At 44.2% G+C, this 246,183-nt stretch overlaps 2 protein-coding genes, 1 non-coding gene and 1 pseudogene across 4 annotated transcripts; 3 read left to right on the top strand and 1 right to left on the bottom strand.

Annotated features, from left to right (window-relative positions):
- The first annotated feature begins 26,217 nt into the window (after positions 1-26,217).
- Lamc2 (laminin subunit gamma 2) lies at positions 26,218-84,395 on the top strand. Its single transcript, XM_026392887.2, has 23 exons — positions 26,218-26,296; positions 44,306-44,494; positions 52,890-53,025; positions 56,278-56,376; positions 59,254-59,390; positions 60,187-60,309; positions 61,371-61,560; positions 64,308-64,420; positions 65,572-65,790; positions 66,360-66,542; positions 67,368-67,613; positions 70,103-70,248; positions 71,619-71,778; positions 72,086-72,291; positions 73,244-73,323; positions 74,369-74,518; positions 75,239-75,383; positions 76,438-76,587; positions 77,070-77,184; positions 78,106-78,305; positions 80,093-80,251; positions 80,345-80,444; positions 82,711-84,395. Exons 1-23 carry the CDS (start codon positions 26,218-26,220, stop codon positions 82,962-82,964), a joined length of 3,579 nt encoding a protein of 1,192 aa, XP_026248672.2. The 3' UTR covers positions 82,965-84,395.
- A 6,665-nt stretch (positions 84,396-91,060) lies between these two features.
- On the bottom strand, positions 91,061-228,684 carry Nmnat2 (nicotinamide nucleotide adenylyltransferase 2). The gene is made up of 11 exons (XM_026392894.2): positions 228,536-228,684; positions 121,461-121,549; positions 120,581-120,648; positions 118,347-118,425; positions 113,421-113,550; positions 111,944-112,024; positions 110,494-110,538; positions 106,432-106,508; positions 92,582-92,683; positions 92,413-92,480; positions 91,061-91,335 (listed from the first exon to the last, which is right to left on the bottom strand). Exons 1-11 carry the CDS (start codon positions 228,618-228,620, stop codon positions 91,233-91,235), a joined length of 927 nt encoding a protein of 308 aa, XP_026248679.1. The 5' UTR covers positions 228,621-228,684; the 3' UTR covers positions 91,061-91,232.
- On the top strand, positions 93,141-97,998 carry LOC144256884 (small ribosomal subunit protein eS1-like; annotated as a pseudogene). The gene is made up of 5 exons (XR_013344300.1): positions 93,141-93,179; positions 94,219-94,325; positions 96,639-97,070; positions 97,150-97,161; positions 97,201-97,998. The product of XR_013344300.1 is annotated as a small ribosomal subunit protein eS1-like (transcript).
- Positions 219,312-219,385, top strand: Trnav-gac (transfer RNA valine (anticodon GAC)). Its single transcript has one exon. It is a non-coding gene; the product is annotated as a tRNA-Val (tRNA).
- Positions 228,685-246,183: the final 17,499 nt, after the last annotated feature.

Below are 246,183 nucleotides of genomic sequence, written 5' to 3'. Positions count from 1 at the left end.
TCTTTAAATTGGGATACTTCAATATAGTCCTTAAGTTGGCAGACTTCTCTGTAAAAGAGCTAGACAGTAAGTATTTTAGGCTTGTAGATTCAGTCTGTGTTGCAGCCCCTCAGTTTCGGTCTTGTAGCACAGAAGCGGCCCTACGCCATATGTCAGCACATGAGCCTGGCTGTACTCCAGTAAAACTGCTCACAAAAACAGGTCAGGGGCCTGCGGGCTGGAGTTCACTGGACGCCTGGTTTAGTCTCAATACTCAATACATGATGACTGAGACCTATGTTTAATGACAGGCTACCTGAAATAGTAAATGCATGTAAAATGTGTCTTTCCACCTTTCCATGCACACATGTGTTCAGCTAAAGACAGTTTCTTTAGAAAACTGGGAACACTCTCAAACCTATGACAGAATAAAAGGAAAAAGTAGTGGGCTGCCCAGAGCAGCTCACCGTACCTCAACCCTCCTGGAGGGTGGACCTGCCTGAAGTGACCCGAGACTCAAGGAGGCATTTTGGAGCCAGAGACAGCAGGAATGCTCTGGGCCTGCAGAGCCCTTCCCCTTGCTCTTCAATATTTTGCATATTGCCCTGGGTCTCTGTGCGTCCTTGCCACTTTCCCAATCTTATAAATTGTTATAGCTATGGTACCTGTAAAGAAGAACCTGAACACTCTAATCGGACTTCCTGGGAGGAAGCTTTAGAGGGCACTAGTTACTAGTTTTTTTTACCCTTCTTTACCTGGGTGGTTCCCCCCCCCCCCAATTGCAGGGTCTGAGATGCAAATGTAAATCCTTTACTGTGTCAGAGTTAGGAGTGGAATTTCTAAAAGTTTTTCCTACCCCATTTGTCATTTTACGGACAGCAGCTTCTCAAAAGTTGCTACCAAATTTTAATAATCTGATTCAAAATTTCCCTGCAAATTTACTCCTCAAGTAAACATTCCAGCCCTTGATAAATCTGAACTCAACCAGCTCCACTTCCATTAGACTCAAAATGAGATGATGGAAGGAGGCCCCAGTACCCAGTAGGGTCAGGAGGTGAGAAAGCTGTGGACACCTCCCTGAGAGGAAGAGGGGCCCAGCCCAAAGGAAAGATTAGCTCTCTCCAGGCCTGTGGCCTGTGTTTGCATTGGCCTCCTAGAATGGCCATTCCCCTTCTACACTAATGAGTGAAATTCTAAATGATGAAGTCAAATGCGTGAAGAAAGAAGAAGTGTTTGCCAAGGTCCAGTGAAAAGCCAAAAAGTCTCTGATTTAAAATTCTAATGTGAGAAACCTGTTAACATTTTGAAAGCTGTCTGACACATGCTTATCTTTGCTTTTACTCTTCTTCCTAGAGCATTCTCAGGACAAGTATGGCCTCAAGTCAGGGTGTCACCTTCTCTGTTGCAATGGGTCAACTTCCTGGGTCACCACCCTCCCAGCCTTGCACTGCTTCTAAAAGGCCCTTGGGCCTAGGATTATTGTTCAGGTGGCCTCACCCGTATTTCCCCCATCTCTTTGCTGCATCACCAAGATCAGGGTCTGTGCTTCTCCTGTTTGCATCCTCAGGGCCCAGAGGCACACAGCAGTCCTTCAGCTAGCGCAAAGAGGATTGGCTTTCCTCATCCCATGCCTGTTTCTTTTTCCTACTGTGAGCAGAAAGAAGAGAGTTCCACCCAACAGCGTTCTGCACCCTCGGTACTCCCACCTCGGCACTCCCACCTCGGCACAGACTGGCTACTTGTTTGCAGGAAGATAAGCAAAACCACCTGCATCCAAAGGCACAGAACACGCCACCCACACTTCCATGTAGTCTGCATCCTGCTAGCGCAGTCTGGTCTGGGAGGCCTGTGCTATCTAGCTCTGCGGGATGTACTCACAACCCTTCAGTAGCCCAGCCCAAGTCATAGCACTAATTCCCTTTCTTTTTTTCTAACTTTTGGGAATGATGCCAGTAAATTTCGGCCAATGAGTTATTTTATCCCTTTGGTCATTAATATAGGCCACAATTAATATAGGCCATAAGTAATTAATACAGGCCATAAAATTACTACTTAATTTTATGGCCTGTATCAATATAGTTTATATTTATTTCCATGAAAATTAAGCATCAGGCCCTTGATCAGGAATGTAATCTATTACATCATTGTTTCATAAGTCTTTTTCACCATGGCTAGTAACAAAAAATACTCTACTTGAGCCTCAGACCAATGTTTTTGGGGCCCATCCTATGAATCCTTGGCATATGCACCATCCAGCTGCCCTCATACCAAGGTCCTCTGCAACCATCAAATCTGTTACATGTTAGTTTTTTTAGAGTTAAAAATTTTTCTAGTGCAAATCTTTTCGGACTATTCAGTGCCCACCTTCTGGGATGTAGTCTTCACTGTCCTTACTTTCCTGGGTAGTTGACCCCAGCCACTTTTTCCTGGCATGGTTCTTTCCTCCTGACCATGGCCTCTAAGTGGGGGTTAGTGCCGAGCAAGCACAAGTCCAGCCCTGAACAGATCTGTCTGGGAGATGTGCCGTCCGAGAGTAGATTACAAGACCCCGGCTGCTGAGCCAGCATCCAGGATAAAGGTTCAAGAGGCACAGCTATGATTTCTATGATTACACGTTCCGCGTGGTCAGAGTTTGTGTCGCGACTTGCTACCCTTCTCAGCTCAGACAGTCTGCTCTCTCCTGTCTTGGTTGGGCTGGCTCAAAGGATCAGACCTGGCCGGTTTTGCCACGTAGATTTAAGATGAGCTGCCCTCTTTAAGTCCCGAGGGACTCAAGGAGGAGTGGTACTACCAAGTTAGCTTGATTTTAAAAAAAAAAAAAAAAAAAAAAAAAAGCACCCTCCTAATAATTTTCTTTCATTTGCATCTCATTTGAGTAGGGTCTTAGTTTGACCCACAAGGGAATTCAAAGCATGATAAGCTGCTGCATCCTACCCCTGTGTCAGTAGTTGTCTTCTTCCTTCTCATGATTTTGATTCATTTTCCTTTTAAGAACCCCTGTTATATAATCATAATTTATCATAAGTTACGTTGTATCCCTTTTTTGAAGATGGCAAAGCAGAATTACTAAGTGGAATCTGATTGTCCTCCAGAAACCTGAGCCACACCACACAGTTCCTGCCCGTCCTGCTGCATCTCCCTTCCCTTCTCTTCCCTGACTCGACTCAGGGACAACAAGTGCCCAAGGCCAGTTCAACTGGGTAATTTTGCCTAATGATGAATTCATATGAAATTAACTCTCATTGGAGTAGCCCTATTCCTTTTGCTTTTTTCATAACTTTAATCAGTTTTGAAATTTTTCCTTCCCTCACTGCTAAGAATGGCACCCAGGGCCTCACACATGTTCTACCATGGAGCTATGTCTCCAGCCCCAAGAATTTTGTCCTTTTGAATAAGTTCCATGTGCCGCAACACTTTGTAAATGACCAGATTGTTTTGCACTCGAGATTGTTTTTCTCTTTTCTAACCTCTAACACTTTATTTTGAAAAAGATTGAGGCTTTCAGAAGAGACATAAAAAAAAAAACAGAGTTCTCCTGTACCCACCCCAGGTTCCCTGGTGTTTGCATGTGCATAAACAAGGTACATTTGCCTAAATTTGGAAACGAATGTTGGTACAATACTGTTAACTACATTCTGTTAACTATATAATCTACAGTCTTGATTCATCTACAAAAAAAAAAAGCTTTTAAAGCCCCATTTTTATTTTATTTTTTAAGATGGATGGTTTATTAAAATTATGATACGTGTTGGTCATTTTATTTATTTATTTTTTTTGCTTTAAGCCTGATCTTCAACTGATTAGATGAGTGCTACCCACATTATTGGGGATAATTGCCTTTAGTTAAAAGTCAACTGATTGTAGAGGTTAACCACATCTGGAAATTACCCCCAAAGCAGCACCTTGGTTAGTGTTTGATTCAATAATCCAATATGCACTATAGCCTAGCCAAGCTGGTGCACAAAACTTACCATCAGAGACATCTGTTGTGTACTTATTTAGAAAAGCATCATTTTATGAAGTGAACGGTTCTGCAAGCAGAATTTTATATGAATTAATGTGGAGGGGCATGCATTTGAAAATTAGAAACACCTTTAAGTACTCCAAAACACTTCAAAAGTTCAGTGAAAGCATGGGCCCCACAGAGTGGACACAGAGCATGGACAATTTAGCTGTATAGCCTGGGGTCGGTCTCTCAACCTTGCCTGCATTTCCGGTAAGTAGGGATGGCACAACTTTAGGGAATCCCCATAAGTGGTAAGTATATGAAGCAGTACACACACTTCAGCACTGTCAGGGCAAGCTGAAGTTTTGGCAGAGTTTAAAATTTGTACAGTCTGGGGGTCATCTTAAAAAGTGCAGTGCAAATGAAAAAGTGAGTGCGGAGCAGGAAAGGGGCCGGTGTCCTGTCCCCCTCACCAAGAAATCCACACCCAGGTGCTTGCTTGGTTTGTTTTAAACCAGGGTAAAGCAGCGCAGGGGCTTTTCTGTCGGAGAGACGGAGTCTTGGTCATTGGGCGTGTGCATGACTGTACTTCCCTTCCCCTGCAGACACCTCAGCCACCGTCTAGCCAGGAGAACCTGTTTGGTGCACTCATGGCATGACGACAGTGGGTGCGGCTCAAGAGGGAGTGCCCGGCCTCCCCGTGTGGCCAGAGGCTGCAGAATCAGACCCACTGGAAGAAAGGGTGCCCCAGGCCCTGGCTTACTGGCTCCGGGGATTCTGCAAGCAGAGCTTTCACTGTTTTTTGCATTAAACTGTTTCATCTCCTGGATGGAAGCTGCAAACTCAATTCTCAAAGAACACTTCTTAAAATAGAACCCCATCCCCTGGCCCTCATCTGACTGCATACCAGAAACAGTAGTTGGAACCCACTCAGGCCTGAGCCTGCTCTGAATGCACCCTATACACCATACAGAATGAACGGAGCTGAACGGAACTGAACGGCGAGGATGCAGGCTCTCGGTGCTAGGGCTATATTTTATTAAAATAAACAGAACAGCAACCACCAACAGAACTATGTTACTTTTATGAATTGTGAGATCTGAATTTCTTTTTTCTCTTCATTTTCTTTCACTCTTCTTTCTTTTTCTTTCCTTCTTTCTTTTTATTTTTTGCACAGCTGGGGATCAAACCCAGGGTCTTGGGCATGCTAGGTAGAGATCTGAACTCTTAAGCTTACCCTCCTGAGTACCTTTATTCCAGAGCCCATAAGATGGTACAGAATAGTCATAGTTTTCATATTTTAGCTCATTTCACTAAGGGTCCCAGAGTACCTTGTGGATATTTATTCTCCTTCATGGTTCTATGAAGAATATTCTGTTCAGAAAACTTTGAGCAAAAACATTGATTTAAGACTAAAATACCTTGGATCCCTTTAATTTATTTTATATTATTTTGTGTGGCACTGGGATACTCTATGGCTGAGCTATATCCCCAGCCCTTTTTTATTTTTTATTTTGAGACAGTCTTTCACAAAGTTGCCCAGGCTGGCCTCAGACTTGCGGTCTTCCTGCCTCAGCCTCTTGAGTAACTGGGATTACAGGTACGTCACTGCAATCCGAGAAAAATACTGACTTTGGTAGCCATTGATTTAGTACTAAAATGGAACCAGTGCATGTCCACCTAGCATGCTGAGAGACTGTTCCATGACTATCCGAAGTGACCTGGGAGAGGCTTGCCACCTGTGAATGATTGACACAAATGTGTCTAGACCCCTGCAATCGGAGAACTCTATAGTTTTTACTCATAGGCACACCATTATATTAAGAAAAATTTTAGTAAGGTTTTTGTTTTTTACTGATTCTTTTCTGTCTAAGAAAGTGTAATGACCTGACATTCTACAACTACTTAATGAGAACCAGCTCTGCATGAAGCACTATTCCACATGACGGGCTATTGCAGTGCACAGAACAGAGGGAACCCTGCCCTTGTGGAGCTGAGATTCCAGGGGAAGCCCGATGAACAAAAAGTAGATGGGCTGAATGTGCCCCAGACTTGGTTCTAAATACTAAGTAAACAACCTGACAACCTGGATCCTGTCGTTATTCTCATCCTATAGGTGAGCAAAGTGAAGAACAGATGCAGGGCTGGGGTTGTAGCTCAGCGGTAGCGCGCTCACCTGGCATGTGCGAGGCCTGGGTTCGATCCTCAGCACCACATAAAAATAAATAAAAATAAAGATAGCGTGTCCGACTACAACTAAAAAATAAATATTAAAAAAAAAAGAACAGATGGAACCCTTCTTGAATACCTGGTAAGTGACACAGTGAATGAAGCCTTGAACTTGGGCACACCGACTAGAGGGCCTGCATGTCCCTCTGTGACCACATTAGCCTACCTCTAACTACACACCAAAGTCCACTAGGGAAGAAAAGTCAGGAAAGGGGGAAAGGAAATGTCCGGAGGCGAGGTGGACCTAGCAGCTTTGCACAAGAAAGGAACAAAAGCCTCAGCGAGGAAATGGCACTTGGATGAATGCTGGACCTTGAGGATATCTGGAGAAAGGGCACTCCAGACAGAGGCACTGATGCAAAGGTCAAGTGCAAAGGTCATGAAATCACAGGGGTGGAGCCCAGTGAGAAGGAGGGCAGTCAGGCAGCCGGCTAGGAGGTGGAGGGGGACACATGCTGTGGGACCTGGGGGCCTTGTGAGACAAGGACTTGGGCTTTTATTGAAAGAGAGACAAATGCCATAGTGATTGAAAGTGAGGTGCGTGACAAGTTGTGACGGGATCGGAGTTATAGGTAAGAGACAGTCTAACGGTTATGTTAAGGCAAGCCAAAGAGGGGCAAGGACTGAGGCAGGGAGATAAGGGCTATTATAACAATTCGTCCAAGACACGGGATGCCTGGATCAAGGCCATTGACAGGAAATGGCCCAATTCTGATGTCAGAAGCGTGAGGTAGCAAGATTTGCTGCAAGGGAAAGGGAAGGATCAAGAATGAGTTTAAGATGCTGAGGCCGAGCAATGGAAAGGATCAGGAGGACTGAGATGGAAGTCTAGGGGGCTGGAAGAGCGGGGGCTGAGTTTGTGTGTGTTACACAGAGACGCTAATCAGCCACCCAGAGGGAGAGTTCAATCTGGTGAAGAAGTGTGCAAGCAGGCCAGAGGTAGAGAGTGGAAGCCTTCAGAAGATACCTGTAAAGCATGGAACTAGTTGGAGGAGCCCAGGGAGTGAGTGTAGACAGGAAAGAGATGAGGCCAAGGCCTGAGCCCTGGGTGGCTGCTCCTTTGTGAAGAGGCCAGAGGGAAGAGGGGGAAGCAGCCAAGTAGCCAGAGAAAGCATGATCTGTGAGGGAGCAAAGCCACATGAGATGATGTCCTGGAAACCAAGAAAAGAAAGGGTTTTAAGGAGAAAGAAAAGATCAGCTAGATCCATGATGCTGATGGATTCAAGAACTGACCACTGGGTTTGCACGGAGGTCCTTGGGGACCTTGGCCAAGGCAGTTTCAGTGGGGGAGGCAGAGTCCTAATTGCAGTGACTGAAGAGGTTTCTTGGAGGCTCTTTGCTGCAGTTTCAAGAGAGACAAAGAGGCAGCAAGTTAGAGGACCTTTTATTTCTCCAAAGGAAAGCCCAATAGGGCAGAAGTTAAAATGTACCAGGACTCAAGGGAATTGGTTTTGTTTTTCAGATGGGACAAACAATAGCATGTTTATAGAAGAGAGGAAACATCCAGATGAGAGAAGAAAATCAATGATGCAGGAGAGAAAACGGAGAATTGCCAAGGACTGAGCTTCTGTTGGCCTTAACTAGGTGTAAACAGTGGGGGAAGGTGGCGGGGTACAGGGTAGAAGTGTGTGGTGGAGGCTCTCTTCCAACCGCTTCTTTTTTCTCAGTGTCTTAGGAAATAGAGTACCCTGTGGAGGAGGCCTGGGAGGTTTGATGAAAAGGGAAAGTGTGGAATGTTCTCCCAGAACGGGAGAGCCCTTGGGGGAGGGAAGAGGAGCCTGAATTTCTAGTGGCACTGAGAACCCCACTGAGGCTGATAAACCTGAGTTCAAGGTGAAGCAGGAAGTCACAGGCGTGCCAAGGGAGGGAGTCTGTTGGGATCTAAACTGGATGGTGGGTGGTGAGGGTGAGAGGTGCAAGATGGCAGGGTCCATGGATGGCAGGCCCCAGTGGGTTGAGGAATCAATTAAGTTTGGGCAGTAGAGAGATTTAGTTTCAAAAACTGGAGGTGATGATTAGAGCGGGTGCTTGTGATTGAGGTCCTAAAGTGGTGTGGTTGCTTGGCATGGCGCCATCTACATGCCATCCAGAAGTGAGTGGCTGGGGTAGGGTGTGTTTTCCTAGAGACTTTATTTGTTTAAGCCGTCACACTTTTTCTCTTTCAATTTGCCCCTATTGAAGCCACTTCAGCAAACTGTCCCGAAATTTTATTTCTCAAATGAAGCCTAATGAATTCTGTGATTGCTGGCAGCCCCTAGGTCATGAATGACACATTGTGACTCATGGATGCCCTGCTCTTTCCATCCTGCACACAGACACATGACGAGACACTTTGATGGGACTCAGATACGAATGGATGGATGTGAGTCTCAAATGAACACTGGCATACATACCTGGGGCCGATGAAGTCATACCGGAGGAATTTCTGAAAAGTCAGTGGTTTAAATAAGGATATTTGCTTTACTCTAACCAAATAGCAGCTCACTATACTTCCCTTCTGTGGTGGCCGTGTGTGTTCTGCAAATTGGCATGTGCTTAATGTACCCCTCCAGGCAAACCATGTACCCCCCAAACCTTCATTTGGGGCTGGATTGTTTTTTAAATAATTGAACTAATCGAAAAGGCAACTATCTCAATAAATTCCTATCAATAATCTCATTTTTTAAAAAAGCCAAAAAACTATCCAAAATTTTCAAGCAGAATCAAAGGGTGAGCAAAAATTTGGCCTACACTATCTATATTAATAACAGTACCGAAGAATAAAAGTGGTGGTTAAGAATGAACCAGATCTGAAATCTTCCCGAAAGATGACAGTAATCAGACTAGGCAACCTGGGGACACAGAGAAGATGCCTTATTTTGTGAACTGAAAAGTGAAGTACCATTCTTTAGAAAAAAACTGTTAGCAGGGGTTTAGTCGGCAGGAAACCACATTTAACACCCACGTTGTCTTCCCTGAACTTTGTATTTAATCGAGGCTGTTCTCCATTTGCTGCATTCACAGGAAGGGGGAAACAAGCTTTGGAGGCACCATGGTAATGCTTTTTAAGAATCTCCCCCACATTTACACTGGAGCTGTTCAAGAGCCTTTTTCCCTGCTGCCCATTTTAGTGGTCTGAGATAACAGATGGAATGAGAGCCAGTCGTCAGGTGAGTGTAAAAGCAGAGTGGACCAGGATAAGGCAGGAGCCAGGCCTCCACCTCCAGGAACTGCAGGTAGTATAGCCCAAGCCATGGGTGGGTGTCCAAAGAGGTGTGTCACAGGCATGGCATGCTGTGACTGGGGCTGTGCCTGCCAAGGAGTGGGAGCAGCCCTCTGGGCACTGCAGGGAGCTTTTCATTTTGAGGTAAGCTTTGGAGAAATGCTTTCAGAGGTGAAAAAAAAAAAGTCCTGCTGGAATGGTGACAGTGGTAGCGACTGTTGGATCTGACCAAACAAACCTAAACAGGCTGATGAACAATGATCGTCCCACTTTTCTTATGAAGGAACACCACTCCCCAGATGTATACTTCTTGGTTTTATGAGGGGTCTCTTTAAGGAAAAGTGCAAGTGGATTTTCAGCTGCTCAGCAAATTATTTTAAGATACTAATTTTATTCTCAAGTTATTGGTGTGTGTGTGTGTGTGTGTGTGTGAGAGAGAGAGAGAGAGAGAGAGAGAGAGAGAGAGAGAGTTTTTAAGAGCGTGCTAATGATTCTAGGTCAATTTGAAGATGTGTGTTTTAGGAGAGGGTTGGAGACAGCCTCCTTTTTTGAAGAGGAACAGGATTCATGCCAAAAATGGCGTCCAATGGCTTGGAACACGGGAAGCACATTTTCAAGATGTACTGAGGTAACCAGTTAAAACTTGCCAGAGGATGCTTTTGCAGTTGGCTCATAGCTCTTCATTCACATTGGTTTTGACCATCCCACTCCTTTTATTTTTTTTAATTCCTTGTTCATTTTCAGGCCTTTCCTTATAGGGTTAGCAAGGAGCTGCTCATTCTGGGGCTACCATTTGTGACACTGAACTAGAAGATTAAGTCAGGTTTTAGAAATCTTGGTTTTGTTGTGTTTCCTCCCATGTCCAGCTGAAGAACTCTCGACATATTAAAACTTAATTACACAAAATCCCACAACTTGAAGGAAGTTGAGTTTAGACTATTTTTCAATAGTGTTGAGTCAAAATAATTCATTCAAAGCAAAGATTAGTCTAGAGAATTTACTTGGGGAGAAAAGACAAATCCACTGTACAGAATTACAAATAGTTATTGCCCAACTCCTCTATATTAATAACAGTATTATAATAATAATAGGGAGGTTATTACCCAACTCCTCAGGTGTAGGCAGCACATGGTGGCTTCCTTCCCCAGAGGACAGAGGGAAGGGGTAGGAGAGGAACCAGACAGTGGAGAAACTAAAACGAACCTGCGATAAGTCGTGAGATTGCCTGCACTCTTCCACAATGAAATAAAAAGGGTACTTGTGGCTTCCACCCCAAACCCATAACCTCAGGCTACTGATGAGAAGAAAAGCAGACAAATCCCAGGGCAGGGTGTTTCACAAGCCCCTGACCAGTGCTCCTCAAACTGTCAAGGTTGTCAACACAGGAAAGTATGAGAACATTCCCTATCCTCAGACTAAGTGAAGAGGAGTCTAAGGATGACTCTGTGTATTGTGGCAGCCTGGCTGGGATCTTGGAACAGGAAAAGGGCATTGATGGGGCTTATCGCTCAGTGACAGAACATGTACTTACGATGTTTGAATATCTGGGTTCAATTGCCAGCACCCAAACCAAAACGAAAACCAAAACCAGATATTGGGTTAAGATTTAAAGAAAATCTGAATATCTGAATAGAGTATGAAATTTAGTTAATAATAATGTACTGATATTGATTCATTAATTCTAATAGGTATACCATCCTAATGTAAGATGTTAATAATAGGGAAACTAAGTATGGGATATGGGAATTTGCTGTATTATATTCCCAATTTTCTGTGAATCTATAGCCATTTTAAAATACAGAATCTATTTAAGAAAAAAAAAATGAAATGTGACTTCCACTGCTCTCGTTAAGTCTGACGCACCAAGTCTGGTCATGAATTGGGAAGTTCCGGGCAGTTGGAAAGCCATAAATATAGACTGTGTATGGACTATGCAGACACGCAGCGCTGTGAGGAGAGGCATGTTTTAAACCTCCCAATTCCTCATTCTGGATCCCTTCCCCTCATAAAGATAAGAGCCAACACTTCCCATCCCACGTTGTACTGTTTTTGACCCATTCATTGCTCTTCACCTTCATGGCAGCCAACACAATGGAGTAGGTAGGGATTTATCTATTCAGAAAATTAGACCTGGCCTATAAGGATGGAGCTGGGGTTCCACTCACTCAGTCTGGGCCACAGAGCCAGAGAGGTTTGAACCTCCAGCAGTTGTGTATGTCTCTCCCTGGTTCTTCCCATTTCAGCCATTCATGGGCTCACACTCCCTCCAACAAGAATTTTCTTTAACAGTGAATGGCCAGGTTTACTATGACCCATGGTGTCAGCTGTACCATGTAGACTCCATGGAGCAACAGTGGAGGTGGAGTGGGCATGTCGGGGGGTGGGGGCATCACTGCAGTCGTGCCTGGCTTCTCAGCGTGACCTCACCTGCAACCTATACTCACATCCCCATAGGGACTTGGAGTGATGCCATATCCCAACCTATAGTCAATTCTAGCCTAAACCCAAGTTGTACCCTTCCAATGTCTTAGCAACTACCTACCTTGGGGCATTTTCAAGTTTTTTTCCATAATGAGCATTAGTAAACCCACAGGTGTGCTTAAATGAGATTCCTGAAACCAGATGCACTCCCGCAACCCTGTATTTCAGAAAACTTGGTTCCCCTTTATTTATGAAGTGAGGTAAAATTGCATACACCAGTCCAAATGGAGAGAGGTAGGGTCTCTTTCATGTTGGCAAGAGATGTACATAAGAATTTAAATGATGTTACCACACACACATCAGTAGAGCACTAACTAATCTCAAGGGTATATAAAGAACTCAAAAAGCTAAGCACCAAAAAAACAAATAACCCAATCAATAAATGGGCCAAGGAACTGGACAGATACTTTTCAGAAGGTGATATACAATCAATCAACAAATGTATGAAAAAATGTTCAACATCTCTAGGAATTAGAGAAATGCAAATCAAAACTACTCTAAGATTTCATCTCACTCCAGTCAGAATGGCAGCTATTATGAAGACAAACAACAATAAGTGTTGGCGAGGATGTGGGGGAAAGGTACACTCGTACACTGCTGGTGGGACTGCAAATTGGAGCAGCCAATATGGAAAGCAGTATGGAGATTCCTTGGAAAACTGGGAATGGAACCACCTTTTGACCCAGCTATCCCTCTCCTCATTCTATACTCAAAGGACTTAAAAACAGCATACTACAGGGATATAGCCACATCAATGTTTATTGTAGCACAAATCATAATAGCTAAACTGTAGAACCAACTTAGATGCCCTTCAGTTGATGAATGGATAAAGAAAATGTGGCATATATACACAATGGAATACTACTCAGAAATAAAAGAGAGTAATATCATGGCATTTACAGGTAAATGGATGGAGTTAGAGAAGATAATGCTATGTGAAGTTAGCCAATCCCCAAAAACCAAATGCTGAATTTTTTCTCTGATATAAGGAGGCTGATTCCTAGTGGGGTTGGGAGGGGGAGCATGGAAGGAATAGACGAACTCTAGATAGGGCAGAGGGGTGGAGGGGAAGGGAGGGGGCATGAGCGTGGGAAAGATGGTGGAATGAGATGGACATCATTACCCTAAATAGATGTGTGAAAACCCGAATGGTGTGAATATACTTTGTATACAACCAGAGACGTGAAAAATTGTGCTCTATATGTATAATGCATTCTGTTGTCGTATATAACACATTAGAATTTTTAAAAAATAATTTAAATGATGTGCATGAGACAAATTATTTGCAACAGCAACTTTTCAAACTTGGCCCTTTCCAACAATTTCCTTAAACAATCAGAAAGTTCACAGTTTAGTAAAGATCCTTAGAAAGGCTAGTCAAAGAAGAGACTCATTCAGTAACTTCACAAACCCAGAGCTAAAAGATAAAATATTCCATCTCAACATCCTGCTGGGAAAGTCAAGGCCAGTTCAGACCCCTCAGAGGGAAGACTGCCTCCAGGGGAACACCCTGTTTGCTTTCACAGTTCCCTAGGGTGTGGGATGGTGGTGATAAGTTTCTCTCTCTTTTTTTCCCCCCTTTGGTTATCTGTGTTTCTAAAGTTTCCACAAATGACAAGCTTTATTCCTGTCATAATGAAAATAAACAAGAAATGATATTATGAAAAGAAAGAGCTGATTGCTGTTTGGACAGGATATTGCTCACCTGGAAATAGAACTGCCAACGTGCACAGGCGTCATCCTGCCTGAGACCCACAGCCATGGCAGAGCAATGCCTGGTTTTAGGGTTGTTTCTTCAATGACTACAGCAGGATTCTGGGACATTCCATCTAACACTTGGCGGGTTGAAGATCTGGCAGATGGTTTGGATAGTCTGGGTCCATGGAACCACAAAATAACTTGAAGACACCTCTGCGAAAGACATCCAGCCAAGGCCGGGACAGAGATCAATGCAAAGAATTGATGCCCATCAGTCTGCCACAGGGAAAGGGGATGTGCCTATGAACTTCAGAAATGAGGGCCTTTGTTCTGAAGCTGGTGTGTTTGTTTCTGTTTCATTTCTTCTTAGGAAAGAACAAGAGAAAAACAACCTTAGGGACTGATGTTGATACCATGAGGTCCAACTTTTCTGCCTTGTGCAACAGCTTCAAAGTTCAGAAGATTAAACAGCTCCAGAGTGGGCCCGGGTAGCCTCAGGTAAGGTTGGGTCACCTTTTCTGTAAAGAGGAGGATGGTAAATACTTGGGGCTTTATGGGCTTTATGGTCTTTGCTGCAACTAGTGAACGGTCACTATCCCAATCGTGCAAAAGTGGCCATAAACAGTATGTAGAGGAAGAATATGAATGGGTTCTAAAGAAACTTTCCAAATACATCTGGCAGGCAGGATGTGACCCACAGTCAGCGTTTTCCAATCCCTGGCCTGGGCTGATTGCAGCAATCCATCTCTGCTGCTAGTGATTAACACCTGGGCTTAAACCAGTCAGCACAGGACATCTTCCTGGTGATAGGTACTGGTTTGGAGACAGACATTTGATGGATAATGAGTTCATTGAAGAAGGGGAAAGATTTTGTTTAATGTTTGAAGAGAGGTTGGATCTTTCCCACTTACATATAAAAGAAAGCAAGCACATAATCCCAATTATGATTGACAAGAAGTCCACAAAAACAGGGGAAACCAGGCTTCATATGAAGTGGACTCTAGGTGCTGGAAGAGAAGGAGAAAACTTGGATTATTTTTTTTTTCGGTGATGGGGATTGAACCCAGGGCCTTGTTCATATGAAGCAAGCACTCTACCAACTGAGCTCTAACCCCAGACCTGAACTTGGATTTTTTATTGCATCATTGTATTATACGATAATCTAATCATCCCCTGGACTGACATTTCAGTTATATATGCCTATAAATGTGTTTATTATAAAAATCACTTTCAGTGAAGTTTCTCTTACTTGCAGCCAAGTATATCCTATTTGATGGAATATTTAAAAATAAGTTTATGACTCTCAAAGTTTGCAAACACTGAAATGAGTTAACCTTGCTGCCATAAAATTTCCTAGGAAATAAAAACTCCTTGCTGGGAGTGGTGGCACATGCCTGTAATCCCAGTTACTTGGGAGGCTGAGGCAGGAGGATTACAAGTTTGAGGTCAGCCTCAGCAACTAAGCAGACCCTGACTCAAAAATAAAATAAGAAAAAGGGACAGGGGATGTAGATCAGCAATAGAGTGCTTGCCTAGCATGCCCAAGGCCCTGGGTTCAATCCCCAGTACTGCAAAACACAAACACAAAACAAAACAAAACAAAAAAGCCTCTTTTTAATTGCCTATGTCAGTGAGTGTGGTTTTCCAGGGGACAGAGAAGGCTTTATTAGATGACCTTCAGTTTGTGGAACTGTAGAATATCTAGACTAGGGAACAGGTTCTCTGTGATGAGACCAAGAAGATAGAGGCAAAGAGGCACTGACGATTTGGACCTCCTCCTCTGCCTTCCATGAATACTCCTAGTCTTCTGTCCAGGTCTTCCCTTTGTAATCTTTAAGCTCTAAAGACCAGAAAGAACTTCTCATAAGCATCTTCTCATTTTGAGCTATATTATTTCTTATACCATTCTTATAGCTATTTGCCATTTCTTTATATTGATTTTAGTCTCTCTTCATTCTACAATGACATGAGTTCATTTTATTTATTTTTAAAATAATTTTTTTAGTTGTAGTTGGACACGCTGCCTTTATTTTATCTATTTATTTTTATGTGGTGCTAAGGATTGAATCCAGCGTCTCGAACATGCTAGGTGAGTGCTCTACCGCTGAGCTACAACCCCAGCCCTGAGTTCATTTTATTTTGACCAAGTAAGAGAACTTAAGCTTTAGAATGGTCCCCCAGTCAGGTCAAATCTGCATGGTATTAACTTAATAATCTCCCTATTCTTTTAAGGGTGTAATTTATGTGAAATACAATTTCCCTGGTCACATTAGCATTTAAACTGCGATAGAGAAAGATGAATGGTTTCAACTTTGCAAACTAAAGGCTAAATGTATCATTCACTCATTCCAAAGGATATCACTGAGGATTTGCCAAGAGGTGGGCAGGATTCCAAGCCTGGATACATACAAAGTCTCTCTGCCGCAAAACTTCTATTCTACAGTGAGAGACAGGCCATAAACACAGAAATCTTACGTTGGGTGGTGATAAGTAATAAGAGGAAAAGAAAGAAAAGGAAAGGACTGAAGAACAATTGGGCAGGAACTGGAGGTGGCATTTGTCATAGTCACCTTAGTTGGGGACAAGTTTTGAGGTGGCACATGGAAGGACCAGAGTGGCTGGAGTGGAACGAGTGAAAGAAAGAGAGCTGCAGAGGAAAGACAGGCAGAACATGTCACCCACAACCTTGGAGACCACACAACGACTTTGGGTTTTATTCTGAGAAAGATGGGAACCACCAAGGGGTGTCACTAGCCTACAAATTCTCTGACAAACCCATACGTCCCCAGCAATTCCAGAGACAGTAACTTTACAGATGTCTGATTGGTCATTGAACTGATTTATAGTCTGAACAGTTGACTGCTTGGGACTAAGGGAATAATTCAGTGCAACTTATTCTTCCAGGACAAACCTTGAATCTGTAACCACGTAGATTTTCCTTTGGTTCCCTTCCTGTTAAGGAAGTGTGTGTCTATAGCACTCGGTGGATCTCATCCTTTTCCATAGGTTACCTAGAGACACACAGTACTGTTTACCAAATGTCTGCCCCAATGCCTGGCTTGGTAGAAATAATAAAAAATACTCACTGAACAAGAAAATGAAAGAAACAAGTAAGTGATCACAACTGAAAATTTTATTGAGATACAAAATTCTTTACAGAAAGTTATGTGAGTGGGCTGGGATTGGGGCTCAGCGGTAGAGTGCTTGCACGTGTGAGACCCTGGGTTTGATCCTCAGCACCACATAAAAATAAATAAGTGAAATAAAGGTATTGTGTCCAACTACAACTAAAAAAAATATTAAATATTATATATATATATATATATATATAAAACACATGATACATTTATTTTAAGATTAAATTATATATTCAGAATCTGCTATTGTTCTAGAAAGTAATTTAAAACTTATTTTTCCAAGATTTTGCAAACACTTGCAAATGCATTTCTCACAGAATATCCTTCAAACACAGCAGTGTAGGTGCTTTACTTCACAATTGTGGAAACAAAATTATGTTCAGCTTTCCAAACATAAGACTCAAAAAGGTGAAACTAAGAATTTTAGAGCAAGGAACTAGCCCCTGAGTTTCTGGTTAGTCATTATAAAAATGATATTTGCCAATAGAAATTCATGATCCAAAGAATTTACATAACACATCAGGCAAAGTTTATGCTGGGTAAAATTAGAATAGCCAAACAATTAATTATTTGGTATTTGCTTTCAAAAATGATGTTTTTTCATCTAAAGTGGTTTTACCAATTCATTAATTTAACAAGAACTCAAGGCTGAAATTATTAAGACTGCTGACCACCAGATACCACATTTAAATGATCACTGTGAAGGAGGTTCTTAGTGATATGCATTCATGAAAAGGATTCCAGACACAGCCTTGGCCCTGTGATGTCCAGTGTGATAGCTGCTAGCCCCATGGGACTATTAAAATTAAAATTCAGTTTAATTGATTAAAAATTTAACTACTTAGTCATATGACATATGCGCTTAGTGGCTACCCTATTAAGCATAAATATGGAATTTTTTTTATTTTGCAGAAATTTCTTCTGGATAGGGCTGCCTTAGAAATTACAGATTAAAAATCAGGTTAATAGAATCTCTAATCCGGCAGACAGGGAATTCGCTGTGGATAAGGAAGCCTAGTTTCTTGGAAAAGGACATCAGGTCACATTAGAATGGCTCTTTGGGAGCATCAAGTCGTTTAAAGATAAGATAGTACTAGTTTGTTTGGATGATCAAAAAAAAATTTGCTAAACCTTCATACCAGAAATTATTTTAAATTTTAGTTATCCTAGAACCAGAGGCAATTTTAGTTTAATCTGTCCATATCAGCTTGGAAGAATGGGCATTTTTTTTATGGATGGAGGAAAATGTAGTGAAAGAGATAGCTTCCAAAGATTGGTATGGTAAGCAGTATTTCCTAAAATGATTGTGAATTACCTTGAATGGGTAACACACAGTTTAATCTTCCAGATGGTATTTCAGTGAACTTGGTGCTGAATATTAACGTCAATGCAGAGAAAAGGAAGTTTTGGGGACAGCTCTTGAGAACTAAAGTAAGCAGAAAGGTGAAAGTGAAATCTATTGAAAATGTGTTAATTTTTATATTGGAGGGAAAATGATCCAAATTAGAATTACTAAATGATAGTATCCAAATGATCAGCTCATATCAAGGATAAAATCGAGCAGGCATGTAGACTGATCTTTTGGTTTCCCCTTGGTGCTGATGGCTTGGAGGCAGGGCCAAGGCCAGCTCAGCAGGAACTCTTGTGCCAATCAGAGAACATACCTCTTCTGGTGTGGGCAGAAGGAGAGCAAAAAGGAGCCTCTCCAGGCAGACCATCTTGGGAAAAGATTTCCTTCCTCTGGACACATACAGGCCTGTACTACAGTGGACGGCTTGGCAAGGGAAGCTTTGAGCTCCACTGCTCCATCCCAGCCTCTTCTCAGCTGGGTGTCCAGGAGACTGGCATGCACCCTCCATCAGAAAGTGTCCATGCAAGCCACAAAGCACCCGAATGTAAGAAATGCTTAAAATCTGGTCTTTCTTTATCAAGACACCTGGGAAAGCTTGGAGACCTAAGGAGAGCAACCAAAATCATCACCAGGACAGGTTCCTAGAAGGTCTAACAATGCCTTTCAGCCAGAGAGACAAAGGGCCTTTATAATAAAGTTTCTAAAGACATAAGGGATTGAAGAAAGGGAGTCACAAACAAGTACTAACATTAGTGTGTATTAACAGATACTTTTAATGTAATAAGAGAAAAGTTGATTTCACATAGTGGACCAAAAACTTCTAGCAAATATAAATGTGTAAGAGCCAGATTACAGGTGATAATTACATAATATGTCAATTAGGCAATGCCATGGTATTCTAGGCTGCATTCCAAAACATTGAAGGATAGTGTCATGAAGCAACCCACTCCATGAACACCCACTGATGCCTCTGTCAGATACAGCCGAGTTCTGGTAGGGGGACACTGGTCTGCACCAGCCATGGCATTGATGTGTTGTCACTTTCAGCTCTATTTATAACCCAGAAGAAAAAGCAACCTGGTGGCTGACTGGCTAGACAAGATCTGGTTCTGAGAGTAAATTCATTCAGATAATAATTTTTATTAAAGTAATTTATTTATAAAGTTAATATGAATTCTACAGAAAATTCTTACAGGAAAGATTAGAATGCAGATAATATTAGTCCAATATTAGTCCAATTCCTCCTAAGATGGATCTTACTTCAGGGTTTGAAGGTTAGAAGATTCAAAATTGCCCTTTCCTTAGAAAATATGGAATTCAAGATTAAGATCTAAAAACAAATCCAAAAACCTTATTGAAAAGGAGAGTGTTCTACCTAGAGCTCAAGCAATATATATCCATATGTGTGTAAAATTTTTAGCCTGGGCATAATCTATTTTAAGCTTACCTAAGGTACAGAAGATGTTTTTCAATTCCATATAAACAACTATTGCAAATAGCTATATTTTGCTTTTTCTAAGTTACTTCTGAAAGTTGTAGTACTAGAGAACTCTGAGAAAAGACATCAGTAGCTTTGAAAAAAGCAATGGCAAACCTTGTTTTTCTGTGTATTCCTACAATATAAAGCAGACCATTGAAACAATTGTTCAGATAATTCAAGCCTAAAATATATTAATCTAAAATAGACAAATAGTTGAAGCAAATGTGTCATTTTGGTTGAGGCTATCTGGATCACTTCATTAAGTCTCCTAAAGATAAATCTAAGTAGACATGTTGAGACCCTGAGAAATTTTTAAGACAGTAAGGAGGGTCTCTAGATTTTTCTATGATGGAAGCTCTCTCCAAAATTGCAGTACAGTTGAGCGGTTATATATTTTAAACAAACTGACCCAATCTGAAGGCTTCCTGCAAAAGAACCACCCAGGAATGTTCGGGGATTTCTGTGTAACCAAGCCCTGGAAAAGCTGAACCCAGGGATCTAGCTACTGAATTCTTGAGCTCTTCCAGACTGCTGAGATTCTTTCCACTATGCCAAAAATAACCTCCAATTATTCCAAGAAGTTAAATTGAGTGACTTAATAAAGTGCTCTTATACCTGGATTAAGGTATCAGACCAAGAGGAAACCATGTGAGATCTGACTGGATGACGTAAAGGGACATTGGAGAAGAATCCAGAGTCATACGCTGAGGAATATTCAAAGGTAACATGGAGAGGAATATGTATCCCTAAGAGCCAAACCTTGTTTATGGCTGGTCTACAGGAGAGGGCTCACTGTAGAACAGAGGAGGTATAAGGACTAGGCAGTTCATATTTTATTTGAGATCCAATTCCATTTTTTTAAATTGGAGAAGGTGTATTTATCTGGTGTGAGGTTGAATTTGTTTCTATATTGCATCGGAATAACTCTAGAGAGAGGTGTTGGCATGGGTTAGTGAGGGAGCCTGGGTAACCTCAAATGGGAATGCTAGTCGAACCTGCTTGGCAGCGTGGTGAGTGGGATGAGCTTCCTCACCCCTCGGCTCCTGGCTCTGCGCTGGCACGGCAGAATATTCAGTACAGCTTGGCGGTCAGTACTGCAATTGTCAAAATTATTATTAGACATTTAAAGTGCGTCCAAAGTTTCCTATTTAAGACAGAGGATTGGACTCTCTGTAGCTTGAGTTTTTCAGACTTAATAATTTAAATTTGCAAGGTGGAAACGTTTCAGATTTGAGTTTAGAAGCACATGTAGAAGCGTTGTTTCCTAGACTCATTTCCAGATCTCTGACCTAAGGGTGGCTGCCTCTCTTGCAATTTACCATTGCAATCCAGAGATTTCTCACTACATGGGCTCCTTTGCTTGTCTTAGTCAAATCTGAATATCCATGGTACACAGATAAGGGTGGTTGGAGAACCAAGGACAGTAAGGAGTATTTCACTTACTGATCAACATTTTACAATTCAGCTGACTACCAAATTTTAGCCTAAGGGGACACAACAGCTGAAACTCACATGCCCCTGAGAATCTACTAAACTTCCCAAAGAATCTTTTCACACTATTGTGTTTTCTGTCTATTTTGTCTTTTTCTAAGCAGGTGTCCCTCTCCTCCCCGTTCCTCCTCATCTGGTGTATTGTTAAGCAAACAATAAATTTGAATACTTCTGTCTATAAGAGCTACACCCAAAAGGGTGCAAATGAGATGGTTCTTTGTGCATTGATTTCCCAGCACATTGTTGGCTGGATGTACCCCCTAGCCGCTACAGAAGAAGTGTCAGCTCATCACTTTAGTTCTGGCCTGGCCCCTATAGCTCTCTCAAAACCAGCTGTGGGCACACCTTATATGTTTCTGCATAAAATGGAAACTGGCCACTGCAGCTGCGCTTTGCTTCATCGAGCATGGTTTTTTGGAGTCCAGCCAGCTTCAGAGAATTTATGCAAAGGATCCAGGAAACTCTGAGCCATTTCCATTTATGGACATTTTCCTTTAACAATTAAGAACAAAAGGGAGTCTAAAAAAATTTCTTCCTGACTGCTATATTTTATATTGAAAATTTTAATGTCACTGCTGACACAATTAAAACTGTCTGGGGGAGATTTTTTTTTTTAAAGGGCAGGGACCAAAGGCCCATTTTTTAATTTTTTTGCTGGCCTGTTAACAGCCAGTGCTTCAGTTTTTATCAGAAGTGAGTTTGGAAGTGGGTGGCATGCCAGGCATTCCTTCTGAGAGTTAACTGAGGTAATGATGGAACTCAAGGCAAAAATCAACATGTCACTTGTAATTCTATTTGGGGCTTTGGGGAGGAGCCATGACAGTTCTGTGAAATGATTTACACAGCATTGTAAAGAGAAAAGTCCCTTGGTGATGATTGAGCTGCAAACACAACAGTGGACCCAGGGGACTTCCAAGGCCTCGGTCCGGGTGGCCACGCCCTGTGGGAATGCCCCGTTCCTTCCCAGCTCTGTGGCCCGACAGCTTCTGTGGGGAGCATTATCCCCACCCACGCCAGGGGTCATGCTCCCGGTGACTGTGGCAACTTTGGGGAAGATGATCCAACGGCTGACTTCCTAGAACAAGTTCAAGATGGGTTTGAAATTTGTGCCCCTAAGCAAACATTCTTACCTTTTGTAAGAGGTTTCTAGAAGCAGGGTCCTGTGCAATTCTTGGGTGGGATTTTGGCCTCGAGGCCTGAGATGGTGTCTCAGAGCTAGCAGAGCTGTCAGGGCGGGACTCTCACAGATACTGATGTGTTTTCAGTGGCTACCTGTCCTTTGCGTATTTGATTGAAGCTTGGTCTTAAAAGGGTGAGTTTTTCCTTTTTATTAGATTTTTTCTTTCTTTTTTTTTTTTTTGAACCAATATACTGAAAAGCTATGATTTATGTACAAGCAAACTTATTCTTTTTAATGTACAATTGGATTATATATATTTCAGACTATTTCTTTCATCCCTAAAAAAGTCTCCTCATGCCCCAGGGCAATCAGTTCTCACCACTGGCAACCACAGTCTGCTCCTGGCCTTGTAGTTTTGTTTTTTTTTTTTTTTTCTTTTTCTTTTTCTAGAATTTCATATAAACCGTCACACATGGAATCTGGCCGCTTTGTCTGGCTTCTTTCACTTAGCACAGTGCCTTGAGACATCGTTTGAAAAATACATCAGTAGTTTACTCCTTTTTATTGCTGAGTAGTATCAAGTTGACTTTTGTCTGAATTTGAAGAAAAAGATATATTAGGGTCATACAGGAAAACAAATATATTTTTGTTGTTTTTTTTGAAAAGCATGCTAATTAAAGTTGATCATAAGAATATATTTAAGGGCTGGGGTTGTAGCTGAGTGGCAGAGTGCTGGCCTCACATGCGTGAAGCCCTGGTTTTGATCCTCAGCACCACGTAAAAAATAAAATAATGTCCATCTACAATAAAAAAAAAATTTAAAGAATATATTTAAATCCATTTGACATTTACAATTTACTTGAAATCTAAGATCCCAACTGACTTTGTTCTAAGTGAAGTTTTAAATGCAAAATTTCAATACATTAGACAAGAAAATCTGTGTGTAAAGGGAATTTACATATATATAGCAAAAAATATAAATTTATTAATAACTCCAAAGTAATTGTTAATAATCTGGAAATTAATCTGAGTTATGTCCACAGTTCCACAGATATTTAAAATTATGATTAATCAATTAAGAGAAGCCTTGAACTAAAAATCCCATCTTTCTTATATGATATTTGTTAGTAAATATAGCAAAGAAAAACTGATTGGTGCTTAGTGGTAATAATTATAACAACAACATCACTAATATTACAAAAGTAAAAATTATAGTTATATTTATGTAGTGTATGATATGTGCTTGGTGCCTTTCTGAGCAATATACAGGTCATTAACTTATTTAATTTTCCCAACAACACTATGGTAAGTGTTTTATTGTTATCCCCATTTTACAGATGAAGAACTGAGGCTCAGGGAAAACTAAGCACCCTGCCTTAATAGTGTGAAGTCAGGATTTGATCCTGGAACTCTGCAGCACTCTGCCTGAGCAATGTATCAGAAAAGAATTCTTTTTTTTTTTTTCAGTCTTTGTTTTTATTTATTTATTTTTTATGTGGTGCTGAGGATCAAACCCAGGGCCTCACATGTGCACGGCAATCTACTGCTGAGCTACAACCCCAGCCCCCAGAGTGGTAAAGGGAGTTGGTTTTGTCCATGACAAGGTGGTGGATGAAGCACGAGGTCTCCAGCCTGAGCCAGACAGGTTGCTTAGATGTGTGAAGAGGCCCAGAATAAGGCAAAGAGGTAGGAGCTGAGAAAAACTGGAGAGTGCCTGCCTAAGGCATTTTGCATTTTACAAAATGGTTTAAAATCCTGTACTGTTCACCTAAGAGAAGCTGTGGGTTGACCTGGACCCTAAGGACCTGCCGCTCATTTTCTGCCCTGGTTCAGTTGACCTCTGGGGTCTTTTCAGAGCTAATAGTTTGAGAAAATCAGAAATATTTGCTCAAAGTCTCTTGGTTTATGGATGTATGCCAGTCATCCACAATCTGTCTATCTTATAATGACTGTCAATAAATAATCTTTGATTTCATGTTCAATTTATTTAGTAATTTGTGAATTTGTCTTTTTTATGATGCCTTTTAATCTAACAAAGATTTATAAACTGTGGAGCCAGATTGCCTGGTTTGGGATCTTGGCTTTGTCACTTTAAGCCTGGTAAACCTTCCCATGCCTGTGTTTGCTCATCTGTGAAATGAGGAAATTAATAACAGTCCACTTATTGTTAGGATTATTCCAAAGAGTAAAGGGTTAATATGTGTAAAGGTTTACAGCAGTAACTGACAAATAGTAGGCATTACCTATGTGTCCACCATTATTATTATCACTGTCCACAAATGATGATAGATGAAAATATCTGTTCCAACTTTCCAGATATGAGAAATTATAACAATCTGTGCTAAAATGAAATTTATCTTCAAGGCTTTGTTTTGCAGGGCCCTGTTCTTGCTTCTGCAGAATGGCCGAGCACCATGGATGTGTAGACCCGCAAGGAGCATGGTACTCAGACACAGAGATTCAGTCTCCATCATGCACCAGCTACTGGAAGGGGAAATTCTAGATACCTGGTTTCTGGGAATTGAAATGTTAGCAGTAACTGGACAGTGAGTTTCAAGATCCTGGGCAGAGTAGAAGAGAATCAAGCCTGGGATGAGAACATTGAAATTTCCTTTCTATTCCTCATTTTTTGTGATGGAGATTTTAGAGTGGTGCCAGCCAGTTTGCTGGAACTTGCCCTGCCCCTGCTGTTCTTTGGTGCTCTATTCAGATCCTGCTTATGCCTGAACGTCTAGTTCTTGCTCCATATTCTGTACAAAGCCATCCACGCTTATCCTAGGCAGCCCACACGGGTCTCAGTTATGTGCACAAACTGAAATTCTTACACCTCTGACAACACTGTATGTATGGATTGAATTGTTAGTTGTCTTAGATCATTATCCATAGACCTAGTTAGAGAACGGTCATTCGTGTATTCAGTGCACAGGTATTTATCAAGAGCCTTTGTGGGCTTTAGTGATGGGGAACCAGAGTGGTTGTTTTGGACAGATTGTCTATACATACACTGTGTATATATAAACTCTGGTAACTTTTGTCTCCACCAGGAAGCAAAGCTTTTTCTTTGACAGCACTTGCGCTCTCTCTCTCTCTCTCTCTCTCTCTCTCTCTCTCTCTCTCTCTCATCCCCAGGAGAAGAGACGGAATAGATCCTACCAAGATTTGCAGTTTTTCTGGGTACTATTTCACCCAGCACAGTGGATTTGGATGATGCTCACAGCTGGTCTCAAGAAACATTTTCCAATGAGAACATGGAAAATGGCATGAGAAATATGTTCTGAAATGTTAAAGGAAGATGAAATCCAGATCCTCTTTCCTACTCAATTGAACAGAACATTTATTGAGCACTGGATGGGAGCAAATCATGGTCCTGGTTGTCAGGGCTGCAAAGTGTGATACCTAGTCTTCCCAGGGAGGCCTCCTGTCCATCAGTGACCTGATGAGTTGCTAGCCCAGGGGCTGAAGAGTCAGGGAGGCCCAGGAGAGGAACCTTGGTCCAGCCTGGTGATGGTGGGGGTGGTGCGGTCTTAGCAGAGTGTATGGGCTGGGGTACTGCTACTGTATTTCCGAGAGGTGACCCCCCCTTGGGAGGGTGAAGAGGATCCTGTTGAGACTCTGGGACTGACCAGTCTTCCCTAATGTCTTTTAGAACAGAGCCCAAAGTGGGCTGCTGGCTTATTTCTGAGTCCGTGCACTTGAGAATGGGCCTCCCAGTTTGAGGAAGGGGGTGCTGCTCTGCACCTCAGTGAATTCTGCCTGGGACCACCCGGGAGAGGGATCTGGCACATTCCCGGAGAAGGATCCCCGGGCCACAGTGTCTGCGCCACGCCCTTGGCTCGGCCAGGTGTGCGCGCTCCTTGCGGGAGGCGCGGGGGGAGCGGGCCGGGGAGCGCCTTTACAGCTCGCGTGCGCTGTTTGTCTGCCTCGGAGGGCTGGGTCCTCCTTGTTCACAGGTGAGTCACGCCCTGAAACACAGGCTCTCTTCCTGTCAGGACTGAGTCAGGTAGAAGAGTCGATAAAACCACCTGATCAAGGAAAGGGAAGGCACAGCGCAGCGCCGAGGACTCCCGGCGGCCGAGGCGCCGGGCAGCGACCCCCGCCCGGCCATGCCCGCGCTCTGGCTCCGCTGCTGCCTCTGCGTCTCGCTGCTCCTGCCCGCAGCCCGGGCCACCTCCAGGAAGGAAGGTGAGTGGGCTCCGCGACAGCCCTGGCTGCGAACCTGCCTCTCCCTGCAGATGGTGAGGGCTGAGCACCTCTGAGGATTCCCAGCCCCTTCTCCCCTGCATATGGGGGTCCTCCAGGGATGGGTTTCCAATAACAGGAATATTAGAAAAATCCCGATTTAAAAAGTGTGCTTTCCTTACTTTTAAAATGTTTCTTCTTGATTTTTTTTCTTCTTCTTTTTTTCCCCGAAGAGGCCCCTGTTTAATCAGTAATAGGTATAGGAATGTTTTCCCAGGGTGTGTTTTATTAATGGGATTCGGGTGGGAATCTTGCCACGGCTTATGAACTTCACGAAGGTTGAAAAGGAACTTCTTCAGTAATCGTGTAATTCATGTTCCATTTTGGGGATGGGACATCCTTTAACTTTTGTATAAGATTACTTTTTATAATTTTTCATGCATTATTCATTCAACGCGCATTTATAGGACACCTATGTCCTATCATTTGATCCTATCTAGGGCACCCGGTGGCTGTCATGTCTTGAGAAGTTAAGTTCATCTAAACAAAACTTTTTGAGAACCTAGCAACTGTTGACTGTATGTGTGTGTCAGCTCAGACCACATATAACACATAACGGGTGTTTTATCGCTATCCATGATATTTTCGTGTGTAATTACCCTGAGTTTTCACACTTATATTGCTTTCTGGTGGCATTTCAATAATTTATTCAGTAGATCCATAGCCAAGAGCAATTTTCACACCATGTATTGATTACAGTCTTTTTTTTTTCCCCTAAAATTGTCTTGGAATGAACTTTCACCCTATTATCCTGGCTGCTATTTTGAAAACCATGTATGAGCTAGGTGTGGTGATGCATGTCTGTAATTAATCCCAGCTGCTGGAAAAGCTGAGGCAGGAGAATTGTAAGTTTGAGGCCAGCCTGGGCAATTTAGCAAGACCCTGTCTTAAAAAATTAAAAAGGGCTGGGGTTGTAGCTCAGTGGTAAAGCACTCACCTAGCATGAATAACGCTCTAGGTTTGGTCCCAGTACCATAATAACAAATAAGTTAATTAATTTTAAAAACCTTGAATGATTGCTACATGCACAAAAAATGCAATTGGGAAATAATGAATATGTTCATTTGTTTGACTTTGGACCATTTCACCATGTATGAGTATATTGAGACATTATGTGGTATACTTTAAATATATACAATAAAAATTTTTTAAATGTATGAAAATGGCCATGAAGGGTAGATTCCCTTAGGGTTAGGATAATAGTTGTATCCTAGTAGGAAATATTATAAAAGTAGGAATATTTTCTTAATGCTAGAATTAAAAAGGGACAGCTTATGGATCAACTACTTAGAATCCCTTGATTTAAAAAGTAAGAAATGGGAAGTAGATTTGCTCCAGGGCACACAGGCAGCTACTGCCAGCTCCATCTGTTTGATCCAGAGGTTCTTAGAGACTATTTTTGACCACATTATAAAGGTGAGGGAACAAGATACACACACACACACACACACACACACACACACACACATATAATGTACACTATTACATATATTTTTTAAAAAATACTTTTAGTTGTAGATGGACACAAACACCTTTATTTTGTATATTTAGTTTTTTTTATATATTGCTGGGGATTGAACCCAGTGCCTCATGCACACTAGGCAAGCAGCTCTACCACTGAGCCACAATCCCAACCTATATATATATATATATATTTAACCTGATAATTATTAGAGCGAATTTCCCCTTGGCTTCAGTTGAATGTATACATGTGTGTTAGCATTAGGTAACAAAAATAAATATGTGGACTGCTATAGATTGTTTAATAAAATCAGACTCCCTGGCACAAAGCTGGGACTCCCTTGGCAAAAATGAACTGCTTCTGAGCAGCCCATGTAGACACAAAGTTAGAAGCAATGTTCAGGCTCATTTTCAGCCTTTCTCCTACCTTGGAGGTAGTCTGCTTAAGATATTAGGTTCCCTCCTCAAAAAGATTCATTTGGGGGCTCAAAGAAAATGCGAACAGGTTGGTGTTGGGAAAGAGTGCTTAGACTTTTCCATTCATGGCATGCTGGCATGTGCTGAAGGTATGGTACCTGCCCCACTTCAGAGTGACCCGCATCTGAGGGTCCTGTGGGCTGTACCCATGTAGAAGCTGAAGCTACTTACTGCTTGTTCTGCTGCAGGTAAAGCTGTGATAACAGATGTGGCCAGCAAGACTTTCGGGGTTGGTCTCAATAAAAGCTTTGGAGTCAGCCTGACCTGGCTGCAAATTTGACCCATTCACTTACTGGTTCCTTATTATGAACATTGTCAGGCTCCTCAACTACTTGGAGTCTGCTTCTTCGCCTGATGAGTGGAAGCAGCAGTACTATACAACCTTGCAGGGTTGTTGAGAGGCTGGAGAACTATGGTGAATGGCCTTAAAATACCCCGAACCCCATTTCTTTAAAAAGTCTGCAGGCAGCAGTACAGGTGTAGTGAACTTAATGCCCAGAGACCAGTGAGAATAGTAAGGGCTCTGCTTCAGGAGCTCATGGGGTGAGAGTGTGTGGCCTCCAGCTCCAGTGGTTGGGACCAGAGTTCCCAGGGAGAGGCATGGCTGGAGAAGGAGTGAGGAGACAGGAGTGAGATGAGAAATGACTCCATGGGTCTGTCTTGAAGGGCCTTTGTGGGCAGGCTGTGCAGTTAGGATGGTGCCCTGGGGGCACAGAATTGCTGCAGATGGTTTGGATGGGTATGATTGGATCTGTTTTCGGAAGGTCACTCACTTCAGGGCTTGGAGGATGGGATGGAGATGGGAAAGCCAAATAAAGGGCCACTGTAGTAATCCGAGTGAGAGATGGTGAGGGATGCCATCATGGTGGTGGAAACGCAAGAAGAAACAGATTACAGAAACGCTCACACGGTGAAATAAAAAATTCGGCAGTCCAGAAAGTGTGCACTAAGGCTAGGAGTAAGGGGAAATTGAGAGAAATAAGGAAGAGTCCAGGGTGGATCTGAGGCTTTGGGTCTGTGTGAAGGGAATGAAGACTGTAAGAGGAGGATTCGATTTGGGAACAAGCTTGGGCCATGAGTGGAGATCTGCTGAATCAGAGACGCCAGTGGAGATGAGCAGCCGTGCCCATGAAGGTCAGAGCTATGGTCTTAGACACTGAGAAGAGAAATTTGAGAGCCCACAAGTGGAAAGCAAAGCCTTGGTCACAGATGAGATCACCTGGGATGTAGAGGGAGACGAGCTGGACACCCCAAAAGAGCTAGAGGAACAATGAAGGAGAATACGACAGGGCACTGAGGCTAGAGGAGAATCAAGAAGACCAGTGCTTTGTTAGTGGGAGGAGGAATTTCAGCAGCCGAGGCGTAATAGCTGGCATCAGATGTCCAAATGTGTCTGTACAAGGGATGGGGACTAAAACAACACTGGTCATTTAAGAATGACCAATGTGATAGATCATTCATTTGGCTTTTCCTATGCTTTAATACTGGGAAAGAGGTGCCGTGGATAGGAGAAAGGATTCCCCCCCGGAAAGGTGTGGGTTCCCTCGTGGATCCTGTTATTTAAATAGTTGAAGAGCTAGAGTGTTGTGCAGAGAAGTGCAGGCACTGGAGTCAGACAGCCCAGGTTCAAATCCTAGCCCCGTCATTGACCCTTGTGACCCATTTACCTTGAGACTTGAGCAAACTACTCCGTCTGTTGCTCAGTTTCTGTTTCTCTAAAATGAGCATGAGGAATTATTGTGATCTTTACATGAAAAGCACTTTGCCTGGTGCCTGGCAAACAGCCTGTCCGTCCTTAGTGCTCTTACTGTGAGTACTACCAGGGCCCTGCGAGGGCCCAATGTCAGCAAGTTGCCTTCTGGGTTTCAAGTGGTGAATGTTTTGAAAGGGCCTGTGTTAGTCAGCTTTCCTTTATTGTACAAAATGCATGAGATGATCAACTTGAAAACAGGAAAGATTTACTTGGGCTTCAGTTTTAGAGATATCAGTCCATGATTGTTGATTCTTCTGCCTTTGGGTACATCAATCTTGTGGTGCAGAAAACTGTTCACCTTATGGTGAGTGGGGAGAGATGGGAAGGGAGAGAGACAAGAGAGAGAGACAGAGAGAGATCCCACAATCCCTCAAGGGCACTGCCCCAGTGACCTAAAACCTCTCTCTAGGCCCTACCTCCAAAGCTCCACCTCTTCCAGTAGCACCATGAGCCTTCAACATACTGGGTCTTTGAAGGAAATTCCAAATCAAAACTATAGCAAGGCTTTTACCTCTAAGAAATGTGATCAGGAGTCTTTCTACTTTGGTTGAAATGAGCCCCAATTTTTAACTCAGTAACACAAGTGACGACCCAAAGCAGATTGGGATTCCCAGATCAGATTTCATGTCATTCTTCCCTTTTGTCACTCATAGACCTCATCATACAGATTCATCAAATCGGTCACTCTAGGATATGCCCAGAACACCAGGTGACCCCACTTTTTAATGGAAAGGTTCCCCCTTGACTCCCCTCAAAATAATTTTGGCCAACTTGATGTTGAAAACATTTAACAATATAGACGCAGTAGTTAAACATCTCTTAGTATTTAATTTAGTAAATTAGCCCCACAGACATATTTAAAGTCAGTAATTTATAGAATAAATACTAACATATCCGTATTGATTTGTTCACATTTCATGAAGTAATCACATTCACTCTTTCCATTCACATCTGTCATTTCTAAAGCCACTTTCATAATCTCTTACTCTAAGCTAGATGACTTGATAGAAGTCCTAAATCTCTTTTGGATACTGTCACTGGAAAGTATGCAATTTCCAAAACTTTGGAAAGGCTTACAAATTATCCTGAGGTACTCATTGTGATCTTTGCAGCATATCATCTTGAACTTATTTACCACAATCTCAGCACTCAGGAGAATGCACAATTATGAGAATTGTGTTGAGGGCTTGGCCTCTTTCTTACTGATAAGTACCCAATACAGTGATGGAGGACACTTAGCTTAACATGTCTTCCTCAAACAACACTTAAGTCACTGGGAAAGTGCCTTATAATATGTGAAATTCTAAAAGGACTTAAGTGTGATCTCTTTTTTCCCCCGAGGGATAATTTTGGAAAAACAAAAACATCTACCTTATATTTAAGCACATAAAGTAAACAGAAATATGGAATTGGGTTGGCGCATGAGCTGGAAATTCCTATGTAGGCATAAATTTGGGACTTCTAGAACCGGGGGCAGCCACTGGTTTAGCTCCACTGGTCCAAGAAGCTGAGGAGGATAATTGCTGACGTGTGATCAGTGTTTATGGGAACGTCAGCATGAAATCAAAGCACTGAGGCAATGTTGGGAACATGTTTCTTATTTTTAAGTTCTTAGGGCTCAATCGTATGGACATTTGTTTTTCCTGGAGAAATTTGCAAGGACAAGACTTGAATCATCTATTACAGAACAGTGTAGAAATAGTAGCTCTATCAATACAAGGATACTTTAATTTAGTTGCAGATTAAGTCTAGTAAATTTGGGAATCATTCCTGGGGCTGTGTTCCAATATAATCTCCAGATAGATGATGTAATATTTGAATCATATTCAAGGACAAAAGCTGTCTTTTCAGTGTCTGGGGGTGACTGTGTCTGTATATGTTTCTCCCTGCTGGACGAACATGCATTTGTTTATATCACAGTAATGAAAGTAGAAGAAAATCTTTTTCTTCCAGCACTGATTAATGCAAGGGCTTGAGTCTTTCCTGTCTGTCCTATCAGAGGAGAGAGGTGGCAATCAGCTGGTCAAGGTAGCCATAGGCTGGACTTCTTCGGGGCTTGCAGACCACTTATAGAATTCCAACTGTGTCTTTTCCAGATTTTATTTTTACTTATTGTGGGAATATGAATTTCTACATTTGAAAAAAAAATGAAAATCAAGCTGTTGCCAAATCATTTCTTACAACTAACTAAAAAAGTAGATAAATTATCCAAATGTTCAGTTGCACTTACATGGAACATTTCTTACAGAAAGATTTACATTTCATCACTTTTTTCTCTTACTACAGTATTTCAGAATAAAAATGAGAGTAGATCTTGAGGGTTCTCTGAAAGAGCCTCTGTTTTTGTAAATGAGGAAGATGACAGCCAGGGAGGTTCATTGACTGCCTAGATTCTCACAATGGGCCACAGCAGAGCTGGGCTCCGGCAGCGGTACTGCTTTCACACATGGGAATTGGAGGCACTGAAGGGCTGGGCCAGGCTTCAGTTCTTTAGTTGCCTGTGGAATATTCTTTTTTTTTTGGGGGGGGGTACCAGGGATTGAACTCAAGGCCCTCAACCACAGAGCCACATCCCCAGCCCTATTTTGTATTTTATTTAGAGACAGGGTCTCACTGAGTTGCTTAGCACTTCGCTTTTGCTGAGGCTGGCTTTGAACTCGCGATCCTCCTGCCTCGCCTCCTGAGCCGCTGGGATTACAGGCATGTACCATCGCAAAGCTGTGTCTAGAGGTTATTTTTCTGTCCCTGCTGGAGACTATTGGAGTCTTTCAGGAAGAGTTCAGTTTCATGGCCAGAATGATGACCACATGAACTTTGCACATACTGTTATTTCAAATTACTGCCTACTTTGCTCTTGGTAAGAGGGGATTCAGAATATTTAAAGATTATGTCTCAGTTCTATTTTGCAACAGCCGAGGGTCCAACAGTAGTCTAAAGCTGCTGTTCTGGCCTCATGTAGGAGTTTGTACCATGGTAGGAGGGGGTCTTCACAAGCTGAGGTCTGCTAGGGACCAGAGGTAAGGCCATAGCCGACGTGGCTGAGCAGTGGTCCTGGAGAAGCAGCACGGGTGTCCCACTGAGGTATAGGACACCTTGCTCCTACTCCCCGATGCAGACTTGTGGCCAGGCTCTACTGGGATATTTGTTGCTTCTGCCCATGGCTGTCCCTGGAAAGGACATGAACCCTTCACCAAAATCTTGATGGCTTTGGATTTGAGTTGAAAAAATTGTCCATGTTCTATTATTCAGAGTTTCCCAAGTGTTTCAAGGGCCAAACTTTGTCCTTCTTTTCTTGATGGCCAAGCTCCCAAGAGCCCATTTAATTCATTTTTCTAACTTCAACCAATGTGGTTTTAATTTGTTGTTTTCAAATGGAATTTTTTTTTTCAGAAAATAAGTAAGATTATTTTCCAAATGCACTTCAAACATATTTCCCCAATGAACACGAGTCACCGTCATTCCCAGCTAACTGAGTATTCTAATAGTGCATGGTAAGCACACACACATCTAAGTGTGTCTGTGAAGGATAGAGCAAAAGAAAAAAGGCCGTGGTTCCTGGGCACAGTTTCACAGCCTGTAATCCCGGTGGCTGGGGAGGCTGAAGCAGGAGGATCGTGAGTTCAAAGCCAGCTTCAGCAATAGTGAGGCGCTAAGCAACTCAGTGAGACTCTGTCTCTAAATAAAATACAGAATAGGGCTGGGGATGGGGCTCAGAGGTTATGTTCCTGAGTTCAATCCCTGGTACCAAAAAAAAAAAAAAAAAAAAAAAAAATCCACGGCTAACTTCCTGGTATGAAAACATATTATTCACAAAACTAATGGAAGGTTTAAAGAGAAATATTTGTTCATTAGATAACTTTTTTTTTAAAGGAACTAACAGAACACAAATTTAAATGGTTGAAAAATCACATTTAATGTGTAGTTCAGTTATCTCCAATTTTTTTCCATATAAATCAGATTTTTTTTAAAAAAAATTTCTTTATTCAGACTCCCAAAATGTGATTTCCCTCCTTTTAGTCTCATTTGCTTCAGGTGTCACCTCTTGCTGTACGGGCCTCTATAATTTCCTTTATTTCAGCTGCTTCCTAAAGGGGCCTATGTGACCTCTTTCTAGGCTGGGTAGGAAAGGCCCAGATGCTTTATAACAGTCAAATTGTCTTTCTATATTGGAATGACTTTTTAAAATAGATAACCTCATAGAAACAGAGAAATTTCTATTTCTATGATCAGAGGGGCGTGGGGTGCCATGTTGGAGGCTGAATATTTTCATATAGCTCCTTACCACAAGCACTGCAGCTGATGCCTTTAAAGGTGCCGGGTGTAACTCCTGGGCCCTACTCCTCGCTTCTCTTTACCTCTGAACCCACTCAGACTGAGCCCTCGGATTCTGCCTTCATCCTCATGACGTTCCTTTGTGGCCCCTGATTCCCCTGTTTACTGGAACTTTCTTTCCTTTCCACACAGTTCACCTGGGCGCTGGTGTCCCGGTGTTAGGGGAAACATCTCCAGGTGTGGTCTCCTGGCGCAGTCCTCCCCGGGCTGAGTCACTGCACATGCGAGTTTGCAAGTCTGGCTTGTGACATAATGTATTATGAACCCTTGGCTGATCATAGGCGCCTCCTTTTAGTTCATAACCGTTCAAAAGGAAAATGTGGTGATCTCAGTTTCATAGACTCTTGATGACTTAGACAATTTAGAGTTGAAAAGATTTACCCATGTTCCGTCACCCAGAGCTGCCCATGTGATCAGAGCCAAGCTGTCATTTGGCTCCTCACTGTGCATCAGGCTGCAGCCCCACTTACACTGGGGGACAGTTACATGTCCCTGGAAGCAAATGGATCAGGCAAAGTAGGTACCTGGGGTTCTGGCTGTGTGGGCTGCCAAAACGTGAGAGAGAGGATTGCATTAAAGGTCCCTTAGCGAGGGAAATACCCTATCCTAACTAGAAAACACATTGTGGTGCTCTTTAAAAAGATAAAACTGGAAGTACGTGTTCACCCACTAAACCATAAAGTTCAAGACCAAATGAAGTTTGGTTTAATGACAAAATATTCAGCTTTTGTTTTGAAGTATTCACTCAAGCCGAGAAACACACTAAATTTAGAAAGAAACATTCCATGCAAGATGTTTTCAAACCAGAAATACATATAAACATTTTCATGATCACATGTAAGCATGATATTAAAAATATTTTTTCATCTTGTGTAGCTCAGGTTCGAAGACTGGTTTTTACAAATAAGATCATAGCTTGCTGTGCCTTTGATGCCAAACCGATAGATAGCAGGTGTGTCTTTCTTTAGTCATAAGTACTGTGCAATTCAAATATTTGTAAAAATAATTTTTTAAATGTTAGGATAAACTGGGTGTGGTGGTGCATGCCTGTAATCCCAGAGACTCTGAATGCTGAAGTAAAAGGATCCCAAGTTTGAGGCTAACCTGGGCAATTTAGTGAGACTCTGTCTCAAATTAAAAAGGTCTAGGGATATAATTCAGTGCAGAGTGCCCCTGGTTCAATCCCCAGTACCACAAAAAAAAAAAAAAAAAACAAAAAAAAACAAAAACTATTTTCAACTTAAATTCCATTCACCATTTTGAGCTATAATCTGGACTTCTTATTGAAGGACCTCAGTAGAGCTGACTTCATGGAAGTACTCGTTACTGTATTTAAGTATAAAAGGATGATCAGTTTACAGACCAGTCCTTTGACTCCGAAGTAGGGGGTAGTGTCCCATAGATCGGTTCAGTTAGTTTTGTGTAACTCCTTAACAAACAAAGGGTAAGCTAGTTGAGTTTTTAGCTCCAAGTTACCTCTCCCCACTATTATGATTTTCCTTTACAAATCAAGAATTTTAAGAAGCAGAGGAAGTAAGGGCATAAAATGAAGTACAAGTGAATGAGTGAGAGAGCGGTGAAGTCCATGTCCCTGTTTGGAATGTTACACAAAATGAGGCTGGAAAAAAATGGGTGGCGTAAAACCATGGTAGTCATGGAGGCAATGCTAAGGAATTCTGTGTTTAACCTGAAAGGAAGGGAAAGCTATCTTGGAGCTCGAAGCAGAGAGGTTTTGGAAATGTGTATTTTGAAAAGCTTCTCTGGCTGTGGAGTGGGGGCAGGCGGGAGAAGCTGCAGTAATTTCCACTAGGAAGCCATAGCAGTCTGTAGGTGATTGGGATTTGGCCTAGCATGGCCATAGTGAGACGGAGGTTAGGGTGTGGCTTGGGAACGTCCCCCCAAATCTCATGCATTGAACAGTTGGTTCCCTAGGGCAGCAATGTCCAGAGGTGGGGTTTTTGGAAAGTAAGTGATTGAAGGATAAGGAAGGGCTCTAACCTCATCAGTGGACTAATCCACTCCTTGGATTCAAGGATACTGAGAGGAGGAGGAACTGTTGGCAGGTGGGGCGTGGCTGGAGGAAGTAGGTCACTGGGAGGGGTGCCCTGTGGGAGTGTATCTTGTTGCTGGCCTCTCTCTCTCTCTCTCTCTCTCTCTCTCTCTCTGTCTCAGTCGGCCTCCTAGCTGCCATGAGGTAAGCAGTTCTCTCCACCATGCCCTTTGGCCATAGTGTTCTGCCTCACCTCAGACTCAAAGCAATGGAGCCAGCAGCCATGGACTGCAGCCTCTGAAACCACAGCCAATAAAGCCTTCCTCCTTCGAGGTGCTTTTCTCCGGGGTTTGTCACTGTGATGAAAAGCCGGCCAATGCAGCAGACCAGGATTTGAGACGTTAGTAGGTTATGGCAATAAGGTTCAGTAAAGCAGGTGAGAAAGGTGGGGACCTGGGTAGACAGCCTCCAGCTTTCAACCTGAAGCATGACAGTCTCGGATTGGGTTTTAAACCTGTTCGTTCAAAGAGCTTTGCGCTGACCACTCGAAGCAGTCGATGGAAGCATCCTGGGGAGTCGGCCCCTATCAGGCCATGGAAACCCTTTCCTTGGATGGGATTGGCCAAGGAGGGAGGAGAGGGTGAGGAGTCACCAGGGTTCTGGGTAGGGACTTGAGGAGCACCAACACCTAGAGCTAGAGGAAGCAAGGAGCCAACGGATCTCCATGGAGAGGTCAGACGCCAGAGGAAACCCGGAGTGAGTTGTCACCGTATCCAAGGGAAAGCTTTGGTGTCTCTTATTTCCTCTAAATAAGGGAAGTTTTTTTTTAATATTTATTTTTTAGTTGTAGATGGACATCATACCTTTATTTTATTATTTTTATGTGGTGCTGAGGATAGAACCCAGGGCCTCGCACGGGCTAGACAAGTGCTCTACCGCTGAGCCACAACCCCAGGCCAAGGAAGGGAACTGAATGTCACCTTTAGGTGGTTCATACTTGGATTCGTTCACAGATTACAGGTCACTTATACCTAAATGGCACCGCTGTTTCGCTGAGTCGATATTCATGCACTAAGCACCTGAAATGGCAGCGAGAGCCACAGAACTCGACGTCATCACAGCCGGCACACACTGTCAGGTTCCAACACGACGCCCAAATTCCTAGCTCCTGACACAGCCCCAAAGCAGCCAAGCAAGCTACCTGTTCCCTGCCCGGTGGCTGCCCGCTGATCTCAGGCTCCTTCCAGGTGGGGGCAGAGAGCTTGCAGCCCCAGGCTCAGACCGCAGAAGGGCACTTCCTGGGCAGAGACCATTCCCGTGCTGTGAGCAGAAAGCCCCAGGCGCTCCTTTTAATTGAAAATACCAGTTCCCCTCACGGTTCTTTCTGTTCCCATCTCACCATGGATTTTTTTCTTTCTTCTTCTTTTTTCTGAAATATTGCTTTTTTTTTTTTTAACACTGAATGCTACATATGTAAACAACAAAAAAACTTTGTGTATTGCACTGGGGAAATTTGTTGGGAAGTTGTGTTGGGGAAATGTCCAAGTGGGTCACTCTAGTCTGGACAATTTCAGGGCTTTCAGGTCCTCGTTTGGCCATTCCTAGAGTCTGGCTGCCTGCATTTCTCCCTCCATTCCTTCCCTTTTTTGCTGTGTTCCTCCCTTCTTTTCTCTACCCCTTCATGAATGCATCCTCCAACAACCACGGTAAAGCTCTGTATTGGTACCATTGGAGTGCAAAAGTGAGAGATGCTAAGAGGAACTAAGTAATAAACATAAAATATTTATGATCCAGGATAGAAAGTGGTAGATGCTATGACAGAGGCAAGGTTGGCGTGCCCCAAGCATGCAGAGAAGGGAGGAGCTGTTGGAAGGTTATCCAAGGGAAATGCACAGTCTTAAAAAGAACCTTCTGGCTGCTGTGTGGAAAATGGATTTGGGGAGAGCTGGAGCAGGGAGTGCCCCAGGCAAAGGCAAGCCTGAAGGCCACAGGTGGTGGCCCAGAGCTGGTGCCTCCTGGGGTCCAGAGACCTAGAGAGAGGAAGAGGCCAGAAGTAAGTTTGTGTGGCATGGGCCACACCTTCAGGGTTTTACAAAACTTAGGATTTTTAATTCTGTGATTATTGTGAGAGCTCTCAAAAGTACGATTTCACAAATCGTACAAACATGGCAATTAGAGCACCTTGGTGGAAACTGGCATGTTTTTAAGTTCGGAACAATAGAAAGAGGATGATTGTATTTATGCCAGTTCATTACCATTTCTGGTAATTCCTTGCCTGGAAAGGGCAATATTTCTGATGGGAAATTTAAAATGAGTTCTCAATGAACGGTTACCATTGGTGGCGGTCCCCCTCCAAGGCTCACCCAAGTCCAACCCTAGGAAACATTTTCTGTTTCCTTTCATTCTCCAAAGTCTACAGCTTGGAAACAGCCTTTGCCCCTTTGCTTCCTGTCCCAACCTGTTGGAGTCGTGTGTTCAGTGAGGGGTGGGAGCCCTAGGGATTCTGCATGCAGGGCTCCTTTGTTTACAGAGGGATCCCAACTCCTTTGATCTGAGTCTCCCGGTGAGTGTGGGTGGCAGTGGGCGGATCAGCCTGCCTCTGGCTGCCTCTCGTTCTTTCCTAAGAAGCACCTTGTGGGTCAGCAACCCTGTGCTATTATGGTTATTATTATAATAAATACGTAAGTGCCAGCGAAGCCGCGAAGCAGCACACCACACAGCCAGACACAATTACCACCCAGGCTTTGTGAGCCTTACAGAAATATGCAAAAATCTGCATAAAATGACTGCATTTCAGCAGTGTTTATGTGGGGCTTGAAGTGAACTTGATGAATTGCATTCCTTCAGATGTGGGAAGAACCTGGCCGACAGTTAAGGATTTGGGGGAGTCGGATTGAGGGACAGAGAGAGCATAGGATGAGAGGTTTGGGAAGAGCGTGGGATAAATCAATTGTCAGAGAAGAGTGACGGTGAGAACCAGTTCAGTGATGCCGAGAGTTCAGTGAAAGGAGCCGGGCACCCTGACTATTTTGATTTCTTGACCTAGTGAAGGCTTGGGCCTGTTCCGGGTTCAAGTCGGATTTGTTTCTATATTTTCTGATACGGTGATATGGGAATTAGATCTAATGCCAGGTCCTGGATCCAGGCCGGCTCATGGGGAAATAATACACAAACATGGATAATGCACTCAATGTTTGACAACACCAAATAAATATGTCTGTTTAATAACTTCTTTGGCAAAATTAAACACCAGAAACCCTTTTTTGAAACCTTCTGGCTCATAAAATCTGAGGGTCCAAGCACCCTGAATAGCCTCCCTGTTAGATAAGGTGATATTTATTAAATGAAGGAAATAAGTGTACATCTTGTTGACTAAGGACAGATGAAGGAAAGGGGAAAGGAGTAAGAATCAATGAAACAAAAATATATCCATGAAGTACTTTGAAAAGAATTTATCATGGCGGGGGTGAAACAAAATGATAAGCAAGTAGTTTATAGTTTTAAGTTCATGACAATTAATAGAAAATCAGTGTGCTCAATAAATAAGTGGACAAAGATCATAAACCAGACAAGTAGCAGCACGGAAATAATGTAGTAATCCAGCATATAGCTCTTTCAGTTCTCCCACCCATCTTACGTACCTAACTTTGCTAAATGCTGTTTCATGCATTTTTCCTTAACAAATATCAATATCCTAATCTTGTCTCTATATATTCCTTATTTATCTTATTTATTCACTCCCCAAATCTCATGTAAATTTCACAAGGGCTGGGACATCTACTGGTTTTGTTTGCTGCAGTGTCTGGAACAGGGCTGGCACATAATAGCTGCTCAACAAATACATACCAAGCTTCTACTATGAACAAAAGCACTGTTGGTTAATGGCTCACAGCTGACCTGGGGAATGTCCAAGACACCCTTGTACTTCCATCACTTACATTTGTGTCAAGGATGCCTGATGAAAACTGGACAAGATATTTATGAAATTCACAGCTGGCCCAAAATTTGGAAGCAAGAAAATAAAAATGAAAAAAAAAAAAAAAAAAACAACCCCAACATTCTAGATGTAAAACTGAGCAAGTCTAAACATAAGAGAAGGAAAGAATAATAAAAATACTGATAGAATTTCCTCTTGTTTTAGAATCTGTCATGGGATTGAATGTGGATTAATGGGATTAATTTGTTTGTTAATCTAAACAAATTATAAATGACTAAAAAAGGTTGTTTTCTGAGATGGGATTCCATGAAGAAGAAGAGCCAAAGTTTGTGTTGGCATTTTAAATCTCCAGTTATGTGGAGGTTTGGAGTCCTTTCAATAGCAGAATCATGTATAGGTTTCCTGGAGTTAAGAAGAATGTTAATAATAATAATAAAAACTAAATAGCTGCTATGGAACAGGCACTGTGTGGTATCCAGGGCTTTATTTTCCTGACTTTTCTGCTGTTAGAAGTGCAGAATCAAATACAGAGATTTGCCCTTGGACACACCTTTGTTTCAAGAAGAAAATGGAGAAGGAAATTTTGGCCAACATTTAGAAATCAGTAGATTTTCACACACAGAGCCAGATTTCCTTCATCCTTAAGGGACATACATGGACACTGACCACCGTGGAAGCTGGTGCTGTGTGGCTTGGTCTCCCCTTTCACACCGTCTCCCCTGCTCCCTGTGGCCTCACAAGGCAATGTCCTGGGCAATCGACGAGCTCATGGTAGCAGTTGGGCAGGAATTGGTCCTAGAATAAAAAAGACCACTCACAAGCCATGTTCTGTTCATTTCATTAAAGCCCTTTTATGTGCAGGAATATTCTAGAATTTAAAATGTCATAGTTGGGCTTTTGCAGTAATGAAAATTAATAATAATTGGATTAGGGAAATTAGGCTAAACCTGGGAGATGAGTTGAGAGAGACCATGTTTCAAATACCCATCAATGAAGAAAAGAATCGTTCAGTGCAAAAGAAGCACGAACTCTGCCCTCACTCTCTGGAGAGTGAATGTGGAAGACTCGATATTGAGCTAGATTCAGCTTGGTAACTAAGCATCTGAGCCCAGTGTCTCTCGGTAACCTTAAAGTCCTGCAGGCACCGTGAGGGAGTATCACATGCAGATCCCAAGACCAGTCCAGTCCCGGACACGAGACCCCTACGTGCCCTCATCCAGTGGCATGGTCCTTGGCTTAAGGGAAACCCATTTGGAGAGAAGGATAATTTGGCAATAGATTTGTAACCTATTGGGCAAGTTCTGGACTAGAGATGCTGGCTAAGGGCCTCCCTTGCTGGAACATAGTGTACCCTCCTTGAAGGCTGAGAATCTTAAAGAAAACACTCCTCACCCTCCCCTCCTCCTTTTTTTTTTTTTTCCCAAAGTTGAGCTTTAGAGGAGAAAGAACAGAAGGGGTGAAAAGTGGTAAGAAAAAATTATAACAAGTTTATCTATTTTTAAAATATTGCCCTGATACATGTATCATGAGCTATCTTTAAAGTTAAATTTTTTTTTTTTAGAATTTTTTAAATATTTATTTATTTTTTCTTAGTTGTCGGCGGACACAACATCTTTGTCTGTATGTGGTGCTGAGGATCGAACCCGGGCCGCATGCACGCTAGGCGAGCAAGCTACCGCTTGAGCCACATCCCCAGCCCCTAAAGTTAAATATTACTAGCAAAAAGCATGTCCTGAATTAGAAAGGCTCAATGCAAACTTTGTAGTTAGCAGCGAGGCAGGCGGTACATGCCTGTAATCCCAGCTACTCGTGAGGCTGAGGCGGGAGGATCACAGTTGAGGCCAGCCTCAGCAACTTAGTGAGACTCTATCTCAAAATAAAATAAAATAAATAAAAGGACCGGGGTATAGCTCAGTGATAGAGCACTTGCCCAGCATGCACCATGTTTGAGGCCCTGGGTTTGATCCCCAGTACCACCACCACCAAAAAAAGAAGAAAGAAGAAAGAATTATTTTTGCACTTATTTTGAGCTTGTTCCCAACAGGCATGCAGAACAGGGAGGGCATTGGCTCACTGGATGATTGAGCTGAAGAACCTTTCAAGGATCGTTGGCGGGCGCATTTAGCTCTTGTAATGGGAACAACCATATCCTTGGTAGAAATTTCACAGCATATGACAGCTGCATGGCGCATCTGTTGGAGTCCAAAAAATCAGTTTCACAGCATTTGTTGGGAAAGATTCAGCTTGGCACCAGGTCTGAGAAAAGGCCCTGGGAGTTAGTTTTAAACTGAGTGCAAGTTGAACAGGCTGTGAGTTTAATGAAATGTTACTCTCCATCCTTGGAATGAAAATATCTAGTCTCGTTACCAGCTGAGTGAGCTGTTCAAACCGCACTAAAGTACTCCAGTAAACCCTCATCGTGCTAACAAGGATGTCGAAAATTAAGGTTTGTTGCTAAGAAGATAGTCAAGAAGAACCTAGAAATCCTCACACAGGCAATGGCTGAGAGACCAGAGGTGATAGGTCTCCAGTTTAACCTGAAGAGGAGAAAACTAAGGATTTCCCATGGTTGTCCTCGGATACTCAAAGGCTTGACTGATACAGGACCTTGTCAAACGGTGTCTTGACGATTGTATCTGTTGAATAAATAAATGAATGGAAAGAAAGTAGGTGTGTGTGTGTGTGTGTGTGTGTGTGTGTGTGTTTTCTAGAGAAGAAGTGAACACGTGGTGAAAATCCAGGGAAAGAGATAAATGTGAGACACTATAAAAGTGACTTGTAGCCCCAGTGGTACCAAGGGCAGGACAGGTCATTTTACCAGACTAGGACAGATTCCAGGGGAGGCGGCAGGAGCCTCTGTTTGGTTTGTAAGAGTGCCTACATGCAGTGCTAAATCAGGGTCATGAGAATAAGATAAAATGGAGAGGTGAGGGCTTTGGAGTCAGACCTGAGAGCAAATTACACCTTTGCTTTTTAGCTGGGTGTCGTTAGGCAAGACAACTACCCTCTCTGAGTATTCGTTTTCTCATTTGTTAAGTGAAGATAATAAACTCACATTAAAATGTGACGGTGGGAATTATTGAGCTGATGAACGTGAAGCCCTCGAAACACAGTGGACTCTGGGTAGATGTCATTGACTTCCTGTGGATGAGATGGCCTTTAAAGCAGCAGAAGAAAGTTCTAGAAACTACGGAGAGGCAGCACTTAGGAAGTCCATTAGACTTCATCATCTTTGACACATGACCTAGCACCTGGCATACAGTAGACTGAAACATCTTGAGTGTCTGCTGTATGCCAGGTGCTGGGTCATGTGTCACCTCATTGGCTGTTGAGGTCCTCCATGGAGATGTTAGTCATTCCCTGAGTCTCTTAGGAATATTTCAGGATGAGCTTCCTAGACACCATGGGGAGGTCTTTCTTAATTGGACTGTGGTTCTCTTTGCTGCTTGGCTTTGGGAGGGGCATTCAGGGCACAAGTTTGAGGACCGGAAAAGGTACCTGTCCGACAGTCTTATGGGCTCTCCAGCCTTGACTGCCACTGGAGCGACCGGTGCTGTGTATCTTGAATGCAGAACATCACTAGTTGTTAGACAGTGGGGCCCGAGCCTGCAACTGGAAGCCTCGGGCATTCTGCAGCCCGTAGACTTGCTGTGTGGAATTTCAGAGTGTTTTGAAGTCAATTCCTTGCAGATACTTAAATCATGAATTTTTGCATAAGAATATATCATTTAAGATGTTTGGTTCCTCTTAAAGAATAGGACACTCTGGCAACCTGAGTTCACATTCTCCCCGGCAGCAACCCAGCAGCACTGTGTCAGAGCTGCTTTCTTTAGGAGGAGCAAGAGTCCTCATGGTCCCCAGATGGTGCCTTTCATTCCTGCATTGAGAACCTTAAACCCACTGGTGGTACCCGGCATCATTTATACTACTACTAGCAAAAACACCTGGAAGAATGTTTCTGATGGTTTTTCTTGATGATGCCTTTCCCCCCACTCTTCCTAGTCTGCGATTGCAATGGGAAGTCCAGGAAGTGCATCTTCGATCAGGAGCTTCACCGACAGACAGGCAACGGATTCCGCTGCCTCAACTGCAATGACAACACCGATGGCGTCCACTGTGAGAGGTGCAAGGAAGGGTTTTACCGCCACAGAGACAGAGATCGCTGTTTGCCCTGCAATTGTAACCCCAAAGGTAGGTGAAGGGTGGAGGGGGAGAAAGAGGGGGAGGGGGCATGAGAGGGAAGGAGGAAGGAGGGATTGATGAAGAGGAGGGAGGGAAAGAGGAAAAGAAAGTGGAGGCCAAGAGGAAGGTGTGCAGTTTCCAGAAAACTGGGAATCCAGCAGACACTAGAGTTTGGAGCAATTTCAACCTGAAAGGAAATGTGTTTCTTTGGAGTTGGGGTTGGTGGAAACGGCTGGTGTCTTTGGACCTCGTTGACTTGAACTCTAGTGCTGAGAGTCCCATGATTAACTTTTTCAGGGAGATGACAGTCTGTGAAGCTGTCAGGGACAAGGGAAGCTTGCTTGCTTGCAGCGAAGGTCCCTCATCTCCATAACCATCACTTTGCCCAGCTTCTTGAAAAATAGGGACCCAAAAGATGGGTTTCTGTGCTTTGCCTTGTGCTAGCAATATGAAGTGGTAACCACAAGAGAGATGACAAGCAAATAGGAAGATTAGAGTCTTCCATGGGATGTTTATAAGAGAAAATAGAACAACCAACAGGAAGCTCCTAACAGGGAGGCAGGCTGATAGGAGAGCTAGTTGCTTTTCTTTTAAGTGACCCCCCCCCCCAAAAAAAAAAACAGTGCTCCAGTCGGTGAGCACACCCTGCTGTGCTTATCCTGAGCAGACAGTAAAAACAAGTTAGTAAATATAAACAAGGAGAGGCAGATAGTTCTGTGAATAAGTTAAGGTATTTTAGTTGTTGTGGTTGCCTCTTTCTTGTCATGGTTTAGTTCTCTTTGCTAGAAAATGTTAAAAAGCATGATAAACACTCATCCACTTAAAGGGGAGAGCTTTACTGCGTGGCTTACTTGCCATGTCTCTTCTGGAAACCCAATTCAGAGCAGCAGTTGAAAGAATCTAAAAGTGGGCAGATGTCAGTGAAGACAAATGAGTTGCTGGTTGAATGTGTCATATAGAAAATTGGGGAGACCCATGATGATATAGCCCATACCCCAGGGAGTCAGTCCCAAGTTCATGCAGTTTGCAATTCTCATGTGATTTGGGTCAGATTTGCTTAGCTTTGTGGTATAGAATCAGCATCCAGAATCTTCTGGAGTTAGCAGTTCTCCCTGTGAATCAAAGAACTTCATGAAGAAAACGTATTCTGCTTTAATGAGCATTTATTTAACCTCTGGGAGGAGCGCCCAGCTACTTAGAGCATGCAGCTTCTCTGAGAGTCACTGGGGTTGGCTCAGTCCAGCAGAGGGGTCGGCAAGAGTGTGATTAGAGACTCAGCTGGCTGCCCTGGAAGGCCCGAGACAGGTTATAATTTCAGAGGAGACTGAACCTTGGCGAAGAGGAAGGGTGGGGAGGAGTTCACCATCTCCTCCTTCTCAGTGTGGAGTCCTCTGCTTGCCCAGGAGCAGGGAGCCTGGTTCTATCTTTTCCCGTGGAGGGCAAGCGCCCAGACCCTGTGTGAACCACAGAGTGGAGCAAGCGGTGGAGCCAGCGATGATGCTCTTCCCTGATGTGTCGTGTGATTCTCTGATCTGTGTGCAGGTGCTGACCCGGCCAGGCCCTTTACTAGTGCGTTTCATCCAGTGCTAACCAATCATTACCCATGACATCCCAGAGGGGGCGGTGCTATTTTTTCCCCTATTTTATCAATGAGGAAAGGCTTGGAGAGGGAGAGGAAGAAGCCTGTACAGCGAAGGGGCAGAGCCAGGGCTCAAACCCACGTGTGCTCACATCAGAGTCATAGCCTCCAGGATACTGGTGGATTTGGGAGCCAGGCAGCCTGGATCCAGTTCAAATCTGGGCACTACTGCTACCTCTGGGTCACCTGGGGCACATTCAATAACCTCTCCCTGCTCCAGTATCCTCATCTGAGAAAAGTCATCCATCATAGAATCTGGCAGAAAGAAAATGATGCTTGTTTGACAACAAATTGGAGTTGATTGTAGTTGGTGTAATTAAGATGGAGGTCAAGGTCCCAATCTCCTGGAACGCTGAGCTTTTTAAAAAATTACATTCCAGCATGAAAGAAGCCTTGTAGAAGCCACATATTTGGTCTGAAACTGTCAGTTAACCTATTACTTATTATTAACATCTCCCAGTTGGCAGTGAATATTTTTAAATATGTTTCAACAGTGGGAAAGCTGACCTAGAAAGTCAACCAGTGGCCTAAAGTCTCCTAGCAAGGGACAGCCAGACCTAATGTTTAACCCACCTCCTCGTCCTGGACACAGTTACCACACGAAAGAAAAAATTTAGGAAATAAAAAAAAAGGGGGGGGCGTTAAAAGGTGACATCCAGGGGAGACCGCAGGAGTCCAGGGAAAACATCATGGACCTTGTTTTCTAAGATCTGACTAATACTTGACACTGTTCCTGAGCATTTTCATATACTGTATCTTTTGTTGGCTTCCATAACAGCCTGACAACCCTGATGATTTAACACGTCCTGCCTCCTCCGTTATAAAGACCAAAGCTTCAGGGTCTAACGGGCCCAAGTTGAGTGTTGGGTCAGTGGCAGAGGCTGCTCCTGCCACCTACTACTCCTGCTCCACCTCAGCTGTGCCACTCAGTAAACCGGAGGCACAAATATAATGTCCGGTGTGCTTTCTCAGTCTCACAATCAGCTGGAGATCATTTCCCCTTTGAAGTCACAGCTGGCAAGGGAATTTGTTGTACATTCAGTTTCACATGCAAAAGAAGCCGCTCATTCCATGTGTGGCAAACAAACCCCACAGCTTCACTCATCCCCACAGTGGGTGCAGATTTTGGATTCCACGTCCATTTCTCATATGCTCCAAAGTGAGGCTTCTTTTTAGGTAATGGTGTTATGGGCTCAGCAACATATTGAAACCCTATGTGAATGTATATTTTTACCTCCCATGACACCTAAATTCTTGAGGTCTGTGTGGACATCATTGATATGGACTTGTTCTCTTAGTTTTATTATCACTTACATATCTATGAATCTGATCGAGGGATTATTCATATCATAATATTTGAACTATTGTTTAAAACGTGTCTTTAAATGTAAGTGTACATATGTATAGGTATTTGGGGGAGGGTACTGGGGATTGAACCCAGAGGCACTTAACCACTAAGCCACATCCCCAGCCATTTTTTATATTTTATTTTTAGAGACAAGGTCTCACTGAATTGCTTAGGGCCTTGCTAAATTGTTGAGGCTGGCTTTGAACTCACGATCCTTCTGCCTCAGCCTCCCAAGCTGCTGGGATTACAGGTGTGCATCATGGCACCTGCTTACACATGTATTTTCAAGTGTTCTCAAAAGGAAATAAACTCTCTTGGATTAAATTTTAAATAATAATAATTTTTAACACCCTCTCGAGTCCTCATGTGGACTCTATCTACATAAGCCCTGAAAGTGTGCATTGATTCAATTATTGCTTATGGAAACAGAAAGATCTTCTTAATTTGTTCTTTAAAGCCAATTGTTTATAATCCCTAAAACTAGTTTATAATCTAAGAGTTGGGGCATATGTTTTTATTTTCGTGAGACACTTTGAAAACCCAGCGTTATTACTCTGGAAGTTTCGTGTCATGAAATAAGTTAGTCATGTTCACAGAAAGTTAACATGTCAACTTTGAAGGCTTGAAGGGGGCCTCCGGGGTAAATGACAGTATAATGTAGGAAATAGACTAGTCTCTTAGAGCATGATAAACTACATTTTTTTGAACACCTACTATATGTGCGACTCTGAATTAGGCACTTTGTATATCTTAGCTCACAGTCTCCCAACAGCCCTAGAAGGTATCTGTTGTCATCATCATTTAAAAGAAGTAGGGAAGCAGCTTGCCCAAGGACACACTGCTAGTGAGAGCCAGAGCTGGCATTTGACTTGAGAGCTATTGGTCTTTAACACCTGGGCTGTTTTCTGGTTCCCCAGCTTCCTCTAGCAGTATTCTCTAGACAGTGTCCCACAGAACACTGTGACCCTTAGGATAATAATAGGTATTGCCTTAGGATGTCCAATAATGTTCAGAAACATTGGCATTAAAAGTTAAACAATGGGAGTGGGGGCAGCCTGGGAGGAATGGAGGAATTTTGGATAGGACAAAGGGGAGGGAGGAGAAGGGAGAGGGCATGGGGGTAGGAAAGGCAGTGGAATGAGATGGACATCATTACCCTAAATACATGTATGAAGACACTAACGGTGTGACTCTACTTTGTGTACAACCAGAGAAATGAAAAATTGTGCTCCGTATGTGTACTATGAATTGAAATGCATTCTGTTGTCATGTATAACAAATTAGAGTAGATAAATACATTTTTTTAAAAAGTTAAACAAGGGCTAGGGTGCAGCTTAGGGGTAGAGTGCTTGTCCAGTGTGTGCAATCCCTGGGTTCCAACCCCAGCACTGAAAGAAAAAAAAATGCTGAGCAAGCTTTTTGCCTACTGAATGTATGATTATGTTATCAATCTCTAAAAGATTTAGCTTACACCATTTCTTAAACCGTTGACCACAGAATACTTACTTTCCTGGGACATAGTTAATACTTCTCAGAAGAATGCTTTGTAGAATACCGTCTGGGACTATTTGGGCCAAACCCAAAGCCAAGTATGATATTTTCTACCCTATAAGGTTCTTATTATTATTCCTATAATTTATAATTCACTTCTAAATAACTCCTGCAGAGAGAATATTCTGAAGTTGAAAGTATAATTATCATTAATTTGAATGGGAAAAAAAAAAGTGTTTCTGGGGCTGAGGTTATGGCTCGGGTAGAGCGCTCGCCTCGCACATGCGAGGCCCTGGGTTCGATCCTCAGCACCACATAAAAATAAATAAATAAAATAAAGGTATAAAGAATGTGTTTCTGGGTTCCCCAGTCAACATGCATTTATGTTAAAACAACCGATCTCATTACAGAGAGACTTTTTTTTTTTAAATCTAATGTTATTAATGACAGCATAACTTTAAAAGGAATTTTCCTTCCTAGCTTCCTTTGCTGACCGCTTATAGAGCTGTGAGTGTGGTGGTCTCCAAACCCAAACCCAGCAGCCTCTCCGTGTTCCACCCTGTTGCCTTCAGCTCTGAGAACTCTCATTCTCCTCTCTTGATTCCCAGACCTGCCATCCCTGGGTTGACTCTGTCCTGAGACTTCTCCTCTCTGAACATCCTCACCCTTAATCAGTGGGGTTCCAGTTCTGCTCACAGCTTTCCCCTCCTCTCTCTGGGCGCCCCCAGAGTGATCTCGTGCTTACTGGGGCTTCTTAGCCTGTGTGCTGAGGGCTCCTACACCTTCGTCGCCAGCCCCTTTCTGGTGCTGCAGATGAGTACTTCCTCCTGGATGCGCCACTGGAAAGGCCAGCTCTGAAGCTCAACTCCCTGCCTTCACTTTAGGATTCATCCCAGGGTCTTGCTGTCCTTTGGCCTTCTCAGCTGGGTGAATAGATCACAGTCCCGAGAGCTGTGAACTGTGGCACCAGGGTGTCATCCAGATGGTCTCTTCTTCCTCAGCATCCGTGACCCCACAGCTGCCCACACCTGTTCATTCTACGTCCACTATGGCTCTTGCCACATCCCCCCACCTCCGCTGTGGCTCTCCATCCAGGCCATCATGGTCCGGGTGGATGCAGGCCGGTCTTGCCCTTTCCAAGCCATCAGTAGATTGCTCCAGAGGGTCTCAATGGCAGGACGTCTCTTGTCACTACCTGCCTGCACCTCTGAGAGTTCCTTATTCTCCAAAAGTTGACCTGTCATCCAGCTGAAAACTTTTAATCCACTACTAGGTAGTATGAGCTAGCATAGAGAAGGTGCCTAACTCAATATCTCTTGTGTGTTCAAAAAATGTCGCTTACACTCTTACTACAGAGCGCTCCTTCAAGCCTTGCAAAGGTGACATGGAGCTGTTCACAGACTCTCACTGTGAAGGTGACTAATTTCTTTCATGTTTCACATGCCTCATAAAAGCCTTTATATAGGCACAGAGCCAATTCATTTATTGATTTGAATTCAATCTACTAGTGGGTTAAAAATTCACAGAAAGATAACTAATAAACTCACTAACAAACATGTAGCTCTGGCTGATATTCTCTGGTCTCTGTGGATTATGGCCACCCTAATGATCGCAGTTATTTGAAATATATGGATTATTTTACGGTTCTGCCTGCTGCAGGGACATTATAAAAGTAGCTAGCCTTCTACCTCATCTTTTGGCTCTCGGTCAACTCCTGTCACAAAAGCCCCTCCCTCTTCCTTGACAAACACACATTAACCCTGCAGATTTCCAGGTGCCTGCTTTGCGTGGGGCGCTGTGCTGCAACCTAAGCAGGGAAGGTGAAAAGTAAAGCCAGGCCGAGGACTAGAGTGGGGGTGGTGGGGGGTGGCGGGGCAGACAGTTTAGATACAGGAGTCGGAGAAGATTTCTCCAGGAAGTAACATCTAGTCTCACCAGAGTGTTGCAAATGGGCCAACGAGGAGAAGTTTGGGGAAAGAGCATTCCAGAAAGAGCAGAAGGTGCAACCATGCTGAGAAAGCAGTCCAGCACCTTCCAGGAATAGGAAGGGAGGCTGGGTGGCAGGAGCTTAGTGAGCCAGGGTAAGAGATGAGGGAAGGGAGGCAGGGTCTCAGGCCAGGGCGTGGGGTTTGCATTTGATTCTGCTACTAGTGGGGTCCAAGCCAGAGGACTTCAATAAAACACGATCTCAGTTACCTTTTGAAAAGAGCATGCGCTGGCTTCCATATGGAGACTGGAGCATGGAGAGGGGAGGATGGAGGCTGAGGCAAGTGAGGTGGGGCCCAGGTGAGAGAAGATGGAGGCTTAGCCTGGGCGGGCACAAAGGCAGGTAGGCGGTGAGAGGTGGTGACATTCCACAGTGGTTCTTCTTCTTTTTTTTTTTTTTTTTCACCCTGAGAGCGTCTCATTTTTCATCAACCCTCAATTTGAGAGGATGCATTTGCACCTAAGAGCATGTCCCTGAAAAACTGAGAAGGTGAGAGCCACACTCTAAGGCACTAACAGGCCGGCACAGGGTGGCGTTCCATGAGATGCATTCAGCAAGGTGTGAGGGTGAGGGGCCCCTCTCCAGGCAGGTGGAGATGTTTTTGGTGAATAGGCCTTTTTGAGCTCTTAAAAAGCTTACCAGGAGCTGGGGTTGTGGCTCAGCGGGTAGAGCACTCACCTAGCACATGCGAGGCCCTGGGTTCGATCCTCAGCACCACATAAAATAAATAAGTAAATAAAATGAAGGGATTGTGTCCAACTACAACTAAAAAATAAATATTTTTTTTAAAAAAAGCATGCCAGCCAACAAATACACGAAAGAATGTTCAACATCTTTAGTAATCAGGGAAATGAAAATCAAAACTACGCTGAGATTTTTATTTCACTCCAGTTAGAATGACAATCATTAAGAACACAAAAAATAATAAATGTTGATAAGGATGCAGGGGGAAAAAAAAAGAACACTTATATACTGTTGGTAGGATTGTAAATTAGCGTAATCTCTGTGGAGATTTGTAGGGGTTCCTCAAAAGACCAGGAATGGGCTCCTAGGTGTTTTTCCTAAAGAAATAAAATTAGCATATACAGTGATGCACGCATCTGTATGTTTATAGCAGCCCAATTCACAATAGCCCAGTTGTGGAGCCAGCCTAGGTGTCCATCAACAGATGAAAATGGGTAAAGAAAATGTTGGTATATATACATGGGATAGTTTTACTCAGCCATAAAGAAAACAAAACTACACCATCTGCAGGCAAATGGATGGTTCCGGAGAACATTGTGCTAAGTGAGATAGGTCCAGGGTCATATGTTTCTTTTATATGCAGAAGCTAGAGAGAAACAAGGAAAAAGGGACCCCATGAAAATAGAAGTGAGACCAGTAGAACAGAGAAAGGGAATGTGGAGGAGAAGGGGAGGGGAAGGGGAGGTACAGGGGAATGAATGAGACCAATCTATGCCATGTGCACATAAGAAATTTTAAGAGGCCCTGCCATACCAACACTGATTCCTGAAAGGTGGTTTTCGTCTGTTAGAGATAAGGGGGGATGTCGCTCAGTCTGTGCTATGAGCTCACTCCTAAGAGGCAGATGTGCTCAGTCACAGATTTTCTTTCTTGAGATCTCAATGACTTGATGGACTGCTTCAGAAAAGCCGTAGGCTGATGCTCCCTAATGCCAAATCAGGGCAGGTGTGTAAATAAAAATGACTTTATGAGCAATTTCATTTCTGTTCATGAAGATAACAGAACCATCAGCTGTCAAAACCATCTCTACTGGGTGGAAGAATGCTCAGATGATTTGAAATAATTATTCGAGGCAGCAGGTGCTGGATATTACTAGGTGTCTTGAGCTCCCGCAGGTGGGAAGTTGTTTCCTAATGCCTTGTAAGTTAAATACTTTCTTTTCATCTTCCCTTTCCCCCCACCTGGTGGGTTGCAGGTTCTCTGAGTGCTCGGTGTGACAATTCTGGACGATGCAGCTGTAAGCCAGGTGTGACAGGAGACAGATGTGACCGGTGTCTGCCAGGCTTCCACACGCTCACTGACGCCGGGTGCATCCGAGACCAGAGACAACTGTGAGCATCCCCACCCCACCATTGCTCTCATTAATGGGAATAATGACAATGACATTCCATCGGTGATCACTTTCATTTAATGAGCATCTACAGTGTGCTAAACACTGTTTTGGGTACTTCATGTGGGTTATCTAATTTAATCCTCACACCAACCCTAAGGGATTGGGGGTGTCATTATGTTCGTTGTAAAGATCAGAAATTTAAACCAGGAGAAGCTAAGTTGGCCCACGTTACTGAGGAGGGTGGGCCTGCTATTCCAGCCCAGACTCTTGGCCTCTGAACCTGTTTTCTTCACCCTGACCATTGCCTCCTGTGAAGAACCAGGACGGAGGGACAGAGTCCATCACATTCTAACCTGGGACCCAAGGAACTTGGCATAGAAAAACTTTTCTACCTAATCTCAGTTCCCCTTAGTTTGTAACATTCTCTGTCTCTCAAATTCATTTTTGGAAGAAGATAGAGAATAACACATCGTAAACCCCAGCCAGTCTGCAGAGATGCTGAGCTAGGGGAGTGGTAAAGCATTAGCTAGAAGGCTACTGACAGAGGAATTGCTACAACTGACGGGAAACCCAAATAAACCCACTTTGCCTGATTAAAGCCTCTCAGCTTCAACTTCTTCACCTTCAAGCTCCTGTCCCCATGCTTCAACCCATAAATATCCTTGAACTCTATCCTCCCGGAGGTGGGTTTGAGACTTGCTCCCATCTCCCCTTGTCAAGCATAGCCACGTTGTGCAAAAGCTCTTTCTCTTTGGCAAAACTCATCGTTCAGTGATTTGCATACTGCATGGTGGGCGAAAAGGGCCAGGTTTGGTGACAATTTGGCAAGCCAGCCAGGAGCGTAGTCCAGATGGGCCTTTTGCCAGTGGCTCGAAGACCCCTACTGGTATTGAGAGCCTACGGATGAGTCCGAGGAGCTAACTGCCTGGGCCATTGATCCCAGGGACCATCCTGGGACTTTCTCTGGCTTGGTGCTGCCAACTTTCAACCTTGAGCACATACTTTCACTTTTGCGATAGAGAAACCATTTCTGGATTGGGGAGATGTCTTATTTGGTGAGTGACTTAGATACGAGTTCCCGTTTCTCCTTCCTCCTCTGGTTTGGCCTTCATGTGGAGGGTCTTGTTTTGGGGAAAATGCCTGCTATTAGGGAAGAATTAGGGAAATCTCTACTCTTAGAAGTTTTCTTGGTTTTGTTTGGATTCTGAGATCTGCTTCTGGCATAAATAACACAAGTAGGGACTTTTGATCCGGTTTGTCTAAACTCTGAAGCACTGGGAATTGTTCATTCCGTTCCCACACGCAGACCTTTGGGCTGCATTCTCCAAACTTAGGCGACTGTAAGCTACACTGTCATGGAAAGGAAAAAGATGGTACGTTCCTGTAGTGCCACATGGCCACGGCGTACTCTTGACTCTGAAGAGAAATGGCCTGGAGATGGTCCTGGTTGGGTGACATTGTTGCCCGTGTTTTCAGCCCCTTGCCCAGATGGCACAGCCTCCTGTCTCAGCTGTGCTGTCCTAGTTATTGTTGTCACCCGCTCTCTTACCTCTGGGCTTTTGCACAGATTGTCCCTTCTGGCCCTTCCTGACCTCTTAGATCATCTTCAGAGACTCCCCCCGAGGCCCGGCCCCTCTCAGCAGCCCTTTTGAAACATGAAGGAGATCATATTGCTGCTCTGCTCGAAGCTCTCCCTGAGCTCCCCCTCCCCAGTTCCCAAGGCCTGTGGGGCCTGCAGGACCCTCTGCCCTCTGCACCTGCCGCCCAGGCTCCACCCTCCTGGCTCCATGCTCCAGCCACAGCACCCTGCCTTCCCTTCTTCAAAGGAGCCACAAGCATGTGGCCCTGCACCCCTGGAGCACCCAAAGACATGCAGTGCCTTGTGGAGCTCCGTTGCACCTCATCATCCTGCAGGCCCCCCCCCACTAGTCTGCATCCCTCACCCCTCAAATCTCTCATTTTCTGTCTGCATTGGCTTGTCCGTTCCTCCCCCTAAAATGTGAGTCCTGCTACGGCTTTGTCTTGTTCGTTGCTGGGTCCCCAGGGCCTTGAGGGGGAAGAGGCCCTACAAGGTGTCCCAGGGTGGCTGCAGCTGCCCTTGTGCTATGTGCCATTGCTGTTCACACACCTGTCCTGCCTTGAGACTAAGAGCCTGGGGCTCTTTCCTATTTCTCTTAGTGTCCTGGGTTCTTAGTGCACAGAAGGTGCTATTTGTCAGTAGTCATGGAGGGACTAAGACAAGGAGGAGCCCGTGGGAATTGAGAGACAAAGCTTGGAAAGGAATCCTGGCCCTGAGCCTATCGGAACCTAGAGTGGGGTGGGGGTGGGGGTGGGGTGGGGGGTGTGAGGGAGAGGGAGGAGTCAAGGGCACTCCAGCCTTGGGCAGAATTTGGATATAGTCACAGGCCATCAGAGGACAAGGAGATCAGTAGGGAAAAGACAATGACCTTGGTTTGAGACCCATGAAATAGACACCTCATTGTGTGTCAAAATGAGTGATGGAGACCAGTGCTAATCATGAGACAGGGAGATTATGCTAGCATCAAATGATTTTTTTTTTTTTGTACAGGAATTGAACCCAGAGGTTTAATATACATTTTCATTTTCCTTGGATTTGTACTTAGGAGTGGAACTGCTGGAGTTTGGTTGAATTTTATTTTGTTTTAGTAGCAGGACTCTCAACGAAGTGCTTTTGTTTGATTCTGATACTGGTTGATGTGATTCATACCTGAAATCCCAGTAACTCAGGAGGCTGAGGCAGGAGGATTCCAAGTTGAAGGGCCAGACTCAGCAATTTAGGGAAGCCCTGAGCAACTTAGTGAGTCCCTGTCTTAAAATTTTAAAAATTGAAAAAAAAGGGGCTGGGATAAAGCTAAATGGTAAAGCACCCCTGGGTTCAATCCCCAGTATCCAAAAAAAAAAAAAAAAAAAAGTCAACCAAACTAAAATAAATAGTTTAGTAATGAACTTGGGTTGCATTCTGGCACAAGCCCCTCATTAAGAGTAGGTAACGAACAGTTCATGGACTGGCTGCCACCCACACACCGCCCTGTGAGCAGCACCGGCATAGACAGCTGTGTCCTTAGAGAGTGGAGAAGGATTAGCAGGAGTGGGGACCGCCAGGAGAAGCCTCACTGAAGCAGACTTTGCCCAGCTTGGCGATGCTTGCTCCTGAGTGGGGCCATCTTTGTGATTTCAGTGGTGAAGCATTTGGAAGCCCATCCCTAATTTCCTTTTTCTTCTTTCCCAGAGATTCCAAGTGTGACTGTGACCCAGCTGGCATCGCAGGGCCCTGTGACGCCAGCCGCTGTGTCTGCAAGCCAGCTGTCACTGGAGACCGCTGTGATAGGTTTGTGTGTACCATGTCCCTACAGACAGCAGGGGTGGTGCCTGGGCAACTGGCACGAGAGCTAATCCTTTGAGTGCGGTTATGGAGAAAGGATCCCAAACAAGTACTGATGCCCTTCCTCCTGCTCTCTGTCCTCGAAAACTGTTTTGTTTTGTTCTTTTTAAAATATAGTGGAGCCGTGCGCAGTGGCGCACACCTGTAATCCCAGCGGCTCGGGAGGCTGAGACAGGCGGATCACGAGTTCAAAGCCAGCCTCAGCAATGGCGAGGCATTTAGCAACTCAGTGAGACCCTGTCTCTAATAAAATCCCAAATTGGGCTGGACTGAATGTGGCTCAGTGGTTGCGTGCCCCGAGTTCAATCCCCAGTACCAAAAAAATAAAATAAATAAAATACAGTGGAGCCTCCACAACTTTTCTACTCCACACTGTACTCTGGGGCCCCTTCTCTGTTTTTACTGTGACAGAGGCAGGGGCCTCAGAGAGTCCCCTTGCCAGCTGGCTCTGAATCCCAGGTGGGCGGCTGCAAGGTGGTATGCAATAATGAGGTCACGTGACTCCCCCTGGTCTTGGGAAACGCCTGGCCTAATTAAGCATGTTGGGAAAGTCCTTGTAAGAGGGAATATCACAGCATATGGCCATATATAACCATCGTCAACTGAAAAGGAGCAGCCCCGGGGCTGGGGTGGTGGTTACATGCACACACATGAGCCGGGGCATGAGGTAAGAGCCCCTCGGGTCTGTGCCATGTTGGGGCTGGTGGAACAGCCAGGAGCCCTCCACCCGCGGTTGTCACTGCAGGACACTGCTTAAGTACGAACCGGGCTCAGACTCCCCTCTTCCTGTCCTGAGGTTAGAGGGGGCGGTGAGGCTGGCCCCAGAGGTAAAGGCTTCCTCCCCATTTCCTTAAAAAAGCAGTTCCTGGCACCCTGCCAGTCCCTTCTACCTGGGTGGAGGAAATGCCACATACACTCCTGGCTTGGGTTTTCAGGGGGTTCTCTGCTGCTGAGGTGAGGACAAGGAGAAATACCTTAAGTGTTAAGAGAAGCCACACCACGAGAGCCTTTTTCATTTCAGAATCCAACACAGAATTAGAAAGTTCCATTAAAAAGTGCCACCACCCATCAGTAGACCTCTGCTAAAGATATGCCATCCCCATGCCACGAGGGGTCCCTAAAAATGACTGCTATACTGGCTTTTAGGGTAGTCATTTTCCTTGCTTTTCTTTGTAACTTAGTATGCGTTATTCATAAGTTGGTATGCATTATTCGTAACTGAATTCATTCATAATTCTGATGTGTTCCTAAAAACCACCATTTAGTTTTGCCTGATTTTTTCCCATTCTTTATCCTTCCTCTCCACCCCACTCCTTCATCCCTCCATTGGGTCCTTCCTTTCTTGTTTTCTAATGTACAGATTGATTTTTTTAATACATTATTTTGAGTTGTAGGTAGACACAAACCTTTATTTTATTTATTTATTTTATGTGGTGCTGAGGATCTAACCCAGTGCCTCACACATGCTAGGCAAGCGCTCTACCACTGAGCCACACCCCAGCCCCCACAGTGATTTTGTTAAACCCTTGCTCTCAGAAAAAAACACAGTGCTTGCTTTATATATGTTCTCTGAAGCATCTGTTGTTCTCAGCTAACCTGCTTTTCTGGGATGTGACCCAATGAACATACCCCTGATACATGATGGTCCAGTGGCTTTGACTAGGTGATTTGGAGGCAGATGGACATGAAGCTTGCCTCAACCACTTACCAGCTCTATGACCTCAGATGAGTTTCTTAACATCTCTGGTCTCCTCATCTAAGAAATTGGAGAAAAAACAATCTCTGTCTCCTAGGGCTAGAGGGAGGATTAAATGAGGATATACACAAGGTGGCTGGTACAACATAAGTGCTAAGTAAATGATCATTAAAACCATCCTTGTTTCATGTGGAAGGAGGCAGCTAACTTCAATAGAGAAGCGGGCCTCCCCAGCTTCCCCGCTGCCTTCCCTGCAGCTCCCACAGCTAAGACTTGGCCTGTAGTTGTCCTTGGGGAAGCCACTGGAGGGCTTGGGCAGGGGCAGAGGTGGACGGCAAGGCTGTGCTTTGCTGCAACAGACTGGCTCTGGCCATCCTTCTTCCTTGTCAGGTCCTCACCTGCCCTTTCCCTGGTGGACCAGAGCCTGGGTATGAGGGGCAGGGATGGTGACCGACACCTAGTGCTCTTGTGGATCAGGATGGGGAGCTGATGCTGAGGCAGGAGCCTTGCCCTCCTGGTCTTCACTTTGTCCCATTAAACACTTGCTTCAGGACAGGGCTGCTCTTCATGTCCCGGCCCCATCCCTCCCTGCCCTCCCCATCTGACCTCCATCCATCACTAAACATGGGTCAGTTGCTATTTCCAGAGCATCAAGGCAAACTTGATTCTGTCGCACCTAGGAAGAGACAGAACATTCCTCACGCTCTTTTTTTGGGGGGGGGAGGGTGGTTGTTCATCAGATGGTCTGGGTGGAGTTGGTACCCGAAACTTGCCATTTTCCTTTTCTGACAATTAAAAGGACCAAGAGGGGAAGAAAGTAGAGAGAGGCTGAATCAAGCAGCATGTTCTCTACATGGAATAAGAAATAACCACTGGGGTCGGTGGCACATGCTTGTAATCCCAGCAGCCCTGGAGGCCGAGGCAGGAGGATCACGAGTTCAAAGCCAGCTTCAGCAGAAGCCAGGCACTAAGCAACTCAGTGAGACCCTGTCTCTAAATAAAATACAAAATAGGGCTGAGGATGTGGCTCAGTGGTTGAGTGCCCCTGAGTTCAATCCCTTGTACCAAAGGGGGAAAAAAAAAGAAAAGAAATAACCTATTATATCACCCCAATTTCTAAAATCCAGGTGTCGCCCAGGTTACTATCATCTGGATGCGGGGAACCCTGAGGGCTGCACCCAGTGTTTTTGCTATGGACATTCAGCCAAGTGCAGCAGCTCTGTGGACTACAGTGTCCACAAGATCACCTCCACCTTCCATCAAGGTAAGACGCCCCGTTCTCTGGTTCTGTTTTTGAAGGTTGTATAGGGATTTGTGCCTACAGACAAACACCTCTCCGTCCATTGCATGGAGTCTCCAATCATGTTTAACAACTGTTTCATAGTTTTAAGTGTTCACCATTTTTTCAGGGTGATAAAACAAACCCCCACATCTTGAAAAAGTCACAGCTGAATGGCTCCCTCACACCAGCGTAGGCATGACTTAAAAAAAATAACTTAGAAGAGACTCACTTTTTATCTTCCTGCGTTTCCCACCCACATCTCTTTCAAAGTCACAAAAGAGTCATTCATTTGGATTGAGGGTTTATGAAGGTTCCCCTGGAAGCCACACTCACTGATCACACTCCTTTCCCACGCATCACCTGAGCTAATGAATCCGAAGTGAGTTACCAAGCTACAGAGCACTGTAAACACGCGGGGAATGGATATTACTTCAACTTGTTCACATTTCTCTTTGGATCTGATGGACCCTCTCACCTCACTAAGGCCAGACCTTGTTTACATAACGCTAATAAAGATACAAATTAAAGGCAGATGAAAACATGCTCTCTTATCTCAAGATCAGACTCGAGGAGTTAAGGCAGCTGTGGGGTGGGAGCCAGTGAAGCTGAGATCCAAGTGGAGAGGCGCATGGGGAATTTTGAACTCTAGGAAGGAATGAGGAAACACTAGGAACAGCCCACTTTTTACCTCAACAGGGCTTTTGGACAAGCAATCTTGCCATGACTCAATGGAGGTGGAGGGTTTGTCTCCAGTGCGACGGTTTTATTTGTGTTCCAGATGCTGATGGTTGGAAGGCCATCCAAAGAAACGGGTCCCCTACGAAGCTCCACTGGTCGCAGCGCCACAGGGATGTGTACAGCTCAGCCCGACGATCAGACCCCATCTATTTTGTGGCTCCTGGTATGTGAGGGGGAATTCTTCCTACAAAAGCCAAGTGAGAGCACTGGGAAGTCAGGATAGAAAAGTCGAGTTACAAAATGTGGAATCCACCATATCGCTTGGTGTTCAGGGCAGGGGTGCCTCCAGGAGGCATCTGGGCTTAAGCCCAATTTAATGAAGTCACTAAGGCATGGCACTCTGGAGAAAACTGGGTGTCCTGGAGGGCAGACCTGGTGCCTACTTTAATCAAATGGGAGTTTCTAGGTTTCCCACCATGGCAAGAAATCAAAAAGTGTGGTCAAATCTGTGGGTCTATCAAGAAACAGATGGAAAAGCAAAAACAAGGCATTTTTTAAAGCTCATATAATCAATATATGAATAGTGGATAATTAACTATAACAACAAACATAACTAATTATATATTCAAATCTATACATGTAATGTATAACATTATATTCTATGTAATATATGTAAATATAAATTTATATGTGTAAAACATAAATATATATGTGTCTGTGTACAAATATGTACATACATACACACATATATCCAGACACATATATCAGTCAGTGGTCTGTGTCTGGGTAGAAGAATTCTGACTGGAATTCTAGTTCTGATCATATCCTTGGCCAAAAAGTGATTCCTGGGTGAGCTGTTCTTTTAACCTCTCTGAACTTAAGATCTCTTAACTATTAAATGGGAATGGGAATACCAGCCTTTCAGAACTATTGCATCAAATGTGATGATGTTCATGAAAGGCTTCTGTAAACCACAAGGCATTATGTAGCCAATGGCACTCTTGCTGATTTACCTGGGTCTTGTGTGTCATAAGAACCCGGCTGTAGACCCTCTAATAGATGGAATTGTCGGCCCCTTGTAGTGTTTTAGTAATGAACCCTGTTTCATAGCCCAAATGGTATGATCATGTCCAATGCTGGGCACTGACTTCCGTCAGGGTGGCCTGGGGGTGTGGGATGGGTAACATGAGACTCCATGAGAGGTCACCCACATGGATGCAGACTTGGAAATGGGTTTACCTTCCCGGCTTCCCAACTGATCTTATTAAAAATTCTATTTCACAGCCAAATTTCTTGGGAATCAGCAGGTGAGCTATGGGCAAAGCCTGTCTTTCGACTACCGTGTGGACCGGGGAGGCCGACACCCGTCTGCCCATGATGTGATCCTGGAAGGCGCTGGTCTGCGGATCAGAGCTCCCTTGATGCCCCTCAGCAAGACGCTGCCTTGTGGAATCACCAAGACTTACGTGTTCAGGTGAAAAGAGAGCTCTCCAGTGGGTGGAAGAGAGCGAACTGTGATTGCCGTCCAACCCCTTTTTTCATCCATTCAGTTGTTCATTCGGTCAACAAGCTTTTCTGAGCACATTTGGCTTCGCAGGCGGGTGTGGGATCAGGACAGGGCGTGCTTCCTTCCCTCTAGCAGCTGGCGGCGAATGGGAGAGAAAATAAACAGACGATAGCAAGGCAGACTGTCAAGTGGCCGAGAGAGACAGGGTGAGCACAAGTGCTTTGAACACACATGGAGGCACAACTGCCCCCCATTAGAAGATCAAAGGGAGCTTCCCGAGAAGGCAGGACAGTGTGCAGAGCAGCTTCAAAGGAAAGAGAAGCTGGGGGGGGGCTAATGAGGAGGAGGAAATACCTGGTGTCTTAGCTTTTTTGCTGCTTCTATCAAAAGCCCTGGCAAGGACAATTTAGAGGAGAAAAACGTTTATTTGGGGCTCACAGTTTCAGAGTTCGCAGTCCATGGACAGCCAGCTCCATTCCCCAGGGCCCAAAATGAGGCAGGACATGATGGTGGAAGGGTGTGGTGGAGGAAAGCGGCTCAGGACATGGCACCAGGGAGCAGAAACAGAGAGAGCTCCCCCCAACATGGACAAAAGCCATACTCCAAGGGCACGCCCCCAACTCCCTACCTTCTCCAGTCCCACCCTACCTGCCTAGAGCAACCACCCAGGTAATCCCTGTCCCTGGATCAATGCCTCAGTTAGGTTGAGGCGCTCATAACCAAATCATTTCACCTCGAAACTTTCTGCCGCTGTCTCACACATGAGCTTTGGGGGGACACCACAAATCTAAACCATAACACCATGCTTGAGGAAGGCTGCGTATTTAGGAAATTCCTGGTGGATGAGAAGCACGAAGTGGGGGGGCAGTGAGGAATGAGATCTGAGAATGAGGTCGCGTGGGGCCCTGGACGGTGCTGTCCGTGGAGACTGCGCTTATACAATGAGGATTTCCACTGGCGTGTTCAGAGAGGTCAGGGAAGGCAGCTGTGCCTAGTAAGTGCTCAGTTCTGGGTTAGAGGCTGGGAAGTAAAGATGGAACGTGGTCTTCGTCCTACAGGGCTCCTGTTCTAGTAGGCCAGGGAACACATCAAAATGCCAACCTAAAGGGCTGGTGGCGTAGCTCAGTGGTACAGTGCTTGCCTGACGTGCACTAGGTGCTGGGTTGCATTCCTGGCACCACGGGAATAAATAAATGAGGCAAGCAGGCAGACATAAAAGAGTATGGCAATTGCTTTAGTGGTAGAACATGCTCATGGGGTCTTGGAAAGGGCCTGATTCTATCTAGAAGAGCCAAGAAAAGCTTTAAGGAAGAGACCGAGAATGAAAAGATGCCTGGGATTTTGCCAGCAAGAAACATTATCAAACAACCTCCACATGTGAAGATCTTGGGGCTGTGGAAAGCTGCAATAAGAGGGGGCAAGAGAGACTTATGGCAGGGACACAGAGTGGTTTGGGGAGGTGGGCAGATGAGGTGGAAGAAGCTGAAAATGGACCCATCGTGGTGGTGTTGCCTATCAAGATGCTTAGAGTTGCCTGTGCTGGAAAGATGGTAGAAAGCCATTGAGAGAGTGTATGCTGAGAAATGTCAGGTGTGAGAGAGGAGCAGATGCCATGTGGAAGGCAGCTCAGGTAGGGTCCTTCACTGGGCCATCAGAAGACATCCACAGTGGCTTACCTGAGGCTGGTGGCCCAGAGCAGAGATACTAGGAATGGAGAAAGGAAGACCCAGAGCACATACCCCACAAGGTGGGCACTTAGATTTCCCAGTGCTCCTTATTCTGACAGTACATACTCAATTTTCCTCCTTGGAATATCTACTCCACCCTTCATGGCTTGGTGAACTTTCTCTTTGAGATTCAGCTTACCTGTTCTTCCTTGGTATTGCCCTTCTCAGCATTCCAGGTGAAGTTACAGCTCCTCGTGTGTGTCCGTGGCCTTCTGTGCGTGCATTTGTAATCACGCTCACCCCAGAGATTTATAACTGTTTGCCCACCAACTTCCCCCAGCTGAATGCTGGTCATTTCCCTGGTTGTCTTTTCCTGCAGCCTCACAAGCCAAGTGCACAGTCAACTTTTGTTAAAGCAATCAGTGAATGAAACAAAAAGGGGTAGGGGTTGCTCTTAGAAGCATATTCTACTAACAAACAAAACCTAACTAGAAAGAATAGTCCAGGGACTAGTGACAGGATGCAGTGAGACACTCTGATGTATTAGATGGTGGACAAAGTAGAAGATGGGAAAGTATTAGATGTATTAGATGGTGGACAAAGTAGAAGATGGAAACTTCTAGAAAGGAGTAAGTAAAATGTGCTCAGATGACAAGTCATTCAAATAAAACAAAACAGAGAACGAATGGTAGTGCTTGAGGGTCAGGACTTTTGGAACCCAAAGATGTTTCTAATTTAGGTTCTACACGGCCCAGAATACAGTGTGGTGTCTGAGGATTTGGGACCAACCTTGCTTCAGGCAGCATGACCCCTGGAGCTTGACTTTGCCCGCTATCTGCCCTCCATCACTTCCTGCAGACTTGACCTCCCCATGGAGGGAGAAAGCTCTAAGTTCCTGCTTAGGAAGAGATAAAGCTCATAGTCCCGCATCCCCTAAGCAGGACTACCAAGGGCCCTAGCTGTTCCCACATTCTTGGGCATGATTTGTATCAGGTGGTGATGTGATATGAGTTGGATTTTTACAGATTTTTATTTTGAATTACGCAGATTAAATGAACATCCAAGCAGTAACTGGAGCCCCCAGCTGAGCTATTTTGAGTTTCGAAGGTTACTGCGGAACCTCACAGCCCTTCAGATCCGAGCTACGTATGGAGAATACAGTAAGGGCCCGGGAGAAATGAAACTCTCTTCTTGGGTGTTAGTGTAATTTGCTTCAGCTCTCTAAGAGGGTGGGCTGTCTCCAAACAAGTCGATAAACTGCTTGATGGTTTTCACTCAGAGTCTGATTAAGTCTAAATTTTTACATTCTAGAAATTTCTCAAAGGGGAACATTCCTCTTTTAAAGAGGTCAGAACCGGTAAATGAATAATGATGACATCACCTCGTTATAAGAGTCTCTGAATTTCCATGAAAGCTGATGGTTGAGGAAAATAAGCTACAACACCTGGGTGTATTTCTCCAGCTCAGAAATGGCTCTAGGGCACACGGGTTCATTCCTATCTGACCCTTCCTCCTGGATTGTGCTTACTGCTGCCATGTTTAAACATCCTCGTGTATCCTGTTAATTCTCTTTTTTGAACTTCACATGTTGGGGCCTCCTGGTTCCAGCTGGAATTGTATAAGAGAGAGTTCCAGTGTTTTTTAGCACTCTGTAAAAAGGAAGCACGGCTGGCCTGCCCCATTTCCATGTCACTAATGCAGCTAATAAGGCAGTAAGTGGAGAAGGTGTTTGCTAGCAATTTACTGAACTGTTATTATGTGCATTACAACGTACACTGTCATTTAATTTCAACACAAATTTAGAAGATAGATAGCACCGTTCTCTTGCGCAGTGGAGGATATGCAGCTGTGGAGAGGTTAGCGATTTGCCAGTTAATACAGCTTGTGAGGGCGGAGTTTAATTCATGGAATTTAAACCATGATTTTTCCAGCTCCAGAGCCTGTGTGCTTAGTCCCAATTCTGTGTGACACCACCTGTCAGGAGTGGAGAAAAATAAAATCTAGAGAGGCCTGATTTCAGATATTTTTTATTTGTTATTTTTTTATATTTTTGGTACCGGGGTTTGAACCCAGTTGCACTTAACCACTGAGCCACATCCTCTGCCCTTTTAAAAAATATTTTATCTAGAGACAGGGTCTTGCTGAGTTGCTTTGGGCCTCACTAAATTGCTGAGGCTGACTTTGAACCCACAATCCTCCTGCCTCAGCTTCCCGAGCTGTTGGGATTACAGGCGTGCCCACCATGCCTGGCTTGATTTCAAATCTTTTAGCCTTACCACTTGCTACTTCTAGCCTCTCCTGTCTATTGCAGGTACTGGGTACATTGACAACGTGACCCTGGTTTCAGCCCGCCCAGTCTCTGGAGCCCCAGCACCCTGGGTTGAACATTGTGTATGTCCTGTTGGGTACAAGGGACAGTTCTGCCAGGATTGTGCTTCTGGCTACAAAAGAGATTCAGCAAGACTGGGGCCTTTTGGCACCTGTGTTCCATGTAACTGCCAAGGGGGAGGGGCCTGTGACCCAGACACCGGTGAGTGAAATGACACCTGGACCAGGTGACTGGGGGTGCAGCCAGGTGACCACAGTCTCCTGTGAAACTTAAGAGCGGAGTGAGGAATACTATGCCTGAACTCATTTCAGAGATGGGGAAGGATTAGGGAGAGGCGGGCTGGAGTCGGGGAGGATGGACAGGGCGCCTTATTACCCTCAGTCCTTTTCATTAAGGAAATGCCACAAGGTTGTGAGAAAGGTGCTAGGTTACAGGAAACGGCTGTCTGTCCTGGTTCAGTGCAGTGGGGGAGTGGGTATCAAGTTCCAAGAATTGTGTGGGGAGATCAAAGGCAAGTGGGGGTCTCAATGAACCGGGCAATCAATGGTGTCAGGCCTCAGAGGACAAGGGACAGTGCTAAGTGGTGGATAGTGGAGGCAGGGTACCTTGCTTAGCATAGAAGAGTGAAGCTGAAATTCAAGGTCTGGTAGAGGGCAGGGGTGAATGCCAGTGCCCAGGTACTGGGAAGGAAGGCTGTGGGCTTGCACACATCCCCTGCTCTTCTGACCCTGCTCATTTCTCTGGCCCTCCATTCTTCTTCTGCCTCCCAGGAGATTGTTATTCAGGGGATGAGAATCCTGACATCGAGTGTGCCGACTGCCCCCTTGGATTTTACAATGATCCCCATGACCCCCGCAGCTGCAAGCCATGCCCCTGTCACAATGGGTTCAGCTGCTCGGTGATGCCCGAGACAGAGGAGGTGGTCTGCAACAACTGTCCGCTCGGAGTCACTGGTAAGACCACAGGCCTGCTCTGCAGCCAGCTTCTTCCTGTCCTGGTGCTGTGAATCCATGTTAAGAGAATCTACTCCTAGGAATTTTCTAGAAAAATTTTAATGACTTTGGGTTAATCTAAATGTGCTTATTCTAAAGATAAGACTATCTCGATACCCTGAAGAGGGGAGGTGGATTGGGCAAGGACAGAGAGCGCAGTTATGGGAGTAAACATGGACTCCTGTTTTGGGAGGTTGGGAGTTAGAAGATGCTGACCAAATGCATAGTTTGAAATGTTTTTTAATGACCCAAAGTAAAGAAGGAAGTCTTAGGGACTGGGGTTGTACTCCATGGCAGAGCGTCTGCCTAGCACATGTGAGGCACTGGGTTCGATCCTTAGCACCACATTAAAAAAAAATAATAATAATAATATAAAATAAAGGCATGATGTCATCTACAACTACAAAACATTTTTTTAAAAAAGGAAATCTTAGTCACCTCTTCAATGTCACATCCCTGTGCTGGTCAGTCTGAAAGAAAACCCAGCAGCAGCCTTGGTGATATCTCTAGACTCTCACCACTCCTACGTTGCTACTGGCTTTCCCCCAAACAACCAGTGAGGCCTCCTAGCGATGTCGCTGTGTTCCACAGTCTGTGGTGACTGTGGACGGGGTGGTGCCAACCCTGTCATGCACCTGCTCCTGACCCGTACTGTTCTGGGGTCACGGAAGAAGCACGTTTCCCTGGCTCTCTGGGGGTGCCTCGCACTCTAGGCCTCTCTGTCTGGTCTTGCTGCCAACAGATGACCGTCTGGCCTTGGCCATTTGTTCCTTTGTTCTTTCCCAGGCGCTCGCTGTGAACTCTGTGCTGATGGCTACTTTGGGGACCCCTTTGGGGAGCGGGGCCCGGTGAGGCCTTGTCAGCTCTGTCAGTGCAACAACAACATCGACCCCAGTGCCTCTGGGAACTGTGACCGGCTGACGGGCAGGTGTCTGAAGTGCATCCACAACACAGCCGGCGTCCACTGCGACCAGTGCAAAGCTGGCTACTTCGGGGACCCTTTGGCTCCCAACCCAGCAGACAAGTGTCGAGGTAGGACTGCGCTCCCTTCCCCCGCCCCCACACACAGATTGCGTCTGTGTGTACGTGTGTACGAGCTGGCCCTGTTTACTAGGGAATGTCATGATGCAGCTTTGGTTTTCTGATCAAACCGTCCCAGAAACAGCCCACCTTTCTCCCTCAGAGGTTGGTCTTAAGACTGCTTCCCCCCCCCGCCCCCCCGACTCCCAGGAATCTGGAAGGCAGAGCCAGAGGCTCTCAAATGGTTAAAGCTGGGTGGGAGATGTAAAAAAGGTCAGGTTTACATTCCTAAGTGGAAGAGGAGATAAAATGGAGCCAGGTCCCATGCCCCATCCCGAGGCGAGTAGGGGGAAGTGGCTGCCAGACCTCTTACTGGAGAGTAATGAATGACTTGAGACCAAGCCTGAGCAAACTGCAGAGAAGTTTAAGAGACCCTCTCAGGAAGTCTGCATGCCTGGGGGATGGAGGGCCACTGTTGAAAGTCCTCCAAGGGAGGCTCAGCTTCAAAGCAGTAGCCAGGGCCGAGCATTCCTAAGGACTGCTTCAGATCAAAGCACGGATAGGATGGGTCCTCAGCTCTCCTTTGCACAGGTTGAATTTCAGAGGCAAGTTCAGATCTAGAGGGGCAGGCCTGCCCCAGACCCTCCTTAGTCCCAAAGGTCCCAGATACCTTGAGGAGCAGAACTCAAGAGCCTGTCTCCAGTAAGAGCCTCACACCACAGTCTCCACCTGGAAAGGCCGGAGCATCTCTCTGCAGAGGGGCCTTCTCACCCAGGAGCATGATAGGACTGACTTGTTCATGGGCCAGACCAGCCCTGACCCCAACTTAGAGTTGGCTATGATGTTCTGGAAAATATCCTGTGATAAGAAGATTCTAGATGACACTAGTGGTGCTGAATTCAAGTCCGGTTTTGTGACATACCTAGTGCATTGTGCTGATCTCGCCAATTAATCCCTCTGAACCTCAGTGTCCTCATATGTTAGACTAATATTTAATTCAAAATGTTTGGAAAGATAAAATAAATTGGCATATGAGAAAGCACACTGTTAACACTGTATTTCTAGTTATTCAGTGTTATTAATACTGACAATTTACAATTCCAAAGAAATTGGTTTTCATTCAACTATATATCATCAAGCACCAACCATGTATATAATGTAGGCCTAGATACTAAGGTTATAATGATGAACAAGTCAGTCCCGGGTCCCAAGGTCCTTGTGTGGTGGTAAGGAAGTCACAAATGTGTGTGCAAATAATGGTAGTACACCCCCCAATCAGTGTTTTTTTTAAACTTTTAATTTTTTAATGTTTTGATTAGTTATACACAACAGTAGAATGCATTTATGTACTTTGATTAATCATACATAGATGGGATATAATTTCTCATTTTTCTGAGTGTACATGCTGTAGAATCACATTGGTCATCCAGTCACATATATACATACAGTAATAATGTCTGTTTCATTCACTATCTTTCCTATCTCCACCTCCCCTCCCTTCCTCTCCCTTCACTTCCCTCTACCTAATCTAAGGTAACTAGTCTTCTCTAGTGATTCCCCACCACCACATTGTGAATTAGCATCCGCATATTAGAGAAAACATTCAGCCTTTGGATTTTTGGGATCGGCTTATTTCACTTAGCATGATATTCTCCAACTCCAACCATTTACTGGCAAATGCCATATTTCATTCTTCTTTAAAACTGAGTTATTCCATTGAATATATATCTCACATTTTCATTATCCGTTCATCTATTGAAGTACATTTAGGTTGGTTCCATGGTTTAGCTATTGTGAATTGAGCTGCTATAAACACTGATGTGGCTGCATCACTGTAGTATGCTGATTTTAAGTCATTTAGGTATAAACCAAGGATCAGTATTTTGAGAGCACTGAAGATAGAATCACTGGGGTCATTAGAGCAGTATCTCACTTAGTGTTCTATTTTTGACTCCTAAAACAGAACCCAGCATATAGTAGGTACTCAATAAATTTGATCAAATGAAGAACAGTACTACTTTCTTACTGTTTCCTACATCAAAGGCAGATCCTACATCAATGGTGTAGATTTCCTACATCACTGGCTTTTTCTGAGCTCTCACTGCAGCAGATTATTCAATCTCTCAGAGCTCCCATTCCTATCTGTAAAACAGAGAGAGATGTTTACATCTCACACATAATAGGCCCAGAAGAAATGTTATTTACCTTAGGAGCAAAGACAGCAAAATATCCAACAGGCTTACAGTTTAATGAGAGGAACCACCGTGATACCTTTTCATCCACACACACCAAACAAACTTGCAGGTGAGTTCTGAGGTCTACATACTTTGGGAATGTGCTTGAAGGCATAGCCAAGGACTGAATCTAACCCAAGACGGATGGCCAGGGCCACAAACAACTCTTCCCCACTGGAGACTTGATCTTCTTCCTATCTTGGCTACACCTTCAGTTGCTGGGATGAGTTTGACGAGCATGCTCCATTTGTCTGTCTCTGTCTTTAGCTTGCAACTGCAACCCCATGGGCTCGGAGCCTGTGGAGTGTCGAAGTGATGGCAGCTGTGTTTGCAAGCCAGGATTTGGTGGCCTTAACTGTGAGCAACAAGCATTAACCAGCTGTCCAGCTTGCTACAATCAAGTGAAGATTCAGGTGTGCCTGCTGCTGCTAACCGCCTTCCACCCCACAGAATCGAACCTTTATATGCCCACTGACTGGTTCTGTCCTGGATCTAGGAGCTACCCCCTAGTCTCCTGAGGATGGGAAGTTGCTATCTTTGTTTTTGTGATTGTTGTACTAGCCAGGCACCATGTCACACACCTGTGATCCCAGTGACTCAGAAGATGGAGGCAGGAGGATCACGAGTTTGAGGCCAGCCTCAGCAATGTAGTGAGACCCTATCTCAAAATAAAAAATCATAAGAGCTCAGTATGTAGCTCAGTGGTAGAGCACCCCAGGGTTCAATTCCTAGTACTGAAAACAGTAAATTTTGTTGTACTAAAAAGATTCTGAATGATGATGATGATGATAATAATAATAATAATATAGGTTTACTTCTTATATATACTATTTTCAAGCCCCCTTCTATAGATATAGTCTTGTTTGATAATCATGATGACTGAGTTAAGTTGGAAGATATTCTGGCCTCAGTTTTCACTGATCTAAGAAAGTCTTGAAATACTTGCTATTTTTCAAAGTGATAGAGCCAGCTGGAACTGGGAAATGCCACTCTGTCTTCCAGATTCTGAGTTCAGTTCTTACCATTATAATATGCCACTCTCCATCTAGACATTTTTCTAATAGAAACCCTTGCAAAACGAATGCAGAAAAACATAAAGCTCAGTGGTAGAGCGCTTGCCTAGCATGTGTAAGGCACTGGGTTCAATCCTCAGCACCACATTAGAAAACAACAACAACAACAAAAGCCTAAATAAACAAAATAAATGTGTTGTGCCCATATACAACTAAAAAATATTAAAAACAAAAGCATAAGCATATCAAAGATAAGTGAAGTCCAGGAGGGGATAAAGGCTTTGCAAACAGGAGTGGCTTCCAGAAATTCCCCTATCCAAGTTCCAAAGAAGAATGGACTTGAGGTTTTTGTTGTTATTATTAATTATTTTTTTTTCTGGAGTGAAGAATAAAATTCCCAAACAAAACTTCAAATGTAGAACACACTCAACCTGCTTTTAAATGTTGTCTATTGAACAAGCTTTCATAGAACTTTCTTCCAGCTGTGCTGTAAGCACTTGACAAATATTAACTCGTGTAGTGCAAGTCATGATTCTATGAGGCAGTATCATTATGTTTATTGTCCCCATTGAGTAGATAGGGAAAGTGACTTGTCCCAGGCCACACAGCTAGAGGACTCCAGTCTCTAAAGTCTAAACTGAACCACCAGAACATAGCGAGCATCTCTGGGTGGTTCGCTGCTCTGGGTGGTTCGCTGCTGTCTCCTGGGTACCTGGTGCTGGGTGTGGTCTCCATCCTCCATTCTGAGCCTCTTTCCCGTGTGGTTTCAGATGGATCAGTTTATGCAGCAGCTCCAGAGCCTGGAGGCCCTGATTTCCAAGGCTCAGGGTGGCGGTGGCGCCGCAGTACCTGGATCAGAACTGGAAGGCGGGATGCAGCAGGCGGAGCAGGCCTTACGGGATATTCTGAGAGAAGCGCAGATCTCAGAAGGTGAGAAAGGCCCACTGACTTCCCGTTAGCCAGAAGAGGACTGGTGTCTAGAAAGAATTGCTAGATGCACGTCCTAGACTCTTCCTTGGACACTGGTTCAGCAGGTGTGTCCACCAGCCCTTGCCCAGGTAGAAGGGCTGTCAGTAACACTCCTCTGAGACCTGCATGATGGATCTTCAAGAGCAGTTTGCGTGCGCGTTTCTTTTGGGTATTTATCATATCGCCACGAGCCAGTCAACCCTCCATCATTTTAGATAGCTCTGGGCCAACCTGAATAGCACTGATCTTCCCTCTTCTCTGGGTTCAGGTGTTAGTAGGACCCTTAGTCGCCAGCTGGACAAGGTGAGGAGCCAAGGGAACAGCTACCGCAATCGCCTGGATGACCTCAAGACCGCAGCAGAAAGGATTCGGGCCCTGAGCAGTCAGTATCAGAACCGAGTCCAGGATACCCGCAGGCTCGTCACCCAGATGCGCCTGAGCCTGGTGGAAAGCGAAGCTTCCCTGAAAACCACTGTAGGTTTGGCTGGGTTGGGGTACTCAGAACCACTGCTTGGGGGACCCTCCAATAGCTCCCCCTGCTCACTTTCTGTCTCTCTGGGCTTTTGGTCCACCTGGCAGGTAGTGGGATCTTTCTTCCTTGCAACAGTCACACCTATTTGTGTCTTTGGCTTCCTACAATTTCCTGTTTGAATGCATCATGTTCTCTTCATTTATTTTAGCTCTGCTCATATTTGCCTTCTTAGCCCACAACATGGTATGTAGTGGTTTCAAATATCAGCTGCATGAATGAATGAATGAATGAATGAATGAGGAGGGAGAGAGTGAAGGAGGAAGGAAGTTGGGCAGGAAGAAAGGAAGTGGCCCAATAAAGACAGTTCTGCAGATGGAAGAAAAATATTGTCACAGCAATTCTCCTAATGATGTAATTTGCAGTGTGGCAGGAGGGAGGGATTCAATTGAACACTCTTCTGTTTTGAATAAAGAAAGCTATGGTGACAATAATATAAGCAGATGGGTAGAAGATGAATAAAGGAAACAAGAAATAGAAATATGATGAAGAAATCACATGTAAAAATAATTTATTCCAAGGTTACAAAAATTTTTTTTTGTATAAAATACAGAAAAGAAATAAAAATCCCCAATGATCCTATTACTGCTGAAGAGCTGCTGTTATAACTTGTTATATGCTACTGGACTTGATATAGAGATAAGAATGTACATGCATATATTTTTAAATGCATCCTTATCTTTATAGATACTTTTTGGAACTCGGAGTTCTACTTTGTTCTTATCTACACATACTTTTTTTTTTTTTAACTGCGTTCTCATGGTGGATTGAGACTCTCTCTCGGTGTGTCAGGGTGTGAATCTGTGGCCCATGACAAGTGGTTCTCACACTTCAACTGCACCTGCTTAGGCTCCACCGTCAAATGCAAAGTCTTAACGAAATCTCCTTTTTCCACAGAAAATTCCTCCCATAGACCACTATGTGGGGTCCAATGGCCTTAAAAGTCTGGCTCAGGAGGCCACAAGATTGGCAGACAGGTGAGCAGCAGTGGAGGCACCTCAACTTGAACGAGACTGTGGGGTATTCGGAACCCAAGCACCAAGTCCATTCCCTCCAGCCTCCTTTGCAGCCATCTCCTGCCTTGAAGCCATGTTTCCACTGCTTGGCTTTTAGTATACGTAGGTGGACCCTGGACGGGGTCCTTGGCCAGAGTTGGGGGGTGAGAGTGTTTCTTTCCCAGACTTCTCTGTGACTCACAGTATGGCTTTGGTGTCTGTCCGATGTGATTCCTCGGAGCCTGTGAAATGAATCAGCCTTTGGAAAAGGCAATCCTGCAGCTTTCAGGGACTCCTAGGGTCCCACACCAAGCCTGGGAGTGGAGAGCAAGGAGTTGTTTGCTCTGTGTCTGCAAGTGTACAGAGGGCGCTTCCTCCTGGAGACCAGCTTGCAGGAGCTTGCTAACAGGCAGCTCCCCGGTGCTTGCCTTGACTTTAAATCCTATTGTGTCTTAGAGGTCTGCTGCGCAGGGGCTGACCCTGCTAATCTCAAGAAGAATTCAGTCAGCAGAAGGGGGGCTGGCTTGGATTTTCATAGTTTGAGCTGCCTCCAGAGCCCTGGTGTTGTTAGTTTTGATTTTTTAGTATCACTTTGTAAAATCTGGAAAACGGAGCTTACGGGGGACTTTTACTCACAAGCTTGTCCTATCAGGCCTGGGCTCAAAGGAGTAGGGAGTTGGACCTGGACAAAATGAGATCCAGGGGTTTCTCCCTGCAGAAAACAGTTTACAGGGGCAATGTTCTGTCACCCTGAGACTGCTCCCACTCCTCCCCAGGGCCCACCTCCACTAAGCGTGTCATCTACAGAAGAGACCACGGGGCCTGTGACAGGAGGCAAAATCTCCAGAACACATGCTTCTCGATAGTTCCTCTAATTCCATCGAATCTGGATTTAGTTTTTTTTTTTGTTTTGTTTTTTTCTGAAAACCAAACCAGTCTCCTTACTCTTCTCCCTTTATCTACACGAAAAACAGAAAAGGAGCCCTTTTGCTATGAAAACTAATTCTTCCGTTTTTCATCCTTTCAGCCATGTGGAATCAGCCAGGAGCATGGAGCAACTAACAAGGGAAACAGAGAAATATTCCCAACAAGCGCTGTCATTGGCCCACCAGGGTCTGAGTGAAGGGGGCGGAGGTGGCGTCCTGGACAGCTCTGTGGTACAAGGACTCAGGGGAAGGCAAGTTTCAGTGGGTTCTCCCTGCGGCCCATAAAACCTGGATCCTCTCAGTACAATGCGCCAGGCTTCTTTTCAAATGTATGTTAATAAGAGGGACAAGAGAATGAGCTGGTTACTTTGGGGGAAGCAAATATCTTCAAGGCTGGAAGAAGGTTGATTAACCTTAGTAAAATTTATGATTAGATTGAGAGAGTGCCGTACTTGCAGAAATGACTACCCTCTACAGCGTATGAATGGTATGTGCAAACACCCGCTTGATGGTATAAGGAATAGAAGAATAATGTATTTATACTACCAGGAATTAGGAAATTTGGCTTGAATTTTTCCACCCCGACCTCTATAAACTGTGAGGCTTGTGTTTAGATTGTGGCAAGGGTCCCATATCTCACACGTAACCTTGTCTGGCTATTCTGAGTATTCTCATTATGTACTTTTAAAGTAACAGGATCGATTTTGGCTTTTATAAAAGGAGGTGATTCTTACCACATTCCTGTAAGATCAGCTACTTAGAAGACTGAGGCAGGAGGATAGCAAGTTTGAGGCCAGCCCGGGCAACTTAACAAAACTCTGTCTCAAAATAAAATTTTAAAAAGGCTGGGGATTGTAACTCTGTAGTAGAACATGCTCAAGACCCTGGGTTCAATTCCCAGTAATAGAAAAATAAAATTAAGTTTTGAAAGTCCTTCTTTCCCCTCAACTCTCTTCTCTTCCTCCCCACAGATTGGAGAAAACTAAGACCCTGGCCCAGCAGTTGTCAAGGGAAGCCACCCAAACTGACATGGAAGCGGATAGGTCTTATCAACACAGTCTCGGCCTTCTGGATTCCATGTCTGGGCTTCAGATAGTGGATGATCGGTCCTTTCAGGTGAGGGCATCTTGCCTGTGTGCTTGATTACGAAGGGCCAAAAATGCTTCCTTCTCTAGGGATTCCATCATATTGTTCAACGCATTCAGCTTCTTCTCCATGTTCACAGTATTAGCCGGCGTTTCGTTACTACAGTGAGATTCCTGAAGCAACTATCATATTGAGAGAAAAGGTCTATTTGGCTCATGATTTTGGCATGGTACCTGCATGGGCTCAGTTCTGGAAAGAGTGGCAGATGGCACTAAGAGGGAGCTGTGTCAGAGCAAAAGTTCACCCCTGAGCCAGGAACAGAGAGAAGAGGACAGGCAGGATTACACAATCCTTCGTGGGGGTGCACCCCCATGACCTAAGGACCTCCCTGTCAGTCCTCCTTTCCAAAGGCTTCACGGCCTTCCAACAGCACCACTGGGGACCAAGCCCTCAACAGCCCCCACAGAGTCAAACCACAGCATTTACCCTTCTTGCTTTAAAGTAGGAAGAGTATGCATGATTCTTATTATCCATCTTCTTATTCTTAAACCCCAACTTTTACACCCTTGGACTTTTCATCCTGAGCCTTTTAGTGGGTAAAACCTTTATAGCTCTTCCCTAGTTCTGGGGACTGTTGGAATGTGTGGGGAAGTACTGTAAAGTTTGGTGCATCTCTCTGTACAGAGGACTTTTGTTAGCAAAAGTTTTTGCATCGTTTCTGCCATTAATCCTCTTCACTGTTCCCAATTTATTCAGTGAAGAAGAATCCACTTTCTACCTGCAGCAAAAAACACTCCCAGTGATTTCCATGGACACACGTTCCCATGAATCTACAAGCTAAAATGATAAAATTGAATAAATACAAAGGAACACACACGCAAAACCTGTTTGTTGCTCGAGGGCCCTGCTGCCGCCTGATTTCCCTTGGGCACAGGGTCTCATTTCTATTAAGCTTTGAGCCTGGATGGTTAGGGATGGTTTTCTTAACTTCTGAAACCTGTGGTTATTTTCAAACACTGGTGCCAGGTCCTAACAAGGCTGGTGTGGTAATGGGCAAGATTCATTCACTTCTCTGGGCCCACAGGTGGAAGTGAAGAGAATCAGAGAAAAAGCTGATTCTCTCTCTGGCCTGGTGACCAGGCATATGGATGAGTTCGAGCGTGTGCAGAGCAATCTGGAAAACTGGGAAAAAGAAACCCAGCAGCTCTTACAGAATGGAAAAAATGAGAGACAGGTATCCTTTTGTTAATTCGTCCGTTCAATAAGCAGTATCAAGTGCCTACAGTGGGAAGAATATGGCAAGAAGACCCATGTGAAGCTCTCGGGAAGGTCACGGTGCCACGGCTCACAGAGGGAGGAAGTGAGACAGACCTTGATGTAACTAACTCCACCCACTGAGTCAGCACTCAACCCTTGGAATAGGACCCAAGCCTCCTGGGTCTAATTTTGGTCTGTCTATTAGCTTGACTCCAGGAAGCACCTAGAGTTTAAAATGATTTGCAAGACTATTCCCATCCGGGTGGGTGGACTAGAAGTCTCCTTAGGTGGCCCATGTGGTTGGCTTATAAAGTTTGCTCCATCCCAGGTTGTAGAGGGGTTGCTCCAGCACCCCTAGACTGTGCGGTGAATCACAGCACTCTGCTGTCATGAAGAGAAGTGTGTCAGGGTGACTTTGCCAGCAGGAATGTACTTTCTCTAATCTTGTTCTATTTACAGAAATCAGATCAGCTGCTTTCCCGTGCCAACCTTGCTAAAAGCAGAGCCCAAGAAGCACTAAGTATGGGCAATGCCACTTTTTATGAAGTTGAGAACATCCTAAAGAACCTCAGAGGTTAGTGCTTCATGGTCCAGGTCACCTGAGTATTTTAAAGGTAGTGTCATGGCTGATGGGTTTTGAGTCTTCATGCATCTCTTTCATGGTGAGTAGACTGGGATATTTTTAATAGATGCTTAATAAATATTGTTCTAAAGAAAAAACTCACTAATATCCAATGTAAGTAGTGGAAAGAATCGAACTAAATGTCAGAAGGTTTGAGTTCCCCTCTTTGCTGGGTCTGGTGACCTGGGTGAGCTCATTGTGTGACCATAGACAACTCACATACCCTTCCTACACCCCAACAGAAATGATTGACATGATTCCTCACAGATCCAACATCTCATTGCTCTACAGATATTTTCCTTTTTCTTTTCTTTCTTTCTTTTTCTTTTCTTTTCTTTTCTTTTCTTTTCTTTTCTTTTCTTTCTCTCTCTCTCTCTCTTTCTTTTTTTTTTTTCTTTCACCTGATTGGTTCCAATATGGAACCCCTATGGTTGCTCTGTGGAGAAGACAGAGCCCCCCTTGGTTATGGAATCGAGACCTCAGGAGGTTTGGGGGATGCCTTGCCGATTTGGTTAAAATTTCAGCATCTTCAGTAACAAATCAAAGATGGGCATTCCTAAATTTTTCCAGTTTCCTTCATTGAAAGTCCCTCTGTGCCCATTCTACCTAGCTCCTGATTCTTGTCCTTGACAGTTTGGGACTTAAGGCTCTGGATGGAAGCTTTGGGCCTCTGAGATTCTGCCTGCTTATTTCCTGGGGCCTTGATTCTCTTGCCTGGTGGGGACTCGTGACCAACTCTGGCCTCTGGGAAAAGAAAGAGTACTCCTCGCCTCACTCTCCCACCCGGGTCTGTACTGACCCTCTTTCAGGCAGCCCCTCTCGCTCATTCCCAGGTTCTTTGCATCTGCAGGGCAATCTCCTTCTTTATTTCAGAGTTTGACCTGCAGGTGGAAGACAGGAAGGCAGAAGCTGAAGAGGCACTGAGGAGACTCTCCTACATCAGCCAGAGAGTTGCAGATGCCAGTGACAAGACCCAGCAGGCCGAAGCAGCCCTGGGCAGCGCCTCAGCGGACGCCCGGAGTGCAGAGAAGACGGCCAGGGAGGCCCTGGAGATCTCCAGCGAGATAGAACAGGTACAGAGAAGTTGAGGCGCAGGTTGGCCCAGGCAGCCCCAGGGGAGAGAGCACTGGCTCATTTTGACCCCCAGGGCTCTGAGGCTGTGGTGGTCCATCATCGGAGCCCCAGATCCACGTGGCCATCCCTACTGTCAAATTGATTTGTGGGACTGTAATCAACTAAGTGTTAGAGATCCCATTTTCAGCTCCCTTTGGGACAGTTTTGAGAAGAACTACCCGAGATTGGTTGTTGTTGGTTTATAGGACTGAACCCAGAGCTGCTCTACCACTGAGCTTCATCCTCAGCCCTTTTTATTTATTTTGAGACAGGATCTCCCTAAATTGCCCAGGCTGGCTTCCAACTTGCGATCCTCCTGCCTCAGCCCTCCTGAGCAGCTAGGATTGTAGGCACCGTGCCTGGCTCAAGATTGTTTTTATGTAGACTGTTGTATTGGTTTTCCAGAGCACAAACTTTTTTGGCTTAAAACAACAGAGATTATTTTCTCACAGTTCTAGAAGGTAGAAACCCAAGTTAATGTGCCAGCCTTGCCCCCCTTGCCGGCTCTCAGGGAGAATCTTTCCTTGCCTCTCCCTAGCCTCTGGTGGTAGCCATCAGTCCTTCATGTCCCTGATGTCCTTGATGTCTCTGTGTGTGCCATCACATGGTGCTTCCCACCTCTGAGTCTCTGCCTGTTGTTATAAGGACATCTGTCACATGGGAATAAGGACCCACCATGTTCCAGAATGACCTCATTGTAGTTAGTTACATCTGTAGCAATCCAGGGTCCCAGGAAGGCCACATTCTGAGGTACTGAGATTTAGGCCTTCAACATACCTGTTAGGGAGTTAACTGTTCAACCTGTAACACCTGTCATCCATGTTTTGATACCAGATGATGAGATTCAGGAGCTCTAGAGCTTTTATGCCAGTCCATATCCTGTGTCTGAGGTCTACTCACTCATTTTTCTCTGGCCTCACTCTGCCTGGTGCTGGGGAGAAGACCCAGTGCGCCTCTTCAAGGATCGCTCAGTGTAATGGGGCATGTGAACAAGCTACACCAGCAACCCACGTGTTAAGTGCCACAATAGCAGAGATGCTCAGCTGGAAGAGGGCCTCTTAGCTCTTAAGCAAACATGACTGCTAGAAATTTTAGGCTTCTAGAAAGCCCAGAGGGATCTCTAGAAGTATCTGGGCTATTTGACCTCACTTTGAGATCACTCAGTAATCTGCAAAAACAATTTCTAATGTTAAGCCCCTTGAGTATATGACCAACTTCATGTACCTGTCTTCATACAGCTGAGAGCATAAGGACACCAGCAATTTGAAGCTTACTAATACTTTACTGAGGAAGTTATTGATACGCTTTGTCCTTTTAAAAACAAAAACTCCACACGGGTACCCTATTCCTTCTCCCCACTGCAAACTCGGCTGCCTTGGGGGTCCTAGTAAAATCATTCAGAAGACCACAGCAGCACAGGAACATGACAGAGAGCTATGTGAGTTCCCTGTCCTTGGACTTTCTCAAATCGTTGCTAAGTGTGCTCAGTGTTTGGTGAACATCACACCGAGAGGGAAGCAGTATCTCGGTGCTGACCCTCCCAGCCCGTAGAGACATACCCCAGATTCTGTTGTTTGAGGCAGAGCTTGGGGAAGGGTGTGTCCCCAGTTTGACTCTCTCATTGTTCATCCAACTTACCCATCAGACCTTGGCTGCAGCTGTATTTTTTCTACAATTGTCCTTGGGATGTTTTTGAACCTCACCCCCCCTCCTCTCCTTCCGTCCCTGGCTCCTTTTCTTCTCCCAGGAGATAGGGAGTCTGAACTTGGAAGCCAATGTGACTGCAGATGGGGCTTTGGCCATGGAAAAGGGACTGGCCACTCTAAAGAGCGAGATGAGGGAGGTGGAAGCAGAGCTGGCCAGGAGGCAGCTGGAGTTTGACACGGACAGGGATGCGGTGCAGATGGTGAGCCACGGCTTCTTCCCCTGGGGGATCCCTTTAAAGTCACCAATATGGAAAATACCCATCCCAGACAAGTCTGTTCTTCTTTCTCCTCAGGTGATTACAGAAGCCCAGAGAGTTGATACCAGAGCCAAGAATGCAGGCGTTACAATCCAAGACACGCTCAGCACCCTGGACGGCATCCTACATCTGATAGGTCTGTGGCGTCTCCACAACCTCCCTGGGATTGGGAATCGCCACTTTCCTTAAGGGTGTCTGGAAATTTGCTTTATTTCCAGGTCCAGATGCTTTAAGCAGTCTGCTTTGTATTTCTGGACTCTGTTTTACTGTCTCTAAAATGGGTCACTGAGTACCTATGGCACTTAGAGGTGGAGGTCTGTGGGTTGAAGAAGTGGTTGAATGTATTCTGGAAACTTTATGGGAAGATTGGACAGTTTGAGAGTCCTACCGTGGAGGCTGGCCTTCATCCTGAGGAGCCAGTGGACAGTTTTAAGCAAAAGAATAACATTGTTATTGGGTAGCTGATGCAGGGGAGCATAAAGGGGGCTTGGACAGGAGGCCACTTAGGATTCTGCCAGTCTGAGGCGGCAGAAGTGGTGAGGGGAAGAAGTAGGGGTGGATGCTCCTGGTCTGTGAAGTGAAGGACCGCGTGCTGATTCTGCTGTTCACCAACCCCAAACCCAAGGGAGACTGTAGTGAAACCAGCGAGGAGGGAAACCTGAGCGGTCTGGGGAGATGACGAGAAGAAATGCAAAGACAGTAGATCCACAAGACACTGCAACATTTTAGGATAAAATAGATCCAACGGTCCAGTGTGGCAGAGAATCAGGTTTCCCAACAGAATCACTCCCAGAAAAAAAAAAAAACAAAAACAAAAAAACGATTTTAATTAAAATGCTGGATTTAGGTAGAGCGGATATCAAATCCTCATTTGGCCTGTTCAATCAAGCGTGGATCGCAGTGGCTTAAGAAAGTAGGGATTTGGCCACAGATTCTAGTGACACTCAGAAAAAGGCTTAACTCTACTTTTCCAGTTCAGTAGAACAACTTTAAAGCCCGGTTTTTCTGTGGGGGATCATCATCAGCCTGAGAGTCCAATGTAGTCAATGTTGTTCTACTAATGGGTCTGCTGTGCCACCCAGTGAAGCCCCAAAGAGTGAAATGCTCTCCGTGGATCAAACACTCCCCGTTTTAGCAGCGTTATTAGTCTCCTAAAAAGGGCAATGAAACTCATGGAGCCTTTAAAGAGAAAATGAGAGAGCGTGGAGAGACGGGTAGTGGGGAACATGAGACACTTGCTATGTGCCAGGTGCTACCCCGGTGTTTTTTCATGGTGTAAGACCATTTAAGTCTCATAAGAGTCCCAAGAGGTGGGTCTGAAATATTTTTGTGATTGTGTTTCACAGAGAAATCAACTGAGGCTGCAGATCCCATGGTAAATTGTGTGGGCAGGATTCACACTGAGATTTCTTTGCCTCGAAAATTCCTCTTCTTTTCTAGTAGCCTAGGTCCCTCCCATCGATCTTTTGTTTCTTCCCAAGCTTGCTTAGCTTTCTCTGCATGTCAGAGAACCCTAAATTCTTGAATTCTCCCCTGCGCCATGAAGGATAGATTCACTGGATCAATATTTTTGTTATGTTGTTGCTTCTACCCCCTGTGTCCTCTGGAGCAATAACTGATTAATTGCTCTGTGTATAATACACTCAGGCACTGAAATACTACCACTTCAGCCCAGACGTGGGAGGCAACCTGACCCTGAGTTTAAGTTGACTAAGGGCCACTCAACCTAATGGAACTAAGGAGGACTGGCTGGGTTCCCTTCATGCTGACATTAGCTTTTATTTAATTTATGGGTAAAACATACCTGGACAAATGTGATTACATTTCACATTGGGAATAAATGGATACCTAGCCAGATTCCCACTGTTTCAGGCCAGAATAAAGTCTTACATCATTTTCTAACAGCTGGAATCCGTCCTCCGAATAGCAAAGCATACCTTGGCCTCTAGAAACCCTGAAGCTCAGCCAGTTTCTAAAGATCTTCCAATAGAAAGCAGGGAGACTTTTCCTAAGGGTGACTCCGAAAGCAGAATTTGGGGTTGATTCTAATCCTAGGGGTGAGCTGTGGCAGGCAGATATCGTGGATTATGTTTAGACCCCTGTGACCTTCAGCCTTCCTCTTTGAGAGCATGATCTTTCGGGCCTAATGTGAAAGAAAAACTCCAAACTTCATTTTGCAGAGTATTGAACAGCGTTGTTGCGTTCTACCTAACAAATAACTACACTCAAACTTTTTCTAGATCATTTCTAATAAAAATAAGTCTTTTAAGTGCATAGCAGACTATTTACTCTGGGCAGGTGGAAACAGGCATCTGTTAAGTGTGCAGAACGGCACTCATGCCAGTGCCAAGGGATCTCATGCCAGGGGATCTCACTGCAGCTTTTCTCCTTCCCTCAAATAGACCAGCCTAATGCTGTGGATGAAGAGCGACTGATCTTATTGGAGGAGGAGCTTTTCCGTGCCAAGACCCGGATCAACAGCCAGCTGAGGCCCTTGATGGCAGAGCTGGAGGAGAGGGCGCGTCGACAGAAGGGCCACCTCCATCTGCTGGAGACAAGCATAGATGGAATTCTGGCAGACGTGAAGAACCTGGAAAACATTAGGGACAACCTGCCCCCGGGCTGCTACAATACCCAGGCTCTCGAGCAACAGTGAGACGCCTCCGAGACTTCTCAACTGGGATTCCTGGGATACAGATCTGAGGGCTCAGGAGCTTCCTCGTGTGGGTGGGGTGGGATGGGGATATTGGAACACGTCTAATGGGTGTGCGCAGGTCAATTAAATTGGACCCCATCCCTGAGACTGTGGCCAAGCAGACGTTTTGTGGCACCAGGATGTACTATTTGTTTCCTGTGCAGTGAGGCAAATAGTGCTGGGTTTGAGACTGATCAAGGCTCTCAGCACCCAAGAGTAGACTTGTTGGAAGGAAAAACTGCACAGGCAAATGTTTGCCTCAGAAGAGTCATAAACTGAGTCCTGGAATCCGGACAAGGGCCACTGGATTATAGTTATCTTGTCCTGCAAGTAATGCAACTAAAGGAAAAATTTTTGACTTGGCCCACGCATCAAATCCTTCCTAATGTGAGAGCAGAGAGTGAGATCCTATCACACTGTGACCAGGGAAGTACTGCTGCTTTGTGCTGTCCGCCGTAAGCTTCTTGTTGACCAGAGTTCTTCCCACTTGCCGCCCAGCACCTGAGCAGAACTCGACTTTCAGGCAGGAAGACGTGAGCAGTGATGGATTGAGGACCTGCAAGGCTGGCCTGTTTGGAGCAATGGTGCCTGCTGGTGACCTGCCACCCTCGTACCCTGGGCCTGGGAGTGATACCCTTTCTCTTAATGATGCCATGGCTTCTTAGAGACTATGTTTTTATTAAAGCATCTCCTACCAGCACAGCAAACATTGGGAAGGTATTTACTTTTGGATCTCAAAGTGAGAGAAAAATGTCATTTGGGCATTGAAAGAGGTGAAATTATCTCAAAGTTTTATTAGTCCTAGTTCAATCCTACTTTTTAAACACTAGAAATTATATGCCTCTATGTGTTTTATTTCCTTTCCCTCTAGCAGAGAATATCCCTACTTATTCTTGAGCTGGGTAGAATCCATCCTTCCATCCATCCTTCCAAAGTATATTTATTGAGTCCCTACTGTGTGCAAGTGTGGGTGATTCAGTTCTGACATAGCCTCTGCCCCACAGAGCTGAGCATCTAGTGAGGAAGACAAATGTCTTAACTTTGTAAGTTTAAACTTACGAACCTTGCTCATCACAAGTGGTATTTATTGCCGTCACCCCTTTGTTTTGCAACCTCCTACTCAACAGAACATGTGTTGCAAGACATTCCCACGGGGCCACTTGTGTTTGAGCGAAACTGGAATGGCTCTGGGTTGTCCACGCTGCTGCACATTCCAGCTGTCCCTCCACCCCTTTCCACAGCTGATGGCAGTGGACTGTTGAGTCATAACACGGGTGGGAACTGCCCAAGGATCCAGAAGCTTCCACCCCAACCCAGGAGATCTTCACGCTGCCTCGCTTCCATATTTCCTTGGTTGTTTGTGGACTGTTTTAAAATAAAGAATTATCATTAGATGCTTGAGGTCAGTTTCTAATTTTATTAAACTCTAAGCCTGAGATTGAAAGAACCAAAACAATGGAAATGAAAATACCACCGACATGCCACTGGGTCCTAGAGTTATCATCTTTAAGTCCTATTTCCAAGTATCTTATTTGGCCCTTCGCAAGCACAAGAGCATGATGAAGCTTAGTGGATGCTCTATCCTAAGCACGGAGGTTTATTTCTAGAGCAATGCAGTCTGGGTTGAGGGTGTCACTGATGTTTTTGCCATCTTTCATCCACTCTAAAATAAAAGGAACATTGTAGTTAGTGGTACACAGCTCATGTTCTTAATAAATTAAAATTCAACAAATTAAGATGTTGATTTGGCCATCTACCCACGTGAGTGAGGGAAGGATTCTGCTTCTATTCACATTGACCCCCAAATTCTGATAAATCTGATCACTTTGTTCTGACTTTATAATCCTGACGTGGCCTGCTCAATCGTACACCCTACAAATTTCTTGTAACTAACTAAATCCCAGAAAATGTGTCTATATTAATTAGGGTAGATTAACTGCTCTGCCACATAAAGCTAAAGAAATGCAATAGCTTAAACAGAATACACTATTTTTTTCTTTGTCCCGCAATAGACCAGGTAGGGAGCAGGCTGGCAGAGCGGGACTCCATATGGTCATTTCAGAGGCCTTGCTTCTTATACCACATGACTTCTGAGGTTGCCTTTGCACTGGGGAGGGGCAGAGTTGTCACCATTCCAGCTGGGCAGAAGAGAAAGAACCCGGAGGAAAGGGGCACGTGGGAGGTCTCTGTGGGCCAGGCCTGCGAGGCTGCACCTTCCCACTAAAACCCACTGTTGTCTGAAACCCACTGTTAGGACCACATCTCACTCGTCAGGGGTCTGGAAGATGCCACCTCTTGGTGGAAAGCCATTTCTCAGGGATAATTCTTCATGAGAGTTCATTATTGATGGACTATTTGTCTCTGCCAAGTGTAAGTTAGACTCCACATTCTAGGGATCCTGGTGAAGAATCCCGTTAGTTAATAGCCAGGCTGCAGGCCATCAGGAGAAGATTCCTGGATGCAATGAATTGTTCAGGAAGTCAAAAGAAGGTCTTTCCTGACAAATGGGACATGATCCCCCAGGAGAGACTGGGGAATGGACAAGTGACTCTTGAGACTCCCTCATCTCCTCCGAGGACCTGACAAATGGACCCTGAGAAGAAGAAGAGGATGTAGCTTATCCAGGACCTGGCCACTGGTTGCCAGTCTTGGCCTGAACCTGCCAAGTTAAGGGATTTCTTATAAGTATCTAACCTAGAGTGAAACATTTCTCATATTTCTCCTCAGAGAGCTTTCTGATTAATTGTGCTATTAGTAGCCATGACTCAGAGGAGAGGGGGTTAGAAATGAAACCGCCCATAGTCTACAACTTGTTAGTGTATGTATTTCTGATCTTATCCCAGGAAGTGGTTTCTTTCCAGCACTCATGGGGAGGCTAGACAAAATGGTAAGAAGACGCTTAGCTCAGTCCAGTGTTTGGAACAAGTCTCAAGGGCCAGGAACATGTTTATCATATCCTAGTGTTTTGCATGGTCATAGGAATGTTATGGGTTCTTGCCGCACATGGAAAACAACGAATAGACTTTTCCTCTGCCTTCTTTGTAGCGTTGGCCACACAGAATTTCTTAGGAGATGCAAAGATCTGAAGCATACTTATGGACTGTAAGGAAAGAAATACCTATGTATATGTGTGTTAATTCATACTTAGTGTAAACATTTTAAAGTTAGTATAAGTTAGCAAATTAAATCAATATTTATACTCAATTTTAAACATGCTGTCATCATTACGCATTCTTAGGACAGGAAAAAAAAGCAGTGTTTAGGTTTGTGTACAAAGTAGCAAATATAAACTCAAGTAATCAATTTACAAGGCATATCAAGTATCACTAAGATGTGCCACAAAACCCACATGGATACACACAAAGCCAGCTAATCCCAATTTAAGAGGGGAAAAAGGAACCCTAAGAACCAAAGTGATTAAAAAAAAATTTTTTTTTTTTTTGACAAACAAGTTCCTGACTTTAAAGTGAGCTGACCTAAGAGGGGACGGCCATTTCCCCTCTAAATCACCGCTGATGATTAGCCAGTGCCAATCACCATTTAGACCAAAACCAATACAGGATGTACAACTAAAGATGAAATAAGAATGAATAATTTCAACAGGGTTGAGCAATGAACAAATTATTCACTTTTATTTGCTTACATTGCCAAATTATAATAATTTCTGTCTTAGTTAAGATCTTTCAGGCCAAACTCATTTTGAATTTTCATAAACATATTTTTAATTCATAAAGTATTAATTTCATTTAAGAACCAAATTTAAACAATCCTAGACCATGTGGGCTAATCAGGATCTAAGATTTCATTTTATTTTTTTAAACTGAGAAAACTTGGGCATGATTTATAAGTCTGCTAATTATTCTTCCTGCTATTATCCTTGGGTGTGGTTATATATACTACTTCTCCTCCTCCTCCTCCTTTTTCTTTTATCTTTTTTGGTATTAGAGATGACTCAAGGGTGCTCTATCACTGAGCTCTATCCCCAGCCCTTTTTATTTTTAAAGCATCAGAGCCTCCTCCTCTCCCTCCTCCTCCTCCTCCTTCTTCAAGTTGTAGATGGACACATTGCCTTTATTTAATTTATTGATCTTTTTATGTGCTGCTGAGGATCTAACCCAGGGCTTCACCTGTGCTCGGCAAGTGCTCTACCACTGAGCCATAACTCCAGCCCCCCAGTCCTTTTTATTTTGAAACAGAGTTTCACTAAGTTGTTGAGGATGGCCTCAAACTTGCAATCCTCCTGTCCCAGACTCCTGAGTCATGGGGATTATAGGCATTTGTGCCATGTATAGTATCAACTGAACCAGGCAGGAAATATTATAATTATTGTCTCCTATCAAATAAGATTATAAAGATAAAGTGATTACTTCTCGGAGCAACACATAGGGGAAGGTTCTAGACCAAGACACAAGACTCTAGCAGTAGCATTGTCTTATTTATTAACATAATTGAAACATTTTGCTGATAAAACTCTTGTCCATGACTATTCTAGCAACAAAATTTTACTCAAAATATTTCACTGTGGAAATGGTATTGCAACTTGAATGTAATTTTTATTGATGATTTGATTTCCATAAAACAAAATTTACCCTTAAAATGGCAGATAGATGACCAAAAAGTGATTAAAAAAAAGAAAGAAAGAAAGAAAGAAAGAAAGCTGCCACCTCCCCATACCAACCCTCAAGACCACGAGGATCGTGCTGAGCTCTGGGCCTGTGACTAGACGGAAAGTGGCGGGAAAGAGCTGTACCTCACTCCTCATCAACTGGAGCCCACGAAAGGGACACTCCAAACTCACGCGACAAAGAAACCACAGGAAGAGTTCGTTTACAGGGCAGCTACGGAAAAGTGCAGACTGGGTGAATTTGGCAGATGCATCATCACCAGCACGATGCTATTTCTAAGGTGTCCTAATCTTATGAGCTACAAAATCAGTCCCTGTTTCCATCCTTCCCATCTCACCTTGTTCCCATCTTCTCCTGCCATAACCTTGGGAGAGATCCTGAGCTTTCCATACTCGACGGTTGTGTTTCTGCATCACTCTTTTGATGAATAAAACATACACGATAACATGCTTTTCTCTCTTAGTCCCCTAAAAATGCGTCTGTGTATCCGTCTGGGGAAGAGCAGATTTGGGTTGTAGTACAAATGTCTCCCTGTCATTCTCTGCCTTTTGCTGTCATTGGGTTATTGAGTCTTACTTTCTTCTCGGTTCCACCGGCAAGTTCTTTGATTCTGTCTGAGAAGCTGGAGCTTTTGGAGCACACTGGGGAAGCGGGCCCATCTGAGACAGGAAGATCAGTGTCTCTAGAAGCTCCACCTCTGGTTTCAGGCACTTCAGAAAGAGACTTTCCTCCTGGTCTGATGTACATTCAAGGAAAACCAAAGCCAGTAGCCCAGAGGCTGCCTGGGGCTGGGGAGTGTGAGACTAAGGAGACTGCTAGCAGCACAGAGCCCCCAGGGGGCCATTCCTTGAGGAGAGAGTCATTGAAACAGATGGTCTCCCTCCTGCCTGTTCTGACATCAGCCACTTTCAGAAACATGGGAGTGACGCAGGAAATGAGGCTCCAGATCCCTCTAGACATGATTAATCCAGGCTCTGACTTTCTCACTATCTCTGAGCCATGCCATAGTTCCTTGGGTTGGTCTTTATAGGAAGGACCACTCCTAGAAGGAAAGTTGGGGCTTAGCAGTTATCCTGTTGATGCCTGGGGTGCCACTTGAAACTCCATCTTTCTGGTGGTGGCTGTGACTGGGTTGCAGTCACACTGTCCTGGCCTGGCCTCAGAAAGGTTCTCTGATCTTCCCCCAGCAAAGGAAGAACAGAGCAGAGTGGGGAATGGACCATTCTACCCTGAAAGGGGATTCACTTTGCTTTCATTAAAGGAAAGCGATTTTTAACACAACCCCTGCGCCACACCAAGATGTAACCTGCTCCATCTGCTTCCTAGAAATCTATTTCTCCTGTACCTGTTCTTTTCCTTGGTGCACCTCACTCTCCCTCCCCCTCCCACATGTCCTCCTGCCCCGACACGGAGGGTACAGAGTCAGCCTGGTTCCTTCTTTTGAGTTGTGGAGTTGATGGGGTTTGGCCAGAGTCCAGCAGAATAACAGAGTGGACCAAAGGAACAAAAGGAATCTTGTCTTTCTCAGGTCTGCTCATGTGCATCCTCATAAACTCTGTCCATAAACTTCAGGTCCTTGAAAACGCCATGCTACCCCAGGACACTCAGCTGTATGTTTTCGTCTGTGTCAGGAGTCAACGTCCTCTCATCAGGCTCTGCACTTGTCGTGTGACCTTGGACCAGGCACCCATCCCATGGATCTCTGCTTCCTCAACTTCTAGAGGAGAGTGTTGGAGCACATGAGTTCTGATGTTTTTTCAGTTTCTCATTCCATGGTTCCTAACCCAAGAGACATGAACAGTATTTCCCTTTCTTCCTTTGAAGGTTATTTCCATAATTCAAGAGCCATACACCTCCTCTGGGGGCCACTCTGTCACATTCCTCTGTTGAATCCATTTCCTTTTCTTGGAGGCAACTGAAGGGTACTGTAGACAAGAAACATGTCCCGAGACTCAGGTCCCGCCTGGGGCGTAACTCAGAATAGATTTGGATCAAAGTATACAATGCTTGGGGACCCTTCCTCAAAGACAACGAGAAACCCAGAGCTAGAGACTGGATGAGAGACACAAAGCAGGAGTGTGATTTCCTTTGAGTTCTTTAAGCAGGCATGAGTGAGGTGTTGAACACAGTCTGTCAAAATTGTCTCCAGAGAGGAAGGCAGGAAAAAGGGGGAAATAGCTTAGTGGCTCCTGATCGCTCCATGATCTCTCTTCTGAGAACCAGTTCCTGTGTCAGGCAGATTTCCTCAGGTGGCACCTGCAGCTGTGGGGCTCTGCAGGAGAGAGGACCAGGCCCAGACACAAAGCCAAGGTACTGCTTCTCAGGAAGGAATGGGCCTCAGGTCTGGTGGCCTCAGCGGAAGTAGGTGAAAATCACTGATTTCCCTCGGGGTAACAGATTGCTTTCCCCTAGGTCATCCTGGACTTACATTACGAAAGAGTTCCCAGCCAAATGGGTAATAAATAATTCCAATTAGCAAAGATCTCTACAGTTGAAGGAATTCCTAGCATTCTTTTTTTTTTTTAAGAAATGACTGGATTATCAGGATTTGGCCTTGCCTGTGTGATTCTTCTCAGATGCAGGAACATGTCTAAGCATGGTCTCCGAGGGCTTAAGTGGTTCTGAAGGTTCTTTGGAAATGCCTGGGCTGGCAGGGAACCCACATAGTGCCATCGGCCACAGCTCACAGAAGTCCATGTACAGATGCCATTGGGAAGTGAGAAGACCATCAGGAAAATGGTCTGAAACTCAGGAATAGACTTTAGTTCTGAAAATTCCCACTATTCCCAGCCTTGGCTCCCAGGCTTTAGAACCTGAAAGTCTCACTCTAGACCAAAGGCTGCTGCTGCCGCTGCTGCTAGTGTGTGTGTGTGTGTGTGTGTGTGTGTGTGTGTGTGTGTGTGTGTTGGAGAAGCGGAGGTGGCTCAGTCTTCTCTACTGGAAGTGGCCCTCCGTGCACTCACTGAGTGCTGAGGCTGGCTATAGTGTCCTATCAAAAGGGAAGTAATACCACGGGATTGTATCAAGACTACAAACATAAAGAACCATAGACACTGATTTCATCCAAGTTCTACAAGAAGTCAACGAAGAAAAATAAATCAATAAAAAGAAAGAAAATGAGCCCTTTGTGGTAAAGGGCATGCTGGGAAGGAGAGAGCCAGAGCCGCCTCCCCAGAGCATGCTGGGAGGATGGGCACCAGAGCCGCCTCCCCAGAGCATGCTGGGAGGATGGGCACCAGAGCCGCCTCCCCAGAGCATGCTGGGAGGATGGGCACCAGAGCCGCCTCTCTAGAGCATGCTGGGAGACAGATGCCAGTACATCTCCAAGGACTGCACTTCCCCCAACTCCCACCCTTTCCCCTCACCCACCCCCAACCCAGAGACTAGAGGAAAGTTAGTCCAAAGATGGTGGACTTGGGAATGCCATGGTTCTTTGCAGGTCCCCCACACTGTGGGGGGTTAAGTCAGCGAGTGCGGAGAACAGTCAAAATGAAAATGCAGAGAAACAGAGAGGCAGGAGAGAAACCAGGGGACTGACAGAGACTGGCGGGCCGGTGTGTCGGTAGAGGACGAGGGGAGGGAGGAGCAGAGAGCTGTGCGGCTGCTAGCCAGAGGCGTTGATGTACAGCTGGCTCTTGAGAATGTAGTCGATGACTGGCTGGGACAGGTAATCCACAACATGGCCGTCCCCATGCTGCAGGGCCAGCCTGCAGCAGAAGAGACAGCAATCAGATGACATCCGGGAACACTGGCCTGGCCTGTCTCTCAGGAAAAAGGTTAATAGTCCAAAACCACAACCCCAGCCTTCCCTTGGGTCCACGTTGCGAAGAGCCCTCTTGTCTTTGCAAATCCTCCCCCACTGTGAAGACATCTTCTTGTGATACTGGGGTTGGACCCCAGGGCCTGGTGCTCTACCACTGAGCTATGACTCCAGCCATTTTAATATTTTGAGACAGGGTCCTGTGATCCTCCTGCCTCAATCTCCCAAGTAGCTGGGGTTACAGGCATGCACCAATGTACCCAGCTCCTTCTCTTCTTGACTCTCTCTGTGAGCTCATCTATACCCAGCATTTCAGTGAACACACATATGCTCAGTTTTACACTTCCAGACCTCTCTAGGCTACGTCTCGCCCTCTCACTGGATGTTTCTACTTAGGGTTCATGGCAGACACTGTTAACTGGACCCTATTATTTATCATTTCCTTCTTTGTTGTCAATAGAGGCCCCTGAATTGCATCTAGACATTTGGCTGCCAAGGGATAAGGCTGTTTCCCAACCTCCCTCCATCTCTGAGCCTGTGGGATGCAAAGGCAGTTGTATGTGCTGCTCTGAGTCAACTTCTTGCCTTGGGCCTCACCTTGCTCTTGCCCAGTGGCTGAGAAAAGTCATCAGGGCAGCTGCAGACCAGACTTGGAAGCTCCATGTGAAGAGACCAGAGACCCAATCCCTTTGGATTTCCGGAAGAGGGAATTAAACATCTACCTTATTTAGAACTCTGAATATTGGTTTTATGGCAGCTTCATCTATATCCTTATTAGTATCTTGTTTCTTGGGCACCTCAAACCAAGAATCCTCCTCTCCTCTCAAACTAGCTAAGACTACCTAATGTACTATGCCCTCTTATAAAAGTAAATGGCTGGGGGCAGATGAGATCCAAAAGAGGGCTGAATGCTGAGGCAGCAAGTGTCCACATGAATTGAAGGGTTTCATTTGACTGAGGAAAGTTGTATGGACACTTGGAAGCCAATTTGACCAAAGTCTGTCTGACCACGTGTCACACGTACCTGCTCTTGGTTGAACTGACAACAGACATGGGATGGTTGATGTCATCCTTCACCACCATGATGTTGTTCTGGGGATAGAGCAGAAAGAGCAGGTTGCTAGCCCCCTCCATTCCTCCCTGGGGAAGGGCCACATCACAGAGACATACCAGCAGGGAGGGAGAGGACTCACTTTATATTTGCGGAGTATTGAGGAGTGATTCATGATTCGATCTGTGTCAGCTGCATCCCGAGGCACCACCACAATCCCAAAGTCCCCAACTATGACCTCCATCTGAGAAAGAGAAAGACAACACTTTGGTGAAAACCGTGTTCCCAACCCCTGACCAAGTGACTTCTATTCTTCCAAGCAGAACTTCAAACTTTAATCCCCAACTTGCCGCCTCAGCCCCACCAGTCAGCAGCTTTAAGTGACAACCAGTATAGTGTTAGCAGAATGAGTGGGAACATTGCCCGGCACCCAGAAGATCCTTAATAAATACTTGCGTGTCCAGACAAGACCTCTGCAATTCCTGAGGTTCCTGTTGAGTTCATAATGGTGCAGAAAAACATGAATGACATATACTTCTCACCCAGTAGACACCCTATGTCCAGCAAGGAGCTGTCAGTCCTCAGCTGGGCTCAGGAGAGGGACTAGAGCACTCCTCTCGACTACCCATTTGAAAGCTGCTGTGGACCCAGGGCAGCCCAAGCAGAGGAGGTATCACTGTGTGCACACATACAGAGACAAAATGGTCATGACTATTACTGGGGTCACTTCTGAGATCACTGTAGTAGAATCACTTAATAAGAAATAAACCCTCCTTTCATTGAAAGAATAATAATATTTTTACTTTGTCTTTCTGACTATGGATGCAGTACAATCTTAGAAGATCCAGGGTGTCAGGAGCAGGGGGGAATGAGATATCTAGGTGGTTACTGTTAACATGTTAGTGTATTTCTGCCTAGTGTTTCCCTCTCTACAGGCAGGTGTCTATATCCACAGTGGGATTCTCAAGCAGAAGTAGTCATTTTATCTGCATTTTTTCATGTAGTATTATATTGTGAGCATTTTCTCACGTGAATAAAAATTATTTGAAAACAAGTTTTAACAATCTATATATTTCATTGTCTGCTGCAGCAAGACACTCCATGGTATATGAAACCAGCCCTAAATTGTGGGAAGTATACAGTTACTTCTGATTCTTTTTTGCAATTGTACATAACACTTTGATGAAGATCGTTATACATAAATCTTTTATCACATCTCTGATTATTTCCTTAGGATAAGGAATAAGATAATTGCATAAAAGGAAATGAACTGGACCTATTTCAAGGTCTTGAAACATATTACCAAGAGGCTTCCTGGAAATTGGTGCCAATTTTTATTTTCAAAGAGCCTGGACATGATGGCATTTGACAGACTTGGATTAGCGTATTACTGTTTAGATCTTGCCAATTATGGATCCCAGATGGTGGAGGGGATGAGGACACGAGTTGCTTCTAGGCAGTGTAGCTTATTGAGCAAGATCTGCTCTGACGGGAAGAGACCCAGATTTCTCCCCGTAATTCTTCAAACCACAAAATCAGACATTCTGGAACATCATAACCCATTTTCCTCTGCTAGAAGATCTTCCTACCCACTGATTTCCATTTGTAGGACTGATTTATGGGATGGTGTGTGTGTGTGTGTGTGTGTGTGTGTGTGTGCCCATATCCTTGGATTTTTTCCATCCACTTTTGGTGGCTTTTCCCATTGCTCACAACTGGACCTAGAATTGCAACTGGAACTTTGATGTTGCTGAAATAAGGCTTTGAGTACCTGAGGAGGGAAGCTGTGGAGAGAAGTTACAAGTGAGGTGCGGAATATCAGAGCCCTGCCACCCCTGCCAGTTGGAAGATACAGAGCATCCTACCACACACTGCATCTGTTGGAGGTATTCAGATTGGGTAAATTGGCATCAGATCTTTTGTCCTATGGGCCAGGAATGTTAGGGAGAGCCGGGGCAGGGAGTTGGAGGGGGCTTCAGCTTCTCTTGCCATTGCTTTTAGAATACCGCACTGGGATTCACTATGCAGTAACTGATTCTCAAACTTCGCTGCACATTAGAGACATCTGAGGAACTTTAAAAAATCCCCATGCACAGCTCACACTCCAGAGAATAAACTAGAATCTTTCAGAATTGGACCAAGGTCAGTATTTTTAGAAATCTCCAGGTGATTGCAGTGTGCAACCAGATTTGAGAGTCCGTGGTTTACTTACTGAATTAAAACTCTGGAAAAACTGGCATGGCAAAGAGACAGAAAAGAGAGAAGAGGAAGGGGAGAGAGGGGAGGAGAGAAGAGACAGCATCCATCCAAAGGACATACCTGGAGGTTCCTAAACTGCCTGCTTAGGTAGGTGTTTCGAGATGATGGGGTGTAGGTTGCATGATGTAGGGTCTGCCTTCCTACTGATTCTGAGAGCTGCGTAGATGTTTGATAAACGGTGCATGTGATAACGGGGCTACTTAAAGTGAGCATTTCAGTTTAAAGCTCAGAGATAACAGCTCAGGGTGGCATTGAGTCCTCCTGGGGGAACTTCCCTATACGTGACACCGCCCAGCTACTTCTCTCCACTCAGGACCTAATGACCTGACACCCAATGAATAATTGTGCCAGGATGCTCTGTGGGTGGCAAGCAGATGGAGACCTAGCTGCCTGAGATGTTTCTCGTTTCTAGAAACAGGTGGCAGACTTGCCCCTAGGAATCACAGATGGGTGAGGGAGACAGGGTTCATGAAAAAAGACCCCTAGGTTTTAGCAACTTCTCTGCAGGGCTGCAAGCCTGCTCCTTAGGCCAGACAGTGGGGTATGGACTTCATTTTCATGCTGGAGGAACAGGGGCGCTAGGTGCTAGGGTGGGTGAAAGGTGCCCTCATTGATGCCCACCTCTCTCAGGGGCTTAGAGATCTGTTCCACCCTCACCTCTGATTCACCAGGCCTCCAGACACCACCGCCCTCTCCCGAGCATCCTCCTCCTCTTCCTGGCAGCTCCTTTTTGGCCTCCCTGTGTTGATTCCTCCTCCTCCCTCTGACCTTGAATCACTGGACTCCACCAGACCTCAGTCCTTGGCCCTCTTTCTTTTTCTATCAACACTCACACCCTTAATGATTTCATTCCATTTCAAAGCTTTAGAGACACACTAAAGGCTCTCAAATTAATATTTCCAGCTTAGACTTCTTTCCTGAACTTTAGACTCTTGTGACAGCTGCTGTCTTCGCAACATGCCACTTGGCTGGGGTATCTCAAACTTCATACGCCCAGGAGCCTGTGGACCTGCTAACACAAATAAATAGACAGCTCTCCCCAAAGAAATGCTTTTCCTAGAGACCTTTTCATTTCTTATAATTGCTCAGAGCAAAGACCTTGGCATTTTCCTTATTTCCTCTCTTTCTCCCACATCCTACTTTCAGTCCCTAATATAATCCAATTAACTCTATCTTGAAACAAAATGTAAGACTGCTCATTCCTCACTTCTACTCTGTTCCAAATCTCCTCTGGTAGCTGAATAATGACCCCCAAAGACACCCAGGTCCTAATCTCTGGAACCTATGACCTTATATAGCAAAAGAGACTTTGCAGATGTGATTTAACCAAGAATCTTGAGATTATCCTGGGTCATATGGGCAGTCCGTAAGGGCAATAAATAACAAGTATCCTTGTAAGAGGGAGGAAGAGAGAAATGTGACACAGGAGAAGATAATGTGAACATGGGGCAGAGAGAGTTTTGAAGATGCTACACCATTGTACTTGAAGATGGAGGAAGGGGCCCGAGTTAAGGAATGCCACAAATGAAGCTCTGGGAAAGTCAAATGGATTGTCCTTAGAGCCTCTGGAGGGAGCGCAGTCTCACCAATACTCAGTTTGGGCTCTTTGAAACCTATTTCACACTTCTGGCTTCCGAACTAGAAGATGATAACCAGGCATTGCTTTAAACTATCAAGTTTTCAGTAACAGCACCTTAATGCATCTCTATTGCCTCTCACTTGAATTGTTCTGGTCTTCCCATTATTCTCTTGCCTTTTACAGTCTATTTCCAACATCCAGGCTGATGACATTAAAATATAAGTCAAATTCTACTCCTTCTTGGCTCAAAGCCCTTCACTTAAATACCACCTTTTGGGCAAATGGCCACACTATTTAGACTTGCACCCCTTGTGCACCTATCCTATAGGTCTAAATTCTCATAAGAGTTTCATTTTCACAGTTTTGGGTTTCTGAGCAGCACCACAGTGGTTGGCCAGAACAGATGCCTTAGAGGAGGCAGCAAAAGTGAAGCCAAGAAGAAAGTGCTGGATCTATTTTCTAAGAAAGATTGGTATGATGGCACCTGCTATGTCTGATCTAAGAAACATTGGAAAAACACTAGTCATAAGGATTCAAGGAACCAAAATAGCATCGGATGGCCTCAGGGGTTCTGTGTTTGAAGTGAGCCTTATTGATCTGCAGAATGATGATGATGCATGTAGAAAATTCAAGCTAATTATTGAGAGTGTTTATAGCAAAAGCTGCCTAACTCATTTTCATTAGCATGAATCTTACTGAGGACAAAATGTGCCCCATGGTCAAAAAGTGGCAGACTATAATTGAAGCTAACATTGATGTCAAAACTATGAAGGTTATTTGCTTCATCAGCTCTGTGTTGTTATAGTACTTAAAAATATAGCCTGGGCTAAGGATGTAGCTCAGTGGTAGAGCACTTATTTAGCATGCATGAGGCCCTGGGTTCTGTCCCCAGGACTGACAAAAGAAAAAAAGAAAAAGAAAAGAAAAATCAGCCAACAATCATGTACAGAAAACCTCTTATGCTTTGGCCTGGGCTACATGTTCAGAAGATCCTGGAGATGATGGGATTCATGACCAGAGGAGTCCAGACAAATGCCTAAGAAGGGGTCAATACAAAGAATCCAGACAACATTGGGAAAGACTAAGAAAAGGCTTGCCAATCTCTTAACGTCCTCAACATCTTCTTCATGATGTCTTTGTTAGAAAAGTACAAATGCTAACGAAGCCCCGTTTGAAGTAGAAAACTCACGGAGCTTCATGGTGAAGGTAGTAGTTCTGGAAAAATTCCTGGAGATGAGACAGCAGCTGAGGGTGAACAAGCCAATGGACATGAGCCAGCAGCCCAAGCATCTGTTTGAAATTCAGAATTTTGATACCGACAAGAAGTCTTATTTGTGAAAAAATAAAATGAACAACAAAACAGATTCTCCAGACCTCACCCCAGGGATTTTGAAATCCATCCCTAATCCTTCAGCTGCACACCTGCCTGTGGGGATTGTTACTGTACATCACACAACCGGTGACCTAACTGCTGTGACTACTAACACTCTGGCTTGATTTGGGGATAAGGTAAAAATGAGCGACATGTAAGGACAAGTACCTCAGCATCTCTGGGAATTCCAGCAAAAGAATCCCCTGACTCCTGAAGAATGGTCAGGGCAGACATCTGACCCCAGGAAGCCCAGGGTGTGTAGGTCCCTGGATCTGAGCTCTTGCCCCAGCACCTCCTACCCACCTGGAGAGTTCTCCGTGAGTCTTGCCCTTGGGGTTGGGGCGGTGAAGGGAGTAGTCAATGCAGCAAAGCCCTCCAGGCTGGCAAACCCCATTCCTGGCCGGTGTGCCCTTGTACTGCCTGACCTGGGTGGGCAGGCCCAGGGCATGGTCTTCTCTCTGTGCTGCACACAATGGCCCTCTCAGTTTAGCCCTGGCCTGCGGTCAGCCTCAGGGGTGGGGGGCTGTGCCATTCATCCTGCTTCGACTTCCTGCTCAGGCACAGCTTTGATCATATCTTTTCATTTTCTGGTCAAAGGTTTCCCAGGGGAGATAGGGATGGCAGGGAGGAGAGGAAGTGGGAGGGGCAGACCCTGCTTCTCCAAATGTGGGGAATCTGAAGGAAGGATATGAGACATGTTGAGGCAGGAAGCATCTTGGCCTTGGGAGAGAGGACACTCGGCCCAGGCAGCAAATCTTTAGGAGGAATGTGGGGTTCCCATTGTGACTCCAAGAGGCGGGATTCCAAGGCCTGCCCTGCCGAGCTTCAGGGATGCTTTGGGTGGGTAGATTCCCTGTAGCCTTAGCCAGGCACCTTCCTGGACACTAGGGGTGCAAGGATGGGCTAGATCACTATCTAGTGGGTGACATTAAATAAAAGGTCATTTTCAGTTGTATCTACTGTGATGGAGGATGGGGCAAGTTACCTTCCATTGGTGACTAATATCTTGTGGTGGCTAATGGATTATAGGTAACTGGTAAAAGTCTGGGCCACAGGCGGCACAGGTGATAAATTATCCTGTGGGCTGCGATCCTCCAATGGAGTCGTCCCCGGTACCCCGTCATTTTTTTCATTCAGCAAATCTGTACTGAGTATGTGGTAAATCTGTATTGGTGAACTGGGCACTGTTCTGGTGTTGGTGAACAACACAGGCACTCACTCGTGGACCTTACCTTTGAGTGGGAAGCAATAATAAACAGATATATTAAAAAAGAAAACATTTGGAAGATATTAGTACAATATTGATACAGAATAAAATGGCCTTTTTTTTTTTTTTTTTTGGTAAGGGGGATTGAACTATGGGGCACTTGACCACTGAGCCCCATCCCCAGCCCTATTTTGTGTTTTATTTCTAGAGACAAGGTCTCATTGAGTTGCTTAGCACCTCGTTTTTGCTGAGGCTGGCTTTGATCCTCCTGCCTCAGCCTCCTGAGCCACTGGGATTACAGGCCTCCTGAGCCACTGGGATTACAGGCGTGGGCCTTTAAATTGCAATTTAAATGAGAAAGGACTTGGCCCTGGGGCTATCTGGGGAAGAGGCCACCATTCTGTAAAAGCCCTGGGATGGGAAAACTGGAGCACAAAGAGTCAGAATAAATAAACAAGGACCAGATCACAATGAAGATGGGATCTTGTTCCTATTGCAGAGAGAAACCATTTGAGTGTTTTAAACAGGGTTCAAGAGAATCTAAGATACATTGACTTGCCCTGGCAAGTCTAACTGGTAAGATCATCATACTTAGATCAGGGTTCAGAATCCTGGCCTTCTCTCCCAAACACTTCTCTCTTTTCAAGATACAGAGCCTTGGGCCCACTTGTGTGTCTCCAGAGAAGGATGGTCAGGGATGAACACTGGGCCATCAGTGAGAGGAGGAAACATTTATTAAAATATCAACCATGAGCCAGACACAATACTAGGAGCTTCATTTATTGTCCCTTAGTCCTTATAACATAACCTCTGTCTTCTGAGACGTGTGTCTCCATTCTCATTTCATGATGAAAAAAAACAAGAATCAGTGAGTTGCGGTGATGTGTCTAACTGCAGCTACTAAATGAATTTGAACTCACTCTGGTCTCCCTTAAGGATACTTTCCATTGCTTCATGCCTCTTCTAGATCCATTGAGAAGATTTATATTTTAAGCCAGGGGCTATGGCCCACACCTATAATCCCAGCGACTTGGGAGGCTGAGGCAGGAGGATTGCAAGTTCAAAGCCAGCCCCAGCAACTTAGCAAGGCCCTAAGCAACTTAGTGAGGCCTTGTCTCTATATAAAATATAAAATGGGCTGGGGGGATGTGGCTTAGTGTTTAAGTGCCCCTGGGTTCAATCCAAAATACCAAAAAAAAGATCATATTTTAGTGTGTTGAAAAACTTATTTGGTTTAAAAATATTACAATTTGACAATAGGTACTCAATCTTATTAGATCTTAACTTTTTTCTACTAGCTTACCCTACAGTGAGTTCTCAGTTCATTGCTCCACATCACCCCCTAGAGTATACAATGGTGCATTCTTCTGAGTGGATTAAGAAAGGAAGTACAGAGAGAGCTTCCAGAAGCGGCCCGCATGTGGGGAGCTTGGAAGCAGCTGCTCCATCCACCTCCATCCACTGCAGTGGAGAAGCCCGGAGCTGTTCTGGCCCTCGCACTTCTCTGGCGGGAAGGTTGGCTGGCGGGGTCTACTTTGCTCAAGGATGCTCTCAATGCAAATGCAAGGAGGAGCCTTCCGACGGGCTTCCCACAGGAAATCACCGGCACTCCCACTGCCAGTTTGGGAGTGTGGGAAGGCAGGGGTTTCCAGACTCAAAGGCCCTGAAAACCAACTGCATCTTTCACATGAGAACAACCAGAATCCCCCAGGCAGGAGCTGAGGCTCCTCCCCCAGCCTGTGAATTCAGCAGTGGGCTTATCAGTGGGAGGGGAGCCTAATCCCTGGGGTGGAAGAGTCCATCAGGCCTCCCCACCGGAGCTGGGCTGTCTGATCAAAACCATCTGAGCCTGAATCACTGAATGTTTGTCTTTGCTCCTTTTATCTAGGGGCCCTGGGATTTCTTGTGGAGTGGCTAATGCCTGAGGCTCTTCCTCTGTTTATTTTCTTTGGTTGTTCTCCCATAGCTGATGGATGTAGGAAGCAGTTAGCCCCTGATGGGTTGGCTGGAAAAATGTAAGGTGCAGCCAATTAGAACCAACCTGTGGAATGTCTTTAAGGAGTGCAAAAAGAGAAAGGGGAAAAAATCAATTCCCTCACTAGCTGATTTCTGGTGCCTGATGTTCCACCTGGAGAGTTTCACTCCTTTGGGATAAATATTGAGGCTTGCTTATTTAAAATGCAAATACCCTTGGGACCAGCTAATACAGGTGATCGGTACACTTAATGGTTTTTGCCTGCTTCCTCAGAAGTCCATACCTTTCCAAGTAAGGCCAATAAAGACAACCCTATTTCAACCAGCCAGAACTTTATAGCTGTATGCTCTTGGACAAGTCATGATCCATTTAAACCTCAGTTTCCATATCTCTAAAACAGGAACAGAGACTCCATTTCACCGAAGTGCTCTTAAATGAGATAACCCATGAGATACTCCCATTAGGAAGTAAAGTCCATGGTCAAAAACTTTTGTTTTGTTTTCTCTGTTACTCCATTTCTAAAACAGTGCCTGTCACATAGTAGGTGTTCAGCAAATATTTTTAAATGAATGAATAAATGAATGAATGAAAGACAGCCAACAGTTATTAAGTGCTGACTGGATTTGGGAACTCTTATAAATTTTTCATGTTTTATTTCATGCTCTATAAAGGAAAGATATAATAAAAAGGTAGTTTTTAGACAGCATGGGTCTCCAGGGCAAATATATATTTGTATGTTGAAGGATTGATTGAAAGAAGAAATATTAAAATTAGAATTAATTTTCCTGCCTCCCATTATAACATGGTGGACAAAGCAGCTGGTGGCATCAGGTCCCCACCCTGCAGGTTTTATGTCGGGAGGGAGTGAGTATAAACGTTTTCTGCTTCACGAATCAGTCCTGGCTGACCCCACGGCTCTGGGTCTTGATTCCCCACAGTTCCTGACCATGCCTGGAGACCTGCGTGGGTGCTTGTGAGGGCGCAGGAAGCCAGGATCAGGGCTCTTGTGGGAGACTAGTTCTCTAATAAAGAACCCAGATGGGATGGCATATCGGACTGGGTCCTGATCTGAGCCTGATCCTGGGTCTTGATTTCCATCAGAAATCAAGAATAAAAATGTCCACGACAGGGCCACACAGGAGCTCCTTTGTATTCCCCTTGAAAGAAACTCGATGAATATGTATGGAATTTTCTCCCCGTGGAATGTAAGGTCAGAATTCACTGTGGGCTCATGGATCCTTGTGACTAATGGGACATGCCATAAGGAATGTGCCTGGAGGGGGTGGAGTGTCCCTTTCCTTGTGAAATCAGATTTCTGGATGGAGAGTTTTGGTTCAAGAAGCCAAGGCAACAGAGAGGGCAAACCTGACTCAGGGAGAGGCTGGGAGAGGCCCTGGCAATGCTGCCATCCAAGAGGCCATTGCAGCTGGTCCTCAGCCTGGGTGAAAAGAAGGCCCTCTGTCTTTCAGCCTTCTTTACAGAGGATGCGGGGCTCCCGTTTCCCCCCCCAGACCTGTTTGAGCCAGGGGCTTCTCCTCTGCCTTGTTTCTGAGAATCTGGCAGAAGACACAAGATGCTGGAAAGTGCACCGGGGCCTTGTGCTCTTCTCCCTGCTGTCCTGTTCCCAGCCATGGCAGATGAAGGGCTTTGGGCTCCTGGTCTCTGAGCAGAGGTCTGTGGTCAACAGGTATCATGTGGGCCCCAGGCAAGGAAAGCATGTGTTCTGATAAAAGGTGAAGGAGGGAATGAATGAATCCCAAGCAGCTCTCACCTATCTCATTCCTGAGAATCTCATGGTGAGAAATCGAGATCCTTTAAAAATGGGCCACTTCCAGGGGAGCCCCAGATGGTGGAACTCGCTCATAGTGTAAGCAGGGCTCACCCTGGAGCGTCTAGAAAGAGGTTCCTTGAAAGGAAGAGGGTTGAGCTCCAACTTTCCCAAACAAGGACAGGGTGGCCTAGCCCTACCCCTATTTCTAGCAGAGAGCCAGAAGCTCTGAAAGAGGAATTGTAGGATAAAAATATTTTGAAGTCAATGGCTTTAAATTCACTGGAGAAATTTCATTAGGTGTCCTGAGGAGAGGAGAGAAACAGGGAAGATTCTTTCAGGATAGAAAGAAGGAAGAAGAGGTTCTGCTGCCCACCCCGCAACTTTGTCACAACAGGAAGAGGCTAGAGTTGGAAGAAGTCTCCCACCCAACAGCACCCAGAGGGCAACGCCCCCGATGAGAACAGCCTGGTGATCAGTGGGGTCAGGGGACTCATCAAGGAGTCTCCTGCCCTAGGTGGGCATGGGAGGAGCCCCATCACCCTCAAGTAGCCACAAAGGTTACAACAGGGGAGAGGTGGTGTCCTTGGTGAATGAGCCTGAAGGACTGTCCTCACGTTCAGGTTCCCCAAGAGCCTCTCCCGTCTGCTAATCAGTCATGAATGAGACAAAACCTCTACCATCCTTGAGCGTAGGGACTTGGAATGGAATTTTAACTTGACTTAAATGAATTGAATGTGATATTTTTGGCACACCTCAATTGCAGGCTGAGAGTCACACACATTATGTATGGAAACGGCTCCTTGGATATTTTTTCCCTCTATCTCAGATGCAATGAGATTCTAAGGACCCCACGGATTGGCTGTGGGTGAGTCAGGGGGATGAGCGATTGGCTGGCAGGTGGGGAGTGGATGCAGGTCTGCTGGAGGCTGAAAGTCCTCCCTGGCCCGCTGTGAGGGGCTGCTTGATCCTGATCCTTCTGCAGCTGCTGTAGAACACCGAATTCTCACCACCCTGGACAGGACAGATAGAGGGGCATTTGTGCCCTCTGAGTAGCCAAGCTGGATGTCCTAGGTCTCCAGGGTGACCAACCATCCAAGTTGGCCCAACATTGAGGGAGTTTTAAGAATGTAAGACTTTCAGTTTTGCTTTGTTTTATTTTTGCAGTGCTGAGGATCAACCCATGAGAGGCTAGTGCTTTACCGTTGACCTGCACCCCACCTCCAGGACTTCCAGTTTTAAAACTGGGACGAGCTGATCACCTCCCTTGTTGTCGGTTCATTATCTTATCCATTCCCGGCTTCCACAGGGTGCTCCAAAATCACCCAACTCAGACTGGGGATTGGGAATGAGATAGGAGGACCTCTTCCCTTTTTATACAAGCAACCATGAGGGGCTGAAATTCTAGGATTTCCCTTAGGAATCCAGAAAGGCAAGAAAGTTGGGATTGGGACCTGGCCAAGTGACAGAGTGGGGACACATTGGAAGATGTGAGGACTCTCCACCTTCACTATCACATTCCTAGAAAATCAACAGCTATTGGTTTCTCTGATTTTCCATATGAACCGCTCAACCCTGGTCTCAGCACCGGGGACCGACCAGAAGAGGAGAGACCCGGGCTTTTACTCCTGGTCCTCAAATCTGGGCTCCATCAACACCGAGAGCACCCACCGCTACAGAGGCAAGTAAGAGAACCGCCTCAGCAGCAATCTAACTGGAGGGCAGACAGAGACGGGCCACTCAGCAAGGGCCCAGTTTATTTTTGGTATCCAGGAAGCCTGCCTGCGCCTGCCATGGGGGCTCCCACAGGTCACTCTTAGCAAATAGCTCCACGGTTCCTTCAGGCTGCCCAGTGCCTCCTTCTAGATTCCTCCATGACAGCCAGCCTCCCCATGGCACGGGGCCCCATGGGCATTGCCCAGCTCTGCCTTGATTCATGGCAGGACCTTGCTGAGAACTTGCACAGAACTTGGTCTGCTGATTGCTTTCACAGTACCTTGTGAAGCAGGGAGAAAGTGAAACTAATTAAGCCACTTAATCCAAAACTGAAAGGAGGTTTAAAACTTCACCTGCAGGAAATTGCTCCAGGGTGGAGGTGAAAGGACTATCATCGGCTTCCCTACAACCCTCCCGACTCTCTTGGCTATCCCACCCCTGTGTAGATTAGCATCAGTGCCCTTCAGCTTGAACATCGAGGTGACATGTGCTGGGCTGGGCACTTTAAATAAACCCCGTCATTTAAGACTTCCAAAACTATACAAGGCAGGTACTATTATTATGCCTATGATTATTAGAGATGGGAAAAACTGAAGCTCAGAATATATTTTGTCATGAGCTGTGGTGGAGTAGAACTGATATCTGAGTCTGATCCTGAAGGTTGCCTCTATGTCTCTTTCTCCAGAGACACATAAATGTACAGGAAAAGATTTCATATGTATATGTCATGCCTCCTAAGACTTGGGGGCAGGGATTGTATTGTCTATTTTTTTTTAATATTTTATTTTTAGTTGTAGTTGGACACAATACCTTTATTTTTTAAATTTTTTATGCGGTGCTGAGGATGGAACCCAGGGCCTCACACGTGCTAGGCGAGCGCTCTAGCGCTGAGCCCCAGCCCCAGCCCATATTTCTTTAAAATTTCAAAATGCTGTCAATAACATTCCATAGATTTAACAGATATAAAAAATAACTGAGGATCTGGGTGATTCCTAGGGAACCCCCGAATGAGCCCCCCAGCTCCACTTGTTTTAGTTACTGACATCTATCACCAGTTTCAGAGATCCAAGGCTAAACAGTTCACTCCTAATAGCTTTGCTATGAATGACACCTCTGATGTAGAAATGGTTGTCTACACGGTTTTCGTAGGTAGCACAAGCCATTTGAACCCACCGACCCTCCACTTGGGCTTGCATGGATGTCCAGTGGGTGACCTTTTGACACCACAGGGCCAAGATGTCACCATGCCTCACACCACCCTGCTTCTTTATCCTGGAAATACCCTACACTCTTTCAGACTTGGGGCTCCTGCTCCTCAGATTTGGCTATCTCGTTAATTAACCATTCCTGCAAAACCCATCATTTCTGTGATTGGCATCTGAGCTGTGGGCCATGGGGGCCTCATGGGTTCCCTCACCAGAGGAGCTGGAGGATTTACACAGCACAGCGAGTTCATTTAAAAAAACACTAAGTCTGGAATTGCTGCCCTGGTAATTCCATTTGCTTGGGGCTGGAGGTTGGGAGCTAGCATGGGCTCAGGCTACCAGACAAATTAAGGAGAAAGAGAAAAAAGGAATTCATGTGAGAAGGGAGGAATTTATGAATCAGGCTGGTGTTCAGCTATCTCCACAAGAGCTTCTAAGTGGGGTAAGTTTAACTGCTTCTTTCCAAGTCAATTGCCAGAGGATCCTCCTGACCTTTTACCATTATCATCTCCCCTCTTGACCCCTTTTCTCTCATCAGTGGGATTCTAGGGGGTGCATTTTACGACCTCTTCAGAAGGAATCAAAGGAAAATAAAACACACACTACAATCTCCAAAGGGCAAAGGGTTTTTTTTTTGATCCTTCCCTTTCCCACCCCCGCTTACACACACCCTAAGCACCACTTGGAGCTTGGTGTTTGGAACACCATGTTTTTCCCCAGGCGTTTCATGGGAACAACCCTGAGGAGCAGCATAGTATGGAGTGGGTGAGAATTTTCTTCCATAGGGATGTGCACGGATCGCCTCTTGGGAGCTCAGGGGAGGCAAGCGTTTCCAGTTGGAGGAGGGAAGACCAAAGTCAAGTGTCTCCTCCCCATCCCAGGTATGTGGGGCCCCAGAACCTGCTACTCACATCTGCCTCGTTCCAGAGCCCTGGGATGCAGAAGGACTCCAGCAGGTCACTGCCACACAGCAGCAAGATCCGCAGCTCTGAGGAGGGAGCAAAGTTGGCAGAGGGAGTAAGAGAAGGCCTGGGAGTACTCCGCTTTGCCTTCCTCCTTCATGAACCCAGACGTCCCGCACACTGGCCCTGGGGGCTGCACAGCCCAGGGCTCCCAGCAGCCCGTGCCAGGGTATAGCAGTGCAGGAACCTCCCTCCTGCTGGGGCTCATTTACAGACCACCCTTGTCTCCCAAGGAAATTACTCACAGGGGAGAGTGGAGCACAAGGGTGGCCCACTGTCCCTACCGCCCAGAGCATAGGTCTTTCTGGGCTAAACCAGAATGGCTGGTCACCCCAAGAGACCTAGCAGAGACTGAGCCAGCACAGGCATCGCCACTGTCATCAGCAAAAGGCTCTTCCCAGCACCCTGACTTCCTGCTTCTCGGTTGTTTTCCTTCCCTCATTAAGCCCACTCTGAATTCTCCCCGTGAGACCCACTGTCATTTTTAAACAGGCAGTAAACTGAGCCATGGGGAAAAAAGAATCCAGGGAATCTGGTAACACCGTGGGGGAAAGCCCTCTGCCCAGGATGTGGCGCAGGGTGGGGTCTGCTTGTGGGTCCCAGGCAGCCCAGACTCTCACGTCAAGAGGCCAAGCTTGCTGGGTGAGGTGGTGCACTCTTGGAATCCCAGTGACTCAGGAGGCTGAGGCAGGGGGATCTCAAGTTCAAAGCTAGCTTCAACAACTTAGCAAGGCCCTAAGCAACTTAGCAAGACCCCATCTCAAAATAAAAAGGGCTGGGGATGTGGCTCAGTGGTTAAGTGCCCCTGGGTTCAATCCTGAAGTATAAAAAAAAAAAAAAAAAAGCCAAGGCTTTCAGGCCTCTTGTCTAATGAGGTCTCCTGCTGAGGGCTCTGCCTTCCTTAGACCCCACAGCTAGCTAAGGACTTTCCATTGCTGCGGACAGGTGTCCAGATGGTTCCGAGGCAGGTGGAAGGCTGCTTGGCTGACAACAGATGGTGCCAGCATCACATCTCATTGTCCCAGGGTCTGCGCAGTCTGCGGACCTCACTGAGGGCTAGAATCTTAACTCCTCAGTATTCCTGCATTTTCCCTGTGTACTGCAATCTAATGAACAGTTATATGCAGGAACCTTAATTTATTTTTTATATTTACTGATACAGTGACTGGCACACAGTAGACGCTCAGACTTGGCGAGTGAATGAGCCAACAACGAGCTGATGCAGAGGCCACGCAGGCTGCCTGGAGCTTCCCCCACCTGCCTTGGTGCCTATCTATGGTACTTCCGCTCTTGCAGCACGGGGCGCCTGGGGAAATGCTTGCCCAGTTGGTGGCATCTCCCCGTCCATGTCATCACATGGACTTGCTGGCCCATCTACCCCCACTGTGGAGGTGACCGGGCTTGGTATGGCGGAGAAGAGCCAGATGGGTGCATCCCTGGAATCTGCTGTTCCCTGGAGCCATGCAGAGTTCCAAGTCAGTTCTCTGTTGAAAACCAGAGGCTCTGAAACTCTGGCTGCCTGATGGTTCAGTTCAGTGGCCACATCCAGAGGGTGCACTGGGTCTTGGCTTTCCCTACACCAGTACTTCTTAGCTGGGGGAAATTTTACAATTGCCAAGAGCAATTTGGCAGTGTCTGGAAACATCTTTGGTGGTCGAGACTTGGAAGGAGAGGAGTTTGCTCCTCTTATGTAGTGGATAGAGAACTGGGACGCTGCTGAATACCCTACAGTGCACAGGACAGGTCCTGCAACACAGAATTGTCTTTCCCAAACATCGGTAGTGCCAAGGTTGAAAACCTTGCTCACAGCCATGAAAATGAATCTTCCTATTCCCAAAACAGAGACTCACGTTCTCACCCAAGTATAATGGGTGATGTTTTCATAAGTCAAAGCACCAAATAGTTTGAGTGAGGTCTTTGCCTTTTCTGGCAGGTCACCTCTAGGCAGCCCTGGCAGGGCTTGAAGTCCCATGTGCAACCACTGGAGGGCAGCAGTGATTTCTCCCGGTTTATTGGACGAACCTCCTGTTTCCTGCCCAGGAGACCCTGGCCTGGGGCAGCCCTGGAGGAGCAGCCTGCTGTTAGGAATGTGGAAATGGGATCACAGGTGCTGAAGGAGCTGGAAGATGGCTTTTCCTTGTGAAGTGTGCAAGAGGATTTTAAAAAGCCGGCTCCCTTCTTCCTCCGCTGAACCCTGCCTCCTTCCCCAGTTCACCCTGATCCAGGACCAGGAGCCAGGATGAGACCTCTCCCTCCACACTCCCTGCCCAGGAATCCCAGCTATGTGCAGACCAGGCCCTGTGGCCCATCCCGACTCTCAGGGCACCCCAAAGCAATGGCTACCTGGGCCACACCTTGAGTCCATCTGACAGTGGTGGACACAGCTCTCCTTTCTCAGAACCTAAGAGTTCTTCCTCCCCTACGGCCTTCCTGTCAGATACTGGCAGACCCCTTCTCTCTCAGGGAGCAGAGGGTATGCTAAGGTGGGTGGCCAGAGCTTTAAGGACCCATCTTCAGCTCCATCTACAGGCAGTGACTACAGGCTCACCATGCAGCTGGGAGTGAGAAGATACGCACTTGGGCCTGGCAACCTCTGCCTTTCACAGGGCTACTGTGAGCTAATGTAAGTGAAGGCACAGGGCAACGGCAGGGCACTGTGTACGCACGCACCCACAGCCATGGTGCCCTCTGCAGGGGAGGGGCATCTCCCTGAGCTGGGCAGGATGGCCCAATACAGAGCCCGGGTGCTGCAGGGAGGTAGAACATCTTCACTCCCATCTCTGCCTTGGGATGCTCTGGGGATCTCAAACCTGGAGCCAAGCTCCCCTGCTTGTTTAGGGGAGCAACCTAGGAAGCCAGGTGCTCCTTCCTGCAGCCTGAGACTGTGATGTATTGATGAGTAAAAGATATTAAAACATAGTAAAATTATTAGGAAGTAAGGAGTATTCATTATCTTTGTTTTTAATACAATTTATTATAATAACTTAATTTTTTAGTAACGATACTGTTTAATAATTGTTTTGCAAAATTCCTTAAAATTTTTCACATGGTTCAAGCAAACCAATATGAGCCAACTCAGGCACACCAGTGTGTATCTGATCAGAGAGCAAGACCCAGAGAAGCATCTTGAAATGATGTCACAACTCCTGGCCATCTTAGGAGATCCTAGAGGATCTCAGGTACATCCCCAGGCTTCAGGACCTTGGTAGGAGCTGTCACTTAGGCCCTGAGAGAGCAGAGCAGCAGCAGAAGATGTCTAAAGAATCTTTTCAGCTAGAATTTAAGACTGAATGTGTTTGTTGGACATTCAGTGTCCTCTCATTCCAGAGATCCAGGCATCCCTGTTGTCATTGTCCCTCCCTGTCACCCGAGACCTCTACCAGCTCCAGCTCCACTGTCTACCCCCTTCCCCAGCTCAGGCACTTGGTCCCTCACTGTGTCTCCCACCGTTGAACCCTGGAGAGATTTCAGTTTGCTGAGTGACTTTCCAACTTACAGGTTCCTTCTCATCCTGGCAGCTCTGTGCAACTGCCCTCTGCCTGCTCTGGCTTTGGGTTGGGCACAGGGCCTCACAGAGACAGGGGGGTGCCTTAGCCCAGCCCAGGGCTGCAGGGAGGCTGCAGGGGTGATTGCCACCCCCCCCCTTCTCTGCCTTCAAGCACTAAAAACCTCTGATATGGAAGGCAGTGACTCTTGGGCCCTGACCATGTGCAGTGTCTGTGGGCAAGAGAAAGGTCCCTTCAGCTGGTACAAAGCTCAACTCTCATTCTTTTAGATGAGGGAGGGGAGGCTCTGAAGGAAAACTGCCACTTGATCCAGTCCTACCTCCAAGGAACTGGCCTGCGTCTGGGCAGGAAATGTTGAAGAGAAGTAAGAATGGGATCTCAGCCTGGGAAAGAGCACTCTTTTGAGAACAGATCCTGCTGCGAACCCTGCAAGTCTCTGTCCTCCCCAGGGTGCCACTCGTGGATGCAGGTGGCCCCACTGCCCCATTTTCGCACCCCCACTCACCGATCTCCTCGTACCGCATCACGGTGCCCAGATTGGCGTTCTCATCTGAGGAGGAAAGAAAGAGGGGCACAGAGACATCAGGGAGGGAGACCCCCTTGGAGAGGAGCATCTGGGATGGGATGGGGGGACCGTGCCTCCTTGCACAGGGGCATCTGAGGAGAGTGAGTGGGGCCCAGGCTGGCCCACCATGGACAGGGAGCGTGTCCTTCCGTTCCCCGAGCAGGACTTCCTGTTTCTGGAATTTTCAGAGCGAGACCCCTTCCTGGGGAACCATTGATGAGAAGGTGCCCGCACACGCGCAGTATCTTACGGAGGCTTCCCCAAACCGATAGCCTCAAAACTCAGGGGGACAGCTTTGGAGTCACAGGAGGCTGCCCTCCTCCTTGAGGGCTACCTGGTTTAAAGAGCCAGGAAACTTGGGGACATTGTCATTTTTGTGTGGCAGAGCGTAGTGACAGCACGAAGCAAGATGTGAAAGCAGAGCCTCTGGCGGGACGCTGTCTCACCCGTGCCTCCCCGCCTCCTTCATCATCCCTGAGTTCTTTTTCATCATGCCTGAAACTGGAAACCTCAGAAATGGGGGAAGTCAGCTCCCAAGAATCAAGGGATCAAAGTCCGGGGCTTAGGGTCTGCAATTAAATTGGGGGTTCACAGAAGAAAGTCCCAGGGACTCTGATACTCTCCTCCATGAGGAGCTTTGGGGGAACAGGAAAAAGACAGAGCTGAAGGGAAAAGCTCATGCCTCTTGGTAGGACAGGCACTGCCAGCCAGGGGCAGATTCTGGCCTGTGGACAGTTTCTTGATCAAAACCCTTTAGGTGGACAGACACATTCTGTGGGGTGTGGGATAAGGAATGAGCACAGCCTGGAGGAGGGCAAAGGCCATGAAATCTGCCCAGGCAGCAAGACCAGGGGGCCAGGCCTTTTGGGATCCCATCACAGACTGGCACCGTGAGCCTGGAATCGTCCTGCTCACCTCTTCCAACCATTGCTCTGTAAGTGGTCACCCGACCATAAGTCGTCTTGGTCTATTCAGACTGCTATGACAAAATGCCATAAACTGGGTGGCTTCAAACAACAGAAATGTATTTGTCACCATTCGGGAGGCTGGGGAGTTCAAGATCAAGGTGCTGGCCGATGTGGTGACGGGTGAGGACGTGTTTCTGGGTTCATGAACAGCACCCCGCACCGGGTCCTCACCATGGAGCCTCTTTGGTAAGGGCAGAAATCTCACTCACGAGGGCTCCACTTGGGACCTAGTCACCTTCCAAAGGCCCCTCTGCCTAAAACTGTCACCTTGGGGGTTAGAATTTCAATGTTATCTATACCCACAAGCACCTACGCTATGATCATATTCAGATCAGAGCGTAGGTGCTTGTGGCTATTTGCTGATGACGGGAGGGAGGAGAGAAAGGAAACAGGACGGGAAAGGAAGACCCTGGCTTCCTTACCTACGAAGGTGAAGCGCTCCACGGGTGGGCGGACACAGCAGATCCGGCTGAGGCTTTCTCCCACCTTCCCCAAGATCTTGGCTATGGGAGAGAGCAAGACAGACAGGGACAGAGGGAGAGAACCACTCACAACTTACACTTGGGGCCCACTGTCAACAGGAGGGGTGCACTGGGGGTGGGGTGGGGCTGGGAGCGGAAGGCAGGAGGAGGGTGGAGAGAAAGAACAGAAAGATCACAACAAAAGTTCCATCTCCTTGATCACAGTCCAAGGTGAACACAACGCCTAAGCCCGGTGAGCCACAGACTGGAATCTATTTCCTAGTCATGGTCATGACCGTTTTGAAAACTTGGAAAACTTAGAAGAGGAAAATATATAAAGAGGGAAACAAAAAGCAGCCCTAATCCCACCTCCAGAGATAATCACCACTAACATATTGGTGGAGCGATGATTTTCCTCCATTTTTAAAATGTATGTTTGCAGGTGTCTCGACATAAGTGCACAGATGCTACGTTTAAAGGGTATTTATGCTATTGGCTTTTCTCATTTTTATATCATGAGCATTTCCTCGCTGGGTTTGTCGTGAGTCTATCCTTAGGACAGGCTCTATCCACTGGACAGTAAGTAACACCCAAATCTCATCTGGCTGAGAGAGATCTGGTATTCAATTATCTCTCTGGGCTCCAGTCCAGAAATTTTCTCTGAGCCCCCCCACAAGTAGCTGTATGCAAACTGAGATTCTGACTCTTTGCAAATTACCCAGTTTATAATAGACCAAAATATGACAGCTTATGATCCCTAGGCTTGAAAAGCAGTAGTATCTGACTCTTGGAATTGCCTAGAATAATTTGAGTGTGTACCTTAGAGCCTGACAGTACTTAGTATGAACTCTAGCCCTTCGACCATAGGCAATTAGCAACCTGTACTGTGAATCTCCGTTTTGTATTAGTGAATGGGAATATAGCACCTGTGGGTAGAATCACTGCGGTAAATGAGAAACATATAGAAAGCTCTGCGCACTGTTCAGACACATAGTATTTGGTGGTCAGTAAGTGCTGGTGGCCTTTGTTCTCTGTCTAATGAGGTGACTAAAAGTGCCCAGGTATGGATCCTGTCCCTGCCACTTCCTCACCGTGTGGCCTTGTGCAAGACCTTCGACCTCCCTGGCAGAGGCAGAGAAAAATGCTCCTTTTTGTATATTTAATTTCTAGTTAATGTAATTCTATTTAAATGCACAAGAAGAATGCACACCATCATTTCTCTCTCTCTCTCTCTCTAATGGTGATGCTCTCTATTAACAGTTCTGAAAGCACAGTTCATGGACCAGTAGCATCAGCATTATCTTATTAAAAATACAAATCCTCCTCCCTCTCCCAGGCCTACTGAATCAAATTCTGGGTCGGGCCCCGCTGTGAATGCTTTAGCGCGTCCTCTAAGTGATTCTGAAGATTGAAACGAACTGTACCAACATTCTCCTACCTGCAGTGGGCTTGGCGGGCACGTTGTTGTTGTTCTGGTAAATGGGCTGGGGGGTCTCATGTTGGGGCTGTCCGATCACAGGTGTCATGGAAGGTGTGTTGACATTGGACAGGATGCAACCGGTCACCCTCTAGGGAGAAGGAGAAGGACTGAGTCTGTGACATTAGCTAAGTGACTTTGAAAAGCGTTTCCCAGTTGTCTCCAAATGGTCATCAGTTTGTCCATCAGAGTGCGCAGAGTTGAGGGAGAGCCCTGGGCATCAGTTCTAGATCCAACTGCACCATGTGGTCACTAGGCTGTCAGGTGACAGGGATGCTCAGAGGAAAAAGCATGGGATATGTCACTATACAAACACGGATTCAAATCTGGGCTCTGCCTCCCTTGAGCTACATGACGTTGGACAGTTACTTCATCTGTCCTGAGTCTCAACTCAAGTCTAACAATTTACCTGCCTTTTTGACTGTGGTAGGATTACTGAGCACATGCATTGTGCCTATGGAGGGCTTGACAGATGGCAGAAACTCTGTGAGTGTCAGCAGAAAGGACAACCTTCTGTGTCTCGTGAATATCGGTTCTCCCTGCCTGCTTCATGGGGCTCAGATGAGATCATGTCTGCAAAAGGGCTCCGCGAGCTTGGGAAAGGTCATGCAAACACGAGGTACTATGGCCACCTGCAGCCTCTTCAGGCCAGAGATGTCAATAACACAGCCAAGCAAGAGAGCAGCGCCAGGCAGAATGGGCTGTGTTCGTGTTGCAGGAAGCGAGTGGGTGGGTTCTGAGCCCTCTCTGGCCTGTTCAGCGGCGGCGTGAATACACATTCCAGAGCCAAGCGGAAATTCGATGTGTATTCTTCATTATCCTGTGCTATCAGGCCTGCTGCTTTCCCCAGGGCTGCAGAAAACGTAGAGCTGATCACACAGCATTCTTCACAGCTGACCCAGAAGCAACCCTCCCTCACCCAGAGTGAGTGGGAGACCAGCTATGGTGCAGCAGAAACAAAGGACCAGTATTTAGTCCCTTAGCTTCACAAGGGCCACTTCTTACTCAGGATCCCTCCCCTGAAGGCAGCATCTGGAGAGCGATGGTGCCCACCACCCACTCCCGCCCACCACCCTTTCTGGATCAGAGTCCTGCAGTGTTAAAGGATCCCCAAGTTCCAGGGCTGGGATGATCGTCAAAGCACCTCTCCCACAGCTACCCCGCAGGCAGAATGGCTCGCAAGTCCTTCTGGGCCCTGGAAAAGCAGCCTGTGTCTGGTGGGGAAACCTGTCACTTTTGTCATGCTCCTCATAGGCAAAGGTCACAGCAGCATACAGCCACATCTGGGAGCCAGCTGGGGCTGTGGACTCAGATCTTCTCCGTCTCTTTGTGGGTTTCTCTGCCCAGCTGTGCTGATGGAGTAGGAGCGTGGTCTGCCTCCTTTTGTTATTCTTTTACCACCAGAAAAGAAAGTGGCACATTTTCTCATTTAATAACGGGTCTGGTTATTAACTAGCTGAGGAATTTCTCCCTCTTGCTGGACAAACCCCACTGATTTGTTCTCTCCCAGAGAAGAAAATGGCTGACGGTATGTCCCGCCCTCGCCCTTGTCAACTCCCAGTGGCTCAGAGACCTCTCCAAACAGCCCCGAGCGCCTGTCTCTCTGACACATCTCTTCTCCATGCCAGGAGCACTGGCCTCACACCACAACTGGGAAGGCTCAGGGGGATTGGGAATCGGCTCCGAGCTTCTGCTCCAAGGCAGGGGACCATCTGTGACCTAAATGGTCAGCCAGCCTCTGCCCATCAGCCAGAAGCAGCTGGGGCTTCTGGCTGAGTTTCTCTGGTCCAGACTCATGCTTTGGGCAAGAGTAAAAGAGGGAGTGTCCAGGAAGCCCGGTCATTTGGACAACAAAACAGCAGCCAGGCTTAATGGCCACAACTATGACCAGCGCTCAGAAATGCCTGCAAGGAGGATGCTGCGGCTTAAACATGGACGCCTGAGGCACTTCCAGATCCGAGGGCCCAAAGATGGACGTGCACCTGAGGAACTTCCGGATCCGGGGGCCTAAATATGGATGTGCACCTCAGGATCTTCCGGATGCCACAGCCTAAACATGGAGGACTGAGGCACTTCCAGATCCGAGGGCCCAAAGATGGATGTGCACCTGAGGAACTTCCGGATCCAGGGGCCTAAACATGGATGCCTGAGGCATTCCAGATCCTGGGGCCTAAACATGGACACCTGAGGCACTTTCAGATCCTAGAGCCTAAACATGGATGTGTACCTGCGGCATTTCTGGATGCTATGGTCTAAACATGGATGTGTGCCCAAGGAACTTCCGGATCGGGGGGCCTAAACATGGACGTGCACCTTTGAAACTTCTGGATCCGGATCCGGGGTCTAAACATGGATGTCTGAGGAACTTCCGGATCCAGGGGCCTAAACATGGACACTTGAGGTACTTCTGGATCCGAGAGCCTAAACATGGACGTGTCCCTGGAACTTCTGGGTCCTTGTGCCTATAAAGGGCAGGGCGTGACTCTCAGAAGGGACGTGGCCCATGAAGGGGAGCTGAGTATGGGGCCTGTTGGGGGGCAGACTGAGCTGTCACACCCTGAACTTGAATGTGACAGTGGCCTCACTTCCCGGCCTTCCCCTGGGTGTCACTTCCTCACCTTTCAGGCGGTGCCAAGCGCAGGGGCCAGGCCCTGAGGAGGAACACCAACTTTCTCCTCGCTTAGCCAGGTGCCCAACCTTGCTGGGGGTGGGGACATCTTATGACACTAGCTGCCTCCTGCATCCCTGCCCCAGGACCTCAGGGACCACAGGCAGGGAGACGTTGACATGATTCTCCCCTGGCCATTGACCCTCAGCCCCGAGGTCTACCCAGGGAGAGCTCTGTCTCCCAGACGGTCAGGGGGCCCCTGTGACCTGCTGCTCCTTACCCACTGTCATCCTGGGTGAGCACAGGTCAGGACACCAGACATTACTGAGAGTGACATCTCCTGGATGGGCGGCTGGGGACTTTGCCTCTGTCTCCAGGCCTTAGACTCCGGATGATCCCTCCCAGAGACAGAAAATAACCCCACACTGCCCAAGACTTATTTTTAAGCTTTGGATTCTGAAATTTTCCTGCTGCCACCTTCTTTGTGAAGCCAGTTTTTCAACAGAGACAATATTCCAGGGGGAAAAAAAACAACAACATGGAGTCAATCAAACCAAGCTGACACATCTGGTCCTCCAAGAGAAATCTGGATTGGGGGGAGAACAGCCATTCTCAACTGGTGAAATAGTGAAGTTCCCTTGTCCTTATTTTGTGTAAGCAAAATAAATAATCTGATGTTAACTCATCAAATTTTTTTTGATGAGTGCTTGGCTCATAGGAAAAAAAAAAAAAAAAGAAAAGAAATGCCTGCAAGGTCCCCTGATTCCTCCCTCTTGTCATGGATCCTGAGGCCTCTGTGACTAGAAGGAGAGCAGACCTCCAGGTGACCACCCCCCTAGGCTGGCATGGAGTGTGAGAAATAAGTTTGTCTGATGTCACTGAGAATGTAGGGATGCCTGTCACTTCAGCGTATCTTAGCCTATCCTGACTGACTCATCCTTATGCAGAAAGATGGTGTGTCTTTTATTTCTATGGCTGAGACCAGCACCGAGGAGCATGTCAGGGTGACTCTGTGTCACAGACCTATCAGGAAATCAGGAAAGAGTCAGGATGTGTGTGAAGAGTTCCAAAGGTGGACAGAAAGGAGATCAGTTCTACTCACTTTCAAGGGGGGTGGGCTTAATAGATGGAGCAACAGCCAGTTGGCCTCCCTACTTCTCTTGCTGTTGGCTCCCCAGGATGGTCTGGAGCCTTAAAGCTTCATGTCTAGTGAAAGGAAGCTCAGCAGGGTGGCGGGTGAGTGGGGGGCCAGGGGGTGCTCCCCCAGGAGAAGACAGTGACAGGCCGAGATGGGATGGAGGCTCTCCCAGATGGGAACCACAGCTTGCTGATGGTGGTGTGGGCCTAAGAGGCTCTACATCAGAGTCAGGGGAGAGAGCCCAGTTCATGGTTTGTCATCTTGGTTCATCAGGTTCTTGCCACTGACGGTGCCATTTTCATCTTGTCACTGTGGGACCGATGGGTTGGTATTGATCTGGGACGGGTGCTTTCTGTGCACACTGTCGGTGCTGCTGGCTGTGGATAGCCCACTCTCACCTGGCAGCCAGTCCTTGAGTCTGCAGCCCAGACACACACAGGCCCCAGACGCAGGCCCGGGGCTCCAATCAGGAATACGGGAGTTATCATCCATCAGTGCTCACTGGGCCCTCACGGTGTGACCTCAGGTACATGGGCTTCCTTTTACCAGGTAATGAAGCAGGGATCAGACACCATCTGCCCTGAGGCTTTGTGAGGAGCAATGAATGGGATTGACAGCGCACTGGCCAGCAGGTGTGTGGTGCCCGGCCATAGCCGCCTTCCCTGGAGTAAGGGGACCCATGGAGCAGAGGAGGGAGCAGAGGGCCTGGCTGCCCAAACCAGCTCCAGCACCTCTCTCTGCCTTTCTCAGCCCAGCCTTCCCTTCTCCTCGCTTTCTGTACTCCTGCAGCTGTGGTCTCCTTATCCCACCTTGAACTTGCTCCCTGTTGTTGAAAGCTGCCCAAGTCACACGCAGCGGCAACAATATCATGTCACATCCAAATGGGAGGCTGAGTTAGAGGGTGGAAGGCAGGGAGCCCCCACCCCCCACCTGAGCTGCTCCGGGTTCCTTCCTGATTCACCACTTCCCTTCCTGCCGCCCCCCACCCCCTGACTGGCCCCTCTGACAGCCAGCAGAGAAGGAGGACGCCTTCTTCAGCCAGGAGGCAGCAGTCCCTGTCCCTGATGCCTGGCTTCTGTGGGCACAGCCCCTCCCCTGTCTCCCCGCAGTCCACCCGTCCCTTGGCTGGGGCCCGGCTCACCTTCATGAGGTCCCGATGGTGTTCCAACACACTGCATGTCGTCTGCCAGGTGTCCTGGTAGCACTCCCACGGGTCCACCCTAACATGGAGAGAGTTTCCATTTCCACACTCTTTCCTCCCTCCATAGCTCAGGGGCTCACCATAGCTCAGGGGGCAAAGCTGGTCACATCAAGGGCTTAGATCTCTACTCAGATAAAACCTGGGCGTGAAGCTGACCTCAGCTTCCTCTTCTGTGAAATGAGAGGAGTCTGGTATAAGCTTCTGAGAAAAGATGCTGGAGCCAGTTTGCCTGGGTTAAATCCCCAGCCTCAGCCTTTCCAGCTGGGTAGGTGAGTTCTCAGTGCCTCATTTTCCCATCTATAAAATGGGAATAACAGTAGCAACTATTTTATGGTTTTGATAGAAGGACTTAGTAAATTTTATATGTACAGTACTTAGTGGAGTGTCTTGCTCTTATTTACAAAAGCAAATCCTCCGAATCCTGCAGGATTGTGACAAAGATTAAGCCCCCACTTGATGGGGGCTCTGGTTTCCAGGCAGGTAAGATCCTGGAGCCTCAGCTGGGTCTGCCTCCCTGAGCACTGGGGAACCTTGCAGGCCTGGGCATGAGGCACAGCAGTCAGATAGGCCTAGGCTCAGGCCTAGAGTCACCCCTCCTGCGCGCCAGCTTGTGAGGTAAGCAGACTGATGAGGCTCTCGGGCTTAATTGCCAACTTAATGAGCTGCTAAATTGGGATATTTCTCAAACATTTCTTTAGCAGCTGAGCATTCCCTGTCCACCCCTTACCATGCACAAACACCTCAGGTTTTCAGATGAGATCGCACTAACTGAAAGCTATGAAAGGGTTTTGCCCAGAGCCTGTTCCTCCCAGATCCCCAGCCCCCCTCCCTGTTCTGGGTGCACAAGGTGCCAGAGATGACCAGACACTTGACCTGGCTACACAGGCTCCCTGGGTTGGGGGCCTGCCAGCTCCCGTCTCTACAGCTCCTTCTTAGACTCCCTGGAGATCTCAATTCTGGTGGTGATTTCAATTCTGATTTAACCAGTGCCTGGAACAGTGTAAGGCAGCCAGGAGGCACCCAGTAAATATTTACTGAATGAATAAGGAAATTATTCCAGAATCTTCTAAGCATATCCAAACAGGAACAGCCTCCTGCTTAATGTTTTCCCTATTGGACTCCATTTCCCTGGGAGACCTGGAGAAGCCTCATTTCTAATCCTGACTCGACCACAGAGGGACTGTCGCTCGGGCCCTTTGACTTCTCCTGGCTTGTGTCCCATCTGAGAAAGAGCAGCTGTCTTTCTACCTACCTGTGTCTCGAGGGGGTGAGAAAGTCCATAAAGGGCACATGCTTCTCACACAACTCACTGCGCTCCAGTGGCCAGGACCACCGTGCAGTCATTATTGTCGCTTCCCTTGGCTGGCCTGGTTTCCGCCCGCCCACTGTCCCTCCTGGGCTGACCCTGCCCCCCTCGTCTGAGCTCAGCTTCCCATCACCTCCCTCCTTTTGGGGAGACCTTGAGGTGCTGCTTATCTCTCCACAGGGGACATGAGAGCACAAATGGTGTGCTGCGACTTTTTAAAAAACATCATCATCTCATGCAAATGACAGCGGTAGGAATTTAGGGGAGAATAATTAGCATAATTATTGGAAACTTGCTTTAATTACGCTGCAAGCTCGGCAGATGGGGTCAGGGGAACACTGCCATCTTAGGGGCATGTCTGACTGGGAAAAGAGGTCTCTGGGTGTGACCTAGTCTGAACACCGTTCGGGCAATGCTTACAGGTCCCACACCTCTGTCCCGGAGTCAGTGTGGGTCCCGGGAATGGGCAATTGCCGAGGGCACGGAACGTTCCGAAAGGAAATGAGAGTTACTGGAAGTGAAGAGGGCTGAAAGTGGGGGTATTGGGGATTTTTCTGGCCAGGTCTCCCCCAAAACCCAGTGATGCTTATGGAAGCTCTAAGAATCACACCAGGACCCAGATGTGCCAAAGCCGAGGAAACCCTTAAAGTTCTCTCTGTAGTTTCAAAATCTCGATGGCTGAGGGCAAAACTGAAGTTCTCACTTGGGCCACCCCTGGAGGTCTACCTGCCTATGACCTGTCCATGGCTGATAGCCTCCCTCCACCTCCCTGCCCTCCTGGAGTCCAAAGTACTGCCGCGCTCCTCCTACTTCCCAGCCCCCCCCACAGTGAGCTCAGGGCCTGCCGGCCCCCTGCGGCCAGCCCTACCTGATCCAGTCGGAGTTCTGGACGGCCAGCTGACACATGATGAGGCGGTGTCGACTGGACACGAGGCCCTGGGAAGCAACAGAGCAGTCACTGGGAGGCCCCTGTTCCCCACAGCACCCCTGGAACGGCAGCCCAAGCCAGCCCGTTACCAAAGTGCCACCAGTTTTTGGTGGTGAGAGGGAATGAGAGCTGTGACCCCTTTACTTGTCCATCTGCCCCACAGACAGGCATGAAGCGGTGAGGGGAAGGAAAAAGGAAGATGGATGTGGGGAGGGTACCAGCTCAACCAGGCTGATGGATAAGCTACGGTTTCTGAGGCAGCTGGAGTGTGCCCTGCACAGAGGGGAGACCTAACTCAGCCTGGTCTTATGGCACAGTCCGGCAGCACAGGTGGCTTCCCCCAACACCTACCACAGGTATCTGTGGGAGGAAGGGGTATGACCAGGAAAAGTGACACAGGAAGGTAGGGGCAGGCAAAAGAATTTTAAATCAGATTTTTAAAGGCATAGGCTGTTTTCTCCTAAAATCCCAACAAAGACTTGCCCCGGGCTGCTCAACCCATTACCAGGTGCCAATTTGGCATTGAGGCCAAGTGACAACACACGGGCGTGTCTGCTCCTCTTCTAATGAGCTCTGTCTGGGCATGGCACTGTGTGTGGCTGCCTGTCTCTGGCAGCAGTTGCTCCCAGCTGCTGCCCCAACACCCACTCATTCAGGTCTAACTGATGTCCTGAGACAAGGGGCACTCGGACGGGACTCTGTGAGTATTTTGCATTTTCAAGGATCTTAGCATCGCAGACCATGGGAGCAGTTTTATCCAGAGGAGCAATCAGGTGAGAGAGGCAGGGGGAAGGAGCAGAGGGCAAAGGAAGAGACTCACCTGTTTTCCATAGGAGTCGTGGACCGGGGAGACGATCCCGCCAATCACGATAAACCTTCCAGTTTTGTGCAGATAATCCCTGGCTCTTTCTAATTAAGAGAAGAAAATCACACGTGACCAAGAGGAAAGGTGTGGATTAAAGGTGATAATTGAAATCAATATGTTCAGCTCTCTACTGCTAAGGCTTACTTCTTGCCATTTAAATAGGAAGTGTCAACTTTCAAAGCAAATGCTGGTGATTCAAAAGGTTATGGAAGCCCCTGAAGCGAAAGGATTTAGAACTCAAGAGGATTAATCCAGTTTTAAAGGTTCTCTGTCAGAGGAGCCCAAGGAGGGCTTTAAAACAAACACCTCATTAAGAGCCATTAGAGAAACCGGTTGGAATTTACCTCTATTGTCACTTGCAGAAATTCTGATGAGAAGCAGTAGTTTAAAAAGAAAGGGGGGAAAGGGCTCCTTGTGATATGAAAGATGTGCTGATTGCTTCATCTAGTTACTAAGAAGAGAAAAACCACCAAAACAAGGTAAAGGGCCTTTCACATAATTATGGAGAATTGCAAGTCCACCGTCATTACCCTTGGCTGAGAAAAAAAAAAAAATTGGCCAGAGAAAAGTCTTTTTTCCTTTGGAAGGAATGTGATATTGCTTATCCAAATTTATCAGACAAGCTCAATTGTATTTTCATGACAAAGCTCAGCAAACTAGGAAGGAGCTGAAAGTCTAGCCATATTTTGCTTCCTAGGGGGCTCCTTATACAAATCCCAACAGGGCCTGAGCTTGCATCTCAGAGAAAGGATGGGGATCTTACAGTGAAGGAATGTGGATGTGAAAGCTGAGGCTGGCTGAGCATTTGACAAGCGTTCTCCAGGATTGCCTTACTGGTTCTCTTAACACCTAAAAATAACTCCCACCACATTTGCTTCTTTTTACTCTTTCAATGTGAAATCTCTTTGATTAAAAAAATAATAATAAAAGAGAGAGAGAGAGAGAGAGAGAGAGAGAGAGAGAGACTATTTTGAGCACAGTTTTAGATTTACAAAATAATTGAGCAGATTGTATATAGAATTCCATATACTCAGCCCTCCTTTTACCTCTCACCTAACAGTGTCCCTCATTATATTGATCATCTTGTACTAGGATAGAGTATTTCTACACCTGACAAATCAATACTAACATATTGTTAACTATTGTTCATGATTCACACTGATTCACTCTGTGTTATAGAGCTCTGTATGTACCACCATTATAGCATCATATAGGGTATTCATTAAATAAATGAAAAGCTGCTGTGCTCCATCTATTTGTCCCTCCTTCTCACTTCCTCTGGAAACCACAGATTTTTTTTTAACCTTTCTAGAGATTTTCCTTTTCTAAAATGCTATATAGTTGGAATCATACAAAGCCTTTTAGATTTTTTATTTTTCATTAAGCAATATGTATTTTAATTTATTCCATATCTTTATAGGACTTAACAGATCATTTCTTTTTATCACTAAATAGTATTTCCTTATCTAGATATACCTCTATTTGTTCACCCATCAATCTGCCAAAAAGACATCTTAGTTGCTTCCAGTTTGGGATGATTATAAATAAAGCTGGTACAACATTCACGTGCAGGTGTTTGTGTAGACATAAGTTTTCAATTCAGTTGGGTAAACATCTAGAATATGGCCCCGGATCATATGGTTAAGGGTATGTTTAGTTTTATAAGAAACTGGCAAATTGTCTTAAAGTGGCTGTACCATTTTGCAATCCCACCAGCAGTGAATGAGAGTTCCTGTGGCTCCATGTCTTCATCAACATTTCATGTTGTTGGTTTTATGGGTTTTAGCTATTCTAATAGTTGTGTCACATTTGCTTTTTAAAAGAGCAATATTATTTCACTTGTTTCCAAGTCTTATGCTGAGGCCAAGTTCAAGGCCTTGTAATTAAACTCTTCTGATATTTGAATGAATTCCACAGCCCATCTTCCCCTCTCTTGGCTCTTCACATCCCAGTCTTCCTCATGATCATGTACATCTGGCCCTTGGCTGTCACAGGTCCTCTTTTGCAATCAGCCAGGACTTCCTTACTCGCCCTTCCCTCCAAAAAGTGCCCTCTCCTTACTGTTTCCTCACCCAAGCACTTCACTAGAAGCCCTGCTCAACTCCACTCCAGTCTGCCTTCTCGGTCCTATGTCCCTTCTTCTGGACTTTGCCCTACTACTTCCTATGCACTCAGTCCCAGGGGCCTGGAAATTGTCTCTGAAAGATGTTGTCCCAACTTCTCTTCTCTTGAGTTCCTCAAAGACAGGGCTCTTCTTTGCAGTAGGAAAGAGGTTCCCAACTCAGGCTCAAAGAGATGTGCAATTAACACAGGAGTGAGAAGCAAGCTGAGCATGAAATGATTTGCATGTAGCTTCATGTAGGTCAAACAGTGACACTGCCTTTGGAAGCACTGGGAAGGTTTAAGAAAACACAACTGTAGTCCAAGCATGGTCCAGTTTGTCACCCAGGCTAAAGACTCCTTTGGTTCTTAAGCACTCAGCAGAGTGACTTATTTATTGAGCAGTGGATGCTCATTAAATGTTCACACCCAGAACACTTATGGATCTGCCTGTCCCTTTTCTTGCTTCTTTAGGGTGTCCTTCTGCTGAGTCATCTCTCTTTGTCCAGAGAACCGCCCACTCCATTCCTCAGACCTTGCTTCAGAATTCTCAGGGCAATCCACTGTACCAATGAATTGCCTCAGAAGCTGTCTTTTTCCTGGACAAGACAAAGAACCCCCTCTCCAGGCAATGCTCCAACCTTCCCTGCCTTGAAAAGAGACAGTTTCTGAAAGGAATCACCCCCAACCCTATAACCCGAAGAGTTAAACCCAGAAGAGTTACTGTGATCATGCAGTTCAATGCAGTTTAGTAAATGTTTATTGAGCACAAAACCCCCCTGACAGATGCTACAGGAATGTGAGGGTGAGGAGAACTTTATTTATTATTCTTCAAAGGTTCACATAACGGGAAAACAGAAGGTCATCCTGATGGTTCTAACGAGACTGAATTGGATGAGTGCTACAGCAGTGGCCTTCAATGTTCTTGTTTTACTACGACCTACAGTCTGGGATGCATTGAAATCATGACACAAAACATACATATGTATATTTAACTGGAACATATTACAAGACCCTCATTACTGTACTAGGCGTTGTTATTCTCCAGTGTATTCTTAGTCTAATAATCATAAATTTAAATAAAAAGCTGGCGGTGACCTATGAGTGGGTGGCAAAGCTATAGTTTGAACTACTATGTGCCATCGTTAAGATGCTAAGAGGAAGGAGAAAAGGAATTTCCCCCTGGGGAGCCGAGAATGACTTCCTGGAAAAAGTAGACTTTTAATTTGGCCTTGAAGAAAGATAGGGCTTCAGTAGAGTGAAGGTGAGTCTTCTAAGCAGAGTGAGGAGTTCCAGCTGACGTGCAGAAATTGTACAGTGCAAAGCGGGCTCCCCAACAGGTTTAGTCTCAGCATGATGGTTGGGCTGTGGCTGGTCTTCTGGGAGTGGGAGCAGGGAGCAAGGGAAGGGTGCTGTGGGCTGAGAAAGTCGGATTGCTGTGGACCCAGAAAGCAGGTCAAGGGGTGTGAACTTTACCCAGGGTAACTATTGCATCATATGTATTTTGTACACTATTTGCATGGGAATCACCTGGAAGTTGGACACTGAAATGCAGATTTGAGGTCCCAAGTCCAAAGTTAACTGAACCAGAGTCTGAGGTTAGGACTTAACATTTTGCGTTTTTAAGTAGTTTTTCCCAGGTGATTCTCCTGTTCTGGAAAGTTTGAGAACCATAAACATACATAGATACCAACCATATAGTTGGCCTCTAAGGACAACAGGGAATCACTGAAGGCTGTCAAACAGGGATGTGACATGCTCTGAGTTGGAAAAAAAATTCACAGAAGGCATAGTGAAAGTGGTGAAAAATGTCTAGGGTGTCAAAGACCTATTTTAAAAGAGATAAAAATGCAGAGCGTGGTGGAACATGTTGGTGCTCCCAGTGATTTGGGAGGCTGAGCCATGAGGATCACAAGATGGAGGCCAGCCGGGACAACTTGGTGATATCCCATCTCAAAAATAAAAAAAAGCACGGGGCGTGAAGCTCTGTAGCAGAGCACTTGCCTAGCAGACCAAGGTTCAATTCCAGATCTGTAACACACACAGAGAGATAATCATTCTAAGATGGAAATTTTGATGTGGGTGATGAGGGTAGATAAGGGAGATGATCCATGGTAACTTTCCAGAAAATGCTTAGGGACACAGAAAGCAGGATTTACTCCTCTATCCAGATATTTTTTCTTGCTTTGCCCCTGGGCTTTTCAGCGGGACATATCACAGCCATGCAAGGAGCATCCATCTTTCAGACTGTGCCTTTATAAGATCTTACTGAGATTCCTAGGTTTAAACTCTGCAGTTTGCTAGTTGTCTTGTTGTTCTCTACCTTGAAAGGCATGTCAAGCAAGAAAGAACTGGCACCCAGCTAAACAAAAGTGACAGGGAACACATCCAATGATTCTCTTTCCTTGTTTCCCAAAGAGATTTCAAATGCCTGAACAGTCTGCCTAGACAAACCCAGAACTGTGGAATACTGGAAATGACACTGAACTTGGGATAAGAAGACTTTTAGACCTTGGGCTAGGCACTTAATTTCTCTGAGCTTTAAGTTCCATATTTTTAAAATGCCTTCTTCGCAAGATTGTAATGAGGATCAACTCAAATTTATAAATTATATAATTCATAAATTATATTTATGAATATAAATGTGCACGATGCCCAGATGGTTTTACTAGAGGTTCCCATCAAACATTTAATGAATTACCAACTCTACAATAGAAAAGAGACACTTTCCAATTCATTTTGTGTATTATCCCGATACCCAAACCAGGCAAAGATGAAGAAAGAAGGAAGGAAAGAAAGCTACAGATCAACATCACTTATGACTATATGCACATAAAAAATCCTTAACAGAATATTAGCAAATAGAATCCAGCTACATATATAAAAAGAAATAATTTTATGCCATGACCAAGAGGCCTGGACTCCAGGAATGCACTGAATGATCTCTGAGGGATCATTCAGTGTAAGCCTCCATATCAACAGGAGAAAAATCACATGATCCTATTAGCTGATGCAGAAAAAGCAGTTGACAAATTCAACCTTCATTTATGACAAAAATTGTCAGTAAAGTAGGAATAAAAAGGAAATTCCTTTACTTGATAAAGAAATTCCTATAAAAACCTACAACTAACGTCAAGCGTGAAAGACAGAGCGACGGCGTCCCTTTCAGATCAAGAGCAAGTCAGGGACCTCTGCTTTTACCACTTTTATTTGACACTGGACCAGCTTTCTAGCAAGCACAGTAAAGTCAGAAAAAGAAATGAAGGACAGAAGAATCAAAAAAGGGAAATTTCGAAAACTATCTATCTGTATTTGTAGATGACATGATGGTTTTTACTTAGAAATCCACAAGGAAACTTCTAGAACTAAGACGTGGGCTGAGTTCAGCAAGGTCATAAGATACGAGATCCGAATAAGAAAATGAATTCTATTTCTATATGCTAACAACAGACACGTGGAAACTGAACTAAAAATACAAGGCAACTTGTCATTCAGAAAAAATGAAATGCTTAGGTATAAAATTAAAAAAAAAAAGATACAGGGCTTGTATGTTAAATATTACAAAAAGCTGATAAAAGAAATAAAAAAAAAAGATCTAAGTAAATAGCTTTCATAGATTAGAGGACTCAACACAGTAAAGAGGTTAATTCCTCCCAGAATGCTATATAAATTTCATGCATTCCTATCAACATCCCAGAAAGATTTTAAGAGTATGAAAGAGTCCCAAGGAAGCTCCTGTGCCCCGCTGTTGTTCTCCCAACATGTGAGGACACACAGAAGGTCTATGAGGAGCAGAATCTCACAAGACATGGAATCTACCAGCACCTTGATTTTCGACTTTCCAGCCTCCAGACTGTGAACAATGAATTCATGTTTTTTTATACGTTACCCCATCTAAGTCACTTCACTACAGCAGTCCAAATGGACTAAGATGATAACCACTGTTGAAAACTGGTGAAGGGCAGCTGGAATCTCTCTGTATTATCCTTGCAACTCCCCCATGAGTTGATAATTATTTTTTAAAAAAGATTTTTTAATTCACACATCGCAGTTTTAAGGTGGCAAGCAAGCTGGTTCCAGTTGGGGGCTTCCGGAACTTTCTCTCTGCCCCTCCCTTTCCATTTTTGCTGCCCTCTGAATGCCAAGCTTTGGGGTTGTTAAGGCATGGCAGGGTGTCCTCTAAAGCGGTGCTTCTCACACTTTGATGTGCATGGGAATCCTGCGGGGGGGAATCTTGTTAGAAAGTAGATTCCTATTCTGTAGTCTGGGGTGGAGCCTGAGATCAAAGCTGAGAGGAACAGGGTGAGGGGAGCAGGGTGAGATTATTCCAGTGCTGGGTCAGAGCGTGCCTTTGGTTAAAATGTTGGTATTTTGTTCATCATGATTTTTTTTGCATTAATTTTGATATCTTAAAATAGTGTATATCTCAATTATTGAGCATTTGGGTGCTCCTTTAAATTTTGCACTTGAGGGGCATCCCCTTGCCTCACTTGCTTGAGAATCAGCATTTCTGACATACTCCTTCTCGCCTGCAAAAGAGCTAATGCTGCTGGACTACAGGACTATGTTTTGAACAGCGAAGACTAAAGATAGGGGCTGGGGATGTGGCTCACCGGTAGAGCGCTCGCCTTGCACGTATGCAGCCCTGGGTTTGATCCTCAGCACCACATTAAAGATAAATAAGATAAAGGTATTGTGTCCAACTACTATATATATATATATATATATATATATATATATATATATATATATGACTAAAGATAGAGCAGACCCCTGCAAGGTTGAGGGGGGTAAAAAAGGCTTTCCTTCCTCTCCCACTGGGCCACCACCTCCACCTTGCGTGACAAAGACTTTCTGGACACTGGCAGGAAGCCAGCCCATTGGCAGAGCTGTAGCTTGGGCCCTGGAATTTAATTTCATGCCAGGCCTCCAAAAATGTAGTCTATTTTTGTCCACCGGTTCTGTCCCAGGGAAGGAGCCAAATTGCTCCAACATTTTTACACTCAGGTCTGACCTGCTCTTTGGTTTACCTGGTCCATGCCCACAGCCAGCAGCACCATTTCTGCATCCTGCCCTCAGGACCCTGAGGGTCTACTGTGTCTCACAGCTTATCCCTGGCCACCTGGACCCAGGTAAATCTCCCTTCCTGGTAGCCAGTGCTGGACTGACCCACTGAGACAGACATGACACAGGATTTTTCTGTTAATAAAAATTCATGAGACACATACCTTGGTTCCTGGCTGAGGTGCGTAATCTCCTCTCCCCTTCCAGGGAGTTAATGGAGGAAACACTGTGGTCAGGGCATCAATACTAACTCAATTTTTACCCTTCGGTTAAATTATTATAAATTATTATAAATTATTCGGTTAAATTATTATAAATTATTATAAATTAGAAATGACCCCTTCTCAGCCGTCTTCACAGCTGGAGCTGGCTGTATTTTCCTTGTTTGGGAATTTCACAAAGGCTGTGTGGATTTGTAAACATTCTAAATTGTAGAAAGATCAAACACTGGATAATAAAGGAAGAAATCAAGCTGAGTCCCTCCAGGAGAGTTATCTCTGTTTAAGGATTAAAAGGAAAAAAAAAAATGTAGAGGAGACTGAGCTCCCCACCCACCCCAGGCCACCAAGCTGAACCTTGAACATCCCCTAACAATATGTGATGAGTGTTTATTATGTGTAAGGCTCTGGGCCAATTGCTGGGAGGGACTCAGAAATTCAAACAAGACACAGTCCTCATCGGTAAGGAGTTTGGATGTTTGATGAGTGGACACAGTATAGATAATAGATGCCCAAATGAACAGCAGGGATATTCAGTGATCTAGGACTCCAGGAGGGAGCTATCCCGGTGGGATGGGGTGGCCTAGGACACCTCCCTGACATAGGTGACCTTAAACTGGGAACTGACAACCAACAGCCGAGAGAGGAAGGTGTACCAATCATGTCATAAGTGAAAATTATACTTGAGTCTGAAATAAGTATGAAAGGGTAGGTATTACCTCTGGTATTTGACCCATAGGTGGGGCCATGGGCACTTCCCTGGCATCCCCTGGACAGGATTAGCTGGGTGGGCTGACATCCCCAATCAGCACAGGCCAGGAATGGATGTGCCCCCTCCAGGAAAAGCCATCAGCTTTGCTCCCCCTTGCATGGCTGGCCATCTGCAGATGCTTGTCATCAGACCTCAGAGGACCGGGAGGACAGGACACCAGCACGATGCCTTCTCTCTCCCTTGGACCCATTACCCCTGACTCTAGAAGAAGCAATGACATACAAAGTCCCTTGAGGTTACAAGGCCACAGTTTTTTTTCTTGAGCGTGAGAGCCCTCTTTTGGGGGTCCTGTTTCTCTGACTCAGGAAGGCAACTGATGAAAGTTAGCTTTTCGAAGGGGATGATGGGGTACCCAGATGTGGTGTGTCCATCTGCCCAGTCTCTGTGGCCAGTGGAGACTCAGGGGTTGGGATGCATCTAAGCAGACACCCAGGCACACAGCAGCCTGCCAAGAAGATGCCCTGGAGATCCAGAGACTCTGAATATCTCTGCCTCCCTCCAGCTCCCCGGGCCCCACTACAGGCGCCTCTGGCTGTCTGAACTCACCAGAGAAAGTACAAATGCTTCCCAGAACCCCTGGAATCCTGACCTTCTCTAGTTCCCCATCTCTAGCCCTTCCTCTGGTTCTTACAGCCACTGCCCCTAGTCCTGTGCCAGATGTCAGAAAGTCACCGGAGGCCACGCTGCTCCCTCATTACTGGTGATCCCATTTGTTCCACTACCTTTAGCCAGAGAGAATTCAAGTCCCTTTGTCTTCAGGGAGGAGGAGTGATTTATGACCTCACTCCACACCTGTCACTTCTGACAGGCCCTGTGGAATGAACCAGCCCCGAAGAGCCACCTCAGAAGTTTGGCCCTATTAAATCCTTTCCACTGCAAAAACCATCCAGATTCCCATCCCCGACCCAGTCTCCTAAAACCTTCTGGCTTCTTGGAGTTCACCCATTGTTGAAAAAGATTTTTTTTATATATACATATTTATTTCTTCAGAAGTGGAAAGCTAAATATATGGGTAAAAATATGACACAAACTAAATATACACACAAAAATATGACACAGAATGAAGCTCTCCCTTCAGTGAGACTCAAAAACACAGGAGAGAATTATTTTAGAAACCCACAGACTGTAAGAAGTCTAAATTTAACAGGGTGGGTGGGTGGACTGGGGCGGGGGATAGGATGGAAGGTGAGGGGGAAGGACTAAAGGCAGGAAGAGGACCCATAAGGCAGGAAGCCCACCATGGCTTCACGATAGGGTGACAGCTCTGTCACCTGCGTGGAATTGGGCTCTATTTTAAACCACAAATCTATTTTTCCACACCTTAATAACCTTTTTGAGGCTGAGGTAGGAGGATTGCAAGTTAGAGGCTAGCTTGGGCAACTGAGTGAGACCCTGCTCAGAGTAAAATAAAAAGAGCTGGGAATGTGGCTCCATGGTAGAGCCTTGTCCATCATGTGAGAGGCCCTGGACATAACAAAACAGACAAAAACGTTGCTTTTGCCCTAAGAAATGCTGTTGGGAAAACAGTAGATCTTTTACAGCTCTGTTATTGGTATTCATCTTCTCTTTCTACTTTCCCAAGAAGAAATATTTTTTCCACAACCAGAAGCTTCTTTCTAGGATAACCAACTGTCCAAGTTTGGTGGAGACTTTCTTGGTTTTAACACAAAAAGCTCCAGGTCCCAGGAGACTTTAGTCCCTGACCATGGTTATGGGGCCAAATAACAGCCCTCCAAGGACAGTCACCTGGAACCTGTGAATGTTATCTTTACATGGCAAAAAGGACTTTGCACATGCAATTTAAAGATCTTGAAATGAGGAAATTATCCTGTATTGTATCTGGATGGGCCCAGCATCATTATAAAAGGGGTGCAGGAGGGTCAGAGTCAGAGACGGAGATGTGACAACAGAAAGAGAGAGAGAGAGAGAGAGAGAGAGAGAGAGAGAGAGAGAGAGAGAAAGAGAAAGAGAGAGAGAGAGATATCGAGATCTAAAGCTGCTACTCTGCTGACTTGGAAGCAGGAAGAAGGAGCCATGATATAAGGTATGCAGATGGCCTCTGGAGGCTGCAAAAGATGAGGAAATGTATTTTCCCCTAGATCTTCCAGAGAGAACACAGATTGATTTTTTTGTTGTTGTTGTTTTTACCATTTTAAATTTTTATTGTATATTTCACACCTTGGTTTTAAGACTTCCAAAACTACAAGATAATAAATCTGTGTTGCTTTAAGCCAATACGTTTTTGATCATTTATTACAGCAGCAACCAGAAGCTAATATAGTCAGTTGGAAGCCCTTTCCCCACCTTGACAAGGCTGCCCAATGAACTGGTGAAACATTTAGGCACAGAACCAAAGAACAGGTATGTATCAGCTACCACCAAAGTGAAGCAAGGGAGTCCACTCACAGAAAAATGTACCACGTGTAGGACTGTTTTGGAGACACAGAAAGGACACCATTTAAAAATAATTCCATACTGACCAAATTTATTGTGTGCATGTATGAAAACAGAACAAAAATCCCATTAATATGTACAACTCTAATGCACCAATAAAAAATTTGAAAAAATAAATAAAAATAATTCCAGCTGGACATGATGGTGAAGGCCTGTAGTCCTAGCACTGGAGAAGTTGAGGTGGCAGAGTCTCTTGAGCCCAGAGTGTTTAACAGCAGCCTGGACAGCATAGGGAGACCCAGTCTACATATAAAGTCCAGTTATTTTGGACTTTACTCTAAAAAAAACCCACAAAAATTAAAAAAATTTACAATAACCTCTGAACACCCCCAAATAAACTCTTGCAATTAAGTTAGGACCCAGCCCCCACCTAGAAAACAATGGAGCATAAGCTAATAGGCCTCTGTTCAAATCCTGCCCAGGTATTACTGGCTGGGTGACCTTGGGTTACCCACTAGTTACTGAGCCCACTCACCTCTATCCTGGAGTGATAATATCCAGCTCATAGGGTCCTTACATGCAAAGAACTTAACAAAAGATCAGCACTGAGAAAATGTTGGCCATATTTTTATTTCCGTGGAAGTCCAACAACTCCTCCAGGGAAGAAGGCAGAGGAGGACCAGGAAAACTCAAAAATCCTTATGAAAATATGCAGCTTGCCAAAGCGAGAACATTACATCTAAGCAAAGCTCCTTAACGGCCCCAAGAAGATGTTTTTCTTGGTTGCTCCTTGCTTCTATTGTCCTGCCCTCCCTTAGAGAGAGCAGATGTTCCCCTCTGGGCCTGGGAAGCCATCTGCAGAGACAGAAGGCCTGACTATTACCAGACCCTGATCCTCGCTCCTCTTTAAGGGAAACCAGACAAAGGGTTCTGAGTAATGCCAGAGAAGCCACCGTCAGGCTTGGCGCTCTGCTGCTTGCTCGTGGGCAGATCGGCTCACTTCAGAGTTGTGGGTGTGTTCAGATGATGGATGGCAGAGAGAGCTGGAGCAGGAAATGTCGGCTGGCCCACTGCTCACCAGGTTATTGATTGAACTCTGCTGGCGGTGGGACACAGGAGGCTTCGGCTGCGATGGATGAGGTTGCTTTGAAAGGTTTCATTTGTCTTGTGAAACTCTTGGAGCTCACAGAGAGTTTTGCTACTTCTCTCCCAGTTGACCCAGAGGCAAGACTCTGGGAGACATCAGCACAAAACAGTATAAAAATCACCCTCAGGATTGTGGCGGGAAATAAGACACCGTATGTGTCAATTAAGTAAAAACTCTTTTAGACATGACTTTAATTAGTGAGGATGAGGGGGAAGTGTACATACTAGCACATAGTTAGTGGGAGGATAAATGGATAAAGCCTTTTAGGAGAACAATATGGCAGCCAGCATCCATCAAAATGACAAATGGGCACAACCTTTGACCTGGCGATTCTAGTTCCAGGAATCCATACTTCAGAAAACACTTGAGCATGTGCACAGAGATGAATCCAAGAGGATGTTTCACTTCAGCATTATTTGTAATAGTAAAAAATCAGAACTAAATAAGGAAGCAGTTAAACAAAATTGTGGCCCATACCATGAAAAAGAATGGGGTAGTCCTAACTGGTTTGGCATGGGAAGATCTCCAAAACATACTGTTAGATGAGGGGGTAAAAATCAAGTTACAGCTAGTATAGTGGTATACCCCTGTAATTCCAGCTACTCAGGAGGCCAACACAGGAGAATCATAGGTTTGAGGCCAGCCTGGGCAACTTAGCAAGAACCTGTCTCGAAATAAAATAAAAAGGGTGGTGGGCTGGGATATATCTCAGTGGTAGAGCACCTACCTAGCCTACATGAGGCCCTGGGTTTGATCCCCAGCACCCCCCCCCCCAAAAAAAATTAAGTTTTAGTTCAATACCTGTAGGATGGTGACATTTAAATAAAACTATGAATATCAGGTAACTTTGGATGGTGACAATACTAGTAGTGAAGAAAATAAAACTGGGAGCAGGGAAGATTGGGTGGTGTGGGTTGGCTTCTCCGACACACCCCTCAGTCAAAATGGGGAGAGTGGCAGGGCCTGGGAGAAAATGGTTCTCTCAGGCAGGAGAGCCAGGCCATGTGGCTGTGGTATTAGGACAACTGTGGGTGCCAAAGGTAGATCAGCAGGAGAAGACAGGAAGGGGAGGCTTACGCAGAATAATGATCCAATCTCACATTGATAAAACATTATTTGGCGGTTGGGTGGGAAATATGGGTGGAGCCAGGGAGACCAATTAGGAGCCCATTACAAGAGTCCAGGAAGAAATAACAGAGGCGTGAGAGATCCAATCTCCAGATCTCCCACCCTTGACCTCTGAGAGATGTTCGTGAGCATCTTCAAGTGTTTGATAACAAGATATTATTTTTAAAAGTCAAGAATGTCTACATTGAGTGGAGGGAACAGTCATACACCACGTGACATCTAGTCCACAACGGACCACATCCACAGTGGTGGTCCCGTAAAATCAGGTGGCCTATTGATGTTGTAACTGACTTCACTTATGTCTACTCTATAATGTTTGCACAACCATGAAATTGCCTAAGGACTATTTCTTAGAATGTGTCCCTGTTGAATGACATATGACTGCATTTTAATAGAACTGAATTTTGTCACAGTTCATTAATTATGCAGATTATTTTGTTATGATTGTACGTGACCTGGGTGAATTTCACTCCTAGAATTCTGCATTGCATTCATCAACCTGGTGTTATTGCCTTAGTTTATGAAACAAGTGCAGTACTGACCCCCCATCACAAAAGTCAAAAGGAGACCCCAGGAACTAGGGAAACCCAAACAAAATCCATAAGGAGGATAGCCCCATATTCTCATGACAAAAGTATTAAGTGGGTTAGCACACTTTCTCTCTCTCTCTCTCTCTCTCTCTCTCTCTCTCTCTCTCTCTCTCTCTGACTCTGTTTCGCTTCATTCTTCAGCTACAGTTGCAGTGCCCCCTAGAAGATTAGACTTTATTTTTTCCACTCTAATTTAAAGCATTGCAAGTATTTTCTCTCAGGTGAACCCTCTTGGAACTATTCTAAAAATACAGGGTGGACACCTGAAGAATCATGGAAATTTGCCCCAGGCAGTCCAAAGCTCTATTCTTGGAATGTAAAAGATGAATTCTGTGACCTTTTTCAGAGAGGGCAGTTTTAATTAGAGAGGAAAGAGAAAGATTGCCAGCATCAGTGAATTTGGAGAGTTGGTCTGGGTGCGACTCAGATAGACTCTCCCAAACATTCTTAGGATGCCACATCCACAATTGTTCAAAGACCAAGGCCTGGAAAACCTTCATATCTCTAGGTTAGCTTCCTGTACCACCCGATCCTAGGACTACTTTAAAAACTCCCTGCATGAACGACCAGTGCAGAATCTCTTACGTTCCAGTGAGAACTAGCAACCTTCAAACCCTTCTTCCAGAATGCCTCAGATAGCAAATCCACTCCTCCTCTGCCCTGCATTAGCCTGGGTTTAAATCCAGTGCCATTCAGTCTGCACTGGTCCCTCTCCTGTCTCCAGAGGTTCTTCAAGAAGACCAAAAAGACCCCTATTGATAAAGAGGTTCTAGATCCATCATCCTTAACCAAGGCTGATTTTGGCCCCCGCCCGGGCACATTTGGCAACGTCTGGAGACATTTTAGTTGTCAAGATGGGGGTGGAAGAATAAATGGCATCTAGTGGGCAGAGGTCACAGGTGCTATTAGATATCCTATAATGCACAAGACAATCCCATAATAAATAATTATCTAGTCCAACAGGTTAATAGTACTGTTAAAAAGAGTACGAGGACATTGCTTTTCACCAGGCTCTTGCACAGGGCCTCATAGACCAGACTAAAATTCAGAATGGAGCCATTCTCCCTAAGATTCCACATGGCCAAGCTGAAACTAGGCTGTTTATCTGACCTGCGAGAGCAGAACGAGAGAGATTAACAGCTAAATTTCCCAAACGAATCAGTTTTAATTGACACAATGAAGTTTTCTCTGCCTCAATTCTTTCACAGAAAAGGTATCTTAAAATAACCTGATGTTCACCAAATCAGTTATTTTTCAGTCATTCTGTTTCCCTGTCTGCCTTTCAAAGAAAATAACTCTGAAATGACCAATCAGATTTTCTGCGCTTGCTGCGGCTTTCTTTCAAGTCCTTTTTGTCTACAAAACCAAACTCATCTGCTCAGCTCGTGAAAACATTCTGTGTTATGGAATGAAGTGTTGCCCTCTTCTAGAATGGAAAAGAAAGCCAAGCAAGATCTTTAAACTAAACTTCTGTAATGTAGTCCTCTGACAGATTCAAGGTCAAGGTAGCAAGGTGAAGTGGAAACCAACAGGGCTAACACAGGTGGAGGAACCCTGACCCCCAGAGGGCGCTGGGCTTTCAGAATCTGCCACTGGGCCCCTTTTTAGCACAAGGGACTATTATTAGAAAAAGTGACCAAGTGGAATAACATTATGACAAATGTTCTGCATGTCAAAGGGGCTTCCAAACCATCCCCGAGGGTCGTGAGAGATTGATCCTAAGGCTCCTGCTCACCCGTGAGGCTGCTTTTTTGAGATCCGCCCCTGCTGGAGGGAAGAGCGGCCCTCGGGACCAGGCTCCTTGCTGCCCACCTTCCAGTTCTCTTCTCCATCTGCTCCCTTGCCTTTGCTTTTCAAGCCAAAGCTCAGCCTCAGGTGTCAGGCCTCCAAGCTACTGGGCAACTGGGGGGGGAATTATTGGCCAAAGACCAGAGAAGACCCCTTCTCCATACAGGCCCTAATTACTTCATTGGTTCTTTGTGAAAAAGCTGCGAAGGAATAATTCAGACAAATGGCACTAAAAGGATTTTCTGCAGTCTTCTATTTTCTAGATTTAAAATAATGCTACATAATAATCAGGTAAAACTCTTTGCCCTGGTTTCTTGGCTATCTACTAGCCGAGTTTTTTTTTTTTTTTTTCTCCTGAAAGTTCAACAGCAGAGACCTCTTTGTGTTTCCTGGTGGGTGGACAGAGGCTTTTTTTATTCACTGTCTCTCAATAAATTGACTCACTGTCAATTTATTGAATTATAACATTTTTCATATTCACTCTTTTTTTAAAGAGAGAGAGAGAGAGAGAGTTTTTTTTAGTATTTATTTTTTAGTTTTCGGCGGACACAACATCTTTGTTGGTATGTGGTGCTGAGGATCGAACCCGGGCCGCACGCATGCCAGGCGAGCGCGCTACCGCTTCAGCCACATCCCCAGCCCCTCTCCCTTCTATTTTCAAGAGATCCCTTGATGATTAATGGTGGTGAAATCTAGTCACTACTATTCTTTTCTCATGCAGATCCAAGAAATGGGGTTCATTTCAGAAGAGAGTAAAAACATGAGTTGTACAATTCATCTCACAGTTCAGGCGCTACACACACACACACACACACACACACACACACACCATACACATCACACCACACACCCCCCCCACACACACACACACACCATGCACACAGGCATACACCCCACACACATTCTGGTTCTGCCCAATTTAACCACAATGAATTTAGAAATTTAAAATCATACTATGAAAGAGAAAAAGAGGGTATTTTTTTTTTCTAGGTACATTAGTTAGAGAGTTTTTTTGTTGTTGTTTTTGTTTTTGTTTTTTTTGGTCATTTCTTTTATTTAAAAAAAAAATTTCAGAAACAAGCAAGCTGCAGAAATGGTGCAAAGAACTCTCATATCCCACTCTCCTAGATTCCTCATTTGTTAATATCTTTTTTTTTTAGAGAGAGAGTGAGAGAGGAGAGAGAGAGAGAGAGAGAGAGAGAGAGAGAGAGAGAATTTTTAATATTTATTATGTTTTAGTTCTCGGCGGACACAACATCTTTGTTGGTATGTGGTGCTGAGGATCGAACCCGGGTCGCACGCATACCAGGAGAGCGCGCTACCGCTTGAGCCACATCCCCAGCCCCATCATTTGTTAATATCTTACTGAATTTACTTGGTCATTTTTGCTGTCTGTGTATTCATATTATTATCACCTTTCAAGCCATTTGATAGTAAACTATTTGCCTCTTTACTTCTAAACACTTCTGCATGTATTTCTTGAGGGAAAGGACATATGGGTGAGTCGATTGAGTTCCTCTCTTTCTAGCTGCAGGAAGGACGAACACTTGGCAAATGACCTAGAGGCCTGGGCCTACAGAATGGGATTTTCCAGGGACCTCTGGGCATCTCTGGGTTCAGATCCTCTCTCTACTATTTTTCAGTGGTGTGATTTTGGACACCTTCTTAGTTCTTAGTTTCTTCATCTGTGAAATGGGGCTAATGATAGTGCCTCTCATAGATTGCTGTGACGATCAATTGAACTAAGTTACAACCATGCACGGACATTTTGAACACGCCCATGACACCCCGGCTTGGTAACAACATTGCTTTATTATTAGATTCTAGGATCTCTTTTTCTTTTCTCATTTTGTTTTAATTATTCAGATTTATTATTCTTCTAAAAATATTTTTATTAGTGCATCCTAGTTATAAATGAAAGTGGGGTTCATTTTGACACAATCATACATGCATGGAATATAATTTGCTTCAGTTCAGTTCCCAGTACTTTCTCTTTCTCATATTTATTATTCAATATTTCTCCAGTCAGAGCCGTTTCCCATGAGGCCTACTCCCAGTGTTCAATGGTGCGGTTATTACTGGACACAATGTCCCTAATTTCTGCCCCCCTCCCCCAACACACACACATCTTGGCCTTCTGTTCAGTTTAACCATGACAAATCTAGAAATTTTCAATCATAGCATGGAATAGAAAAGAAAGAAGTATCTTCTTGTAAGGTTATTAAGGAACCCGTGCTTTAAAACAGGACAACTACAAAGAATCTAAGGGGCCTGCCTGAGATCCAATATCTCTTAACCAGCAGTGGGCTGTGACTTGAGTAATCACCACTGAAAAGAGAGAGAGCTAAGTCCAGCTTCTGGTGTCTGGATCGACCAGATGAACTTTCTTTCCCTTGTCATGGATAACTGAGAATTTGGTTAGTAAGAAAAAGAAAACACGTGTTTACCAGAGACTTATCAGTATTCCTGGCACTGTGGCTAGATGTTTAGATATTTTCACTTTTAAGCGTTTCTTTTTGACAAACAGACCTCTTAAAATCCAGCATCAACAGCACACACTAATTAATCACTAATTATTACCAATGTACAGTCCCCGTGGAGAAGACTGGATTCAAGGACTTGAAGCAGAAAGCTCTGATTTCAAGGGCTCCCGCTGCAGTTGGGATTTGTCTCCAGGGACCTGCTAGGTGTGAAACCACTGGGAACAGGGTGGCTTTTGCTGAGCAACAGCTTTGGGCCACATGTTTATGAAGCAGGTTCTGCCAACAGCAGTTGCTGCTGAATGTCAGAAGCAGTCCCCGGTGTTTCCCACAGGGACCTTTCTGCCGGTTTCCAGAGGTACCATTCACACTCTTACATGCCTGCAGCCCTTCCCCAGCCTCTTGTCTGAAAGACAAGGCCCACCCTCCCTAGTGCAGCATATTTAGGGAGTCTTTATATCTGAGACTTTCAGCTGGTTGTTGTACCTTTTCCTCCAGCAATGTGTGCCTTCACACACGTGTTCCTCCTGCCTAAAAGGCTCTTCCCCATCTTGGTAACATCTGCCAACCATTCAGAATCCAACTCACCATGCCACCTTCCCTGACCTTCAGGTATGGAACTGATTCTGTCCTTCCCCAACTCTAGGCTCACCGGACAGGTTGGGTCAAGTTTCCTATCACGGTAGGACTGTGGTTTACTCTTTCTTCTTTGCTCTCCAGCACCTGGTCCAAAGCCTGGCACCTAACTGATGCTCCACTAAGTTGGTTAGGTTACACAGAAGGACACGGGGTGTGGAGGATGGGGGCAGAGATGCTTCCGCCATGGGACGTCTCTCCATTTCTGGCCCCTCCTTATCAACCAGATATCCAATAATACTTAATGGGTGTGTGCAGCCCTGTGCTCAGCTACAGCACACACGTGTGTAAAAGCGCAGGCAACTTAAAAGAGGGAGTGGGTGGCAAGCCAAATGTCTGCGTCACCCAGGGTCTGTCGCCCCAACACCTCCCTGAGATCAGTGGCTGCTCTGTGGGATGTGATCAGGAGGCGAAGGTTGCCCCCCCCCAGGGCCTTACAGCTTGAAAAGGGACCAGATTCCACCACAGTCACACAGGCTATGAACACAGATCCTTTCATGTTCGCTTTCATGTCCTTCGAGATCTTATGCCAGAATTTCCAGTCTAAAAGTGAATTTGTTATATACAGGTACAGTAACTTATTGGGGGAATTGGATGCATTGTTTGTGGTAGTTTTGTGAATTTAAATCCCTAATATCACCTCATGCAGATTTTAAGAGATAAATACATACAATAATCACTGATAAAAAGCTTGAATTAAATGTTTCATGTTAATATTTCAACCAATTCTATATTTTCTCATGTTATTCAGATTAATAGTCTATCTCAACAGGAAAGGTTTTGCTGCTGATTAAAAAATAAAAGAGACTATTCATGCTGGGCGGGGTAGTGTGCGCCTTTAATCCCAGCTACTGGGGAGAGAGGGAGACTGAGGCCGGAGGATTGCAAGTTTGAGGCCAAAGTGGGCAGCTTAGTGAGACTCTGTCTCAATATAAAATTTTAAAAGGGCTGGGAACTGGGCACAGTGGCACACACACACCCGTGATCCCAGAGACTTGGAAGGTTGAGGCAGGAGAGTTGCAAGTACAAAGCCAATGTCAGCAATTTAATGAGACCTTTTATTTAAAAAAAAAAAAAAAAATCGGGTAGGGAAGGTGGCGGGGATGCAGCTCAGTGGTAGAGTACCAGGGGATCAATCCCCAGCACCACAAAAAAAGAACAAAAGAACATGTACTGGGCCAACATCATACTTCAGTGGCTGTCCATCCCTGACTCTCAACTCACTCAGGGAAGACATAACAGAAATAAAATACTATCAGACATATTGTCTTAACAACAGGAAAAAATAAGCACAAAGTTCACCACTGGAAAAGTATTTCCACATTAGTGAACACTCAAAAACACATCACTCATGTTCCAGAACTGGCCCTGGATTTCTTTAGATGTCGTAATTCAGAGAGGACAAGCCGTGGTGTGTGTGTGTGTGTGTGTGTGTGTGTGTGTGTGTGTGTGTGTGTGTGTTTAATTCAATCCAGTTAAAAAAAAAATATCATATCCAAACTACTTTTAAAATGTTAGAATAAACGGTGAACTGAGCAAACCACCCAAGTCAGAGTAACCAAAGTCTGAACTCTGCAACCTTTGATTCTTCGAGGTTTTTTCCTTCTTAATGACTATTGAAATCAAACACTCCTACCAGATGGCGGGTGGACAGCCTGGCTTTCTTTTCTTTGGGCTCAGGTTCTGCCCAATCCTGATGTCATCTGCACATAGGGGTGTTCAGACATGGAGACATGCTTTGCTAAGGAGTGGTGGTGACATTACAGGCCCAGAGTCCCCTCTGACCCCACATGCTTCAGTTCCCAGGGATATTCCTCCCTGGAATGTGGAATTCATTCCAGCACAGGTCATGGAGAGCCATGTGAACAATAAAGAGGGAGTGGGTGGCAGGCCAAATGTCTGTGTCACCCAGGGCCTGTGGCCCCAACTCCTCCAGAGATCAATGGCTGCTCTGTGGGACGTGGCCAAGAGGAGAAGACTGGCCCCTCTCCCCTCCAGGCCTTAAAGCTTGAAAAGGGAGCAGATTTCATCACAGACAGACACACACACACACACACACACACACACACACACACATTCTTTCTGACCCATTTTCTCTTTCATGTCCTTTGAGATCATACGCCAAGCTAGATGACAGTCCTAGATTTCCTCCAAAGATCACCGTAGTGCCAGCTCCAGTTCCAGGGTACACCGGCCCATTGGGCATCTTGGGCCTCAGAGTTGGTCAGGCACGGGTACCTGATGGACTGTCCTGGGACGTGGACACTTAGCTTGCATTCTGAAGGGCAGGACCTGTATCTCATCCAGCTCGCTGCCTTACCCAGCCCCAGCCCCAGTCCTTAGCAGAGCCCTTAAATATTATTGATACTTAGCAAACCCTGAGTTAGAAATCAGTTAGAGATCACTCTTTGCCTGACTCCCCTTCTTTCCTAATATAGAAATTGAGGTCTTTTCCCAGCAGCACCAAGCCCAAATACTAGTCAAAAGTCCCTCGTTTCAGATCCTTGGCATGCCCCACGTCCAGATCTCTGTGCCGCATTCCTTCAGTTGCTCAGTAATCTGGCACTTCTTGTCACTAGACATGCATGTATTAATAAATGTTACCTGCTCCATGACAAGCACATACTTTAAAAAAAAAAAAAAACACATACATTTTAACAAAAGCCCCTAGTTTCTCCCCAAAAGAGTGACTCTACTAAAATGGGAATTTCATTCACCTGTGTCAAAGTGGGGCAACCCCTCCAGATTGGAAAACTCATGTCATACCTCAAAAGTGACAGCCACAGGGCCATGCTCAGCCCCAGATTCACAGCCCACTGTGAGCCTGCCCATGGATTTCTGTATGCTGACACCCTTATCATCCACAACCAAGTCATCTCTTGCTAGTCTTTGGAAGCAGAAAAGCCCTACAGTGCAGACACCATTTCCTTCCCCATTTTATTGACAGAGTAGCAAAGGCCCAGAGACTGTCTAAGAGCATCCCTTGGGTGGAAAAGGATTCTTGAACCTCCCACCCCAGGTCTTTTAACCTCAAGGCTCTTTGCTGCCCAAGGGGCTACTCAAAGATTTTTGACTGGTGTCTGAATTTTGTTGTTTTTTTATTAGCATCAACTGTGAGCTGGAGACTATGCTAAGCACTGAAGACTCATAGACAAATGAAACAGGTCAGAAGAACTTCTGAGTGCCTTTCAATCTGCTGGCCACTCCTCTTAGGCCTTAGGGTGACTGGTTGCTTTATGGCTGAGGTGTGCTCCTGCGCTACGGAAGCCCCCAGGGCCACAGACACAGCTGAAAATGGAGCTCCTCAACCAGGCCCCAGCCCTGGGCGAAGGCAGCCTCAGCCCCATCTCTGCGGGAGGCCCAGGGTATAACTTGAGCCCAGATCCTGAGAGCTGCTTTCACTTTGTCTCCCTGGGCCTTCTGGGCCTCCAGCCTGAAGTCTTCTTGCCTGTTTGCAGACCCTGTTAGGTTAAAAGTTCAGGCCAGAGGCGGGAGCAGAGCTCCTTCTTTGGGCTGGAGAAGGGGGGATGAGGAGGCAGTGACCCACAGGAAGGGAGGAAGTCATTTGGGTTCTGTGTTGGAAGCCAGGTCAGCGCTGGAAGATTTATTCCCAGCCAGTTTTGGAAAACCAGAGAGAGGTCATCCTGTTCTCCCTGAGAAAGGAAATCCCCCAACAGGGCGGTGGGAGGAATTTCTGAGGGCAGGGAGTCTCTGGAAGCAAAAGGGGAGGGGCCGTGGAAGGGAATCATTGCACAACCCCCTCTCCCTGGGAAAAGTCCTTCCTACTCCCAGTGAGCCAGAGGCCACGGGCTCCATCTGCTGAGGGCTTGTGGAGACACACACCAAGCAGCCCACACTACTGACCAGACTTTCAACTTAGCTGGACTCCCTAAAACTGGATACAGAAGCAGAGGCTGTTTGTGACCCAGATGCATGCTTATGTGGCCGGGGCCTGGAGCAGAAGAGACAGAAGGATTATTTTTTTTTAAAAAAAAGTTTTAGTTGTAGATGGACACAATAGCCTTCTTTTTTTTTTAATGTAGTGGTGAGGATTGAACCTAGTGCTTCACAGATGCCAAGCAACTGCTCCACTACTGAGCTACCAGCCCAGCCCCCAGCTAAGAATTTTTTAAATCACCTTTTTGTCACTATTATTTATTTAATCATCACTTCAGCTCTATTGATATCACTAAGCACATTCACAGATGGGAAAGAAGGTTCTTGCTTATAAGAGCAGAAAGAGGAATCACACCAGGTCTGGACTAAGAGCCCCTACATTCTCCTTGTTATGTTACTGCCTTGTGGGGACACAGGTATGTGCACATCTTACACCCCCACTTACACATTCCCCATGACTATGCCACAATAGAAACCACACTGAGGGTAGAAGTCAAGATTGCTAAGCTCAGGTCCTGACTCACCAGAAACTGGCTGGTGGCTCTGGACTTTAGTTAATTCCCATAAAACAATCTGTTTCCCTTATTTCCATCCTACGAGTATCAAACACCTACTATGTGCCAGTGTATGAGGCTGAGTGCAAGGAAGGATTTATACAATTTATCTAAGGATTTGTGCAATGAAAATCCTACCCTGGAGAAGTTTACACACAAGTTGGGAGAAGGATTTATAAACAGATCATTTCAGTACAACGCATACATGCTCAAGTGGTTGTAAAGTTTAAATAAGATGATACACACAAGTGTTTAGCAAAGCCAAGTATTACCCCAATTTCTCTTGAGTTTAAAAACAGCAGTTCTCTTAGAAACAGAAGGAAAATGAAGAGCAGGACCGGAAGCTCTACAAGAATGTCTCAGGGCAAGACTTGCCTTCTCAGCAGTGTTTCAGTGCCCAGGCCAGGGCTGTTTCCTGCTTCCACCTGCTATGGTAACATGCCATCTTTAACCTTCCTCCCTCCCTCCCTCCCTCCCTCTCTCTTTCTTTCCTGCCTTCCTTCTTTCTCTCTCTCTCTCCTTTTTTTTTTTTTTTTTTTGCCTCCCCTGTTCTGAGTATTCACAGAGAGCCCTCACCAGGGAAACCAGCACTATGTTCCTCCTCCAACTGACAAGTGACAGCAATTGGGAGTGTCCACAGCTATGGGGTTGAGAGCAGGATCTAATCTAAGAAGACCCTATGAGAAAGTTTTCCACCATCCGCCCCGTCTCTGAGCATCTGTGGTGCAAAAGAGATCCCCCTCTCTTGCTCCTGACTCTGACTTAGTCCACTGTGACAGGAAAAGCATTCTGTCGCCACCCATGGCCTCTCTCTCTTCTCTGCCATGGGGGATTCTGGGATAACCACCAACATCCTGGCTGAACGGGGCAAAAGGAAAGAGAGAATTGAGAGAAACCAGACCCAGGAGATTGACTTTCCTCTGGAACGCAACTCTCTGGATTACTAGTGAAGGAGAAATAAATAATCCTGAGGGTGAGATGAAAGGGGAAGAAAGATGGGGACCTTCTGGGCTTCATGTTTTCATGAGGTGGAGAGAGGTGACGGTGTTGAAGTTGTGTTCTTTCAAAGACTGGTCCACCTGAATAATAGAGATTCTCCAAAGAATAATGGGATATATTTGGGAATAGCAGAGCACCTCAAGGGGAACACTTTAGCTATTGTAAACTCCGAGAGCAGAGAGGTTGAGGCCGGGGGAAGTCTTTAAAGGTGAACGAGGATTACATAAAATATTTTGAAACCATCATCATGGGCTACAAAGGTTAATAACAACAGTGGTATCGATCTGAGGTTGAACGGATCATTGTTGGACAGATGTCCTTGCAGAAGTTTGTGTTTCTGTTTGTTTTTGGAGTAGGGTTATTCTGGCCTTTGTGAAAGGCTTTCTGTGACTATTTCTTGTTCTCAGGCATACATGAAACCCTTTCCTCCATAACCTGCTTGATTGCTTTCTTCTTCCCTTTCTTTCTGGTTGGGACTTGTCTAAAGGGACTCCATTTTGCTTCTGACCATTTTGACATGTTCTTTGAGAGATTTTGGCAGAGATTAAACTTCTTGTGAATTGATTTTCGGATGCCTGACATTTGTTTCTCTATGTACCTGGCTGTGTCAGCACTGGGTCACGAGGCAGCTGTGACATTTTCTGTGGGTTACATCAACGTTCACCGAATCCAATCTGAAGCCATCTGTTCTAACCTCTTTGTTTTACATGGATGAAGAAACTAGGGGACAGACAGGTCCCAGTTCTTTGTTTCTCACATGTGTGTAGGGGGGCTGTGTGGTGCTGGGGCTCCAACCCAGGGACTCATGCATACTAGGCATACTACCACTGAGCCACAACCCCAGCCCCCTCCACCTTATTTCTTGACCAAAGGGTGGCACTGCCTCCATCCTGCTGCTGCTGAAGGGGAAGGAGGGGAAACTGGTGAGAGAGGAGAGAGGAGCCCTCTTTCTCTGTTTCTTTATTCCACCGTCTGTGTGCACCCCACATCTCCACCGCCTTCATACTGACAAGCAGCTCTAGGTCTTGCTACACCTTCCTTTCTACAGCTGTGCGGCTTTAAGCACATCACCTCACATCTGAACCTCAGATTGCTCCCACACAGGGACGTTCATGTGAAATCATGGAAGTGTCCTTTGACCTCTGAGTGTGAGTCGACACTCAAACACCCATTCCTTTATCCCACCACAGGCCTTTCGTTTCAACCTAATTCCATGGAAAGTTAGAATTCTTTCCTTCTGATTTTCTTATTATGTACAGACAGTCCCTGACTTATGATGGTTCCACTTAAATGATTTTTTGACTTTGGGATGATGCAAAAGCCGTATGCATTCAGTAGAAAACAAACTTTAAATTTTGATCTCGTCCCTGGCCAGCAAGTTGCCTTCCTATGTGTTCTTTCCAAGCTGGGTAGCAGCAGTAAGCTGCAGTCTGGTCAGCCAAGTGGTCAGGAGAGTAAGCCACCAACACTCTAAAGGGCACTGTGTGGCTGAGTATGAAGTAGGTTAGGCATGTCAAATACATTTCCAACTTGCAGTGGGTTTGTAGAAATATAACCCCGTCATTAAGTCAAGGCATCTGTACCTGCAGGCCAAACCCATATATGTAAAAAAGGTAAAAGAGAAACAGACATATAGATAGACAGACAGATATGCTTCAAAGGCTAGAGAAGAGGAGTGAGGGAGGGGTTTGGGAATGGTGGTACCAGAGCAGCTTTAATGTGCCAGACACACAGAGAGGGAAATAAGAATTTAAACAATGTTACTTATACTCTGTTTGAATGCCTTTTAATATCTTTGGTGGAATTCCTTTGAAATTATAAGGAAAGATTGAAATGACTTTCCTGAATATGACACCTTCTCAGATTGAACTGTGGCTTTCTGAAAGTACAAGAGTTAAAAAGTGAGGACAGGGTCATTTGCCTCTGAGATCCTTGAGGGGAGAACATGGTCAGGTCCCAGGCTGTCCTTGGACCTGGGTGCAGCAGCCTCTGGGATTGACTTCATTCTCTTGCATTGTGCCTGCAGCCTTGAGGCTCAAGGAACAAATGAAATCTTTTAGGGATCAGCACCTCCTTCTCATCTGAAAACTCTCCTCTACCTGCCCACCAGCTGGGCAGATTTACACCCCTGCTCTCCCTGCTCCTCAAAAGCTGGCCCTGTCCCAACTGCTAGCCCCAGCTGGGAGTTCCCACGTATCACCAGACTAATGGTCTACAGACTCAGCAGCAGCAGCTGTCAGGGGATCTGTGATGCACCCCCTGGGTCCTGAGGGCCCCTGGGAACAGCCATCTGGAGCCTAAGTTCTTCTCCTCACCCAAATCCTGGGGTGAAACTTTAAGACCACACAGAAGCCTAAGCCTCACCCCAACACTTGAGACTACTTGAGTTCTAGTCCCATGATTTAAAATACCATCTGTCTGCTGATATCTTCCAAATTTATATCACCTCCCAGACCTTTCTTTCCTCTGAGTGCTAATCTCAGAAATCTAATTATCTGCCTGGTATCCCTCCCTTGGATGTCTCTCACAAACATCTCAAACTTATGAATACAAAACTAGATTCTCCATAGTCATCCCTAAATCAGTACCACCACCACCACCCTCCCACCCACCCACTTCTTTCCTCCTTGCAATAATGACCCAGCACCCAGCTGCTGAAACAGAAACCAGGGAGTTACCCTTGGCTCCTCCCTCTCCCCTGCCCCTATATCCCATCCATTAACAGCCTCTAAACCCCATCAACTTCTTGCATCTCCATGACCATATTCCAAGAGGCCCCATGTCTCATCTGAATGATCAAAGGGTAGAGGGAGCTGGGGAGGGTTGGAAAGTGAGCCCTGATCACTGATACCCCTCACCCTATTGCATGGGATCAAAATTCAAAATGTTTGGTAACTGAGAATGGAAAACCCTTGGCCCTACTCCCCTCCACAACTCTGCAAGGAGATTCCAGCACCAACATGAGATGCTCTGTTAGTGCAGATGAGCAGTTAGGGAGAAAGATGGTCTGAGGTACGACCTTCACTATAGTGTCCCCAACCCCTGTCATCCTTGCTTCTTAGGACACTGGGAATCTGACAAAGGTAGATATAAAACCTCTTTCCCCATATGCAAAAGGAGGCCTTCTTTTCTCCTAAGAGAGGCTAAACCATATAGACAGATAGAGAGACAGACAGACAGACAGAAAGCAGCAGTAGCAGCAGCCTGGGAGGCTGGAGTAGAATAGAAGCTTATTTAGAAAAATGGGGGAGAAAGTTGGAGAGTTAAGCCAATGTGGGACCAAAGTTAGCTGAGACTGAGAGCTCAGGGGGTGCTGGGGTATTGCCATAAAGTGGGCCAGGGGATCCAGTGTCAGAAGCCTCTGGCAGATGCCCCAAATGAGCATCTGAGTGGGGCATGATGGTGAGAGCTGAGAAGGGGCAGAGCTGAGAGGTGGAGATCCCTCGGCCCCCCTGAGAACTCTCTTCCTGTGGCCCAGGGTGAGGGAACAAGTGCCAAGGAACTTTAGTACAGCGGGAGCCGACGGAGCATCAACGGGGGCAGATGGTCCTCCTGCAGCATCAGACAGACACACACCCCCTTGGAATTTTGAGCATGTCCAGGGAGAAAGGGAGAAGGAAGAGGAGGGGGAGGACTCTGAAATTGCTGAGAAGGTACCAGAAATAACTATACATGAACGAGGGAGAAACAACCCTCATGAGCTAAGCTCAGTTTCACGTTAGCATTAAAATAAAATTAAATCTCTGCCCACTGGACTGTTTGAAGTGGGAGATTTCACACTTGTGACTGTAAATCCAGTCATACTGTTTCTCTTACTTAAATTTCAAACCTCTTCTTCTGACCCAGAAGGCCCTGCATGGTCAGGCTTCCAACTTCTTAACCATCTGTGGGTCAAGTCTCCATATTGTACCATTCGGCTTTTCTTGGAGTTTCTTCAATACTCCCACACTCAGGACCCTTTCCTGCCTTTGGACAGCTCTCCATCTTCCCTCCTCCTTCCTGATCCTTCAAGGAAAGTCTTGTTGGTCCACTTTCTAAATGGTTTCCCATGCCACCCTCTATCTCAGCACCTCACGTCTGTCCTCTTAGCACTTCACATTGAACTTCTCTCCCTTCCTCCCTTCCTTTCACACTCTCTCTTTTTCTTGATACCTGTCTCCCCACTAGGCTCGATAGACCTGAGAGCAGGAACTTAGGCCTTCCTTCTATCACTATTTTATGCCCAGCTGCTGGCACTGTGTGTAGGAGGTTCTTGGCAAATATTTGCTAAAAGAATGAATCTCCGGACCCCTAAGTGCACCCAGTAGTGTCTAACACAAGGTAAACATGGATTCCGTGGCTATGGCCCAACCAAGCAGCCCCCAAGTCCACCCAGAAACCAGAAGTCACATCAGCTGTCTATCTGGATGCACAGTTTCTGATTAGGGAGCCTAGCTCAGAGTTTCCCTCCTGATCTAGTGGGGAGACATCAAATCTAGTTCAGCCTCTTGAACGAGGGCTCTGAGATTAGCTGATTTGCCAGTTGGTCAATGGTAGAACTGGACCTACCCTCCGAGCAACCCAATTCCTACTCAGCAATATTCCTCACATTCGGCAGCTTCATCCTCAGTTCAATTTCTTCCTCTGCTTCAACTGAACACCAACACGGACAAAGTGCAAAAGGATTGAAATCCATGAATACTTTGGAGAGGTGCCTACATGTATCTGCATGGAAAAAATTGAACAGTGTCATGTTCTTTAAGAGACTCTGGGACATCTTTAAGCTATTTTAGTGTTGTGAAGGCTTAACTGAGAAAATCACTCCGGAACCTTATAGAGAAAATGGCTCAACAGGCCCAAAGTTTTCCACCAGGGCTAGAGCGACGTTAAATAAAATTTCCTTTCACCTTGTATTTCCCCAGTGGAGCGTTGCACACATAGCTAAACAGATAAGCCTTCTGCTCCTGCTTTTGTTTTTAAAATGTAATTTCAGTGTGCTTTGAATATTAAAAGAGCCATCATCTTTCCTCTTCTCACACTCAAATAATACATCATGCTGTGTGACGGGCAGCCCTGAGCAGGCAGCGTGTTGTATTTCCTCACTGTTTGCTCCCACACGGTACACTTCCTTACATACAATGAGGGCTCAAAACAGAAGTAAGTAGATATTTACTGAGTGCCTGCTCTGTCCCAAGTACCCAGCCTGGATACTGACATTCAGAGGTGGACCAGACACAGCCCCTGCCCCGTGGAGTCTACCACTCAGGGGAGGGAGACACATACAGCATGGACATTTATTTTAAGTACATACACAAACACATATATAAATGAATAAAAATGGTAAGAATGTAATGAACAGAATGCAGTAATCAGGCACACATGGGACAGGGGAGGAGAACTATGTAGATAGAGTTGTCAGGGAAGTTATGCAGCAAGTAATAGCTTTACTTGGAGATATAAGTGAAAGGAAGGATGCAGGGGTTAGAGATTGAGAGGTAGCAGCATGTACAAAGACTGCAAGAAGAGTTCTAGAACAGGAAGAGCCTAGTGTCACTGGAGTGGTCAGCAGGCACCGTGTTATGTTGGGCATACTCTATGGGAAATGTAAGGCCGTAAGGGCATTTAAGAAAGGAAACTACGTGATCTTGATTACATCTTAAGAAAAGTACCCCAGACTGTGAGGCTGAATTGAGAAACTAAGGGATAAAGATCATAGTAGCCAAGGTGACACAGTCCATTATGAGGAGGGACTCCGGATGTACACTGAAGGAAACAAAAAGCTCAGCTGAAGCATTGGCTTTGAGTGTGGAGAAGGGATTGGAGAACATGGCGGGTGGAAAAGGACTGGGAGGAACAAGAAAATGAGGCGAACAGAATTAGTTTCCAATCACACCACCTAGAAGTGGAACCACTGGGATAACTGTCACCAAGATCATTTCTCAACAGTGTTCAGAGTTCCTTTTTTTTTTTTTTTAATGGAAATGTGGAGACAAAAATTGGTGAGACAACTTCTCTTGGTTCACACAGCAAAGTGTGGAGATGTGTTGACGGAAGAACCACCAATCCAGCAAGCTGAATGGGCTGATTTGCCTGCATGTCTTCTTATCACATTGGCGGTTTGTCTACATTGGTACTTCTTTCTGTTCTGTGTTCCAACAACTCTATCCAAATTTGAACATCTCTAGACTACACAGAGACCAGCATTTTCTAGAACAATTATTTCCCATGGATGGGTGGCAGAGGTGAGTGGCCAAGGATGAGTGGAAATGTTCATTCAACGATGGCACGATTTTCTGTGCTCATACACTGGGTGATTTCTCAATGCCACAAGGACATTTCTGAGTGACTTGGACAGTCTTGGGAGGGATGCCTAGAGAACTGGAAATAAAAATAGTCTTTTTGGCTGCTGGTTTTCTTTTGCCCTGGGAAACTTCTGCTTGTCCTGTCTGCTCCTCCCTGGCCTTGACTGCTCCCTGGTCACCCAGATTTCAGAGACGCTGGCACTGAATGCCATTCATTCTCACTTCGCATCCTCTCCAACTTAGTAAGCAGCTTTTCTGCCAAATCTCTAGGTTGGTGGCTCATCACATCAGCTGCCCCCACAGCTCCCCAGGCAGCAGGAAAGTGGCTATAGTCAGCACTCAGGCCGGTGAGGGGCACAGAAGGTGTGATATGAGGGGACTATCACCTGGTCCTGGAATTGCAGTCCACACAGCCCTGAGGCTGGACTCCAGCACTGAGTTGGCAGGCCCTAAAAAAGGTGAGGGGCCAGGACTTTGGCTTCCTGCCTTCTCCCCTACCCATTTGCTCTACTCCTTCTCTCCTCCAGAGACTGTGAAGGGGCCGTGCTTTCTTTGGACACAGTATGAGGCTGAGATGAGCAAAATCTGGTGCCCCAGAGAGCATTTTTTGGAAAGGTCTCCTTGGCGTTAACATAAAGGTTAACACATCCTCTTTTGGAATTCACCATCTCTGCCTCCTTGGGTGATGCCCTTGGGCAACAGTCCTCTGTCCTATAGTCCTGTCTGAGGGAGTCAGGGATCAGAGCAAAGCTCTGCCAGCCCCAGGCTGAGTCAGCGTGGTCATTGCTGATCTGACCATCAGGTTTGGTGTCAGGAACTAGTGATCTCCTGGCTCGTATCCGGGAGATTTGTCTCCTGGTGTCCTGCTCACTGCCCTTTCCAACCCCAACACCAATGCCATGGTGAGAGGGCTTGCAAGGTGTCCGCTTTATCCACAGTGTCGTTCTGTACTGCCCTGTGGGCCCATGTTGATAGGAAGCTGGCAGCCGGCTTATAAAAGGTGACCCTGATCCTCACTCCACCTTCTGTGGATTGAACTGGAAGAGCCAGCAGAATCCTTTCCCTGATAGTTCAGTTGGAGGAGAGAGAGTCAGAGAAACACAGAGACTGAGAGATCTGGCTCTTCCCTGAGGCTAGAGTTGGCCCTTTTGGGGTTGTACAACCAGAAGAAGCAAGTGAGCAGAAAGACACACAGACAGAGGCAAGGGTGAGAGGTGGAAATACTCCAGGGACTCCCCACAGCCTTCCACCCTTGCCTCTGTACTGTGTGTCTTCCTGAGGCCCATTTCTGCCTGTGGCAGAAACATTTATAAATGATTATTGATAAAGTACCTGTTCTTGCTAAAATGATTTCTATTCCCACCACCAACATAGTCTAGAGAAATGTAATACTATTCTGTTTCCTTAATTCTAACAGCACCATCAATTTTAATAGTGCCTGTGCGTGAGCACATGTGCGTACGTGCCGTGTGTGTTTATGTGTTGGGGGAGAAACTCCCCATTAAAAATAAATATTGTTGGTTGTAAGACTTATTCCAATTTCAGAAATGTACAACATGAAAAGCACAGATTTTAGCACTGAGGAAATAGTATACTTTAATCTTAAACTCCTTGGTGCTGACTCTTAATTAAGTAAAATGTTTTCTTTTAGCCCAATTAAACTACGTGTCTCCAAGTCATTCAGGAGTAGTTATACTCTATCTGTTGCCACCTGCCTAGGAGGAGACCCACTTGGATAACCTTTGGCTGGCCAGGAATTTCTTAGCAATTTCCAAATGAGCTTGCCATGTGACAGACCTGCTAAGATCATTGTCTAAGGCCTCACTATCCCTCCCGTGGTGGGACACTATCAGACCACCTTGAGCTATCCACCTTAACATCAGAGGCTGCCCACCCTCCAATTTTGCTAAGAGTGTTCACTTTTCTGTATGCCCCATTTTCCCCTGGTAATCACCAAGGTGGGGTCCAGATGGCCTCAGTATAGCTGGGCTCATGGCTGAGTGCTCTATGGCAACCCTGCAAGTGAAAGTCATCTAATCCCGTCCCCGCTTTGCAAGATATGGAATTGGAGCTTAAGAGCTTAAGTGCATTGCACAGGGTCACCTGATCAGGCAACAGCATCAACCATACTATAGTCCAGGTTTATCGACTTCCGGTTCCATGCTCTACTCACTGCCACACGTCCTCTTCCCCGCAAAGCAGGGAGACTGAATGTCCAAGAGGGAGACGAGGGAGCCACTGTGAAACACAGTGATTGAGATCCAGGGTCTGGAGCCAAGTTCAAATCCCAACTCCACCCCTCCCAGGTGCATGTGCTCAGGCCAGCTACTCAACCCCTTATCCTTTAGTCACTTCATCTGTAGAATGGAGATATAGTGCCTATGATGCAGGATTGTTAGACATTTTACTTTAGTTAATGGGAGTAAAGCATTTTGAACAGTGCCTGGCACACAGTATACTCTGGGTGCATTTATTGAATAAAATCAAGGAACCTCTGACACCCAGGATTTGGTGAGGAGTCTGGGAGGTCAGATAAACAAGAGTCCCTCAACACCAGGCTGGGGTCTGTGTTACCAAAGCAGCCAGGCAGAGAGCAGAACAAAGGAGGGCAGGACTGGGGACAGACTGGCTTGCCACACTCCCTCTGCAGGAAACTTCCATATTGGTTCTCAGCCTTGCTTTAGCTGAGAGTCCCCTTGAGAATGTTGTTGATGATAGTGGGGTCAGGTACTGCCTCCTGCCAAAGCAGGTTCTGATGGGAGGAAGAACTTCTGAGGCTCCTTCTAGAAGAGGACCTGAGCCGTCAGGAAGTCTGAGTCAAGGTCCAAATATGGAGCTGGGTCACAAAAGGAACTCTTGAATAGAGGGATGTTTCTTATTAACCTCAACATGTATTTTCTTTTGCCAACCTGCATCTTTAAGGGTTAATTCAAACAGGATCAGGGAGGTGAAGTCTATTCCTATTCACTGCTCCTCCTCCTTTCATGGGCTCTTAGACATCTACAGTAAAATATGCAAAGAAAGGTTTTCTCCTCTTTCAGGGCTCAGAGCTCCCAATCCCTGCCCAGTGATGCTACCTCGCCCAGATCTTCACTCAACCTTTCAGAAATGCTAAGGGACCTCCTGTCTCTTCCTCTGCACTTGCTCTCTTTGCCCCTGTCCCCCCACACCAGCCCCCATTCCCCTGGGTTTATTCAAGGTCCAGGCTTAATTTTCAGGCTGAGACTCAGCTGGGATCTCCTGCAAAATGAGCCCCTCCCCTCTCTTCCAGTGAAAGCACACACGCATGCAGAACTGGGGGGCAAGTGTGGGGTGGGGTGGCAGTGACGTATGGAGCACTGGAACTGGAAAGAGGGCAGACGTCCATCTCAGCTGCCGTCATAAAACATGCATGAGACCAGGAGGGGTCTGGTGGAGGGCTGCCAAAGCCTATTTTTCAGCTCTCAGCTGGGGACCTGAGGAGGAGTAGGGCTGAGGAGGAGGCCTGAAGGAGGAGGGGAGGAGGCTGGAGGGGCAGGAGCTGGCAGGGCGCCTGCTGGATAAGCAAGATGAAAGGCGAGGAGACAGCTAGGGGCTGAGTGGCAGAGGGAAGCAGAGGCAGGTTTGGTCTCCAGGGGTGGCCAAGGGAGTCTGGGAGCCTGGAATGCAAACATTTTCTCCCCTAATGAAAAGCCACCAGGCCTTCTTTTGAACTCCCTGTCTCTCCTGATGGGCTCAGAGTGGATGCTCCCTCAGGCACCCTGCAGTTGAGAACTGAGCCTTCCAGAAAGCCTGACCAAGACTCACTGCTGGCAACTCATCCAACACCCCCACCCAGGTGACCCTCTGGCCAGCAGCACGATGACTGTGCACCCACCCTTTGGTAACCCTCCAAATGGAACTTGTACCCTCAGATCCCAGCCCTGCCAAAGCCTTGCATGTGCCAACCAGCCAGGAGGTCCAGCTTTCTGTTAGAGAACTATTTATTTTACCATAGATAAAGGGAAGTGAGGCTTTTCTAGAATTTGTATGCAGAGCCCAGATTCAAAGTAAGCCTGCTCCTTTCTGTCTTCTCTGATCTCACCAATATGGGCATTAAAAAAAAAAAATGACAGCCTTATCTTATCTGTCCTTGGAGGAAATGATAGTCCAGGATACACTGCAGAATTAAATTACAAGGGCCAGAATGTGATATTAGTCACTGAGAATATTCCGTTTAAAAAGCATCAAATGCTGAATAAATGACTCGGTTGTGTAGACTTGAACCAAAGGGAAGGGAAACTGAGGACAAAAGAACAGAGAAGAGACGGAAAGTGAGGCTTGGAATCTTCAGGAGCTCTGGGATGTGAAAAGTGAGATGCAACCAGACAGGTCACCAGCCAGCCCTGCACCACAGGGAGCGAAGGGGTAGAGATTCTAAAAACATCAAAAAGATACTCGCCTGCCTTTGAGCATGAAGGACAACATGCTAGCCAAGCCCAGGAAGACCACCCCAGAATCACTTTTTAAATCCCAGAAGGAAATTCCACAGCTTCCTTGGATCTAGCCATTTCTCTAGGAATCCATGGAAAATTCCCAGCCTCACCCAGGTCTGGGTGTGCTGCCCGCCCACCCTTCTTGCTGATGTCTGCCATTTCTTCTCCTTTTGTTTGCAGCAGTGATGGCCACCAGCCATCAGAAACCTCAGGGTAACTTCTCCCAGAGATGACAACTGCAAAAAGTTTTTCCCCAGCCTCATGGCCAGCCAGGCGGGAGTGTTAGAGAAGATGTGACAAAGGGAGCAGAAATCAGAATAATGTGGGGCCATGAGCCAAGAAATGCGAGCAGCCTCTAGAAGATGGAATTGGCAAGGAAATCGACTCCTCCATACGGCCTGCAAGACCAGCCTTTCTGACCCATTTCACTCTTCTGGCCTCCACAATGGCAAGATGACAAATTTGCATTTTTTAAGCTTGTGGCAATATTTTACATTGTGGTAATAATAGGAAATACCCACTTGCTAAGGGACTTGACTTCCCCTTGACTCAAGCCACTTCTGGGTGACACCCTGGTTTCCTCACAGAATCTGATGCTCATGCTCCCCCGTCCTGACTTATAAGTGCTGCTATTAGTGCTATCATTTCCGGCTGTGAACTCGCCCTCCTCAGCTACCCCAGGGATCTTCCAGCACAATCTAATTGTTCCCAGGAAGCTGGAAAGCTGAGAGGGGGCGATGATAAATATAAGTCCAACACTTTAGGAAATGTCATGATGCCTTTTCCTTCCTGAATGAAGAGGGCACCGGGAAGGAAACAACTTATCAGACTTCTCTTCCATTGGCCTCCCAGCCACCCCAGCTGTCACCTGGGCAATCTGGTTAAACACATGTCAAAGGAAACCTCAAGTGGCAAGTGTCCATCTCGATTCCCCCTTGCAGAGGCTAAAGCCCATTTCAAAGTTCTCTGAGCCCCATTTGAGAAAGTCACTCTCTTCTACACCAATATTCCCACCATATGCAACAGCTCTCAGTCTTTAGGACCCCACCAAGAGAATTGATTCCTCTTGCCTTTCAACACGATCTATGCTTTCTATGAAAGCCTATTGAGGATGAAAATCCAGATTCAGCTGGATGAATTTCAACACACTCCAGAGTCTATCCAGGTCTGCCCTTGCCATAAGCCCCATGGAAGGCAGTCCAGGTGAGTACAAGACCATGCACCCTTCAGGTCCTGACTTAGACACCCAGCACAGCTGAGCATTGGTGTTTGGGGGGCTTCAGTGTGCCCTAGTGAGGAATCCCTGCACTTCCTGTCCACTCTGGTTAGCAGGTTAGGAGTAGGTCACAAGATATTGTCCTGAATGGAGACAATTAAGGAACTAGAGCATAGTTTGGGGTTCGGTTATTGTCACAAGTCTTCCTTGGGCTATGTGTGGACTATATTGTGCATTGTAGCCTCCTAAGGGGATAAGTCTGGCACTGGGAACTCCCTGGGGCACTCCCCACAGGGACTGACTGCCTGAAGCAGGTGAACTTCCCCCTCACAGCACCTGAGATGGGTGTGAACTGACAAGATGTCAATCAACCTGCTGACATCACAAAGCAAGACTCCGCCCTTGAAATCTTACCCCTGCCTCTTTGACATACATCCTTAAATAAACCCCCAGAGCCATTTTGTCTTTGTCTAGTTCAAGAACCCATCTGGACTAGATGGGTTGAAGCCTCTCTCTCTCTCTCTTTTACCAGGGGCTTCGCTTTTGTAAATATAGTTCTGAGTGTTTGTGTTTTATTATTTGTTACTTACCTGACATATTAAAATTTAGGGTGGCTTAATTATTTGAGATATTAAGACTTAAGGTGGCCATTTAGAGTGACTGGTATCCCTCTGGGCAGAAGAACTCTCCAGCAAGACAATGGCTAACTTCCCCACTGAAAGGTTATCATAGAAATCCCATTCAGCCAGGTCTCAATGCCTCACCAGGTGGATTAATAATGACTGTGAAATATCAGCTATTGGGCACCTTACAGATGTCTTCTCATTGGATCCCCTCAGCTATTCCATTATTCCCATTTAAGAGGGCTTCTGTGAAAAGTCTCTGAACAACCACAACCAAAATAACAACTCCTAAATGACAAGTTTCCTTCTCCTTATTAGATCCTCTCTCTATTAATGGCAGCACCATCAATTCAGACGTCCAATTTAAAAATATCTGGTAGAAATCACAAGGTTTGACCTATTCCATCCCGACATCTTCAAAAATGTACAACTTACAAAATGCATACCTGCAGGTGGGGAGACAGCCTTCACTCCTTAGTATATGTGAATGGATGACCAAGGTGGCCACCAGAAGGGTCTCCCCTGTCCCTCCTCTGTGGTGAAGTGATTGGGGACACCTTTTCTGATCCTTTGCTGAAGGCAAGCTTGAAGGTGCTTCTGCTGTAGTCACCTTCAGTTATAGCTTGGCTAGGTCTCCTTGGATGGACACTTCTCCTAACTATATGATGCTGTTATGGTTTGGATGTGGTGTCCCCGCAAAGCTCATGTGTAAGGCAATGCAAGAAGGTTTGGAGGATAAATGATCAGGTCATAACCTTAATCTAATCAGCGAATTAATCCCTGATGGGATTAACTGGGGGAACTGGAGGCACAGCAAGTGGTTCATTGGGGGTATGGCTATGGGGTATAGATTTTGTATCTGGAGAGTGAAGCCTCTCTCTCTCTGCTTCCTGATCATCATGTGAGCTGGTTCCCTCTGCCACACTCTTCTGGCATGATTTCCTGCCTCATCTTGAGCCCCGAGTAATGGAGACCTCTGAAACCATGAGCCCCCGAATCAATTTTACCTCCCCTATAGTTGTTCTGGTCAGGTCTTTTAGTCTCAGCAGTGAAAAAGCTGACTAAAATAGATACCTACCTGAAGCTTAGGAAAAAATATAACGTGGCTGGCACCACAGGGTAGAGTTAGATGAGCACACCTCTCTCTCTGGTACCACATTAACTTATGCATACCCTTTTTAGAAGTTATCCCTATGTGCTGTGATTTGTTTTATTTTATTATTTTTTAGTATATGCTTTTCCAACTTGATGGTAGGATCTCAGAAGTCAGGATCATGTCTCATTTATTTTTTAATCCCCAGCGTCACAAGTAGCTTGCACACTGTAGGCTTTCATCAAAGTTTGTTGGGTAAAGACCTATAAATACAACCGAGGGATCCTTTGAGCACAAGATGCTCTCAGGAGATAAAGAGGTTTCCAAAGGGAGCAGGAGGCAGAGACCTTCGTGTTTGATCTCTGTGAAACTCTCTTCTGGGAGGAACATATAGTACAGTCAGAAATTGCTCCCTAAATTTATGTGATTTCCTCTCACATCAACTTTATTCTCTGGCAATAGACTCTAATGGCTTCCTGAATCACCACAGTGAACTTACTGTGTTGGTTTGTAACCCGTGCTGGTACCGCAGTGTTACTAGAGTACAGCAGTACCATAATTGAATCAAAACCTGGTTGATTAGATTAGGAATCAAGCTAGGGTGACTAGATGAAACATGACAACTATTAACAGGTATAAGCCACTGTCTCCTTCACTTCTTATTTAATCCTTATGCTGTTACACATAGCAGACTGGAATCACCACTAAAAGTATGGTAAAGGAATAAAAAGGCAAAAATATCAAAGAAAGAAAATGAGAGGGGAGGTATCACTAGGAAAAGGATGTTGACACATTTTGGGAAGATGGAAAACAGTCAGGTGAGTGGTGATCGAATCAGTAGAATGGAGAAATTCAAAACTTCAGTGCCAAAGATGGAAACGCCCATCACAAGCAAGCCAAGCTGCACCCTCAGGCCTCAGACAGACTCAGGATTTGAGGCACAGTTACCTTAGAAAAGGTGGAGCTGAGTACAGGTGGAATGGGTAAAAATCAGGCTGTTAAGCCCCATTCCCCTGAATTCTCCACATAGTGGGTTTGCTGCCCTGCTTGATGGCATATCATTGCATGGAGTAAATAATAATCCTAAGAGGCTCTACTCTCTGAGAAGCCAGGCAAAGTAAGGTGCAGAAGAGAAGTGCTCTTGGGAACATATGCTTGATTAAATGAAAATCTCTTACTAAACCATGAGATCCATAGCCCTCTTCCCCTGAGGCTCCCAGACTACTAGCAGATTGGCTTATATTCTACAAGCCGGAAATTGAGGCCTCTCTTTGAAGAAACTGAATAGCTCAAGAAAAAATAAATAAATAAAGGTAAATATCTGTGGGAACATCTTCACACATCCATAGAGTTCTGGAGTCAACAAACCCCATCCATGACTCAACAGGGCCCAGTGAATGAACGGCCAAGGATCACCTATCACTTGAAGAAAACACTCAACATAAAGGGGAGAACCAAAATCAATGGGGTGGGGAGGAGCTCTAAGTGACAGAGGAAATGAAGAAAGTAGAAGAAAAAGCTCTCATTATATTTGCAGAGGGATATAAAAAGATTTTGTGTCCACAAATTAAGAACAGAATGCTATAAAGAGGAAATAATTATTTGTTAATTAACTCATTAGATATTCACTGTATCTATTTGTGCAAGGCACTCTTCCAGGTATAAGAAACACAGCAGTTACACTTGTGTACAAAACATTGAAACACTCTGGCTTTCATGAAGGCTTCATGCTAGTGGAATGAATCACATGACAAGTTAAAAAAAAAGTATAATATAACATATTATGAAAAATGCTATGGAGAAAAACAAAATAGCAAGGAATGAGGTTGGGGAAAGTTAGCAGGGGCAGAGGGGATTGTATAAATTGAACACAAAGATCAGAGAAGTCCTCACCAACAAGTTTACATTGAACATAATTGTGAACATTGAAATGATGGAGGCCATAAGTGTCCATCAACGGTTGAATGGATAAAGAAAATGTGGTATATACACACAATGGAGTTTTACTCAACCATGAAGAAAAATGAAATTATGCCATTTGCAGGAAAATGGATGGAACTAGAGTCCTTTATGTTAAGCCAAATAAGTCAAACTCAGAAGGTGAAGGGTTGTTCATGTTTTCTCTCATATGCAGAAGCTGGAGAGGAAGAAGGAAAATAAAGTTTTTGGGGAATCTCATGAAAATCAAAAGGAGATCAGTAAAGGAAGGAGCCAGGGGGTGTGAGGAAAGGAGGGAGGGGGATGGTGCTGAGAGTGATATTGGTTAAATCATATCATTATATTCCGTGCATGATCAAATATGTAACAACAAATCCCACCATTATGTGCAACCTTAATGTACCCATAAAAAATGTGAAAAGAAGAAATAACAGAGGCCAGGGAACAAATAGGACAAGAAAAGATTCTTATCCATTAAAAATATTACAGCCCAAACTGAAAATTCTAAAAAGCACTGGAAGAGGTTGAAAATCAGGAAGGCAAAGCACAACAGAAGAGAGAGAGGCGGATAGGAAGGAGTGGGGAGAGAGAGAGAGAGAGAGATTTCAGGAGGTCCAATTTGATTAAAAGGCTTTACAGAGACACATACATGTACAGCCAATTGATTCTCAACAACAGAGACTCAATGGTGAAAGGAAAATATTTTCAACAATTGGTACTGAAACAAGTAGATAAATTTGTGGGAAAAAAATACCTTCAAATCCTATCCATAACATTCACAAAAATTAATTTGAGTTGAAACATAGCATAGTTATCTAAATATGAAAGCTAAAACTACAAATTTTCTAGAAGAAAATAAATGTGATCTTTGAATAGGCAAATATTTCTACTCTTAGAATAGAAAAAGTACTAACAATAAAAGAAAGATTGATAAATTTTTAAATGAAATTAAAACTCCTACTCATCAAAAGACACTGTTAATCTAATGGCTGATATCTAGAATATATAAAGAACTCCTACAATTTGATAATAGACAAACACCCCATCAAAAGAAAGTATATGAAAAATCAAACAGATATTTTACTAAAGAAGATATACAAGAGGCCCAAAACATATGAAAAAGTTCTCAACATCATTAGTAATCAGAGAAGTGCAAAATAAAACTATAATGAGATAGCACTTGACACCAGTTTTTTTAAAACAATGACAATATATTTAATTTTTTTTTATTTTGGAAACAATTACAGACTCACAAGAAATTGCAAAAAAGAGCACTGAGAGAGTACTCAGTTTCTCCCTCTGCATATATCTTATATCAATTAGACCAATATGCGAACATTAAATTAAAAAGACTGACCATGTCAGATCTGCTGGTGACATGGAGGCACCGGAACTCTCGTATCTTGCTGGTAGAATTGTAAAATGACAACTGCTGAAGAAGACCATATAGTAGTTCTTTATAAAGTCAAATAAACACCATAAAACTCAGTAATTCCATTCCTAAATACTTAGCAAAGAGAAATAAAAACATTTCCATATATATATATATATATATATATATATATATATATATATATAAATTGAACACAAAGATCAGAGAAGTCCTCAGGTTTATAGCAGGTATATTCATAATAGCCCCAAGTCAGAAACAACCAAAATTTCCATTAACAGAAAAATGGTAAAATAAATAGTGATATACTCAAATAATGGAGTATGACTCAATAAGAAAGATGAACTATGCTACTTGGAAGAACGCAGATAACTCTGAAAAACATTATGCTGGGTATAGAAAGTCAAATACCAAACTATCTGTGTAATTTCATTTACATGAAGATTGTGGGTACAAAACTAACCTATGGTGACAAAAATCAGAACAATGACTATCTATGAAGGGTAAGAATTGGCTGGAAGGGGTGAAAGAAAACTTTCTGAAGCAATGGAAATAAATGGTGTATATCTTTATTGGGGAGTTGGTTACCTAGGAGTTATTTACTTATCAAAACTCAGTGAATGTTTGCCACTCTATGTAATTTTTAAAAAAAAACTTTTAAGATAAAAACGTTTCCACAATGAGAGAGCGAGAATAAGCTCATGAAGGGAAGGAAATAAGAAAAAATTGGAAATATATATATATATATACATATATATATATATATATATATATATATATATATTAGAATTTTAATATTTATTTTTTAGTTTTCGGCAGACACAACATCTTTGTTTGTATGTGGTGCTGAGGATCGAACCCGGGCTGCACGCATGCCAGGCGAGCGCGCTACCGCTTGAGCCATATCCCCAGCCCCCCCAAAATTGGAAATATAGATGGGAAAGGAGAGAGAGAGAGAGAATGTTGCTTACTACCTGTAAATAACATTATACTGTTTAAGCCATGAATATGTTTTACTCTGATGAAAATATCAACTTATCTTTAAAATCTTTACACCATTGTTTGATACATATTTTATTACTATTACAATATAGATTTTATAAATCACAAACCTAAAACATAAAGAGGTAAAGTCATTTACTAAAAAAAATAAGATATTAAATCGAGGTTTTCTACCAATAATCTTCATCACCTCCTCTTTGCAGAAAAAAATACCATCTGTTTAAGAAGCATCTCTAAGCGAGAGTTGCCATCAGTCTGTGGGCTTTTACAATTAATGGACCCAGGATTCAGCTGGAACGCCTTGCCTCTGGCATTAATCATTTCCTGCTCCATTTAAAAATTCTTCATCACTTAGATATCTCGTGCCATCAATACTCCCCAATCCATTTGCACTATTACTGCCATTTTCCAAGAGTCTAAATGCCTTTAAATGCCTTTAGATAATGCTAGAAGATGTCACCAACTTGGCTTCCTTACGTAGAGAAGTCTGTGCTGTGTTTCGATGTTCAGTGTGCCAGGGGCAGGAATGCTGGGGTGCATGCACACTGATAGGGCTGCTTCTTCAGTTGTGAACAGAACCCAAGAAGTAAAGCTACTAGTTCTCTTATTATTGGTTTCAAATAGGTCCTCTCCCTGAACAAAGCGTATGTCACTATAAAAGTGGACGTTACAGGACACAGATAGAAGAGTGGGAAAAAGATCTGAAAGATCTCAACTCTGATCCAGGTGTTACAACTCCAGATGAATATGGGTACAACAGAAAATGACAGACACTAATTCTGTTTGAGAACTGGAAGGGACATCAGAGATTGTCCATTCCAAATACCCTCATTTTTGCACATGAAAAATGAGGTGGGGTGGGGAAGGGGAGAGAGAATGACAATGTGGAAATAGTATTGGAATTTCAGTTTTAAAATCTTGGGCCGGGGTCCTGGTTGCTCACTTACCAGAGGGATGATCTTGATCAAGTGCTTGACCTCAGCTTCCCTTCAATACAACACAAGTAAGACAGTCTGTCCTGGTTCCTCACATGGTCTTATGAGAATCTCATGAAATAAAGTTTAAGAGGCTGTTCTGTCAAGTTGGTGTTAAGGTTTGTTATTACTATTGCCCAAGCTGGTAAATGGAAGAGCTGAAACTGGAACTCAGGTCTCCTGAGTACACTCCATCAGTCTGAGAAACTGCTCCTAGACTCCACAGCTGACCACAGACGGAAATCTGTTCTTCATCTAAGGACTGAGAAGGCAGCATCTGATTTCAGGAGGCTGCGGAGGAGGAGCAGTAGCAGACCCCACAGTAGACAGCAGGGTGGCTGGGGAGAGCAGGAAGCAGCTTGAAACTGCCCTGGGTTCCAAGATTTGGCCAGAAAGCCTCACTCTGTCTCAGGCTTTGGGGATGGAGTAGGCAAGGAAAGTCATAGGGGATCAGAGCCAAGTGCCTCTATTGGCTGTTGGCTAGATTCCTAGGGTCCTGCCAGTTGCCCCTCTGTCCTTTCCACAAGGACTCCCCTAGGGACATATATCCCATTATGGGTAGGCATGACAGCGTCAGTTCCTATGATCAGAGTTTTAATCAGGGTTGAGGGCCCAGAGGAAGTGCTTGGAAAGAACTGCTGTGGTCCCTTCAGCAGGGAGAAAGCCCAGCCCAGAGGAATCTGGGGGCCATCAGTCACAAGCTAAAGGTCCTGGGGCAAGAGATTTACCCGTCTAGCTTCCTGGATGACAATACTAGCTTCTTTACAGGGTTGCTGCGAGGAAGGTAAAATCATGGTCAGTGTTCATCGAATGCTTACCAGGTGCTGGGTACTGCTCTACGCACTCGGCATGAATTATCTCATTTAGTCCTCATGCAACACCTTTTTTGATAATGTCTGATAATCACCCTGGCAGCCAGGGAGAGCCCTGTGCACCCTTAAAGTTAAGGTCCCTTTATCTCTACCTTCTGTGTGGCCGGCAAGAGGCCCTGAAGGAGGTACATCTGCCTGAGGGAAGCTGGAAGTGTTCATTAATGCCTGAAACACACAGGCCTGTCCTGGGAGGTCAGGCCAGTACCATTAAGAACCAAGATCCTGAAAACATAGACCCACGCAGTGGGGGGGTGTTGGTGGCTCTAAGACCTTGGAAGACCAGCTGAGCCTGTTGGGCTGATTATAATTAGGTTGAGCAGACAGCCATGTCCCATCACATTCCCTAAGGTCAGCTGCCAGCCAGCCTCACAAGGAGCCTTCAGGCTAGAGAATCAGCCTGTCTGGCTCCTCCCTTCCTGGGTGCTGCCTCCCAGCAGAGGGCCAGAGCACTGAAGAGCAGACATCTGGGCTTCCAGCTGAAGAAGCATCTCAGACAGATGCAGCTGGTTGGTACCCAAGTGGTAAAGTGTTCCCTGACTGGCTGCTTTTCACAGATAGTCAGACTGGGATTTTTTTTTTATCTATCTATCTATTTGCAAATACCTGCCAGACTATGGTGTAAACATACCTGCCTGGGTGCTGGGAGGTACCTGTCCTCCCAGGCCTACTAAACTGGGCCAAACAAGGGCAATCCAAGGATGATCTGCCAGGTTGCTGCTTAAATATAGCAACTAGCACGTGCCCGGATGGCGGGGGAGCAAAGTGTTTGTGACCAGAGGTCCCACCTAACAACCTAGATTTATGCTCAGGGTGGGGTGGTGATGATTAGATGAACATCCTTCACCATGGTACACAAGGCTCCACGTGCATTCTTCCATTAGGTCCTGATGATGAGCTGTGACCTAAGCTAGACATGTCCTTGTGTTGCTGAGGAAGAAACGGAGGTTCTATGGGTTAAGTGGCTTGCCCAGGGTCATGCTGTGAGCGGGCAGCTGAGCCAGAACCTGAACCCATGTCTGTTAACTTCAAGTCCTTGGCCCTTTTCTTGGTGGCAGTTTGGCAGAATTGAGCGCCGAGTCACAAGAAAGGCATTTTACCATGGCTCAATCCAAGACTCGGGAAATACCAGGTCTTTGTCATGTATTTACTCATCAATTGCCCTAGTGGTGACATATAGCCATGATATCTTTAAATAATGTAAGTGAAGCATTTTGGAACAGGTGGCCAGACACAATAAATGGTAGTCACTGGTAACCATGAGAAACTGTTTTCTTCAAATCAGGTTATTTCCAGACTCATGTGTTTAAGATGGCTTTAATTCCATCCAGCACACTCAGAGCGAGTCATCTCTGGAGTGCCCAGAAAGGTGAATCAGAATACTTATAGTTTCTCAATTTTCTTTTTATTTTTTTGGTTGTCGATAGACCTTCATTTTATTTATTTATTTTTATGTGGTGCTGAGAATTGAACCCAGTGCCTCACACATGCCAGGCAGGTGCACTACCTCTGAGCCCTAACCCCAGTCCATATTTTCTCAATTTTCTTAAAGGTTCTTTTCACCTGGACACAATGACCAAATTAATTTATGGAATCTGGGCCCCAAAGACATTTACATGGGATAAAATTCATCTATGAACTCCTTCGGGGGGCTCCCATAGACTGTCCCTGTGACTGTTTTATCTTCACCCCTTCTCCCACCCTCCTGCCATGTAGGGACCCCTGCCTGCTGGTCTTGTGTGGGCCAGGCCTACAAAGCAGACTCTCCACGTGACCAATCTCCCGTGCTGCTGGAAAAACCTCCACAGTGGTGGCTCCCTGCTTTTCAGGCTCGCAGGTCACAGCCACTGAAGAGGGCTACTCAAAGTGCTTTCTGAAGTGGGCTGGAGGAAGCCTGGACCCACTGTGGGAAAATCACAGTGTACATTCTTCTGCTCCCACTGTGAGGGGCAGCCCTTCAGACTTTTCTAAGAAGGGACTAGATGCTTGCTTTACTGGTCAGGTTCTTCAGGGCTTTGCCCTCCACTCTCCTTACTGATGCACTTTCCCTCTCAGATTAACACTCCAACTGACACCGCTATGGTGGCTCCCGAAGTCCTCGTCCTCAAATAGCTCTCTCTAGAGATTCAGACCCTCCATTCAAACAGTCTCTTAACATATCCTGTTGAACATTCTAAAGTCATCTCAAATTCATTTTACCAGAGTTTAATGCAAGATCTTTTGTCTTCAAGTATGTGTCTCTTTCTCTTTATTTCAGTGGATGTTACCTCTGGGTCACTGAAGCCTCTCTCTCTTACCCGCCTAGGCAAGCAACCACCAAGCTCTTCCTTCTCCCTCCCCTCTGCTACCACTCATGTTCTCCGTCATTCCTTCATCCTCTTTCATTTGGTCATTCATTCATTCAACAAATACCAATTGAACAACCACAATGCTATCATCACAAGGTGTTAGTTTACCTGTCATCTGCTCAAAGTGATGTTTTCTGACCTCTTGCCTCAAGTTGCTTCTCCCAGTCACCTGCATTATGCTGTCTAACTTAATTCTTCTACAATATTTAACTTGGCCATTTTTTTCTTGTTTATTCTATGTCTATCTCAATTGAATGCAGTCTCTATGCTATCAGATAGAACTGCATAGATGCTCCATAAAAACTACTTGAATGGATGAAGACTGGACTTTGAGATAAAGAACTAGCTGTTAGTACCCCTCTCTCTCCCTTGGACTTTTGCAAAAGTGTCTTTATATGTCCATTGGCCTTCTCCAACCCATCCTGCAAGCTTCAGAAAGAGTAATTAATTTCCCCAAACTCCTAATTCTGACCTTTTCACCTCCTGTTTTAAATATTCCAGTGATTCTACAATTTTTAGCACAAAAGCTGAGCTCTTTGGCATTGATTAAAAGGCATTTTGAGATGGGACCTCATCTCCTTATCCAGTTTCCTATCTTCCCCTAATTCTACACCCTGCCATTACCCCACCTTTTAAAAAACTGTGGTTGCATGGAGCTATCTAAAAGGGCCTGACATATCCTTTCCAGGGTCTTTGCTCATGAAGTTCTCTGTGTCTAAAATACTGCTGCTCCATTACATTTTAGCGAACTTCTACTCGTCCTTCAAGGCTCAGATTAAATGGTATTCCTGAAGCTCTCCTAAACCCCAGGCAGGCAGACATCATTTTCATCATCATTAGCAGCAGCAGTAGTCTCATCCATTATCATTTACTGACTAATTATTTTGTGTTACCATTGTGCTAAATTCATTTACTTCTCAATAGCACAATGAAGCGAGCATAATTATCTATATTATAGATGAGGAAACTGAGATTCATAGGAGTTAAGTTGCTTGCCCCGGGTGACATAGTAAGAATACAGCTGGGATTCCAACTCAGGGTGATCAGTTCCACATGCTGGGCTGCTTCTCCATTGTTCCAGTTGGTGATTATGCAAACTCCCATGGGGGCACACACCCTGTTCCCATATAATTGTTTGAATGCACCTCTGTCTCCTCCTGATACCAGGAGATCTGCTCTTACTGCCCACTGCCTGGAGCATCCCTGCACACACCAACCCCCAACCCCATTCCTTCCATGGCAAAGCAAGACCATGCTCTGATGCCACCTGCTCCATGATGCTTTCCTTGACCTTCCAGGTAGGAAGTGATCTTTCCTTCCTGTAAGCAACGATGGCATTTCCTTTGAGTCTCCTCCTCTGGCCCATGATCACTTTCTCTTGTGAGGGTTCTGTCCTTAGAAAGACATTTGCAAACCCCTGGCTCATAATCTCTAAACTGGGGATGATAATAGTAGCTCCCTCATGGGGCACTTGAAAAGATTAAATCAGATTAAATTATTATATGGAAAATGCCTAAGAATGTACTGGACACACATAAGTGTTATAAAAGCGTTTCCTGCTTGGCATGGTGGCACACGCCTGTGATCCCAGTAGCTCAGGAGGCTGAGGCAGGAGGATTGTGAGTTCAAAGCCAATCTCAATCTTAGCAAGGCCCTCAGCAACTTAGCAAGATGCTGTCACTAAATAAAATATTTTAAAATGGGCTGGGGATGTGGCTCAGTGGTTGAGCACCCCTGAGTTCAATCCCCGATACCAAAAAAAAAAAAAAGTATTTGCTGTTATTAGTATTATCTTTGTATCTTTGAATCAATCACTTAGTACTAGAATAGAAATTACTTGGAAATATTTGGGGGCCTCTGAGTGACTGTGGTAGCACAGTTTTTTTTTAAGATATCATGCATCATATAGCAAGGATTCCTATTACTTCTCAGATCTTATAACAGAAACTATTTTCTCTTGAGAACTACCCTTATCCTCATGTTAGGATGGAGTACTTGAGCATTTTATGATGCTAAAGCAAAATACCTGAGGCTGGGTACTTTATAAAGAAAGGAGGTTTATTTAGCTCACAGTTCTCGAGATTCAAGGGCATGGGCACAGGCATGGACTGAACTCTGGTGAGGACCTCAAGATGTTTGGTATCACTGCAGGAGTTTGTGTAAGAGGAAGAGACCACATTGCAAGACAGGAAGGCAGAGAGAGGAGAGGGGCCAGCTCTCTCTTTTATAAACTAACTCTGGACACAAGAAATACCTTATTCCCTTTTGAAGGCAGCCACCACAATTCCCTTCTGAAGGTAGTACCCCCAATGACCTCCCAATAGACTCCATCTCTCATACGTCCCACTACTCCTTATCATCACCACATGGAGCACCCAAGCTTCCAACATGTAAACCCTCAGGGGACACACTCAAACCACATCCAACCACAGCAGAAGGCCCCCTAATCATCATGCTCTTTTAGACCAGTTGACTTCAACCTTTTTTTTTTTTTCATGCCAACTCTGAGAGACAGCACACTGTGTCCTCAGAAACATGGCGACCTTCAATGGTAACTTGGGCAGAGAGAGGGGATAAATGAACATGGAAAGGTGTCCCCAAGAGGATTCCTTACATATCTCCTTCTCCCCCCACTCAGAAAGTGTGCCCTCAACTACCTTTTTTACAATGTCAAGACCTAGTATAAAATGTTCTCCTTCTCCTCCTCCTCCCCCTCCTCCTCCTCCTCCTCCTCCTCCTCCTCCTCCTCCCCCTCCTCCTCCTCCCCCTCCTCCTCCTCCCCCCCTCCTCCTCCTCCTCCTCCTCCTCCTCCTCCTCCTCCTCCTCCTCCTCCTCCTTCTTCTGCTTCTCAGCCTGGGTAACATCCTTTTCAGTTTGGCTAGAAGTTTAGTTAAAGCAGTCAACTAAGAAAAGGCATCATTTAGAGGATTTTTGGTCCCTTGAATAAGCAACATGGTTTGCCTGGTCCTAATGCATGTGCACACATATGTACTCATGCATGAGAATGTACATGTACACACAGGAGTGACTTGGAATGGAAATTGTGTATTCTGGGAATGAGGAGTAAAAACAGTGGTTCAATCATCTGTACTTACTTCCTCACCATCAGTACCCATGTACAAGGAGCTGCACCAAACACAAAGATTAAAGTCACCGAGATATTTATGTTCTTTGCTCCTAGGACCTGTGTGCTGATGTGAATATACTAGAAACAGAATAAGAGAAGGGGGAGAAGGGAGTGGGTAGGGAATGATAGAGAAAAAGGTAAATGCTTTCGCATAACACAACAGATCAGTTTGAAGCCCAGTGTGGCTGCGACCCTTTGCTTTAATGAAACCCAAACTAAAACTTCTTTCCTTCATCCAGTCATGCCACTCATTTCAGATCTGAGGAAGTATTGTGCATTCCACGGTTTCGGTGAGATCTTAGCACCTGACATTGAGTTCACTGTTTTACTTCTATTCAGGTGCATGACTTTTCCTGAAATGACACCAGAAGATCAGGAAGCGAATGCTTAGAAGTCATTGGAATTTCTCCTCACATCACTCAGGAGGGATGTGATCCCAAGTTAGGTCTTTGCTAGGAGAAAGGACACCAGAGTGGACATAACGCGGATTCAGCGCACCTGGGTGCCCCAGTTACATCTGTCGCTAAGTCAGGCACTGAGAGTTACCTGTGGAACTCCAGCCCAGGCCCACCTGACCCACAGCACCTGGCTCGCCTGCTTTCTGATCTACACTGTCTTGGGCACTGGTTTCTAGTGTTCAGAAATAGCTCGGTGAAAGCTGTCATAAGGATTATGTTCCCCCAAAGGACAGAGCTGTGCTGGTTTGTGATCCTGAATCATCAATTTAATAACACCATCCTGCATGGGAGAGTGGAAAGCGGGCTTGGAAATGTTTGCTGCCAAGTTTAGGTGCCTCCCTCTGCTCCTTCAGGCAGCCTGGGAGGCGCTCTCTGCGCTCATAGTCAGCAATGCCAGGCCTTTGCCTGCTCACAAAAGGACCAGTCAGTCATCCTTAAATGGTCACACAGACAGAGAAGACTCAGGACAACTCCCAAGCAGCTCCGATGCTGAAAGCAAAGGAAGAGAAAGAAATGAAAAGACCTTAAAAGCTTTCTGTTTCCAGCCCCCGCTGAGAATTTTAAATGCCTTCTCCTCTGGCATATTTGAAGTCTGCATTTTATTGTCTGTTTAACTTACCCAGCAAGCCTCTGGGGCAGGCGAGAGCTGTGTCTTTGCATGTTTGGGTCTATTGCTGAGTGTGCTGTTGGCACTCAGAGCAACAGAAAATAATATGGCTAAAATCCTCAACATCAGTAGGTGGCCTGGGCCCAGAAGGTAAAAGCCAAAGTAAAAATCTCCCATGTGGTTGGTGTGAGGGGGGCAGGAGATTTCCAGAGCAGTAAGCCAACGCTGGGGAAGGAAGGGATAGCAAATTCTGATTTCCTCCTCAAAATGGACATTGGCCATGCAGGCTGGGAACCTGGGGAGGGAGAACTGGAGGCTCAACCCTCTGGGAAGGAAGGAAAGCTCAAGAACCACTCAGATGCTGATGTTGCTGGAAGATGTGTGTCACGGGACCAAAATAGGAAGTTCCCTTACTTGGACTGGCAGAGTATGGTCTGAAGGTTTAGAGAGTTGGCTCCTTCCCAGACTTGCCCTGTAACCTTGCCCCACCAGGCCACAGTCCCATACCTTCATGAGTCTACACGTATTGAATCCCTGCCGTGCATCAGGCACTGTGCACATGGAGCACACGGAGGTATACGAGATGCAGCCCTGTCCTCTCGGAGCTCACCTTCCAAGGGTGGAAAAAGCTTTGAATAAAGAAATCAAGTGACATGACGGTTGGGGTCCTCCTTCTTTTCCTTTCCCTCAAACACCAAGAAAGAGTGGTGACCTAAAGAGTCCAGGAGGACAGGGGATTCTCATTCCCACCCATTCACCCCAATCAGGAAACTGCTTTGGTCAGCCCTGATCAACCTGGGAGAAAAAAATTGAGAGAAATTATTGAAAGATGCCCTGAAGGCTGGCAGTCTTGATGATAAAGGGAAGAAGGAGATAAGGGGGAAGAATGAGCCCCTGCTTCAGGAAGAGGACAATTTTATTAGCACCGTTTACCATTCAGGTACGTAAGGTATCTGTAGTAGAGAATACACCCGGCTGGCCTTCCAAGCCAATACTAATTTGTCAAAATTCATTCTTAATTACAGTTCAGTCCTTGGAATATTTAAGTAAGCAATTTTACATCTAGATAAGGCCCTTGAAAATGGATTAGAAGGAATTCTTCGTGGACATCGCTAAAGGAAACTGCAATGGACATAAAAGGAGAATAACAATTTCCATTTTTTCACGTCCACACTTCACAGGCAATTTCACTTAATCTTCACCAACAGTCCTACTGGGTATTATTTTCTGTCTTTACAGGTAGGTGAACTAAGGCTCAGAGAAATTTAGTCCCTTACTTACATCGCAAAGTCATTAGGTTGTAGAGCGGAGGTAAGAGAGAAGACATAAAAGTAGGCAGATTTCATCTCACTCCAGTCAGAATGGCAGCTATTATGAATACAAACAACATACTACAGGGACACAGCCACATCAATGTTTATAGCAGCACAATTTACAGTAGCTAAACTGTGGAACCAACCTAGATGCCCATCAGTTGATGAGTGGATAAAGAAAGTGCGGCATATATACACAATGGAATACTATTCAGCATTAAAAGAGAATAAAATCATGGCATTTGCAGGCAAATGGATGGAGTTAGAGAAGATAATGCTAAGTGAAGTAAGCCAATCCCCAAAAACCAAATGCCGACTGTTTTCTCTGACATAAGGATGCTGATTCATACTGGGGTCTGGGGGGAAACATGGGAGGATTAGACAAACTCTAGATAGGGCAAAGGGGAGGGAGGGGAAGAGGGGACAGGAAAGTAGGAAAGATGGTTGAATGAGACAGACATCATTACCCTAAGTACATGTGTGAAGACACAAATGGTGTGACTCTACTTTGTGTACAACCAGAGACACGAAAAATTGTGCTCTGTATGTATAATATGAATTATAATGCATTCTGCTGTCATGTATAAAAAACTAAAATTTTAAAAAAAGAAGAAAAAGTAGGTAGAAAAGAGACAAGTGGGACAAGAGTGGCCATGGTAAAAGTCCAGATTTAAAGTCCACTTTCACCTGAATCAAAAGTCCAGAAGTTTGCTTTTGCACACCTGGATCACAAACAGCACTAGTCAATCGATTATTAGGCCTGATCACTAGTCCATAAATAACTTCTTTCATAACCTGGACCTAAAAAAAAAAAAACAGGTCCGGGAACGCCTTTGCTCAACAAGTAAATGCTTTTGTGATTTATATTTTTAGGCCCTGATTACTTGATCTATACATCAGACTTTGATCAAACCTTCAATGTTACATGAATATAACACTGTTCACAAGGCAGAACAATAAAAACCCCTGACAGGGAAATTGTTAAAGACTTTTCACCAAAAACAAAGAATAGTGCCTAGCGGTCATGGTTAACATACGCAGTTACCAACACAAAGGAGGACTAAAAATACCCACTGAGATCAGATCAGCACTCTAGATCTTACCTACATCAATATGCCAGGCTAAGATGTGGCCAGTGCATTTCTCTCCAACACCCACACTCTATCCTGCCTCTCAGAATGTGTACTTCTTGCTTTCTCTCAATTGAAGTCCATCTGTGCGTCACTTTGACCCTTTCTTAAATTCCTTTCTACAACATTAAAGATCCTCACAGCTTGAGTTGAGGTTAACCTTCCTTTGGGGACCTCCTTCGGACTTCTGTTCCAGGAGAGAGCTGGGATTTCAACCATGAGCTAGTTCACTGAGTTCAAGATGGATCTGGAAGGGAACCTCCCAGTTCCAGAATTGTGTCAGCAAAAATGACATTAAAACTTCACCATGAGATCTTGTGTTGGGGACTGAGAAGTTCTTGGCAGCCATGTCCGCACCACTGCCACCAACCAACCTATCAGCAATCAAAATCTCCCTGCTCCTCATACTCCAGATAGGGCTTCAGTATCTGGGCCCTATTTGCTTAACGTCTTGCTCTTTGCTCCATCACTTATGTCTTCCTGTTGATGGTTTCATATAAACTGATTTGCATTATAATGGGACTCTTTGGGAGACAGTGCTATAATCCACCCCCCCCCATGCAAAAAAATAAATAAATAAAAAGGATCCACAGGCATGGTAGGATTTTCAGACACTTTGACAAGCCTCCTGGGGTCTTGGGAGCTGCCTATTCCCTCTGTGCCAAACCTAACCTTGCCCTTACAACTCTTCACATGGGCCAATGGTTCAGGTTTTTCCATCAGAGTGTCAGACACTCAGAGTCCTGATGGACAAACCCCTGATGGACAAGTCAGAATAGCAGCTATTACTTCTGTCTGGGCAGACAGGAGTAGTGTCATTCTATGTGATTGGATGAGCTTTGGGGATGCTGAGGATACAAACTGCCAAGTCTGTGAAGGTCTGAACCCTCCTTGCCTTCAGAACTTTGGAGATGGGCCAGCTATCCGCTCCTGATCTCACTTATCTTCTTTTATAACCCCCACAGTACTTAGACAACTTTGTCCACAAGGCAGGTACTGGACAAACAGTTGGACATTGCTAATATCTTCTAATTGGGTCATCCCTTTTGGACTAAGACTTGGTTGAAAGGACTGAGCCTCCAATAGAGGGGTGAACTGCCCTGGGGATAAGGCACTGGGGATCCAAGTTCTCAATTGTTGGACAGGGTGAGCTGCTGGTCCTTTCATAGTGCTAGAGGGAATTCAGTGGGCTTCCTGAAAGAATATGAAAATTCAGGACTGATGGAAAGAGATGCTATTAGCAATCAATTCATCCTCAGAGAAAAATCAATAAATCAAGAGTCACGGTGACCAGGATGTGATTTAAGAGAATATAACTGCAAATTATATTAGCATTGAGACAGTTGAAAACCAATAAAATGCAATGTGCTACCAACAGGCCATCTTTCAGTGCACACTATATAAACCCAAAGGAACAGAATTTATCAACACTTGTTTTCTCAGGGCTATGCTAGGAAGAGAAGGCCAGTTCAGGGAGCACCTGAGCAATCTTTTATTACCCAAAAGAGTGTTGTTGCGCTGGGATGGTCTATCAGGGGTTTCTGTTCCAGAACAAAGATCCTTCAAGGTCATTCACCTCCCTATGCTCTGCAGCTTTGACCACTAAGCAAACATCTCATTACTAATTCAATCTCCTGAATGCTCCGACACTGGATAAGAGAGTATGAGAATTCTGGTCTCTGAAATTGACTATCCTTCACTGAAAAAAAAAGCAGATATGGTCATTTGGTTTTACATGTCAGTTAATCTCGAGCCTGATTATTGTGAAATCAGTCTATAAGACCAGGACTTATAAAAACTAATGGCAGATCCCAAGAACACAGTGACAATACCTTCACTATAGGGAAGTCCTTCACTATAGGGAGGGCCTTGTTCAATTGAAGTTTTAAAGTCTCAGGCAACTCTGGGCTGAACCTGCTATGGGGTGAAGCACTTTCAGCTCTGAGATCGTAGGATTCAAGAATCCTCCGACTCATCCTGAGAGAGCGCACTGGGGTGCCTGAGTGGCCTGGGCATGCAGACTAACTCGAGGAGCAAGGCTATCTGAAGGGGCCCCAGCCATATCTTTTTCTGAATACATCCTAGAGAGATAGAAAAGGCAGGGCAGAGGTTTTCAGAGATTCTCAGAGATCTTTTGGAAACAGCTGGATCTTTTTTATTTATCCTTCTGTTATATATATATATATATATTATATATATATATATATATATATATAATATATATATATATATATTCAGAAAAGTTGGAACATTTGAAATGCCTTGAAAGAGTTTTAAGCTAGAAGAAAATCTCATGCCATAGGAGCCTTGAAGTCCCTCATTCTCTGGGGATCGTGCAGTGGGTAGGGGAAAAGACACACTGAGAGGTACTGCTGCTGGAGCTGCTCTCCGAAGACTGCATCGCCATGTGGGAAACCACCGGAAACTACAAATGCTCAGGACCCAAGTCTTCATAGATATTCCCAATCTGAGACATAAAAATGAAAAAAAAAAGGGCTGGGGATGTGGCTCAAGTGGTAGCGCGCTCGCCTGGCATGCGTGCCGCCCGGGTTCGATCCTCAGCACCACATACAGACAAAGATGCTATGTCCGCCAAATACTGAAAAATAAATATTAAAGTTCTCTCTCTCTCTCTGTCTCTCCCTCTTTCTCACTCTCTCTCACTCTTTCTTAAAAAAAAAATGAAAAAAAAAATTCAACAGATTTTCAAAGAAACCACTGACTCACCCCCATATTGCTGGGCTGCTGGTCTCAAAAAAAGAGGCGGAATTCTTATTGCCATGGGAACCTCCACTTTGACTCACCGGTATTCAGAGTTCCAGCTGGGAACATCCTGTTCCTGTCCTGATTGCAGCTCATGACCTACTTCTACTTGCTGGAGCCAGAGGCCCCACTATGATACCTGGGAGACAGGGTGCTTCTTGCCCCCACCCTGGACTTCACTGTATTCCGCTCTACCAGGGAGCAAGGCACAGGGATGCCACAGCTCAGTAAGCATGACAGTATTAAGCTTTCTCTGGAGAATGCTTTAAGAGTTTAGAAGATAAAGTTTGAAAGAACTGAGAGTCCACATTTCTGGACAATCCTTTCTCCCTACCATGTTTGTCAAAAGGACACTGTGCGACTTCCCCAGCCTCAAATTTGCCAGAGCTTTGCCCTTATCTTTAGGGAAGCTTATTGCTTCAGCAATTACCTAGGCCCCCAGAATAACAGGGGGGTACAGGCTGGCTTGAACACAAAGAAATGAAAAGGGTTAAATAAAGACTATCAGCGAAAGTGGACACAGCACTTAAGGAAGATCCTCTCATCTGTTTTGCTGTTATAATTTCATTATATTTCCTTATAACCATCTTTAATTCTTTCCTTTTCCTCTATTCTCCCACATCCAACCCATCACTAAATTCTATCATTTTTACCTCCAAGCAGTACCCCATATTTATCCATACTCACCCACAGCCAAGCCACCACCTGCGGCCAGGACTTCTCTAAAAGCTTCCTGCCTCCTCCCTGTCTCTCTACCACTGTCCCTCTCTTCACTCCGTCCTACACACAGTGACAATAAGTTAGATTTTAAAACAGAAATCACAGCCTGTCATTTCTCTGCTCAACAAAGTCTCCCCCACTGACCTTGGCACAGACCCACAACCCTCTGCTCATCCCCAGGTCCTGCCTGGTCCATCCAACCCTGTCGTGTTGACATCACCGTGCGACTTCCCTAGCCCCACCCCACATGCTGCAACCACACTGCCCTCCTTTCGCCAAGTCACCCTGCTCCTTTCTTGTGGCTGCCTTATCTCCCCCCAACAACACACCCCAATCCTCTCAAACCTGCTCCTCTTTCAGGACTCAGCTTAAATGCTGGTTCCTCAGAGAGGCCTTCTAAGACTCTTTAGATGGGAATGAGGACCACCACTACCTCATCTGCTTTCCCATAGCCCTTTATATTTTTATCCAGAGAACTTACCGCAGTTTGTAACTATAAATTAGTGGTTCTCTGAGTGTGGTTCCTACCCCAGAAGCAGCAACATCACCTGGAAACTCGTTAGGAATGTAAATGCTTGGGCCCCTCCAGACCTACTAAATCAGAAGGCAAGTCTGGGCCCCCAGTCTGTGTTTAGCAAATCCTTTGGGTGATTCTGATGCACACTAAGGTTTGAGAACCAGTGCTGTGTTATTCCTGTGGCAAACTGATTAACATCTGACTCCCCTAATTGAATGAAAACTTCCTGAGCCTCTCAGTGCCTGGCACAGAGCAGGTACTTAATAAAATTTTGTTGAGTGAATGAATTAATAGACACGCATTATATTGGTTGGTTGGGAAAGATGCTAATGAGGTCAAGATCAGAACTGTAGCCTTGGCGTGGGCTCCTGTAGCTTGCTCTGTTCCATGGACTTTAATGGCTATCTCTCCAGCAGATGCCCAGCCACATTCTGCTCACAGCGTGTTCCTGTCCTGTGTGGGTGGTGCTGCACAACCCAGAGAGTCCCTGCTGCAGAGACAGAAGATCTGCTGCCCTTAGTTTCAGGCACTCAGAAAAGGTTTTGACAACACACCATTAATCTCTACACCTGTTAGACCCTTCTCTGGGAACCTCAGAGAGTCTCTGAGGGTAGAGGGGGTTCTGCAAAGTCTTCCCAAAACAATGTCTCCTGCTTCAAAGCCAGAACAAATGGAGAGCTGCTGCGGAGGGCTGAGCCTGTCACTCAGCATATGGAAGTAGCCAGCCTATAATAGCGAGGATGGACCGAGTATTTACTACATGCCTGCCACTCCATTTCATCTGATCATAAAAATAATGCCATGAAGTGAACTATTTCCTCATTTTACAGATTTTCCAAAAAATGAATTTTAATGTAATTATTTTGTCTTGTCTCAGTCCTTTAGTGGTGGTAGAGCCAGACTTGAACCTAGTTCTGTCCAAGCCAGAACACTTACGCACACTTTTCCACATGAGTCAGAAACTCTTAGAGCCACTTCGGTGTATGCCAGTCTCTTGGGATTCTCTAAGCAGTAAATTGGCTCCTGAAGTCTTTCCGATTGGCAATGCTAGGGAACAACCTGAGGTACCAGGCCCCCACCCAGCCAGATGTACAGTTTAGCATGTCCCTGCTAAATCACAGAGCATGAAAATGTGGCACCACCATCACACATATCAGTTCTAGATCCCAAATATTTTTGTTTCAACTTGGCTGAGACCCAACTCCAATTAGATCTTACATCTCCACGGATCCCCTAATGTCAAGCCAGAGACAAGATCAGCTGGATAAAACATGGGCCAGTTGTCACGACTGCTGTACTCATGGAGTATAAACAAGCTGTGTTAACCAGCAAGGAGGTGACAAATGTTCACCTTTGGAAGGTGCTGAAACTTTGTCAGGCTTCCAGAGCCTCTTGTGGCAGTGAAAGATGGTGTTTTCTAGATTAAACTAGATATATCTGTATCTATATATCCACTTTTCACTAATAGAATCAAGCCTACTGAGGGAATTCACAGTCAATATTTAATTTTTAGTGCCCACAGTGGTCTGGATTCATGCTGTATACTCTGGATAGCATAAAAACAAGTAAGACCAAATCCCTGATCTCCAAAAGTTTAAGTTTATGACATGGAATGGATAAAAGAGGACAGAGGACATTGGTGAGGTACAGAAAAACAATACTAGGAAGATCAAAGATACCAAGGACACATGCTTAGGTGACTCAGGGAAGAGAGATACCAAATTCAATAGGCTATTCCAGGGGCGCTTTCATGGAGAAAGTGAGCTGGTCCTTGAAAGGTAGGGAGGAAAGAGAAAAGGCTCAAGTAAAGATGTCAAGGTGAAATTGTACAAGCACCTTCTGCAATACCCTGATCTGCGTATTCATATGGAGAACAGAGAACCAGAAGGCAAGTCAGAGAAGCGGGAGAGGCTCCCATCAAAGAGAACTTGGGGCAAATGTGTCTCATCACTTCTCCCTCATCAATGGTCTGCCAGCTCTAGATTCCTAAGCATGCTGGGTGCTAAGCATTTCCAAATTCTTCAGTCGGGCCAAGAAGATATGGCTTCACTCTTTTTCTGCCTTTTTACATTCATCTCCTCCTCTCTGGATGGCAATGAACTGAAAGGTGTGGGGTGCAGGCACCCTGCCAAGCTGCTCCCAATTCATTCCAGCTAAGTTGCACAAATGATCCAGAGGCAGGAGCATCCTGATGATACAGAGCTAAGAAAGTGTTCATCTGAACAAAGCTTGAGCATATAAGCTGGCATAAAACACCAGGTCAGAGATGGTTCAATTAAACTCTCATTGCTAGTTGAGTTGTTTAAATGTGCTTCTAGGATTTTCTTCCTACCCTAACTTAAAGAGGAAATTTTAAAAGGTGAGACTTAATACCAATTACAGACATGAAAAACTGTCATCATCATATAGTTGACTTTAATATGTAACTTAATAATTCTATCACATCTCTAAAAATACCCCCTCTTTTTTTGGAAATGGGGGCTAGGACACACCCTGCATTCCTTGGAGCTCCCCCAGTCCCACATTATGACATTAATAAAATAAGAACTTTTCATAATACACACATATATGTTCTGCCATTAGAAATCTTTCCATAGAAGATTAAGAATTAATAAAAAGAGAAAATCCCTTTTGATTATTAGCTGGAACAGGACTGCAGCTAACCCTGCACCCTCTGGTTGCACATCAGAGGAGAAGCAGTGGGAGATTCTGGGGGTTTTGACCTCCTGATTTCCTGAATCATCTATAACTCGGGCCACGTGGTCTCTGAATTCTGCTCCTTCTCTGGGTGAGGCTACACTGGCCTGGGGTAAACCTCTGTCCAAGAACAGGAGACCAGGCGGAGGCATCTTGTCATCTGGAGGGCTGTGTGAGATGGAGACAGCTCAGGCAGGGGAGCAAAGCCCTCAGGCTGCCTCCTTTTTCCTGCCTTTCAGAGATCTGGCTCAGCAGGAAGAACTGGGAGGCACTTGTTCTCAGAACTTTAGCCTGGATATAAAAATTTCTAGTTATGTTTCTTGTAAAGAGACCTGCAAGACTCTAGGCTTTTGCTTGTTTTTTTTTTTCTTTACAATATTCTAAAATAAATATCCTTGGTCCTTGCACCATCCATACCCTTGCTCCTAGAAAAAGTTAGAAATAAAATATTAAATTCTGGGGGCTGTAAATCTATATGTGAATTAGGGGTCTTTATACACCCTCTGGTTCCTCTAAGCCCAATGATGAGTCATTCAATTGGCCTTGCTCTTATTTCTCCATCATTGCACTCTCCATCCCCCAAAAAAGCTCAATACTTTGCTCATAGAAGCCTTACATTTCAGACCAGAACTAAGTAGATTTCCCCAAATCCTTTGAACAAAGAAAATATTAAGCCCATTTCACAGATGAGAAAGCCAAATCTCAGCCAAAGAAAACAAGCTTAGAGAGTTGATATGGAAAATTCAGGGCAGAGTGAGAGAAGCTGCATAGCTGTGCTTCACTCCCAGATGAGTGGTGGAGACAGCTGATCTTACATCTAGAAGGATGCTGGCCGCTCACCTTTTCTTCCTACTCAGTCCCAGATCCCACCCCTGACCGAAATTCTTAGACTCCCACTCCACAAGTCTCCCCCCCCAGCCCCCCAAGAGTCTCCCGGAGGAAGACCCTGTTTGCAGAGTCCTGCAAATGTCACCCATCTGGGGAGTACTCAGCAGGAAGGCATCTAAGAGATGCCCTGTGCAGAGCTGAGGTCCAGAGACATCAGCTAGGTCATCTGTCAAGATCAAATGACAGCAAATTTACCTATAATGGAAAACAGAATGAAGGAGCAAAAGTGAATCTATAAACTGGCCTGGGGCCCCTCCCGCAAAGACTTTGATCTGTGGCTTGCAGATAGAAGACAAGCTCTCTGGGGTTCCTGAAGAACTAAATAAACACGGATCCCCCACCTCCTCCCAGGGTGGTTTTCCTTGCAGTTTTAAGTGTTCTTTTATGGGTAGAAGCATTTTTATCACTGTACTTTTTTTTTATTATTTTAAAAAGTAATGCATGACAGTGGCACACGCCTGTAGTCCCAGCGGCTCAGGAGGCGGAGGCAGGAAGAACATGAGTTCAAAGCCAGCCTCAGCAATTTAGCGAGGCGCTAAGCAACTCAGTGAGACCCTATATCTAATAAAGTACAAAATAGGGCTGGGGATATGGCTCACTGGTTGAGTGCCCCTGGGTTCAATCTCTGGTACCCTTCCCCCCCTCAAAAAGCAATGCATGATTGTAAAAAATTTCAAACCTTATAAAAATAAGGAAGATAGAAACCATCCATCTTCTTTATTTACTCTGCCTCTCTCCCAAACCCACAGCCCAGAGTTATCCACATGACAACTCCAAAGCTCAGAGAGGCTTTTCTCTTAGAGCCATGACCTCGAACAAGTGCAAGCAATAATAATAAAATCTCTGTGAGTGTGCACTATGTGCCAAGTTCTGCTGAGGGCTGTCTCGCGCTCATGCACATTAAATCTGCACAACCTCCCCATAAGGCAGCAGAGGCAAGATTCAAACCCAGGCACTTGACCTCTGAGTTTGGGCCGAGTATGACTTGCCCACCATGGCTCTGATACCCTCCCCCCATCCTCATTGCCCACACTTGACTGGGCACTGCTTATTCTTGACTCTCCAAGCCAACACTCTGACCCTTAGCTTTGGAGTTAGACAATCTTGGCACAAATTCTGTCTCTAGCACTCACTAGCTTTGTGACTTTGGACAGTTTTCTTATGTGAGCCTCGGTTTTCTCATCCGCAGAGTGGGATACTTCATGAGGGGTTTGAGGGAATAAATGCAAAGACTAAAACACAATTAGCCAAGAACTTGGCACCCTGCAAGTGCTCAATAAATACTTTTTAATAAATTAACAAATGAAAGTGACAATAATGGACCCTAGTAATGTTTACCTTTATCATATTGAATTACAAATAATGGATGGATGTCTTGCCTACTGACTGGATACTCCCTGGATACCCCTGTGAGATGCATTAATACGACTTGTAGTGGGTAAAGTATCTCCCAGCAGAACCAAAAGGGGTGTGCTTTCTCCTTTTTGACTGTTTATCAAGAGCCTCATTTCCAAGCACTCTCAGAAGCACCCTGTCAATCATGTTATTGTTAAAGCTTAAATCATGGTAGCACGCACTCAACGCCTAGCGTTTTTCCTAAGTATGGTTAGCTAACACTTGAAGCTAAAGCCAGCCCTCTGGTCTGATATATGCTTTTTATAACAGCTCTAATGAAATACAAAACATATACCATCAAATGGACCCTCAACTGTAAGGTGTACAGTTCAGTGGTTTTTAGTGTGTTTACAGTGTGCAGCCATCGTCACCATCTAATCTTAGAACATTTTCATCACTCTAAAGAAAAGCCCCACACTCCTTAGCAGTCACTTGCCATTTTCTCTCCCTGTCAGTCCCTGGCAACCACTAGTCTGGTCTTTATAGATTTGCCTTTCCTGGGAATTTCATGTTCATGGAATCATATGACTGGTGTCTTTCACTTAACATAAATAATGCTTTTAATGTTCATTCATATTGTAGCATGGATCAGTGCCACATTCATTTTATGGCTGAATATTATTCCATGATATGCTTATACTATCAGCGGATGGGCATTTGGCTGGTTCTCTTCTTTTTTCTATTATGAGTGATGAACATCAATGTATGAGCTTCCGTGTGGACATATGCTGTCAGTTCACTTGGGTATTTACCTAGGAGTGGTATTTCTGGATCGCGTGGTAATCTATGTCTAACTTCTTGAGAAATAAACAGGGTGTTTTCTGAAACAACCATTTTACATTTCATAGCTGCAGAGCCTAAGTGCTGAGATTTCCCACATCCTCACCAACACTTGATATTATCTATTTTTTTTATCATAGCCATTCTAGTGAGTGTGAAGTGGTTTTGATTTGTAAGTCCTTGATGATTTAATGTTGTTAAGTATCCTTGTTTTTTGTTTTTTTTTTGCTTTAATTTTTTTATTTTGTAGTTGTAGATGGGCAGAATGACTTTATTTTATTTATTTATACACGGTGCTGAGGATCGAATCCAGTGCCCCACACATGCGAGGCAAGCGTTCTACCACTGAGCTACAGCCCCAGCCCTGTTTTATTTTGTTTTGTTTTATGTGTGTCTGTTACTAGGAATTGAACTCAGGGGGTCAATAAATACAAGTAGCTCTGTAGCTTGAGAAACAGAAGGAAAGAGACAGTCATAAGAGAGGGATTGTAACCCTGCACCAGTACTCTACAGGAACTTTGTAATGTTGAACACAAGACTTTAAGAATAGGGTGTCATGAGAGGGTTGGGTAACATGACATTCAGAGTCTGGCTTTCCATAATAGCCAGTCTGGCTCTTGCTATTGTCTGGCAATGCTACATTCCAAGCCCTTTTGATTTTCTTATTTAATTTTGAGATAGGGTCTAAGTTACCAGGCTGGCCTGGAACTTGAGATCCTCTTATATCAGCCTCCTGAGTTGCTAGGATTACTTACTGGCATGTGCCACCAAGCCTGGATTTGATCATCTTTTCACAAGCCTCTTGGTCATTTGTATATCTTTTCTGAATAAACATCTATTCTGGCCTCAGATACTTTTACGGCTGCTGCTCTGTGTTAGGAGAATCCCAGGCTCTCCTATATTTGGCCTGTATATGACTCTGGCTCCATCACCTAGCTATGTGAGCTCGAGAAAGATGATTTCACTTTTTTAAACCTTAGCTTTATTAACTGTAGGAAGGAAGGAAGGAGGAAAAAGGATGAAGGATGGGGGGGGGATTCATATCTCCCTGTCTCCCAGGGCCATTTTGAGAAACATATGAGATCTCTAAAGCATCAGGCAGAGTTTGAGGTGCCCAATAGACACTCAACATCTTTCAGACCCTCTCATTCCTTTGTCTTCCTTTTAGACATGTTTCCCCTTAGGAAGTGTCTTTGACCTTGGCAGATCATTTTCGACATGGCCAAAGGAAGTCTGAAAGGCAGGGCTCTCAACTAGAAGAGGCCAGTGGGTATATTACGAGGTCTCCCCTACATACACACATACACACACACACACACACACACACACACACTCCACAGGACTTCTAACCACTTTAGGCTAAGGGGTGACATAGCCCTGCTGATCTCCGCATTAGATCATTTGAACAAAAATAAGTCACTCAGTAGCTTGTGAAATAGGGGAAAGAGACAGTTATGAGAGAGGGATTGTAACCCTGCACCAGTACCCTGCTTCATCTTTGCAAGGTTGGATACAAGACCTTAAGAACAGGGTGGCTTGAGAGGGTTGGGTAACATGACATTCAGAGTCTGACTTTCCATAATAGCAAGTCTGGCTCTTGCTTATTAACCGTCTGGCAATGCACAGGCCTGTCATTTGTTCTTTCTCTAATGAATGGATAGGCTGTTTAATTTCCTGATGGGCAACTAGTAATTTTAGTCTCCTGCTCCAAGCCTTTGTGTGGATGGTTCTATGTGCATAAAAACAACTTTCTTCTTTCTGCTATGATGAGCTGTCTTTCTTTCCATTAAAGTTCAGTTCAAAGGCCATTTCCTCTAAGTAGTCCTCTTTATTGGGGGCGTGTAAGCCCAGAGTGAATGACGGCCAGACTGAAAATTACACTCACTCATTAATCCTGCAATCATTTATTGAGCATGTGCTGTGTGCAAGACATTGCAGTATGTACTACGGACATAAAAGGAAATATGACACTCTGTGCCTTCAAAAAGCTCATCATATGTTGGGGGAGATGCCTGGGTAAACCAGATATTTACATATAAGGCCATATTTTGATGATTGCCATAAAGCAATTTTAATCACTGGAGTTCACAGAGTAGGACTTGCAGGAAAAGCAGAGAGTCAAGTATCATCTGACTTCAGGGATCCGGGGCAGCTGCCCTCCATTAACAGAGAATCACTAGTACAGAGGAGTGAAATTGCACAACCCACTCCTCCTTCATCATTCCAGGTTAAAGAATATTTTGGAGAAAGGAACAGCAAAGAAGACATGAAAATAGATTTTTAAATGGTTTTTGTAAACAGAAAGAGATTAGAAAAAAATCACAGGAAAGTATTAAAATCACTTTGTAGTTTAATTTTGTTATATATAAGTAGAAATTGCAGGAAGAAATGTAGGCAAGCAGAGAATTATTTCTATCTCCCATGTCCCCCAGAACCTGACAAAGGTTCCCATTCAACCTGTGCCCCCACACAGGATCCTCAATCTTCTCTAGACCCCTGTTTGCCCATTATTTAAAAGGAAGAGATCAAACCAGCAGGTCCTGATGATTTCTTATGGTTCTGATAGTCTATATATCAGAGTGGGCTGTTTATTCATGTATTTATTTTTAGCTGGGACAAAGGAAGAAAATGAGTATCAGGAAAAGTGGAGGTGTCTTCACATTTACTTAGTTATGAAGGGCACTGAAGGAGTGAGCAGGACCCTTTCCATGGCGTTTCCTTCTCGATGGTGGAAGGCAGGACCCCGGAACCCCATAACAACCAAAGGAAGTCGGGAGGATTAATAATTTAGGACGTCAGCAAACAGGTCCAGGCAGCACCATTGCTGTGGATTAGGAAAATGGACAGCCAAGTGTTTGTGGTAACCAAGCTCCAAAGTGATAGATGAGATGTCGTTGTCAAGAATGAGCTGTTTAAATAAGGGACAATGGCAGGTGGCACTGTGCAGTATAAACCCCAGGTATGTGGCTCCCTGGGGGATACTTGTCACGATGTTTCTGTGGCAAGGGCTCAATGAGGCAGGATGCCAGCATCACTCTGCAGGCACAGGCTGCAAATAGGCCACCCCTGACTCATACCTCCAACCAAAATAACACCTTGGACCAGCCATTTTCTTGCCTGCTCATCCAGAATGTTTTGGTCCTTTACTTCTTTTGATCATATATATCAGGTTCCTATTCTCTCTGAAGCATCACGAAACCCTGGTCAAACTACAACTGCCAAAATAGTAATTAGTGCCTCCTGAGAAAGACACACAAAGAATGGCTCCTGATCTATAAACTACACACAATAGAGATAGTATTATTACTATCTAGTAATAATTACTTACATGAGCAGAAGCCATTACTGTAGGACCCAGACCATCTTACGCATCTTACAGGTCTCATTCATTTATTACCCCATTCTTGTATTCATTTATTCATTCATTCAACGTTGGGTTTGGTTTTGGTTTTGGAACTGTGCATTTAACCCAAACATGCTTTACCACTGAGTTACATCTCCAGCTCTCGGCCCTTTAAATTTTTTTTTTTTTTTTTTTTTTTTTTTTTTTTTTAGATTTTGAGACAGGGTCTAAGTTGCTGAGAGCCTTGTTAAATTGCTGAGGCTGGCCTTCAAACTTCAACCCTCCTTTCTCGCCTCTCAAATCACTGGGATTACAGGCATGTGCCACCATGCCTGGCCAACATTGGGTTTTTATAAGCTCTGGGTCTTGGACAGATTACTTAACCTTTGTGCCATAGTTTCTTTACCTGTAAAAGGGGATGATAATAGTAATTACCTTAATATGTTATTTGTAGAATTAAGTGAGCTATTACATACAAAGTGCTTAGAACACTGGCACTCATTAAGCAACCACATGAGCATTAGATTGCAGCAGCAGCTGCAGTTAGTGTTAGTCCTGTATAGCCAGATGCTAGTCACCGAGGCTTACGAGATGATTCAGTCTCTGTTCCTGCCTTGAAAAAACATGCAGTAGTCAAAAATAGTAGCTTTATAAAAAGTTTTATCATTGTTTATATTGAAAGGAAATGCATTTAAGACATGCTAAGGAAGTAGAATCAAACATATTAACAAAAAGGATGTGGGGGTGAGAAATAGGAGGAGCCAGATGTGGGTAGAAGGATAGATGGCGGTGCCACTGTGCATGAGCTGACAAAGGGACACATAAGGGGAGGATGAATCAACAGATCCTATGTTAAAATGAGAGCTCTAGATAGGGATGTTAATTTAGGGATCTACGAGATTTTAACAATAGCCGGAGGGAATGTGAGTAGGCACTGGGTGGGAAGACCTCTGTGCCTTTTATGTTAATATTACCCCCAATAGAGTACCTCCTTCTGCCAAAGCAAAGCCTCATCATTCCTCAGCCTCTCCTCTGGGCACATTTTTCTGAGCACCAACTCTCCATAGTTTCCCACTTTTAATGCCTCAGGCTTGCTTCTTATACACGATTATTTGATTGCACATTCCAGCAAAAGCAATGATCAATTTGCAAGTTTCTGTCCGGAATTAGACATGTACATCCTAAGGAACAGAGATTACTTCCTGGCCATCATCATTTTCCCACATCCTAACGCAGTGTCTTGAGACATCACATCTAAGCTTTTCTCTGCCTAGTGAATAAGGAAATAACCATAGATAAGCAAGAACGCATAATTGTATTATAATTTTAGGAGAGCCCTAAATATATGAAATCTTAAATAACAGGAGCCTAATGCAAGATAAGAAATGTCCAAAGAGGCACAGCAGTAACTTTTTTCGTGACTAATTGAGGGCAGCAGACCTCAAACATTGTTAACCATATAACCTTCAGTAAGAAGACTGAGAACAACTCACCATATATGATTTCTGTGCCTATAAAGTTTCTGTATATATAAATTATCTATGGGTTATTTCACTATTATGCTATGTACATGGAAAATATCAACAAAAATAAAAATTAAAAGAGGACGTGCTGTCACATAGGCCTTCAATGGTTTTTTTCCTGTCACTGATGGATTTGTCTTGGCCTACCACTTTGCAGACCATGATATAGAAGAGAACCACTCACAGTGAGGTCGTGCAAACCATTTTGTTACTCTGTGACACACACATAAAAGCACAAAAATGAAGAGTGAGCACCTAGAAACTGTTTCAGCAACATGACCAGTCAGTGCATGTCTGCTGAAGGCAATGATTTAAAAACACGGTTTTGCATTTTGAGTTCCTTTATTTCTGAATTCGTTTTGATAATTTATTTCTTCGTTTATTCACTTGGTGTTTAATATATGAAAGTACTGAACCCACAGTGAATTGGAAACTAAGAACAAAGGAAAACAAAATAAAAACTTGGTCTTTCACCTCAGACTGTGTGAAAGCTCTAGATCACGCAGCCAGCCTCAGTTCCTTTGCCGGAAGGGCCTTGGAGACCAAGTCTGCGCAGAGTGCCAGGGTCCTCTGGGTTCAGAACTGGGGGCAGCCATCCTGCTTGCAATGCACTAAGATGGATTCCTGGAGGCCATACGAAGGACAAGGAAGTCTTTTTCCAGACTGCTCCCTGCCACTGGGCTGGGTTGTTTGCTCTCTTTGCTCCCAAGGTCTTTGTATAAGGCACAATAAAGGTCGTCTGAACAGAATTGGGTGTGTGGGGCAGATTATATAGAGGGAGCATGTAGGTCTGAAGGAACTCAGCCCCTTCCCAGGATGCAGATTCTGTTGGAGATCTATTGTATGTGTCTGCTTTCTGTCCTCTGTTCCACATCATGCCATTGCTGTTCCTGATCTGAACTCTAAGCACTTTGCACCTTCTGCCCTCCCTGTTGACACCCCATAAATATGTTTTGGCAAGAACCGGGAACACATGCAAACATCATTCTCTTCTCAGACACATTACAGTGAGGTCATTTAATTGGGTGTTTTCCTCAGTGGGTTGGTAATTCTTTTGTTCTAGCTTAGCCACCAAATTTAGCCACACATCAGAGCCTGCCACCCGTGGGGTGAGTCTGTGCAAAATGGGACAATTGAGCAAGCAACATTCCATTTGTGACCTTGATGCTCAACCTCGGTAGTGAATGCTCTTCCACTGAAATGAAGTCACCAGCCCTTGTCCCAACAGCTGCCTAATCTCAGGATAGGGAACTGCTCCAGGTGCAGCTATGAGATCCCTTCTTATGGCAGCCTGCACTACAAAGCTCTTCCCCAGCTTCCAGAACGTCTCTGGGAGAGGTGATACCCAGAGGGTAGTACCCTCTTGCCTGGAGGGTACAAGAAGCTGCCATTTATGGAGCATTTACTGTGGCCAGATTTGGCCCTAAGTACTTCACATGTAGTATCTCATTCTAGCCTGCCCCAGATCCTTCAAGGAAGGTATTCTGTTTTTTAACTGTGATAGAACATTCATGACATAAAAACTCAACATTTAAACCAATTTTTAGAGTTCAGTGGTGCTAACTACCTTCACATTGTTGAGCATCTATCACCAACCCCTTTCTCCAAAGATTCATCCTCCCAAACGGAAACTCTACACCCAACCTACACTAAGCCCCCAGCTCCCCAGTCACCAGGCCCTGACATCCTCCATGCTACTTTCTTTCTCTACGATTTCAATTACTCTAGGAAGGAGGGTAGGATTATTATCTCCATTATGGAAGAGAAAACCAGAGCACTGTTTAAAAAACTTGCCCAAGCCAACTGCAGCTGTGCACACCTGTGATCCCAATGGCTCAGGAGGCTGAGGCAGAAGGATCACAAGTTCAAAGCCAGCCTCAGCAACTTAGCAAGGCCTTAAGCAACTTAGAAAGACTCCCTCTCTAAATAAAATACAGGAAGCGGGGGGTGGTGGGGATGTGGCTCAGGTTAAGTGCCCCTGGGTTCAATCCCTGGTATTAAACAAAACAACATCAAAAAAATTGCCCAAGGTAACATCACTAACAAAAGGAAGAACTGAAATTAGAACTCAGGAGATCTGACTCTGGAGCCCACTAGGCTTTGCTGAAAAGAAGGGAGGTCTTTCTTGGGAAAGGAACTGGGTGTCCTTAGGGCCTCACATGGCCCTGACACATGGCTGCACTCTAGCCAGAGCAGAAGAGCAGCAAGGTGCTCCTCAAAGCCGGTACTCAAGGTGGAAAGAAAGAGAGATGATTCTCACAGCCTGATTTATCCTCTCCCAATGCTTCCCACCACTACCACCAGCTCCCCCCACTCCCCCTCCCACATGTATACACCAAACTACTGTATTGGCAAGAATCTGAGTTCAGGATTCAGACAGACCTGGGTTCCAGAAGCAGTTCTGTGATGCACCAAGTGTCTGCCCTTGGACAATCTGCCTTTTCTGAGCCTCTTCATTAATGTGGGAGTGAAATTATCTACCCACCAGGGATGCATAGGATAAGGGCAGAGGACCTGACACAGAGGAGAAGAGGAGAGACTCAGTCGGCTCAAACTCCTATCCACCTTCTCCACTTCACCCTTTCCTGGAGGAAAACTGAAAAACCTCCATGCGTACGGAGCCAGCCAACCAGCAGCCTGCTCTCCACATCAAGTGTGCTGGGAGAGAGAACTGAGGAAGAGGAGGAGGAGTTGAGGGGAAGGAACCGGCTGGGATGCTTCGATCCTAGGGAATAAAATAATCTTCCCAGAAAAATATGTGCTGCCTCTGGAATCTCAAGTGTTGGCAGGAAAATCACAGGAGACCATGGTGACTCCCAATTATACCGATGGCCAACCAGCACCCCTGCAGGCAGGCCTGACAGCTCCCGCTGCAGGAGCAGCGCACTCTCCACGGTGTCGGCGGGGCCTCCTAGAGTGCTGGGCGGCGGGAAAACCATGTCGAACCAATGAGCAGGTGAGTGCGTGTTGCCTGACCACAGGGTCTCTGTGCTTTTACTTAGGAAAAAAAGCAGATCAACTGCCTGACAAACATTTCGGGTTGGATTTCCAGGTGACCTCAGTAAGGGAAAAAAAGGGGGTGGGGTGGTTGTGATTGACGCTTTTAGCCAACTGAAGATAAACTGTTAATCATCACTGTTAATGCAAGGAGCGCGGGTCACCTGGCGAAAGAAACCAATTGGAAAAGGCTGCTGCTGTGGTTGGAAAATGGTTTGTCCCCTCTTCAACTCATTTGAGTTTAATCCCCATTGTGAGGTGTTAGGAGGGCAAAAACTTAATCAGGCCCTGGTATCTAGAGGCGGGGCCTTTGGGAAGTGATTAGGATAGGATAAGGCCATCAGGTGGAGCCCCCATGATCTAATCACGGTGGTTTTATAAGAAGAGGGAGAGCAACACACACACACACACACACACACACACACACACACACACACACACGTACACACGTCTCACTCGTCTCTCACTGTGCGATGCCCTGCACAACCTTGGGACTCTACTAGCAAGAAGAGGTTGCAGCCCCTCCACCTTCAACTTCTAGAACTATCAGCCAAAATAAACCTTTTCTTAAAAACATGCCCAGTTGCCTGTGATTGAGAGGAGGGTGGATAAGAAGGCAGAGCACAGAGGATTTTTAGGGCAGTGGATACCAATGGTGGTTATATGTCCCCATACATTGTCCAGACTCATGGGATGCACAACACCACAAGAGAGCCCGAATGTAAACCATGGATTCTGTGTGATGACCACGGTGCCAATGGAGCCCAGTGGTAATGAATGTACTGTGTTGGTGGTGGATGTTGATAATACAGGAGGCTGTGCATGGGGGTGGCAGGGGAGACTTGAGAAATTTCTGTACCTTCCCCTCAATTTTGCTATGAGGGGCTGCTCTTAAAAAATTAGAGTTTTGTTTTGTTTTGTTTTTTAAGGAGGGTGAAAGGCCTGAAACTCAGGTGCTCTGAACTCTGCTGGGCCTGCTGGTGGCTGGAGGGCAAGGAGACAGGAAACTGCTTTCTGAGCTTCTCAAATATCTTCTCTGCCTGGTGAGGAGCATGGTGAAGAGGGCGAGCAGTACCTGCTTCTCTCGGAAAACAAGCGGGGGTTCACAAGGAACTGTGAAACCAGTAAGCAGTTCCAGAAACAAAGGCATGCCCCAAGGAACTGGGCTAGTGAACATAAATGAGGAGCAGAAGATGTCATCACACCAGAAAGACACAGGCACAGATGACAGAAGGAGATGCCAGCCACAGCAAACAAGGGAAGAAAGACACCAGAGGGCACGGCGAAGCCAGGGGAGACCAAGCCCAGGAGTGAAAGCAGGGTACCAAGACAGAGCAGGGAAGAGGCAAATGGACTCCAAGCCTGGGCCTTCAACTACAGAAAATTAGTTGTCATCTGAGTGGGGCCACCTGTGTGGAACAGCAGATGGAGCCCCAGGTCCTTCCTGTTCCTCAAAAAATAGATACAAATTTGCATGAAAATAATGTCCAAGAACCTACTGCAAAACTGCTTGATTCTTTGTCCTGTCTTCAAATGTTCCACTTCTGCTAACACAACAGAAAAAAAAAAAAAATGCCCTCACTTTTTAATTTAATGGTTAGATAATTTCCAAGGAGATTTTGCAAATCAAAATCCAAAAGAGTGAGCCTAGAAAATGACCAACTGAGCAGCTGGGTTTCCAGGGATGTTATTATAGAGATAAGATAGTCTATGACATCAAAAAGAATTTGGCCTTGAAGCCCTGAGAGCAGTTCAGCCTGGAATTTGAGACCAGGAATGAGTAGCAAAGGTTAATCCCCCAGATCCTGGGGGTAGAAAGCACACTCCATGGATTTCCTCCTGAACACCAGAAGGTCCAGAGTCTTTCTGGATTCCATATAGGAAGGACCAGCTTCCCAGGGAGGCTATAGAGTCCAGGCCCATGCGTCCCACCTCTGTAGCTCACAGATTAAGCAGAACTATGGGGTCAGGGTACCTGGGATGGTGCCAGGTGGGCTGTTTCTGCTGCACTCCACCCTAAGTCAGATGAGAGGGGCCAAGGCCACCACTTCCCCTACTTCCCCTGAGAGTAGCTTCTCTATTTATCTGTGTGCCCTTGAAGTTGTCATTTCCTGTTAATCCTTCTTTTCTTTCTTTCTTTCTTCTTCTTTCTTTTTTTTTTTTTTTTTTGTACTGAGGATTGAACCCAGGAGTCTTTACCACTGAGCTCTATTCCCAGCCCTTTTATTTATTTATTTTTATTTTGAGACAGGGTCTTGTCAAGGCTGGCTTCGAACTTGCAATCTTCCTGCTTTAGCCTCCTGAATAGTTGCGATCGCAGGCTTTTGCCACAGTGCCCAACATTCCTGGTAATCTTAAACAGGAAAAGATAGGGCAACACTGCCAAATACAATGTATGACTCTCTTTAAAAGTCAGTACTCTCCAGATGAGTCAGGTTCCTGAGGTCCTGTTTGAGGAGCCTATTGCAAAAGGGCCTTTTCTATAGATCTCAATTCACCACCAGAGCCTTCTCCTTTCTTCTCCCCTATGATTGGAGAATAAGTATGGATGCAGCAGGGTCTGACTGTCATGCTCAGCTCTTGGTCTGGCAGGACCCACCTTGGCTCCTATAAAAACCACTGCATGAATGCCCACAATGTTTCACATGCCAAGGAAAGAGCAAGTGTCCACAACAAGAGTCTGCACTTATTCTAAGCCCTCTGCCTTCTCCTTAAAGATAGCTGTGCTTTACTTTTGGTTAATAACAGAGAGGAGCTACCTCAGACTGAGTGCTTACTATGTGTCTCTTTGCTCAATACATTTCAGCTACCATATCAGCTAATCCTTAGGCAATGACCCAGATGTTGGATACTGTTATCCCCAAATTCCAGGTAAGAAAACCAAAGTTTGGAGGGATTAAATAACTGTCCCAGAATCACACATCTAGGGGTGGCAGTCTGGACCACTCTTAACCAGTACACTGTCATGCCATTTAAGAATTTTAAGAAGCATTAATAAAAGGAAAAGACAGACTGATTCAAGATGGACTCCAGGGATTTGTCCATATATCCCAGGGTCTGGGCAACAGCCTTTCTTTCCCCATTGTGGGGGATCATCTACTTAAACTAGGCCTGAGTCATAATCATTTACTCCAGAAGGGGCAGTGATTCACTTCCGAGCTTCAGAAAATGGTGTTAATTCAAAGGGGAGATGAAAGCAAAAGAAATGCTTGGATCCCGACAGATTTCTCCAGGCCTTAGTTTGCATTCATTTCACTTTCAGAACATTTGATTTGTTTGCATTTTCCAACTGTGTTGTACCACATGCTAGAAACACAGATTTACTTAATCTGGATCCTGTGATTCCTTTGTTCATCAATGTCAATATCAAATAGACGAGAAGCACTAGAAGAATCAGGTGGCTTTCAATCTTCCCTGAAGAGGCAAAAATGAGGACCATCAGGCTCAGGACTTTCTGAGGCTAAGACGATCTTCAGGGCTGACAGTCACCTTAAGTGTTGCCTCTCCATATAAATCCTGTGCAGTCAGGCTGACCTTGGCACAAATGTAATTGGGAGACCTTGGTCCCCTCCCTAAGAATAGGCTGTGTTGCTGTTCCAGGGTGCATCTAAACTGCTCTGCATTTAGCCTGAGTGCTGACATTCACTGACCCATAAACATTTCAGAAGAGGGAAGCATTCCAGCCTGGCTTTTCAGAGGCAGAGAATTCAGAACTGCAGGACTGGGGGCAGGGAAGCCATTTAGGACAATCACCACAGCTTCCTGCCTCGTGTCTCTGCCCCTCTCAGCCTTGTCTCCCATCCTGTCTCTCACAGAGCTGCCACCGTAATAAGATTGGACCGTTGCCCTATTCAAAGTTCGTCAACGTTAGCTAGGAAAACAAATGAAGTCCTAACAACCCATGTCCACGGCTTCCACTTCTTTATCCAGTCATTTGGAAACTATTTAATGAGCATGTGCACTGTGCCAGCCCCGTCCGGCCATGGCCACCGTCTCCAGCCATGTCTTCCACTCCCACCCCTGACCCCCACACCTACTCCCCACTCACACTTCCCTGCCTTCCATCTCCTGACTCTTTTCTGGGTCTTTGCCCAGCCTGTTTCCTGTGGCAAATTCCCTTCCTCCATACCCACATATTCAAGTTCTACTCAGCCTCAGGGGCAATTCAAATGCCACTTTTTCTGTATAACCTTCTCAGATTCCTCAAGTTAGCATTAATTCTTTCTCTAACCACTTGCCATTCCCCTGTCCTCTGGAAGAAGGAACTGTTCCTCCCTCCCACCCACACATATACTCTTCTATTAACATGCTTTCCCATGTCCCTCTGTTATTTCCTTACACTTTCCTGGTATTATTTCTTGACTACCATCCATCAAAAGCAAAGGGCGAGTTCTTCACCCTCCATATAAATCCAGAACAAAGCAGCCACTTGGAGGTGTATTCGTGAGAAAATGGGCACATGGATGCTTCCCTCTCTGTTCTCGTGGCTCTCTGTGTTCATAATTAGAGCATTAATCATATTCTGCTGGGCACTATAGACCCCTGTGGACATAATCAGAAACTACTTAAGGGCAAAATTTTTGTCTTATGTTTATCTTATGTATCTTTAAAAAAAATCTCCCACAGTATCTAAAAGTGAGCACCCACTAAATGCCGTCAAGATGAAAGGTAATATAATTAAATGCCCATCCTTCCAGGTCAGCATAGAGAGAAACAAGGAATGGACATAAGGAGAGCTGGACAGGGTGAGCCAGGATGTCAGTTCAGTTTCATTAATATTTATTGTGTGTTAAGTGTGTTAGCCAACTTTCTGTCATTTATAACAAAATACCTGAGTTAGTCAACTCAGAGGGAGGAAATGTATTTAGGCTCACAGTTCCAGAGGTTTTGGCCCATGGTCAGTTGACTGGCTCCGTTGCTTTAGGACCTGTGGTGAGGCAGAACCTCATGGTAGGGAGTGTATGGGAGCCAGAAAGTGGGGCTGGGGTCCCAGCAGCCCCTTCAAGGGCACACACCCAATAACGGAATATCATTCCACTAAGCCATCACCTCCTGATAGCACACAGGCTGGGGACTAAGCCTTTTTAACACATTGGCCTTCGGGAACATTAAAGATCCAAATGATGATATCCAAATGATGATATCAACATATATTAACATAATAAATCATTAAATATCAATACATTGTTAATATATTATTAGCTGAGCACCTATTAGATGGGCCATATTTGAGAGTCAAATAAGAGAAATAAATGTAAACATGACATAATCCTGCTTTCCAGGGCATCATAACAAAAATATAGAAGACAGAGTTACAGAAAAAGGCAACCATGCTCTACAGTAGTGGCTCATACGTGCTGGGATTTTAAAGCTCCAAGATAATCACTAACAAATAATTAGCTAATAAAGGAGATGGAATAGAATCCTGAAACTTTTTCTTTTTTAACATTTTTAAAATTTATTCTAATTTGTTATATATGACAGCAGAATGCACTACATGAAATTTTTCCAATCAAACCTAGAGAAGACAAAAAAAAATAAAATATAAAAAAGAATACTTGGAACAAATAGAAACCACTGAAGAAGATGGTAAATTAACCCAATCATATGAATAATCACTTTAAATGTGAATAGTCTAAACACATTAGTTTAAAAACTAGTTAAAAATCCAATATTAATGGAGTTGGGGCTGTAGCTCAGTGGTAGAGCACCTGTCTTGCATTTAGAAGGAACTGGGTTCGATCCTCAGCACCACATAAAAATAAATAAAGATGCTGTTTAAAAAAAATCAATATTGAGCCAAGCACAGTGCCACACACCTATAATCCCAGCAGTTCAGGAAGCTGAGGCAAGAGGATTACAAGTTTGAGGCTAGCCTCAGAAACTTAGCAAGGCCCTCAGCAACTTGGTGAGAACCTGTCTCAAAATAAATAAAAAATAAAGAAGTCTGGGGATATAGCTCAGTAACTCTGGGTTCAATTCCTGGCATATATATATATATATATATATATATATATATATATATATATATATTTTTTTTTTTTTTTAAGAAAGAAAAGAAATCCAATATTAACAGATGGAATTCTTTTAAAAGGTTCCAATTCTACACTATCTTCTGGAATTTCACTTTTAATATAAAGACATAGGTTAACAACAAAGCATGGGGAAAGATATACACATGAACACTGACCAAAAAAGAAAAAAAAATCAAGAAGATGTATTAATTTCAGACAAAGCAAACTTCAGACAAAGAAATATTATCAGCAATAAAGATAATGATAAAAGTGATCAAGTTGGCTAGAAGACATAACAATCTTAAACATCTATGCACCTGACAACAGAGTTTCAAAAACAAAGGTCTGCCCTTGATTGATGTCATCAGTCACCTGTACTCCAACATTTGGCCACAGATTCTGTAGCTTTACACTCCCTCAAATATTAAACAAAAAATTTATTCATGATACATTAATTTAAGGGCTTACTTGAAGAATAAGCAGTCGACCTATTTTTACAGTTATTTTAATTTTTATTTCCTAGTCCAGCCAAACCATTAGAAAGCTGTGCACTTAAATTGTACTACTGTAGGCCTTCATGGAACTCTTTTTTAAATTGCACTTTGATGCTCTGCCAGCAATTTAAACTGAGATGTTATAAGAAACAACCCATACCACTCTTTATTGCATTTAACATGGGTTATTGTTGAGAAAACTGTTGACAGATCACACAATGTTCTCTTCAGAAGGGCCCATGATTTTGATCAGATTTCAAAACTAGGAAAATCTCTACTTCTCTGGTCATAATTTTCTATTTCTTTTGGCACCTGGGAAGCTCAGAGGAAAGTTTGTAGCCATGGAAATCTATAGCATACATTTTTTTTAATATTTATTTTTCAATTTTCGGTGGACACAACATCTTTATTTTATTTTATATGGTGTTGAGGATCAAATCCAGCACCCCGTGCATGCCAGGCAAGCGTATTACCGCTTGAGCCATATCCCCAGCCCTAGCATACATTTTTATACTATTCCCTTGAACTTCTTTTACTTCTTTTACTTTCCCATCTTTTTTTAAATTTCACACCAATTTTTCCACTTATTTTATTCTGCTATGCTTTCACTATATTCTTTTTAAAATCAATTTTATTGAGGTATAATTTGCAAGTAATAAAATAAACCTATTTTTAATGTAGAGTTCAATGAATTTTGACAAATATTACCATATCATTTTGGTTTTAGAGGACACAACATCTTTGTTTGTGTGTGATGCTGAGGATCGAACCCGGGCCTCACGCATGCCAGGCAAACGCGCTACCGCTTGAGCCACCTCCCCAGCCCCACCATATCATTTTGTTAGCCATCTAAAAATCAGTTTTGAAGTAAGTAAAAGTAAATACAAATACATAAGGCAGTCTACACTAAGCACTATATAGAAATGCAAAAAAAAATCATCTATCATGGAGTATAGAAGAAGATAAAAATTTTTAACTGAATAAGTAAAGAATCTTGGCAGGACAGCTTCCTTGAAATTTTAATGGTAGAAATCAAAGAACTATATAGCTGGAAAGATTATCTGGAATAGGAAATGGCTTGAATAAAAGTAGGAAGCAAGACATATAGGGACTGGCCGGAGTAGAAGGCCAGCGGAAGGATGGAGAAATCAGGCTCTTGTCATACCCACCGGCAGTTCTCAGGGCCACATAGCAGCTTACATCACTGCAGGAAATAGGGAGCCAGTGTAAGTTTTCAGAAGAGAAGGAAGATGAGAACTGTGTTAGAAAGATCGTTCTAGAAGCTTCCCAATGGATGGGATGTTGGAACCAAAGGTAGAGAAGAGAGTGGAGAGGCTTCTTCAATGGTCGAGTAGCCGTTTAATGAGGACCTGGGTTAACCACTTGGGAGAGTGAGGGAGAGGTGACATGGGATGCCCAGTGGCAAGAATTTTCTAAGAAGGATCAGAGGAGGGAGCCTGAAAGACTGATCATGTATATGATGGGGAGGATGGGAATCATTGCCGTTCCAGACTGATAGATAGGCTCTGTGTCTTCCCTCTCTCAGCCTCCACAAACTACAGCTGACCCCTACCTTGCCAGGAAGGCACTGACCCCATTTGGACTGGTGATAGTGGTCAGCTCCTTTCCAGTTAGCAAGAGCCAATAGCATATGTAATACAACAGTACTAATCTACTACAATAAATAAACAAAACTTAAAATAACAATTACTCTGTGTGAAACTGTGGGAGACCAACCTTGCACGTGACTGGGTCATACTCAGTCACAGAAATGTGGCAGAGCTTTCCCCACCCTTCTTGGGTTCGAGGGTCGGTGTCTGGTGCATGGGTGTGTCTTGCTACAGCCCCATGGGTGAAGCTATGCTTGCTCACCTGTTCCTTTGTAATATAACTCCTTGCCCTTTTAAGGATAGAACCTTCCATGAAAGCGCCTTGTGTGTGTCCCCTTCTCTTACTGTGCCTTTGAGTGTGGCCTACCCAGGTGTCAGTCAACCTGCCGACAGTGGACAACATGAAGATAGACTCAGCCCCTGAAACCTGACCCCTTGCCTCATTTGAATAGCCTCTCCTCAATAAAAAGGGTCAGCCCGTGCTCTCTCTCTCTTCCTGCAGACCCTTAAGGTCAGAGGAGCCGTCACAGTGACCCCAAAGAAAAAGGTATTTGTGTCTCTTGTGTGGTTATTTTGTGCAGCCCAGTTAGCCCAGTTCAACTGGAGTGACCCCTGAGCCTTTTAGTCGGGAGAACAGAAACCCGGCATGAAACATTTCACATATTTTAATCCATTTACTCCTCACCAAATTCCTATGCAATAGAGACTGTTATATACCCATTTAACAGATGAGAGATTTGAGGAACAGAAAGAATTAAGTCTTGCCCCAGATCACATAACTGGTAAACAGCAGAAATAAGATCCAAACCAGGCATCTGGTTCCAGAGTCCGGGCTCTGTGCCATCATGCTCCAAGGCTGATGACTGGCCCGAGGAGTAATTTCCCGGCTCATATCTCTACCCAGACAGGGTTTCTCATTGCCCTGAAGCAGGAGGTGCTGATATTCCTGGCTGAGAGAATAGAAAAGGAGAAAGAAAACACTAAAGATGAATGCCCATAGTATATTGGGTGCCCTGCCAGTCACTAGGGGTGACTGAGCAGAGTGCTGGGCAGAATGCTGCATATATGGTATGATGAAGACATCATAAAATATGGAACAGATGGAAGAAGAACACTGCAAATGAGAGCCTATAGGTATGCATGTCCTTGCGTGGCCGGAAAACGTGAGCTATTGACAATGTCTGAGGTGGGTGAAGCAATGGCCTAAAATCCCCAGATGCCAGAAGTTCCTGGAAAAAACATTCCCCAGCTATCTAACAATCTAAAAATACTCCTACGAAAGACAGCCCTGGAAGAAGGTGGGTGCAGGTCTAGCAGAGATAAAAGAAGCCAAAGCTGATTACCTGTCTATCGACAGGCCAAACTTGCATACAATCCAGGAAGACAGGGTGTGGCCTGGCACTGTACAAAACCAAAGCCTTGGTGTAAACAAACAGAGCCTGGATTTTTCTTTTTTTCTTTTTCTTTTCATAAGAGCCTCCATATTTAAGCTGCAGGCGTTGCCTGTCCTCCCTTCATCACCTCATGCATGAGATTTGGCCACCAATCCCTTTAGGCAACAGATGGGAGCGATCCGAATGTGTGTACATAGTTGGAATCAACAAACATTAAAGTCTGCATATGGCATCATCTGAAATTTGCACCAACTCTCCAAGATATTGGAATGATTCCTTGTCATATGAGGGTGTGTGGTCTTGTTTGTTTCGTTCGTTTCTCAGGCATTGTGCCAGGGATTGAAGTAGTGACCAAGACATGGTGCCTGCCCTCAGGTCACCTAGCATCCAGTTAGAGAGCCAGACAAGTAAATGGGTGCATCTGAGGTCAGCTGATGAGGGGCCCAAAGAGAAGGCCCCAGGAGCTGAGAGCACAGGAGAGCACTGAGCAACGTGTCAGGGAAACTCTAGAGAGAAGAAACCTAAGAACCCAGACCGGATGACTGTTGAGAAGACTGCGCTAGGAAATTAAACTATTGTGCCCTTTTTTGTTTACCTAACTTTGCTCTAGTATTATGTTATTTGAAGGACTATCTTTAAAGCAAAATTATAACCACTTAGAAAAGATCAAGACTCTGAACAAAGGGACCAAGACCAGGCACTGTCAACAGGAAAGAACATGTATGTCCAAAATATAGGGTGAGGTTCCCCCACATCAAATCCCTCAGGAAACACAGGGTTAACTTAAGTAAAAAATCCTACAGTCTCTAATATTTTGATGTGCTCTTTCAGGCATAACGATATACCATTTGGAGGATGTTATATTTATCCAAAATAACCTCTACCTTTGCTGTTCGGGTGCTTGTGGGAAACATCTAATGAGACTGGTAAGAGGGAGAAGCAAAAAAAAAAAAAAAAAAGTAACATAAGTGCAATGATTATTCCTGGGGCTATAACCTCACAAGAGCAAGGGTTGGGTACTATGTAGGAGCTTTTTAAAGATCACTTTTAAAAAGCAAAATATGTGTTTGGATATTATTTTTTTCATAGTTGAGGTTATTCTATCTTTCTATAAGTATATATCCTACCTTTTCTTTCTTTCCTTTTTTTTTTTTGTATCTTGCCTTTTCTACTTGATATCACTGTGTCAACATTTTGCACAAAATGAAAAATTCTTTAGCAACTGAAAAGAACAATCCAGTAAGTACCTATGTTGTGGAGATCTTGAACAGCTAGCTATAGGGTAAGTGCCAAATCAAATCTATTCTTTGTTCTTGTGTTATACCAATTGACAGGATAAAATTTTATTATACACAGATGCTAGAAGTGCTTCGTATCAAACAACTTAAACATGCATATAATTATTCATGAGGACTTGTGCTCTGGTAAGTATTCAAAAGTGCTTTGATGATTCAAAAATTCACTTTCACTTTGACAAAAACATTGATGTTAAAAAGGCCTGTCTGATGAGTTTGAATAAGATCATTTGATGGAATGTACTTGAAGAAAGGCAATATTTATAAATGAATATGTCATTTCATAATGTGCATGATTCTAAATCTGCATGAGTAGTTATATTTATGGATTAAATGTTACATAAAAGGTCATCTACAGCCCTAAAAGTTGATATATCTATGATGGAAAACCCCTATGGGTTTTTTATTAAGAAAATGATAAATATGTAATAAGTTTACTTAGATTTCCTTGCCCAATTCTTGTGGGGTAGCTAATAGACGCATAAAACTTGTTAGAAAAAAATAAATTGGAGATTTTTAAAAATTACATAGCTTTGTGTCATTTGACATTGGGGTTAATGGCCCCTGTACCTGCACCTATACATTGTAACAGAACAAATCTGGATCCTTAAAAATCCACAATAGTTCCCCATATGCCCATAAAGTCTGATACCAACACAATTTGAACTAGCTCACTGTGTTCCCACTCCTGTCTCTTGGACTTGAACTCATACATTCAGCAAACAAACCTAACCCCCAGTACTTCAGGGCTGGCTCCACATCCGTGTTCCCTCTGACTAGAATGGCTTTCCTCTCCTTTTCCCCATCTCTTTGTCCTCCCCATCTCCAAGCTCCAACTCAAAACACCACTTTCTTGTTGTTTCACGGGTCTCAAGTAGAAGCAATCCTCTTTTTTTTGTAACCCCAACTCTGAAGTGTCAAAGCTCAGCACTGGTGGCCTTTCAGTTTTGGGGTGAAGAGGGGAGGTAGACAGTCAGCAGGACTGGACCTAAGGCAGTGGCAAGTGAGGTCAGTTCAAATAACACCAGGGTAATAAGTGCTCAGTCTACCTCAAGCTTTCTATGTGCCAGGTGCTCTTCTAGTTACTTTTCATAAGTTAATCTGATCTTCACAAGAAGATCAGGAGCAGGTATAGTATGACTCACATCAGGATAAGGACACTGCAGCCCAGGTTTAGTAACTCATCCAACATGGCCCAGCTATAAGTTGCAGAGCTGAGAAACCATGGACAGGACCATTACACTATGGTGGTACCTTAGTGAGGACTACCAGGCAGGCAGGCAGGCTGGTGGGCTGCAGATATAGAGGCATTCAGGTTTGCTTGGGGAAGCAAAGGTGAAGCATTAGGAGGCCCGGGGATAACCAAGTGAGGTCTCTCTCCATGCTCTGGGCCAATTTAAGGTCCTAAAGAAATATGCCTTAGCCAAATACATTGGGAGGTCCACACAGTTTAGGTACCCCCTCCCTTTTAAAATTACTAATAAACCAGCCACATCTTTGACATAAGCCATCCATGTTTAATGCACTAAGTATCTAGAATTAATCAATAAAACACTGTTAAACAAATGTCCATAAGCCATTATTCCTAGGTTCTATAGTCTCCGTTTACTAAAGGAGACACACGTCCAAGAAATTTTCTTCCCAACATTTAAAAATTGATTCTGTTGTCTTTTTTTTTTTTTATAGTACTTTCTCGTTTTTTAAAACTGTCTGTCTCTCCCACTAGTACATAAACTACAGAAAGGCAAAGACGTCTTTCTTGTTTAACATTGAATTTCTGGCACCCGAGAACAATGCCTGGCACATAGAAATTCTCAGTGAATATTCATGAAGTGAATATTCTAAAAAGAATGGGCTTTGAAGATGTGCACCAGACCCATGTGGGCAGCCCTGGTTTTTTGCCAGCCCATTCTGAGTGAGGGTACCAACATGATCTCATTACTTTCACATTGAGAAGCACACGTGTCTTGGAGCCCAAGGAAAAGAAAGGGCTTTGCTGGAGATTTCTGGTGGGGAGGGAGAGAGGAAGCAACCTCCCGCAGAGCACAGCAGTTGCTCTTCTCTAAATCTCCACTGGACCTCTGTCCCCAGCAAGCCCCTGGCCTGCCAGCTGGCCATCCCTCCACCCTCTCACGCTGCCGCCCCCTCCACCACTGCAGGTCACAATTGTTCCTCCTGCATCTCTATAGCCCTTTTCTTACTTCGAAGAATAATGTAGGGTCTCGGGTTGACCCCCTCACACCTGTCATCCCTATTGAGCAAAGAACACATCCCTTGGGACCCATCTTAGAAGGAACTGAGGGGATTAACAATTTTTTTTTCTTTACAAATATCTTTATTTTTCCACTCTGACACAATACCTGCATTGAATCCAAGTGTGTACCATTTTGAAGTTGCATGATCTTGGTCAAATTACATAAATCTCACCAACAGGGTGTCCCTGTCTTGTAAATATGGGGATAAAACCCAACTGATTGGGCTGTTTTGAGAATTAAATGGGACAACATAGGCAGAAGCACCTGTGCAAAGTAGACATTAAGGAAGACTTTAGTTTTCGCTTTGTCCTTGAAGTAAATTCTCAACAATCTAAAAGAAACTGGGAAGCAAGGAGAGTCGTGGTAACAGCACGACGGAAACAAATCGCCATTTAGAAGATGGTTTCTGTGGTGCCAGGGCCTGGCAGGGGTGGGGAGGGTATCAGCTGTGCTGGCAGCTCCTGCGGGCAGCAGTGGCAAGGGAGGTGGGGAGCAGCGCCACAGTCCCCACCGTCATTTACGGACTGGAAGTTTCTGAGCGGGGTGAGCAGCGTGCACATCTTGTTAAAACAGCGACTTGAAAATGCCACTGATATGGGTCAGCCTTAGAAAGGAGACAAACACATCTTCATGACCAGAAGAAATATGCCTGCTTTAGTGCTTACAGTGAGAAAATGTCGCAAGCCAAGCATGCCTGTAACCCAGCTACTCTGGAGGCTGAGGCAGGAGGAAGCTCTAGACCAGCCTGGGCAGCTTAGCAAGACCTTATTTCAAAATTTAAAAAATAATAATAAAAAGAATTGAGCACGTATCTTAGTGGTTAATCACAAAGAGCGGGGGGGGGGGGGCAGGGAAAGTCACAGCCAAGGTTACCTTCATACACTATCACTCACCACTCCGTCAATCCTCAATTTCCTTATGAGTAGGCAGCCCGAGAAGGCATCCCACCCTGCCTCATGGTACTTTGTTAATGCCAAATACATACCTGCTATCACTGCACACTATGATTTCCAGGCAGGTGCATCATAATGCCTCACAAACACTGGTTGACTACTTGAGTCTAATGGTTGATATACAAATTATACTTAAAACCAAAATTGGAGACTCTGAAGCTATCTAAAAGGTAGTGATTCAAGTGAGCACTTAAAATTTTTAAGATACATAATATAACTCAGGCCTTGCCAGAGAAACCGTTTTACCAGGGGGGGAAAAATGTAAAGGATAACACATTTATCCAAAATTAAAGGAAATAATTCTTCTCCCAGGTCAAGATTGACCTCCTAATGAATGATGTGAAGGCAAAACTGAACCGTGTCATGCTGCATAAATTTGGAACATTCTGAAGGTCAGCGTAGGTTAGTACATAACATTTTTTTATTTTTTGTAAAGTTAATTTTGTAAAACACCTTGGCTGTTCTGATAAACCTGAAATCATTTGGAGTGATGTGCAAATGAGTTTTAGGCAAAACTTATGCCTAAAAATTGATACAATTTAACCAAGAAAGCCTGAAGAAAGGATAGGAACATCCAAGGTTTTGCAAGCTAAACTGACACTGAAGAGTTCCCTCCCCAAAGTCCTTGGAGAAACACTTCCATCACCAAATCCCTGGGCGCTGTCCCGCTGTCCTGGCTCCTCTTTCATATTCCTCTCTTCACTTCAAATTCCAATGCCTCCTCTACATCCCTGGCCTCCCTCTGCAAGGATGACCTTTTTCCTTATTTCTCTGAGAGAACAGAAGCTCTCTGGAGAGTTTCCCCATGCCCCCCCTTCCATTATCTGCCCACCCACCTGCATGAGAGCCCACATTCTCCACCTTCTCTTCTACTACTATGGATATGTGGTTGGTGATTGTAGGCAAGGCCAATTCCTCCATTTCACCTTGCCCCAATCCCTCTCACTTACTCAAGGACATTTGTCCAAGATTTCTCCCATGTCTGGCTGGTACTAGAGATTTGATCATATCTACGGGATGATTCCCATTAGCATACAAATATGCCATCCCTTCTCCCATCTTGGAAAAATAATAAATAGCAAACACCCTCCCTTGACCCATGTCCTTCACCAGCTATACCCTTCTCCATCCTCCTTTAGAGTGTCTAAATTTGCTCTTTGCAGTTATGTTCCTCTTCTATTTTACACTCACAGCTTCTGTCCCCACCACTCTGGAAAATGTACTCTTGTCTAAGCTTTCCACATCTCCTCTTTGGGATGCTGTCAGTTCTTTTTCTCTGCTCACCTTAGCTGACATCTCAGTGACATTTGACAGCCCCCTTGAAGCGTTCACTTCCCCTGGCTTCCAGGGCATCCCAGTCTCCTGACTTCCCTCTGCCTCGCTGGCTGCTCTCTCCCAGTCAGCCTGGCTGTCCCTTCCCCGTCTCCACAGCCTCTAACCATGGCAGAGCACTCAGCCCTTGACTTCCTCTGCATCCACACTTACTCCCTTGGTTATTCTCAGACAGTTTTGTGGCTTTAAATACCAACAATATGCTGATGACTCCCAATGTATTTATTTTTTTTTATTTTTTTATTTTTGGCTCCGGGCTCTTCTGTGCTTACTCAACATCTCCACTGGAGTATATGTCCAAGTAATATGTCCAAGACTGAGCACCTGATATTCTCTCCCAAACCCACTCTTCCAACAGTCACCCCACATCAGTAAAAGGAAGCTCTATTCTTTCAAGGGCTCAGGCTAAAACTCTTGGCTCATCCTTAGTCTTGTTTTTTTTTTTTTTTTTTTTTCTCTGACCAAAACAGATCAGCGAATCCTATGGCAGTTCCTGCAAAACACATCTAGAATCCTGTGGCTTCTTACCCCCACTTCCCTGGTCCAAACCATCATGGTCTCTCCTCTAGATTTCATTCAGTGCTCAACATCTATGCTCTATTTTTATTATTGTAGCCAGAATAAGTCCAGTGAGAAGTCAGACCATGTAACAATTCTCTTCAAGTCTTTCAAATAGCTCTTTCCTCTGAGAATAAAAGCCAAAATCCTAACAATGTCTTATAAGGCCCTGCACAATCTGGCCATCCATTCTCTCTCTAATGCCACCTATCCCTCCATCTCTCTTCCTCCACACTAGTCTCATTTTTATTTATTTGTTGTTGGACATACAAGAAAACTCTCAGCTTAGGGCCTTTGTGCTTGTTATTTTCTCTCCTTAAAATGCTTTCCCCACCGTCTCTATGGTCAGATTCTCATCTCCTTCAAGTCTTGGCTCAAGCATCATCTCCAGTGAGATATTCCCTTGACTATATATCCCGAAATCCCAACCCCTACCCCAGTACTCTCTATTCCTTTATCCTCCTTTTTTCTCTTTTTATTTCTTGACATTTAGAATGTTACTGTACCACATAATTATTATTCATGTCTTTCTGCTTCCTCTAGACTGTAAACACCAGGAGGACAGGGATTTCTGCCTGTTTTGTTCTCTGCTGTACCTCAAGTGGAATAAAGCCTCCACATAGTAGGCACTCAAGTGTTTGTCGATGGCAGACTTAGTAAGCAAACTCGTAAAGAGCATTTCTAAAAATTACGTGATCCCTAGCACTCCAGAAATGAACTCACCTCAAGTAGAAGATCAATTCATTCTTAGGCCAAATATACTATTTTTTTAAATATTTATTTTTTAGTTGGACACATATTTTTATTTTATTTAGTTTTATGTGGTGCTTAGGATCAAACCCAGGGCCTCGCACAGGCTAGGTGAGTGCTCTATCTCTGAGCCACAACCCCAGCCCCAAATATACTTTTTATTAGATCAAGATTTTACAACCTCAATCATAATAACAACAACTCATATCTACATAATGCTTTCCAGCTCATAAAAATTCTTTCTCCTACAAAGTCACATTTCATCCCCAGAATGCCAGTCCCATTTTACAGATAAGGAAGGTAAGCCTCAGAGCAATTAAATATCCAGCTTAAGGGTCACCCAGATGACAAGTGCAAAATTGGGGTGAACAGACATCACTTACTTCAGGATTAGGCTCATTGCTGCTCTACCAGTCAGTCTTTTAAAAAATCAACTTGCCCCTTTCTGGAGCACTCAAAGAATACTAATGGAATCTAAGATCTTCACCATCTGAATCTGGCTCTTGATGTATTAAAAAATACTAATGGAGTTATTCCCTGTATCCTAGCATTATTCTAAATGTGGGATGTGATATAAGATAATACAGACCAGGACAAGGTCATGCTCTCATGGAGTCTATGTTCTTTGAGAAAAGACAGACAATAAAAAAAATTATCTAAAATATTGCCAGGGGAGGATAGTGCCATGAAGGGGAAACAGAAAGAGATTCATGGGGAGCAGAATAGATGAGCCATGTTAAATATCCAGTAATAAGTCATTAACATGCCACTCACAAACCCTGTATCTTGTAATGGGGTGGATCATGCTTTACAAAGCTGTCTGGGGATGCTACAATATGTGTTATTATACATTTGGGTATCAAAGATGTTCAAGAAGTTGGGCGCAGTGGTGCACGCCAGTAATCCCAGCAGTTTGGGAGGCTGAGGCAGGAGGATCACCTGTTCACAGCCAGCCTCAGCAATGTCGAGACACTAAGCAACTCAGTGAGACCCTGTCTCTAAATAAAATACAAATTAGAGCTGGGGATGTGGCTCAGTGGTTGAGTGCCCCTGGGTTCAATCCCTGGTATCCCCCCCCCCCAAAAAAAAAGATGTTCAAGATTCCCAGTCCATGTGCCAAGGAAATGGGGTGATATTAAAGCTAAATAAAACAGAGCCTGGTTGACAGCTTCAGAAGGTGGAAATAGGACAAACCCAAGTTATGAGGCACAGATTTTGTTTAAGTCAGAAGAGCTTTCTAATAAATGAAGCTGCCCAGCAATGAAAGTGACTGTAAGTGAGCTCTTTGTCATGGAAAGTATCCAATAAATGAATGAATGACCTCTCAAATCCCTTCCAACTGCAAATCTGATTATTTTCTGTACTGTGGAGGCTGTGTCTACCCTACGTCACCTTTAGTTCCAGTGAGAGGTTCTGTAAGGGTGAGAGAGTCAATAGGGTGAGGACAGGACCAAAACTTGGCCCCAAACCGTGGTTCTCTTGCCAGCCCTCCCAGAGGAGGAGCAGTCACCTGACAGCTGCTCTGGTCCTTCCAGCAGCAGCAGAAGCTGCCCACCCCTTCTGCAGGGAGATTAAGGGCAAAAGTTCCCCAGCTTTCCCTGCAGGACCCACCACGGGCTCACACCTAAATGAGGTCCTCCATCCATTGGGCACAGGCAGTCCCAATGTTCTCATTGACAGTTAAGCTACCAGTAGCCTCAAAAAGGAGAGTAAATTGTCCCAGCCAGGAGTCTGTCTCTCTGGTGGCTTCTGTATGCTCACTGACAACGTCCACCTATCGATGCTGAGCACCTGCCCTCTTTGCCTCAGCTACTTCAACCCTCCACTAACACAAGCACCCAGACCCCCAAGAGTGAGTGCATGCTGGACCAGGGCAAGACATCACTGGCAATGACTGCCAATATTACCCCTTTGTATTCACCATTACACCGTCTATGAAATGATGGGCTGTAAACTTTGTATGTGGGGCAGGAACATGGTTGGAAAACCACAGCTGTCAGAGTTTGACCAGCAGAGGATTTTTAGCTTATTGAGTGGGGTGAGCCAGCTAAGGGATTTAGAGATGGGAAAATTGACAGAAGGTCAGGTGGACCAAGAAAACAGAGAGGAGGTGGGGGAAAGTAGGGAAAACTGGGAGGCAAACCTGTTGCCTTATGGAGAAGAACTGAATTTACCCTCCCTAGAGTTGAGTGGGATCTTCAGAGAGCTGTTGGTGACTGCATCACAAGCTCTGCCATCTTGTCCCAAACTGCTTAACAAAACCTACAGCACTCGTCAGAGCTCAGGTCTAGGAATTTGTAGGGGTGCAAGAGAGCATTGGGCCCAAGGTAAGCGGTAGGCAGTTCAAGAAGATGCACATTATTCCATTTAAGCCTCACAATGGCCCAGGCAGGTATACTGAGTTTTACAGTGTGGGGGGGGAGAGAGATTATTGAACAGTTATCTGTGCATAATCTAATCAACTACAATGTAAAAGAGGACTGGAGATCTAGATCAGTGGTAGAGCACTTGCCTAGCAGGAATAAGACCCTGGGTTCAGAAAAAATATTAAAAATTTAAAAATAAATGAAATTAAAACTTCAGTGTAAAAGAATCCATCTATTCTGACTCTGGGTCTTTGAAGTAGCACTAAGGCAAGTGTAGCTTGTTCACAGTCACCACCCAGGACCCTTCTTGATTTGCTCCCAAGCTTCTTGGGGTGATATTCCAGTGGCTCCTGGTTCTGGGATGTGCCCTTCTCTTGCTCCTCTCTCTCTGTCCCCTGGACTTACCTACAGGTTTCATTGGTGGACTAGAGTCTTCTGCCTTTGCACACTCAGCTGATTTCAGCAAGCTCCCCAGAGCAGCACCAGCCTCTCTGCATCTAAACCTTGGTGCCGGCCCACTTGGTAGATGCGAGTTCCAAATGAGACCTGACCCCTATTTCTGCATTGTCACAGCCCTTAACACAGTGCTGAGGACTGCATCGCACTCAACACCAAAGCAAGACAGCATCTTTAGTAGCTTAAACTATCACCTCAAGAGTCAGAATACAGGCTGGGCATGGTGGTGGGTGCCTGAAATTTCAGTAACTTGGTAGGCTGAGGCGGGATCACAAGTTTGAGGCTAACCTACGCAATTTAGTGAGACCATCTAAAAATAAAAAGGCCTGGGGATGTAGCTCAGTGACAGAGCATCTCTGGTTCCAACACTCAGTACCACAAAAATAAATAAATAAATAAATTTTAAAAGTCAGGTTCACATTACTGTCTGCCATGCACTTGCTGTGTTTCTTGACACAACTTACCTAAACTCTCTAATGATTAGTTGAAGGCAGATGATAATAGAATTGTTTTCAGGGTGAAATGAGCTAAGAAAAGGAAAGCAATTAAACCAGCAACTGGCACATAGTAGAGTTCAGTAAATATTAGCTCACTTGTGAGTTTACAGTGATTATTGAAAGGGATGAACAAGCTTGGTCACAACACAGGCCAGAAAATGCTGCAGTGTCAGGGATGTCAGGCCAACAAGCTCCCCACTCTGCTCCCCCAAGACAAAATGAGCTTCATTAGGTGATTCCATTTCCCACAAAGGCCTCTGAGGCAGGTTCAAAAGGGAAACAGAAAAGGGGCTGAGGGTGCTCTAAACGACATGTTGAATTTTCTTTTTTTCTTTCCAGGTCTCTTTAATTCCCAAATTTCAGACTATACTCCCAAGCTATTGTCATATAATAATTAAATGATTGCTTATAAACATTTCTTCTTCCTTTTCCCCACCTTCTAGGCCTTTCATGACTGCAAAAATACTTTTTTTCCTGTTCATTTCTTTAAGCAAAAGTTTTTACAAGTCACAAAAGACTGAAGTAAACAAAGTTGCATCTAAGAGAGAGATGCACTGAGTGGGGAGTAGGAGCAAGTGGGGGAGCCACCTGAGAGCACCCAGAGCTAGTGAGGCCAGAAGGGAGACTGTCCTTACTTCCTCTCCAATTCCTTCCCCGCCACTGTCAGAGCTTAGTATGAACTCCATCCAAACCACCAAAGACCAGTCTAAACAAGCGCAGCAAAGAGGGGCAAATTTCATGTGGGGAAGTCAGACCTTTGAAATGAATATTCATAGCCCTATGATTTACTGGGCTAGCTGTTTGGGCTTTCACATTCTCTGGGGAGTTCTTTATTCATGACATTTAAATGCAAATGATAACAAAATGCAAGACAATACACGTTGAAAAGTTGATTTAAAGCAGCAGAAGGGAAGGATTAAGAAACCAGTAAAAAAAAAAGGTTTTATTTTAATTTTATACAGAGTTTAAAGTCAGGCCAAACAAGTCAAGAATTCCAATGGTATTACAGGGGCTAAATTTGTCACCAAACAGGATTTGTTTAATTATTTTTCTCCTCCTGTGAAGGAATGGAAGAAAAATTGTTCCCATTCTTTTGTTCACCAAAGATAGCCATGGCTACCAGTCCTGACTCCTGATCAGTATGAATCCACCTAACCAAACGGATAATTCAAGCAAAAGCTCAGAAACTTGATACTTAACTCAAGTATGCCATATTGAGGGTGAATATGTGTGATTAGAAACACTGGAAACGGTTCCTAGATCCATATTCTGATTTATGAGAAAGCATGGGTGTTGGAGACCCCCATCTTGGGAACCACTGATGTAGAAACATCTAACACATTCATGGCTTTGAATGTCAAGGGATAAAAAGCTGAATGTTCCAAGTCAAGGAAGAATGGCCCATTGTGTTTAATGGAAGCCCTCCTCTGGAGGGAAACCTGAGAGGACCCCACGATGGGAGAAAGATGGGAATGGCCATAAATCCCACATTTTAAAGGCAATGTTGATGTTAAAGTATCACAGACTGTTGACTGGAGTGGAGGCATTCTGTCTGCTCAAAGCTGGGAATTAGACATTGTCCCCACGCCAGCCCCACCTGCAACCCAAACTGTCAAGCAACAATACAGGGAGGAAAAAGACCCAGTCTGTTAATGGAGAAAAGACAGAAAGAGAAGCAATTATACACCAGTGAAAAGGGTCTCCCCTGGAAACATGAGATGTCTGGGATTTGCTTCAAAATAATACAGGAAAGGAGTCGGAGAGTGCGCAGGGGAATCAATAAATCAAGATTGATAACGAACTGATAATTAATGAGGTACATTGGGGTTCATTGGGTCATTCTGTTTACTTTTGCATTTGTTTGGGATTTTCCATAAGAAAAATGACTTTTTTTTTTTTTTGAAGATTCCACCAGCACAATTTAAATGTGACACTGCCCACTTCTGCTGGGACAAAGTAACCATTGCAGAAAACAAGGGAATTTTTTTCCACTCTCACGGGAATCCTGGAATAGGGCAGTATTCACAGGATGGTGGTGAGGGAAGGAGCTACACACAAAATCAGAACTTTCCAAAACTGAGTACAATGGTCAGTGGTACAGCGCTTGCCGAGCATGCATGAGGCACTGGGTTTGATCCTCAGCACCACATAAAAATAAAATAAAGGGGGCTGGGGATATAGCTTAGTTGGTAGAGTGCTTGCCTCGAATACAGAAGGCCCTGGGTTCAATCCCCAGCACCACAAAAATAAATAACTTAATTAATTTTAAAAAATAAAATAAAGGTATTGTGTCCGCCTACAATTAAAAATATATTTTAAAAAAACATACAGCCCAATCAGTTGTAGTGCGTGTGCCTATAATCTCAGGTACTCCAAAGACTGAGGCAGAAGGATCACAAATTTGAGGCCAGCCTGGGAAATGTACATAGATCCTGTCTCAAAATAAAATTTTAAGAAAGACGAGGGGATCTAGTTCAGAGATAGAGTACTTGCATAGCATGCACTAAGCCCTGTGTTCAATCCCTAGGACTGGGGGGGGGGACAACAATGAAATATCAATAAATTTGATTCTGTAATCAAATTTGATTCCAGAATCTAGAAACTCCTTGTCTAGGAACCTGCAGAGTTTCTTTCTTTTTTCAAAGGCAGGATGTCATTCCCAGTGTGTGGTTGACATCTCATACAATTAAGCATGTGCTCTGACCTGCAAAGTTCCAAAGGCAGCACATCTTGACAATATAGCAGTTAGATTTTTAAAAAATAAATTGGACTAGTTTAGCAGTTCAATCTGCCAAATTGACCAATTATTCACAGTGTCAGGACATTTTATGCAGGTAAGTCATAGCTTACCTCACCTGATTCAAGTAGAAAGAGAGACACAGCACCAATAAAGGGAATAAACACTACATTAAATTCAGTAATTCAGAGTGCATCAGACCACATCAATACTGCATTGTGAATTAAACATAAGAGTGATAAAGACAATGAGGATATGTTCGAAGATGAGCAGGGTGCTGTGAAGAAATGGTAACGCATGTCCAGCTGAAGGAAACCTAAAGATTGACCAGGAAGATGGAGTTAGCTGTGTTGACTATTTGTCTCCCAAGTACAAGACAAAGAGACCTGCTCCCTGGATCTCAAAAGAAAGAACTAAGGCCAATGCATGAAAGTCTCAGGAAACCCAGTGTCCGTCCAAAAGAAGGAACAATCATGAAAAACACAACTGTGCCAAGTTCTCCTTGGCTGCTTTGAAAGACAGTACATCCCCTCTATGTCAGGCAGAAATTGAACAGACACTGTGCAGATGTTTTACAGAGGATTTCAGGACCGGATGAATATCAGCATGATTTTTGAAATCTCCTTCAAATGGAGATTCTGGGATTTCTGAAAATGAAAACTTAAAATTGACAAGCCAAGAATGTTTATCTTGTTTGTTTGTTCTTAGTAAATAATTTCAAAGTGGGTACCATGTACATAAAATCTTATTAAAACTGTGAATATACAAAAGAGAAAATTCAACTCCTCTGCCACCTCAAACCTACTTCCACCTCACTGAGAAGCCATTTCTAGATGTACCATACATCTGACTAAAACCTCCAGTGGACAGTTTTAGGATTCAATTCCTGCCAAGTTGCATACTTAATAGCTCCCCAACATGACTTGCAGATTCCCACTGTGACCACCATACTTGTGAAGACTCTACTCAGGGAGGGGGGTTCCAGCATAGCAAGCTCTAACTTTCTTATCTGAAGGCAAGAATTCTCACCTTTAAAGTCCCTGAATCATTGGCACCTTGTATTTGTTATCTGTCTTGTTTTCTGAGCCTGTCTTACATGAATCTCTGGTTCCCAAATACTTGACTTTTTTCTAGTTACCTATTTTGCCTTGGTATTGCAATTCTGAATGTTCCTAACAGTTTAATAATTCATTCATTTGCTAAATATTTATAGTGTCTTCCATGTGCTTAGAGCACTGTGCTAGGCACCTTGGGGAGATATTAAAAAGTCAAAAGATCCTGGCAAGGGACTAAGTCCGAGAGGGACTATGAAGCCTGGACACAAATAGCTACGATTCTTGGCACGGTGTGCTAAGTGCTATATCAGAGGTACAAACCAAGTGCTATCAAAGTTCCAAAGGAGGTGAGAGGCTGCAGAAAAACTGATGTGACTGCAAGAGCCGCCTGTAAAAGCCTTATGCAAATGGTGTGCTAGGTTTTTCAAATTCTCAAACACAAGGTATATAAAATAGTAAATTTTTTAAAAAAAAAGAGGTAGTGGAGAATCAAGAAAAGGATAGGGAAGTATACCTAATGTTTAATAGCAGATAAATGTCCAACATTAGCCAGAGGGGCTAATCAACGTCCAGTGTAAACCAAACGCCAGAAAATCATCCCCATTGTGAACATGATCATTTACCCAGTCAGCCAGAAAAATGACACTCATGAAATTGAAACTACATTTGCTGCTTAAATGAGTCTTTTTAGAGATTAGTTTAGACTGAAAATTGCTCATTAAAGAGTTTGTCCATATAATGGACTTCAACTGCACTTCCTATGTTGAGAACCCTTGATTCACTTTCATTCCAACCCCCAGGGCTGGGTTCTATCAAGGGTGGGCAAACTTTTTCTGTAAATGTCCAGTAGTAGGGGCTGGGGGTGTGGCTCAGTGGTACAGTGCTTGCCTACCATGTGGGAAGCACTGGGTTTGGTTCTCAGCACCAATATATAACTAAATAAATTAAATGAAGGTCCATCAACAACTAAAAAACTTTTTATAAAAAATGTTCAGTAGTAAATATTTTAGATTTTGCTGTTTATGGGGACTATGAAGCATGGACACAAATAGTTCTTTTGCAAGTACTCAAATGTGCTATTTTAGTACAAAAACAGCCATAAGTAATATACACATAAATGTGCATTGGCTATATGCCAATAAAACTTTATTTATGAACAATAAGATTTTAATTTCATAAAGTATTCATGCATCACAAAATATTCTTCTTTTACTTTTTTTTTTTTTTTACTATTTAAAAATGTAAAAGCTATTCTGAGGTTTCATGTCTTACAAAGATAGGTGGCTGCATTGGGTCACAGGCCACAGTTTGTCAGCTCCTCAGTTATATTGGTTTACAGATGGGGGTCCAAGAGACTAAATGTATCCACAAACCAATTCAGTTACTAGTTTCCATATAAAGAGAAAGAAATGAATAGGACAAACTGAAACATTTACCTACTGTTTATCCACATTGTTCACAGCATGGAAAAATCATATATTACCTATCAACTCTGATTCCCTGGGTCACAACATGTAAATAACTTTCAAATGCTGCTTAGAAAGATTGGCTCGTGGTAAATAAAGTAATTATTGGATTTATATTCACAAAATAATTGTCTTTCTTCATTTTAATTTGTAATCAATAACAATCTTTAATTCCTTAAAAATTGTTTTGTTTTAAGATTTTCTAATTATTTTTTTCTGTACTGGGAATTTAAACCAAGGATTTTGTCCATTCCAGGAAAGCTCTCTACCACTAAGCTATGTTCCCAGTCCTTTTTTTAATTTTTATTTTTGAGACAGGATCTTGCTACGTTTCCCAGGCTGGCCTCAAACTTGAGATCCAATTGCCTTAGTTTTCTGTAAAGCTAGGATTATAGGCATGCGCCATCACACCCCGCAAAAATTGCCTTATTTTAAAGCACTTGTAGTTCACATGATGACTCACATGCTGCTAAGTATTATAAGCCCATAACTATTTCAAAAATAGTATGAACAGCTATTGATATAGTTTCATCTCAATGCTCCATGGAATGAACATTCCACCTCTTAAAATGAGTACCAAGATGAAGGGTTAGAAAAATGTTGAGGAATAAAGCATTGTGAAGCCCAACTCTCATTGGAATGTCACTTATTTGAGTTTTCATAATGATATTATAATAATTCAAAAAGTCATGAAAAATCATAGTTTTATAGCAAGATTAGAAATATATATCTTTTTCAAAATCATTAGAATTAGAACTAAAACAAGTATCAAAGAAAAGGGTCTCCATTGTACTTAGTTTTCAGACAGACAATTTAGCCTATGGAAAAGAAATCAGGCATGCACATCCAAATTTTACAAAATCACAGAAGATAGGATTAGGGTAAAGTGAGTTCGCCAAGACTGAGAAGACTCAAACAACAGGAGCCATCCACTGAAGCACAAGAGGAGGTAAGTTTAGAATCCAGGAGAGAAGAGCTTCTCATCCAGGATGTGGGATCCTTGGTTTTTTTTTGTTGTTGTTGTTTGTTTGTTCTTGGTGTTTTGGGGGGATATATAGCACTATATTTTACCTATTTATTCCATTAGTAGAGATGGCTTATACAACGTTCAGTGGTTCCATTTCAGAAAATAAATTAGATTGTGAAAAAAAAGGAAAAAACCCTCTTTATTTCAAAGGATGATACAGAAATAATAACTTTTAAGATGTTTAGATAATATCACAGGGGCATATCCCTAGTAAAGTGCTAATGGAAGGAATGTTGACATTCTGGGTGGCAGCCCAACATCTGCCACATCCTGTCATCCTTCCAGGGCTCACTAAAAGTGCCAGGTAGAATCTGACCCCCTGGATACGGCGTTCTCCCAACCTGTTTTCTGTCCTCCCCTCTGCCCACCCATATACACTCCAGGTTTGTAACCAACTCCTGGGAAGTTCTCAATAGGTCACGATATGAGGGGCTCCACATTTATCCTACTCTCAGCCCAGAATGCCATCTTCATCCTTTATATGGGCAGCTCTGACTTTCAAATTCATGCTTTCACTAATAACTACTCTGAAGGCCCTTTCCCCATGTCCAGAGTGACAGCTTCCTCCTCTATGTGTCAGTTTACCTGGTTCTCACCTGTTTCATTATACCAGTCACCTGAACTGCTGTGTTAAGTGCAAGATCTAGAGGTCATCCCCTGAGACATAGGAAAGAATGTCATTACTTTTATTAATGTGCCAGGGCGCATCCATAAAACTCAATAAAATGTATTGAATGAATTAACAGCCACTGAGTCCTCTCGTGACTCTACCCTCTGCCACAAGTCTCCTGGAGTCTTGAGGTAAGGATGGTAGGTGATGTTGAGATTTCATTCATTCACTCATTCAACAAACATATAATCAAGCACCCACTCTGTGCCAGGTGCTGTTCTAGGAGCCTGAGGTGCATTTGTCAGCCGACTAAACAAAGACCTCTGTGTGCGAGGAGCTCAATTCTCACTGGGGAGACAGACATTAAATAAGTATGACAAACAGGGAAACAACATATTTGTAAAGAGGTGATAAAAGTTAAGGGAAAAGAGACATAAGCCAAGCAGGGTCAGGGAACTGGGAGTGTGCAAGGTGCAATTAAAATTCTGCGATGGGTAGAATATGACCCATCCAGTGGATGAGCAGGAGGATTTTACAGTGGAGCAAAGACTTAGAGGATACTGAATTAGACTTGGGGCACAGGCATTCCAGGCAGAGGGAATATTAAGTTCAAAAAAAGGCTGAAGCAAGATCAGTGAGGGTGGCTAAAAATGAGGTAGAAGAGATATAGTGACACTTACATTTTAATGATTGATTATTTGTTAACAAGTGAGTATTGAGGGCTGGGGATATAGCTCAGTTGGTAGAGTGCTTGCCTGACATGCAAAAGGCCCTGGGTTCAATCCCCAGCACCACACACACAAAAAGAACTGAGTACTACGTCCAATGAAGGGAGAGCAGTTTAAGATCCAGATGGAGCTGGGCATGGTATGCACGCTTTTAATCCCAGCGATTTTTGGTGCTCTCAACAAAACACTCCTCAGTTGTGGTGGTGTGTGTCTGTAGTAACAACTTCTCAGAAGTCTGAAGCAGGAGGATCACACGCCAGCCTTGGCAACTTAACAAGACCCTGTCTCCAATTTTTTAAGAAATGAAAATTAAGGGGCTGGAGTTGTGGCTCAGTGGTAGAACACTTGCCTGGCGTGTGTGAGGCCCTGCATTCCAGCCTCAGCTCCACATATAAACAAACAAATAAATAAATAAAATAAAAGATCCATTGACAACTTAAAAAAAAAACATTTTTTTTAAAAAAGGGGAAATTAGAAGGGTTGGAGATGTAGCACTGTAGTAAAGTACCTCTGGATTCAATCCCCAATACCAAAAAAAAAAAAAAAAGTTTACTGCTATAATTTGGATGAAGACAACAGTGGCTTTACCAGCATTGTAGAGATGGAGAGAAATGGTTGATCCTGGTTATATTTTGAAGATAGGTCCCCAAACATTTGCTGGCATAGACAGAGGTGAAAAAGAGGGAAGAAGTAAGCATTAGTTCAAGATCTTTGGCCTAAGCATTTGGAAGAAATGAAAAGCTATGAGCATTCAGCTTTATCCAGGGGCATACTTTGCTTATGTTCCTATTGTCTGGTAAGCACTAAATGAGGCCCACGTATGGGAGCATGGCTACAGGATGCAGGAGAAAGTGAAGCAGAAGAGTGATTTTGGGCTGCCACCACTCACCACTTCCCATGACTGTCCTCTGAGTCTGGTTCCCTCCTTCCCTCCTCCTTTTAACCCTTGTCTCCAGAAGTATAAGAATTTTCTGGGTTGGCTTACTTGTCTAAGAATGAAGAAAAATGTGTGATACATAATTTACTAGAAAACAGCTGAAGGGTAGTAGGATTTTTAAAAAGCTCATATAAGATAGCTCCATTATTAGGATAATAAGGGGAAGATGCTGCTGGTAGTAGTGGTTATAGCATTTGCCTTTGCTGCAGAGTTCATAAATCATGGAGATATAAAATACAAAAGGAGGGAGCCAATGTCAGGAGAATGGCCTTGGTCGCACCATGTAAGCTGTTGAAACATCTTTTAAAGCTAAAATACTTCTGAGGCTAGCTGCCAAACTGTACCCAAAAAAAGTAAATGCATTCCACGCAATTGAATGCTTATAATTGGAATATCTCTGGCAATGGAAAACTTCTCTCCTGTGAACTGATGCTGCATTTACATATATTGAGATAAGGAGCATATCCATAGTTATATAATTCTCTGTAAAAATGAACTTCTGTACCCTAGGTCTTAGTTTGTAAAATCTTAAAGAATTACTCTAAATATCTTCAGTTAAACAAAAATTTTGTGAACTAAGGAGTGTAAAAAAAAATACTGAAAAATTTCTAATGCATTCCTTTATGTATTTATGATCTTTTTTGAGCAATTAAGCATGGAATTTGAACTCTAAAATTGAAGGAGAACTGTACTGGGAAGAGTTTTTTTACAATATCACAAAGATTAATAAAGCAATGACCACATATAGAACATTGTATGGGTGGCTCTGAGAACAAGGATATTATAAAATTCAGACTTGAATCTTAGGACTACATGTGTAGCTCAGTGGTAAAGCACTGGCCTAGCAGTGTGGAGATGGGGTGAGGTCACATACATGGACTGACTTGAATCTTTTCAAAGAAACATTTTCTTTCTTTCTTTCTTTTTTAAGAGAGAGAGAGAGAGAGAGAGAGAGAGAGAGAGAGATTTTTTTAATTTATTTTTTTAGTTTTCAGTGGACACAACATCTTTGTTTGTATATGGTGCTGAGGATTGAACCCGGGCCGCATGCATGCCAGACAAGTGCGCTACCGCTTGAGCCACATCCCCAGCCCTAAAAAGAAACATTTTCAAAATTGTGTTTTCATCATTCTTTTTTCCAGTCATGCACAGACTATTTCCACAACTCCTGGCTATCAATAGAAAAATAACTATGTGTAAGTTTATATGTGTATATATACATGTGTATACACACACACATATCCACATTCCATCTAGTTTTACATTTTCCTCTCATCCTCTCATGTCTGAGGGTATCTTAGAAACAGAGAGGTTCAAACTTGAGTGTTGGCAGGTTATGCTTTTTAGTTTGCTTCCACACTTTAGGCTGTTCATTTGAGTTGGTCTAACATTGGAAACTTGTGTATAAATGTTTCTGTGAGATTCATAACATTTCAAAGGATGTTCCTACCAAAGAAGAACTCAAACTGTTTCCTTTTTTTGACACATAATAATTGTACATATTGATGGTGTACAGCATGATAATTCAATGCATGTACATAATGTATGATGATTAAATCAAGGTAGTTAGCATTTCTCTCTTCAACATTCATCATTTCTTTGCAGTAGGAAGCATCAACCTATTTCTTAAGAAGCATATGAAATTAGGTAATAACACAGCATATAATCCCAGCTACTCAGGAGGCCTGGCAGGAAGATTGCAAATTTGAGACCAGTCTGGGCAATTTAGCAAGGTCTTGTCTCAAAATAAAAATAAAATAAAATTAGGCTGGGGTTGTAGCTCAGTAGTGGAACCACTTGGCTAGCATATGCGAGGCCCTGGGTTCAATCCTCAATAAAGTGTGTGTGTGTGTGTGTGTGTGTGTGTGTGTGTGTGTGTGTTTGAGTCTCTTAATTCTAAATTGAAAAGCTTTGATATGTAGAATGAGATCAAGTAAAACAAAGAGAAAAGAGAAACTGAAAATAAATAGTTCTTCATTTTGAAACTTAAAACATCAATCTTCTTGGTTATATCCTGTTTCTTAGTTTGGGATGAACCCTAGAGGGGAGATTTGCTTCTGTCAACATAAGGTTCAGTCAGTGAATTCAACAGAAGCAAATCAAGCAAATCTGTCTGTGTAAACAAAAATATCAACATTTCCCTTTTCGGTCCATTCTTCTGTGTCATAAGCAGACACAGCTACTGTCAGGGAAACTACCACAAGTGATCCATATGCCTCCCTTGGTGGACAATCCACTTAACAACCAGTGGGGTAGATTCCAAAACATCTACCTGAGCATATTATTACAGCCATTATCTCAGTGACAGGTAAGTTTTGGATGGGTTGTGTGAACTCTATCAACTCTGCTCAACTCCCCAACCTCAATGTTAAAAATTATGATCTTGATTCTCTCCCATTTCATACTAAAAACAAACCAAAAAAAATCCATTCTTTTATCTTTCAATTTTCATATTTTTAGTGAACTTCAATGTCTTTCTTGTGTGAAGAACTTTAATTCAACAGGAGCCTACTGGGAGCTTTTATTATAAGACTCAGATATCTCTGGCTACAAAGAGACTGAATTTAGGAATTTTCTTCTTTTGCATCAGTGCTTGGTTAGAACATGTATTTCCAAATTTTCAGAATTTAAAAAATATGAGTTTTTCACTTTTCCTATCAACCAAACTCCTCTGGAGTTTTCTATTTATCTACCTTGAACAGAAACATACAAATTTCACTCTGTACTCTGAATACCACCAAAAAAAGCTGGGTGACCATTTTCTCTGTCTTAAACCTGTGTTGCTGAGATATCTACATAAGTGGTCATCACATTTTTACCCTTAATTAACCTACATTCAAAATCCAATTAAATCTTAATTTAAACGATATGCCTATTTTACTCCTTTAGTTAAAAAACAATGTGATGTCTTCTCAATATCTTCAGGATAAAGTCTGAGTACTTTAACATGACTTATAAGCCTTCATAATTGATCAGACTCCCACCTACTTCTCTAGTCTTACCTCCAGCCATCCTGAACTTTTCTTTGTTCTGTCATACCACGCATGACTCCCTATTTCATCATCCCAGCCCTTGAAGAGGCTCATTCCTCTGTTTAGCACAAGATACTACACATTTATTTATTTTCTATTTATTCAACAACCATTGGGGGAGCCTATTTCATACTAGGTACTAGGAAATGTACCAATGATGAAACCAGGCAAAAGCTCATGTGTGAGACAGTGCAAGAAGTTTCAGAGGACGGTTTCAGGCATTGTTTCTGACCCTGTAGAGATTAAGCTTTAGCATGGAAAACAGTCATAAAACATGAGCTGAGACTCACAGCATGGGAAAAATATAAAGTGATGTGGGCGCAAATGTCGGGGTAGTTAAACTTAATGTAGGGGTCGGTGGAGGTTCTCTCAGAAACTACTGGTGAAGCTAAAATCTAAAGGTGAACAGTTGAAGATACAGCTCAGTTGGTAGAGTGCTTGCCTCATACATATAGGCCCCGGGTTTAATCCCCAGCACACACACACACACAATTATACAGGATGAAGGTAGTGCCACTTATTGAGATGTAAAATAAGAGAAAGTGATTGGAGAAATAAAGGTGAACAGGTGTTAGCTGAGGTAGCTGGGAGTGGGGAGGAAGTATGGATAGAAGGGATGTTAAATAGAAAACATGAGCATATTAAGAGAAGTCTTTTCTTGCTATAAATATGAGACTGGGAACAGATATCTTCGTTGAACATATTTTGTTGGGGGCCTGTGTTGTCAAGGAAAAAATTGTGAAGTTCCCATTACCCTTTGCTGACAGCTGAATTCAGATGGCTCCTCTCCTTAAGTGTTGGTGAATCTCAATGTCATTCTGCCATTATAGGGGAATAAAGAAAGGGCATCATAGATGAGAGTCTAGATATCCTGAACTGGTTCTTTCCTGATTTTTGCTTATAACCTTGACCAAATGACTTATGTCTGTATTTCTGCTCTGCCATGTGTAAAAGGGGATGATAATGTTATCCAGTTTATCTCTTAAGGTAGGAGCAAATGAGATAGTGGTATAAAAGTTTAAAGTATAATACTGTGCTTTGATGTTTTACATACGCATTTCAAGCATATTTAACACTTTGTTGATTTCTAACAGCTCTCTATATATCAGTAGCAACTCAAATTCATTTTTCTTACTATTTCTAACTGTAGCAACAGCAACAAGTAGAGAGCTCTCTTCATTACCCTTTAAGAGGAGCAGGATTTGATAGTGTGTCTTTTCAATGGATTCAACAGTTCAAAGTAAGTATATTTTGAAACAGAAACATTGGAAAATCCAGTTATTTTGCAAAATCATCAACAAACAGGGTATATTTCTGCTGTGATTAATTCCCCTAATTCTAGTTTTTATGGTCAAACCCATCTATTAGTCCTTTTTTACTTTTGTATTTAAACTTGTTGATTTCCCAGTGGTGAATTTATTGACAAATACAGCAATAAAAATGTTTGGTGTAAGTTCTTAGTTTTTAAGTATGTAGAAGTTACACTTTAATATGGTACAGATTATACTTTAGCATATCTTTCTTTAAAGTTGTAAAAACTAAGAATTTACATTAAAAAAATCAACATCTAGGGCTGGGATTGTGGCTCAGCGATAGAGCGCTCGCCTAGCACGGGTGGACCGGGGTTCGGGTGGGACCGGGGTTCGATTCTCAGCTCCTCATAAAAATAAAGGCATTGTGTTGTGTCCGTCTACAAAAAAGATTCTCCCTCTCTCTCCCTCTCATTCTCTCTCTCTCTCTCCCTCTCTCTCTCTCTCTCCTTTAAAAAATATATAAAAAATCAACATCTAGCTTCACATTATCTTCTTATGAAATGAGGCAAACCCTTAAAATATGATAGCATTAGTTTATAGGTTTACTTTGCCCAAAACTCATCCCTGAAAACATTTTAGTTACAGTTGAGTCTGGAAGTGTCAAATATCTCTATCACATTTTTCCTATATAATTCTGTAGTCACAAATAGAAGAAATAATATCAACACCCCTTTCTCTTTCAGAGTAAAAGGAAAGCTCATTCAAAAATGTACGGAGAATTGTACAAAGGCTACTTTACAGAGATGAAGCATGAATCTAGTTCTAAATGCCACTCTTTTGTTTGTATTCTTTCTCTTTTTTCCCTCTGGTATGTAATTGGATTTTAAAAGATGGGCTCTAAAAAAGGTATCTAATTTCAAAGTCCTGTTTGGCTACCTATTTTAAAAATTTTTGTTACAAATTTCAGTCACCTCAAAAAAAGTTTGATAATTTACTTGCATTAAATATTTCTGCGTTTTGGAGTAGAAAAATTTTCAAAACATTTCAAAGAAGGAAATAGTTCATGGATAATTTCTTTCTTTAGAGATGGGAAAAAGCTATTAAGGAGATGCATATTTAGGAACTCATGTGGTTGATGGTCAATTTCATTTTAATCTGTTAGTATATGTTTGAAGGAAATAAAGTATTTGTGGGATTAGCAGTCAGTAAACTTGTGAGCATTCCTTCTGCCTTTCATGTAGTACACAGGCCTCTACAAGAAGGACCAGGAATGTGGGGTTCAAGACAACTCTGTTACCTGTTCTCCATGTGGATTCATGAAAATCACTTAACTTCTGATATCAGTTTCTCATTTGTAAGATGGAGATAATGATGCCTTTCTTATAAAGTTCTTATAGGAATAAGTAACATAACAGATGTAAAAAGCTTTGTTAACCAGAAACTGCTCTACAAAAATGAATTGTGGCTCAGTAGTAGAGCACTTGCCTAGCATGTGTAAAGCCCTGGGTTCAAACCTCAGCACCACATAAAATAAATCACTAATAATAATAATAAAAAATATAGTAGCTATAATAAAGTTTAAAAAGTGAATGTCAAAATTTACTAAGAGTTCAAAGATCCCAATAAGAGATTTTACCCCATATTCTTAAATATCTATTTTGTCTTCTTGTTTTTGCTTTTCACATGTTTGTGAGCTAAATCCTTAATTAGGTAATAAGCTCCTTAAAGTCATAGAAAGCACATCACATCTTTTTTCTGGGTCGCTCTTTGAATTGCCCTTAATTAATGGGCAACTTTGTTGACAGATATTCTTGCCTGGTCCTCCTGCTGATACCAAGTAAATAATCACATAGTCAAAAGTCTCCTTTGGTCTATTCTGTTGCAATCTGCATCTCTCTTCACATATTCTAGTCTCAAAGCTCATGGCAGCTCAGCATCTCCCTAACAAAAGCCTTTATCACTGCCACAAAGTGATTCTTCAACTGCAGGACAGAGTTCCTAGTTCTCCCTCTAAATCTCACTCCCTTTTTTGATCTAAAACAAGCAGAATTAACCACATCCTTAGCTCCAAGAAGAAAGGAGGAGCACCCTCTGGCCCACTAGATTCCTAGAGCTAAGGGGTTCCGAAGAAAGCCTATCCTTACCTGATCAAGGGAAAAGCATAAAGATAATCCTTACTTGATCAAGGGAAAAGCATAAAGACAATCAAAATAAAATGGCTAGAGGAAATATGGACAGAGAGGTAAAGGAGGCTAAGTGGAAGACTAGAATCAAAAGAAAGTGAAAGTAAAGTGTTCCTAGGACACCCATACCCTTTAGAAGACTGGCGAGGATGCTCTGATCTACCCTGATGCTGGAACAAAAGCTTTTATTTAACAGACAAGTTGGCATTAGTTCCAAATAAAACTCTTTTAAAAGCTGAAGGAGTAGCGAGGAAGGGATGGCTACTTCTCTCTCAGGTTCCCTCCTTGGATCATGTAAAAATGCCTACCAGATCTGCCCTCTGCTTCAATGTAGTCTTTATACTCTTTTCATGGGGTTTTTGAAAAGCGGCCCCAGTTCGGCACACCTTTCAGTTTTAGAGGCAAGAGTATTTTTAGCCTAAATCGCCTAGCGGGGTCTTTACAGACACGGATTTACAGATACGATCCGGCTTTCATCAAACAGCCCTAAGAAATCTCTCGCAATTCTCAGACTCGGGTAAACACGTGTGCCCGCAGCCAGCTTGTCGCGCCCTGCGTTTCAGCACCGCCGCCTCTGGAGAGCGCCTTACACAAGGGCCGGGTGAGGGCCGCCCACCAGGTCCCATCCATTTCCAGTGCACTCACTCTTGCTTACTCCTTATTTCCATGAGTCCCTGGAAAAAGCACCCCCAACTTCTAACTTCTCCTCAATTTCTGCTTCTAGAGCTACGTTCGCGTCCCTCCCTTAGGATTTAAAAGCGCACACCCTGCTCCTTTGGGTCCTACTGGAGCAGCAGCTAAGCCGCGTGGTTTCCCCACCGGTGGCGAGAGGTCTCCAACAGGCATCCCCTGTCTCTGCTGGACCTTAAACCAGCAGCCAGAAGCCCCGGCTCGCTCTCTCCCTCTCCACGCCCCAAAGCCTCTAAGAAACAAACGCGCGATGGTGCGCCCCCATCCCACCACTCACGCGCACATACGTACACACACACACACACACACACACACACACACACACACACATTCATACATACACTCGCACGCCGCGAGCCTTTCGCGTGCCATCGACGCCTTGGGCAGAGCCTCGGCCAACTTGGGCCCGGATCTGTCAACACCGACTCGCAGACGGCCTCCCGCAGAGGCCGCCCCGCCCCCTCCCCTTCCTAGGCAGCGGGTCCACGTAGTCAAATCTTCGCAGGCCAGCAACACCTCCACCCTGCGCCCCATTCAGTATCCACCTCGCGCTAGCAATACTCGGTCCACAATCCCCAAACATTCGCCTCTGGGCCGCCCCCAACCATCATTCAGACCTTAATTTAATCTCCTTGAAGCCCCAGTCCCTGTCGCTGGTGTCATGTGCGAGTGTGCTTGTGTCCATATTTAACTCCTTCGAGCTTTCTGCCCATCCTAAACAAACAGCACGTTATCTCCAACCCTCTCATCCCTTCTCCGCGCCCCATCCTCTGTCCCCATTCGGATCTTCGCCCGCCAAGAAGTCAAACCACCGCACCGCGGCACTCCAATTCTCCAACCTAGAACCCCCGCCCGACCCCAAAAGACACTCACCTCCAGCCCCTCCCCTCCCCCACCCTGTAGCCCCCTGCGAGACGGTCTGGCCCCGAGCAAGCGAAGTCTGGTAAAGGCAGTCTGCGTCCCCTCCTTGGTGCCAGGAATTGGTGACTGACCTAGACTAGCCAGATCAGCCGGCGCACCCCTCGGGAGCTGCACACGCCTTGCAGTTCAGCCGCCCAGGAAAACACAGGTGCCGGCGAAAGGAGGAGAGCGGAAGCCGCCTCGGGGGTAGGCGGGAGGACTCACCGAACATCTGAATGTGCCCTTTGGTGATGGGATTGAAGCTGCCGCAGGCCAGCAAGATAACGTGGGTCTTGGTGGTTTCGGTCATGGTGCTGCTGGGTCCCTCTCCCTGGTCTAGGGGTTGGTTGCCTCTCTTTTTGTGTCTCGATCTGTCTGCAGAGGGAGAAAGGAAGGCGAGGCTCCGGCGGTGGATGCTGTGGACTCCAAGGAGCCGCTCCAGACGCAAACCGCGTCACTCCCAGCCTCCCCTTAACGCTTGCAGCTCCGGCGAGATGCGAGTCTGCTTTTGTATTGCTCTCCGCTGTCTATCCTCAGTTCTTCTCTTTCCTTTCCAGCCTCTTTCGTATCTCTGGTTCTGATGCCCCTCCCTACCCTTTCTTTCCTCCCCACCCCACTTAACTCCATCACTGTGTTCCTTAGAGTTTATCTACAAGGAAGGCTTGGTACTCAAGTCCAGAACCATGGATACTTAAAGCATGGTGTGAGCTCTATATTTAATGATTATGAACTAGTGAATTGGCACCATATCTTTACCTAGTGTTTATCAAGAAATAGGGAGGAACATGAACCTCTTCCCCCTGCTACATCGGCCCGTTTTGTGCAGGTTGCCACAACCCCATCAGTTTGAGAGAATATGTAGAGTTGCTATATCTGTATTAGAAAACTATTAGGACCCTACATATGATATTGAGACAAAGATTTACCATTCAATGAATGTTTCTTGAGAGCTCACTGTGTATTATGTGCTATTTTGAATCCTGCTGATAAAGCAAAGCCCACTTCCTTACTGAGTTTATATTATACTGGAAGAAGAGAGACAAACAGAGAAAGACAATATTAAATGGCTAGTGTGCAATACACTGTAAGGGAATGCAATTCACTCTGACAAAAACAGAGTGGATTAGAAGGAAAATCAGGTAGTCTGAGAAGGCCTTTCTGGGGAAATAACATTTAAGGTGAGATCATTTAGACAATAGTAGCTAGTACAAATATTCAGGGACAGGGAAAGGTGTCCTGTGCTTATAGAAATGAAAGAAGTTCCTCTGGCTAGAATGTATGGGCATGGGGGAAGCCCTAGAGACTGTGTTGGTGCTGGGCGTGGTGGCCCACATCTGTAATCCCAGTGACTGAGGCAGGAGGATCCCAGTTTGGAAGCCAATCTCAGCAAATTAGCAAGGCTGTAAGCAACCTAGTGAGACCCTGTCTCAAAATAGAAAGTAAAAAAGGCTGGGAGGCTTGGATGTAGCTCAGTGGCAAAGCATCTACCTTGTGTTCGCAAAGGTCTGGTTTCAACCCCCTGTTCCAAAAAAAAGGGGCTGGGGATATGGCTCAGTGGTTAAGCATGGGGGTTCAATCCCTGGTACCAAATAAAAAGTATTGGTGATCAGGGCAAAATTAAATAGGGCTTGTCAGCTAGGATAATGGGTCAGAAGTTTTTCTGAGTGGAATAACCTATAGTAGAAAAACAAAAGGAAGTTGCTGAAGCTTTTAATCATGGGAGCAATATATAATTTCCATTTTTATAAGAGTACTCTAGCCATTGTATGGGGAAAAGGTACAAATGGAAAGATGAGGAAGGCATTTAAAAAACCCTGCTTGTGGCCTATGCAAGTGGAGTTGCCCTGGACAAGGGTTTCTAGAGAGTTTACAGGTTTTGCAGATGGGTAGAATATGAAGGAAAAGGGAAGGAGAGAAATCTAGAAAAATGTAGAAAAATCTAGAAATCTGAGTTAAAAAATAAATGTGTGGACTGAGATTCAGAAAAAATGGGAGAAGGAAAAGTTTGAGGGATGACCAAATGTTCTATTCTTACACAATAGAACTAGTAATCTGAGATTCACAGGTACAGATATTTGTCTTTTTAGGATTTGACAATCTTGGGTAAATTTCTACCCTGGAGTAGCAAGTTGTTCACTGTTTTATCCAAGAGAATGTAGTAGGAATGCTGTAAATTCTTTAAAAATTGTGCTGGAATTCTGTAGTAATGCAGCCACATCAATGTTTATAGCAGCACAATTCACAATAGCTAAGTTGTGGAACCAACCAAGATGCCCTTCAGTAGATGAATGAATAAAGAAACTGTGGTATATATACACAATGGAATATTACTCAGCATTAAAAGAGAAAAAAATCAAGGCATTTGCAGGTAAACAGATGGAGTTGGAGAATATTATGCTAAGTGAAGTAAGCCAATCCCAAAAAACCAAATGCCAGCTGTTTCCTCTGACATAAGGATGCTGATCCATAATGGGGATGGCAGTGGGGGGAGCATGGGAGGAATGGAGGAACTTTAGATAGGGAAAAAGGGATGGAGGGGAAGGGAGAGGACATGAGGGTAGGAAAGATGGTGGAATGAGATGGACATCATTACTTCAAGTACATGTATGAAGAAATGAATGGTGTGACTCTAATTTATATACAACCAGAGACATGAAAAATTGTGCTCTATATGTGTAGTATGAATTGAAATGCATTCTGCTATCATATATAACAAATTAGAATAAATAAATAAATAAAAATTGTGCTGGATAGTAAATCAACCCTAAAATTCATAAACTCTTTAGTTCAAATAAAAGAGTCTTAAGCTGGGCATACAGCACACTTGCCTATAACCCCACCAACTCGGAAGGTTAAGGCAAGAGGATCACATGTTTAAGGCTAGCCTGGGCAACTTAACAAGACCCTGCCTGAAAATATTTTTTTAAAGGCTGAGGGTGTAGTTCAGTGGTAGAGTGCTTGCCTAGTATATGAGAGACTCTGGGTTCAGTTTTTAGTACTGCAAAAACTAAAAACAAAATGAAAAAAATAAACAAAACAACCAAGAAAGCCCCACAAAAGTCTTAAGGACTAACACATATTCATAATGAAGTTTGTGTCTTCCCTCATATGGATGCAGATTAGTGGGGTAGAAAGAGCAAGAGATTTCACTAGCTGGGCAATTAACATAATTATAGTTAAGCAATAAATATTTATTGAATGTCTGCCATGCACCAAGCACTGATTTAGGGGCTGTGAACAAAACAAAGTTCTTGCTTTAATCCAGCTCACATTCTAAAGAACAAATGCCCATAAACGAATGAATGGGTACAAGAGTAATGGATGCCCCAAAGAAAAATAAACAAAGCTGAAAAGAAAAAAGAAGGAAAGGAAATTTTCTTTCCTCTGTTATTTAAGGGGATCAGAGACGGCCTCTCTGATGAGACAGTACTTGAGCAGGAACCTGAATAAAGTGAAGGAATCTGTCATCTGGATATCCAAAGATGCATAAGGCAGGCATAACAGCAAGTACAGCAGGTCAGAGAAGAACAGGGCTTGGGGTGTTCAACAAGCAAGACTAGAGTTCAACACACTGAAGAAAACCATGTGGAAAGGGTTGGAGACAGATCAGAAAAGTGGGGCAGATTATGTAGAGCCTCATAGGCCCTGGTTAGGAATCTGGCTTTTCAATGAGATGGGAAGACATTGGAGTGCTCTTGAGTAGAGAAGTGACATGAGCTGATTTACATTTGGAAAGTACCAGTTTGGCACTGGTATTGAAATTTTGGAGTTATCAGTATAGTTTATATTTAAAGTTATGGGATTGAATGAGGTCACCTAGGGAGGAACAGATATAAAGACAAGAAAAAAGGCCCTCAGATTCAGCCCTGGGGCACACCAAGTTAATAATAGTAGCTCATATTCATTGGATATTACTAGAGGCCCTGGCACTCAAAGCTCTTTCACTTATTTTACACTCTCAATAACTCTATGAGTTTATAAGACTGCTATCTCTAATAGAGCTGGGCATATAAAGGCACAGAGAAAATAAGTAACTGGTCTGAGTTCAAGTAACTGGTACTGATGAAGCCAGATTCAAACCTTGGTAGTTTTGACTGAAAGTCCTCTTCCAGATCATCCAAGATCACTCTCACATTGTTTCAATCTTATGCTATATGAACTGCATATTTATTTATTTATTTATTTATTTATTTTGTGTGTGTGTGTGTGTGTGTGTCCGCCAATTTCGTGTTTATTTTATTTTATTTTTTTTTATTGTTGGTTGTTCAAAACATTACATAGTTCTTGATATATCATATTTCACATTTTGATTCAAGTGGGTTATGAACTCCCATTTTACCCCGTATACAGCTTGCAGAATCACATCAGTTACACTTCCATTGATTTACATATTGATATACTCATGTCTGTTGTATTCTGCTGCCTTTCCTATCCTCTACTATCCCCCCTCCCCTCCCCTCCCCTCTTCTCTCTCTACCCCCACTACTGTAATTCATTCCTCCCCCTTGTATTATTTTTCCCTTTCCCCTCACTTCCTCTTGTATGTAATTTTGTATAACCCTGAGGGTCTCCTTCCATTTCCATGCAATTTCCCTTCTCTCTCCCTTTCCCTCCCACCTCTCATCCTTGTTTAATGTTGGTCTTCTTCTCGTGCTCTTCTTCCCTAGTCTGTTCTTAGTTACTCTCCTTATATCAAAGAAGACATTTGGCATTTGTTTTTTAGGGCTTGGCTAGCTTCGCTTAGCATAATCTGCTCTAATGCCATCCATTTCCCACCAAATTCTATGATTTTGTCATTTTTTAATGCAGAGTAATACTCCATTGTGTATAAATGCCACATTTTTTTTATCCATTCGTCTATTGAAGGGCATCTAGGTTGGTTCCACAGTCTTGCTATTGTGAATTGTGCTGCTATGAACATCGATGTAGCAGTGTCCCTGTAGCATGCTCTTTTTAGGTCTTTAGGGAATAGACCGAGAAGGGGAATAGCTGGGTCAAATGGTGGTTCCATTCCCAGCTTTCCAAGAAATCTCCATACTGCTTTCCAAATTGGCTGCACCAATTTGCAGTCCCACCAACAATGTACAAGTGTACCCTTTTCCCCACATCCTCTCCAGCACTTATTGTTGTTTGACTTCATAATGGCTGCCAATCTTACTGGAGTGAGATGGTATCTTAGGGTGGTTTTGATTTGCATTTCTCTGACTGCTAGCCATGGTGAGCATTTTTTCATGTACTTGTTGATTGATTGTATGTCCTCCTCTGAGAAGTGTCTGTTCAAGTCCTTGGCCCATTTGTTGATTGGGTTATTTGTTATCTTATTGTCTAATTTTCTGAGTTCTTTATATACTCTGGATATTAGGGCTCTATCTGAAGTGTGAGGAGTAAAGATTTGTTCCCATGATGTAGGCTCCCTATTTACCTCTCTTATTGTTTCTTTTGCTGAGAAAAAACTTTTTAGTTTGAGTAAGTCCCATTTGTTGATTCTAGATGTTAACTCTTGTGCTATGGGTGTCCTATTGAGGAATTTGGAGCCCGACCCCACAGCATGTAGGTCGTAGCCAACTTTTTCTTCTATCAGATGCCGTGTCTGTGATTTGATATCAAGCTCCTTGATCCATTTTGAGTTAACTTTTGTGCATGGCGAGAGAAAGGGATTTGAACTGCATTTTTAAAAAACACATATTTATTTTTTAGCTTTACGTAGACACAATATCTTTATTTTATTTTAATGTAGTGCTGAGGATAGAACCCAGTGCCTCATACATGCTAGGTGAGCACTCTACCACTGAGCTACAACCCCAGACCTATATGAACTGCATTTTTAAAATGAGGATAACAGTATCCACCAAGCCACAGGGATGTTAAGATTAGACGTAATGTAAATAGAACACTGAGGGTATCATAGATGGTCAATATAATGGAAGTCTTAGCAGAGGTTGAAAAATAGACAGAGATTACCCTACTAGGTGCCACAATCTGAATATTTGCTTTCCTCTAAAATCCATACTTTGAAAATTATAATCCTCAGTGTAATAGTATTTAGAGGTAGGGTTTTAGGGTTTGGGTTAAGTGATTAGGATAGAGCCCTCCAGAATGAGATTAGTGCCATTGTAATAGAGGTCTCAAGAGAGCTAGCTAGTCCCTTCTATCACGGAAGGACACAGTGAGAAGGTGCCATTTATGAATCAGGAAACAGGCCCTCACTGGATCTGCCAGCTCCTTGACTTGGATTTTCCAGTCTCCAGAACTGTGAGCAATAATGGATGTTCATAAGCTACCCAGCCTATGGTATTTTGTTAAGGCAGTCTGAATGGACTAATACACCACCTCTTCAAGTTTTCCTTTCCTCTTTATCCAGGAAAAATGGATAAGTGGGCCACAATATTCTGAATAACTTGACTGGATATTTACTTAACTCCCCAAGTTGATTTTAATAAAAAGAAAGAAAAATCATCCAACTCAAATTCCCATACAGAATAGTGCTCAGTAAATATTGATGGATTAAACACAAAATTCTTTTTACCAGCCCAGTGTCCAGGGAGTAACAATGAGATGAGTACTTATAACAAGGCAATAAACATATTTTTAGTCTTGTAGGTTATATCATAAGTAATAGTTTAAATTCTAAAATTAGATTGCAATCCTAATAGTCTCCTGTAATTTTCATTATTCTTGTCTCTAATTCTTGTATGCCTAAAGAGGGTTCTGGAATTAGAATACGAAAACACGGAAAGTAAGAACTGGCTCTGCTCCTTGCTAATAGGGCAAGTCCTTCATTGCTAAACTTTCATTTTGTCAACTAAAATTGCCTGCCTCTAAGTTAAGATATATCTATGTCTATACATTTATATCAATATAACATTTTGTGAAATTATCAAAAGCCTTAAAGATAATATACACTTTAAAAAATCAGCCACACTATTAGTATAAAATGGGGTATCCATACAGGATTGCTGTATGGATCAAATTAGTGAGTAAAGGAGGTTTTTAAAAGCATATTGTCAACTTCAGGTCAAACTGCACAATTGCTCTATAAAAAAATCTATTGTTTCTAAGTGTTTAGTTATTTCTATTGATAGGTTTATCAGGGATGTTTTGGAAGTGTCCATCTTAGAAGGTAATGACTTTAGGGATGTGCTAATAGAGCAAACATTGAAAACAAATAGCCAAAAAAACAAAAACAAAAACAAACAAACAAAAAACAATGAATTTATCTTCAATGAAGATTACAACACTGGCTTATAAGATATAGAGATAGGAATATCAACCCTTGCCTAATAGATATACCTTAATGTCTATCATGATCTATTCTCAGGGGTGCTTATTTTAACTTAAGTAACATCATTTGGTCCAATATTTCAAAACTTTCTGACAGTTAGAAATTGCTTTAAGCTGAAAAGAAGAAATCCCACTGCCTAAACCTTGCAGTCTGCTCCAACCAGTTTAGTGTCTTAATGATACAAGCCAGACAGTACAACCCAGAATTTTCCCTGCTGGGGCAGGTTTAAGTGTCTGTTGGGTCTGATTTGAAATGTGCATATGGAGAGTCTAATGCTCACTCATGTCCTTATTTCCCTAGTAAAGATTACTCATGCGTTTTCACCACAAATCAGGGGGTGAATATTTCATGTTTATAAATTGTCTTTGAAAATAATATTGAGGGTCATCCTTCATAACAAGAATAAAAAGATATATGCAAATTGTGGCTCTCTCCGCTCATGGGATCAAATATAATATTGACTATTTATTTTATGTTTTCCTAATAAAAACATTCTGAGAAAACCATGATGTTTTACTAGTCTCTAGAGTTTGCTACATTTGTATAGTTCCTTTCCTTTGCTTTCTCTAATTCTCTTCAAGAAAAACTCATCAGGAGTAGAGCTAAAATGATGGCCATTACTTTCCTCCTCTTCCCTACAAATAAATGTTTTCACCTTCATGGAGTGAAATATGTCCCTAGATCAACATTCCTTCCTCCAGTTCTAGATCCCCCAAATCTCACGCAGATTTATTTCTCTAATTATTCAAATCACATTTCACAAGTGATATATGTTCCTGAATTTTAAAACCTGGTTATCAGTTATAAACATGGCTATACTGCTGGCGACATAGCAAAGGGAGAAAAGTGGGAAGATCTCTATAACCAATAAGCATTGTATGCCATTAAAAATAAATTTCTTGTCTGGACACGGTGGCATATACCTGTAATCCCAGTGGTTCAGGAGGCAGAGGCAGGAGGATGGGAGTTCAAAGCCAGCCTCAGCAATTTAGCAAGGCACTAAGTTACTCAGTGAGACCCTGTCTCTAATAAAATACAAAATAGGGCTAGGGATGTGGATCAGTGGTTGAGTGCCTCTGAGTTCGATCCCTGGTATCCCCCCCTCCCACCAAAAAGAAAGAAAGAAAGAAAGAAAGAAAGAAAGAAAGAAAGAAAGAAAGAAAGAAAGAAAGAAAGAAAGAAAGAAAGAAAATTCTTGGGCTGAGGCAGAGCGCTTGCTTAGCATATGTAAGGCACTGGGTTTGATCCTTGGCACCACATAAAAATAAACAATTAAACACATTCTGTCCATCTAAAACTACCCCCCAAAATTTTTTAAATAAGTAAATTTCTTCAGCTAACTCGAATATTTGCTGTTTTATTCATCATGACTTCTTTCAGATATTTAGAGTTGTACAAATAATTATTTCATCTGAAGATTAAAGATATTGCTATTTATATTTCTTTTCCCAAGAGCATAAATAGGAGATAGAAAAATCAGTTCCAACAGACTTGGAAAGAAGCATAAATGATTAAGAAGTAAAATTATTCCCTGAAATGACATCTGAGACTATCTCTGCCTCCCTCCTTTAAGTCACCCAAATGGAAAATACATTTGACTCAAGGGAGCATTAAATAAAGAATAGGGAACTTAAAATACAAAATATTTTTTCCATTAGGAGGTCAATACTTCACTATGTAGATAAGTCTTATCTTATCTGGAATTTCCATCCCATTATCTCTCCAAATTAGATGTAGAAAACAATACAGTGTTGCAGCTGAGCTACACTAACAACTTGCCGGTAATCCAGTAATATCTAAACTAATTTCAGATGAAATGGAGGCATAAAATTTTTGCACCAATTGAACCTGCTAGTCCCAATCTTCAGAAATTATTCATTCTACTCCTGTAATGAGGTGGCTCAAAGTTAGTAAATGTACACTTTTAGACTTTATCGGTTGCTTGTTTTACTCAGAACTATTTCAAAAGTAAATGACAGAAACTCTATTCAAATTAGATTTTAAGCAAAAGAGGAAATTTATGGATTCTTATGATTGGGAAGTCTAAAGGATAGATCTAGCTGTATCCAAGAGTTCAAATAATATTAAGAACCAGTTTCTTTCTCTCCACATCTCCAGTTTACTTTCCTCTCTGATTGCTTTGTTCTACAATGGAGGTTGTCCTCATTAAAGCAAAGTGACTGCTCTCAGCCTTGTATGACATTGTCATTACAGATCATCATCCCATTGAAAGAGAGAGCATCTTTCACAAAATGCCAGTAAAAGTCTCAAGGGAAACTTTGATTACAACTGCACTGATGATGTGCCATCCCTGATCATCACTGTGACTAGAAAGAGGAAATATTCTAAATTGACCAAACTGATCAGGAAGGAAAGTTAACTTCATCTAAACTACCTGGATGAGGCAGGATTGTTACAGAGTAGGGAAAAGAATTTTGACAAAATAATATCGCCGTCACTGCTGTAAGAAGAAAATATTTACAGATATGAAGTTCAACAATCAGATTAAATCTGGAAATGTTCTTTTAATATTCAGAACTCTAGCACATTGTAGGAGTAAATGAAACTGATTTGAGAGAAAAACAGAAAACAATGGGGAAGGAGCAAGACATTTCAAAGTAAATGTGGTTCTAGATGAATCCAAGATGTTTATGCTGCAATTTCAGGGACTGAGGACAATGTTAGAAATTCTCTCTTGAGTTTGGCATCTAGAAACTTCTAAACTACTTCACAGTCTCTTCCCCTCTCCCCACCTTCCTCCATAATCTTTGTCTGGGCCGTGCTTCAGTATCATTCTTCTGTGAAAATTTCTTGCTTTTCAACATCCACTATCCTTAGTTTCTGTGTCTTGGCTCACATTGTAGATGGAAAATTCTGTTAGCTCAACTTGAGTCATGGGACACTCTTAGTATACTCACCTGGGGCCAAAAATTGGTCTACCTCCACTATGTCACTGGGGTTCTTAAGGGGGCACTGGTACACTTCTAATACTACCAAACATGTCCAGAATTAAACTCCACCAGACCAGGAACTTGACAGAATGGATGGTGTGACATGGTCCTTCTTGTTAGAAGGTGACTAACAAGGGTGACTGCTGAGAGAAGTATCTTAAAGTAAAAGATTATCCTAAAAAGAGAATGGATGATCATTTCTAAACTGTACTGCAGGTTTTGAAGGCCATCAAAGTGAAAGCCAAATGCAAGTGTCATTCAATTTTTCTGCATGGCCCTACATTTGCAATAAAGTGACTAACATGGGAACAAGCTTCTGAAAGCATCTAACAAAAGAGAGAGCTTTATTTGTTACCTAAGAAGATAGAATATCTTTTTTTAAATTTATTTTTTAGTAGTTGGACTTTATTCTATTTATTTATGTGGTGCTGAGGATCAAACCCAGGGCTTCTCACCTGCTAGGCGAGCGCTCTACTGCTGAGCCACAACCCCAGCACTGAAGACAGATTATCTAAAGGACTATTGTTTCCTAATTAAAACTAATAAAGAAGTAGAATAAAGTAAAGGAAGATGGAGGATTGTGAAAAAAGCATACCCCATTCTAGCCGGTTACTTACTAAATGGTTCCGTTTTTCTTGTCTTTCTGTCCCTTTCCAGGCTCTTCTGATTGAATTACTGAAGAATTCTTCTGGTTGAACTTCCTGCCAGTAACCTTTCCCATTTTTTAGCCATTTTCCCAACTCCAGCCAAAGGATACTTTCTAAAATATAAATCAGATCATATCACTCTCTGGCTTTAAATGCTTCAATGGCTGCCCAGTACCCTCAGGGTAAAATTAAAGTCTTAAAAATCTCCTAAGTCTCCTCATGATCTGGCTCCTCGAGGCTTCCCAACCTCCTCTCACTCTCCTTACTCCAGCCATGCTCTGAACTTCCTGCAATCATCAAGTAGGACATTGACTCTCCTAGCTGGTAAATGCTATTTTCTCATCTCCCTCCCTTATAGCTAGCTCTGGCTCAACTCAGAATTTACTGGATTTACTTCCTGAGCCTTCTGAGAGCCCCTGGGTCTACATTACTTCTCCCCTATATGCTGTTGTCCTATATTGTGGAACTTCTTATGGTGCCCTGCATGGCAATTGCCTTTTGATTCCATTCTGCTTTCTACCATCATTATTTGGACCCTACCATGTACCAGGAAGTATGGTTAGCACTTGACAGGGGTTATCTCATTTAATTTTCTCTGTATCTGTTCCACGGATGATAAGAATAGAGTAAGAGAAGTTAAATAACTCGCTCAAGCTATACAGCCCATAAGGGACTGAGTGGGGGCTCTGTATCTGGAAAGCCAGTCAGGTTTTCCTAACACCCTACTCTCCCAACTCCTCCAGGAGATCAGGAACTGCTTCTACCTTGTTCACGATTTTACCTCCTGTGTCTACCACAGTCTAGTCCTCAGCAAGTGTTCAAACATATTTGTCTAATAAAGTATGATTTTTGCTCATTGCTAGATCCATCACCCAGGCATTTTTAAAAATTTCTACTCAAGTTAGACATCTTAAAATTCAAGAAAAAGACTGCCCCAAATAAATCCCAATAGGCATCTGTAAAGCCTGCAACTATAAGATCTATACACCCTCTCCCTTCTCTCCTAAAGCTTTCTTTTATACCATGTCTGTGTTGTTCATTCTCTGTAAGGAACAGAGTTCCTGCCTTGTGCGGGATATTGTCAACCAGAATCCAGTAAAGTGACACCATCAGGTGCATTCACAAGCAACCTCTGATGTTAGCTCCCATGGAGAATCTGGAGAGACCACACAAGAAGTAGGCATCCATCCTCAAAGCTTTCTATGTACATTCTTGAACTTTAATGGCTAGAAGGTTAAAAACTACATTTTCAGACTCCCTTGCAGCTAGATTTCTGGATACTAATTAGATTCTACCAAGATGCACTTGTGTGAGGTTTAGAAGGCAGTGAGAAGGAAGTTGTGTTCCTATTGCTCTTGCCACACTGTGATGTATGTTTGAGGCTAGTACCCACATTCCAGTGGTAAGAAAATTCTAGTCACCACAGTTATGGCATTAACGGCAGTTTTGGCAGCTGACCTCTGGACTGTAGCTATTACACTGTGGCCTTGAAACCTAGAATTCAGTTTCTTTAGCTTTTCTAATGAATTCCATGAGCACTTAATTTTTTAAATTTTCAATCCACTTTCTGCTCGAAATACCTAGAATTGTTTCTGTTTCCTGAACTGAAGCCTGACTGACACACCCCCTTAATTGCTGTATCCAGCTGTACCCACTTTTTGTGTAGGGCAAGAACAAATTACATGTAAATGTAGTTATTTTGGAAATGTAAATGTGTGATTCATAAGAAATTGATTGACAGGAATTAGAATAATGGATGAAAGAATTATAGGGAGTGTGTGTGTGTATGTGTTTCATGAGTGTTTGTGTTGGAAAGAATGAATCAAGTAGAACGATGGAGATGACTGGGGAGAGGGGGAGAGAGAGAGAGAGAGGAACAGAGAAGCCTAGGGTTGTATATGAGAACAGCAGAGTAGATTTGGAATTAATGATAGAAACATTATTATTCCAATCTGATAATTATTTACATGAGTGGAGTTATTTAGAGCTCACAGTGCTCCCTCACACATTATGTTTTTTGATCTTTACAAATGACTGATCTTGTGGGATAAATGTTGGCAGGCCCTGTCACAGATGTTGCATATGAGGAGAGAGCAATGCTCAGGAAGTTAAAGTGACTTATTCAAGGTTTTGACTGCATCAGAATGTTGATTCCAAGTTGATTCCTATTCCAGGCAGCTGACAATACTGCTGGTTTAAGAAAGAGGGAGAGTTGGGGACTTCAAACTGTCAAGGACAATAGGCATGCTATCTTCAATCTGAACACAAAGACTGTAGGTCCCAGTTACAAAGATCCTTGTCCTTATCAAGACTAAGAGATGCCTTTCTTTATTCTTTCTCTGTGGCTAGTCCCAGAGAGGTAGAACCTGAGTGATTGGCCTTGAGCTGAAGATCAAAGTAGCCAATCTCTAGGCTGGATGGATAAAATCTGGCATTGTGTAAATAGTCTTGGCTAGATGTTCCCATGTTGTCAATCTGGTGCTTTAGAGCTTGATTGAATACATATTGACTTAGCTTAGAGAAGGGCCCTAGGGCTAAGTGAGAGACTAAACTGTGGTTCCAAGGCCACATTAATCTAAAGAGGACTCCCAGAGTGCTTGAGTCAGGACAGGTGGTGAAGGTCCGCCTTCTTTGCAGAGAGATCCTGGTGTTTGTGTTCTGCCTTGCACAGGCTCCCTGGAAGCTTCACACTTTCTTTCACCCTGGTCACTCCTATTTTAAGGTGTGGTTACAAGGAGGTCTTGTAAAAGACAGATCTTGTAAAAGACAGATCTTTCCCCACTAAGGTTGCGTCACATACAAATAGCTGTTCAAAAGAGGTTTGGGGAACATGGACAAACAGTTATTTAGGGGAACCAAAAAGAATTGGCTCTACTATTTGTTTCCCCTGTCTGGGGGACACTGTAGGATCAGGCAAAAGGAAGGCAGTCTTCTGTCCCTTGAGTGACAGGCACGATGATAAATATTCATGTATCTAGTCCCGGCCTCCAAATTAAAGGGAAGAAGAAAACATTTCCTGAGAGACACAATAGAGCAAGGGTTCCCCCAATTCTGTCAGGTCTGGTGGCATTTGCCCTGATTGGCCCCCTATCCCAGCAAATACAGCTGATGGTCACCTAAGGGTTATTTGGGTATGGAGTTGCCCTGGATAGAAAAGAAAATTCGAGAAAAAGGAAGGGAGGGGCTCACCTTGCCAGCAACTGTCTCTCAGGAAAGAGGATCTAAAGGGGACTCAGGAAGGACAAGGAATCTGGAACTGAGAGCTGTTATATGTGTATATGTGTATATGGAAATTTTAAAAGTTACCAGCAGATTTAAGCTAAAAAGACATGTGCAGAGGACACTCTTCATATTGGACATCCATAATAATACGAATGGACATTCTCAGTCTTAAGACTAACAGATGGCCATGTGGCTGTTTGAGCTGAAGGTGAAAAGTTTCACTTAGAGGTTCCAAGTCCTGGAAGTTCTGATATTTCATCATGTAAAGAGGGCGTGGAGGGTATGTCACATGACTCACCTTTAAGGCTGCTTTTTTAGACATGTTGTTCTCTTAACCTTCCCCTCTGCTCACCTCTACCAGCCTGCACAGGCAAGATGTCCACAAAGTTTCCTCCTGCCATCTTTCTAGAAGGAAGCGCTGCTCACTCTCCGCAACAGTTCAGGAAAGGTATGTTCAATGGAAGGAAGGGAAGAAAACCATTAGGAGTGTTAAAAGTCATATGCTTTCTGTCTTTTTTCTCTATACCTGTGTGTGTCATAGAGGGGTTTTAGAGATTATTTTTGTCATTTGCCAAATGAGAAGAATCAGAGATCAGATAATTTGCCCAACATTATCGAACCACTTTCAATGGCAAAGCCAGGATTTGAACTTGGCCTGCCTGAGTGCAGGGCTTGTTCCTATTACAAAGTCCCATGCTGCCATTTTGAAGCAAGACCAAGGTTCAGGGTAAGCTGCATCTCTCAACAGTGGGACTGTAAATTTAGTGAGGATTTTCAACTCTCTTTGGAGCTCTCCTGACCCTCAAACATGATAACTAGCCTCCGTAAGGAAAGAAAGCATAACTGTGCTTTTGGCTTTGGAGTCTAGTGACATTTCCAGACAGAAGCTGAGGGCATCAGCTTATCCAGAAGTGACTGCTGCCAGAGTCCTGCCAGATAAAATCCCAGTGACTGTGGGAGAGGTGATCATCAGGGCCTTGCTGTGCTTCCTTCCACCCATCGCCTCTCAGCTCTGAGGCTCTCTAGCATAACACATTTCTTTCAAGGAAGACTCTTGACAGAGGATAAGCATAGACTATTTGTGATGAAATACTTTAAAATCTTCCTTAGGCCCTGTAAAGATTTCTAACACCATTTGGGCAAATTCATCACATAGAAGATTTCTTTTTTTTTTTTTCTTGTGCTAGGCATTGAACCCAGGGCCTTGTGCATGCAAGACAAGCATTCTACCAACTAAGCTATTTCTCCAGGCCTAGAGGAGGCATTTCTATGTAACCTCGTAGAGAGTTCACTTCCTTATATCAATGACACTGAAAGGGTACTTTGAAGTAATCAAACTTTGTATAATTAGGAATGGCAGGCCTTTTACTTTGTCAGCCTCTCTGGGAAAAGTGCAGGAGCCATAATATGAATTAGAATTAAATATGCTATCAAAAAGGAGGCAATTCCACAATGCTATTGTAAGTGACCCTTCTTAGTGGCTGACTCTCACACACTATTCTCAATGGTAAAAGGACCATTGTATTCTTTAGCAAAACCAGATACTGAAGGAAAAGAAAGTACTTTTCACATGAGACTGACCCAGATCAGATTTAAGTGTTAGTCCTGGAAATGGGGTTCAGGGTGGGGGGGGCGTGGAATGAACCTCAGTCATACCTTTTCCCAAAAACTTCACTGCAAAAAAAAAAAAAAAAAGCAAGTTTGTACAGGATGGGGTTTTTCTGAACATCAAGTGGGGTTTGGGGTGTGTGTGTGTGTGTGTGTGTGTGTGTGTGTGTGTGAGTGCCCATGTATATGTGCATGAGAGAGAGGGCCCTGGGTTCGATCCTCATGTACCACATAAAAATAAATAAGTAAAGGTATTGTGACCAACTACAACTAAAAAATAAATATTAAAAAAAAAAAGAGCTTGAAATTTTACCAGGAAATTTTGTTATGGAGAAAGGAAAACACTATTAAAATAACTAAAGACAACCAAGTCAGAAAAATATACCATATATTAGTAAAACTTCACATATGTAAATCAGTGTTTACAAAAGAGATAATTCCGATTGGTTGATTTAATGGTGGAATTTTTTATTTTAAACAGAGACTCACAGATAGGATTTCTCTAATTACCAAGTTCCTGAATAGACATTCATGCTTAAAGATTTAGGAAAAATTAATTTAGCCTCTTAAATTTTCAGACACAAATACCTTTTGAGTAGAAAAAGATACCAGTACTAAAATGGAGTGAATCAAAATGAATCTTTAACAGAAAGAGCTTTTCTATATAAACAAAAGCTAAGTATGAATACTTTAAGAAGCCCATATAACTTAATTTACCTAAGTTTTTTTTTTTCACTTGTCCTTGATTAACATCTCTGCTTTCCTTGTATACACAAAAGACACACATCTTAAACAGAGTTGTGAAAGGAGTGGGGTCCAGGGAAAAGTGCTTAAGAAGCCTCACAGATGGATTTGTATACACAGGGAGTGTTCATCCCAGAGGTTAGTGTTTGTTCATCATAGCTTTCTCTAGCAATTAGTTCTTGGCCTTCCCTGTTCAGTCCAGTACTTACTGATAAGCTGCAATATAAAATGGTAGATGTGCAAGTTCCTAAAATCATTCGATAATTTGTTATATGAAACAAATTAAGACTTACCTTCTTCCCAATTAACCTGTAAAATATTGATATTTATGAAGCTTTTGAAGAAAGAAATTCCTGCAGGTGTGGTGGCTCACGCCAGTAATCCCAGCAGCTCAGGAGGCAGGAGTATTGTGAGTTCAAAGCCAGCCTCAGCAACTGCAAGGGGCACCAAACAACTCATTGAGACCCTGTCTATGAACAAAATACAAAAATAGGGTTGGGGATGTGGCTCAGTGATTGAGTGCCCCAGAGTTCAATTCCTGGTACCCATCCCCCCTCCCCCCACCAAAAAAAAAAAAAAAAGAAAGAAAGAAAGAAAGAAAGAAATTTCAGAGTCTAAGAGAAGGGTGGTTGCAATACTATTTGCTCATAAGACCAGAAGGCTGTTCTTTAAACAGAAAGAAAATACACTCTTTCTTCATGAGTATGGTTGCCAATACTGTTGGTTTCCATCTTTCTTCTTCTTTTCAAGGCTGTTGACCCTATTCTCCTTGAGACCTGTGTACTATATGACCCAGTCCTGGCCAATAATACATGCAGGGAAATCCACTGGAGTGGGAAGAAAGATTTCTTTTCTAAAGATAGACAAACAACATGTAAGCATTTGAAAAGACACTCAGAATTGTTAGTCTTTAGGGAAATGTAAATGAAAACAAGATACCTCAACATACCTATTAGGATGGCTACGTTTTTTAAATTGGTAGTTCCAATGCTGGTTATGACAACAAGCACACTCATTCAATGCTTATGGCATTATAAAATGGTACAACTGGTAACATATATGTCCAACATATATGACTCAACAATACCACTCCTAGTTAATTACCAAACAGATATGAAAACTTGTACATATAGGAACTTACAAATGAGTATTTATAGTAGTTTTATTCATAATCACCAGAAACTTGAACCAAATGAGATGTTCTCAAGAGGTGAACAGATTAACAACATGCAGCACACCCATTCAATGGAAGACTACCCAGCAATAAAAAGAAATGAACTATTAAATCCCACAACAACATAGATGAATCTTAAATGCATTTTTACTAAGTGTAAAAAGGCCACAAACAGATTCTATTTATATGATATTCTGCAAAAGGCAAAGCTATAGATGTAGAAAACAGATCATAGTTTCCAGAAG

Source organism: Urocitellus parryii, chromosome 9, assembly GCF_045843805.1.
Source record: "Urocitellus parryii isolate mUroPar1 chromosome 9, mUroPar1.hap1, whole genome shotgun sequence".
NCBI lineage: Eukaryota > Metazoa > Chordata > Mammalia > Rodentia > Sciuridae > Urocitellus > Urocitellus parryii.
Note: the sequence above shows the minus strand (reverse complement) of the source record. Positions and strands in the feature narration are given on the sequence as shown.

Excerpts from the sequence above, each read along its gene's own strand:
- Lamc2 (XM_026392887.2), top strand. The coding sequence starts at position 26,218 with ATGCCCGCGCTCTGGCTCCGCTGCTGCCTCTGCGTCTCGCTGCTCCTG. Across the intron at positions 26,297-44,305 it reads GGCCACCTCCAGGAAGGAAG|TCTGCGATTGCAATGGGAAG; the intron begins GTGAGTGGGCTC and ends CACTCTTCCTAG. Across the intron at positions 67,614-70,102 it reads CCCAGCAGACAAGTGTCGAG|CTTGCAACTGCAACCCCATG; the intron begins GTAGGACTGCGC and ends CTCTGTCTTTAG.
- Nmnat2 (XM_026392894.2), bottom strand. The coding sequence starts at position 228,620 with ATGACCGAAACCACCAAGACCCACGTTATCTTGCTGGCCTGCGGCAGC. Across the intron at positions 118,426-120,580 it reads CAGAACTCCGACTGGATCAG|GGTGGACCCGTGGGAGTGCT; the intron begins GTAGGGCTGGCC and ends TCTCCATGTTAG. Across the intron at positions 106,509-110,493 it reads GATGCGGTACGAGGAGATCG|AGCTGCGGATCTTGCTGCTG; the intron begins GTGAGTGGGGGT and ends CTCCCTCCTCAG.